Source organism: Haliotis rubra, unplaced genomic scaffold, assembly GCF_003918875.1.
Source record: "Haliotis rubra isolate DU_JTF1 unplaced genomic scaffold, ASM391887v1 Scf403, whole genome shotgun sequence".
In the NCBI taxonomy this organism is placed as follows: domain Eukaryota; kingdom Metazoa; phylum Mollusca; class Gastropoda; order Lepetellida; family Haliotidae; genus Haliotis; species Haliotis rubra.
Window position 1 is genome coordinate 596,232 of NW_025767084.1, and position 286,511 is coordinate 882,742.

General features: G+C 40.1%; 8 protein-coding genes, 4 long non-coding RNA genes and 2 pseudogenes across 18 annotated transcripts; 7 read left to right on the forward strand and 7 right to left on the reverse strand.

Annotated features, from left to right (window-relative positions):
- Nucleotides 1-23,131: 23,131 nt before the first annotated feature.
- On the forward strand, nt 23,132-26,172 carry LOC124287634 (headcase protein-like). Its single transcript, XM_046724133.1, has one exon. It carries the CDS (start codon nt 23,279-23,281, stop codon nt 24,773-24,775), a length of 1,497 nt encoding a protein of 498 aa, XP_046580089.1. The 5' UTR covers nt 23,132-23,278; the 3' UTR covers nt 24,776-26,172.
- A 20,096-nt stretch (nt 26,173-46,268) lies between these two features.
- LOC124287641 (alpha-taxilin-like) lies at nt 46,269-79,200 on the reverse strand. 6 transcript variants are annotated; one of them, XM_046724142.1, is made up of 14 exons: nt 79,122-79,200; nt 71,700-71,976; nt 69,441-69,608; nt 68,237-68,376; nt 66,638-66,748; nt 65,775-65,840; nt 64,700-64,828; nt 64,075-64,194; nt 63,221-63,274; nt 60,676-60,768; nt 53,932-54,027; nt 52,874-52,994; nt 47,357-50,027; nt 46,269-46,614 (listed from the first exon to the last, which is right to left on the reverse strand). In XM_046724142.1, the coding sequence occupies exons 2-13, from the start codon at nt 71,941-71,943 to the stop codon at nt 49,816-49,818; spliced, it is 1,554 nt and encodes a 517-aa protein (XP_046580098.1). In that variant the 5' UTR covers nt 71,944-71,976; nt 79,122-79,200; the 3' UTR covers nt 46,269-46,614; nt 47,357-49,815. The 6 variants fall into 6 exon arrangements, with proteins under 6 accessions (XP_046580098.1, XP_046580099.1, XP_046580096.1 ...); XM_046724143.1 differs by having other exon boundaries at nt 71,700-71,979; nt 79,122-79,175; XM_046724140.1 differs by lacking the exon at nt 79,122-79,200 and adding an exon at nt 76,500-76,627.
- Nucleotides 79,201-90,512: 11,312 nt separating this feature from the next.
- LOC124287654 (adenylate kinase 9-like) lies at nt 90,513-147,549 on the forward strand. Its single transcript, XM_046724157.1, is given in 45 exon segments — nt 90,513-91,278; nt 93,162-93,236; nt 93,492-93,593; nt 94,302-94,422; nt 95,670-95,819; nt 96,639-96,751; nt 98,258-98,365; nt 98,616-98,687; nt 99,149-99,277; nt 100,921-100,995; nt 101,823-102,064; nt 102,549-102,729; nt 103,442-103,610; nt 106,885-106,932; nt 110,079-110,120; nt 113,241-113,450; nt 116,278-116,524; nt 117,777-118,007; nt 118,300-118,400; nt 122,467-122,550; nt 122,842-122,898; nt 123,360-123,422; nt 123,800-123,840; nt 124,695-124,875; nt 125,517-125,623; nt 127,827-128,039; nt 128,733-128,926; nt 129,790-130,074; nt 131,162-131,381; nt 131,663-131,685; nt 132,267-132,327; nt 132,751-132,861; nt 133,316-133,432; nt 134,142-134,360; nt 136,169-136,382; nt 136,931-137,132; nt 137,321-137,467; nt 137,866-138,083; nt 138,573-138,731; nt 142,079-142,280; nt 143,845-143,864; nt 143,867-143,942; nt 144,764-144,789; nt 144,792-144,980; nt 146,379-147,549. Coding segments are annotated over 45 exon segments (6,081 nt in total). The 5' UTR covers nt 90,513-91,254; the 3' UTR covers nt 146,591-147,549.
- Nucleotides 95,909-101,901, reverse strand: LOC124287655. The gene is made up of 3 exons (XR_006901302.1): nt 101,814-101,901; nt 96,618-96,721; nt 95,909-96,031 (listed from the first exon to the last, which is right to left on the reverse strand). It is a non-coding gene; the product is annotated as an uncharacterized LOC124287655 (long non-coding RNA).
- A 2,651-nt stretch (nt 147,550-150,200) lies between the features above and the next one.
- Nucleotides 150,201-154,571, forward strand: LOC124287638 (adenylate kinase 9-like). Its single transcript, XM_046724136.1, has 4 exons — nt 150,201-150,398; nt 151,969-152,067; nt 152,891-153,108; nt 154,510-154,571. The coding sequence occupies exons 1-4, from the start codon at nt 150,211-150,213 to the stop codon at nt 154,569-154,571; spliced, it is 567 nt and encodes a 188-aa protein (XP_046580092.1). The 5' UTR covers nt 150,201-150,210.
- A 547-nt stretch (nt 154,572-155,118) lies between these two features.
- On the reverse strand, nt 155,119-156,211 carry LOC124287648. Its single transcript, XR_006901300.1, has 2 exons — nt 155,761-156,211; nt 155,119-155,454 (listed from the first exon to the last, which is right to left on the reverse strand). It is a non-coding gene; the product is annotated as an uncharacterized LOC124287648 (long non-coding RNA).
- Nucleotides 156,212-159,177: 2,966 nt separating this feature from the next.
- Nucleotides 159,178-161,697, reverse strand: LOC124287653 (chymotrypsin-like serine proteinase). Its single transcript, XM_046724156.1, is given in 9 exon segments — nt 159,178-159,377; nt 159,604-159,738; nt 159,740-159,752; nt 159,862-159,914; nt 159,916-159,933; nt 159,935-160,033; nt 160,199-160,289; nt 161,280-161,457; nt 161,624-161,697. Coding segments are annotated over 9 exon segments (765 nt in total). The 5' UTR covers nt 161,664-161,697; the 3' UTR covers nt 159,178-159,239.
- Nucleotides 161,698-167,012: 5,315 nt separating this feature from the next.
- Nucleotides 167,013-169,945, forward strand: LOC124287659 (annotated as a pseudogene).
- On the reverse strand, nt 168,350-175,689 carry LOC124287660. Its single transcript, XR_006901305.1, has 3 exons — nt 175,573-175,689; nt 173,205-173,207; nt 168,350-168,362 (listed from the first exon to the last, which is right to left on the reverse strand). It is a non-coding gene; the product is annotated as an uncharacterized LOC124287660 (long non-coding RNA).
- A 2,935-nt stretch (nt 175,690-178,624) lies between these two features.
- LOC124287639 (toll-like receptor 4) lies at nt 178,625-180,165 on the reverse strand. Its single transcript, XM_046724137.1, is given in 2 exon segments — nt 178,625-179,343; nt 179,346-180,165. Coding segments are annotated over 2 exon segments (1,029 nt in total). The 5' UTR covers nt 179,656-180,165.
- Nucleotides 180,166-197,864: 17,699 nt separating this feature from the next.
- On the forward strand, nt 197,865-217,374 carry LOC124287651 (oxygen-dependent coproporphyrinogen-III oxidase-like). Of its 2 annotated transcripts, none has more exons than XM_046724154.1 (16): nt 197,865-197,979; nt 203,030-203,129; nt 204,474-204,537; nt 205,479-205,562; nt 206,051-206,101; nt 207,513-207,587; nt 208,442-208,560; nt 209,231-209,297; nt 210,846-210,968; nt 211,923-212,034; nt 212,704-212,715; nt 213,027-213,094; nt 213,647-213,726; nt 214,033-214,080; nt 215,046-215,127; nt 216,201-217,373. In XM_046724154.1, exons 2-16 carry the CDS (start codon nt 203,038-203,040, stop codon nt 216,285-216,287), a joined length of 1,164 nt encoding a protein of 387 aa, XP_046580110.1. In that variant the 5' UTR covers nt 197,865-197,979; nt 203,030-203,037; the 3' UTR covers nt 216,288-217,373. The 2 variants fall into 2 exon arrangements, with proteins under 2 accessions (XP_046580110.1, XP_046580111.1); XM_046724155.1 differs by lacking the exon at nt 197,865-197,979 and adding an exon at nt 197,997-198,071 and having other exon boundaries at nt 216,201-217,374.
- Nucleotides 217,375-227,909: 10,535 nt separating this feature from the next.
- On the forward strand, nt 227,910-250,281 carry LOC124287635 (ectonucleotide pyrophosphatase/phosphodiesterase family member 5-like). Its single transcript, XM_046724134.1, has 4 exons — nt 227,910-228,849; nt 234,499-234,684; nt 246,759-246,998; nt 249,573-250,281. The coding sequence occupies exons 1-4, from the start codon at nt 228,006-228,008 to the stop codon at nt 249,776-249,778; spliced, it is 1,476 nt and encodes a 491-aa protein (XP_046580090.1). The 5' UTR covers nt 227,910-228,005; the 3' UTR covers nt 249,779-250,281.
- A 12,805-nt stretch (nt 250,282-263,086) lies between these two features.
- Nucleotides 263,087-263,494, forward strand: LOC124287647. Its single transcript, XR_006901299.1, has 2 exons — nt 263,087-263,387; nt 263,440-263,494. It is a non-coding gene; the product is annotated as an uncharacterized LOC124287647 (long non-coding RNA).
- Nucleotides 263,495-280,394: 16,900 nt separating this feature from the next.
- On the reverse strand, nt 280,395-285,920 carry LOC124287640 (annotated as a pseudogene).
- Between the last annotated feature and the right edge of the window lie 591 nt (nt 285,921-286,511).

The following is a 286,511-nucleotide window of genomic DNA, read 5'->3' on the forward strand; positions in this document are numbered from 1 at the left end:
GGACACGTATATCCTATTCGAATATACCCCTGTTTTAGAAAAAAAGAAGAAGATTTATTTACGTTTTCAGATAGACCCCTTGTCGGTCTCCCACTTCGTGACCCAGACTTGCTCCTCTTCCGCCCGGATTCGATTCCCCACGTAATGTGTGAAGCCCATTTCTGGTGTTCCCCGCCGTGATATTGCTGGAATATTGCTAAAAGCAGCATAAAACTAAATTAAACTAAACTCACTCACTCACTCACGCTGACACGATGTTACACGGACCCGTGAAGAACTGATCTTCAGTAACCCATGCTTCTCTTAAGAGGCGACTAACGGGATTGGTAGGTCAGGCTTGCTGACTTGGTTAACACGTGTCATCGTATCCCAGTTGCGTAGATCGATGCTCATGATGTTGATCACTGGATTGTCTGGTCCAGACTCGATAATAGCTGGATTATTGCTGATTATTGATTATAGCTGACTATTACAACAAACAAAGAAATATTATATATAACTGAATGATACTGTTCAAAGTGGTGTGTTAAGAGCTCTGACACAGACATACTCATGCCAATAATGGTTGTCACCCCCTTCAATTGTTTTAATTGGAGAGGGTGTGTGGGGTTGGGGTGTGTGTGTGTGGGGGGGAGGGGGTGACAACCATTATTGGCATGAATATATTATTTATACTCTCAAAACCGAACCAAAGCGCAACTAAATACCCTCAAACCCAGAGGACACCAAACAACACTTTGAAACTTACCCTAAACATCCTGACACTTATCAACAGTGATTACACAGTCTAATCCAATACACCGAAACGCATTTTGCTCTCTATGGACTTCCACATCAATAACAGCAACACTAACGGACCTCCTCCGTGCTGTAGTGAACACAGCGTTGACCGTAAAGACAAAGATAAAGCGTCATCCCAATAAACGTTACGAGATTATACGTGTTGTGGGAGAGCGGAAGGTCGCGAGTTCGATCCCCGACCGCGTCATACCAAAAGACGTTTAAATATGGTACTTGGTGTTCCCTGTCTGGCGCTCAGCATTAATGGGTACAACAAGGACTGGACGGATCGGAGTCAGTATAATGTGTCTGAGTGGGGTATTCATGCTTCACTGCGGCATGGTATCTCAGTGGGCTAGCACTATAAAACCAGCTTCAGTCTGGGCTAGTACAAGCAGCCGCACATACACATACACACGCATGCATGTCGTCATATGAGCGAAATATTCTCAAGCACGACGTTAAACCCCATTTCACCTCACCTCACTTCACATCACCTCACCTCACCTCAGCTACTCCTTGTTACCCTGCCTGGCGTTCAGCAGTGAGGGATAAAACACAGACTGATGGACTCGGGGTCATATCCATGTTAATCTGTGCTATCTTACTGGGCTAGCGCCATGAAAAACGTCAGTCTGGATTAGAGTGGGTGAGTTTCGTTTTACGCCGCTTTTAGCAATATTCCAGCAATATTACGGCGGGGGACACCAGAAATGGGCTTCGCACATTGTATCCATGTGGGGAATTGAACCCGGGCTTTCGGCGTGACGAGCAAACGCTTTAACCACTAGGCTACCCCACCGCACATGGTCCGGAATCGAAGCAGCCATACACGTACATGCACGAATCCGTATGAATAAAATATTGTTGAACGCGACCCAATTTTTCCTCAGCTCGACACAAAGGTGAGGGTGTTTGGTAATTCGGTTATTCTGGTAAAACCACGACAGGGTATAACCACACACTCTAAAGCCATGAACACTGTATTGAATCGAACACTAAAGCGCGATGTGGGAAATCCTCTACCACTGGGCTACCCTACAGCCCGAACGTAGTATATAAACTGGGGCGGTGGGGTAGCCTAGTGGTTAAAGCGTTGGCTCGTCACGCCGAAGACCCGGGTTCGAATCCCCACATGGGTACATTGTGTGAAGCCCATTTTTGGTGTCCCCCGCCGTGATGTTGCTGGAATATTGCTAAAAGCGGCGTAAAACCAAACTCAGTCAGTCAGTATCTAAACTGTATCCGACCGAGGGATCACAGCAGTGTGAGTGAGTGAGTTTAGTTTGACGCCGCTTTTAGCAATATTCTAGCAATATCACGGTGGGGACACCAGAAATGGGCTTCACGTATTGTACCGTGTGGGAAATCGAACCCGGGTCTTGAGCGTGACGAGCGAACACTTTTAATTAACCACTAGGCTACCCCACCGCCCCGAGGATTACAGGATTTGCCTGACCTGCCGGACGCAGCTGGCCGGACGCAGAGACCATACACCGGTATACGGTCTCTGCCGGACCACAGGACGACATGGTATGTCTGTACACATGATCTCATTGAAGAGCTCCTGAGAATCAAGGTGGTACGTTCACGCACGTAATCATGTCACATCAAACGGAATATACAATCGTGTGCTACAGAAGAACGAATCTAATTGTTCCCATGTATCTCTGTTCAAACCTTCAGACATCTACGCCTATAAAATCGGCTGTTACCATAGCAACCGATTCTTTCTACACCGAGGAACCTTTCGTTTACGAGAACCCGTATTTCCTGGGCCACTCCGTTCGCCTCCCGCGACACTTGCAAACCTGTGGGTGTTCAGTAGACTTGCCCAAGTCTCTATAGCAATAAGTATTGGAGTAAGTAATATTTTCTAGATTTTATGGTTAATAACAAGTTGACTTATTAAAGGCCGGTGTGGTACTGATGTTCTTGTTCTGAGGGCTTGTTTTGACTTCTTTTGTATGGATAGAATTACTTCTCATCCATTGATTTACCATTTAGTGTGGCCTTGGATCATGCTAGGTGCTCAGCGACGAGGACGATGCTGGAAGAATTCTCAGGGAAGTCGTAGAATTGTGCTGTGTACCTGATGTGCCGCGTAGAAGCTGGCTGGCGTTGGTGTCGCTGCTCGTAAAGGACAGTCCCTCCTACGTGTTTGATGAAATCACGTCATTCGTGGTAATATCTGCATTGTTACAACAAAGATCACTTCTTTAAATGCTTACACTTTGTATCCTTCAGGCACTATGGATCTGACAATCACTGCACACTCTTGAGAAAGTAGGGGTGCACACTTCATTTTCACGAGAGTTTCAATGGTCATTTAATAAACTTTCAGGACAAAAGGAGGGGTGCGCACCCCTGCACCCCTTTCTGGATCCGCCTATGCACCCGATCCCGTTAGTCGCCTCTTACGACAAGCATGGGTTAGTGAAGATCAATTCTAACCCGGATCTTCACGGGGAAACAAGCATGGGTTACTGAAGATCAATTCTAACCCGGATCTTCACGGGTAGACAAACATGGGTTACTGAAGATCAATTTTAACGCGGATCTTCACGGGGAGACAAGCATGGGTTACTGAAGATCAATATTCTAACCTGGATCTTCACGCGGGACAGCAACAAACACACAATAAGCACCAGTATGACAAATGTTGTTTTGAGCGAGTCCACATTGCTGGTACGTGTTCCTAAATTAATTAAGTCTGTCCCATGTGATCATTTATTTGACTCTGTGCCTGCAATGACTCACCCACAGGAAGTTTTCGCAAAACTGATAACCTTACATTAAAGTCTCTCGGATGACGACAGTTCAAGGTAAAGTTATCAATGATCTACATACTTGCATTGCTATATAGACATGTTCATGCTACGTTCCACGAATACAACGGATATGGTAATGTCACATGTGTGTAAACACAGGTTTTATAAACATTGCTTGACGTAAACAAAAAGATTCGTGGCCTTTCGTCTATTTCCGTTACATTCGGCCTGTTCCGGAATGACACGATCCAACATGGCGTGATTTATGAAGGCAATCATTTCGTCACTGTCACTATTTTGTTTGTGACGGCGTAATACGATTTGGCCACGAATGGAAGCATTTGTCACCACTCGCCCCTTTCTGTAACCTATCTCTATCAGCTTGTGGGAATAATACGAGTAGATGATAAATGGGTGAGTGAGTGAGTTTAGTTTTACGCCACACTCAGCAATATTGTAGCTATATGGCTGCGGTCTATAAATAATCGAGTCTGGATCAACAGCATGAGCATCGATCTGCGCAACCGGGAACCGATGACATGTCAACCAAGTCAGCGAGCCTGACCACACGAGTCTCGATCCTGTTATTAGTCGCCTCTTACGACAAGCATGGGTTACTGAAGATCAATTCTAACCCGGATCTTCACGGGGAGACAAGCATGGGTTACTGAAGATCAATATTCTAACCCGGCTCTTCACGGGTCAGATGACAAATGGAATGGAAGGCAATCGTCGCCACTCGCCCCTTCCGTAACCTACGAAAAATATACCGTACTAACGCGAACATCCACGAATGCATTTTTAGGATAACGAGGCGTTCCAAATGCAAAGGTAACCCGAGGAGAACAGCATCGCTCTGCCAGCCGTCGCTGTAATATAATAGGGAAAAGTGAGATTACATATAGCATAGAAACATGGGATCTTAATGGCTTTACCTCGGAGAATGTTATTATTTGTCAAGCTGTCTTGTAGCACCTGTTATCGTACAGGGTTGAGTCTGAATGCATCACAGTCATAACCCGAATTCAATTCCCCACATGGGTACAATGTGTTAAGCCCATTTCTGGTGCCCCCCGCCGTGATATTGCTGGAATATTGCTAAAAGTAGTGTAAAACTAAACTCACTCCTATTTTTTATCCCTGCCATGACCCCTCAAGTCGCAGAATAGGTCCCATGCAGCATCCGGGGCCCCTGCTTATCGTGAATACAATGTGTCACTTTATCCGTTGATTGTGAGCCACTGACGCAAATCACATGAATATACACCTGCATGCACACCAAAGGAAGCAAAATTACGTTTGAATTATTTATAAATAACCGTACATGAATTTCCGACAAGATTAACTTTTAAAATACATCTGCCAACCTAATTAACAAAATCTAAAAAGAACCAGTTTCTTGAAATTGACATAAAATCAGTGATATTAACAAGCTATACAGCTGTTTTTCCCACATTCACACAATGTATATGTCAGCTGGAATATCCATGTACAACTTATCCACTAAAGCACGTATGTCAGTACAACCATCATGGTCCTAACAGGGTGCTTAATAACTAATATTGTATTACCAAGAACATATATATGATGCATTGTGTCCTATCAAGTTGGCTTTAACTACCTATACCCTTTCACACTGCTAAACCTGAAGGTTGTAAAAGTAACTACAGTCAAAATGTAATTACTTTGCAGCAGGTGACCGGTAAATCTTACTATGTTCTGAGGGACAATAGTTGTCACGTCGCAGTCACGGTTTGAGCTATTCTGGCTGTGGTTGGTATCGATCCGATCACAGCTGGGAAACACCGTATTGAGGACTACTGCTGCTGTAATGTGCTCTGAGTCACCGCGGGACCTGAGTCATACTTGTTGATCATCTGGGAAATCTGAAAACTGAAAAAAGGCACCCCGTACAATATACTGTTCCTTTTTGGTTTGTGTTTTTCGAAATGGCGTGTGTATGCTTGTGCTAGTCCGCCTCATTCCCTGAACCACATTATTTTCCCTTCTGCCAAGCAGTCCCTGCAATGGTTAAGACAGACTGACTGAGTATGGTTTTACGCCACTTTTAGCAATATTCCAGCAATATCGCGGCGGGGGACACCAGACATGGGTTTCACAAATTGTACCCATGTGGGGAATCGAACCCGTGTCTTCGGCGTGACGAGTAACCACTATAGGCTACCCCACTACTCCGCAATGGTTAAGCCCTAAATGAGGCAAGTCTAGATTTCCTCAGGTTCTGAATCTCCCATCTCATCGGGGCTCCTTATCAAATTAATATTGGATTATTTGTTACTATCAAAATTACATATATCCAGACACTAAGCGTGTGCCTGTGCGTGTGTGTGTGCGTGCGCGTGTGTGTTTGCGTTGTTTTGTGTGTTGTGTGTATATGTGTGTGTTGGATAGTAGTAGACTAACAACTAGTCTCTGAAATGATCATATTTTATAGAAAAAAAACGACAGGTAAACAATCTGACTATTGACCTATCTATACATGTGGTGCACGACAGGTAAACAGTCTGACTATGTACCTGTCTATACATGTGGTGCACGACAGGTAAACAGTCTGACTATGTACCTATCTATACATGTGGTGCACGACAGGTAAACAGTCTGACTATGTACCTATGTATACATGTGGTGCACGACAGGTAAACAGTCTGACTATGTACCTGTGTATACATGTGGTGCACGACAGGTAAACAGTCTGACTATGTACCTATCTATACATGTGGTGCACGACAGGTAAACAGTCTGACCATGTACCTGTCTATACATGTGGTGCACGACAGGTAAACAGTCTGACTATGTACCTGTGTATACATGTGGTGCACGACAGGTAAACAGTCTGACCATGGACCTGTGTATACATGTGGTGCACGACAGGTAAACAGTCTGACTATGTACCTGTCTATACATGTGGTGCACGACAGGTAAACAGTCTGACTATGTACCTGTGTATACATGTGGTGCACGACAGGTAAACAGTCTGACTATGGACCTGTGTATACATGTGGTGCACGACAGGTAAACAGTCTGACTATGTACCTGTGTATACATGTGGTGCACGACAGGTAAACAGTCTGACTATGTACCTGTCTATACATGTGGTGCACGACAGGTAAACAGTCTGACTATGTACCTATGTGTATACATGTGGTGCACGACAGGTAAACAGTCTGACTATGGACCAGGTAAACAGTCTATACATGTGGTGCACGACAGGTAAACAGTCTGACTATGTACCTGTCTATACATGTGGTGCACGACAGGTAAACAGTCTGACTATGTACCTGTGTATACATGTGGTGCACGACAGGTAATGACATGGTACATGTGGTGCACGACAGGTAAACAGTCTGATGTACCTGTAGTATACTATTTATCTATACATGTGGTGCACGACAGGTAAACAGTCTGACTATGTACCTGTGTATACATGTGGTGCACGACAGGTAAACAGTCTGACCATGTACCTGTCTATACATGTGGTGCACGACAGGTAAACAGTCTGACTATGTACCTGTGTATACATGTGGTGCACACGACAGGTAAACAGTCTCTGACCTATGGACCTACCTGTGTATACATGTGGTGCACGACAGGTAAACAGTCTGACCTATGTACCTGTCTATACATGTGGTGCACGACAGGTAAACAGTCTGACCATGTACCTGTGTATACATTGTGGTGCACGACAGGTAAAAACAGTCTGACTATGTACCTATCTGTGTATACATGTGGTGCACGACAGGTAAACAGTCTGACTATGTACCTGTGTATACATGTGGTGCACGACAGGTAAACAGTCTGACTATGGACATGTGGTGCAAACCTATCTATACATGTGGTGCACAACAGGTAAACAGTCTGACTATGTACCTATCTATACATGTGGTGCACGACAGGTAAACAGTCTGACTATGTACCTGTGTATACATGTGGTGCACGACAGGTAAACAGTCTGACTATGGACCTGTGTATACATGTGGTGCACGACAGGTAAACAGTCTGACTATGTACCTGTGTATACATGTGGTGCACGACAGGTAAACAGTCTGACCATGTACCTGTGTATACATGTGGTGCACGACAGGTAAACAGTCTGACTATGTACCTGTGTATACATGTGGTGCACGACAGGTAAACAGTCTGACTATGTACCTATCTATACATGTGGTGCACGACAGGTAAACAGTCTGACCATGTACCTGTCTATACATGTGGTGCACGACAGGTAAACAGTCTGACTATGTACCTGTGTATACATGTGGTCTGCACGACAGGTAAACAGTCTGACCATGTACCTGTCTATACATGTGGTGCACGACAGGTAAACAGTCTGACTATGTACCCCTGTGGTGCACGACATACATGTGGTGCACGACAGGTAAACAGTCTGACCTGTGTATACATGTACCTATGTCTATATACATGTGGTGCACGACAGGTAAACAGTCTGACTATGTACCTGTGTATACATGTGGTGCACGACAGGTAAACAGTCTGACTATGTACCTGTGTATACATGTGGTGCACGACAGGTAAACAGTCTGACTATGTACCTGTCTATACATGTGGTGCACGACAGGTAAACAGTCTGACTATGTACCTGTCTATACATGTGGTGCACGACAGGTAAACAGTCTGACTATGGACCTATCTATACATGTGGTGCACGACAGGTAAACAGTCTGACTATGTACCTGTCTATACATGTGGTGCACGACAGGTAAAACAGTCTGACTATGTACCTGTCTATACATGTGGTGCACGACAGGTAAACAGTCTGACCATGTACCTGTGCATACATGTGGTGCACGACAGGTAAACAGTCTGACTATGTACCTATCTATACATGTGGTGCACGACAGGTAAACAGTCTGACTATGTACCGTATACATGTGGTGCACGACAGGTGCACGACAAAACAGTCTGACCTATGGACCTATGTCTATACATGTGGTGCACGACAGGTAAACAGTCTGACTATGTACCCGTGTCTATACATGTGGTGCACGACAGGTAAACAGTCTGACTATGTACCTATCTATACATGTGGTGCACGACAGGTAAACAGTCTGACTATGTACCTGTCTATACATGTGGTGCACGACAGGTAAACAGTCTGACTATGTACCTGTGTATACATGTGGTGCACGACAGGTAAACAGTCTGACTATGTACCTGTCTATACATGTGGTGCACGACAGGTAAACAGTCTGACTATGTACCTGTGTATACATGTGGTGCACGACAGGTAAACAGTCTGACTATGGACCTATGTACCTGTGTATACATGTGGTGCACGACAGGTAAACAGTCTGACTATGGACCTATCTATACATGTGGTGCACGACAGGTAAACAGTCTGACTATGTACCTGTGTATACATGTGGTGCACGACAGGTAAACAGTCTGACTATGGGCCTTGAATTTTTAAGTCAACACCAACATACAGGTTACATCACTGAAATAATTTCCACAATATGAAACCCACATACATTCAGCCCTATTTATAAACATATTCATGTCGTGCCTTTTATGCATTTACAAAACATAGCACGCTGTATATATAACTGATTTACAAAGGCCCTATTTCATACACCCTGTTCGCGATGAACGTCACGTTGTCTACTCCCCAACAGACTTCCCACGAACACTGAAGACGTTGTGTTAACAGGTCGCCTATAGGATGGGATTTTTAATATGTATGTGTTCCCAGCACCGATATGTGGTTGGATTGGCATATTTACGTCCCGCTGTGTTGTACAAGCGATTTATTTACGTCCTAAGCCGTGTTATATAATCGGTATATTATGTTAAATGGTTTGTTATAAACGGCTTATTAAGAACACTTTTATTCAATGTCCATAGGTAATGTTGGGGGAGCTCTATCTCTCTCTCTAACAGATTAACCGGGAAACATCAGTCCATAAAAGAACTAAGCGTGAAAGTAACAGAAAACAAATAAATGTTACGGAATTAATAACTGTATTCGAAAATCGATTAAGTTAAAAAATCAATGAAAAGATATGACTATGGTAGTACAATGGAAAGTAGCAGGATAAATCCAGAGGCAGTAGAATACAGGAACACTAGTTGGTTGGGAGGGTGGATGGGTGGATGGTTGGTTGGTTGGTTGGTTGGTTGGTTGGTTGGTTGGTGGATGGTTGGGTGGTTGGGTTGGTTGGTTGGTTGGTTGGGTTGGTTGGTGGCTTGGTTTGGGTTGGTTGGTTGGTTGGTTGGATGGGTTGGTTGGTTGGTTGGTTGGGTGGATGGTTGGTTGGTTGGTTGGGTGGGTGGATGGTTGGTTGGTTGGGTTGGTTGGAATGGTTGGGTGGGTTGGGTTGGTTGGGTGGGTGGATGGTTGGTTGGTTGGTTGGTTATGGATGGTTGGTTGGTTGGTTGGTTGGTTTGGTTGGTTGGTTGGTGGATGGTTGGTTGGTTGGTTGTTGGGTGGATGGTTTGGTTGGGTGGATTGGTTGGGGTTGGTTGGTTGGTTGGTTCCACGCCGCGCTCAGCAATATTCCAGTTATATGGCGGATGTCTGTAAATAATCGCGACTGGACCAGACAATCCAGTGATCAACATCATGAACATCGATCTACGCAATTGGGATACGATGACATGTGTCAACCAAATCAGTTATATGGCGGATGTCTGTAAATAATCGCGACTGACCAGACAATCCGATCAACATCATGAACCGATCTAGATACGATCGTCAACCAAAAAACAAGCGTTATGGGTTGCTGAAGACCAATTCTACCACGCATCTTGATTATACTGATTATATGAACAAACACAGCGATGATAATATTCATCTCTCAGCAGCAGTATCCGACTTGTAACTTTAGGCCGGGGGAGGGTATAATCATCATCACACACAATACTGGTCTTCTGGTAACTTGAGATTAAATGTGAGATGAGAGACAGTCACCATCTCCCCTTCTATTCCTCCTCCAGGCAGATGATTCTGGAGTTGGATGTTTTAGATGTTTTAAAATCAGCCTTTAACACTCTGAGGATCAGGACATATATTATCATATACTAGTATATAGCATAATATTATATATTACCATATACTAGTCTATAGCATAATATTATATATTACCATATACTAGTCTATAGCATAATATTATATATTACCATATACTAGTATATAGCATAATATTATATATTACCATATACTAGTATATAGCATAATATTATATATTACCATATACTAGTCTATAGCATAATATTATATATTACCATATACTAGTATATAGCATAATATTATATATTACCATATACTAGTATATAGCATAATATTATATATTACCATATACTAGTCTATAGCATAATATTATATATTACCATATACTAGTATATAGCATAATATTATATATTACCATATACTAGTCTATAGCATAATATTATATATTACCATATACTAGTCTATAGCATAATATTATATATTACCATATACTAGTATATAGCATAATATTATATATTACCATATACTAGTTCATAGTCTATAGCATAATATTATATATTACCATATACTAGTCTATAGCATAATATTATATATTACCATATACTAGTATATAGCATAATATTATATATTACCATATACTAGTCTATAGCATAATAGTATATATTACCATATACTAGTATATAGCATGATATTATATATTAGCTTATTGCATATTAGCTTTACAAATAGTGGCATAAAAAAGAACATATTGGAAGCCCCTAGAACTCTGTCCAAATGCTCAACACTGCCTTTACTTTACTGAATGTGTACAACAGATGAAACAGGGCACAGTGTACAACAGATGAAACAGTGTTGCACAAGGTATAACACTGCCTTTACTGAATGTACGGGTACAGTGTACAACAGATGAAACAGTGTTTCACAAGGTAGAACACTGCCACACAACACACGATCAACGTGTAGTACAAGTGGATTATTTCCAAAGTCCACTGTGTATAACCGGATTTTTCACATCCAGCAGCTTACAGTATATGACTGGAATGTTCACATCAAACAGCTTAGAGTATATGACTGGAATATTCACATCAAACAGTTAATAGTTTAACTGGAATATTCACATCAAACAGCTTACAGTATATGACTGGAATATTCACATCAAACAGCTTTCAGTATATGACTGGAATATTCACATCAAACAGTTAATAGTTTAACTGGAATATTCACTTTAAACAGCTTACAGTATATTACTGGAATATTCACATCAAACAGCTTACAGTATATGACTGGAATATTCAGATCAAACAGTTAATAGAATAACTGGAATATACACACCTAACAGCTTCTAGTATAACTGGAATATTCAAATCAAACAATGTGTAGTGTAACTGGAATATTCACATTGAAGATCGTGTTGTGTAACTGAATTATTCAACTCAAACAGCTTCTAGTATAACTGGAATATTCACCCCAAACAATGTGTAGTGTAACTGGAATATTCACATTGAAGAGCGTGTTGTATAACTGGAATAGTCAACTCAAACAGCTTGTTTAAATATGTTTAAATGGAATATTCACCCCAAACAATGTGTAGTGTAACTGGAATATTCACATTGAAGATCGTGTTGTGTAACTGAATTATTCAAGTCAAACAGCTTGTAGTATAACTGGAATATTCAAATCAAACAATGTGTAGTGTAACTGGAATATTCACATTGAAGATAGTATTGTGTAACTGAATTATTCAAGTCAAACAGCTTGTAGTATAACTGGAATATTCAAATCAAACAATGTGTAGTGTAACTGGAATATTCACATTGAAGATCGTGTTGTGTAACTGAATTATTCAAGTCAAACAGCTTGTAGTATAACTGGAATATTCACATCAAACAATGTGTAGTGTAACTGGAATATTCACATTGAAGATCGTGTTGTGTAACTGAATTATTCAACTCAAACAGCTTGTAGTATAACTGGAATATTCACCCCAAACAATGTGTAGTGTAACTGGAATATTCACATTGAAGATCGTGTTGTGTAACTGAATTATTCAACTCAAACAGCTTCTAGTATAACTGGAATATTCACCCCAAACAATGTGTAGTGTAACTGGAATATTCACATTGAAGAGCGTGTTGTATAACTGGAATAGTCAACTCAAACAGCTTGTTTAAATATGTTTAAATGGAATATTCACCCCAAACAATGTGTAGTGTAACTGGAATATTCACATTGAAGATCGTATTGTGTAACTGAATTATTCAAGTCAAACAGCTTGTAGTATAACTGGAATATTCAAATCAAACAATGTGTAGTGTAACTGGAATATTCACATTGAAGATCGTGTTGTGTAACTGAATTATTCAAGTCAAACAGCTTGTAGTATAACTGGAATATTCAAATCAAACAATGTGTAGTGTAACTGGAATATTCACATTGAAGATCGTGTTGTGTAACTGAATTATTCAACTCAAACAGCTTCTAGTATAACTGGAATATTCACCCCAAACAATGTGTAGTGTAACTGGAATATTCACATTGAAGATCGTGTTGTGTAACTGAATTATTCAACTCAAACAGCTTCTAGTATAACTGGAATATTCAAACAATGTGTAGTGTAACTGGAATACACATGTATTGTATAACTGGAATAGTCAACTCAAAACTGGAATATTCACATTGAAGATCGTCACCCCAAACATTGCGTGAATATTCACATTGAAGATCGTATTGTGTAACTGAATTATTCAAGTCAAACAGCTTCAGTATAACTGGAATATTCAAATCAAACAATGTATGTAACTGAAATTCAGTAGTGTAACTGGAATATTCACATTGAAGATTCCAAACAATGTTGTGTAACTGAATTCACATTCAAGTCAAACAATAACTGGAATATTCTAAATCAAACAATGTGTAGTGTAACTGGAATATTCACATTGAAGATCGTGTAACTGTGTAACTGAATTATATTCAACTCAAACAGCTTCTAGTATAACTGGAATATTCACCCCAAACAATGTGTAGTGTAACTGGAATATTCACATTGAAGAGCGTGTTGTATAACTGGAATATTCAACTCAAACAGCTTGTTTAAATATGTTTAAATGGAATATTCACCCCAAACAATGTGTAGTGTAACTGAATATTCACATTGAAGATCGTATTGTGTAACTGAATTATTCAAGTCAAACAGCTTGTAGTATAACTGAATATTCAAATCAAACAATGTGTAGTGTAACTGGAATATTCACATTGAAGATCATGTTGTGTAACTGAATTATTCAAGTCAAACAGCTTGTAGTATAACTGGAATATTCACATCAAACAATGTGTAGTGTAACTGGAATATTCACATTGAAGATCGTGTTGTGTAACTGAATTATTCAACTCAAACAGCTTGTAGTATAACTGGAATATTCACCCCAAACAATGTGTAGTGTAACTGGAATATTCACATTGAAGATCGTGTTGTGTAACTGAATTATTCAACTCAAACAGCTTCTAGTATAACTGGAATATTCACCCCAAACAATGTGTAGTGTAACTGGAATATTCACATTGAAGAGCGTGTTGTATAACTGGAATATTCAACTCAAACAGCTTGTTTAAATATGTTTAAATGGAATATTCACCCCAAACAATGTGTAGTGTAACTGGAATATTCACATTGAAGATCGTGTTGTGTAACTGAATTATTCAAGTCAAACAGCTTGTAGTATAACTGGAATATTCAAATCAAACAATGTGTAGTGTAACTGGAATATTCACATTGAAGATCATGTTGTGTAACTGAATTATTCAAGTCAAACAGCTTGTAGTATAACTGGAATATTCACATCAAACAATGTGTAGTGTAACTGGAATATTCACATTGAAGATCGTGTTGTGTAACTGAATTATTCAAGTCAAACAGCTTCTAGTATAACTGGAATATTCAAATCAAACAATGTGTAGTGTAACTGGAATATTCACATTGAAGATCGTGTTGTGTAACTGAATTATTCAACTCAAACAGCTTGTAGTATAACTGGAATATTCACCCCAAACAATGTGTAGTGTAAATATTCACATTGAAGAGCGTGTTGTATAACTGGAATTCAATCAACTCAAACAGCTTGTTTAACTGAATGGAATATTCAAGTCAAACATGTGCTAACTGTAGTATTGAAGATCGTGTTGTGTAACTGAGTTATTCAAATCAAACAGCTTGTAGTATAACTGGAATATTCATCAAACAATGTGTAGTGTAAATCACATTGAAGCATGTAGTAAAACTGGAATATTCAAGTCAAACAGCTTGTAGTATAACTGGAATATTCAAATCAAACAATGTGTAGTGTAACTGGAATATTCACATTGAAGATCATGTTGTGTAACTGAATTATTCAAGTCAAACAGCTTGTAGTATAACTGGAATATTCACATCAAACAATGTGTAGTGTAACTGGAATATTCACATTGAAGATCGTGTTGTGTAACTGAATTATTCAAGTCAAACAGCTTCTAGTATAACTGGAATATTCAAATCAAACAGCATGTAGTATAACTGGAATATTCACATCAAACAGCATGTAGTAAAACTGGAATATTCACATCAAACAACGTGTAGCATAACTGGAATATTCACATCAAACAACGTGTAGCATAACTGGAATATTCACACCAAACAACGTGTAGCATAACTATAATGTTATTACCATACAGTGTGTAGTATAACCGGATTATTCACAACATACACTATGTAGTACAACTATAATGTTATTACCATACACAACTATAATGTTATTACCTTACAGTGTGTAGTATAACCGGATTATTCACAACATACACCATGTAGTACAACTATAATGTTATTACCATACAGTGTGTAGTATAACCGGATTATATACATACACTATGTAGTACAACTATTTACGTAGCATACATAAAGCATTATAAATAAGATATTACAAAGGTCCTCATCACACGTCCAGTTCGTGCTGATCGTCTCGTTGTCCACACGTCTAGCAGACAGTCCACACGTACACCTGAAGACTCAGTGTGTACATGTTCAAATACAGGTCAGGTACATTTCAACGGTGGGGCGGCATGTTGATGTATATTGAAGTACGTGCAATTGACATGTCAATATAAATGGAAAAACTTTAGCTATCCGCTTTAGACCTGTTTTAAGGGACCGTTAATAATTTATGGCGGGGGGGGGGAAGAAATAATATAATCCATTTTGTTCTGGGAGCGGGCAGCAATTTTGTACACATGTAGGAGGGTGGGGCCAACAGTCTTGTTAAATTTATGCTGAGAAATTACAGGAAGGAAAGGGGTGGGGTGGGGGTCATTGATGGCATGCAGGGTGGGGTGGGGTCACTTGTTTTGTGCATAAACTTTAGGGGGCATTCACATTGTACATGTTTCTCCATAAGAATCATCATCATCCCCCCTAGCCATGAATTATGAACAGTCTCTAAGCGAACTTTTAATGTGGCAGTTGTAAGCTCATGAGAAGTGTTTACGTTCGGCGGGTAATGTTAATAGCTTTCAACACGTGTTACTGACGCAAAGATTCCAGACATCAACACGACAAAAGGATATCTACGGAAATGACATCCGTATGTTTTCAGCAATAGTGAGTGAGTGCTTTTAGCAATATTCCAGCAATATCACGGCGGGGGACACCAGAAATAGGCTTCACACATTGTACCCATGTGGGGAATCGAACCCGGGGCTTCTGCCTGACGAGCGAACGCTTTAACCACTAGGCTACCCACCGTCCCTGTTTTCAGCAATATTATAAATGGATTTACTTTATTTGCAGTAATTATAAATATTTATTTTCAGCATTATATGCCCGTGTTCGTGGGCGACACCAGTTTACCAGATTTGCCTAATTTCTACTTTGCCTCAGTCAACATGGCGTTTACTGCCAATCAATTTACCCGTTGTCATCTTCCACATTGCGAGATGTTGACATTATTCATCCATTGTTTACTAAGATAATATGTTAAGGTCATGAACGTTTTCAAATTATTAAAATCACGATGTATCTGCAATATTATTGTGCACTATGCAGGAAACCGTACGGCTACTGATTTAACACAAACAGCCGAGGTGCCGATCCACGAAGAGTTCGTAGCGCTACGACATTGGTAAGCCCAAGGTACACTGTAGAGTTACGACAGGTCGTAACGTTACGAGTGCTTTGTGGATCGGGACCCTGTACTGCAACGCACATATAACATTCATCATGCGGCACAACTGAGTTACGCCATGCCGTATAATGCAACAAGCAGAAAAAAGAGATTTATAACGTACATCATGCACTATAACGGACTTATACATCATGCACTATAACGGACTTATACATCATGCACTATAACGGACTTATACATCATGCACTATAACGGACTTATACATCATGCACTATAACGGACTTATACATCATGCACTATAACGGACTTATACATCATGCACTATAACGGACTTATACATCATGCACTATAACGGACTTATACATCATGCACTATAACGGACTTATACATCATGCACTATAACGGACTTATACATCATGCACTATAACGGACTTATACATCATGCACTATAACGGACTTATACATCATGCACTATAACGGACTATAACGGACTTATACATCATGCACTTAAACGGACTTATACAACAAGCACTTAAACGGACTTATACATCATGCACTTTAACGGACTTATACATCATGCACTATAACGGACTTATACATCATGCACTATAACGGACTTATACATCATGCACTATAACGGACTTATACATCATGCACTATAACGGACTTATACATCATGCACTATAATGGACCTGTACGACATGCACTATAACGGACCTATATATCATGCACTATAACGAATGTATGAAACATACAACGTGCACTTTAATGGACGTATAACATACATCATATACAGGCACTTCTCAGCATAGATATTGCCAGGTGCCATCATTTCTGAGTATAAATCAACGACTTGTCAGCATCCGAAAGAATCTGTACACCTGGGTATCTGTACATCTGGGTAACTGTACACCTTGGTATATGCACACCTGGGTATCTACACACCCGAATTTCTACACAACTGAGTATCTACACATCTGAGTATCTGCACGCCTGGGTGTCTACACACCTGAGTATCTGCACACCTGGGTATCTCCACACCTGAGTATCAGCACACCTGAGTATCTGCACACCTGGGTATCTCAGCGCACACAGCACACCTGAGTATCTACACACCCGAGAATCTACACACCTGGGTATCTGCACACCTGGGTATCTACACACCTGAGTATCTACACACCTGGGTATCTACACACCTGAGTATATGCACACCTGGGTATCTAAACACCTGTGTATCTGCACACCTGTGTATCTGCACACCTGGGTATCTACACACCTGGGTATCTACACACCCGAGAATCAGCACACCTGAGTATCTGCACACCTGGGTATCTACACACCTGGGTATCTACACACCTTGGTATCTACACACCTGGGTATTTACACACCTGGGTATCTACGCACACCTGTATATCACACACCTGGGTATCTGCACACCTGGGTATCTGCACACCTGAGTATCTGAGTATCACACCTGAGTATCTGATTATCTACACACCTGAGTATCTACACACCTGGGTATCTACACACCTGAGTATCTACACACACACACCTGAGTAGTATCTACACACCTGGGTATCTACACACCTGAGTATCTACACACCTGGGTATCTACACACCTGGTATCTACACACCTGGGTATCTACACACCTGGGTATCTACACACCTGGGTATCTACACACCTACACACCTGAGTATCTACACACCTAGTATCTACACACATCTACACACCTGGGTATCTACACACCTGGGTATCTACACACCTGGGTATCTACACACCTGAGTATCTACACACCTGAGTATCTCCACACCTGAGTATCTCCACACCTGAGTATCTACACACCTGAGTATCTACACACCTGGGTATCTACACACCTGAGTATCTACACACCTGAGTATCTACACACCTGAGTATCTACACACACCTGAGTATCTACACACAAGACTAACACCTGAGTATCTACACACCTGGGTATCTACACACACCTGAGTATCTACACACCTGAGTATCTACACACCTGAGTATCTACACACCTGAGTATCTACACACATGAGTATCTACACACCTGAGTATCTACACACCTGAGTATCTACACACCTGAGTATCTACACACCTGAGTATCTACACACCTGGGTATCTACACACCTGAGTATCTACACACCTGAGTATCTACACACCTGAGTATCTACACACCTGGGTATCTACACACCTGGGTATCTACACACCTGAGTATCTTCACACCTGAGTATCTACACACCTGAGTATCTACACACCTGAGTATCTACACACATGAGTATCTACACACCTGGGTATCTACACACCTGAGTATCTACACACCTGAGTATCTACACACCTGAGTATCTACACACCTGAGTATCACACACTGGGTATCTACACACCTGAGTACACCTGAGTATCTACACACCTGAGTATCACACCTGGTATCTACACACCTGAGTATCTACACACCTGAGTATCTACACACCTGAGTATCACACACCTGAGTATACACTATCTACACCTGGGTATCTACACACCTGGGTATCTACACACCTGGGTATCTACACACCTGGGTATCTACACACCTGAGTATCATGAGTATCTACACACCTGGGTATCTACACCCTGAGTATCTACACACCTGAGTATCTACACACCTGAGTATCTACACACCTGGTATCTATTACTACACACCTGAGTATCTACACACCTGAGTATCTCCACACACACTGAGTATCTACACACCTGAGTATCTACACACACCTGAGTATCTACACACCTGAGTATCTCTGGTATCTACACACACTGGGTATCTACACACCTGAGTATCTACTGGTATTACACACCTGGGTATCTACAGTATCTGGGTACACACCTGGGTATCTACACACCTGAGTATCTACACACCTGAGTATCCTGGGTATCTGCACACCTGAGTATCTACGGACATGAGTATCTACACACCTGAGTATCTACACACACCTGGGTATCTACACACCTGAGTATTTTACACACCTGAGTATCTACACACCTGGGTATCTACATGAGTATCTACACACCTGGGTATCTACACACCTGAGTATCTACACACCTGGGTATCTCCACACCTGGGTATCTACACACCTGAGTATCTACACACGTGAGTATCTACACACCTGAGTATCTACACACCTGGGTATCTACACACCTGAGTATCTTCACTCTACACATCTGGGTATCTGCATACCTGGGTATCTAAACACCTGATTATCTACACACCTGGGTATCTTCACCTGGGTATCTCCACACACCTGAGTATACACACCTGGTATCTACACACCTGAGTATCTCGCTCACTCTAGGTATCTGCATCTGGGTATCTGAGTATCACACACCTGGGTATCTAAACACCTAGGTATTTGGGTATCTAAATGTGATGTAATTATAACATAGGGTATATGCACCCCGGTTATTTGCACACCCGATTGTGTACAGCCATGGTTATGCACAAACCCTAGCATATGTACCCACCTTTACCCCGGAGTACCTGCCTCGATGTTGCAGTTACTACATTTGACGTGGTCAACACAGACCTCTGTGTGAGAATGTGTGTGCGTGCGTGCGTGTGCGCATGTGTATGTTTGTCCGTCTGTATCCATCGCCTTTGGTACAGCCAGTTAGTTTGGTAAACGCACGCAAGATGACGATATTCATCATAACTGTTTCATACTTTATTGCAAATAAAGCGCAATAAATTGCAGTGAGTGAGTGAGGTTTAGTTTTACGCCGCTTTTAGCAATATATATCACGACAGGGGGAACAGAATGGACTTAGCACTGGAATCGAACTTGACAGCGACATAACCACTAAGGCTACCCCCCACCGCCCCAAACAGATATCAATAGAACTGATTAGCACTACTGAACAACACACATGTCTATTGTTCAACAAACATCATTAGAAACTGATTTTAGGAAACTTTCATTTTAAAACGACCTCATGACCTTTACATATCCTGTGGCGGATCACGTGACGCATAACGATTATGAATGTGGGCCAAAGTTCTGACTCACACAATACAACCAGATACATCCATTTAGAATTTATTTATATTGAATATAATTTGTTAAAGGTCATTAATAATGGCATTGTATATTACACTCCTTGTCATGAAAGTTCTATAAAAGTTCTAAGATGAAACTTTTCATATAGGTCATTATTTTTATACTGGTGGAGCAAACATTAAACTTACATTTCTATTCTTTCTCTTGTACAACACTGGTCAAGAGTAAGAATATATCGTCAGTGTGTACAACAGTCTGATAATCTGGTGCATATCTACAGATATATAGATACTGACAGACAGACAGACAGACAGACAGACAGACAGATAGATAGACAGACAGACAGACAGACAGACAGACAGACAGATAGATAGATAGATACAGAGAGACAGACAGAGAGACAGATAGATAGATACTGACAGACAGACAGACAGATAGATAGATACAGAGAGACAGACAGAGAGACAGATACATAGATACTGACAGACAGACAGACAGATAGATAGATACAGAGACAGACAGACAGAGAGACAGATAGATAGACAGACAGATAGATAGATAGATAGATACAGAGACACAGACAGACAGACAGACATATAGACAGATAGATAGATAGATACAGAGAGACAGACAGACAGACAGACAGATAGATAGATACAGACAGAACAGACAGACAGATAGATAGATAGATACAGAGAGACAGACAGACAGATAGACAGACAGATAGATAGATAGATACAGAGACACAGACAGATAGATAGACAGACAGACAGATAGATACAGAGAGACAGACAGATAGACAGACAGATAGATAGATAGATACAGAGACACAGATGGACAGACAGACAGACAGATAGATAGATAGATAGATACAGAGACACAGACAGATAGATAGATAGATAGATAGATAGATAGATAGATAGATAGATAGATAGATAGATAGATAGATAGATAGATAGATAGATAGATAGATAGGGTACTAATGATTGATTGATAATAGGGGAGGGGAGGTTTGATGTTACGTGTATTTGAAATCGGGGCGGTGGGTTAGCCTAGAGGTTAAAGCGTCCGCTCGTCACACCGAAGACCCGGGTTCCATTCCCCACATGGGTACAATGTGTAAAGCCCATTTCTGTTGTGATATTGCTGGAATATTGCTGGAATATTGCTAAAAGCGGCGTTAAGGCATACTCACTCACTCAGTATTTTAATTGGCAGGTGGGTGGCAAATTATGGTACAGTCTCTCTGCCACTTACTAGCTTCACCCCAAATAACTACCAAGTCCACACTGACCGCCTCCGTGGTGTAGTGGTTAGAGCGTCAGCCCAGAGAGCGGAAGGTCGCGGGTTCGATCCCCGACCACGTCATACCAAAAGTAAAATATGGTACTTGTTGGTCCCTGCCTGGCGCTCGGCATTAATGGGTACAACAAGGACTGGTCTGCTCTGAGTCAGTATAATGTGTCTGAGTGGGGTATTCATGCTTCACTGCGGCATGATATCTCAGTGGGCTAGCACTATAAAACTAGCTTCAGTCTGGGCTAGTACAAGCAGCCGCACATACACCTACACACGCATGCACGTCTTCATATGAGCGAAATATTCTCAAGCACGACGTTAAACCCAATTTCACCTCACCTCACCAAGTCCACACTCTAGAACAATTACTCCTTTCAAGAAATCTCATGAAGCATTTGAAACACCAAATGTATTTAAAACCTCGAGTATTAAATGTTTGGTATGTAGGTTTTGTTGACATTATCAATTACAGAAAAAAAGGTATAATATGTAATATTTTGACAAATTAGACAAATAAACTTTAATTTACATGTGCCAGCAAAACAAATATTCACGTTTCCGTTTTGGATGTAATATAACATCAAGCACCTGTTTAACACGTAACTGCTATATCGATTTCTTTTCAAAGCTGAAAAGGCTCAGCGAAGTCTATTTCCTTTCCTCCAAACCCAAATAAACACGACCTAGGCTAAGTTTCCTTATTATATTCAAGTCACGTGACAAGTTGGACGACAAAAACAAATCTAATCTAGGTGATGTGTAGCTATTTATACCCCTTTGCACAAACGATCTATTGACAAAAACCATGGCTTAACCATGGCTGCTTGAATCTAAGTCTCAACAATGTATTACTCGTTTCATTAATGCACTCATGCCGGTTTACACATTGCAGCAATAATGTGATATATTTAGTAGTGCTTTAGAATCATATGCCAGGCGGGCTGACCTCGACACATATTTTGGATGTAAACATCCCAGCTTATTAACATATCAAGAAAGGTCAAGGTCGAGGCCGACCGTCTACCAATCATGGAACTTCTTTCGAAGTGGAAGAAAAGTTAGAGCCAATCACTACCGTGTTTACAATTCATCTCATTATATTCCGTCGACACGCCTTCCGAACCACAACAGACTTGCTCGAGTGTGCTTACCGGCAAGTATATGCGGAGCGTTTGAGGAAGAAAGCGGTGTTTAATCGTTGTGACAGTTGTGAAAAGTGACATTCTTTGATTGTACGGTATAGTTTGAGGATGCCTAACCACAAACACCACCGTAATCATCGTTCGAAGGAGGGAGATACCAACAACAACATCGAGCATGTCGAAGCGAATAACAACAGTCATGGCCGCCAGCCGCGAGTCGACAATAACGGGCCTCGAATGTTCGTGTGTTGTGTCCCGTCCAACTGCCGGAATCCGGACGAGACAATTGACGAGCACGACCCAGGAACCGCTGTGAAGGTTTTGTGTAATAATGAAAATTGCCAGAACGGAACATGGATGCATAAGGAGTGTTTTGACGAATGGGAGCAGTCGGTTCTCAGCTATTTGCGATCATGTGGCCGAGCCCGAAGTTGGAGCGAGAGGCAGCGGCTGCAAAACCTGTGGACCAAGAAAGGCTACGACCTCGCTTTTAAAGCCTGTGACTGCAAATGTGGACGAGGGCATATCAGAAAGGATCTAAACTACATCCCCATGACAGTTCCAGTGGACAATGCCAAGAAACTGAAGAAACATAAGAAGAAGAATGACAAACCCATGCCTGTGGTGAGTACATCCCATAAACCGTCTCACAACTCTAACTCTCATTTGAACCACACATCTTCCAATGCCAACAACAATAACAACAACGGCAGTAGCAGCATTGGCAGCAGCAGTAGCAGCAGCGTAAGTGCTAACATCAACATCATTAACAACAACAGCAGCAGCAGCAGCAGCAGCAGCCACCATACTATAAGCTCCAGTCCTGCGCAGCGCATCCGAACAAGCAGCATCAGCAGCACTGGCAGCAGCCCCCCAAATTCTGCAACTTCCGGTTCACCATTGTCCTCATCCCCTGTAGGAGGAGGGACTTTCGTCGTCAAGGTTAATGGCAAGAAATCGGACTTCTTCGCTGATCATGCTCAAGCTGCAGCAGGAAACATCTTCAAGAAGCGTCAAGACTTTTCTGCGTTCAATATTGTCCCAAGGGTGCGACAGAACCCCTACAACATCAAGATGGAAGATGAAGGCCCCTATGGAAATGATGATGTCCGAAGTTTCGTCCTCTCGGCTCTGAGCTCCTACAAGCTAACATCCATACCATGTGTACTCTGCAAGTCCAACCTCCCAGTTTTCGACCACTACCCACTGATAGATGGAACCTTTTTCCTTTCGCCACAAGCCTATGACGAGAGAGTTGTCCAAGTTATCTGGGAGGGACGCATACAGTTCCTCAACTCCATCTGCATCTGCTGCATGGAGGGGAAAGCCGACATCAAATGCGCTTCCTGCAAGCGCAAATGGAACAGCAGCACCTACGTTCTTGGCACCATGTACACCTACGACATCTTCGCAGCGATGCCCTGCTGTCAGAAGCGCCTAACCTGCAAACACTGCCGACGCGCCGTGGTGGATGTGAAATCAGGACTGAACTTTTTCAGCCAGTACAGCCAGATGATCATCTGCCCCTATTGCAAAGCAAATGATTACCACTTCATTCGACCACTGAATGAAACGTACATCGTGAAGCAGCCTATATGTTACTGAAGCTTAGACCATGTGCTTCATTGCTAGTCTGGAGTTTCACCTCGTCATCATCTCATCTCCACAAGGTAGTAGTGTGTGCATGGTATGACGGAGCGAAGGTATGACGGATTTGTGGTATGACGAGCACACCTGTCAGCTGTTGGTGGACAGAATGTTCAATGACCAAAACATGGATGTTGCAAGGTTTGCACATTCACATATTTGGAATATCATTTGCTTTGTCCCATCGGAATGTGTAATTTCATTGGTGTGTGGCCGAAATGTTTGGGGGATAGCTTTCTGCTTGTTGCAAGTTTGTGTTTTGTGAATCAAAAGTTACTGAATGAAAGAGGGTCAGTTTTGTCAGAATGCTTGACATACTTTTGAGTTGAGCTTAACGTACATACCGTTGAGGATATGGATAATTTCTTGTTTAGAAACAGTGGAGAATATTGTTTCTTGTGTTGATCATTAACCATTATTCATGATCATTGACGGGCATGGTGTTTGCCCATATCAATTTCTTTGGTGCAACATTTAATGTGATGTGACATTGGTTATCAGTGGGACTCATTGTGTTGCGGATCCACGCCTCAATGATTAGATGATGCGACCGCATCCTCCAGTGTCGTGTACTCAATCTAATGGACCATATATTGTCAACTTGACTTGCTCGTTCCTCGAGTAGGGAAGCTTTTGAAGGCAGCTACAGTACTCATTCAGGCTATAGTCCTTAGCTTGTTTATTTATGACTTGCAGCGTAGCACAAGTATTCCTTAGCTTAGATGTTTGAAAAACAACTAATGATAGTTTTTGTTGAATATTTGGACAGATACAAAAGTATCTTGACAGCCATTTTGAATTATTCACTACATACAAATTTCCGTAGTTATCTTTGTTAAAGATTTGGAAATATTTTTCAAAATTTATCATCCTAAAGATAAGGGACGGTTAAATGGATGAATTTAACAAATTTATTAAAGTAAGATCATTTCTGAGTCTTTTCATACCATACTTGTTAATTACAAACTAGAAATTTGGAATGTTTTTCAAAAATTATTCAGTACCAGGGAAACATTTCATGAGGCAATTGGCCATGTTTTGCAGTGTTGAATTGGGTGTGGAATTAATAATTGATAATGGCTGCTCTGTTCTTATTCATATACCTGGAACTGTACTTCAGTATTTGTATAAATAGTGTATTTTTGCTTTGTGTTTCTGTAAAGAATATATACTGCTGATAGGTACATGTTTTGAAGGATAAAGACTTTTGTTTGTTAGTGGTAGGTGGAGTAAGTACTCCGTTGACTGAAGGCAAAATGGCATTTATATATTCCTAACTTGCATTGAGAAGGTGCTGAAAATGTCACGGCCAGTGCCATTTTTACTACACCAAATAAACCTCATCTTTCTTTATAGCATTGTTTTTGTGTTTTCATTGTCATATTTCTGATACATATATAATATAGGCTGATATGTATGCATGTGCTTCAGGTGACATGACTCACGAGATATTGGTCAGATAGGATGTTTTTTTTAATGTTTTTGTAGAATGTTTAGATAGGTTGTTTAGAACTGCTATTGTTCAGAGTGTTTGTCTATTTTCTAAGTTAAATTAGAAACAGTAGTATGTGGAAACATCCAGTTTCGTTTCCTATTGTAAAGTATGGTTTTCTTGACAACTGTTTTCAGCTGTAAGAGACATTTGGGTCGCGAGCTGAAAAAGTGGGGAGTCATGTTACTTTCTTTTTTGGCCTAATGTGCCAGTCTTTGGCTTCTTGGAATTACAACGCCTGTGTAGGATGAGATAAACTGTGTTTAGTGGGTTAGAACACAACTGCTGGCCTATGGAGATTGTGGGTTAGAATCCTGTACAACATGTTCCTAAGAGGTGACATATTGGATGTGTGATCGGTTTCAGTGAGGTGAGGTGAAATTGGGTTTAACATCGCGCTGGAGAATATTTCGCTCATATGACGACGTGCATGCGTGTGTATGTGTATGTGCGGCTGCTTGTACTAGCCCAGACTTAAGCTGGTTTTATAGTGCTAGCCCACTGAGGTACCATGCTGCAGTGAAGCATGAATACCCCACTCAGACACGTTATACTGACTCCGAGCCGACCAGTCCTTGTTGTACCCATTAATGCCGAGCGCCAGGCAGGGATCAACAAGTACCATATTTTAACGTCTTTTGGTATGACGTGGTCGGGGATCGAACCCGCAACCTTCCGCTCTCGGGCTGACGCTCTAACCACTACACCACGGAGGCCTACGCAATTGGGATACTGTGACATGTGTCAACCAAGTCAGCGAGCCTGACCACCCGATCTTTGACAGACTGTTCATTTTCTACCAGGTCTATAGTGGGTCACAGGTGTTTTAAAGCACTAATGTGCAGAAAATAATGAATTGTGGTCAGTTTTTTACTTTAACTCCCATGTCCTCGAACATTTTAAACAAGAAAGACAACATGCAAAAGCACTTTATATATGAATAAAAAAATGTCCACTTCTTAATGACCCTCTCTGAAAGACAAAATGCTAAAGCACTTCATATTTCATGATGGAATGTCCACTTTCTCATGACGTCCCCAATTTTTTTCATTATGACACCACCCTAGAGACTGCCATGTATTTTGGTGACTCTCTCATGACCACAGACCCTCGTGTCTTTACGAGGATTAGGGATTTAAAAAATATCCTTTTGAGATGAAACACACACACACACACACACACACACACCCTCAAAAATGCTTTGAAGTACAATCATGATGTATTGTACTGTGAAGCATTTCAAGTCGGGGGTCATCTCAAAAATTGTTTTTAAAAAATAACTTTAATCCTCCCAAAGACACAAGGGCCTGTGCCCCTGACCCCACCCAACCATATAACAAAATATTGGTCCCTCATTTCAATGAAAGTTAAATATACAGGTAGAGGTTGTGTTTTTTTATATATAGTTTACAGTACACGACACAGTCAGGTTTTCTCTCCCAGCTTCCAACAAGTTGATCCACTGAGACAGCTGTGATGAATCACTGTGGATTACATTACATAATTATATTTCTATCCCATCCCAGTGCAATATCAATTTAAATATTGCCAATATTCTTACACGGACAGAAAATTTAGACATTTGTTTTGAACTGTTATTGTTAATTCATTTGAGTGATCCCTGCAAGGTAAATTGACCAGAATTTTGCTTATTATTGTCACTGGAATTCATTATCACACACATCAAAATACCAGATCATATGTCAATGAATCATGTCTGACTTTAATTACTTAAATGCTAAGCAAAACCCACAAACTAGATCTTGAGACCTAGTTTTAAAAAAAGGTCAAGTTGTAACCATAGCAACCAATGCACAGATGCGGATGAAGTCAGTAGTGCTACCAAATGTTCATTTGACATGCTTAAGAAGAATATTAAGTGTTAGTTGTTTAACACGGTTCAGCGATATTGCAGCTATATTGTGTCTGTCTGTAAATAAGTGAATCTGGACCAGACAATCCCGTGATCAACATCATTAGCACCAATCCAGGCAATTGGGATATAACCTCTCAACCAAGTCAGCGAGCCTGCCCACCCGACCCTGTTACTCACCTCTTAAGACAAGCATGGGTTGCTGAAGACCAATTCTAACCTGGACCTTAACAGGAGAATATTAACAGTAATCTTATGGAAATAGACAATCTTGATGATAGTTTGTTTGGTGCTCCAGTGCTTCCTGAGTTTGTTTTTGGGTCAGGCAGCACCAGACCCGTGCTTGTGGGTTTCAGTTGATCACATTTAGCTTTAATTGCACATAGGCTGACATGCCATGATATAATTGGAATACTGTTACAGACATGTTAAACTGAACTCACTTGGAAGCCGGGGTGGCTGAGCGGTCTAGGTGTCTGACTGTGTGCTGGCGATTAGGTGCCTGACCCTGAGGGTGTGGGTTCGAATCCCAGATGGGACTCAACCCCAAAAGTACTAGAATCTGTACTTTACTAAGAAAGTGTAATCCCAAATATAACATATGTTACACAATAGAATTCGTTTCAAAATGGCATACCTATGTTTATACATTGTTTCAAAATGGCATACCTATGTTTATACATTGTTTCAAAATGACATACCTATGTTATACATTGTATGTTGTGTCAGTTCATGTCAAATTATTTGCTTGTTGCTCAGTGCTGCACTTGGCAATATTTCAGCTATTAGACATGTCTGTGATTAATCCACCCAATGATTGATATTATGAGCCTGTAGCAGGACGGGGAGTCATCCCATAGATGACATCCTTACTTTGTCAGCTTGCTGGAGAGGTAGCCTCTTTGGTCATGTGGATAAAGTGTTTGACTTCAGATCAGAAGGTCTGTGGGTTGAATTCCAGCACAGGTTTCAGAAATTTTATGGCTGCTACATTTGTGCCCAACATGGGCTGAGTATATTCATATTAAATCTTAGCAAAAATATATCTCAGTACCCTCCTATGCAGCTCAGGACATGCCTTCTGTTCATGGGGAGTATGTAGAAGGGCGTGGAGTCATCCCATAGATGACATCCTTACCAGGAGAAATCTGAAAACAGATTCTCAATTGATTCTCAATTTCTACAGGTATAAGATATATTTATCAAGAAGGGTAAGAGGTTAAGGCTTACTGGGGTGTTTTAAACTTTCAGGAATGAATGTTGCTATATTTCATGTTAAAAGACCTGCTGGTGCCATGCTCTTTATCGTTTTGTCATTCTTATAATAACATTTTTAGTTCGTAAATGTTATTATCCAGCATCTCTCTGAGTAAACGCTACAACACAGTGGCAGAGTTGAGTTGAGTTGAGTTGAGTTGAGTTGAGTTGAGTTGGGCTTTACGTCACATCAGCATTTTTCCAGCCATATAGTGACGAGAACGCAGTGAGGTTAGTGATGTAATTTAATTGTGATGTCATGGTAACCAATGACCTCACAGTGGTCTGCATTGTGATGCAATTTATTCTCAGCCATATTTCCTTGGGGTTATCTTTCTGTGGAAAACAGATTTGGATGATGTAGTTTATTTGTTTGTTGTTTAACGCTGCACTCAGCAATATTCCAGCTAAATGGCAGTGGTCTGTAAATAATCAATTCTAGAGTGATTGAGTTGGGTTTTACACCGCTTTTAGCAATTTTCCAGCAATGTCATGGTGGGGACACCAGAAATGAGTTTCACACACTGTGTCCAAGTGGGGAATTGAAATCGGGCCTTCAGCATGACGAGCAAACGCTTCAACCACTAGGCTAACCTACCGCCCCTTGAAGTCTAGACCAGACAGTTCGGTGATCAACAGCATGAGCTTCGATGTGCGCAGTTGGGATATGATGGCATGTGTTTCAAGCTGTCGACCAGACAATCCAGTGACTTATATCATTAGTATCAATATATGCAGGTGGGGTATGGTGACATGTGTTTCAAGCTGTCGACCAGACAATCCAGTGACTTATATCATTAGTATCAATATATGCAGGTGGGGTATGGTGGCATGCATCAGTTAAGTCCCCAACCATGTTGTAAATGGCTGGTATGTTCGATTAAAGTGTTGAACCAATCAGACATAATTCAGTGAACAGGAAATTTCAATTAAAGGATTGAATCAACACACAACAGTAACACAGAACTAAAGTATTGTGTCATTCACTCATGAGTGACCACTAAAATGAATTATAGTGTATTTATCACATGCTTGAGTGACCACTAAAATGAATGAAAGTATTTATCACATGCTTGAGTGACCACTAAAATGAATGAAACTAAATTTATCACACATGCTTGAGTGACCACTAAAATGAATGAAAGTGTATTTATCACATGCTTGAGTGACCACTAAAATGAATGAAAGTGTATTTATCACATGCTTGAGTGACCACTAAAATGAATGAAAGTAAATTTATCACACATGCTTGAGTGACCACTAAAATGAATGAAAGTCTATTTATCACATGCTTGAGTGACCACTAAAATGAATCAGTGTATTTATCACACATGCTTGAGTGACCACTAAAATGAATGAAAGTGTATTTATCACATGCTTGAGTAACCACTAAAATGAATGAAAGTACATTTATCACACATGCTTGAGTGACCACTAAAATGAATGAAAGTAAATTTATCACATGCTTGAGTGACCACTAAAATGAATCAAAGTGTATTTATCACACACATGCTTGAGTGACCACTAAAATGAATGAAAGTAAATTTATCACACACATGCTTGAGTAACCACTAAAATGAATGAAAGTAAATTTATCACACATGCTTGAGTGACCACTAAAATGAATGAAAGTAGATTTATCACATGCATGAGTGACCACTAAAATGAATCAAAGTGTATTTATCACACACATGCTTGAGTGACCACTAAAATGAATGAAAGTAAATTTATCACACACATGCTTGAGTGACCACTAAAATGAATCAAAGTGTATTTATCACATGCTTGAGTGACCACTAAAATGAATTATAGTGTATTTATCACACATGCTTGAGTGACCACTAAAATGAATCAAAGTGTATTTATCACACACATGCTTGAGTGACCACTAAAATGAATGAAAGTAAATTTATCACACATGCTTGAGTGACCACTAAAATGAATTAAAGTTTATTTATCACACACATGCTTGAGTGACCACTAAAATGAATGAAAGTGTATTTATCACACACATGCTTGAGTGACCACTAAAATGAATTATAGTGTATTTATCACACATGCTTGAGTGACCACTAAAATGAATGAAAGTGTATTTATCACACACATGCTTGAGTGACCACTAAAATGAATCAAAGTGTATTTATCACACACATGCTTGAGTGACCACTAAAATGAATCAAAGTGTATTTATCACACACATGCTTGAGTGACCACTAAAATGAATCATAGTGTATTTATCACACATGCTTGAGTGACCACTAAAATGAATCAAAGTGTATTTATCACACACATGCTTGAGTGACCACTACAATGAATCAAAGTGTATTTATCACACACATGCTTGAGTAACCACTAAAATGAATTATAGTGTATTTATCACACATGCTTGAGTGACCACTAAAATGAATCAAAGTGTATTTATCACATGCCTGAGTGACCACTACAATGAATTAAAGTGTATTTATCACACACATGCTTGAGTGACCACTAAAATGAATTATAGTGTATTTATCACACATGCTTGAGTGACCACTACAATGAATTAAAGTGTATTTATCACACATGCTTGAGTGACCACTAAAATGAATCAAAGTGTATTTATCACACATGCTTGAGTGACCACTAAAATGAATTAGAGTGTATTTATCACACATGCTTGAGTGACCACTACAATGAATTAAAGTGTATTTATCACACATGCTTGAGTGACCACTAAAATGAAATCAAAGTGTATTTATCACACATGCTTGAGTGACCACTAAAATGAATTATAGTGTATTTATCACACACATGCTTGAGTGACCACTAAAATGAATGAAAGTGTATTTATCACACATGCTTGAGTGACCACTAAAATGAATTAAAGTGTATTTATCACACACATGCTTGAGTGACCACTAAAATGAATCAAAGTGTATTTATCACACACATGCTTGAGTGACCACTAAAATGAATTATAGTGTATTTATCACACACATGCTTGAGTGACCACTAAAATGAATTAAAGTGTATTTATCACACATGCTTGAGTGACCACTAAAATGAATCAAAGTGTATTTATCACACATGCTTGAGTGACCACTAAAATGCAAAGTGTATTTATCACACAGCTTGAGTGACCACTAAAATGAATTATAGTGTATTTATCACACATGCTTGAGTGACCACTAAAATAAATCAAAGTGTATTTATCACACACATGCTTGAGTGACCACTAAAATGAATCAAAGTGTATTTATCACACACATGCTTGAGTAACCACTAAAATGAATTATAGTGTATTTATCACACATGCTTGAGTGACCACTAAAATGAATTATAGTGTATTTATCACACATGCTTGAGTGACCACTAAAATGAATTAAAGTGTATTTATCACACATGCAGTGACCACTAAAATGAATTATAGTGTATTTATCACATGCTTGAGTGACCACTAAAATGAATTAAAGTGTATTTATCACACACATGCTTGAGTGACCACTAAAATGAATTAAAGTGTATTTATCACACATGCTTGAGTGACCACTAAAATGAATTAGAGTGTATTTATCACACATGCTTGAGTGACCACTAAAATGAATCAAAGTGTATTTATCACACACATGCTTGAGTGACCACTAAAATGAATTAAAGTGTATTTATCACACATGCTTGAGTGACCACTAAAATGAATCAAAGTGTATTTATCACACATTTGAGTGACCACTACAATGAATTAAAGTGTATTTATGCTTGAGTGACCACTAAAATGAATCAAAGTGTATTTATCACACACATGCTTGAGTGACCACTAAAATGAATGAAAGTAAATTTATCACACACATGCTTGAGTGACCACTAAAATGAATCAAAGTGTATTTATCACATGCTTGAGTGACCACTAAAATGAATCAAAGTGTATTTATCACACATGCTTGAGTGACCACTAAAATGAATTAAAGTGTATTTTTCATCACACATGCTTTGAGTGACCACTAAAATGAATCAAAGTGTATTTATCACACACATGCTTGAGTGACCACTACAATGAATTAAAGTGTATTTATCACACACATGCTTGAGTGACCACTAAAATGAATTAAAGTGTATTTATCACATGCTTGAGTGACCACTAAAATGAATCAAAGTGTATTTATCACACACATGCTTGAGTGACCACTAAAATGAATTAAAGTGTATTTATCACACATGCTTGAGTGACCACTAAAATGAATTAAAGTGTATTTATCACACATGCTTGAGTGACCACTAAAATGAATCAAAGTGTATTTATCACACATGCTTGAGTGACCACTAAAATGAATTAAAGTGTATTTATCACACCATGCTTGAGTGACAATGAAATGAATTAAAGTGTATTTATCACACATGCTTGAGTGACCACTACAATGAATTAAAGGTGCATTTGATCACACATGCTTGAGTGACCACTACAATGAATTAAAGTGTATTTATCACACACATGCTTGAGTGACCACTAAAATGAATTAAAGTGTATTTATCACATGCTTGAGTGACCACTAAAATGAATCAAAGTGTATTTATCACACACATGCTTGAGTGACCACTAAAATGAATTATAGTGTATTTATCACACATGCTTGAGTGACCACTAAAATGAATCAAAGTGTATTTATCACACTCATGCTTGAGTGACCACTAAAATGAATGAAAGTAAATTTATCACACATGCTTGAGTGACCACTAAAATGAATTAAAGTGTATTTTTCACACATGCTTGAGTGATCACTAAAATGAATCAAAGTGTATTTATCACACACATGCTTGAGTGACCACTAAAATGAATGATAGTTTATTTATCACACACATGCTTGAGTGACCACAAAAATGAATGAAAGTGTATTTATCACACATGCTTGAGTGACCACTAAAATGAATCAAAGTGTATTTATCACACACATGCTTGAGTGACCACTACAATGAATCAAAGTGTATTTATCACACACATGCTTGAGTGACCACTAAAATGAATCATAGTGTATTTATCACACATGCTTGAGTGACCACTAAAATAAATCAAAGTGTATTTATCACACACATGCTTGAGTGACCACTACAATGAATCAAAATGTATTTATCACACACATGCTTGAGTAACCACTAAAATGAATTATAGTGTATTTATCACACATGCTTGAGTGACCACTAAAATGAATAATAGTGTATTTATCGCACATGCTTGAGTAACCACTAAAATGAATTAAAGTGTATTGATCACACATGCTTGAGTGACCACTAAAATGAATGAAAGTGTATTTATCACATGCCTGAGTGACCACTACAATGAATTAAAGTGTATTTATCACACACATGCTTGAGTGACCACTAAAATGAATTATAGTGTATTTATCACACATGCTTGAGTGACCACTAAAATGAATTAGAGTGTATTTATCACACATGCTTGAGTGACCACTACAATGAATTAAAGTGTATTTATCACACATGCTTGAGTGACCACTAAAATGAATTAAAGTGTATTGATCACACATGCTTGAGTGACCACTAAAATGAATTAGAGTGTATTTATCACACATGCTTGAGTGACCACTACAATGAATTAAAGTGTATTTATCACACATGCTTGAGTGACCACTAAAATAAATCAAAGTGTATTTATCACACACATGCTTGAGTGACCACTAAAATGAATTATAGTGTATTTATCACACACATGCTTGAGTGACCACAAAAATGAATGAAAGTGTATTTATCACACACATGCTTGAGTGACCACTATAATGAATTATAGTGTATTTATCACACACATGCTTGAGTGACCACTAAAATGAATCAAAGTGTATTTATCACACACATGCTTGAGTGACCACTAAAATGAATTATAGTGTATTTATCACACATGCTTGAGTGACCACTAAAATAAATCAAAGTGTATTTATCACACACATGCTTGAGTGACCACTACAATGAATCAAAATGTATTTATCACACACATGCTTGAGTAACCACTAAAATGAATTATAGTGTATTTATCACACATGCTTGAGTGACCACTAAAATGAATTATAGTGTATTTATCACACATGCTTGAGTGACCACTAAAATGAATTAAAGTGTATTGATCACACATGCTTGAGTGACCACTAAAATGAATGAAAGTGTATTTATCACATGCCTGAGTGACCACTACAATGAATTAAAGTGTATTTATCACACACATGCTTGAGTGACCACTAAAATGAATTATAGTGTATTTATCACACATGCTTGAGTGACCACTAAAATGAATTAAAGTATATTTATCACACATGCTTGAGTGACCACTACAATGAATCAAAGTGTATTTATCACACACATGCTTGAGTGACCACTAAAATGAATTAAAGTGTATTTATCACACACATGCTTGAGTGACAACTAAAATGAATTAAAGTGTATTTATCACACATGCTTGAGTGACCACTACAATGAATTAAAGGGCATTGATCACACATGCTTGAGTGACCACTACAATGAATTAAAGGGTATTGATCACACATGCTTGAGTGACCACTACAATGAATTAAAGCGTATTTATCACACATGCTTGAGTGACCACTAAAATGAATTATAGTGTATTTATCACACATGCTTGAGTGACCACTAAAATGAATTAAAGTGTATTGATCACACATGCTAATTGCTTGAGTGAAGAGTAAGACTGAATTAAAGTATTGTACCAATCACATATGCTTGAGTGACCACTAAGATGAATTAAAGTGTCGTACCAATCACACATGCTTGAGTGACCAGTAAGATGAATTAAAGTGTCGTACCAATCACACATGCTTGAGTGACCAGTAAGATGAATTAAAGTATTGTACCAATCACACATGCTTGAGTGACCAGTAAGATGAATTAAAGTGTTGTATCAATCGCACATGCTTGAGTGACCAGTAAGATGAATTAAAGTGGTGTACCAATCACACATGCTTGAGTGACCAGTAAAATGAATTAAAGTGTATTTATCACACATGCTTGAGTGACCAGTAACAATGAATTAAAGTGTATTACCAATCACACACATGCTTGAGTGACCAGTAAGATGAATTAAAGTGTTGACATTAGTAAGATAAATGAAAGTATTGTACCAATCACACATGCTTGAGTGACCAGTAAGATGAATTAAAGTATTGTACCAATCACACTTTTAGTTTGAGTGAACAGTGAAATGAATTAAAGTGTATCAATCACACATGCTTGAGTGACCAGTAAGATGAATTAAAGTGTTGTACCAATCACATGCTTGAGTGACCAGTAAGATGAATTAAAGTATTGTACCAATCACACATGCTTGAGTGAAGTAATAAGATGTGTATTTATCACACATGCTTGAGTGACCACTAAATGAATTAAAGTGTATTTATCACACATGCTTGAGTGACCACTAAAATAAATCAAAGTGTATTTATCAATCACACACATGCTTGAGTGACCACTAAAATGAATTAAAGTGTATTTATCACATCACACATGCTTGAGTGACCACTAAAATGAATTAAAGTGTATTTATCACACACATGCTTGAGTGACCACTAAAATGAATTATAGTGTATTTATCACACATGCTTGAGTGACCACTAAAATGAATTAAAGTGTATTTATCAATCACACATGCTTGAGTGACCACTAAAATGAATAGAGTGTATTATATCACATGCTTGAGTGACCACTAAAATGAATTAAAGTGTATTTATCACACACATGCTTGAGTGACCACTAAAATGAATTATAGTGTATTTATCACACATGCTTGAGTGACCACTAAAATGAATTAAAGTGTATTTATCACACATGCTTGAGTGACCACTAAAATGAATTAAAGTGTATTGATCACACATGCTTGAGTGACCACTAAAATGAATTAGAGTGTATTTATCACACATGCTTGAGTGACCACTACAATGAATTAAAGTGTATTTATCACACATGCTTGAGTGACCACTAAAATAAATTAAAGTGTAAGTATCATCACACATGCTTGAGTGACCACTAAAATGAATTATAGTGTATTTATCACACACATGCTTGAGTGACCACAAAAATGAATGAAAGTGTATTTATCACACACATGCTTGAGTGACCACTATAATGAATTATAGTGTATTTATCACACATGCTTGAGTGACCACTAAAATAAATGAAAGTGTATTTATCACACACATGCTTGAGTGACCACTAAAATGAATTATAGTGTATTTATCACACACATGCTTGAGTGACCACTAAAATGAATCAAAGTGTATTTATCACACACATGCTTGAGTGACCACTAAAATGAATTATAGTGTATTTATCACACATGCTTGAGTGACCACTAAAATAAATGAAAGTGTATTTATCAATCACACATGCTTGAGTGACCACTACAATGAATCAAGTGAAAATGTATTTATCACACACACATGCTTGAGTAACCACTAAAATGAATTATAGTGTATTTATCACACATGCTTGAGTGACCACTAAAATGAATTATAGTGTATTTATCACACATGCTTGAGTGACCACTAAAATGAATTAAAGTGTATTGATCACACATGCTTGAGTGACCACTAAAATGAATCAAAGTGTATTTATCAATCACACATGCTTGAGTGACCACTACAATGAATCAAAATGTAATATCAATCACACATGCTTGAGTAACCACTAAAATGAATTATAGTGTATTTATCACACATGCTTGAGTGACCACTAAAATGAATAATAGTGTATTTATCGCACATGCTTGAGTGACCACTAAAATGAATTAAAGTGTATTGTATCACACATGCTTGAGTGACCACTAAAATGAATGAAAGTGTATTTATCACATGCCTGAGTGACCACTACAATGAATTAAAGTGTATTTATCACACACATGCTTGAGTGACCACTAAAATGAATTATAGTGTATTTATCACACATGCTTGAGTGACCACTACAATGAATTAAAAGTTGTATTTATCACACATGCTTGAGTGACCAGTAAAATGAATTAAAGTATTGTATCAATCACACATGCTTGAGTGACCACTAAAATGAATTAGAGTGTATTTATCAATCACACATGCTTGAGTGACCACTACAATGAATTAAAGTGTTGTATTTATCACACATGCTTGAGTGACCAGTAAGATAAATCAAAGTGAATTATTGTACCAATCACACATGCTTGAGTGACCACTAAAATGAATTATAGTGTTTTATCAATCACACATGCTTGAGTGACCAGTAAGATGAATTAAAGTGTATTTATCAATCACACATGCTTGAGTGACCAGTAAGATGAATTAAAGTGTATTTATCAATCACACATGCTTGAGTGACCAGTAAGATGAATTAAAGTATGTATCAATCACACATGCTTGAGTGACCACTAAAATGAATTATAAAGTATTTATCAATCACACATGCTTGAGTGACCACTAAAATGAATTAAAGTGTATTTATCAATCACACATGCTTGAGTGACCAGTACAATGAATCAAAAGTGTTGTATCAATGACACACACATGCTTGAGTGACCACTAAAATGAATTAAAGTATTGTACCAATCACACATGCTTGAGTTGAGTGACCAGTAAAATGAATTAAAGTATTGTATTTATCACACATGCTTGAGTGACCAGTAAGATGAATTAAAGTGTTGTACCAATCACACATGCTTGAGTGACCAGTAAGATGAATTAAAGTGTATCAATCACATGCTTGAGTGACCAGTAAAATGAATTAAAGTGTTGTATCAATCACACACATGCTTGAGTGACCACACTTTTGAGTAAAATGAATTAAAGTGTTGTATCAATCACACATGCTTGAGTGACCACTAAAAATGAATTAAAGTGTATCAATCACACATGCTTGAGTGACCAGTAAGATGAATTAAAGTGTTGTATCAATCACACATGCTTGAGTGACCAGTAAGATGAATTAAAGTGTTGTATCAATCACACATGCTTGAGTGACCAGTAAGATGAATTAAAGTGTTGTATCAATCACACATGCTTGAGTGACCAGTAAGATGAATTAAAGTATTGTATCAATCACACAATCACACATTTAAGATGAATTAAAGTGACCAGTAAGATGAATTAAAGTATTGTACCAATCACACATGAATTAAAGTGCTTGAGTGACCAGTAAGATGAATTAAAAAGTATTGTACCAATCACACATGCTTGAGTGACCAGTAAGATGAATTAAAGTATTGTATCAATCACACATGCTTGAGTGACCAGTAAGATGAATTAAAGTGTTGTATCAATCACACATGCTTGAGTGACCAGTAAGATGAATTAAAGTGTTGTATCAATCACACATGCTTGAGTGACCAGTAAGATGAATTAAAGTGTTGTATCAATCACACATGCTTGAGTGACCAGTAAGATGAATTAAAGTGTTGTATCAATCACACATGCTTGAGTGACCAGTAAGATGAATTAAAGTGTTGTATCAATTGTATCAATCACAGATGCTTGCTTGAGTGACCAGTAAGATGAATTAAAGTGTTGTATCAATCACACATGCTTGAGTGACCAGTAAGATGAATTAAAGTATTGAGTGACCAGTAAGATGAATTATCAATCACACATGCTTGTTGAGTGAACAGTAAGATGAATTAAAGTATTGCATCAATCACACATGCTTGAGTGACCAGTAAGATGAATTAAAGTATTGTACCAATCACACATGCTGGAGTGACCAGTAAGATGAATTAAAGTGTTGTATCAATCACACATGCTTGAGTGACCAGTAAGATGAATTAAAGTGCTGTATCAATCACACATGCTTGAGTGACCAGTAAGATGAATTAAAGTGTTGTACCAATCACACATGCTTGAGTGACCAGTAAGATGAATTAAAGTGTTGTACCAATCACACATGCTTGAGTGACCAGTAAGATGAATTAAAGTGTTGTACCAATCACACATGCTTGAGTGACCAGTAAGATTGAATAAAGTGTTGTACCAATCACACTTTGAGTGAACTGAAAGACCGAACTAAAGTGGTGCACCAATGAGTGATTTGGGTCTGATACCCAAATCCTAGGTTCCAGTCATAGGAAACATGCATTACATGGGGTTTGTTTAAACTATTTGTTAAAGTTTATTTAAAAAGCTTCCAGCTATATTACATTAGGGTATTGTGTATCTTGAAATGTGAGAAAAGAAGAGACTTTCTCAAAACAACTTTAAATTACTGCTCAACACATTTTAGGCATTGTGAAACTACGCAGCGAAGCAAACGAAACCACGATTAATATGTCCTCTTATTGTGCAATCGCGTTCTGAGAAGTTGTGTCATTGCGTCAAGACAATGTATTGCATATATATTATTATACGAACACTTCGAACACTTTGAAATACAATTGATTTCATTGTAAAATATATGGATCATATGGGTCTAATATTAGACACAACTCACAACTGAACTGCTTCTACTGTAAGCAGCGCTCGGCCCATAAAAAAAATCACAATATCGGCTTTTGTGCTTCGCTTGGCCCGGTTTCAAGGTCATCTTGACCTGGCGGGGTCAAGGCCGTTATAGCAAATGGAGGGAGGCCTCGATCATCCATCCGTCACCCAGTAATATTGATCGAGAACTCACATCATTATGACTCAGTGGTACGTAGATTATACCCAATGTATGCGTAAATGGTGTCGTCTTATAGTATTAATACGTAGATTCCAGAATTTCACAATAGCGCACAAACACATAAATGTTTGGTATTGCAGTTTAAACAACTTATATATGTATACGGTATATTTACAATATGCCAACTACGAAAATTGCCCTGTGTTCAGCACATTGAAATCTGAGGATAGTCAAGATTGTTCTGATTTGAATATTGTAGCAATGTGAGGCTTAATGCAGGTCTGTAGTACATTGACATATTTCTTTTCGTTATCTACATTGTTTTCATCTGTCAAATATTTGGAAGTTTATGTACATTAGCGTACGTGACGTCATGGTTGATTATTTATAGCAACCATTCATGAAACAAGAAGGTGACGATATGTATGGAAATATCTGCAAATTTTCAACATACATTACAATGGTATGAGATCAGCATATATTGTTTATTGTTTAGGAGCTGTTATATATTTTCCCAACATAAACAATTGCTTAGGCATTATTTTGTTTTGAAATCAACAACAAAACAACTACAACAGAAGTTCTTTGGACACGTGAATGCAAGAAAAGCTGGATATGACTTTTCACACAGGGTGAGGTGTGTGTATATTTTACAGTCACGTAGGGTCTATTATATATTTTTCATACCACACACCCACACCCCACCCCTTCATCCCTTCACTGTCCTTAAATGAGATAGGCTGTACCCTTGAGACAGATTACATCAAACGACTGAACTAAACTTTATTTACACTCCGACCGCTTTCTGTGGCATTAGAGGTACATGTTTCCATCATTAATATGTACAGTTTATATATGCTACATACTAGTGGTGTTTCGATTAATTGAAATAATCGAAGATTGGTCGCAGTGGCCAAACGACCGAGCAATCGATCACATTTTCTCATAATCGAACACAAACAATTTTGGAACCGCTGTAATAGAGTTTGAAATACTTGATGATGGAACATATCTAGGACGTTGTCAGGGCCTGAAAACGTGTTTAATGAAGAAAACTCACTTCACTTTCTGAAAAGTCATGACTGAATATTTCTTGAAGAATCTGGGAAGTTAATGTTACACTGGAACTGAATCATTTTACACTGGATGTGAAATCTGCAAATGTAATTTGTGCAGTTTCTAAAAAAAAACCAGAGAACCAAATGTTTTTTTCTTTATACTTATTTGCAACTACAGCCTGAATAGGAAAATCTAAAAAATGACGCTAACCAATTTTTTTTAGAGGATTGGTCGTTGGTATTGAACCAATCATCAATTGTGAGATTTCAACCAATTCCCAACACTACTACATACATGTTTTACACACACCATGGTAATATATACACATATCGCTTGGTTGCAGGAATAACCTAGGTCTATACATGCATTTAACCACTTATATGAACAATGTTACACTCGGGCGTTATTGTTTACCTTTGGGGGGCGTTTCTTAGAATGAGACATTATTTTGCAAAATATTGCTAATTTCCTAAGTGTTCCTGCTTTATTAGAGTGAAAAAGCTGGTTCATTTTAACAATGGTTTAGTGTAAAACTACAATACATCGTGTAATGTCCGTTTGCTTCCATGTAGAGGCATGTCAAACATGTCAACAAGGTCTGGTTTCATTCAAGTGAAATGTTATCACTTCATGATGCACTACAGTACAATGTGGTCACCAATGTATTGATGATCCCTACGAGAAACAGACCAGCTTGGTCAAAACCAGCATTTTTGGTCATCGAAGGGAACGTCAACATTGGACTATGTATTTCAGTTATTTCACATTGAACCCAAAAGTTTCAGAATGAATTATTTACTCACTCCGCTCTGCAAGTGTTCCTGTCTGACTGAACATATATTTAATGGTCAACGTGACTTTATGTACGCTTTTGCTATGTTGGTTGTTGAAGCTATGTGTCAAAGACAAGGTGTATAGTTCAAGTCAGAAAATATAAAGCACCACCTGGTACGGAATCAATCAATCAATCAATCAAGGACAATAGGTATATGTATCTGTACAAACAGAATATTTGTTACTGACATACGTATCCTGCAGTGCTCGTAACGATTCCTGTTTATTTATTCATTTATTTATTCATTTATTTATTCATTTATTTATTTATTTATCCTCGTATAAACCTTAGCCTAGACATGTTATATGTCTCGAACATCCATCAGCCCATATCAACATCTCCAACCTCCTTCTACACTATTGGTCGGCTTACACCACTGGAACTTTAAAAGTACAATATATACTGTATCTCTATATAAAATCCCACGCGGAATTTAAAATCGAATCAAATTACAAACGAATAATCTTCAAATGTCAGGGCATATGTCAAGTCACTTATAAAATAAATAATAAAATACATCATAAACTGAAAGTTCATTGTGATCTCTATAAAAAATAATGATTCGTCATAAGTACTACTCTAAAATGTAGTTCCTAAAATGGAGGGTTGTATTGCTTGCAAAAGTGTATTTGTCTTTGCCACTCGGATCTGTCGACTAATGCGGCAGTGCATATTCAAAACAAGCCGTACTTCTTTGTTTTGGGCCGATTTGACCTTGACCTGTGTTTTCGGAGCGCTCTTTTTAAAATCAACTGGTTGAAACTGGCAAGAAGCGGTCGCCACGCTGTTGTGTTTCGATCCCAAAATAGATTTTTATTTGTTTGGACAAAATGCAAAGAATATGTTTGACTCGAATGCACCGATCTTCAAACTGATTAAACTGGGAACAATGAAGGTTATTAGATGACAAAGCTTCTTCATATTCACGATGTAGTAGTACTAGTATATGGTTCAATTATCGGTAAATATAAATAGTGTAGTGTCTGCATATTTGATTTTCTACAAACCTCTAATTGGTTGAGTATAGTGTGAATAAAGGAATGTTAGTAATATATTATTGTTATCATTATATCCAGATGTTTAATAAATATACTGATTGGCAACATGCAGATGAAGTAATATAAACCGGTTTTCTATTACACAGCATGGGAGATGTTATCAGATGCATAATTTATTGTAGCTGATTCGCCTCCATGGTCGTGTTGCATTTAAATTTTATTTAAATTTTTCGAATCAGAAGGGAACAGAAATAGGCGAATTATTGTCAATAATTTTATCAGGAAATTATTGATAAAAATAAAACTTAACAACGAAAGATATTTCGAAAGTTCTAAGACCTGGCTAACCGTGTATGTAATGGGGAAAAAATGGAAATGTATGGAGTTTTTATTCGATCATCCCTGTACTATATTCAATTACCCGTTTGTCAGAATAGACTCATGGGCCCGAATATAATTATGGACTGAAACTGTTTCGGTTGACGATCATCCGCTGATGGAGACTGTGCCTAACGTGAGCAAATTCCACGATGTGCGTTCATTTCCCTTGAACGACAGTTCGCTCGGTAATGTTTTTCCAGGCGAGGTCACCGCTACGGTCAATATTTGAAGATGACGTCATGAGGATTTCACGTGACGTCGTTCCAGAATAGTAACAGAGCAAATGTCTTTTTATTTCAGGTTAGGAAACCCAGAAAGTACATTTTCCCAGACAAAAAGACTGTGTGAAGTATAACCTACTCTCAACACGGGTTTACGGATTTTATGTCCCTCGTGAATTAATGTTGGAATTTGCAATTGACATTCGAAACTTACATTATTTCACATGGGACTGACAATCCGATGATCCGAGTTGCGAAGATTAACCTACGATTCCGTCCAACATTAAAGTTTAGTCTCTGAAATGACATACTTCAAGATATACATAATTATACGTAAAATAAAAGAATAATGAAATTCTGCTTCCCTGTAAATTTGACTTGTGGTGAAGTCAGAAAACGGTACCGATTGAAGATTCGTAAAATGCAAACATGCTCAGACAAAGGCCTTCTTCAGTTTCGTGATTATATGCATGTCTCAGAGGGTTATCTACTTCAGATAAACCCACAAGCATGGGTAAAATGCGGACAAAAATCGAAACAAAATCGGGATTCAAACAATCGTAGTTTCTGGCATGTCCAGGGGTTGCATTCCTAGGAACAACTTCGGGCACCTTAGTGAGCGAGTGAATATGGTTTTACGCCGCTTTTAGCAATATTCCAGAGATATCACGGCGGGGGACACCAGAAATAAGCTTCATCGGGCACCTTAGACGACTGTGACTCATTTTATGCAAGGAGGTGAGGTGAAATTGGGTTTAACGTCGTGCTTGAGAATATTTCGCTCATATGACGACGTCCATGCGTGTGTATGTGCGGCTGCTTGTACTAGCCCAGACTGAAGCTGGTTTTATAGTGCTCGCCCGATGAGATACCATGCCGCAGTGAAGCATGAATACCCCACTCAGACACATTATACTGACTCCGAGCCGACCAGTCCTTGTTGTACCCATTAATGCCGAGCGCCAGGCAGGGACCAACAAGTACCATATGTTAACGTCTTTTGGTATGACGCGGTCGGGGATCGAACCCGCGACCCTCCGCTCTCCGGGCGGACGCTCTAACCACTACACCACCGAGGCGGTTAGCAATATTCCAGAGATATCACGGCGGGGGACACAAGGAATGAGCTTCATCGGGCACCTTAGACGACTGTGACTCATTTTATGCAAGGAACGCAAACTAATTTGGCAGTACTGATGCATGTTTCACAATTAATGTGGAGCTTTGTTACCCCACAACTCGCATTATACTGACTGACTTGAGTTTGGTTTTACCCCGCTTTTAGCAATATTCCAGCAACATCACGGCGGGGGACACCAGAAATGGGCTTCACACATTGTGCCCATGTGGGGATTCGAACCCGGGTCTTCGGCGTGACGAGCCAACGCTTTAACCATTAGGCTACCCCACCGCCCCACTCGCATTATACACTACAAGTATACTTTGCTGTTTAACGCCGCACTCAGCAATATTCCAGCTATATGGCGGCAGTCTGTAAATAATCGAGTCTGGACCAGACAATCCAGTGATCAACAGCATGAGCATCGACTTTGGCAATTGGGGTACAATTAACCAAGGCAGACAGCCTAACCACCCGACCCTGTTAGTTGCCTTTTAGAACAAGCATGGGTTGCTGAAGACTAATTCTAACCATCAGTTAATCAGTAGAAGTGTTCTTATCATGAACTCCGATCCCCTGACCCACCTGCTCTAAACAACAGACAAGATGTCTCATGGTGTACTCCTTTATTCATGTCATACAGACAGTCCCTGTCTGTCTTCATTCAAATTTACACACCAAAATGAAACCAACTTGCATCTCTACATAAGCCTGGACACACCTCTAACTACAGAAGAGGAAGAACCGCACCATCTCACACCATACAGTCCTGGTCTCCCTCAACAGCGTCAACAATGTACAAAAGCAAGGGAGAGAGTGGGTTGGGTTTTATGCTCCTTGAACAGTTTTCAGCCATATCTCTGCTTCCTCTCTACTACAGGAGTGAATAAGTGAATTTACTTTTATGCCCCTTTTAGCAATATTCCAGCAATATCACAATAGGGACACCAGAATGGGCTTCACACATAGTACCCATGTGGGGAATCAAACCCGGGTTTTCCGCCTGATGACTGAACACTTTAACCACTAGGCTATCCCACCATCCCTACTGCAGGAGGACAGACTCAAGTGTTGTACATGGTTACCGGTTTGTGCAACATGTAAAGATGTGTTGACAGAAACCTTATAACCTTGGTAAATTGTATCATGGATCCAAACATAAGCAGTGTGTCCTGACAGGACAAGGGAAGCAACTCTTAAGTGTAAATATGGAGCAGACAGACAGATAATCTGGTTGAATTGTCTCTGTCTAGTATTCTAACAAAAGAGCAACGAATCCTGACAGGACAAGGGAAGCAACTCTTAAGTGTAAATATGGAGCAGACAGACAGATAATCTGGTTGAATTGTCTCTGTCTAGTATTCTAACAAAAGAGCAGCGAATCCTGACAGGACAAGGGAAGCAACTCTTAAGTGTAAATATGGAGCAGACAGACAGTTAATCTGGTTGAATTGTCTCTGTCTAGTATTCTAACAAAAGAGTAACGAATCCTGACAGGACAAGGGAAGCAACTCTTAAGTGTAAATATGGAGCAGACAGACAGTTAATCTGGTTGAATTGTCTCTGTCTAGTATTCTAACAAAAGAGCAGCGAATCCTGACAGGACAAGGGAGGTAAATGTGTACTGCCCATGTACAGTAGTTGGCTGCTGAGAAACATCATTATCTTGGTGAATCATATTAATCCAGGACTCTAACACAAGAGCAGCAAATCCTTATAGGACAAGGAGTGCAACTCTGTACAGCACAAAGTGGTGTAGTTTAGACTACCACAATTTATTCAACATTCAATTAAAAAGGTTTTGATCATAATGTGGTGTCTTCAACATGAACATAGCTGTGAATTCACAAATAAACATGGTGTGTCTTTTGATCATGTTGTTTGCAAGTGACAAAATTTATTTAAGTAAAAAACATTTTAACACAGTTTAAGAATGCATATGCCTTGTGAAATAAATTCTATGTTTGCGGTCCAAACCTAGGTATTGAGGCTGAAAGAGCAATCACGTTCAACACTGGGCTGCATTTTTTTTTATCAGTTATCAGATAGATCAAAGTTTGGCAAGAGAAAGGAAATAATCTACAGGCTAACAATCAAATATACAAAAGTTAATAGAAGAGCTTTCACTACCAAGCACTCAATTAGGTAATTGTTTTTAATCTTAAAACCTTCCAACAGAATATGAAGTGTAATATACATAAATATAATATATGCCAAAAACAGTATCGCTGCTGTCACAACCACTGTAATATCAAACACACCTTAATAATTAGGATGTAATACAAACTCCTCACAGTGTTACTCTTAACCCTGCATGGAGATTGAATACAATCCCTGCATGGAGATCGAATACAAGCCCTGCTGAGATGTAGGCACTGTCCACCATTCATTTCTAACTAAGCATTCTTTGTACAGGACATTCTTCTGTAGCACCAAGTGACCATAGATCAGCCATATTTTCTCATATAAAAGTAAGTAACTGGTTATCAATGAGGAAAAGCATGATAGGATGGGTTGGTGTAACATCTAATGCATATGAAAGGGTTATGGGCGCTGTCTTACTTGCCATCACAAGATCGTGATTACCTCCCTTTTATCCGACCACCACCCATGAGGCGCATACATTAGGGTACATCCCATTTAAAATGTCTTGCTGCTGGAGAACACTTGAATGTTAGACAGTGATGAACACTTATTCCAAACTCTTGACAACATAATTACTTCAAGTAGAATGAGTGTAAATTCTTGAGTTAAGAGCTCTCTACATCCAATGTATATATCCATTAACGCACACAATAAATATAGTATCAAATGTTTTGAGCTTTACTAAGATGACATACAGCATCCAACAATGAGTGAGTGAGTTAGTTTGGTTTTATGCCGCTTTTAGCAATATTCCAGCAATATCACGGCAGGGGACACCAGAACTGGGCATCACACATTGTATCCATGTGGGGAATCAAACCCGGGTATTTGGCAAACGCTTTAACCACTAGGCTACCCCACCACCCCCATCCGACAATGAAGAATGGGCAGTTGCTTCAAAATGAAATTATCGAGAACTCGTGAAATGCAGTAATATGACCTTTAAGAAAGGGATTATAGCAAGAATATAAAAAATTCGGATTGGTGTTATAGAAGAAAATCAAACACCCTCAAAATCACAGAGGAACCATTATCACGCGAGTAACCATGGTAACAAATACTTTCCTCCAAACTCAACTAGCATCATGCAAATTTGTACAATGCATATGAAACAGTTTCATGTGACACATTTCACGGATCAATATAAGAATGGGCAATGAACATAACCAAAACAGTATTTTCTTACATAATGGTATTTGGTATCACACTGTTACATCTTTGTTACATTATAAGAACAGTATTCACACAGTTCAGGTTGAAAAAGTATGTACAGTATTGTCAGTTCCTGCTACTGAGAACATGTAAAAATTAACCCTACATAAAACAGTTAATTTATTCAAAGATATGATTTGGCCATATACAAAATACATCTTGTGGTTCCAATTTATTCATAATGATCAGGCGGTAAATACTTTTTCCATACTGATTCACTGTTTATAACAGATTCAAACTTGTTTGGACATACCATTAATGCCCACTGCAGCAGGAGATAGTTTGATGGTTAAATATTTTCATTGCATAATCTTGTTTGGAACAAATATATTCAGGAACCACAATACTATTTCAACTTTGACCTGAACAAGGCCATGATAAATAAAGGGTTGAAATGGAGCCAGACAGGCCTAACGTAAGGAAGAAATGAAATTCTCATAAATAGAATCAGGACTCACAGGACAGCTATGTACATCCAAGGCATCAGCTACTGAGAAGGTAATTGCAAAATAACACAATTCTAGAAGCATTAATCCACCGGAGTGATGTCATATTCCTCAACTGTGTTTCCTGATACAGCTGCTTGTTTTGAAGCATCTTCTGAAACAGCTTCTTGTTTTGAAGCATCTTCTGTAATCACCTCCTGTTTTGAAGCATCTTGTGTAACTGATTCAGAAGCATTTTCTGAAACTTCTTCTTTATTTAAAGCATTTTCTGTAACCATGGTGACTGCCTTCTCACTTGAAGTAATCTCTGAAACTGCTTCCTTGTTTGAAGGACTTCCTGCCTCCGGTGCTGTTTTCACTTCTGGGGGATTTTGTTCTGATGGTTTGGACGCTGTGGACAGTTGTTCGGCTGTGGAGCTGGATGGAGGTGGGACTGGCGGAGTTGCCTCCCCTGAGTCTGAAGGTGCCTCTTCATCTTTAACAGGACTGTTTCTGGATGTAGTTTCAGGCGTGTTGGCGGGGTCGCTGTGGGCTCTCCCTTATCATCATTTGCTTGTTGCAGGTCTACTAAAAAATAAGAGAGCAATTAGCAGCGTTCGAAATACCTGCCTGCCCGACTGCCAGATTATCAAATTCGGGTTAAAATTTAGACATGTACTGGTATATGAAGATAGTTTGTGGGCAGGTAAATTTTGGTCAGTGCTGGCAAGTTGTACACATAATCATCCCTGTGGTCTGGGTGAAACTTTTGGGAGTTTCATACCCTGCAATTAGTGAGTGAGTGAGTATAGTTTTACATCGCTTTTAGCAATATTCCAGCAATATTGCAGCAAGGGACACCAGAAATGGGCTTCACACATTGTACCCATGTGGAGAATCGAACCCATTCTTCAGTCTGACAAGTGAATGCTTCAACCACGGGGCTACCCACCAACAACAGAGCAATTACAGTGCATGACAATAAAAATGAATTCCTAACATCAATACATGACCAAAGGTGTGATTGATTGAGCATAGCGCTACGTAAGGGATTGTCTGGTCTGTCTCACAGTCCCTGAACCACATTATTTTCCCTACTGCCAAGCCCTCTCTGCAGTGCTAAAGCCCTAAATAAAGCAAGTCTAGATTTCCTCAGGTTCTGAATCTCTGGTCTCCCTGGGGCTCCTTTTCAATTTAAATGGGCTTGTTTGTTACTATCAAAATTACATATATTCAGAGACTAAGCGTTAGTCTAGGGATTGTCAAATTTGACCACCCTGGTACCCGACTCCATATTACCCAGCCAACCTCGGTACCAAATATAGGCCACAAGAGCTGAGTACAAAAATTGTTTGATTGTTAGAGCAATGACAAAACTATTAGGAAACATGTATCTCATCATGCAAACACTAAAGCAGACTATATTCTGTTTGCAGTGAAAACGTACCGATGAATTTTACTTTAAACAAGAAAGTAAATCGAATAAAGTGAAATTAAGATTGCATCAAATGAAACACCAAGAACAAGTAGGGGTGGTCTAAGGTAACGCCCATCACGTAGCGCGCTTGCCCCCTTGTAATACAACCCAATAAAAGTGATTTGAATCTATGATCGTTTGTTAAACAACTTTTATCCTAATACGAATAAAATTCTGATACTTAAATGTTCAATTGGCAAGGTAAAATTATGAGGATTCGCAATCTTAATTTCACTTTATTTGATTGACTTTTTGGTTTAAAGTGAAATTCATCGGTACGTTTTCACTGCAAACAGACTATAAAGCTATATTGAAACAAAAATCAGAAGGAAAGTGAGTGAGTAAGTGAGTTTTGTTTTACGACACTTTTAGCAAAATTCCAGCAACATCACGGGGGTTAACCAGAATTCTAAGATGCCTAGCGGTTAGAACAATCGAAAAAAACAAACATTATCAGATAATAAAGGTATAGTTTTTTGATGACGTAACAATTGAATGACGTTATCCCGTCACTGCGCCATTCTAGTGTGCCCCCTCGTAATCGAACCATTTTACATTACGTCACAATGTAAGCGACGTCACGATGCATGTCAGTTGTCATCGCCTCGTACGGCCTCCTACAGTAAACTACACCGTTGCATCCAGTTTCTTGGTTTGCTGTTGCTTCACGCAGCTAACATCACTGGTGGAAACATTATGTTTATGTTTTACGGACGGTTAAAATGTGTCATTTCGACTCACAAGTTTTGAGCGACGGTAGCGTTAAGTAATGTTTACATTCCCACAATGCAATTGTGGAATGTCGCTGACTACTCAACTTCCTCTGGATGTACTGATCTAAACTTACGCTGGTAGTAGAAATGCAATGTTCATATTGCCCCATATGGTTTACGTTAATGACAGATGTAATTAAAATAATTCAGAGAAGATATTTAATCGAACGTAAACCGTCATCAAACTGTTATCATTTGTTTTTCTGGTAGCGTTCGTCTTAACGTAGGGGCAGACACATCAATAGAACAGGGCTCCAGTTAGCCCTGTGCGAGGATTCTTAATTTAGGTCACCCGACACCGTCGTTTGTTTTCTGCCTTAAATTAATCGTAATTATCTTTAGAAAGTATTAAATTTGGCATCTTGAAAAGAAATACACTTAAGCCCTACCACCATGTATAGTGTAATAAAACACACTTTTGCCCTGAACTATTATAGCGTTAAAGCACTTTCGGACGCAAGCGTCCTCGTGCTTTAACTATAATAGTTCAGGGCAAAAGTGTGTTTTATTACACTATACATGGTGGTAGAGCGAAGTGTATTTCTTAAATGGACTAACACTTTAACCACTTGGCTACCCCACCACCCCAGAAGCAATGTGTGTAACATGAGAAAGAAATACAAAGTTGTACTGAAGTTTCATTGTTATTGCCATTAAACAATGTACCAAATAAGATGCATTCAGCAACATTCTAGCTATATAACAGAGGCCTGTAAATAATTCAGTCTGGACTACACAATGTGGAGATCAGTATACAATCATTTATATGCTGCTTTCGGCAATATTACAGCTTTTTTTTTTATGGGGGGTGGGGGTGGGGGTGGTAAGAGAGAGAGAGAGACACACACACACCACACCAGAGTGAGTGATTTTAGTTTTAGGCCGCTTTTAGCAATATTCCAGCAATATCACGGCAGGAGACACCAGAAATGGGCATCACACATTGTACCCATGTGGGGAATCAAACTCAAGTCTTTGGCTTGACGAGCAATCGCTTTAACCACTAGGCTACCCCATCACCCCTTGACAGTTAAGACCAGTTGCTGAGCACAAATTCTAACCCCAAAATCCCCATATATCAGGAATATGACAGATAATATTTGTAGATTAGTAATTTTTATATTTCATTAATTCTTCCTCTGTCAGGAAATAAATCCCTAGAACTTAATCAAAATGGCACTCACCATCTGCGGGTGATGATGTGGATTTCTTCCCATGAAGCTCACTCTGCAACTCTCGGCATAATGATTCCAGCTTGCTTACTTTTGTTAATAACACACCCTTCTCCTTGTCGTATTTAGTTTTCTGAAATAAACGTCATCTCAGAGATCAAAATGTGAATGTGGATTAAACAAAAGTAGCAGATAGTTGTAATGTACCAGCTGATACGGACACCATAATGGCCGTTACCATATCCAGAGAGCCCTGTCTATTTGTGGATTAAAACAAGGTTACAAACATTTTACCCCTTATATATTTACTAAACAATTTAACCAAACTTCTAACTATTAATAAGGTTGTTTTTCCTGTACAAACCAAAATTTTGAATTAAATATCTACAACTAAAACACATTACAACCATCACAAAAGAGCAACCAACACTAGAGAACCAAAGAAACTTCATCCCACATAATCCACAGTCATGATAAACACCCTGGATATGTTTGTCACCACTGACATCATAGCTTTATTATGAATCCTATACAAAATTGAGGGTTGGTTGGTTTGCTGTTTGACGCCGCACTCTGCAATATTCCAGGTACATGGCGAGGCTGGACCAGACAATCCAGTGACCAACAGCATGAGATTCAGTCTATGCAGTTGGGATACAATGACATGTGTCAACCAAGTTTATACCTTTATCAGGTAGATTTCCTGCTTTCGTTAAATGCTAAGATATGAAACACATAACTCCATAATTTCACAAGATGCAAAGAGATATACTGTTTAATATACTGTTATAAGTTTGATATCTGACATTGTTACTGCTATTTTCATTACACTTGTCAACAACACTCAAATGCTTATTTTATGATGTCATCACAATCGTGTTTTCTTTTCTCTATGTTGTACGGGAGAGGTGTTTGCATAAGCCACTGGCTTGTTCACCCGATCAAAATGTTCACTTATCAAAATGGAAATGGGACATAATAATTGAAGATGCTATAGATGGTCTTGCTAACTTCATCATTGGCAGTGTGAGAGAAAAGAACACACAAGGGAAATAACCCTGACTGCTTACCTCCTCTGCCATGCCTATCAGTGCCCTGTTACTGCTTTCCCACTTGGCTTTCCATTGAGCACCTTCTTTCTCCAGTTTCCTGATGCGCTTACCCATCTACAAATAGGACAATATACACTGAGCCTTAGGACGATGATGCATGGCAAGAGAATAGTCACTGACATGTTATACAAGTCATGCATAGTAATTTCCACATTGTAGGCAATAGTTGCATGGGAGGTTTTCTAAGGATATCTCATATATTTTCCGAAAGAAATACTGAAACTAAAAATGGAAGGGAAACCCATTGCAAAGGAAAATGTAATTTTTAGAGTAAAATTGATATTTTATACTTATCCTGACTCATGCTCTTTTGCTTGTCTTCTTCTTCTTGCGAACATAGTGGAAACACTTGTATCTCCTTAATTGAAGCTCCCTTCAATGTAAAATCACTAATTGGTACTCACCAAGAGTTGCTCCCCTTTAATCCCTCTGGCGGGAAAGGTGTCGCCACCTTACAACCTAGGCTTCACTCTCTCCTGATTTTACTTGAGCCCAACACTTGAATTTACGGGAAATCCAAAGTGTTATGGGGAGGATGGGAGGAGCTGACCTCATGAGTCAGGATAAGTATAAAATATCAATTTTACTCTAAAAATTACATATTTTTCCTTATCCTGACTCATGCTCTTTGCTTGTAGAATCCCACGGAACGAGGAGGAGGGAGTAATAGAATACTTTGGATTTATAATTAGTGATTTTGTATAAATATAACTATAATAACCGGTATGGGAACTTCATGAAGGCATTGACTTAGGATATTTCCTGTATATAAACCATAGGTTATATAATGCCATAATTGGGTATTACATTGATATATACTGAAAAACCATTACATATATATTATATATATATATATAAGTGACTCTGATAGAGTCGCTGTACAACTAAACATAATGTCAATATATACTTAGGGGTGAATAACCTAAGCTAAATATATACATAGCTCTAGAACTCCTTAGAGTTATAAGCTAGCTAAATTATGTATATAATACATATTAAACTTGTGATGGTAATATTTAAGCCCTCACTGAGGGACTGTCAGCTGTTGAGCCGAGGGACCAAAGGGCCGAAATGGTGAATGCCAGAGACATCTTCTGTGGTGATGTCTCAGGTAGTGATTCATAAACACCATGTTCGATTTCCAAAAGCATCCTTCCATAATTGTGTTCAATGAACAGTTACCGCAGGGCGAGGGTGGAAGCCAGTGCCCTAATCTCATGGATTTGGTGCTGTTGGTGGGTCCAAGCCTGCTGCCTTGTAGGCTGAGAAGTATGACAGTCCTTATCCAAATAGATATGGTAGCACGCGAGACTTCTGTTTGATTCTTTGGCGATAAGGGATGAATAATCTTTTGAGAAATCTTCGCCTCGTTTTGGATCGTCGTAAGTAAACTTTGAGAGCTCTGACTGGACACAGTGATAAGTCTTGTGTATCTTGTGATCCGAGAATCGAGGATAGCGCTGGTACATGGAATAACCTGTCTGGTTGACCTGGTAGTTGATTTTTGGCGATGGAATCCCATCTTAATCCCAGGTGCGCTATGTTTTGATTGTCATCAAACTGTATCCTCTCGTAATCCAGAGCGTGAATTTCAGATAGAGATAGCAGAAATAGTGTTTTCTGTGAGAGAAATTCAAAGTTTGTCGATTCCAAAGGTTCATAGGCCTCACTAGTGAGGTGTTGTAACACTATATTCAGATCCCAAGCTGGGGAGTGGAACTTCCGCTTTTGGTCCTCCAATCGGAAAGCACGTAGTAAGGCCAGTAACTCTGGAGATTTTGTCAGTTTGACACCCGTTCTCATAGTGATCACAGAGCTAAAGGCGGCAAGATATGTTGATATCGTCGAACCTCTTAAATGTTTGTTTTGCCGCAGGTAACACAAATAGTCTGCCACTTGAGGATGTGAAGCATCTCTCGTAAATCCTTTATTAGCTGCATAATTTTCTAAACTGTGCCACTTGTCGTAGGTACAAGTTCACGAGTCGAAAAAGTGTCGCAAGCGCGCTTTGACCGCTTTGCCGCCCTGGCAGAATATCCTCTCTTGTTTAAACACATTTGTATACAGTCCATACGCGAAGTTGGTAAACTTCTGGGTTTCCGATGCACTTGTTTTGTGTGTGGATGTATTAACAGGTTTGGAGCTTCGGGTAGCTCTAATACTTGTTGACCGATTTCTTGAATTAGAATGGGAAACTGATACTCTGGCCGGCCAGTAGGGCGACCAAAGTGAGTTGTAGACTCTGTGTTTGTTTGATTTTCTGTAATACTTGAGGAATTATTATTGCTGGCGGCGGAAACGCCTGCACGATGCGTTGAGGCCTTCCCATGATATACTTAGAGTCCGCTTCCCAAGCTTGTGGATCTGGGATTGGTGACCGTAATGTCGGTAGCTGATTGTTGAATCTTGTGGCTAATAGATCTATTAGCCGGGCGCCGCTAACGGCTTGATTATCTGTGCAAATATTTCCGTGATTGAGCATCCACTCTGTCGGTGATGGTAGATGAGGCCGAGAAGCGCCTGCACAGCACATTTCTGGCCCGGGAATGTGAACTGCTCTGATCTGTAGATTTAGATGCGTGGGTTAGATCGAATAGTTGAAAGCTTAAGTTCAAAAGGTTCAGTGATCTCGTTGAGCCTTGCTTGTTCACGAGAACGCCACTGTGGAATTGTCGGTATGAATCATAAGGCGCGCATTTTGTAGAAATGTGCTCCAATGTAGAATGGCGTTGATTACAGCTTTCATCTCTAGGATGTTTATATGGAGTTTGCTTTCTTGTTGGTTCCATAATCCCCGATGTCGCCTGGTTGGCTGAGATGAGCTCCCCAACCTTGAAGTGACGCATTCCACATATAGATGGGTTTTGAATTCCTGCTCTGCTAAACAAATCCCTTCGCAGACATTCGATTTCTTTGTCCACCATAGTAGATGAGGTCTGAGATGTTTCGCAGACTGAATGGCTGTAAATCGTCGAGATGTGCATTGAAAAAAGACCTGTAAGGGGCGTAACTGTAACCTGCCTCTGACTGTCATGTCTTGGGCTGATGTGAGGAGACCTAAGAGGCTCTGCCACTGTCGAGAAGTGGTAACGAGAGAGTAGAGCTGGTGGAATGGTCTGTTGGATCTTGATCCAACGGTCTTCTGGTACGACGATACGGTTGAGATTTGTGATAAATCGAATGCCTAGGAACTGTAGGTCTTGTGACGGTACTAGGTCCGACTTGAGTAAGTTTACTAACCATCCTAGCTGTGTTAGTAGCTTTATGATGTAGTTTAACTGTAGTTTGAGATGCTGTGGATCTTGATCTACTTGTATCCCGTCGTCGAGGTAAAACGCGACTCGCGTAGCCCTTTGATGATGAAGATAGGTGATAATCGGTTTAGTTATCCTCGTGAAAAGCCAGGGGCTGATGATATTCGAATGGGAGCACTTTCCACTGGTAATGTTGCCCGTCTAAAGTAAACCGTAGGTATTTCCTGGCTTTGGAGTGTATCGGGATGTGCAGGTAAGCGTCCTGTAGATCGATACTGCCCATGTAGTCCATGGGGGCGAATCAACTGCCGTAACTGAGGTAAATGTATCATCGCGGAACCGGAGGTTTCGCGAGATAGTTCTTGTTGAAAAAGCTCATGTTGTAGATGAGTCTGTATTTCTCCTTGGAGTTTTCTTGGGAACTAGGAAAACTGGGGAGTAGAAACCTGGTTCTATGTTGTCTTGGTCTAGTACTTCTATGGCCTGCTTTATTAGGAGTGATGTAACAGCCTCTCTTAACCCGGTAGTTGTTGTGCCTGTAAGCCGAACTTGTGAGGGTTGACTGTCAGTGGAGGCTTGGCCTTTAGTGGGATCTGTAGAAATCCGTGGCGAAGAATGCTGGAGACATAAGGGTCTTGTAACATTCCCCAGTTTTCCCAGTATAGTTGGAGGCCCACCCACTTGGGTTGGTTGTACTGGAGCGGCTGGGGTGGAAGACTCCAGTCGTTCCAAACCTGTCTTTCAGCGTTTATAGTTGCGGGAACCTCTGGGTGTCCTGCCTCTTCCTGAGCCTCCTCTATAGTTGCTTTAATGGGCGGATTTAAAAGAATCTTTTCCTCTAGAGCTGGCTATCTTCCTGTCTCGTGCTCTCTGTAGGCCCGTGAATTTAGATCTTCCTGAGTATCTTTGTGAAGTCTGTCGAATGGCTGGCTAGTGTGTCCATCGATTTAATCATAAGGACTTCTCTGGAATCCTTAGTGACTTCCTTTGGAAACTTTGTCTATTTCTCCGTTAAAGATGGATGTTGAAGACCACGGGCTGTATACAGTGGGGCTGTAAAGTTCTCACCCCAGTTGCAGGAAGCGTGGAGGCCTTGACGACGAGCTAAGGTCAGTGCTGCTGAAATAGATGTAAGATGATCTGTTAGGAACTGCTGGTCTTTTCTTTGCATAAGTAAGGCAGAATAAATCATTCTATCATCCTTAGAAGTCGTGATCCACCGAAATCTGGTGATAAGAGTCTCATTGATCGTTCTAGATCTATTTAAACCAAAACATACGCCTGCGTCATGGTTTCTATCTGGACTAACTTCGCGATCATCAATCTTGTAATTCTTGTACTTTGCGACGCCGTTGATCAACTTATAGTTCTCATCGATGTCTTGAGCTTTGAAGAAGGGGTCCATGTTATGCGTGGAGAACTTCTTGGCATGAAAGTTTGGTAGATGTGGTGTCTGAACTTTCGTGGCTTTGTGGAATGCTGCATCTAGATTCTGTGGGACTGCTGTAATCGGGTCGATCGGTGGTAGTGTGATAGCATCTGCATCGTCTTCTTTCATCAGATATGTCTGGCATACATTGCCATTTTCAGATGGTGATGAGAGATCTAGGTTATTGACCATCCAATACCGTATCTCAGCATCGGAGAAAATAACTCCTCCATCATCCTCTATACCATCATCATTGATGAGAGGTTGGTGCTGCTCTGGACTGCGTGCTTCTGTCTCTAAGTCCGGCGATGCTTGTGCAGCTCTGTATGGTGACCTGTAAGGTGATCTACGTGGTGATGAACGAGGAGGAGATTTTCTAGGTGGTCTACGTCTATGGGTTGATCTTCTCGGTGACCTGTGAGGAGAGCGTTGATAGCTTCGCGAAGCTCTTGTGTAGTCCCTCGATGTCCTTCTAGATGATGATGATCTGGATTCAGCTGCCCTTCGCGAATGCCTTGGCGAAGCTTCCTCTCGTCCGTCTGGGGAATTACGATAAGACCTTCGCTTGAAGGCTTTAAGTGATGTCTGATGGTCCGAGTCCACATCTTGGGATGAAAGTGGCGAGGGTGATGATCTATCCGCCCGAAGGCCTTTGCGAAAGGCTGTACATCTAGGTCCTTCGTGGGAGGTGGTCCGTGCCTTCCTTCAGCGAAGGTGACATCGTCCTGGCTGCTACGTTGACGGGGGTGCCTCTGGGGTGCTGCTCCACGTTGGAGCCTTCGCTGGAAGAGCTTCGGTCCCTGCTTCTGCAGTCTGTATCGGTCTTCCATCATCGTCATAATTTGCTGCATCAGGTCATCAGGGATGGTCTCGCGACGAGCGCCGTCTGAGCCTTCTCTGCGGTGTTAATGATGGGGTCCACGGCAATAACGTCTGACATCAGTGTAGAGGCATCAGGCTGCATGGAGATCTCTGCTGAAGTCACTGTCGCTGACACCGGTCGCTTCTTATTGCCGTATGTCGGGATGATAATCGGCTGGTCATCGTAGAGGCCCATTTCTTCGGCTGGAGCGATCTCGCTGAGAAAGTTCTCGCTGTCTTCGTGACTTTCCTTTGGATGTCGGCGCTGCCCTGGGGGTACGAAGTCTGCGTGAGAAGGCGTCGAGGCCCTCTTGGACTTTAGCTGCGATGACGGGATGTCTGGGAGGCGGTCGGCTTCTTAGAGGTGACGGACTGCGTCCCACGTCCCTCTTCGATGGGGTCACTAGCAGAACACCAGGCGGTAGGGGGTCGATCGCCAGCAGCTGACTAGGCGGATTATCTGGAGTATCAGCCATATTTAGCCCTTGTTTTGCGTGCCCTATCTGCAGCACGTCTTAAGACGCAAAGATAATATTTATTAAATGCAGAATTAGATAAATTAATGCAATAACTGCAACGTGAATCAAACACACAGTAGAACAACTAGGGCATATTACAAGCGGATCTGAGGCAGAAAAGCGTAATCTACAAATAGTACAGATTTTCATCAGCGTAATACTAGCTGAACAATCCGCGAATACACATTGAATAAACAGTAGAAATATGATAAATAATCAATACAAATTACTGAAGGATACTAGCTATACCTCTATAGTAAACTATAAGAGGTAATAAACTAAGAAATATCAAAGGATATGTTGTGTAAGGAGACACAGGCGCTCTCGCATCCTGCTCACTGGGCGAAGAAGGAGAGAGTGAAGCACGAGGTTGTAAGGTGGCGACACCTTTCCCGCCAGAGGGATTAAAGGGGAGCAACTCTTGGTGAGTACCAATTAGTGATTTTACATTGAAGGGAGCTTCAATTAAGGAGATACAAGTGTTTCCACTATGTTCGTAAGAAGAAGAAGACAAGCAAAAGAGCATGAGTCAGGATAAGGAAAAATAGAAAATTATTAAATCTTATTTCATTTATAAAGTCAATAGTAGGTCAGTGCAATAATGCACCACAAAGTCACAGAGGAAATTATCCCAACTTACTTTGTCCATCTCTGTCTTGAATTTCTGGAACATTTCATTACTTCTGTTGATTGTGCTCTGAAACTCCTCATACCTCTCCTTGTACATCGTCAACTGGAACACAATCAACATTAAACAACGTAAGGGAGGCTATTAAGATAAAAGAAGACATAGTCATCCAATTATCACCATCCTTGCCTGCTTGCCCAATTGGTGGGACACTAACAGTGTAGTACGGTTTGTATCCATGGTTACACAGGGCACAGGTTTTATCAACACAGACAAAATTTGCCAGGAAATATACTGCACCCATCCAATCCACATTTTTCTTCTGGAATCTTATATAATCTTCTTTGAATATGTACTAGCATAAGTCCATCAACCGTACTTTTTAGCAATTTAATTCACCTGTGTATTCACCCGAGTTCGATACGGATGATGATGACAGACGCTCAATTAGGAATCTCTGATGACAGTGCATCCAAGTAAATGAACTGGATTAACTGACTGACTGACTGACTGAGTTTGGTTTTACGCTGCTTTTAGCAATATTCCAGCAACATCACGGTGGGGGACACCAGAAATGGGCTTCACACATTGTACCCATGTGGGATTCGAACCCAGGTCTTTGGCGTGACGAGCCAACGCTTTAACCACTAGGCTACCCCACCTCCCCGAACTGGATTAAGGGGAGAAAATCCTTTAGAGTCTTTGTTTACATTAATATGGTCATAAATGCTACTTGAACATATAAATCAACCCTCCGCCAGGTGTTTTTATTGTGCACACAGCTAGTTGGATTGACACACATTCTGTCAGTGTTGACCGACATACTATCATCTGCTGTTACCCACAGGCTCTAGTATCTTTCCGAGGTTTAAAAATTTAAAAAGAAACATAAAAAGTTTGAGATGACCCCCGACTTAAAATGCTTCACAGTACAATAAATCATGACAAGGCCAGACACTTTAGTGTACCACACCTGCCTGCTTTGCCGATCACTATGCTATAATCTCATGCAATCGATTAAAACTTAATGTAAACATAATCAAGGATGATTGGCCTATCGACAACCACACATGACACCTATCAATCTCTATTGTGATTGAAACCTCATTTTGACTCTCAACTAAACGATCTAGTCACAAATGGCTGACAATATATCCTCACAAAACAAGGATGTGGTTGAAGCAAGCCCTCTGATTGGTCAACTCTGGTAAATCTGCACATTCATTATAAATTCGTGGGAATTTTTACTTTCATCGACGGTTTGACTTGGAAATGGATGAATTGTTTTGACTCTCAAAAAAAAGCATCAGGATGAATGTCTCCTTTTCAAGCATCAATATCTGAATCGACCCTTCTCAGGTTGTTTTATCGTGCATCAGTAGCAGGTAAATCTGTCAGTGTCCTTAACAGGCTTGCATCAATATGTCAGTGTCAGTAGCAGGCTCAGCCACAGGTTGTTTGTCATGCACATTCAGGTAGCAGGCTTGACACACATTCTGTCAGTAGCAGGCTTGACACACATTCTGTCAGTAGCAGGCTTGACACACATTCTGTCAGTGTCAGTAGCAGGCTTGACACACATTCTGTCAGTGTCAGTAGCAGGCTTGACACACATTCTGTCAGTGTCAGTAGCTTGACACACATTCTGTCAGTAGCAGGCTTGACACACATTCTGTCAGTGTCAGTAGCAGGTTTGACACACATTCTGTCAGTGCAGGTAGCAGGCTTGACACACATTCTGTCGGTAGCGGGTGTTCTGTCAGGTTTGTAGCGGGCTTGACACACATTCTGTCAGTAGTAGCAGGCTTGACATGGCACACATTCTGTCAGTGTCAGTAGCAGGCTTGACACATTCTGTCAGTAGCAGGCTTGTGTCAGTAGGCTTGACACACATTCTGTCAGTGTCAGTAGCAGGCTTGACACACATTCTGTCAGTAGCAGGCTTGACACACATTCTGTCAGTGTCAGTAGCAGGCTTGACACACATTCTGTCAGTGTCAGTAGCAACAGACATTCAATCATCTGCTGTTACCCCTAAGATGGGAACATGATCCCTGTCATGAAATTAAACAATGGAGGAAAAAGTCTTTAACTTGGGATGACAAACTCTAAAACAGATCTTTTAGCAGGGCCAAGGAAACAAATGCCACACATCTAATTTTCATCATATACAAACATACTCAGCCAAACAAAATGGTTAAAAACTGGGTGCCAATGTAAGGTTGACAGACTCAGAAGACACTTCAAAGATACTTCATACAGATTAATGACACCAAAGCATTCTATCCTGAAAATAACGCAAAGCCGTTTTCTGAAACAATTTTTGTGTGTTTTGTTTGTTGTTTAACTCTGTACTCAGCAGTATTCCAACAATATGACAGCGGTCTGTAAATAATCCAGCCAGGACCAGACAGTCCAGTGATCAACATCATGAGCATCAATCTACGCAACATGGATTTGATGACGTGTCAACCAAGTCAATGAGCCCGACCACCCAATCCCATTAGTCAGCTCTTACGACAAGCATGGGTCTCTAAAACAATTAAGCAATGTTTACCTGTGTTTCAAGAACCTGTGCCTTCTTCTGGGCCTCTGCTGTCTGTAGCAGGAGCTGTAACACAGAAAAACCTCAGTGAGACAACGCAACTAAAACACATGTAGGTCAACACAGACTCCATCAAATGGTATTTAAAGTAATATTGTAGTGATAGTATCACACGGGACATTCTTCAAAGATATTTAAATCGTTTTCTCACCTATGACGGAAAGCACAGGTGAGGTGACGAGGTTTAATGCTGCATTCAGCATCATTGCACTCTATAGTGACATGCTTGCTTGTATGGTTGGTTGGTTGGTTGGTTGGTTGGTTGGTTGGGTGGTTTAATGCTGCACCCAGCAATATTCCAGCTATATGGCAGTAGTCAGTACATAATCAAGTTTGGACTAGACAATCCAGTGATCAACAGCATGAGCATCAATCTACACAATTGGGATACAATAACATGTGTCAACCAAGTCAGCAAGCCTGACCACCCAATCCTGTTAGTCGTCTCTTACGACAAGCATGGGTTACTGAAGACAAGTTCTAACCCATGTGGGGAATCTGATCTGACCAGTGATGGAAACGAAGACATTTACAACTCTGGTCATGCCCACAGAGTGATGACAGAAAGATGATCATAGTCAAGAAAAACTTTGGATTTAAACCGAGACCAGATCTTGTCACAAGCAAGGGATGCAAATCCAGAAAGTGAAATATTTAGAAATGCAAGGTTCAGTTTAACAATTTGGTGAAACCTACGAGTGTTCATACAGCAGACTAAGGATAACAATCAAGGTAAATCTTGACTTTGAACAAACGATCATAGAATCCTGGCTTGCCAAGGGAGGTAATTGTGCACAATCACTTACAAACTCCCTCTCCTTTGTGGACCTCTCCTCCTGCTCCTTCAACATGGCGTTGGCCTGTGCCAGCTTGGCCTCCCCAAGCTGCTTCTCTAGTTCTCGGTGCTGCACGATCTTCTCCACTTGCTGCAGTACAACAAAGACACATTCAGAGAAAGTGATGTATTGGCATATTTCACTCATTTTGTCACATTAATGTTAATCTCACAAGTGACCTGTCCAGTTTATGAATTCATGCATTTAAAATGACAAAGTAAGTGGGTACGGTCGAGGAAACAAGGAGGAAGTGAGTGAGTTTAGTTTTACGCCGCACTCAGCAATATTCCAGCTATATGGTGGTGGTCTGTAAATAATCGAAGTCTGGACCAGACAATCCAGTGATCAACAGCATGAGCATCGATCTGCGCAATTGGGAACCGATGACACGTGGCAACCAAGTCAGCGAGCCTGACAACCCGATCCCATTAGTCGCCTCTTACAACAAGCATAGTTGCCTTTTGTGGCAAGCATGGGTTGCTAAAGACCTATTCTACCCCTGGATCATCACGGGTCAGGAAACAAGGAAATGTAATTCTGAATTGCAGAGTTATGTCACTCAGTGAAAATTTCACATATGTTGATGGCTGCCGACCTGTTCTCGTAGTTCGTATTGCTCTACAAATTTCTTCAGTTTCCCTGCTAGTTCAGTATTGTCTTCCCGGAGTTTGATGTTGCGTTCGTGGTTGTCAGTCATCTGACTCTGAATCTCACCAATTGTTTGCTGGAAACAAATAAATAAATAAGAGAAATCTGTCATCTGGTACAATTTAATTTCATTTGACCAGTCATCAGATTTAACAAGTATATTTATCAAGAAAACTTAAAAACACCCAATTTCTTCATGTTACATCAACTAATCTGCCATCCTTAGACATAAGTGAAAATCAGTTGTTCTTTACCATCGTTCGTGTTTTACCCTGCTTTTAGGTTTACCTGAAATTTATTTGAGATTTGTGATCACAAGCACAAGTTAGATTAGTGAGTGAGTGAGTTTAGTTTTACGCAGCACTCAGCAATATTCCAGCTATATGGTGGTGGTCTGTAAATAATCGAGTCTGGACCAGACACTCCAGTGATCAACAGCATGAGCATCGATCTGCACAATTGGGAACCGATGACACGTGGCAACCAAGTCAGCGAGCCTGACAACCCGATCCCATTAGTCGCCTCTTACAACAAGCATAGTTGCCTTTGTGGCAAGCATGGGTTGCTAAAGACCTATTCTACCCTGGATCATCAATGGTCAGGAAACAAGGAAATGTAATTCTGAATTGCAGAGTTATGTCACTCAGTGAAAATTTCACATATGTTGATGGCTGCCTAATCTGTTCTCGTAGTTCAGTATTGCTCTACAAATTTCTTCAGTTTCCCTGCTAGTTCAGTATTGTCTTCCCGAGTTTGATGTTATGCTCAGTGGTTGTCAGTCATCTGACTCTGAATCTCACCAATTGTTTGCTGGAAACAAATAAATAAATAAGAGAAATCTGTCATCTGGTACAATTTAATTTCATTTGACCAGTCATCAGATTTAACAAGTATATTTATCAAGAAAACTTAAAAACACCCAATTTCTTCATGTTACATCAACTAATCTGCCATCCTTAGACATAAGTGAAAATCAGTTGTTCTTTACCATCGTTCGTGTTTTACCCTGCTTTTAGGTTTACCTGAAATTTATTTGAGATTTCCTTTCTCTTTTCATCCTCTTCTCTAGCCCGAGCCAGACTCTCCTCCTGTAGTAGAAATAGTTGTGTGCATGCAGCATAATAGTGATCACAAGCACAAGTTAGATTAGTGAGTGAGTGAGTTGAGTTTTACGCAGCACTCACAATATTCCAGCTATATGGCGGCGGTCTGCAAATAATTGAGTCTGGACCAGACACTCCAGTGATCAACAGCATGAGCATCGATCTGCACAGTTGGGAACCGATGACATGTGTCAACCAAGTCAGCGAGTCTGACCACCCGATCCCTTTAGTCGCCTCTTACAACAAGCATAGTCGCCTTTTGTGGCAAGCATGGGTTGCTGAAGACTTATTCTACCCCGGATCTTCACATGTCAGTTAGATTACAAATCGTTAAAAAGACTAAAACTGGCAAAAACATCAGCACAATTCATTAGAGCGACAGCTAGAATCAGAAGCTTCTTTTCGACATGCCTGGTTACCAGGCTAACTTTAGCAATGTCAGTCAATAGAACTCTTCTGTTAAAACCAAGGCTGCTTTGGTGCATGTGAATTTGACATCACCCTCAGCAATATATACGACAGCAGCCTCCAAATAGTTGCGTCTTGACAAGATAATCCAGTGATTAACATTATGAGCATCTATAAGCTTACTGGACATGTAATCAACCAATCACCAAGCTGGTCCAACAAATCCATATCCTCGCCTCTCAGAGGTTGATAGGAATCTTTATTCATATACAGAATCCCCATCAGAGTGTTCATTTTGACTTCATGTTTACAGTTTTCATAGACCCAAAGACTCTAAAGAGCCTACAGGTGTTACTGTCCAGACTAGCACTCACCTTGATGACCCGATTGTGCTTCTGAAGCTCACGACACAAACTCTCCAGCTTGGACTTAGCCATCACAGCCTTGGTATGTTCCGATTGAAGTTGGTCCTTCTCTCGAACAGTCTGAGAGCAAACAGTTTTGTTATACAGTCACAGGTATTACTACTTCATAAAAAATAATATCAATCTGTAGTCAGGTTGTATTGAGCATTTTTTAATGAATCTTATTCACCCTACATGCCCTACCCCACCCCATACACTGTACCTGCCTCATCCCCCACACACCCTACCCCACCCAATACACTGAATCCGCCTCACCCACACACCCTTCCCCACCCAATACACTGTACCTGCCTCACCCCACACACCCTTGCCCACCACATACACTGAACCTGCCTCACCCCACACACCCTGCACCACCCCATACACTGAACCTACCTCACCCCACACACCTTTCCCAAACCCCATACATTGTACCTGCCTCACCCCATACACCCTGCACCACCCCATACACTGAACCTGCCTCACCCAACACACCCTTCCCCAACCCATACACTGTACCTGCCTCACCCCACAGACCCTGCACCGCCCCATACACTGTACCCGCCCTACCACACACCACCCCATACACTGTACCTGCCTCACCCCACACTACCCCATATACTGTACCTGCCTCAACCCACACCACCCCATACACTGTACCTGCCCTACCCCACACCACCCCATACACTGTACCTGCCCTACTCCCACACCACCCCATACACTGTACCTGCCTTTACCCCACACCACCCCATACACTGTACCTGCCCTACCCCACACCACCCCATACACTGTACCTGCCTTTACCCCACACACCCTGCACCACCCATACACTGTACCTGCCCTACCACACACCACCCCATACACTGTACCTGCCTCACCCCACCCCATACACTGTACCTGCCTCACCCCACACCACCCCATACACTGTACCTGCCTCACCCCACACCACTCATACACTGTACCTGCCTTACCCCACACACCCTTCCCCACCCCATACACAGAACCTGCCTTACCCCATACACAGAACCTGCCTTACCCCATACACAGAACCTGCCTCACCCCACACACCCTGCACCACCCCCATACACAGAACCTGCCTCACCCTACACACCCTGCACCACCCCATACACAGAACCTGCCTTACCCCACACACCTTACTCCCCCACCCATACACAGAATCTGCATCACCCCACAAACCCTACCCCACCCCATACACAGAACCTGCCTCACCCCATACACCCTTCCCCACCCCATTCACAGACATTGTCCCACCCCATACACTGAACCTGCCTTACTCCACAAACCCTTCCCCGGCCCATACAGTGAACCTGTCTCACCCCACACACAGAATCTATCATACCCATACACTACACTTGCCTTACGCCACACATCCTGCCCTACCACATTCATTGAACTTGCCTCACCCCACACACCCTGCAACACACGACACACTGATCCAGCCCCACCTCATACACTAAGCTTGCCCCACACACCCCACACACCCTGCAACACTCTCTACAATGAGCCTGTCCCACCGCCTGCTCTTAACTACACGCACAACCAACTTACCACAACCATCTTCCTCTGCGCCTGTTTGAAGGATGCCTGCAAGACTCGATGCTCTTCGTGTAGATCAGCATATTTTTTACACAGCGCTGCCAATTTTTCCTCTGTTGTGTGTAGGCTGTTGAGAGCTCGCAGGATATGTTCTGGGGAGAACAAATGTCCATCTCAACGGGAAGACTGACTGACTGAATTTGGTTTTAGCCCGCTTTTAGCAATATTCCAGCAACATCACGGCGGGGGACACCAGAAATGGGCTTCACACATTGTACCAATGTGGGGATTCGAACCCGGGTCTTCGGCGTGGCGAGCCAACACTTTAACCATTAGGCTACCCCACCGCCCCTCTCAACGGGAAGAATGGTTATACACGACAATATAGTCGCCTTGAGAACAGCAAACCCCAATTATACACATGATTAATTTAATAAATTCTAACTGATAGGACATAAACCATTGGCCTCACATGCGTTACACTTACAGGAAACTTAAAACAACTCTTAAATATCTGGGACACCACACCTTCTACTTGAGAAATAATTATGTCAGTTTCATCTGGACTCTGGACTTATGTATCTACAGACCTCCATAACATTGTTGGAATACTGCTGATTGCCATTATACAACAAACAAAGCTAGAGTGAGCGATTGAGTGAGTGTGGTTTTACACCATTCTTAGCAACACTTCACTAACATTATGGTGGAGGACACCAGAAATGGGCTTCACACATTGCACCTATGTGGGGAATCGAACCCAGAACTTGGACCTGATGTTCGAAATCGGTAACCACTAGGCTACCCCACCAACCCTTGATCTATAGAAACGTTGAGGCTGAAACAGCAGAGGTCCTGGAAGTAACTATACCTGCTTCAGTCAGAAACTTTAAGCAATAACAATAGTGTGCATATCTATAATATAACAAATCCACAGTACACTACAACCCCAGTCAATGGATCAGTATAAGCTCCAAAATAAATGACCAATGATTGACATCTCAGCTTATGTGCAATATTGAGAAACTTGGCTGTCAAGGATTTGACCGATATCTTGGTAAAGCAATGAGCACATCCATTAAAGTAATGTCCGAGGGGAACCAGTAACTATGGTAACGTGTGTAATCAGCAACGGCTGTAACATCATGTAACAGACAACGTTACCTCTGTAATGGACCAGGGAGGCATTGTCTATACTGTCCCCAATTATCTTTACCTATACTCTTGTCCTCTTTCTTCTTGCTTTTGCCAGATGGTTTGGAGGAGGAGGAGTCAGACTTACTGTCACCCTTGGCAACCGTTGTCGAGGAAACCTTGCTGTTCTGCGACTTGGACTTGTCTGCCTTTGTATCTTGTGTGGAGTCAACGACTGCTGGGGTGGTTTCTATGGCAACAGACAACAGATATTAGAATGGCAGTGTATGAAAAAGTGCCCATGCAGTGGGAAATGTCCGAAAGTCTCTGTAGTTAGGCCTAAAAAAAAATGTTGTGGTTCCGAGTATCCGACCGACCCATGAATTCTGGTGCCGACCCTATTGTTTTTAAGCGGGATGAATAAAAATAAGCTTTCAGATACCATTGTCTTTTCCCTCCATCAACAGATATCTGCCATTCTGACAGAGAAAGTCGATATGATGGCCACAAGCTTGATGGAATAAACAAGAAGAAGACAAAGTCATCAATATCCAACGTAATGGCAAAATACTCTTAATGAATATGTCTACGATTTATGACTATGTCAAATGTGTTGGCGTGTATATAGCTAAGTGGAAGGAGAGTACTGAAAGGTTTCAAAGTTCTGCTCCAGAAAGGAGCACTACCATCAAATTCAGTTGAAGTCAAAATTGTTGCCATGGAAATGCAATTTTTTTTAAATTTTACTCAGAAATCCAAAACCACCAAAGGCACCAGTTCACCACCAGATCTATCTATGTGCCAAGTTTGGTGAAGAAACATTGAACGGTTTTAGAGTTCAGCTCCGGAAAAGAGTACTACCACCAATTTCAGTCTAAGTCAAACTTGTTGCCATGGAAACAGAATTTTTTTATATTCAGAAAACCAAAACTACCGAAAGGCACCATTTCACCACTAGATCTATCTATGTGGCAAGTTTGGTGAAGAAACATTGAACGGTTTTAGAGTTCTGCTCCGGAAAAGAATACGACCACCAATTTCTGTCTAAGTCAAACTTGTTGCCATGGAAACGCAAAAAATATTTTATTCAGAAATCCAAAACTACCAAAAGGCACCAGTAGATCACCAGATCTATCTATGAGCCAAGTTTGGTGAAGAAATATTGAACGGTTTTAGAGTTATGCTCCGGAAAAGACAAATGTGCACAGACGGACATGTTCCATTTTTATACCCCCCGCAAAACGTGTTGCGGGGGATAATTACACATTGATAAATGGGTTATTAGTTTGTACTATACTTCTAAAAAAATATGTAAAACATTTTTTAAAATTCCGACCTACCTACCCTGAATTTTTAAGAGGTGTAATCGGAACCCCAACATTTTTTCTATTTGGCCTTGCGTCAATAAAATGGAAGGTCAGTGGTTCAATTCCAAGTTATATAGAAGGCACATGCAGTTTACATGACATTAAATTGATAAATCAAGGTTAACTCAGTAAGGACATTGTATTGGTGTTGGGTGTCCATTTGAAACTGCTGCATTGTTTGGTTGGTTGGTTTTTTAACGCTGCACTCAGCAGTATTCCAGGTATATGGTGGCACTCTGTAAATAATCACCGCCTCCGTGGTGTAGTGGTAAGAGCGTCCGCCCGGGAGAGCGGAAGGTCGCGGGTTCGATCCCCGACCGCGTCATACCAAAAGACGTTAAAATATGGTACGTGTTGGTCCCTGCCTGGCGCTCGACATTAATGGGCACAACAAGGACTGGTCGGCTTGGAGTCAGTATAATGTGTCTGAGTGGGGTATTCATGCTTCACCGTGGCATGGTATCTCAGTGGGCTAGCACTATAAAACCAGCTTCAGTCTGGGCTAGTACAAGCAGCCTCACATACACATACACATACACACGCATGCATGGCGTCATATGAGCGAAATATTCTCAAGCACAATAAAAACCCAATTTCACCTCACCTCACCTGTAAATAATCGAGTCTGGACCAGACAATCCAGTGATCAACAGCATGAGCACTGATCTACGCAATTGGGATGCGATGATATGTGTCAACAGAGTCAGCGAGCCTGACCCCCGATCCGATTAGTCGCCTCTTACGACAAGCATGGGTTACTTAAGATCAATATTCTAACCTGGATCTTCACCAGTAACCCGGTACTGCTGCATGGTATCTCGATGAATAAGTAGTATAAAACCAGCCTTGTGTAGTCTAGTCAAGGCAGATACACACAAATACATAGACACATGTCGCTGTGTAAGTGAAATAGTCTAGAAAGCGACTTTACACCCCATGTCACCTCAGCACACCTATCTCTACTCCTTAAATACCTGGAGATTCTGATTCTCTGTTAAGCGAAAGGTCTTCCATGTCTCCGTTCAGTCCATCGTCGCTGATATCTCCATTAGTATCCACATCTTCTTCTACTTTGGTCTCTGATGTGCTGTCTGGAACAGCTACTTCTTCCTTGTCTGACACCACTGGAGTTAACTCCCTTTGCTCGATCTCAGTCTCAACAGATGGCGTTGTTGAAGATGGCTGCTCCTGAACTGGTTGTTCTACGGCAGTATCCATGATTTCCTGGTTAAGTTCGTCTGACTCTGCAACCTGCTTACAAAATGGGTTAATAGTTTATGAAACAATAGTTATCAATCCCGAAACAATCAAGTGTTGATAATGTTGGTTGTACAGCTAAATATTTGTTGGTTTGTTGTTTAACGCCGCACTCAGCAATATTCCAGCTATGTGGCAACGGTCTGTAAATATTCAAGTCTGGACCAGACAATCCAGTGATTGACATCAGTGACCATCATCATTTGGGATACGATGCCATGTGCCAACCAAGTAACCAAGCCTGACCACGATCCCGTTAGTCGCCTCTTACAACAAGCATGGACTGATGAGGACCAATTCTAACCCGGATCTTCTACTAGTGCAAGAGATATATCTGTCCATAATACAAAAAATTGTTTCGATAATATGTCAAGTGCATATTTAAACAGAATGACATCTGCTTATCCCTACCAAAAGTTGAGCAGATACACACATTAAAAATAGAGGTGTTCTGCGGATCCTATTGTCTGCCTCAATCCCTGAACTGCATCATTTTTCCTTCTGACTAGACCTTTCTGCAATGCTAAAGCCCTAAATGAAGCAAGTTTAGATTTCCTCAGGTTCTTAATCTCCCTCGTCACTGGGAATCCTTTTCAATTTAAAACTAACGAATTGTTTGTTTCTGTCAAAATTTTATACATTCAGAGACTAAGTGTTAGTCTAGGGATCCTAATGTCTCGGCCAATATCTCTTCCTCTAACACGTCAAATACTGAAGTTTTGCCGATCCTTTCAACAATTGGTTTACGAAAAGGACCCTTGAGTTTCAAGCTTAATTTTGAAAACTGATGTAATCTAACCAGTATTCACAATCACAAATCTGCATTTCTCATATCTGTTCCAAGTGCACAGCAGTTAATTTGCTGATGCTCCATGATGCCAGGTCACGGTGACCCTCACATGAACTTCCAGTGTCTGGTACACTGACCTGATGTATATCAACAAATGTCATCCAACTCATTATGATCCTTAAAACAACACTGCTGACACCTGGTTACCACCCCCCAACCCCCGAGTCAGCATAATAACAGAATTACTTCTACAGTCAGATCTATGGACATACTAATGATGCAAGTACTGGAATGAACTGCAGAGATACTGTGAAGCATACTTATCTTTTTGAAACAAATGTAACAAAACTCATTCATTAATCCAATTTAGTGAGAGAATTTTAGTAGTCACAGATGTAACCATGGTAACACTGACATGACTCTGACAGCTATCTCTTGTACATGTTGTTTGCATGCTGGTGCCATCCACTATACAGTGAAGTATATGGGTTAAGAAACAAATTGAAAAGTGAATGACAAATGTTTTTTCCATGTCATTTAACAAATGTTTACCATGTTAACATCATTCATAAGTACTACACAGTCATTGGTATCTTTTAATGTGTTGCCATGGTTATGGACAACTTCAAAATAAAAGTTACACATCTGTAAGTCATACAATAAACACTGCTAAACACTTATAAAACTTTACTTCTTAAGTATTTGCAGACATATCACAAATGCAAACTATCTAACACAAATATGAAACTATCATTCTATACTTACCACTGTCCCTAAATTAGACCTAGTTCCTCAAACACAAATTGCAAATAATTGAGATACTAATATGTATTACGACTAACAAAATAACCACACTTGTACTGTCATGGAAGTATGACATCCAACATTCCCTATCTAGTCAGTAAGTCAATGTGTTCCCCACTAACCCAGTCACTTATATAGACACTTCACCCCCTGTTGACAACAGAAGCCATTAGTCCACAACTAAATCTCACAGCTTATGTCATCAAACGAACAACATTGCATCACAGGGATCATATTACCCTTCGTCACAGGATGGCCTGTTTACATAATCAACACATCTGTATCTGTTCCACACTGATGCCATATTCTTCCTTGACTAACGATTAGTCTCTGAATATATATAATGTTTGATAGTTTCAAAAAATTCTGTTTAAATTAGGAGCCCCTTTGAGATGGGAAATTCAGAACTTGAGGATTAAACGACCAAGCAATCGATCATGTTTTCTCATAATCGAACGCAAACAATTCTGGAACACTTGTTTGCATTAATGATATTTTTCACAAGGCTGGTTTTGTCTGTGTCATTAAATTTACATTTCATAAGCACTACAAGCTTGTTCCATGTCATGATTTTGAATTTATCTTAAAGACTTCAAGAAATTTATGTTCCTAACATACTCGTCATGTTTTAAAGATGTGAAATTTACAAGTCCATTTTGTGCAATTTGCAAAAAAATAAACCCAAAGAACTACATGTTTTTTCTTTATTTTTGTGCATTAACAAAAATAACCAGGAAAATTTCACAAATGACGCTAACCAATTATTTTCGATGATTGATTGGTTGTAATAAACCAATCATCAATTATGAGATTTTAACCAATTCCCAACACTACTGTCCTTATATAAAACGTTTTGTAATAAGAGTGAGAACATTAATATGAGCATTCAACTCAGATCTATCTTCAACATTGGGATCAAAGAAAATGACCAAATTGAAAAGCATGTAGATGTCCAAATGTTCAGACTAAAATCTTCTGTAAAAGAGCAAATCAACAGACATGCTATATTGCAGCAGAGAACATTAACAGAAATAATGTCATGAACATGTTAAAGAATAAAAATCAACACTATCGAAAGACAGATTGTCTTCAAAAGTATGAGAGATAAGGAAAACAGAAAACATAGCCTACCTACACACTCTACAACCAATCTAATATTGAATCTAATGTATTTAGGACCTTGTGAATATTTCCATCAGGCCTCATAGTGTAAATAAACTTCGCCCAGTCAAATGTCCATGATCGTGCAGAATGTAATTTCAATCTGGCACCACTGAACCGTTATCAAAATAGAAAACTTCCTCAATGATCACTCAACTGATATACATTCGCCTGTGTTATTGTGTATACTGCTCAAGACAACCGACCATGCTTCTCAATGCTACAAGTACTGCTAACAGGCACCTGAACTGCGTTTACGCAAATATATTGTTTATTGTGTAACTCCAAAGTAAGCTATATTCCAGCCACACGAAGGAATACATGAATAGAAATAGACATAAACAAACACAACTTTTTGGTGTAACAATCAGGGTTTTACATAGCTCTTCGAAAATGGGAGTCCCATGGACTCGGCATATCTTTTTTCAGAGTCCAGTTCCAAAATTGGGAGTCCATCAATATGCATGAATGGGTACCATTTGAGGATGATTATGTTATCACGCGTTCCGCAAAACCCTGACAATACTGACTTATAACATGTGGCCATATTTACTTGTTCCTTGAGAAATTACATGAGTCTCTACAATTCTTGTAAATGATTTTCTTCACTTTCAAACAAGTCATATTAGAAATATCCAGGATATGATCGAACATTCTTGAGATACAAGGAGTTGTGGAAATGAACAAGAAGTGAGTGATCCTGTCCAAGACTGTTAATTCGTATATCATTTGAACATGTTATGGTCAAAGAGCAAAGGGTGATTCTAATGAAGACCTGTTCATGCAATCCCATCCTTTATACTTACACAAGCCACCTATTCATACTAACTGGAAATTATTTTCGACCCCTTGAGAGGATCATTATGCTCATAGCTGGTCTAAAATCCACCATAAACGACTGTCAAGAATCTAAAATTGAGATCACAAACCTTCCCTGGTCATGTTGTTAAGAGTTATATTGAATAGAATGGCATAGTCAGGGTGAATTGTGTTTCGCTGATAACTGGAGCCAAAAAGAAGGTTATTCAATGTTTAGTCAAACTTTCCTGCACTGAACATGCTGCAAACAGTGTAAACATACCTGTGCATTGAGGAAATTAAGATCTTTAACATTCTTAAAAAATCAAATCTGATCAAAATAAAAATTGTTTGGGCAGTTTGCCTGCTAAATGCACTTTTTTGGAATATTGTGTAAAATCAGGATCTTGGATACAATTCAATTCCATGGGATAATCCATTTAAACACTCCTTTCAACACATAGTTCTTAGATGACACACACACACACTCATCGAATTCTTTCCCTACATTTGTTGCCAACCTGTTCCGCGAAACAACAACAGTATGCCCACTCAATGTGACAAAACGGTACCGTAAGATGTGCTGATGGATGAAAACAGTTGTTTCCAAAATGAGAACAATAATCTCCAGAAAGAAACAGCACATTTGAAAACACAAAATAGCACCAAAACATTTACACCACAGCATGCCCACTCAATGTGACAAAATGGTACCGTGCTGTTAGATGAAAATAATAATTTCCAAGATAAGAACAATAATCTCCAGAAAGACACTGCACAACTGAAAACACAAACTTACAAAACAGCACCGAAAAAATTTAAATCTCCTTCCAGTCATGGAAACGTGAAGACAGCGTACCAGTGTTGACTGGACATGCAGGTATCACACAAGACACTCAATCCACACAGTGTCATTTACTGCTTGCAAAAAGCCATGCGAAAAGAACACACAAGAATGTCTTACAAATTTGGCACAGCCAGAAACACCCCACAATGATGTAGCAAGCACAGGCCCCATGAGATCTGCCCGTCTGCTACATTCTCTGAATGCAGCCCATCTGTACAAGCATCTGTCCTACAAGCATCTGTACAACTGTCACGCTTTCAGTCATTCCACTGTGGTTCAAGGGACTACAGCCATTCCACATAGGGTAATCCCACTCTACACAAGGCTCTTCTGTCTGCACAGTGAGCGCTTCTCCCCTCCTCTACCGTAGCAGACGGCTAAATATAGCACACTTGCTTTCCCCCATCAGTACCTTGCACACTGATGACAGGCAGTGCACTAGGGAGCCAGGATGTGTGAGGAACCGCATGTGTTAGTCGGAGTTATTCACCAGTAGAACAGTATGTTGTGTGGTGTTCAAAATTAAACTAAGATCCTTGGTTACTGAGGTTATTGTATATGAATCTAGATACCTCCATAAATCTTGGACATAAAGGCCATGACAAGGATCTCTTGACTTTTTCAAATGCTTAATCTTGAATTTAAACTATCCATGATGAAACTTTGTGATGGTAACACTGAGAGGCTTTTAACATTATTGATAACTTTTTCACGGCTTGCATGGACTTTTTATCACATTTAGAGCTGCAGGTTTTCAGTATGTATGTGTGTCTGACATTGAATAATCAATCATTGATACATAGCACAACTACTCTCATGTGACTGTACTTCGTTAAAACTTACCAAAAGTAAGAGAGTAAGCCTGTGAGTCTAAAAGGAAAGTCACAAAACAAATACAACTATTTCCCAATATGATGCATATGCTGATGCTTTGTTCATAATTATATTAAGCAGCAATTTGGGTGACTTTTATATTTCATAGGGTGTCAACACTATTGAAAGAGCTTGAAACTTCCTCACAAACTGTCTTACATTTGGAAATAATATTTTTCATTTCAATCATTACTACATTTCAGATACAACTGTGTGAATATATGCATTTTCCATTATAAAATAACGAAGAATTCACTGTTGGTGAAATACGTTTGATTTGTGCCCAAACTTATGAATGAATCCATGCAAGAAATATTCATCTGGGCAGATAAGTTTGTATCACATAACATATAAATACAAATGTATATCAGTGTATTGGTCAATCATGACATCCGTAGTCTAGGGTACCCTGTCGAAGAAGCTAACAAAACCTTCAGGCGAAGACAACAGTGTGTGAAATGGACACTGGCCCACTAGCCCATGGCTAGTAAAAATCCAGTCAGGCCAGTAAGTCTCCACAGTCACTGGCCCGACTTGCTAGTGAATTTTCATGGGGTCATTTTGTAAATATATCACTCTCTCCGACTTGTTAAGTTATTATGCACTTTTAAATCATGTAAGATTATGGCCTCATAACAATTTTCTTCATATCAGCAGCTTGATGATGAAACCTTTAAATTTCCGGCTTGTGAAATATTTTGTGGGCCGTAACTTTCAGGCATAGCTAGCCGTCTGGCTAGCAACATCTGGAAACTATTTCACACACTGGAAGACAACAGAGATTTTTTAACATGCTTTTGTTGTCAAGAGGTTCCATTTATGAGTGTCAAACACACACAACACTACTTTATATCTGTGAACACATTAAGTATTGAATATTAACATATTCAAAGTAAACTTATGAATACAGAACGGATGCAATGCTGGCCAATGAGAATCCTGAGACAAAATGTCAGGTTATATTGTCAATCAACATGCTTAAAGGACATGTCCTTACCCTTAAAGCACACTTTTCATTTTCCAGTAGATTATCTTACTTTAATTTCCTGTTATCCAAATGAATTATTCATTTGCAAATTATAATCTACAGTTCTTATATGGGCAAATTGGAATTATTGAAATATCTGTATTATCAATCGGGTCAAGACTTTGTGAGAAATAATAGTTACCTTCACCATGCTTACTGACTAGACTAGAGTTCAACTTTACTGGTTAAGGCATAGTAGGATAGGCTATCACTCACTCTCTGCCTACACACGATCTACAGGTTCAAGCTTGAAGCAGAACTGGTTTTGTTTAGCCCAGACATCTGGCGTAGTTTCAGGGAGTTGTCTAACTCAATAGAGCCTGACAAGTCTATATTATCTGTGCACAAATTCGCATCCTGCACATCTCTTTCATGTTAGTCAAAATGAAGGGAAACTGACACCAGTTGCCAGGCGACCACGTGCCTATTCCAAACATGGTCAAAACCGAAAGAGGATATATCCTTCATGTAAAATCCTATTTTGAAAACTTGCAATCCTATCAATATTTCACAGGCCTGCGTGTTAGAAGAGGTCATACATACGCCAAGCCCACTGTATGAATATTGTCCAGAACGCTCGAGTTCACACAACTGTTTTATAAACGAGAAGGCAGAATAAATGGTCTAGACAGCCTACCAAGTCTAACTTCCATCAGCATCCTTGAAAAACATTGGGCCTCCGAGCACCTGAGAAGGATCTCGGGTAGGCAAAATTATCTTTTTTGCAGGAATTAAGTTCCTTTCTCGAATTAATATTACATAAACAGTTGTCCTAAATGTATGTTAATTAGATGACCGGTCCTGGTTACCGATTTACCATAAATCTTGGCAACACTTACTCGCTGACCTACGTTCTCGTCTTGTCGTGTCTTCGCTTTAGGCAGCTGCCATGTTATGACGTCACGAAAGAGTACCTGCGCTAAGGTCAACACGATTACCTCCCCTGATTACATCGAAGCGATACCCACCAAATAATATGTGTCTTTAAAAGAAGTATACTTTTAAACGCATGTACAACCCTGTGTTGTTCATATAACACTGGTTAAAAAGCTATATGGAGAAATAATTTTCTTTCGGATCAAAACATGCATATGAGATGTAACTATAACTCACACGAAAAATATTTCCATCATCACAAAAAATAATGCACCAATAATACAACCTGTAACTTTAAGATTTTTATAATTTCTATTTTATTTCTCACCACACCCTTTGTCGTACTGAAAGAAGTAATTACATATCCTTGTTGCATAAATTAATCGACATTTTATGTAGGAATTCAAATTACACATAGTCAAATTAATTTGTGGCACAGCACAGCTAACAAATTATCATACACCATACCAGGGATAATCTACGTTATATAGTCTCCCTGACCATACAAAAAAAACCATGTTAAATTGCATAGCGTAGTCTATGATTAATTTTCACAACCTCATCATGAATGATTGGTTAACAAAATAATGAATGCTTAGTCCTTTAAGATGTATTTATGGATCTTTCTTCGTCGTCGGTCTCAGGATTACCCTCATTCTATGCCTTTCCACACACAGGTTTGAGAAGTACTTTGTTCATTTATAAGTCTTTCGTATGTATTCCAGTTAATCAAAAGACGTGGTGAGTTAAGTCACTCTCGGGTAATACGTATCTTGTATTCACCGGCGTGGTATGGCAAGGGTCTCACTCACTCACTCACGTCTAGACCTACAGACTGGGAACAGTTGTCAAAAACTACACGAACCTCTCTGAAAAACGCCGGGTATGATGGCCTTCAAAATAAATAATCGCGCGTTTATGCGAGGCGTTGTGGTATATGATATGTCCGTGATGAAAAGGGCGGAGTTGTCTGTTTTGGGTCTGTATAACTCCGAATGCAAAACAGTGAACAAATGTTATGACGAACTCACAGGGACCACTACTTTGAGTATAACTGTTGTTTGTTCTACCCATTTCGACTTACATTTGGTTGTTGTTTAACGCCACACTCAGCAATATTACAGCTATATGGCGACTATTTCGATTTACATTTAGTCTTACATTTCGACTTACAAATAAAGCAAGTGGACGGGACCAGTTCGAACTATTCGTCAGTTGGTTAAAAGTATTGAACTCATAGTGTACATGGGCGAATCCAGGAATTTTGAAAATAAAGGTGTTAAACACACACACACACACACACACACACACAGAACACCCCTGAACCCCTTGGCTCCGCCAACGCAATTTTTTTTTTCAATGTGGGAATAAGTCATTTTCAAATGGGGGTGTTCCGAACCCCTGGCAAACCACCACCCCCATTTTGTATGATCCGCCACTGGTTGTACACATGTTTTCCTCAATTGCCACATGGAGGCTTATCCTCCATAATATCACCGCCACTGAACTAAGCATAGGGCATTACCATGACAACAACCCTTAGTTATATAATAGTTGAGTGCATGACGTGGGGTAAGACGTCTCTTTAAAGACCCCGTTATGTCATTAATTTGCAATTGATCAGTTAATTTGAGCTCATACCATATTGGAGCAAATCAGATTAATTAGGCTTTTATTGCCAACAAGGTGAAACTGGACTATCCGATTACATGTCGCATTTAATTAAAAGTTTATTGAGTATTGTCAAAGGTAACAAATAAACTGAAAAATGAAAGAAACAACCATGTGCGTCGGGATTATTTTAAACAACAACAAAATAAAACAACAGCGTAAATATTTCGTTTTTTGATTCTGACTTACAAGTCACAAACATGGTATACGCGATGCCAAAACACCATGTATAAAATGGAATAAGGACTTTCAAAATTACAAACAGTTGTTTTCCTTTCAAAGATATATATACGTAGAGAAACAAATAAAGGAAACAGGAAAGTTCAAGTGTTACTTTAATATTTTCTAGTTTTCATCACCAGCTTTGAATAGCGCTCTGGTGATGAAAACTGGAAAATAATAAAGGAACGCTTGAATTTTCCTGTGTTCCTTTATTTGTTTCTCTGCGTATATTATACAGGTCTATATCAAATAGAACAGCACCTGGCGATTGTCCTCCAATCAACCGCCATTATGTAGGATGTAGATCTAGGATGCCTTCCTTGCTAAATGTGTGGTCTGCTCCGAGCACCAACACGACTATTCAGATCGTTGTTAAAATAAATCTCCTGATTGTTCAATCTGTGTTAACGATTTTTGTCGTGATGTATCGTCCTCATACACGATAGCAATTAAACTCGAATTATCTCACACCGACCTCAAAACCTGACCACTTCTATCTTCAACAGAAGACTAAAACTCGACACTTCCCTGTTCCTGATTATCAGAATCAGACCCAACTACGTCACTCACTGATCAACACGTGAAGATCCGGGTTAGAATTGATCTTCAGTAACCCATGATTGTCGTAAGAGGTGACTAACGGGATCGAGTGGTCAGGCTCGCTGACTTGGTTGACAGATGTCATCTTATCCCAATTGCGTAGATTAATACTCATGATGCTGATCACTGGATTGTCTGGTCCAGATTCGATTATTTACAGACAGCCGCCATATAGCTGGGATATTGCCGAGTGTGGCGTAAAACTAAACTCAATCAATCAATCGAATGATCTTCCACCGACCTCAAAACGTGACCACTTTTCTTTTCTGACTAAAACTCGCCACTTTACAGTTACTGTTTATTAGAACTAACTGATCAAAACCAGATATGTTCTGTCTAATTCGAACCCCCTTCCTCTGAAGCGGAGACATCAATCGAAATATACAATTTTGTTCAGACAGTTCTCCGAATAGCGAATAGCTGCAAGGAAAGACTCCCAAATTCAAACTGCAAGATCTGAACTGACTCCCAAATTCAATCTTGACAAACTAGCATTGTTCATAGTATACCATTATGACAAACTAGCATTGTTCATAGTATACCATTATGACAAACTAGCATTGTTCATAGTATACCATTATGACAAACTAGCATTGTTCATAGTATACCATTATGACAAAATATGACAAACTAGCATTGTTCATAGTATACCATTATGACAAACTAGCATTGTTCATAGTATACCATTATGACAAACATAGTATAGCATTGTTCATAGTATACCATTATGACAAACTAGCATTGTTCATAGTATACCATTATGACAAACTAGCATTGTTCATAGTATACCATTATGACAAACTAGCATTGTTCATAGTATACCATTATGACAAATTGGCGTTGCACCTGGCTGTATTCAGGGTCAAAATATCGAGTTCGAGAAACCAAAAGAGCTCTGAGACCTCAGTCAAAAGATTTGCGTATTGTTTCACGTGCGTCAACGACTATTTTCTGTGAGAACACGTGCTCATATGCTGCTACCAGCAGTAAAAGAGGAACACTACAACTCAAAATCTTTTTCTTCTTACATGTCACCCCCTCCAATTCACAGCTAACCTGTATGACCGTAAACCACGGGCTTTGAAAACATCTTCTTCCCGTAGACAAGAGCATGACTAGTGGGCTATTAATATTCTTTCATTGACAAAGTTTATGTATAAAACCTATTCTATTTCGTGAGTGCGACATTTCGATACAGATTCTTATACCATTGTCAAGCAGGATATCATTTGTGCTTGACATCGGTACAAGAATCTGTATCCAAACGTCGCACTCACGAAATAAAATAGGTTTGAAACATAAACTTTGTCAATATTGGATTGTGGTTGGATTTAGCGCTGTATAAATTTTCATTATTATTATTATTATTGTCCATAATGGTGTCCCTCGCTAGGACTCGATTATACTTCTTCTTCGGTTAGGTGCTTTGGAGGTCGCCTGTTGGCATTTTGGCAGACCTATCCCGCCTGGGGATGCGTGGGGGTGGATTATCTGATGCACTGCTGCAATATAGCTGGACTATATTGTTGATTGCGGCGTAAAATAACACTTACTTGTATCTTGATTTAGGTACACACAGGGAGGGATGGGTGGTGCATTGGTCTGTGTCACAGCAATTCGCTGTACAGAGTTATGTCCCTTAGGCACATTAGACTATGTAATGGGTTCGAATTTCAGAATCGCACTGATCCATTTACTTGGTTTGTCAACACCAACCCTTCTTATAGGAAAAGAAAGATTTATGGATGTCAACTTCTTTATTGTGAATAACACGACGTTTCGGAGCGTATGTTTGCTCCTTCATCAGGTGAATGCTGCATTCACCTGCATTCACCTGACGAAGGAGCAAGCATACACTCCGAAACGTCGTGTTATTCACAATAAAGAAGTTGACATCCATAAATCTTTCTTTTCTTATGCATTCCACTTCTAATTGCCCGTCAAAGACTTCTTATAGGCTTTACCAAAGTGCTGAACTCTAAGGCCTGAATGACATTGGGATTTCCTCTCACATCAAGCCAAGATTCTATGATGTGCCTGAAACACATTTCAAAGTGGCGTAGAAACCAACTCACTCACACACATCAACACGAATCCCCAGATTCAAATAGTCAAACCAGGCAATACCGCTGATGTATCCAGTCCATTGTTTTTGTTTTAAAAACGTAAACAAAACTGAAGATCCGGGTTAGAATTGGTCTTCAGCAACCCATGCTTGTCGTAAGGGGCAACTTACGGGATTGGGGGTTCAGGCCACAGGCCCTCGTGTCTTTGCGAGGATTAAAGATGTAAAAATATATTATAAAATTGAGATGACTCCCCAACTCGAAATGCTTCACAGTACAACGTCATGAAAAGGTCATGATTTATTGTACTGGAAAACATTTCGAGTTGGGGGTCATCTAAAAAAAATAATTAACCTTTAATCTTCGCAAAGACACGAGGGCCTGTGGTTCAGGCTCGCTGACTTGGTTGACACATGCCATCGTATCCCAATTGCGTACATCGATGCTCATGCTGTTGATCACTGGATTGTCTGGTCCAGGCTCTATTTACAGACCGCCACCATATAACTGGATATTGCTGAGTGAAACAAACATACTGATGTGGATGCTATGTGAGATATAGTTCTAACGATTTCACTTTTACAAAGGCTAATATGATACACGGCCGGGGGCGGTGGGGTAGCCTAGTGGTTAAAGCGTTGGCTCGTCACGCCGAAGACCCGGGTTCGAATCCCCACATGGGTACAATTTGTGAAGCCCATTTCTGGCGTCCCCCGCCGTGATGTTGCTGGAATATTGCTTAAAGCGGCGTAAAACCAAATTCAGTCAGTCAGTCAGTGATACACGGCCGCGAGTGGTACGATGCTAACATGGGAAGTTGTAATTGCATTTTTGCTGTTTCATCGATCTGGTGTACAGTCCAGCTGCATGTGATATTTATTGTAAACACAATACGTAATCGGCATCGGCCTATGTATGATATTGATAATGGGAAGTTGCCATGGAAACAGACTTGCTATTGCCTTTTCGTTGCTTCATCGATTTGATGTGATTCAGTTGCATATACAAATAATGGTTATAGATGACACATAACACATAACAACATTTTCTTAACGTCATGTTTTATTGACCACATCGCTGCAACAAATTATATATACTCATGCCAATAATGGTTGTCACCCCCCTCCCCACCCCAACCCCAACCCCTCTTCAATTAAAAAAATTGAAGGGGGTGACAACCATTATTGGCATGAGTATATAATCGGAGCATATTTCTGCAATATATTTTAGTATATATTTATAGGTTTTAAGCTAAAGCAGTTTACAGAATACTGAGTCAAAAAAGAAACTTAACAAAATGTAATTTGAAAAATAATGAATAATTTTTCTCTGATGATACATCTATGTATCCGAAATGGGATCCCTATCTTACGACTCTAGAAAAACGTTAGCAAAACCCACTCAACCCATCCATTCGTCGTGCAAATGACGTTAGTGCCAAATCAGGTTTTGCATGTGCAGTCGATCACGTGATCTTCGCATCGAAGTTTTCTTCATATGCACGTGTTTGCATTGGCCTCAAGAATTGAAAAAACACTTTTAAACCACAGTTCTAACGGTACTTGAAATGCCACGATTGTCGAATGTGCAACGTGAACGTGCCGTTGGCATGTTGCAAGCGGGAAGATCAGTTATTGACGTCGCAAGAGCAATGGGATGCAGCCGTCGTACTGTGTATGACTTGCGAGGTCGTCTACAACAAACTGGCACCACTGATCGCCCAAGGTCGGGTCGTCCACGTGTGACGTCACGAGCAGAAGACCGTCAAATCGTCCTACGTCACCTACATGACAGATTTCTGCCGGCTACACGAACCAGGGCTGAGATGTTTAGAGGTCGACTGTCCTCACAGACCATTCGAAATCGGTTGCGGGCTGCCAATCTCCATTCTCGACGTCCATATCGTGGGCCAATATTGACGCCGTTTCATCCACGTCACCGTCTGCTGTGGGCCCAACGTCACCTCCGATGGACCCAGAGAGACTGGAATCGAGTCGTCTTTATCGATGAATCCAGGTTTACCCTCAGATTCGCGGACGGCAGGCATAGAGTCTGGAGACGACGTCGTGAACGGTATGCCCAATGTTGTGTACAGGAAGTCGACAGATTCGGTGGCGGAAGTTGCATGGTGTGGGGTGCTTTCTGTGGGAACAACCGTTCCCGACTTCTGGTCATCCGTGGAAACCTCACAGCTGCTGCTTACCGCGACCAGGTGCTCACCCCTGAACTCGTTCCTTTCATGGCGGCTCATGGCCCAGGTCTACAGTGCCAGCATGATAATGCTCGGCCACATACCGCGATGTTGACACGAAAATTCCTTCAAAACGCTGGAATCAACGTCATGGACTGGCCATCGAGGTCCCCTGACCTTAACCCACTAGAGCACGTTTGGGATGCACTTGGGAGAAGGCTTCGTGGTCTTAGGAACCAACCTCAGAATTTGCAGGAACTTGGCGCTGCCTTGCAAGAGCAATGGCGCAGAATCCCCAACCACGTGTTCACAAGCATCAGGCAGTCGATGAGGAGACGGTGTTTGGCAGTGGTGAATGCGCGGGGCGGCCATACACGATATTGAACTGAGAAATTTCGCATTTTTATTCTTGTGACTTGACATTCTGTATACCCATGTTTTGGAACGGCGGTGTAGCCTAATGGAACTGATTATGGCTAGGGCTTCCACGGGTACTCGAGTACTCGAGGACGAGTCGGAGTCTAGCTGGACTCGAGTCCATTTTCAAGGACTCGAGGACTCGAAAAAGGGAAGATAACTTGGATTATTTGACGTTGACAGACTGTCGGCCATGTGCTTAGCATGAGCGGCCGTTAACGTCTAATATTAAGATAAGATATAACTTTATTATCCCGGAGGAAATTCTTATACATCCAAACTGTCTCAAAATGAATATATACACAGTTCACAAAAATATACACAATAATCACATGCTCAAACCGAGATGCTATTTATAAATAAAACTGACATGATATAATTCAATTAACCACATAGGTAAAGAGGCTGAATAATTCTAGTTCTAATCACATGATGGTGATTCAAAATATTTGTTGCATTCACGAATACCTAATGGTATGAAAGACTGTCGAGCTCTGTTTGTTTTGAGGGAAGGTAATCGTCCGCAGCGTCCAGAAGGAAGTAGTTCAAAATGTTGAGATCAAATATATCAACTATCAAATCTAATTTTAGCTCCCTTTTTGACAATCTGGCGCTCATAGATAAATGGAGTACACTCTCGAAAGACACTCCAGAAATTTTGCAAGCAGTATTAACAATTTTGAAAAGTTTGTTTTTGTTGCGATGAGACAGATCCCCATACCAACATAGAAAATTGTAGGTCAACACACTTTGAATAAAGGTTTGATAAAAAACTGTCATTACGGTTTAGTCAATGCCTTGACGATAATAATGTTCAGAATCAGAAATTAGGCCAGTAATAGTGGCGTCACCTGCGAATTTCACAGTGAACAAGTCATATATTGACAAGTAACAGTCATTGGTATACAAAACGAAGAGTACGGATGAAGGAACACAGCCATGTGGAGCTCCAGTAGAGGTTGAGAGAAAAGAAAATTGATAGCCATTGACACTGACACACTGAGTTCTATGTACCCTGAATTCTTTAACCCGTCTGATGATGTTTTTATTAACACCTAGATTAAATAGTTTACTCCTCACACGGTGTGGCTGTATGGCATTAGTTGCTACAAGTCTGCAGATGAGAGTAAATATTATACATGGTTTGAGTTTTCACTTTTTAAAATGATTAGGTAACTATCTTGATAGACAATTGATAGACATGGAGAAAGATAAAAAAAATCAAATAAATGGGCGTATCTTGATCTGGATAGTGAAAAGAGCAAAATAACCAAATGACGCCAAATCAGGTTTTATGCAGTCGATCACGTGATCTTCGCATCGAAGCAGTACAAATTGGCCTCGAAGAATTGAAAAACACTTTTTAAACCAAGTTAAACGGTACTTGAAATACTGATTCTCGAATAACGTGCAATATGAAATGTTAGTGCAAGCAGGAAGATCAGTTATTGACGTCGCAAAGCAATGGGATGCAGCCGTCGTACTGTGTATGACTTGCGAGGGTCGTCTACAACAAAACTGGCACCACTTCTGATCGCCCAAGGTCGGGTCGTCCACGTGACGTCACGAGCAGAAGGTCAAATCGTCCTACGTCACCTACGTGACAGATTTCTGCCGGCTACACGAACCAGGGCTGAGATGTTTAGAGGTCGACTGTCCTCACAGACCATTCGAAATCGGTTGCGGGCTGCCAATCTCATTCTCGACGTCCATATCGTGGGCCAATATTGACGCCGTTTCATCCACGTCACCGTCTGCTGTGGGCCCAACGTCACCTCCGATGGACCCAGAGACTGGAATCGAGTCGTCTTTATCGATGAATCAGGTTTACCCTCAGATTCGCGGACGGCAGGCATAGAGTCTGGAGACGACGTCGTGAACGGTATGCCCAATGTTATTGTACCAGGAAGTCGACAGATTCGGGGGTTAAAAGTTGCATGGTGTGGGGTGCTTTTCTGTGGAACAACCGTTCCCGACTTCTGGTCATCCGTGGAAACCTCACAGCTGCTGCCTTACCGCGACCAGGTGCTCACCCTGAACTCGTTCCTTTCATGGCGGCTCATGGCCCAGGTCTACAGTGCCAGCATGATAATGCTCGGCCACATACCGCGATGTTGACACGAAAATTTCCTTCAAAACGCTGGAATCAACGTCATGGACTGGCCATCATCGAGGTCCCCTGACCTTAACCCAATAGAGCACGTTTGGGATGCACTTGGGAGAAGGCTTCGTGGTCTTAGGAACCAACCTCAGAATTTGCAGGAACTTGCTGCCTTGCAAAGCAATGGCGCAGAATCCCCAACCACGTGTTCACAAGCATCAGGCAGTCGATGAGGAGACGGTGTTTGGCAGTGGTGAATGCGCGGGGCGGCCATACACGATATTGAACTGAGAAATTTCGCATTTTTATTCTTGTGACTTGACATTCTGTATACCCATGTTTTGGAACGGCGGTGTAGCCTAATGGAACTGATTATGGCACTGTCAGTGTATCGAGTACATCACACAGATCTCAGCAATGAAATAATAACAATTTAACCACCTTACCATCTCTTGTTCTTTTATAGTGCCCTGAAGAATGAATGTGAAGTTTCTTTTTTGACTCAGTATAGTTATAAAAATTATAAACAACAATAATGGTGGTGATGATGATGATGATGATGATGATGATGAATACTCACATACATAATACTCATATGAGAAGTTATGATAATCATATGATTGTATCATACTCGCATGGCAATGTTTTCTGTTCACATAGGCAAAGTGTAAAGAGCATATTAGTGAGCAATATATAAACATCAGATGGCAATATATAATATAAATTTTACATGGAACTGTATGATATTAATATTGCAATGTACGATGTTCCTATAGCATGATACTGTAACACTATATTCAAACATGGTAATGTATTATTCAGAGGTCTATATATTATTCTCGCAATTCGAACCCAGTATGGTAGTATCCTGGGCGGCTAAGGGAAGCAACTCGTGCAGCCTTTGACGACTGGGCAACCTGTGTCGCAACATGTAAGCATCATATCGAAATGTAGTCAATTGTCCGCAGCTTGTGATGGGAAGTAGCGAATGTCTAAATAGTGAGGGAAGATCAGCTGCCATGACCTCATTTATTCAGCCGCGGCATATATGTGTCCGGACTAAAACCTGTAGGAACAGAAATCTATGGTTTTGAGGTACTTTAATGAGAGAATCCAACACTTAACAGCAACAGCATTAACATGAAGTCATAGAGTAGCTAGGATCACCGGTAGTAGACGAGAGAAACAATATATACTCATGCCAATAATGGTTGTCACCCACCTCCCCCCAACCCCAAACCCCACACACCTCACCCCACCCCACACCCCTCCAATTAAAAAACATTGAAGGGGGTGACAACCATTATTGGCATGAGCATATTTTCGTTTGATGATTCGGATACTGTCAGGATATCAGCAAATACAAATTTGCATTTTAAACCTTTATCTGTGAATGGGAGAATCGTGAAAATATACAATGACGTCATAAATCAATGACGTCAGTCCAATGGTTTAGGTCTTCTTTTATGTATTGATTTTAAACAGTATTGTTACTTTTTGCCCTTTCTGATGTGTTTCAAACGTAACATTATGTATGATCATATTATCGCGTTTTAATGAAAGAATGTACATGGTCAATGCTATCCTTTAGATTATTACTTTAGATTGTTTTCATGCATTAACAGTTCCACTGTTAGTGTGTGGTGCATTAAATTAGCAAATGAATTTAAACTGAATTTCTGTGTGTTGAAATCGAAAATTCGATTCGTAACATTTCTTAAAGTAAGTACGAATCCCATCTACACAAAAATAACATCTAAATTCGTATCTGAAATTGAGGATTGTATTGAGGAGTGATGTGCTATTAACAATAGTCACAGTCCCTGAACCATATTATTTCCCCTATAGACTAGCCCTCCCTGCAACGCTAAAGCTCTAAATGAAGCAAGTCTAGATTCCCCAGGTTATGAATCTCAGTGGTGGTCTCGCAATTTAAATGGGTTTATTTTTACAATCAAAATTATATATATTCAGAGACTAAGCAATAGTCTATGTTAACAGAGACCATATAATAGATGGTCTCTGATGTTAACAACAACAAACACAAACAAACAAACAAACAAAAACTATTCCTTCCTCTATAAGTCCAAATGGCCTCATCAGTGGAAGGAACCACTGTCAGATTTGTTGGAAACAACATTAAGCGAAACGGTATCACGATTTTGGGGCAAACAACGATTTTTTGCGGTAATTTCACAATCAACTTTATTCCATGTAACTCTTTCTGTTGTTTTTTTTCTTTCCGAGTATTCCTAAGAACATGATTATTTTTCAACAAAATCGCACATGCATATTATCTCTCATAGTATGTGGCTGTTTGAAGTTATAATATTAAGTAATATTATATTATATTATATTGTTACTTCACTCTGAACGTCGGAAAATGTTTTGTAAATCAGTTTAACCTATGTCAGTATCTTTCCTCTGTGTTTTTTGTGTTGATGTTGGTAGTGGTTGATTACTAACACAGTAACATATGATCTTACCGAAAGAAACGAAATGAAACCAACCAAAAAGTACCGAAAAGAAGTTACGCAAAAGTTAGCTGCTAAAATGTATGTAACCACTGGAAAGCAAGGACAAAAGCGCATGGTAGCACGTGACTTTATTGTCCGGCATTTGTTACTAAAAATAGAACAATCGGCATCGCTTTCTATTTTAAATTGCAAGATAGCTTCATTTGAGAAAATATTAATTATTAGAATAACGTTATTACAAAGTGTCCTTTGAGGGTTTACATAAATTTATTGTTGTTACATTCCATTTTAGTTTGTGGAAATCCGCATTCACTCCGACGCTGCTTCGCGACAACTTCCTTAGTGACAGAAATGATGGCCGACAACACTGCGAAAGTAAGTGCCCGTCTGAGTGCATCTAGCGGTCTCTGCGTTTGTATTGATTCCTGTTGTTCCATCATAACAATATATCATTTGATAGATTTCCATTCAATGTAGAGGACTGCCAAGTAGGTTAATTAAACATTAAGTGTTCTTTTCAATGTTATGTTTATGATGTTTACATTTGCAGACGATTCACCAGCTCAGACCATTATTTGGGATGTGACAGAATCGTCAGTTGATTTCAGAAAAATGTGTCACTATCTACTCTTGCGAATTAAAGCATCTTATTTTGTACCAGCATAAATATGATTTTATGCCACTGCAATTTAAAGACTGTAAGAGTAATGAATCTATGTTGGTACAATCATGTTTAAAAGCATTTTCGTTACTTACAGTCAACACGTTTTGAGAGCATTGAATATATTCGTATGTTAGCCGTTCACTGACGAATTTATACTTTATTTTGATGTATATGTTTGATTTACATGTATATTTCTTTTTAAATATCTAAATGCCTTTACTTAATGACAAGAATTTTAGGTATGTGTTAGCCATTTCTGTTAGGTTCAAATCTCAATTGGTTCAGATCCTCTAGAATCCATTTCAAAGGTATGACTTTCCCATCCTTATGGAAGATGTACTGATTGCTCAGAAGCCATACTAGTTAGTATTCAAGAAATAACTGAGATACAGGTTCACCAATCAATATATATAACGTAATGTTATATGAAGTAAATAAGAGACATAAGTAATACCTAATAATATCACTTACAGAGAGGTTGGCTGCTAAATCAAAATGACTGGGTAAATCATGAAGTCTGTTCTGTAAGTTATTTGAATATAACCCTCTCTGTCTTTAGTGTAGTTCCTCCCTTGTCCAAAGCCCTGTCACATATATTTTTTAAGAATGTTTCTGTACAACATTTGTTTGGTTTCGACTATATCCTTCAGTTGAATAAAGTCAAGTAGTGCATGCACTCAATATTTTGTATTTCATTTAGTTTTGTGAAAGAGTAGCATATTGCATTAAACTATTTGTAAATTAACTTTTGTACAAACTTTTTGTATTTTTCTCACGTATCATTGGGATTCAAATGTTCCATGTTATTGTTCTCTAAGATTGAGTGTGTTTAGTTTTATGCCGCACTCAGCAATATTTCAGCTATATGGCGGCGGTCTGTAAATAATCGAGTCTGGACCAGACTATCCAGTGGTCAACTGCATGAGCATCAATCTACGCAATTGGGATACGATGATATGTGTCAACCAAGTCATCGAGCCTGACCTCTCGATCCCGTTAGTCGTCTCTTACAACAAGCATGGGTTACTGAAGATCAATTCTAACCCGGATCTTCATAGGTTGTTCTCATAGAATATATTGTGATTATGGTACATACATATTATTGTGGTTATATTGTATAGAAATTGTTGTGATGCTGGCTAATTAATTTGTTCACAAAACTGCTGCTGACTGAGGGTGCTACCATTACTTGACCTGTGCTGAAGACATAATTTGATTTGAATGTCATACAAAAACAGAGCTGAATGACTTTTGAATTCTTTTTACAAAGGCAAAGTACAGGCACAACACTAATAAGAATTACTTATACCTGTGAACAGTGCAAAAAGTATCTTGCTGCCATAATGTTTTACATGTGGACATTTCACCACAGGAATGCACTTTTTTAGCCAATGATTTTGAAAAAAAACCCAAAATATTAGGGCATAAGCAATTAATTCTTCGTATTTAATGTAGAGCTCACAATTTCTGAGGGAGGTATAATCATTTTGTAACAACTTCATTATCAGACTTTTGTAATGATGATGATGATGATGATGACAATGATGATAAAGATGATATGCTGTTTGTGACTGGTCATTATTTGTGTGTGCAGGCCGATGACCCGGCTTCAGCAGAGAAGTCATCAGATATCGCAGTAGAAGAAGGAATCAAGGAAACTGAGGATCAGGTACCTCCATTTTCCAGCTGCATTAATTTTGACAACTGTAATTTTATAGCTGGATCAACATGATCAAACAAAATAAAGCATGAAAGTCTAGGGCATTTTCGAAAGAAATTGATGAATCCAAATATTTTTCTGTTCACCAGCTCAAAGCATACTTTGGACATTTTTACTGGTAGGTGTTACCTTAAACACACATGAGTCCTTGTTCATTGGTGTATTTTTGTGACAGCGGTACATGTTTGAATGTCTGTGATTCAGCCAACCATGGAAGCGGTGAGCATCTCGGATCCCTCCAAAACATCATCGGAGACGGAGGCCATGTTGAGAAACCTTGAAATGGATCCATACAATGAGGATGAGGTACACAATAATAATTGTGATTATAGTCTGGATGGCATTTCCAGGAATAACATTTAGCAGAGTTATCTTCCCTGAAGATGTGAATACAAGGATGATTTTAAGAGGATGTCATTAGTAATAGTATTTCATATTCTTTCACAATACATGTTTTCTTTTAATGATGATTTAATAAGAGAACATCTTAAGAATCTTTCTCAAAAGTTGTTTGAAGTTTTAGACCATTCAGGGTGCAGGATGTGCTCACCTTTTCGCAAACTCCTGGAATCATTAGTATTTTATAATCATGATAATGATTCATAAACACATGCTCATGATATAATCAGAATTGTACATTTAACTATGCAAATATGTTTTAACAGAATTGAAAGTGTTTTCTCACTTTTATGTTATTAGTTTGATTTCTGTGCAGTGTTTTTATGATCTCTTTAGAATTCTGAAGAAAACCAGACTATGTTTGAACAAACTTTTAATGGTAGACATGGTAGACAGGGTAGAGACAGCATTGACTTTCAAGGCATTCTGAATGTTTAGTACTTTTCAATCAATGGTAGACACTAATTAGGACATTAAATATGATGTTGAATATTCTTGATTGTTCAGAAACAGTTTAAACTTCTTTCCAGAATTATGTGTTATGAATATGTATTTAAATGTTTTGTTTGGTTGTTGCCAAACACTATTTTATGATAATCTTTTAATTTCTTACAGGCTGAACTACGATTCCTTCACTCAAAACCGACATGCTTTGTTGTGATCGGGAAGCCGGGGGTAGGGAAGACGACAATGGCTAGACGGCTGGCTCAGGAGTGGAAGTGTGAACTGATCAACTGTGAGTCATCCGTGTTGCTCATAACATCAACCACTGGGCCAGATTCAAATGTATACAGGCCACCATGATATAACATAAATAGTGCAGGTTGACTCTTGACCTGCTTTATATATAAGAGGCCCTAAACTACATCACATGGTTTTACAAATTATCATTCAGAAATTCCCAGTTCCTCAGAAGTTATATGAAAATATCAATATATAATATAATAACACCAATTTTAAACAATATCACAAGTTTTCTCACTCTTTGCCTGCACTTAATTTGTACATCAAATTCACATTGTGCATGCTTCTCCATAAAAATTATCATCACACACACACACGCACACACACACACACTAGCCATAAATTATGAACAGTCCCTTAAATATTATTTTATTAGATTTTACGCCTAGATAATTTCCTTTTTTTACATGTTTTTAGGAAAGAAAAGCCTTCTTTAATTTCAAACTTACCACTGTGTGAGAGCAAGTTTACCTAGTTGTATAATTACTGGACTACATGATTACCCATTGAAGAAGTGGAGCCAGGACGTTCTGAAGGTGTAATGACATAATGGAATGCTAAATTTTGGTCAGTGGTTAGTTTTAGCCTGTGGTCAGTGGTTAACATCAGTTTGGAATATAGGGGGTCAGACTGTGAATTGTAGTGTACTGTGAGGAGGGTTCATGGTCCCCACAGTACACTCAGATAGAGATTATGATTATTATTGTTGTTTTGCCTTACTACCATACATTGGTTGGCATTGTCGTTTAACCTTGCACTCAGCAGTATTCCTGCAGTTTGTAAATGATCAAGTCTGGACCAGAAAAACCAGTGATCATGAGCTATTGGTTAAACACAGATGATAAAAAATCAGTCAGACTTTACTCATAGAATTCCTGACCGATTATAAGATGAGTCATTCCAGTACAACTCAGGGCTCGATTTAGTGCTTTGTTACTTGCACTAGTGCAACCTAATATTACAAAGTGCAACCTTGTTATTAGTCTAACTTGCACCAGGTGGAAGTCAATTTTTGAGTGGGTAAATCTCTGAATAAAACATCTAAATAATTCAATAGCATACTTCTTTCATTACATAGTCAAATAAAAGCAGTGCAACTGGAATTGGGCTGGTGCAAGTAGGTTTTTATCTTAGGTTGCACCCAGTGCAAGTAAGTTAACATCTCTTAAATCGAGCCCTGCAACTGAAGGCCATTACAGGTTGTCTTGTCGACTCGTACTGAACATAAATGTCTTCCAGCCACGGACCTGCTCCAGCAGAACATTGAGCTGCAGACAGAAATGGGACTGAAGTGCCTGGAGATACTGAATCGAGGAGAAGCCATACCGGAGGATACCGTCATTAAGATGATCGACGATAAGGTCAACTCACCGGAGGTTGCTCATCATGGTGAGTTTGGTGATGATGCAAGCGTTGTTCCTGTTGTACGGTAATGTGAAGAACGATGAAATATTAATGGTTAGTTACCTATCATTTTGATGTGATGCTTCTTGGGATGAGAGTTGAGTTTGGAGCATCGGACGTTTACCTGCTGTAGCCTGTGTTGTTAGTGCTGCAGCATTGTGAGACTCAGGAAGCACTTAGTTAACATCCACATGTCACTGAAAATAACAATTATATATACAACATAGAAGTGAATTAGGTACCGTTCATAATTTATGTCTAGGGTGGTGATTATTTTGAGAGGGGGTGGGGTGGGGGTGTTTCTCACCCATTTTTTCGGGTGAGGTCGGGGGTGGGGGTGTCAATTTTGTACACATGTATTGGGGAGGTGGGGGGCAGGGATGAATAATAAAAAATTTATGCATAAAAATTATGGGAAGGGGTTAGGTGGGGTAGGGTGGGGAGTTCATTGATAATGCACATGACATGACGGGGTGGATGGGCACTTAATTTGTACATCAAATTCACATTGTGCATGCTTCTCCATAAAAAGTATCATCACACACACACACGCCAAAAATTATGAACAGTCCCTTAAATATTATTTTTTCAAAATAGTCTCCTGTCAGTATGACCCATAAAAATTACTTTTATTTTATAAAAATTTGCTATCAGTATTTTAGCTCACAATACAATACTGATATTTCACTGAGCATTGGGTGAATTGTTAGTTTGTACACTAGCAGTAGTTGTCTTTGGTTTAAAGGTTGAATTTTAATAATTTTAAGACAAATAGAATATGACCTTGAGTTATCTCCCCTTCAGGCTATGTGCTGGATGACTTCCCCTGCCTGTCGGAGGAACACATGACGATCCGGGACCAGCTGGATCTCATCCGGAACTGGAAACTGAAGCCAGACTTTATCATTAACTTGAAGGTAGGGATACGGAAATCCCATTGTGACTGTGATTTGAATAGGACCCCAGCTTGTATGGTTTGTTACAGAATAGTTGTCCCTGGCAACCAGTGTTTATCTTTAGCAGTGTTTTAATGGATTGGGTGGTCAGGCTTGGTAGTAGCTTTATTGTGATCAGCATAGGAAATTGCTCATTACATTAATCCCTTGTTTATCTGGCCCAGAGTTGATTATCGAAGGGCACTTGTTGTATGTTAGAATACTTCAGATTGCTGCATTAAACAAGAATAAAACTATTGCTTGTTGTCACGGAGATTTTGGTTGGATTGGTGAGACTCAGTAACTTGTGAGTGAGTATGATTTTACGCCACTTTTAGCAATATTCCAGCAATATCACGGCGGGGGACACCAGAAATGGGCTTCACACATTGTACTGACTGAGTTTAGTTTTACACCGCTTTTAGCAATATTCCAGCAATATCACGGCGGAGGACACCAGAAATGGGCTTAACACATTGTGCCCATGTGAGGAATCGAACCCGGGTCTTCGGCGTGACGAGCCAACGCTTTAACCATTAGGCTACCCCAACGCCCCTCACACATTGTACCCATGTGGGGGATCGAACCTGGATCTTTGGCATGATGAGAGAACGCTTTAACCACAAGGCTACTTCACCGATCCAGTAACTTGTGCCAGCATGTTCTCATTACCCATGCTGCTCACCACATCAACCACAGGACAGGATTAGATTATTTACAAGTCACCATGATATAACATGAACAGTACTGACTTCTGTTCTCATCAGTATCTGAGAGTGTTAGTGTTGGGAATCGGTTGAAATCTCACAATTGATGATTGTTTCATTACCAACGAACAATCATTGAAAAAAATTGGTTAGCATCATTTTTCAGATTTTCCTATCCAGGTTGTTATTGCAGATATGTATAACATGATTCAACTTGCTACTTTAAAGTGATGACTAATATATCATGAACATAAACTTTCTGGAGTCTTCAAGAAATATTCAGTCATGGCTTTTCAGTTAGTGAAGTGAGTTTTCTAAGAATTAAACACGTTTTCAGGCCCTGACACTTCAACGATAAGTTCCATTGTCAAGTATTTCAAAGACTAAAAAAGTAGTTCCAAAATCGTTTATGTTCCATTATGAGAAAATGTGATCGATTGCTTGGTCGTTTGGTCACTGCGACCAATCTTCGATTTTTTCAATTAATCGGAACACCACTAGAGAGTGTAGTGAGTGAATGTTGTTTTCTGTTATATCAGGGCAATGAATGTAAGTTGTACAGTCTTGACACAAGGTACCAGTGGTTATTTGCAGGAGCAATGCTCAGTGTTCAAGATATGACTGAAAATCAGCAAAGTTACTCATTGCAACCATATTGTTCTTGATAGACAAACTCTCTGAAAACATTGGAGTTTTAACTATGTTTTCAATTTTTTAGTTCAAAATTTTACCAGAGAGTTAAATTCAAAGCCTTTTGTAAGTCGCCTCTTTTTACTTGTAGATTCCAGATCGTGATATTGAGAAAAGACGTCTTGGCTGCAAGATCGACCCTGTCTCTGGAGAAATATACACTAAGGAGGTGTATGCTCCAGAGAAGCTCATCAAAGTTGTAAGTTTAAAGCTGAAGTGTTTCATTGCTGATGAATTCTCTAATATTTTGTGTGAGAAAACAACCTGTAATTATTTCGGTTGATAGGTATGTGCCAATATTGTGTAAAATTGTCAGAGGGGATAACTCAGAATAAAACTTACAGAACTATTCTGCGAGTACAAACAAAGGTACACGGGTAAATATAACCAACAATTACTGTTTGAAAATAATGTATGTATAATTATTTGATATGTTATATGATTTCAAGAATGAGGACAAGGAAGGGGAGGAAGAAGAGGAGGAGGAGGAAGAGGCAGAGGAAGAAGAGACAGCCAATGAGGTAAGGAATTCCAACAAAGTGTACAATCCATGTTTACACAGATCCTCATTGACAACCTTCTGACAGTGAAACCCTTTGAGTCAGGATCCTGTTAATTTGGGAGTGAGTGAGTGAGTTAAAATTTAAAGTCACTTTGGCAATATTTCAGCCATATCGTGACTAAGTTAATTTGGTAACACAAACCTTTTGATGTTTATTAGGAGGAGCATCTCTATACAATGAAGCCAAAATTGGCAGATTCTTATCATTAGAAACATCTCTATACAATGGAACTTCATTGTTAACTTATTATGGCTTGAAATGCTTACATGTATACAAATCGACATAACTTCTTGAACATGTTTTGTTGCACTGGAAGTTTGCTAGGGTAAGCAATTTCAGAAGGGACACCCCAGTCAAGATTGACTGGATTTCATTGTAAATAATAAAGGGATATTATTATATGTATTCTTTGTGGACAGGGGGATGAGCCGCTGATTGAGCTGCCCCCTGAGATCCTGGAGAAACTCATCAGGAGACCCGAGGATCTCCCAGACCAGGTGGAGGAGAACCTGCGCAAGTACAAAGCCAACATGCTGCGTATCCTGGAGGTCAGTATCATACACCTTCCTTGTATACTACTTTCTGTAGTAACTCATAACTGTCGAGGTCAGTCTGTGTACAAACACCTTTCTGGTACATGGGTGGAAATTTACATTGGCCACATGTGGTAATCTGTGACTAACAAGGTCAGTCTGTATACAAACACTTTCCTTGAACATGGTTGGAAGGTTACATTGAGCACTTGCAGTTACCAGTGAAGACTGAGGACAGTCTTTATGCATTCACACTTCCTTGTATATGAGTGGAAGTTCATATTGACCACTTGCAGTAACCAGTGAAGACTGAGGACAGTCTTTATGCACTCACACTTCCTTGTATATGAGTGGAAGTTCATATTGACCACTTGCAGTAACCAGTGAAGACTGAGGACAGTCTTTATGCATTCACACTTCCTTGTATATGAGTGGAAGTTCATATTGACCACTTGCAGTTACCAGTGAAGACTGAGGACAGTCTTTATGCATTCACACTGACTTGTATATGAGTGGAAGTTCATATTGAGCACTTGCAGTAACCAGTGAAGACTGAGGACAGTCTTTATGCATTCACACTGACTTGTATATGAGTGGAAGTTCATATTGACCACTTGCAGTAACCAGTGAAAATCGAGGTCAGTCTTTATGCATTCACACTTCCTTGTATATGAGTGGAAGTTCATATTGACCACTTGCAGTTACCAGTGAAGACTGAGGTCAGTCTTTATGCATTCACACTTCCTTGTATATGAGCGGAAGTTCATATTGACCACTTGCAGTAACCAGTGAAAATCGAGGTCAATCTTTATGCATTCACACTTCCTTGTATATGAGTGGAAGTTCATATTGACCACTTGCAGTAACCAGTGAAAATCGAGGTCAATCTTTATTCATTCACACTTCCTTGTATATGAGTGGAAGTTCATTAATTGACCACTTGCAGTAACCAGTGAAAATCGAGGTCAATCTTTATGCATTCACACTTCCTTGTATATGAGTGGAAGTTCATATTGACCACTTGCAGTAACCAGTGAAAATCGAGGTCAATCTTTATTCATTCACACTTCCTTGTATATGAGTGGAAGTTCATATTGACCACTTGCAGTAACCAGTGAAAATCGAGGTCAATCTTTATGCATTCACACTTCCTTGTATATGAGTGGAAGTTCATATTGACCACTTGCAGTAACCAGTGAAAATCGAGGTCAATCTTTATTCATTCACACTTCCTTGTATATGAGTGGAAGTTCAGTAATTGACCACTTGCAGTAACCAATAACAACAGAGGTCAGCCTGTATTCATGCATAAAATGTTGCTCATTGGTGGAAGTTTACACTGACCACCTGCAGGATCCAATGACTATTGGGGTCAGCCTGTGTAGTGTTAAATGCCAGGAGAAAGTGTTGTAATATTTCTGTAGTGAAGAGTAGATTGTTGAAATACAAGTAAAGTGTTGTCTTAGCCAGATTTTAACAGCGCTCAAAAGTTAGTGTTTGAATAGTATCTAATTATTCAAATGTCAGTGACAATCACTACAGATACATTGACACAGTTTCCACTGCCTCATAACAATGCAGTCACACATCTTAGCGGAATAACTGAATGCATTGTGGCATACTCAGCAGCCATTTTGACCACCCAATCCCTTTTCCAGGACTACATGGCTGACCATGATCAGCAGTACCTCGTGGAGTTGGACGGCAACCTTAGCAGCCTTATGCTCTTCAAGGTAAGGAGATTATAACGAAGAGGTCACTTTATATAGGTTTCCAACTAGAGCCATCGGCCATAGATGGCAGAAAATAAATATCAATTGTTATGACACTTACTTTCTCTACCAATCAACTCTGTGTTAAGTGTCTTATCTTTTTAATAATAATTGACTAAAAGCGTGACATGATCATGGATCATTGTTCTTGCTATCAAGCACATGTTTCAAGACTGGGTAGCTTTTGGTATAGTGAGTGAGTGAGTGAGTTTGGTTTTACGCCGCTTTTAGCAATATTCCAGCAATATCACGGCGGGGGACACCAGAAATGAGCTTCACACAATGTACCCATGTGGAGATTCGAACCCAGGTCTTCGGCGTGACGAGATAACTGTGAGAGCGAACGCTTTCACCAAACCGCCCCCTTTTGGTATAGCCCTGAAATAGTACGAAACAGCATTCACTCACCAATTTCTAATTTGTCTTTGTCTATTTGTGGGCAGTCGGTGCATATCAGGATATCATTCAGGAAATGATAGTAACGGTGGAATATATTCACGATATAAAGAAGACTAGAAATTACTTTTGAAAAATCTGTTGATTTTACAGGCTCATTATTCAGGATTTAACCATGTTAAATTTAAGTGTCTCAAACTAAATGTACAAACTACAAACAAGCTTATATCAAACCTGGGTCTGGAATCCCCATATGGGTACTAATGTTTACCTAAAGTTCATTTGTGAAACCAGCCAAGAACTGATGTGGCATAACTGTGAGACATGATGATAAATTTGACTCTGGTGATGTTGATATAAAGACAACAATGACCATTGTGTACCTGTTACAGCAACTGATGCAGAGACTGAGTTGCTTCGTCCTCCGTCCCGCTGCTGTCCCCATAAGGCTGTATGACCCCGAGGAGGACGACATCTCTGAGGACATACAGACAGATGAGCTCATGCGGCAGATTGCAGCCAAACAGATGGTAGCTCCTCGGTTCCGCTGGCGCCGGAGTCGCTGGGCTCGCAGTTGTCCTGTGGCTCTGTTTGAGGGAAATGTTGTCAATGGAAAACCAGAATTTGCTGTCAGGTAAATAGCTGAACTGTTGTCAATTTTTATATTATTATAGAAACTACTTAAATATTCATGAAATTAAATTTTATAAAAGGAAAAAACTTTTGTGGTAGTTTTTTACCTGACAATACTTATGAAATGTTCACTGACTTTACGTTGATAATTCATGATGACATCAGAGTAAAATATTGTTGCAGTGGCTCGGATTCAGTATTCATCATTAGGCAAAATGCCCTTCTTTTAGTTTGTTCACAGCATGAATTGTTATCCCTTTGAAAGTGTAACTACTTGTGCTTTTTGCATGTCTCCATGCATAATGTTGGTGTGGTAAAGAATATCTACATGTTGTTGTGTAAAATACAGTTTGGAATGGATGGCATGAAAGACAGACATCTATAGTGATATGTATGTGGTGGCTTTTGACAGAAGTGTATTCTTCTTCTTTGCCTACATCAAGTTTCCTTGGGAAATAGTTTTCTAATGATATGTATATTCACAGTTTCCTGGATAAGATGTACTTCCTGTCCAGTGGAGAAGCAATGGAGAAGTTCCTGAAGAATCCCCGGCCCTACCTCCTTCCCCCTCAGCCCCGCCCTGCCGCCAAGTTCTGTGTGCTGGGTCAACCCCTAGCAGGGAAAACCACACTGTGTCATCTACTTGCACAGAAATATGGTGCAAAGGTAAGAATACTTGGGTTTTTCTCTCATACCCACAGCTGATCAGAGTTGTCTCCCCTGATACACATTTCTATATATTCTGTCTTCATTCATTTTACCCCTGGCACTGGGGAAGAAGTGTTATGACTTGATTTGACTGACCCCACTTCATAAATTTTACATATGATGGGTTTTGTATGACAGTTTGTGTGTTCTTGGCAGGAATTAGGTTTTCACTAAAACAGAGACAAAAGAATAGTTAGATCAGGTCACTTGGCTGCGCTCGACCATGGGATATCAGTTTATATATTCTTTATGAAATGCTGCACTTGTCAATTTGTTTTCAGGTTTGTCTCTATTATATTTCTGTTTTGTAATGAAATATTAATGTCACCAATTTCATACTTTTAAAGCATACAATGGATTTAAAGCTTTGTCAGAAGGATCAACAGATCTCAGCGTTGTCTCCCCTGATACACACAATTTACATTTTCTGCATGTACTGTCACTCTTGTTTGGTGTGTATATGTTATGTATGTGACAGATGAAAATGTAAAGAATCACCCGCAGCTCTTAACTTTATCTGTGTCATAGTCATAAAGTATGTTTTGTTGAAAGCAGTATTAGTATTGTAAATCATTATGACAGGCAAGGCTGAGATGTGAGTGTATGTTAGGGATGTTTAGTGGACGTTTGTGTTGCCCACAGCAGCCCTACAGGATCACTTTCCCTTCAGGTGCTGAACATGACGGAGCTGATCAAGCCAAGGATGGCGGAGGAGAAGGAGAAGGCCTTGCAGCAGGTGCGTGACGAGGCTACGGAGGCTGCCATCACCACGGTCAAGGCCAAAATCAAGGAGCAGATGGATGCTGAGGCAGAGGCAGCAGCAGCAGCGAAAGAAGCAGGTCAGTGGAGGGATGGGTGTTGTAGGGGGCAGTACAGAGGAGGGTGCGTGTTGTAGGGGTGGTACAGTGGAAGGTGGGTGTTGTAGGGGGGTAGTACAGAGAGGAGGGTGGAGTGTTGTAGGGGGTGGTACAGAGGTGGAGGGGCGTGTTGTAGGGGTGGTACAGTGGAAGGTGGGTGTTGTAGGGGGGTGGTACAGAGGAGGGTGGGTGTTGTAGGGGGTGGTACAGAGGAGGGTGGGTGTTGTAGGGGGGTGGTACAGTGGTGGGTGGGTGTTGTATGGGGTGGTACAGAGGGAGGGTGGGTGTTGTAGGAGGGTGTACAGTGGAAGGTGGGTGTTGTGGGGGTGGTACAGAGGGTGGGTGGTGTGTTGGTGTTGTAGGGGTGGTACAGGAGTGTTGGTGGTACAGAGGAGGGTGGGTGTTGTAAGAGGGTGTGGTACAGTGGAAGGTGGGTGTTGTAGGGGGTGGTACAGAGGAGGGTGGGTGTTGTAGGGGGTGGTACAGTGGAAGGTGGGTGTTGTAGGGGTGGTACAGAGGAGGGTGGGTGTTGTAGGGGGTGGTACAGTGGAGGGTGGGTGTTGTAGGGGGGTGGTACAGTGGAAGGTGGGTGTTGTAGGGGTGTGGTACAGAGTGGAGGGAGGGTGGGTGTTGTAGGAGGTGGTACAGTGGAAGGTGGGTGTTGTAGGGGGTGGTACAGAGGAGGGTAGGTGTTGTAGCTGTGCTTGGTATAGAGAGGAGGGTGGGTGTTGTTGTAGGGGGTGGTACAGAGGGTGGGTGGGTGTTGTAGGAGGCAGCACACAGTGGAAGGTGGGTGTTGTATAGGGGTGGTACAGAGAGGAGGGTGTGTGTTGTAGCTGCTGGTACACAGAGGAGGGTGGGTGTTATAGGGGGTGGTACAGAGGTGGGTGGGTGTTGTAGAGGTGGTACAGAGGAGGGTGCATGTTGTAGGGGTGGTACAGTGGAAGGTGGGGTGTTGTAGGGGGTGGTACAGAGGTGGGTGGGTGTTGTAGCAGGTGGTACAGTGGAAGGTGGGTGTTGTAAGGGGTGGTACAGAGGTGGGTGGGTGTTGTATGGGGTGGTACAGTGGAAGGTGGGTGTTGTAGGGGGTGGTACAGTGGAGGGTGTGTGTTGTAGCTGCTGGTACACAGGAGAAGGTGGGTGTTGTAGGAGGTGGTACAGTGGAAGGTGGGTGTTGTAGGGGTGGTACAGAGGAAGGGTGGTGTTGTAGCTGGTGGTACAGAGGAGGGTGGGTGTTGTATGGGGTGGTACAGTGGGGAGGGTGGGTGTTGTAGGGAGTGGTACAGAGGTGGGTGGGTGTTGTATGGGGTGGTACAGAGGGTGGGTGGGTGTTGAGGGGTGGTACAGAGGAGGGTGGGTGTTGTAGGGGTGGTACAGAGGAGGGTGGGTGTTGTAGGGGGGTGGTACAGAGGAGGTGGGTGTTGTAGGAGGTGGTACAGAGGTGGGTGGGTGTTGTAGGGGTGGTACAGTGGACAGGTGGTACAGAGGTGGGTGGGTGTTGTAGGGGTGGTACAGAGGAGGGTGGGTGTTGTAGGGGTGGTACAGAAGAGGGTTGGTGTTGTAGGGGTGGTACAAAGGAGGGTGTGTGTGTTGTAGGGGTGGTACAGAGGAGGGAGGGTGTTGTAGGGGTGGTACAGTAGGAGGTGGGTGTTGTAGGGGTGGTACAGAGGTGGGATGGTGTTGTGAGGGGTGGTACACTGGAGGGTGGTGTTTGTTGGGGTGGTACAGAGGAGGGATGGTGTGTTGGTAGGGTTGGTACAGAAAGGAGGGTGTGTGTTGTTGGGGTGGTACAGAGGAGGATGGTGTTGTAGGGGGTGGTACAGAGGAGGGTGGGTGTTGTATGGGGCGGTACACTGGAGGGTGTGTGTTGTAGGGGATGGTACAGAGGTGGGATGGTGTTGTAGGGGGCGGTACAGAGGTGGGTGTTGTAGGGGGTGGTACAGAGGAGGGATCGGTGTGGTACGGGCTGGCACAGAGGTGGGTTGGTGAGGACTCTGATTTGTGGGGTTTCTGTTGGGAATTGATGAGAGTTTTTTTTATTTTTATTGTGATGGGTGTAAAGGTGTTTTTTGGATGTGGATGGATGTTAGAAATTGAAGAGGGGTGTTGGGATTCAGATGGGTGTAGAGGAGGTCTTGAGATTCTGATGGGTGTAGAGGAAGTTTTGGGATTCTGATGGGTGTAGAGGAGGTGCTGGGATTCTGATGGATATAGATGATAGGTGAGGATTCTGTTAGAAATTGAGGATGGGTGTGGGGATTCTGATGGGTGTAGAGGAGGTGCTGGGATTCTGATTGGAATAGATGATAGGTGAGGATTCTGTTAGAAATTGAGGTGGGGTGTTCGGATTCTGAAGGGTGTAGAGGAGGTGCTTGGATTCTGATTGATGTAGAGGAGGTGCTGGTATTTTGATGGGTATAGAGGAGGTTTGGGGATTCTGATGGGTGTAGAGGAGGTACTGGGATTCTGATGGGTATAGATGATAGGTGGGGATTCTGTTGGAAATTGGGGATGGGTGTCGGGATGCCGATGGTTATTGAGAAGGTGTAATGATGCTGATGGATGTAGAGGATTGTTGGGATTCTTGAGGGGTATAGAGGATGGGTGTGGATTCAGACAATTATCGAGGAGGGGGTGTTGGGATTGTTGAGGGGTATAGAGGATGGGTGTGGATTCAGACAATTATCGGGGATTAATGGGGATTCAGATGGGTATAGATTACCCTCCACTTCCAGGTGTTGGTGAGTATAAGATTACAGCAGCCATAACACTTGGCTATATTTTTTGGTCATGTTATTACATGTAATTAGTTTTCAGGAGGACATGGCGAATCAATAAATGTCTGCCAGATGTCACAACACACATGGCAATACTAATACTGCATTAAAACATTTTGACTAAAATTACTTTTTGGAGATGGTGAAACAAATTCTTAAAAATGTTCAGTCTTATTACAATAATCATTGTGGATTGGGCATTGATTTCATTTAAATGCTTTTATTTGATTCTGTCTGCATAACCAGTATGCTATAGCCAGAATTTTTGCTGTTTTATGGTAGTGGTTCTGTGGTAGATTGGTTGCGTAACTAAACATTTTTACTTTTCATTTTTGTATTTGAATGCTTTTTTATTTGGCATCTATTCTCAGTGGGAATGACATGAAGTGCTACCTATCGCCAGTAGTGCTGTGTGTGTCTGTACATGTGTGTGAGGTGTGTCTGACTAACAATAGATGTGTATGGCTTTGTTATAACAGCAGAGCTGGCAGAACTCGAGGCCGAGGAGGCGAAGGAGCAGGCTGATGGTACTACCTATATCACCCTTTAGATATGCTCACTCTAAACCCACTATGTTCATGTTCCCCACCTATGTTCACTCTCTTATGCTCACCCTTTCTCCCACCCTATGTTCACTCTGTGCTCACTCTTTCCCCACCCTATGTTCACTCTGTGCTCACTCTTTCCCCACCCTGTGTTCACTCTATGCTCACTCTTTCCCCACCCTATGTTCACTCTTTGCTCACTCTTTCCCCACCCTATGTTCACTCTATGCTCTCTCTTTCCCCACCCTATGTTCACTTTATGTTCACTCTTTCCCCACCCTACGTTCACTCTAAATCTACTGAATGTTCACTCTATGCCCACTGTATGTTCACCTCATGCTCATTCTGCCCACTCTATGTTCATTCTGTGACCACTTTTCTTTTTCTGACTGTGTGATTGTTTTACTTTTTGTATGATGCTTTAGAATTGCTCCCACTATGCTCACTCTGAGTTCACGCTATGCTATGTGTGGTTGTATTTGACTTACAAATCATACTGTAGAAATCTCTACTGATCTCTGTGTCATATCAACAACTCAGTATTACATGTTAAAGAGGTATGTCTTCTGCAACATATACTGAGGGAAAAAAATAAGGGATCACATGAAAGCACAAGTGTTCCTTTATTTGTTTCTAGGTTTCTTCACAAGTTATGCGATACAACACTTGTGAAGAAACCTGAAAAAAAATACAGGAACACTTGTGCTTTCATGTGATCCCTTATTTTTTCCCCTCAGTATATTTTCTTAAATTTAAAATATAATTTATGGCAAAGCCACTTGACTTCCAGTTTTAGTTTTTATCACTGCTAATTGCATAATATTTTCCTTCAATGCACTTTACACTGAGCTTGCTACCTATGATTATGTAGTCCTTGGATTCTGAACTTGTGCTGAGTACACTCACAATGTTCAACCTGTACTTGATCCTTCTGGTCGTACAGAAAAACATGGTTACAACGAACACTGGCGCATAGATACAATTTGTTCCTGACTGTAGTTTATTACTCGTGGAGGAGGCGAAGGTGGTCCAGTCATATAAGCTGCAACAGTTAGCCATGCAGAGTTATGTCCCTTCGGCATTCCAGAATCCTATGATTGTGGGTTAGACTGACTGACTGAGTTTAGTTTTACGCCGCTTTTAGAAATATTCCAGCATTATCACGGCGGGCGACACCAGAAATGGGCTTCACACATTGTGCCCATGTGGGGAATCGAACCCGGGTCTTCGGCGTGACGAGCCAACGCTTTAACCACTAGGCTACCCCACCGCCCCTTGTGGGTTAGAGTCCCAGTTTCCACTGGTTATGTTTCTAGGTTTGTCAGCTCCTTACCAGTGAGTGGGTGTCACCATATTGATCAACATCAGAGACCTGTATCAGTATGGGCTTTTCTCTTACGCCAAACTGCCAGATCCAGATAAAGCTTGATAACTGTGCAAAACAGCGTTAAACCCAACTCACTCACTCAAAATTCAACAAACCTCATCTGTCATCTGAATTTCTATGCATATGTATGAAAATATCAGTTCATGGATGTATTTACATCACCTTGGTATTTTCGGTTTTAAGTGGTATAAAGGGCCGGTGGGGTAGCCTGGTGGTTATAGCGTCCACTTGTCACGTCGAAGGCCCGGGTTCAAATCCCCACATGGGCACAATGTGTGAGCCCATTTCTGCTGTCCCCTGCCGTGATATTGCTGGAATATTGCTAAAAGCGGCGTAAAACCATACTCACTCACTCACTTAAGCGGTATAACAAGAATAAACAGTTACAGAATAGCGTTGACAATATTTGGAAGAAATCAGCTGTGTTAGAATTCAGTGGGGAGAGTGTGAACAGTTATATGACATTTGCCATAATATTTAATAAAGCATTCTGGATTCAAATGGTTTGTTATAACCACTATTATGTTATATCCAGGTTTGTTATAACCATGTTATACCGTATTACAGGCACTTGGTTTACAGGTAATCTTTTAACCAAACCATAGGGTTAGTGGGTCAAAATTAAATGATATAAAAATACTTCTTATACAAAACTTGTGGCACTGATCTCTTTAAGAATTTTTTGTCATGTATAACAAAGATAACAATTTTTCTGAAGTGAAGTTAAAGAATTACCTTTTTTCCTGTACTGACATACTTTGAAAGTTTGATCATTTTTTAAATTTGTTAGGTTTAATGTTGACAAGAGATATGAAGATTTTATATTTAATCCATGTCTGTAAGCCAAGTAGATTCAGAACCAGGACCTTAATTTGTACTCAGTGTTAAACATCTATGAAATCTTCATGCTCGTCTTTCTTCATCCTCCTGGTTCTTTGTGTGTTTCTAGAGCTATTGATCTGGGTTGGATTGCTAATCTAAAATTAATACCCATTTCTGTGCTTGCGTGTGTGATCAACCTGTAAAACGTTCTATATTTTTTGTAATGCAATAGTTTTAGAATTTCATGCGATGATCAATTGACTACCAGTATTTCTATAAGCATTCATAATGACATCAATTATACTTTCTGTTGGCTGCATATAGGAGGCACTGTGGCCAGATCTTGTGATATTTCTTGTTACAAAAGAATCTGATGCTACACACCATAGGCGCTATCAGAACCATGAACTAATGTCAAAAGTTCAAAGAACTTATATTGAAGGTCCATGAACTGATATCCAAGGTTCCATGAACTATTATCCAAAGTTCTATGAACTAATATCCAAGGTCTATGAACTAATATCCAAAGTTCAATGAACTAATATCCAAAGTTCTATGAACTAATATCCAAAGTTCTATGATCTAATATCCAAAGTTTAATCAGCTAATATCCAAAGTTTAATGAACTCATATAAATGGTCAATGAACTGATATCCAAAGTTCCATGAACTAATATCCAAAGTTTGATGGACACGTACACAGTTCTGTTCCATAATATACAAAGTTTTGTGAACTAGTATCCAAGGTTCTTTGAGGTTATATCCAGTGTTCCATGAACAAACATCCAAGGTTCTATGAACTGATATCCAAAGTTCCATGAACCAATATCCAAGGTTCTAAGAAGTAATATCCAAGTATCTATGAAGTGTTACCCCAGTATTCTATGCAAGTGTTTATCTACTGTTGCTTGTTGTGTTAGATGATGATGAAGATAAGGAGGACAAGTCTACTAAAGATGGAGGTGAGAGTGTGACAATTGTGACAAAATATGACAACTGTTGTCAGAGCATGTTCCACTTTCAAATTGTACACAGTTTAAGTCATCAGCATTTTAAATGAATAAAGTCAAATTTGCTATTTTTAGATTTGCTGTTTTACATCTGAGAACTAGCTCACTGGGTGAAGCATTTACCTAAAAGCAAAAACTAGGCCACAAAAAGGAAATTAGTTAAAAAAAGTGAAATACAGTACTTCTGAAATGTGCATTTGTGTTTTCTTCCATTTATGATATATATTTTCTAGATTATCATTTTAATCAATTTTGGTGATGGGTTAGATTGTGTACAACTGGAAGTGTGGATTAGTATAAACTAGTTAGAACCAGGGATACATTCTGCAAAGTGATCTTATTTCTAACATAATTTGTGTCCATTCCATAATATGGACAATGTTTGTAGTAAGATCACATTGTAAGGCCCTCAGCACTGTGTAACCTGTGTTTAGAATCCTTGCATGAAGTGTGCTGATACCTTTTCTTAGACATAGTTTTTCATTTTGTTACAATAAACCATTTTGCATGTTGTAACTTAGTGGACAGTGTGTTAGAAGCATGAGAATGTAGATTAATCATTGAAGCTTTCAGACTTTTAATCATGAACCAATAATGTGTAATTATATTGTAGTTGTTATTTCGATGAAGGTAGATAAATCAAACTTTCAGCAGATTCAAGCAATACTAATAAATAATAAAACATTTTCAAAATTGGTGGGTGGTGGGTTAGCCTAGTGGTTTAGCGTTTACTCATCATGCCAAAGACCTGGGTTCGATTCCAACATGGGTACAATGTGTGAAGCCCATTTCTGGTGTCCCCGCCAGGATATTGCAATATATTGCTGAAAGTGGCGTAAAGCCTTACTCACTCACTCAAAATCAGGTGCTGTTCTGATCCCTAAACCAAGACTAAGTGATAACGTGGAGAGATAGTCTGAACAGGTTGTGTGGAGAATATCAGTGTAACAGCACATAGACATTCACTTACATGCCATAGGCTGGACTTTCAACATGATGTTAGCTGACAGGTTTGGTATCCGTAGATGTGTGTTAGAATCAGATGAAGATTTAACCATGACAGGATTTAAATTCACACAGTCTGCTCTTTTCTAAGCATAGTATGGTTGATATATATTATCATTGGACTCCAGACAAATGATCCTTAGCATGATCCAAATAGTAAAAATACCTATTCATGTTATCAAAATAGTAAAAAAGATAAAATACCTATTCATGTGATCCAAGCAGTAAAATGACTTGTTCATGTGATCTAAATAGTAAAATACCTGTTTTACAAAATCAAAAAGAAAAAATATTCATTGATCATTTCAAAATAGTAGAAATACCTATTCACATGATCCAAATGGTAAAAAAGACCTATTCATATGTTCCACATAGTCAAAAGAAATTTGCACATGATCAAAATAGTCACTATGTTAAAAGACCTATTCACATGATCCTAATTATTAATGTGTCTTTTTGTGATCCAAATAATAAATACTCACATGGTCCAAATTGAAATCACATATTCTTGATGATGCTGTCAAACTGCAGGCTGCTTTCAGAAACAAAGCATCTCCATCTTCTCCATCCAAACTGCTCCAGTTGTTGGAGTAAATAGACTATACCAAGATGATCATGATTGCCTTTAAAAAAAAAGTAAAGATTCCCACGGAGGGGAGTGAATTGGATAATTTAGCGAGTCCGTTCACCAACTATCCAAGTTAATGTTTTCAACACAGCACCTCACTCCCAGGCTTGCAGGCAATCTGGGCTGACTGTAAAGTGGTAATGCATCTATTATTGACAATAATTGTCTGCAAAGCATTGTAAACGTGCTGGATCTTTTTGTAACTGTCATCAGCCTCACCCTTTCACTCACTACCTCATTAAACTTTTAAAAGGTAACTAGGCAACGGAATAACAACAGGATGCTGTTCTTATATAGCTTGCTAAAATAGTTTTTAGTTTCTCGTTACCAACCCACCTCTAAAAGACAATGACCCTAATGTTTTTAAATATTTGTAAGCAGTTTTTGGAAACAACTGTTGCCATTGAAAATTCATTTTTGCTCTGGTTCTGTACTGTTCATAGCAATTCATGCTAACAGGACATGACCTAGTAGTCACCCTTGTCTCAGACAAAAGTTTATAAACAGTTTATGTGTACTTTGTGGCAGAGAGTGATTGGCAGTAGAAGTGGTACATAGTGATTAGGATTTGAGTGCGTTTCCATATCATGAATATCCTCTATCAGGATCAGATTCATTCTGTTTTGAGAGTTTTGGGAAACAAAGAGTCCTTTCACAGTCCTCAAAACACAAATTTGAAGAGTCAAGGTACCCTAAAATCTCAATTTGATTTATTTTGCCTGAGTATTATGTTATTTCATTTGTATGTTCTAAAACCTTTTTGTATCATTTTGACACTTTTTTGGGGTTAAATTGTTGTTTAAACTGGGGCTTTGTCTAACAGGTATTTAAAAAGAGGTGGTTTGATTCAGAAAATACCTAGAAAAATTATCTTCAGGTTTTACCCTCGGAAATAACTAGTCATCATCTTGTGCAATGTGTATTGTGTGAAAACAAAATCAACATAAAAATCGTTCCACTCCCAAATGGCATAATGAATTTTGGATCCACTAAGGCCCAAGTATTTAAATCAGGAAATTTCCCTGTGAGTGAGTGAGTGAGTGAGTTTAGTTTTACGCCACACTCAGCACTATTCCAGCTATATGGCGGCGGTCTGTAAATAATCGAGTCTGGACCAGACAATCCAGTGATCAACATCATGAACATCGATCTGCGCAATTGGGAACCGATGACGTGTCAACCAAGTCGGCGAGCCTGTGAATAGTGCTGTCTGTAAACCTTTAGAGAATCTAGTGCCCCAATATTTTCATTGCCCTCCAACTTATCTGCCCCAGGTCCAAGTTTCTGAAACTTGCTGGTGTTAAAGTAGACATTTTAAAATAGTGTAGAACTATTTTTCTCATCAACATTTTAAAAACTTCTCATGCACTCTTGCACGCTTAGTATTAGATAGCCACGTATGTTAGTTTGATAGTCTGTTTGACCTTCACCTAACGTAGAATCAGGGCGGGCTTCAGCTGTCATGGAGAAAGGAGAGAACGGACAGAAGGATGGAGATGAGGGAAAAAAGGAGGAAAATTCTGATAGTGAAAAACCTGATGGGGAGGCTAAAGGTGGGGATGAAACGACTGAAGGAGAAATTGATGGAGAGAAGACAGAAGAGAAAACAGATGGAGAGAAAGTAGAAGCAGCTGAAGAGCCTTCTGAAGGTTTGCTTCAAGCTGGACCAACACGGTTTCATGTGAAACCAAGCTGCCATATAATCCTAATCCTGCTGTGACATAATCTTAATCCTGCTGTGATATAATCCTTCTGCTGTTTCTACATCATACTGATAACCATTAAACCATCATCATCTGTTTCACCATCATGATTTGATACATCCCGAAAAACATATATACTGAGCAAAAGAAGTTAAGGAACATGAAGATTATTTGGATGTTCTTTTGTAGTGAAGACTGAATACGTGATTGATTATGACTATTTTGGAGGATATTCATAAATTACTTTAGTTCAGTATAATTTGTTTTACATGTTTAAATTTCTCACCAGATCGACATAAACTTGAATTACTGAAGGCCAAAAATAACTTTTTTGTGTGTCTCATTTGTGGAATTTAGTGTAAGCATGTTCATGAACAAATTGAAGCAGAGCAAAACAACACTATGTTTTGGGTAATTCTAGGTGTTATAAGCAAAGAGCTATGGTTGACTCCATAACCTGGCACTTAACTGGGTATTACAATCAGAGTGGTTCAAACAGGTTCATCTGTAGCTACAGTCCTCAGCTTTCTGGAGATGTATGAGGTGATAGAAATCTGTTTTTCAGGGATGTAGGGGAATGGTGTCATAATCATGCTGTTGTGTAATTGTGCTGTTGAATAATTTTGCTGTTGTATTAACGCACTGTTGTATAACAATGCTGTCATATAACCATTCTCTTATATAGCCATACTGTTGTGTTGCAACACTGTTGTATAGCAATGGTGGTGTTTGACCATGTTGTTGTATAGCAATGCTGTTTATAGCAACACTGTTATATAGCAGTGCTGTGTATAGCAACTCTGTATTGCTATGCCATTGTATAGCAACACTGTTGTATAACAATGTTGTATGGCCATGCTGTTGTATAGCAGTTCTTTTGTATAATTGTGCTGTTGTATAGCAGTTCTGTTGTATAAATGTGCTGTTGTATAGCAGTTCTGTTGTATAAATGTGCTGTTGTATAGCAGTTCTGTTGTGTAAACATGTTGATGTAAGCAGTGCTGTGTATAGCAACACTGTTGTATAGCAATGTTGTATAGCAGTGCTGTGTATAGCAACACTGTTGTATAGCAATGTTGTATAGCAGTGCTGTTTATAGCAATACTGTTGTATAGCAGTGCAGTGTAAAGCAACACTTGTATAGCAATGCTGTGTATAGCAACACTGTTGTATAGCAACACTGTTGTATAGCAGTGCTGTGTATAGCAACACTGTTGTAAAGCAGTGCTGTGTATAGCAACACTGTTGTATAGCAATGCTGGTGTTGTATTGCAGTGTTGTTTATAGCGATGCTGGTGTATAGCATGGGAGGGAAGGTGGTGGTGGCGGTAGTTTGACGTGGGGGATGGGGTGGAGTGTAGTGAGGTATTTTGGGGGTGAGGCATTACATGGTATAGATAGACCAGTCATATGTTTATAGAGCAAAATAATAGAACAAGAGAAAAAGTATATGTTGTGTTCTGTCATGTGCTGATTATACTGACAAAGCACAGTCGTATATAGAGTTGTATATTTGCTGCAGTCATAAGTTTATACCGTCATGTCTTGACAGAGCAGCGTCATAATAGAGCACAGGCACTTTAAAATGCTGCAAACATCTGCCTGTGGTGTAACACAGCTTTCATCCCCAGCTTTAACACAGCAATTACTAACATGTTCCTGTTATTATATAATATATGTCTGGCAAACTGAAGATCAGATACACATATGTACTCTCTTTATATTTATGTACATTTATGAAAATGTTCTAACACTTTCAAAAAGGGTTTACAGTATGCACTGTAAGGACACCCTTACAAACAGTTTCAAAATATCCATTCAGCAATACTGAAATTTGCTTGAAATTTTTTTGAAATTTATAGGGAAGCAGAATATTTCTACTTTCATTTTGTGTCCAATATTAATATGTCATTATTAGACAGTTTGATAATGCGTTATGCACTACCACATTTCTCTGTCTTATGTAAGTATTCGCACTGTACATGAAGATAGCATTATGTTTAGCAGGGTTTTGTAAACAAGTACAAATCTGGAGTATTGCAAGTTACTGTTTTTGAAAGTTGCTTATATCAAGGTTAATGTTTTTAACAAAGTGTATCATGTACATAAATTGCCATACCATTTCTTCTTTTAGGTTGTACTTGAGTTTCAGTCTATATAAGGGATATCAGTCAAATTACAAATTAATAATCAATGTTTCAAAATAATGATGTTTAAAGGTTGAAGAATTCTTATATGATTTTATGGTGTCAATATTACATGATGATTGCGAAAGTAGAAGAATCATGTAGGAGAGAATGGCCGCCGATTGAATCACCCAGCAATATTAGTGGGATTGTTCTACTGTTACTGATTTGCTGAACATAGATGATTTTTTCCAATATATATGGGGTGGTGGGATTGTTAAAATCACGCCGAAGACCCGGTTCAATATATGGGTGTGAAGCCCATTTTGTGTCTGATGTTGCTGGAATATTGCTGAAACCAAACTCAGTCAGTCAGTCCAATATATATCATTTGTTGATCATCAAATTATCAACTTTAAGTTGTATGTTTAAGAAGACAAGTAAGAAAACATTATTACTTTTTATGTCTCAACTTAAAAGACACCTTTCTTTTCAGTTCTTTTTGTAAATCAATCTTGTACTTCAGTCTATGGAATACTGAGGATTCTGCTACCTTGAATTGTAGTTATTTTGTTGTTTTTAGAAATGTATTTTTTGCCTGAAAAAGATAAAAATACAGTTTAAAAACCTTGCAATGGTTTTTACAGTCAAGGGAGATAAGCCAGAAGTTGAGGGCAGTCAGAAGGACAGTGAGACGAAGGCTGAGCCAAAGGAAGAAAAGCCAGTGGAGGTTGATAGCACACACCCTGAGGTCATCACCATCGTGGAAGCTGCTGTGAAGGAAGCGGAGAAGAACTCTGTGCAGATGCCGCCGGAGGCATACATCGAGGTCATGGAGGCGGCCATTAAGGATTGCGAGAGAGAGCTGAGGAAGAACAACCCAGAAGGACCTATGTGAGTTTTAGTCTGTACTCGAGATTATCCTAGGTATGTGTCTATTCTGTTTTATACCACAAAGCAGTGATAAAATAATTCTCCTTTAGGCCAGACCAATTTTATTTCTTGTTTTACGGATCCGCCTGTCGATATTTTATCAAGAATAAGAAAGAAAAGAAAATTAATTTTCCCCACTCAAAAAATAAAATCCTAATGTTTCTATTGGCAAAAAATGTAAACTTACAAAAAAAAGGTTTTAGATTGTTTTTTCCCCATATACACTTCATAAATTGCCGAAAGTAAAATACTTTGACTATTTAGTAGGAATATTACTTTGACTGGTGATTTTATTTTTAATTTTTCCCTCCTGCCTTTAGGTTTTCTAAGGACAAAAATCCGTAAAACAAGAAATAAAATTGGCCTGGCCTTATTCTCAAATATGTAATATATGAACAGGTGTAAAATCGTTTCAGTTGTAGTGTAAAGACACTGAATTGATTGTCTCCCATGTTGCAAATCATCTGTTTGTCAGGACTGCATTGTTGGCAGATGTTGTGGGAGTAACATCAAAAAGATAACGGGAAAGACAGACTAATGGTATTTTGTGAAGGTAGTTGATCAGCAAAAACACTTGCAAAATTGACAGAGCTATGTAAATTTTACTGAAGTACTTTGGTCATGTCAGGCTTGGTCAAGCTCGATCTGCCAAGAGTGTTGTGTGTTGATGATTTTTCAACTTCACTCTCACAATGTCTTTGGTTTTACAAAATTCACTGTGTTGGTTGTCTTGAATCCTGGGAGGGGTGGTAGGGTAGCCTAGTGGTTAAAGCATTCGCTTGTTACGTCCAAAACGCGGTTTGATTCCCCACATGTGAAGCCCATTTCTGGTGTCTCCCGCCATGATGTTACTGGAATATTGCTAAAAGCGGCATTAAGCTAAAATCACCCACTCACTTGAATCATGGATAACTCAAATGTTTTTCGGGTCCCAAAAGTTTGACAAAATGAGTTTCAGCTGTATTCTCTGTCTACTGTGATATAGCCAGAACATTGCTGAGTGCAGCATACAACCACAAACACAAGGCTAGTCTTCTTACTTGTCCCAGGTGGTCTTGAATCAGTCATCATTGTGTCATCTGTCGTCATTGTGTCATCAGTCATCATTGTCATCAGCCGTCTTGTCATCAGTCGTCTTGTCATCAGTCATTGTGGTATCCCTCTCTGTCACTGTCATGGCGACATGGTCCACATGTGTGTTTGTTGCTTCCAGGAATGGAGGTTGGATCCTCGACAACTTCCCCAACAACCGTGAACAGTGGAACGTCTGCGTGGAGAAGAACATCCTTCCTGATGACGTCATCATCCTCAACGACAACAGCGACAACGGTGTCTTCCTCAACCAGCGGTACTATGAGATGAACAAGGAGGAGGTCGATGCCAAGGTCATGGTCCGCAGAGAGGCTGAGGAACAGGAGAGACAGAGGAAACTTGAGGAGAAAAGGTGGGATGTTTTACTTGTACAGAATCTGACCTTTACAGTCAGCTTTGTCAGTAGCTTTGTTTGTTCCTTGGTTGTTTAACGCCGCACTCAAAAATATTCCAGCTAAATGGCGGCAGTCTGTAAATAATCGAGTCTGGACTAGACAATCCAGTGATCAACAGCATGAACATCAATATTCGCTATTGGGATACGATGAGTCAGCGAGCCTGACCACCCCATCCGATTAGTCACCTCTTGCGACAAGCAGTGTAGAGTTTTAACCTTGACTGACTCTAAACATTTGCACTTGAAGGAAAGAGGAGGAAGAGAAGAGAGCCAGAGAGGAAGCAATTAGACGGGCAGCGGAGGAAGAACGAAGGAGAAGGATAGAGGAAGGAGAAGATGTCCCAGAAGGTAAGATAGACAGAAGAATGAAAGAGGAAAACTGTCTTTGGGCTGAAATCATGTCAGTGTCGGGGTGTAGGTGTTTGAGAAATGTGATGGATTATTTGATATGAATTTTGAAAACTTGTCCCTAAACTGGAGATTCTTCTTCAGTCAGATCCAGAAATGTGCCTTTTAGTGTGGAATTTAACAAATTTTGCAGAATTTCTGTAAATTTGGGCATGTTTATCATACAATATTATCCTTGACATTATATTCAGGGGATGTTAGTGTTAATCTCTAGATTTTTAACAGTGAAGCTAACCTGAAACCTTTTTGACAAGTCACATCCTTACGTTGTTACCATGGCTACACCCCGAAACTGTTACATGTTTGTTGTGGTAGCTTCTCAGTGGGATGCTCAATGGTTGTGTCATACATACAGATGACCATGGTCGGCAAGGAATTGATTGATTACAAGGTGTACTTTGTTACTTTAATACATTCTGTAATTTGTTAAACTTACAGGGAACAATACACTGGTTATATGTTGTTTAAAGTCACTACCTTTTCACATTCAGTAACAGATAGTGATATAATCTCATAATGATATTGCCTGGAAATTGCCTATTTTGACTGTAACAGGGATTCAGAAATAAAATTTAAATTACAAAAAACATAATCTTTGTGACTATTCTGCATGAGGACAAGTAATTAATAACAAGTCATCATTTGCGTCCTTATTGATGCTGCCAACCCCTTTTTGGTACACAGGATATAGGGATACGTTTAGATGGTGTGAGGGACTCAGCATTGTGGTACACAGATTGGTATTTGGTACACTTATTCAAAATTGAACAAAGTTGTAATGGTTAAGTAAACATTTTTGTATTATTCTCTTTTGAACAAATATTTTCAGTAGTGTATTTCAAATTGAATCTTTTTGTCAATGCTTCTGAGATATGCATTAAGTTGTGCTTGGGATTCAGGGTAAGCAGTGGGACTCATTGTCAAAGATTAGAATGGTATTTGGGATTCAGGGGAGGAAGGGTTGGCATCTTCAGTACTTTAACAGTTTGATGAAAATAGCAAAACAGTCTCAAACAATATACTTTCTCTGTTAAAAAATTATCCTCATCCAGAACTTGTCTTTGGGGAATGAGTATCTCTTTAATAAATACCACTTGTTGATTTGTTGCTTGTGTCTATTTTGACATGAGAATTATTTAAATCAAATAGTGTTTACTAGAAACAGTAATATTGAGTCATTGTAGACATAGAAACTAATTTTCTATTTTGACATGATTTATGATTTTATACAATTATTTAAATCAAATAGTGTTTACTAGAACAGTAATATTGAGTCATTGTAGTCATAGAAACTAATTTTCTATTATGACATGATTTATGATTTTATACAAATATTTAAATCAAATAGTTTATACTAGAAACAGTAATGTTGAGTCATTGTAGACATAGAAAGTAATTTTCTAATTTGACATGATTTATGATTTTATGCAGAGCATCCAGATGATTCCTGCTATTGGTTGCACACACTATAGCATAGATGGCACCAGTGTAACAGCCTTGCATGTTGTCTATATCTTCTACTAACATGGGACAGGGAGTTATATATACTAAACAAAAACATTGGAGTTTTCTAATTTGTATGAATGTGTTTCCCTATCCTGAGTAATCCTCGCTTTAAATTAAAAAAAATAAATTAGTAACGATGCCTAACTTTTTTTGTTCAGTATAGATTGTATATTCAGTATAGTATATTCATGTATTTAGCCATTTTGTGTTAGTTGTTACTATAACATTGCTTGACTATACCCAAGCAAGGTTTTAGGCCGCAATAGACCTGTCTCCAAGGTTTGCGAGGGTTGTGGATATCTGAAATAATGTTTGCAGTACTCATTCATGGCCGCAATCAGCTATCGTGATTATCTTCCCAGTTTGGTTGGTGCCATTACAGTGGTACAATTTGTTGTTAGCTCGGTATTGGTCCAAGGCAGTTTGCTGTTGTTAAACATTTTCTATGAACTAGAAGAATTTCATGCTTTTTACAGGGTGTTCTTATGTGTGATTATTCGGGCTTGTAAATATCTGGTTAGCTGCTTCTCTGTCATTGAAAATCATAATATTCTGTTTGAGTTAAATCTAGTCTCTTGGTGGTCAGAATAAGCCCTCAGTACTTCATGCTTGTTGTAATGTGTCATTGTGACTTGTCCTGACAGATCTTGTGTCCAAACCTGCGGGTCAGAATATGTCTCCAACTGATTTGCCTTATCAAGACTTGATTATCAACATGCCGCCATCATATATCTGGTATATTGCTGACTTCAACATTCCACCCGTGAAGATCCGGGTTAGAAAGAATCTTCAGTAACCCAGGCTTGTCGTAAGAGGCAACTAACAGGATCGGGTGGTCAGGCTCGCTGACTTGGTTGACACATGTCATTGGTTCCCAATTGCGCAGATCGATGTTCATGCTGTTGATCACTGGATTGTCTGGTCCAGACTCGATTATTTACACCTGGATATAGCTGGAATAGAGCTTCAAAAATCGAAGCGCGCATGCCAACATGGAAGAGGAAGTCTCGATCGCATGTTGACATTTTCCTGCTTGGACAAAAGTTACATTCCCTTTTTAAGTATTCCTGTTGTGGTATTTGGCATTTATCATCATGATACTTGTGTGCACACTTTGTTTAGTTTACTTTCCATTCATATGTAATGACTGACAGCAATTATTTCGACATATTTAATACTTTTTCTACATGAGGAGGCGATTCACGGTTGCTCGGAAATTGGAAAGATGCACGGATCGTAATGCGCATGTGCAGTAGAGGTCAAAGTTCGCTGATATAAAAATGTTGCAGTTTCATAGTTTTTCGTTGCCGTTTTTACTGTTTCAGTAGCGAGGTATTATGTTTATGTTGCTATTTCCACGATTAATGTGGGCTTTTCTGCGTTTTTCTGCACAGTGGGAAAGTTTTTTTTGGTAGGCCTGACTAGGATTTAACTGAAATAGTGTTCGAGGCAATGTTGTTGCAAGTTTGTCATTGTAATAGTACTGACTGTATGCATCATCCTCTAAGTCAGCCCATGAAACTCCAGTCTAACATCATAACCATCCCCATATCTTGATACTGCATCTTGCATGGCAGCACTGCAGCTTACGCTATGGAATGCTTCTTGCATGGTTGAACTACATCACTGCATGAAGCTGCAAGTACTTGCATGTACTTCACCTGCTGGCATTTACACCTCACAGACGTAACCCTTCTGGTCCTGCACTGACTTTACTCTCCCTGACTTTGCACTCAAGCTCTTTGACATCACCCTCCATCCCCTGACTTTACACTACAGCTTGTGAGTTTACCTTCCACCTCGCTGACTTTACCCTACAGCTTCCACCTCCCTGACTTTACACTACAGCTTTCTGACTTTACCTTCCACCTTGCTGACTTTACCCTACAGCTTCCACCTCCCTGACTTTACACTACAGCTTTGTGACTTTACCTTCCACCTTGCTGACTTTACACTACAGTTTTGTGACTTTACCTTCCACCCGCTGCTGACACTTTACCCTACAGCTTTTTACCACCTCCCCTGACTTTACACTACAGCTTTCCACCTCCCTGACTTTACCTTCAACCTGGCTGACTTTACCTTCCACCTTGCTGACTTTACACTGCTTTTCACCTCCCTGACTTTACACTACAACCGTGACTTTTCACCTCCTTGACTTTACCCTTTACAGCTACCTGACTTTACCGTTTAGCTTTCCACCTCCCTGACTTTACCCTACAGCTACCTACTTTCTTTTCCACCTCCCTGACTTTACCATACAGCTTTCCACCTCCCTGACTTTACCCTACAACTATCTGACTTTACCTTCAACCTCCCCGACTTAACCTTCAACCTCCCGGACTTTACAATACAGCTTCCTGACTTAATCCTTCTGCTCCCTGACTTTACCTTCCTGCACCCTATCACTACCTACAGCTGCCACCCCTACACCCTGCACCCTGCAAGTGGGTAAGCCCTCCATTACATTAATGCTGGTATTTCTGTCTGTGACGTGAAGAGGGTGAGAACGAGAATCAGTCCATGGATCGGCAGTCTCAGGACGGCGACGACCGGGACTCACAGCCAGGGGATAATACCAAAGGTAGCACTTGTGGCATTGGAACTGGGTCTGCTTGCTTCATGCAGGCTGTTAGTGTTCTTTGTTTGTAGATGACGTTGCCTTTTGTCAGCCTTTATTCTAGTTTTTTGTAGTCAACTGTAGACTGTAGTGATAATTAGATGCAATCTGTAGCAAAATTTGATGTGAAGAATTACGTAGTGGAAGGTCAAGGCTATAATCAAGGGTTTTGGAGTAAGTGTGTCTGTGGGTGCAGCTGTGAACTTTAAGTTATAAAAACTTAATCACTAATTATTTTCTAAATTGTTGTTTAAGATGATGATGATAAATCTGAAGATGCAAGTCGAGATCAGACCATGGACACAACAGCTGGTGAGTTAAAAACTGAGATATATTACACCATTGAATCAAGAATAATCATGATAGTAATGTGCCAGATCCATGTTGTAAAGCACAACATTATTCAAGGAGTCAATATGCACTCAAATTTCATTCTTATCACCCTGTACAAGCTGCCTATGAGGTATTAGATGGTTAGCAGCCATGTTACTGCCATCTCATTCTACCGGTACCCATTCACTGCTGGGTCAGAGGCAAAGTGTTTCCTCTTGATTTGTGCACTAGTCCACCAGACCATATGTCTCCATACAGATGGCATTGTAAGGATGTATACCTCTTATATAACATTCAAAGTTCTGAAGAAATTTCTAACTTTATGTTATAACCAACTTCATCTCATTTCTTGTTTTTGTACATCCCTTTGTATTTCTTCTTTCTGTCTATCTACTCATTGTCTCTCTTTTCTCTTCTATTTTGTTCTCTTCATCGCTCAGGTAAAAAAGGAAAAATTGCTAATCCTCCTGATAAGCATTTGCCTCCTAATCCTAATCCTCAGGGTGAGTGGTCAACATAGGGGGAAAGCAGCATCTCAAAGCATCAAAGAAATGTCTGTTTCCCTGAAGTGTTATCCTTACTGTCAATACGTTTTCTATCGTTCGTCACACGTTTGAGCTGCTTCTTAAAATGTAAAATGTTACGATGGTTACAATATTCCTGTAATTTCAAAGGAGATACTTTGCTTGTGTAATAACACACAACTGTGGGATCGTTGTATGCAGAAGTTAAGTTTCATATCTACTTGTACTTCAGAAACATTGGCATGATGTTTATTAATGTCTTCATATCATGTAGCTTTTCAGCACATGTGTAAACATTGTTTTGTTGTTCCTATTAGTCCTCCATGCATTTTAAATTTCATCTTGGCGACTTTCAGAGAAAGAGAAGGAAGAAGCTCCACCTGTTGAAACAGATGAGGTATGTTGTGATGTTCATGATAGATTTTCACTTGTAAGTGTAAAGAAATATACTCATGGAAGCAAGTAAGGGAACACCTGAAAATACAAGTGTTCCTTTATTCTTTTCCAGGTTTCTTCACAAGCTTTATATTGCACTGTGGGTGAAATTCTGGAAAAGAATAAAGGAACACTTGTACTTTCATGTGTTTCCTTATTTGTTTCCATGAGTATATATGTACTGAAATTTGTATCGTTGAAGTATGTTATGACAGAGAGGTTATGCTCCTATGTTTGTTTCTACACTAAGGTGCCAATGAAACTCTTCAGAGCATCAAATAGCACCTGCAAATCTGGAAAATATCATGCTGAACTTTAAATTTATTTCATTGTATTTTACTAACTGGATTTGGTAACAATTTCTGCAACATAGTATTACAACAATAAAATATGTCTTGCCCCAAAGCTGTTTTAAAAGGAGATATAGTATGAAATGTTTTATTTCAATACCTGGTGACATTGATCAATGCTCACATTATCAGCCACTGGGTTGGTTGCCATGGTTACAGGTCTTATTACAAAGCTTGACCATTGAATTTACATAATGTTGAATCTTTACAAGAACCTTGTGGGGTTTTAGGGCAAGAACAGATGTTTAAAATGGACAAATTGGGGATTGGTTGGCTGGTGTCGAATTTTGCTATTGGTTTCAACAACTGGTGTGCTTCAAGGAAGATTGTATCATACAATAGCTTGGAAATTGTGTGACATGGCGTAATATGATAATCAGTCAGACAAGTAAAGGGTGTTGATCTAAAGATACTGACAATGAACTATTGTTTCTGTATGTTGTATTGTTCTGACAACTCCTTCCAGACAAAAGTCCCAGATGGCCCTGAGATGGATGAGTTTAAGAAGCTGAGAGCGGAGCATGACAAGGACTTTGTGTCTGTACACGGCACCATCACCGGCAGCACCAGCATTGAACCCATCATCGTCGATATTGATGACAAGAACATTGAGGAGATGTTTTCAAATGTTGTAGAGAATGTTGAAAGTGAGAACAAATTTTTTTCTGACGTTAAATATGTTTTGTACTAAATCAGCAATCACCTGGGACTTTGAAGTTGAGGGGTGGTGGGGTAGCCTAGTGGTTTACGCGTTCGCTCGTCACGCCAAAGACCCAGGTTTGATTCCCCACATGGGCACAATGTGTGAAACCCATTTCTTGTGTTCCCTGCCGTGATATTGCTGGAATATTGCTAAAAGTGGCGTAAAACTAAACTCACTCACTAAGAAGTTGAATTGAATCTGAATTTAATTATAATATTGAAACACCCCCCAAAATTATGCAGTTATTAATTTATTATTAGAGTTTTGTTCCTGCCTATCACATGACCAGTAACCTTCCCTTACATCATTTTCCTACCCCAAGTATCTAAAGATGAAGAACACCTCAACAGATGTTGTCCTGTTCCACTGAGTTTTGTCCTATGTTTGTAAATCTTTGTTAAAGTAGTTACAATCTGCTGAGATTGCTTTGAGAAATAGTTCTGGGATGATTGTGTATTCTAATCCTGCAGAATGGGTTGTTGCTCATGCTATCGACCCCTTGATTACACATAAACTGCCATGGCGGTGTACAACATAGCAAACTAGCATATAACAGCAATCACTGAATTTGACTGACTCTCTCAGGGCAGCTGGCTTACTGTGGCTGGGAGTATTCAGGGATGGACATTGATGAAGAGGAGGAAGACAATGAAGCTGATGCTAATGAGGAGGAAGAGGAGGCTGAAGAAGAGGTGAGAGAACATACATGTTGGGAAAGAAGGGAGATGTGTAGACTAACATAAAGTCCCAGATACAAAGTACCGATATCTAGAACTCAGACATAGAAAAACATATCCAAAGATTAAGGATGGTGTATGTACAAACGTCAAAGGCCGGAAAGATATGTTGTGACCATGTGAGTTATACTTTATATTTTGAGAATATTTTGGGGGGGGAATGAATGTTATTTTGCTATACCTTTTGGCACTTTCACCAAACATTCTGTAAATTAGATTGAGCTGGCATACATAACCAGTTGCTGGATTGAACTACCGTGATTTTTGCACCATTACCGCCCTGAATATTACCTGCACCCCAGTTTTGGAGTTACTGTCCACACCACAGTCTACACATAACCCGCACCTTACTTTTACCCATAACCTTTTGTGCGATTCAGTGTAAAACTAAAAGTAAGACGAAATATCTTTCAGTAGCCAGGATCTAGCATACCTTCTATTGGGAGTTGCCTTCAAGAAGTTTTCAAAATCGTTATAATTTGTTATCCTTCTTCTTTGTTATATCCTTTTTTCCATATTATTTGTTGTAATAAATTGTCACTATTAGTGTCGTTGACCGCTGCTGACCGGATGCGAGGTATTTGTAGTCTGGAGTAGAAATATAATCCCATAAAAAATAGTCAAGTTTGGTTATGTAAGACGATGCCTAAGAAACATAGAAATGTTCTAAGGTTCCTAATGTAATAGAGTTGAATGTCGGCAAGAGGAAGGTGGTGGTTTGGTCCCTGGCCATTTCAAACCCGAAAACACATCTAAAGATGGTTCTGGTTGTTACCCTGTCCAGTACTCAGCTTTAAAGGGATAAAACAATATCAGGGTAACTCTAACCATGTACCGTTATTAGTAAGAAAAATAAGAAAAAAAAAGAAAAAAAAAAAAGGGTAACACTGTTTTTTCAGGGCATTATCATTTGCAGAAGCCCTAGGTCTTTCATTAACTGCCCAACGAAGGAGGGCAGTTGAAAAGACCGGGGGCTTCTGCAAATAATACTGCCCTGAAAAATAGCGTTACCGTTATTGTAGCTAAAATAGAGAGAATTTTTAATAAAATAAGAACATACAATGGTATCGGGTTTGAAGCATTTGCTGCTAACAACAAACGTCGGAGTTCACTGACACACTTTTTACAAATATGGAAACGTCATAGAACAAAACAGATGACGTCACTATTGAGCGTGACGACATTCAACCTTGACCTTTGCCCATACTACCAGCCGCCATTTTTTCAGTGCTCAACAACGTTAGAGATCCAGTCGATGTTTTCATTGCTGCATGTTGTAATTTATGGTACAGTGGTTAAAGTTGGCGTGATAATGGACCATCGTCAAGCAATTTGGGGGCATTATCAAGTCACAGTGGCCTGCCTATTTCTGATAACATGCGGGCATTTTAATGTGACTTCTATCCATTTTAGCTATAAGGGCTGGTACACACTCCAGCACAGCGATGACTTAACATAACATCACTGCCACAGGCTAATTTGCATATCACTTGACCTGACTTTTCTCTTGTTTGTAATCAAACGCGCATATTCATAATAAGAAGAGACTGGACTCACGAAAGCTTTTCGGCGCTCTCTTCATAATGTTTTACATTGTTACATATATATTCTTCCACAACTGCGACAGTTAGGTCTATGACAGTACATATTTAGATATCAAACTGGCTGCATCGTTTGCTCTCCGTCGGCTTCGATGACAGCACGTGGAGCCGTACAACCTATGTAAACAAAGGATCGCTGCGCAAATCGAAATAGTGTTACATGTTTTTGGATATTTTCTCAGTGAAACTAAATCATTCTATTAAAGATGTTTAGTTAGATGTGTAGAGTCACAAAAATAAAAGAGGAAAAGAAATCTGTACATTATATTGAATGGACATTGCAAGATGTGACGAATCGTCACATTTTTCTGGCCTGTGGCAGAGGTACTATGCTGGCTTACCGCATGGAACTCTGGGTAGGAGAGTGGGGCTGGTAAGCTCTGAATCAGTGTACTGTGTGTGAGTGATCTCCATGTTAAACTGCAGCATGGTATCTCAGGCAGTTAGGGCTGTGAAGCTGGTACAAACACCTGTATATGTATCATTCTTTAATGGAATAACCTTGAACACTTCCAACCCATCTGACTTGTACCTGACTCCCAACATTGCCTGACCAGGAGGAAGACCCTAATCGTAACAAGAAGAAACCCCTGGGGGACACAAACCACTTCTGCCCAGTAGCTCTCAAGGACACGGGTGTGCTGTTCCCTGGCAACCCAGAGATAGCAGCCAAGTACAGAGAGCGGGTGTACTATCTCTCCACCAACGAGGCGAGAGACTCCTTCCTCAACAACCCAGAACAGTACCTGCCCAAGAATAAACCACTCGAGGTAAGTAGCTGCTCCTTTCAGATGGCAAAATCAGGGATTTTTCTTGGAATCATTAACTTGCAAAAGCTTCCACTGCATTTTTTAAAAGAGCAGAGCTACAGATAACTTTTTGGGTCATTGAGTTAATGTACTCGCTTGTGTTCATCTCAGTTGGGTATCCTAATTTTCCTTTGAGTAACCAAATAAATTGTACCCACCTCACTCAAACTCAATTGGGTATTTTGCCATTTCCCATTAATTGTAAAAATATTATAAAGTTTATATGTTGGTTTACGTGTTTGTTATTAATTTTTGATCAGTTATATGAGAAATGATAAGAAAGAATGCAAGCTGCCAAGTTGCCAGGTGCTGAAAGAGAACCTCTCAGTATACCACAGTTATTTTATCTTTTTTGGTTTGTACGCAGGTAATATCAAACTTATTCAGTATTTACAAAATTTCAAGCATACTTGTACGCAATAGACTTAATAGGAATTGAGTTTTCACATAAATATTTGAATATCTGCGCAGATACGCAGCTTATCTGTACCTCTGAAAGACTATCAACACTGGAGTAAGGCTTTGACATGGAAAGTGAATCAAATTAACATTAAGTCAATTAAACAATATACATACTAACTTACACTGACTGGAAGTATATTTCATTACGTGAGATTGTATAGCATTCTTATAGCTCCTGTGTATATGTTCCAGGCCCCGCCAGTCCGGCTGTTGATCCTGGGTCCACGCGGTGCTGGGAAGACCCTCCACGGTCGTCACCTAGCCAAAAAGCTGGGCCTGTTCCACATTGCCTTCAGGGAGAGGCTCCAAGAGCTCATCATTGCCAAGACCAAGAAGAAGATTGGGCCTGAGTTTGAGGAAGACAATGAGGAGGAAGAAGAGGAAGAGTGAGTAGAAACAAATGCTGGCTGCCATTTTGAAAAATACAGTCACACTCAGTTTTTTAAATTCTTTACATGATCATCCTTGATAATCTCCAGGGTATACATACGTTACGATAACTCTCCACTATACCCTGGATGCATCCACGGCTTTGGGCGAGGATTTTATTACCTCCCTTGGCTGGCTCTGCATTCTCACAGTAGCCAATCAGCTAAGCCGCCGTTGCCAAGTTTAAACGGTTAGATAATTTAAGAAGCAAAAGTGTGTTGTGATTGGTTTGCTCAGCTTCCCAGCGTAGGCACCTGATTGGATAAAAAGCTAGCCAAGGGAGATAATAAAATCATCGCCCCCAAGCTGTGGATGCATCCAGGGTATAGTGGAGAGTTATCGTAGCGTATATCCTGGATATCATCGAGGATGTTACATGATATGATGCTATATGATTTGCTTTTGTTAGAGAATCTGTGGTTATTCTGGATTCCTTTGCTTTAAGAGATGAATAAATAGATTCAGTAGTCAGCTGATTCAAGTCAATGTATCCCAATTGCATGGACTGATGCTTGTGATTATCAGTCACTTGCTTGTCTGATCCAGACTTCTTTGAGTGGCATTTTTGAAGTTGGGAAGTACAATATAGAACAAACTTTATGGATAACAACTTTTTTATCCGTGTGTGCGACGTTTCGATACAGATTCTTGTACCGTTATCAAGCATAGATGACAAATGACATGTATGCTTGACAACGGTACAAGAATCTGTATCAAAACGTCGCACTCACGAATAAAAGAAATTGTTAACCATAAAGTTTGTTCTATAATTATCCAGACTTGATTACTTAGTGAGTAACATGACACTCCATGCTAACAGAGAGGAGGAAGAAGAGGAAGATGGTGCTATCCTGGCTCCTGATGGCACTGTAGTAAAGGATGAGGATGAGAAGCCAAATGGCTCTGACACCAAGCAGGCTGAGGTAGAGGGACAGGACAGCAAGGCCGCCCAGGGAGAGGAAGATGAGGAAGCAGAGGGGGAGCCCGAGCCCGAGCTGACAGAGGAAGAGGAGGCCATCAAGTCTAACCTGGAGGCTGATGAGCCTCTCCCTGCAGAAGTCCTGGACAACATTATCCCCCACTGGTGGCAGAGGGAACCTTTCAAGTGAGTCTCTTGCTCTTTGGTTTGCTGCCTCTGTGGTATAGTGGATAGAGTGTCTGCACTGAGTGGTTGGTGGTTAATGGTTTGCTTTGATTCCTTAGACCTGCAGTATCCTTACCCGTGAAGATGCAGGTTAGAATTGATCTTCAGTAACCCATGCTTGTTGTAAGAGGCGAGTAATGGGATTGGGTGGTGAGGATCGCTGACTTGGTTGACACATGTGATCATATCCCAGTTGTGTAGATCGATGCTCATGTTGTTAATCACTGGACTGTCTGGTCCAGACTTGATTATTTACAGACAGCCGCCATATAGCTGGAATATTGCGGCATAAACCTAAGCTCAGCAAACTCACTCACTCACTCACTCACTCACTCACTCACTCACTCACTCACTCACTCACTCACTCACTCACTCACTCACTCACTCACTCACTCACTCACTCACTCACTCACTCACTCACTCACTGTATCCTTGCTTGCATTCTCCAACAAGAGCTGATATTCATTAAAACGGTTCTTATGTTCTCAATGAAGGATAAAGAATTCCTTTGTGGTTTGGGGTTAATTTACGCATGAGGGTGAGGAGACGTGTTTATCCAACTTATAAACTGTCTTAATGCAAGAAATCTGATTAAAAAGGACCAGAAAGAATACGAAGTCTACATTGAGGTTGGTAAACAAATTCAATCTATGGAGATACACACAACTTAAGTTCTGATATGTGAGCTTGAACAACCTTTTGTCTCTGACTCTAGTGGCTTAGTGTGTAAGCAGTGTGTTACACTACTATGCATGAGATTATGGGTTTGATTCACATTGAATCTTCCTGGAATTAAATTGTGACTTTGAACCAGTCCAATATTATATACAGGTGCATATTTAAGGTTTATACAATTTCAGTTCTGATGAGTCAGATATAAAACCTCCAAGCTGGTCTTACAATTCAAATCAGGTCTCGTTTTACAGTAGCACATATCAGGAGTTTTTATATTATGTCCATCAAATACTATAGTCTCATGCCTGTTATATGTTAAAATTGCATCAAATATGAATGAATATTAATTCAGTTCTGACATCATTTTGTTCAGATCGACTGGGTTCATCCTGGAGGGTTTCCCCCGCACGTCGGATGAGGTGAAGTACCTGGCGGAGCTGGGTCTGTTCCCTGACGCTGCCATCACTGTCGGCGTTTCGGACGGTGATGTCATCGGCCGCCTGCTGCCACCCAAACTAGACAAGTGGCGGATCAAACGAGACAAGAGAATGGTCAAGAAGCAGAAGAAGATGGAAAAGGCGAAGAAGAAGAAGGTAAAAGGAAGTAGACAAATTTGGTATTGGTGGGGGAGTGAGTGGTGAGAAAGTGGAGGGAGTGGAAGAATGGAGGTGGGTGAAGGGTTTGGAGGAAGTGGAAGAATGGATAGGCAAGAGGAAGTGGGGAGTGGAGATAGTGAAGGTGAAGAGGAAGTGGAAGAATGGATAGTGGTATGTGAGAAGAAGTGGAAGAATGGATATTGGTGGGTGAGTGAGTGGGTATTGGTGAAGGCAGGAGGAAGTGGAAGAATGGATATTGGTGGATGAGTGAGTGAGAGGAAGGTAGTGAAGGCAAGAGGAAGTGGAAGAATGGATATTGGTGGGATGAGTGAGTGGGTTTGGTTGGGTATGTGAGAGGAAGATAGTGAAGGCAAGGAGGAAGTGGAAGAATGGGATATTGGAAGGCAGATAGGAGGGTGGATGAGTGAGTGAGTGGGTTTGGTTGGGTATGTGAGAGGAAGATAGTGAAGGCAGGAGGATGTGGAAGAATGGATATTGGTGGATGAGTGAGTGGGTTTGTTTGGGTATGTGAGAGGAAGATAGTGAAGGCAAGAGGAAGTGGAAGAATGGATATTGGTGGATGAGTGTCCTGGTATGTGAGAAGATAGTGGATATTGGTGGGTGATGAGTAGGTTTGGTTGGGTATCTCAGTCTTAAAGTGGAAGAATGGATATTGGTGGATGAGTGAGTGGGTTTGGTTGGGTATGTGAGAGGAAGATAGTGAAGGCAAGAGGAAGTGGAAGAATGGATATTGGTGGATGAGTGAGTGGGTTGTGTTGGGTATGAGAGAGAAGGAATAAACCTAACCTAAGCCATTGGGTATGTTTACACATGTTTTTGGTTTCCAGGAGCTTGCAATCCAGAAGATTCCTTGATACTTAGAGAGGAACTCCTGAAGGATCAGCTTGCAAAGGAGAGGACTCCTGAAGGAGAAGAGAGACAGGTGAGCATGAGCATGAGAGACAATGTTAATGTCTATGTATGTTATACTGTCGCTACATCATCCGTACCTGATTTTACAGATTCATACTAATCGTAAGTTCTATTTGATTTTGTATCACCAATGAGGAGGACACAAAGCTGTATTTATCCTGATGAAAACACATTGCACAACAACGTATGTTATGGATTTACAACTTCTTTAATATTTACAACACAACGTTATTCACCTGATGAAGGGGCAAGAAGTAGCCCAGAAACGTTGTGTTGTAAATATTAAAGAAGTTGTAAATCCATACCATACGTTGTTGTGTTACCTCCCAACTTCTAAATGCCCATCAAGCATCTGAAAACACATTGGTTGAATTAGAAATGTTAAGCATGAATATTATCAATACGGTGATTCATTGTGTAACATTTGATCCAGGCACAGAGAGCAGCTGAGAGAGAGGAGGAAGACGAGGAGGAGGAGGACATAGAAGAAGAGGAGGAAGAGGAAGAAGAAGACATTGAAGCAATGCTGGCTGAGGAATTTGAGGTGATACATTTGTTAAATTACCGTAATATTTGTAGAGCTGATAAATGTGTGTTTTAGATTTTCAGTTGATGAGAATTTCATGCACAGAAATAGAATTTTGTAATATTCTGAAAAGAAATTTCCTCATTTACTTCAAAACACATTGAAATATGAAAATACATAATCACCTGATTGTAGGTACCTATTCCCAGTTCTCCCAATTCTAGTGGCCCCCCTAATTGAGTTTATATGAATGTCTGGCAACTGGAATTTTTTGTTTGGGCCCAATCCTCATTGAGATGTAAGTCTTGAAGCGTTGACAGAAGTAAACCTGTACTTGATCAAGTCTGGATCGAACAAACCAGTGGTTGACAGCATGAGTGTCTTCAAATTTAGATGCAGAATACCGAGGCTGCATGAATGATAATGGTCTAACATAAGTGAGATGTTTGAGGTTGTGGTTGTTTTGATGCAGGAGGAGGAAGAAGAAGAAGAGGAGGAGGAAGAGCTGGAGGAGGATGCTGTGGACAGGATCAGGAACAACCTGAATGAGATGTATGACAACGACACCAACAGGCTGGAGCAGGTTCAGGTAACACTGGTTCAACCTCAGTTTTTATCAGTTCACCAGTCTGAAAGTCATAGTCAAGTTGTGGTACATTGTCCATCTGTGACCTTTAATTCTGTATTTCTCTGAAACGACAAGGCCTATGGAGCTATGAATGATCCTTTGTGACATCTCCAAAATCTGCTCATGGAATTGATATGTGGCTTTTGACATGGTCACCATTATTTTAAGTGAGCTACAGTGTCTTGTTTCTTTATTTGCTTCCAAGCAATTTGTAACAATTTGTTTCAGAGTTATCATCCAACTAATGGTAAAAGTCATAGATATTGCCACTTAATTAAAAGTAATGTTCATAATTTAACATCCATGAAGGTGAGCTATTTTCATTTAGGTTTCATTGTTGCAGAAACCCATTGTGCTTACAATAAATACAGGTTTAATCCAAACAAGTAATCACATATATTTTTTTATGATCGTTACACTTTCAAATTTGAATTATGGTGAAGCATGGCAAGTAAGAATACCTAGGCATGTTTTGAGTGATTTTGAAACTTTTCTTTTGTCCCTTTGTGATTACAAGCAGTAACATTTGTAATACAATCTAGGTGCTTCATCACACAGCATCTACAAGGAGTGAGAATCCGTAGCCTACATATGACAGACTTTATCCCTGAAGAGCATTATGTTAAAGATAACTGTTGAATCTGTCTAATGCTCTCTTCCTCCCCATCAGGACACTCTGGAGGAGGTGCTGGTTCCTCGTCTGGATGTTGATGGCGGCCGCAAGCCCCACATCGTCCGCTATATCCTCACTAAGAAGATCAAGCCCTTTGTTCAGTTCCGCCACAGTCTGTTTGAGAGAATCTATCCTATCAGTGAAAAGCTTTCCAAGAAGATGCTGCAGATTGGCTACAAACAACCCAGTCGCTTCGGCAGGTGGTGCCCGGTGCAGGTACGTGGTTCACTGTGGTATTCCCCCATCCAGCAGGCTCTACACAACACAAACACACTCCTGCATCCACTGCAGTACCAGGAGGCAAGTGGGTGAAGCGTAAGCAAAGTATATCCAAATTCCAAATTTTAAAACTTATCCTGTCTCACGTTTTGTACTCACCCTCTTAGGTACCCAGATTCCAAGTACCCCTTTTTGAATTGTGTGTTTTGAAGCTGTTAGCAGAAAAGTATTCTGTCCCTAACAATAATCCCAGCTTTCCTACAGGTATACAGACACACCACTCACGGTGACACACTCTCACACACATATACACACAAAGACAGAATGGCACAGACTAACAGACTGTCTGACACATACGCCATACAAACTCACAGAGAGACATACAGATATCATATACACATATACCACTTATTTCGACAATGTCACATTATGACTGTCTGACACATACGCCATACAAACTCACAGAGAGACATACAGATATCATATAGACATATACCACTTATTTCGACAATGTCACATTATGACTATGACACTGTACAAACTCACAGAGACATACAGACACACAATGTCACATTATGCTGTCATCATCATACAAACTCACAGAGAGACATACAGATATCATATACACATATGCCACTTATTTCGACAATGTCACATTATGACTGTCTGACACATACGCCATACAAACTCACAGAGAGACATACAGATATCATATACACATATACCACTTATTTCGACAATGTCACATTATGACTGTCTGACACATAACACATCATACAAACTCACAGAGAGACATACAGATATCATATACACATATACCACTTATTTCGACAATGTCACATTATGACTGTCTGACACATAATGCCATACAAACTCACAGAGAGACATACAGATATCATATACACATATGCCACTTATTTCGACAATGTCACATTATGACTGTCTGACACATACGCCATACAAACTCACAGAGAGACATACAGATATCATATACACATATACCACTTATTTCGACAATGTCACATTATGACTGTCTGACACATACGCCATACAAACTCACAGAGAGACATACAGATATCATATACACATATGCCACTTATTTCAGATACAATGTCACATTATGACTGTCTGACACATGACACAGATACGCCATACAAACTCAGAGAGACATACAGATATCATATACACATATGCCACTTATTTCGACAATGTCACATTATGACTGTCTGACACATACGCCATACAAACTCACAGAGAGACATACAGATATCATATACACATATACCACTTATTTCGACAATGTCACATTATGACTGTCTGACACATACGCCATACAAACTCACAGAGAGACATACAGATATCATATAGACATATACCACTTATTTCGACAATGTCACATTATGATTTTTGGTTTGGTTTGGTTGTTGTTTAACGCCTACTCAGCAATATCCCAGCTATATGGCGGCAGTCTGTAAATAATCGAGTCTGAACTAGACAATCCAGTGATTAGCATCATGAGCACCGTTCTACACAATTTAGATACAATGACGTGTCAACCAAGTCAGCGAGCCTGACCACCCGATCCTGTTAGTGGCCTCTTACGACAAGCATGGGTTACTGAAGATCCCCAGATCTTCATGAGTGTCTCAGTACGAATTAAATGAAGTCAACAATGCCATCCAGATGACATAAAACAATCCACTGATGTTTGTGAAGTAATATTCACCCAAGTACACATACAATTTACTTGTTTCAGTATTGTCTATGGGTAATATATATACTTACTGCCTGATTTCATCCTCCAGCTCCACAGTGGGGAATGCATCCAGGCAATGAGCGGCCCTGGCTACCAGACATACCCCTGTATCTACCGCCAACACATCTACTTCCTGTCCAGCTTACACGCTCGGGAAGAATTCATGCATGACCCCATGACCTTCCTCAAACAACAGTCACCCAAACCAGTTGTGCCGGTCAGAGTTGCAATCATCGGACCGCCCAAGTCAGGAAAAAGTACACGTAAGTCTGATAAAGATATTTCGTACTTGAGTCCATTTTAACCATGACATTTTATACACCACACTCGGCATTATTATAGCATCAGGATGGTAGTTTGTAAATAATCAAGTCTAGACAGTCTGTGATATCACAAACATAAATTGCTTCCTGATGCGTCAGCATGCCCAACCACCAGATCTTGTCAGTTCGTTCTTAAGTGAGTGAGTGAGTGAGTTTATTTAACGCCACTTTTAGCAATATCCAACAATATCACAACAGGGACACCAGAATGGGCTTCACACATTGTACCCATGTGGGGAATAATATCCGGGTCTTCAGCGTGACGAACAGACACTTAAACCATTAGGCTACCCCACCACCCCTGGTTCTTAAGACAAGCATGGGCTTCTGAAGACCAGTCCTAACCTTGGCCTTCAGGGGTTCTACCAGAGCTGCCAACATAAAGAATTGAGTGAAACATTTATGAAAGTTAACAGAACTGTTCATGTAATATAAGACTTGTAGACTTAAACATTTTTGACACAGTCCATGATGTGTTCTTTGTGCAGTGGCCACAAGGTTTGCGGAGGAGTACGGCCTCATGCGGTTGTCTATCGGGGAGGCCATGAGACAGGTGCTGCAGAACCAGCCTCACTCAGAACTTTCCCGGGAGATGAACTCTCACCTCTTCCGTGGCCTCACCATCCCCGATGAGCTGGCAGTACAGGCTCTGGAGATCTGCATGCTGGACATGAAATGTCAGACAAGAGGGTAAGCAGTAGTTGGCTGGAAAATATTAAAATATATTTACTATAAATGTTCTGTTTTGAAAACTGAATAAAGTAGGACTGATTATTGAAAGTACCAGGTGAGTGTGAGTGAGTTTATTTTTACGCCTATTACTTACAACTTCTAGAATGCCTCTCAAACAGTTCATTAAGTGTGATGAATTCTTCCAGGTTTGTGCTCGACGGCTTCCCAGTGACCCGGCGCCAGATTGACCTGATGACTGAGAGGAGCCTGATCCCTGTGCGGGTTGTTGAAATGAAGCTGGACAGCAAGGATGTGATGATCCGTGGAACCAAGGACCGACTCTCATCCTCACGGTAGGTCTACATCGCACAGTCTCACAACATTGTTCAATTCAAAATCATGATTTCTATCTGAAAACTTGAAGTCAGCTACAGGCTAAATCCTGCCGTCCCTCCATTCCTTTCACTTTCCTTCACTCACACACTGTACTCCAGGACACTGCCCCAACATGACAGCTCCCAGACCCTGCTGTGTGTGACACCAAGCTACCCTTCTTCTCTCCAGCCCCTACTCTCTTCCTCAATTTTGCTTTACTCTGATGAAAAGACTGCCTCCATGGTGTAGTGGTTAGAGTGTTCACCCGGAGAGAGGAAGGTTGCGGGAAACCAAGGATACTCTCACTCTGTCCAACCCCCACTCCCTTCCTCCCTCCCTCCCTCCATCCTTCACTCACTCACTGACTGCATTCCAGGACCCTGCCCCTACACGACAGCTCCCAGATCCTGTCAATGCGACTACACAACTACCGCGACACCATCCAGGAAGTGAAGGACTGGTACATCAAGGAGCACATGAACTACATGGAGGTGAACGGTGACAGCTCAAAGTGGGCAGTGTGGCAGAATATGCTGGACATTGCCGAGGAGAGTGTTCAGCAGATTCAGAGCTACCTTCAGCAGGTCACTGATGGTGAGAATTTCAGTTGTGTAACTGTGGAAGTTAAATTCAGGGAGGGTCTTTGTGTTTGTTCTAACATCATAGTTATCAAGTTTAAATGGTAAAGTACATCTTCTGTATGAAGCTCAAAACAAAATTTGATCAGATTACAGAGTTACCTCCCTTGTAATCAAACCAATTTCAGTAGTTGATGAAACCAAGACTCTGATGATGCTAACTTGGCAATAACATATCTCTTCTGCACTACATTTTTGTGTAGATACCTGTAACAAAAACACAAAAATATACATGGTTATGTGAATTTTCAAGCAGGGGGCACTTCTAAAGCTTATTGTCACATTGCTCAAGTGTCACTAACATGTGCAAGTCACTTAATATGGTAAATATAGTACATAACAACAGCCACTGCATTTGGCTCGTTTGAACTTTGTATGATTTGGTCAGTTGCTGCGCTTACTCGACAAGATGGTCAGGTTCTCATACTGGATGTTTGTTGTCCAGGTAAGGCAGCATCTATAGCGGACATGTGCATCACACCCAAGGAGTTCCTGCAGCGAGTGGGAGACTTCGAGCAGTACTGTCCGGTCAGTCTGGCCCTCCGAGGGGAGCTTGTTGACTGCTCCACTGATCCTACACTCAAAAATGCTGCTGAGTTCAGAGGTAGGTTTTCTAACTAACAGGGGTAGCCACTGGTCGTATGTTTATTGACCTGGCGGTGTTATCTTTACTTAGAGAAAATTGGTACATCAGTGACTGTGTTGCCTAAAACAATTACAGGGCTATGAGTAGATTAATTCTTAGTCTCTGAATACATGTTATTTTGATAGTAACAAATAAACCAACTTAAATTGAAAAGGAGCCCCAGTGAGATGGAAGATTCAGAGGAAATCTAGACTTGCTATATTCAGGGCTTTAGCATTGCAGGGACTGCTAGGCAGTAGGGAAAATAATGCGGTTCAGGGACTGTGAGACTAGGCAAAGAGATCAAGAGTGATATTCCTTGGTATTATAATAAACCATTTCTGTCAGTCTTTGAATGGCATTTGCAAGTGGTACACATAGAGAGTGAAAATAATGTATGAATGTCAACTTCTGTCATATGAGTGAGTAAGTGAGTTGGGTTTTACGCCGCTTTTAGCATTATTCCAGCAAAATAACGTCAGGGGACACAAGAAATGGACTCCACACATTATATCCATGTGGGGAATTGAACCCAGGACCCGGTTGTATCAAACTTCAATGAAGCATTAACGTGCCATTCAACGTTTATTAAGTAATGTGTCATTAAATTCTGTTGTAGTAACGTTCTAATGACGTTGTTTTGTCATTACCTCATCATTAACTTAATGAAGGTCCTAGGGTATCATTAGAGTGTCATTAAACTTACTGGAAAAGTTAACATTGCGCCAGAATTTCGTTTGAGCATCACTGGATCTACCTACAGCTATAAAATTACACAGAAATGTAGAGTATTAAATGTCCTATCTCATTGTATAAAAACTCAGTTTGAAAAGTAGACACTGCTAAATGTAACCCTTAATTTTGGTATGCGTTAAAAACAGTACATTTCTCTGCTTTTTATCGTGCACTGATAAAAGTACTGTGCTACTATATTTTCAATTTGGCATCTTTACGGCAAGCGTGAGCGAACAAAATTCTGCCTGATACCTGAATGACATAGGTATGTATTAAATTAGTTTGTGTGCTTATGTATAACATTATACACTCAATCTTAAAAATGACTCGCAATATGTGTTAAAAATGGATTTTCCCCTATGACGTCAAATGGCTACAGAAAGGTCATACGCTTATAAAGATAAGGGGGCATCACTCTGCTATGCTTAATACTAATCTGTAACTCAGATCACTTGTAGAGAATTTGCTGTGAATAAGGACACTATATTTTCGTGAAGTTTTGTTCACGGAATTATCAAAAACAATGATTCTCAAAATATTTGTGACAAACGCGCACCTGGCTAATGGTTATACGACATTGTTTTGGCTATAACACAACATAAACAAATTCAATGAAAAAGACATATATATGCTTTAAAGACGTGTGCATATATACATTTCATGAAATAAATAAATAATTTTTATTTAATATGTCAATTAACTTAGGTTTAAAATACTAAATGTTGATAATGAAATTAGTTTCATGAAACTATATGTGAACGATGCGCAAAGTATACATTAATACTAAAAGTGTAATCCGCAGGACAGTGTGATTGTGTTTAATCTTATACAACCAACCTTCGCCTCAAAGAAACATATGTCCAACAATGTTGACGTATGACATCACTACCGATGACTGATTTCTTATGAAATGGCGGCTTTGTGCATATGGGTGCCCGCGATTTTGCGAGGGAACCTTTGTCCATAAATGTATGATGTAAGTAATCGGAAACATTCTGACTATCTGCGTATGCTTATTTGTCTTTATTGTTTTCATTGAAAAAGTCCAAAATGCCGATAATTGCCTATGTCGTTCTCCATGGTTTTGCGTCTGGCATGTCGTCACGCTGCACAGAACTTTTGAATGAATATATCAAATTTCTGTATTGTATCTGTTTTTTAATTTTCTAGTTCTTGCTACGATACTCTTTCTGTGCATATTCTAAAAGTATTGAGCTCTTGCATGCTACGAATAGACAAACTGATGTCCAAAAACTTGAGAAAATGCTGCCCAGTATAAAATCTGATTTTCGTTTTGTTTACTTTTATAGCAAGCGCTGTGTTATGAGCACAACGCTCCGTTTTCTCACCCAATATGTTTCGTTTTTTTCTAGACAGTTGATTTTAGTGACAAACACCATTTGTAAGTTGATTCTATAATGTATGAGGAATTCAGCGATGCATTTGTCACAACTGAATATGAAATATGCGTGATGTAAAAGGCGTCATATGACCGACCTTAGCAAAACTTGATGTTGTAAACACTATCCAATATGGCGGAAAGCTCACTTCGGCGTTCGTGTTTGTGTATTTTCCAAAACATCCCAACCAATTCTAGGTTTATTGGCGACGTTTCAGAATTATTTAGATTTGTTTCTTCACAGCAGTCGAAATGTTTGTTTTTGTTCCGAAGTTTAGCCGTAAAGATGCCATTTTGACGGATGACCGAGAGTAACGCTTACGTGTTTTCACCACGGAATTGTTGGAAATATTTAGGGGAATCCCTGAATGTAATGAAAATGTTTACATTAGGACGTCATTCGATAATGATACGCTAATAAGTGTTTGATACAACCGTTTTTAATGTTGCCATTAACTAATGATGCATTAAGGATTTAATGTATCATTAGGGTTTAATGTGGACATTAGTTAATGAAGCAATGATACAACCGGATCCAGATCTTTGACGTGACGAGCAAACGCTTTAACCACTAGGCTACCCCGCCAACCCTCTGTAATATGAGGGACATGACGTTTTGGAGTATATGTTTACTCCTTCATCCCTCATGACATCCATAAAGTTTGGCCAATTCCTGTCAGTGTCAAAAACATCTGATTCTATTGGCACAGACATGACTTTTAGCATATCTAAGCATAGTATATAGTATATTTTCATATGAACATGAGATCAATTATTAGATCAGGTTTTCTAGAACAATTGTTACAAGGAGCAGGTTACTGACTGTTGGGTTCATTCATTGGAGATGGACACAGCAAGAATAAGGTTCACAGTTATCTTTCTGAAGGGGTCTCTTTGCAAATCTGTTGTTATTTCAACATTAAACATTTGCCTGAGAAACCATTTAAGTTAAATATTGAAAGGAGAAAAGTTTCTACTGGCTGGACCGATGCTTGGCCACAAGGGTTATTTATAAGGGCAGTTAGGTGAGTGTTTAACATGTACCCAGATCAGAAAAACTATTTTTGGGAGATGAATACTTGTTAGTTCTCTCATGTAATCCATGGTCGAATTTCTCTGTAATGAAAGACTGAATGAATATTTGTGTTGGAAACACTCAGTAAGCAGGGTCTGAGCAGTACTTTGTCTGCAGGTCACTACTACAAGATGGCATCAAAGGTGGAGCTCGACCAGTTCCTGGAACAGCCAGAGAACTATGTGCCGCCTCTGGCACCCAGCAAGCTGCCCCCACCAGAGATGCTGCCCAAACGAAGGAAACCAGAGCAGGTCCAGGCCATCCGAGAAGTAGAGCTACAGGGCTACTGCCCCGTCACCTTCCTGGATGGCAAGAAGAGGTCAGTTCAGGACTCCTTGACAAATTTGTAATATAAAGTTTATTACCTGTTCAATGGAAGGCATATGTTTTCTTCTTAAAAACAGTTAGCAAGGCCCAAATTCTTTAATACTGCTAAAGTAAATCCCCAATCATAGCATGAATGAGTGAGTTTAGTTTTACACTGCTTTTAGCAATATTCTAGAACATCACGGCCGGGGACACCAAAAATGGGCTTGACACATTGTACACATGTAGGGAATCGAACCTGGGCCTTAAATCATGGCATGACAGATTTCGGAAGTCATTAATTTCTATCGGGTAGAATATAAAGTAAATATCTTTATTGTACTGTTGTAACTTGTAAATCATATGTTTGAAACTGTGATAATTTGTAAGACGCAATTTCAAAGGCTCTGGTGGTCAGAGTGAATGAGTGAGTTTAGTTTTTACACCGCACTCAGCAATATTCCAGCTATATGGTGGCGGTCTGTAAATAATGGAGTCTGAACCAGACAATCCAGTGATCAACAGCATGAGCATCAATCTACACAACTGGGATACTATGACATGTGTCAAGCAAGTCAGCGAGCCTGACCACCCGATCCCTTTAGTCGCCTCTTATGACAAGCATGGGTTACTGAAGATTCATTCTAACCCGGATCTTCACGGGTCTCTGGTGGTCAGACGAGATATATGGTTAATTGTGTGTTGTTGTACCCCAATGGAGTAGATAGTTGGTCAAAACAGCATTCAGTTGGGTGTCTGTCAAGACCTGACATTAAAACGCCACCTTCAGATAGCCACATGTGGCTATAAAACACAACCAATCAACTTAAAATGGAAGTCACCTGTGTGCATTAGATGGTGATTCAGAGGTCATCTGTCCTAAGCAACTGATTCAGATCTTGGGAGGGGACTTGATGCAGGTATATTGATATGGTTGATTGTTGGTCTCCCTGACAACCGGGAGAGTTGTTCACAATATAAATCATAGTTGTGGCCAATCTATATTTACCCGTGAAGATCCAAGTTAGAATTGATCTTCAGTAACCCATGCTTGTTAACCGACTAACGGAATTGGGTGGTCAGGCTCGCTGACTTGCTTGACACATGTCATTGTATCCCAATTACGTAGATTGATGCTCATGCTGTTGATCACTGGATTGTTAGGTCCAGACTTGATCATTTACAGACCGCCGCCATATAGCTGGAATATTGCTGAGTCCGGAGTTAAACAAGATAGAAACAAACAAAGCATGCATTACAGCACCTCATATCATAGACAGTGTTAAAATGTGACTAGTCCTTCACAAAATGAGGTGTTTGTCAGAACATCATACTCATATGGTACCATATTTTCTTTAGTATAGTGTTTTTCTTACTCACTTTTCAAAGTTTTTGCAATCAACCAAACATGATCTCTACTTGAATGTGATTAGTTTCATCATTAATGGGACACTCAGCAATATTCCAGCTGTATATATTCAAGCTACCTATATTTCATCATTAACTGCATGGGTCATTTTCTGCTTTTGTGTACACAATTGTTTATAGAGATTAATGAGTTGTTTTGTTTGCTGTAGATACGAGTCTATAGTGCCAGGAACCCTGACTTGATAGTGGAATACAGGAAGAAGTATTACTACTTTGAGTCAGAGGAGAAACTCCTGAAGTTCATGAAGTAAGTACTGATGCCAACAGAACATTTAAATATACTCAATAGTGTGTACTGTTTTAGTGTATTCTTTAACAATAGATTGTGTTCAGTAAGTCAGAGACCGCCTCCCGGGCGTAGTGGTTAGAGCTGCACGCCGAGCGGAAGATCGCGGGTTCAATCCCCGACCGCGGCATACCAAAAGACGTTAAAATAAGGTACTTGTTGGTTCCTGCCTGGTGCTCTCGGCATTAATGGGTACAACAAGGACTGGTCGGCCTCGAGTCAGTATAATGTGTCTGGAGTGGGGTATTCATGTTTCACTCATGGCATGGTATCTCAGTGAGCTAGCACTATAAAACCAGCTTCAGTCTGGGCTAGTACAAGCAGCCGCGACATACACATACACACACATGCATGTCAGATCATATGAGCTAAATATTCTGAAGCACGACGTTAAAACCCAATTTCACCTCACCTCATTAAGTCTGACTGTTCATTTTAAAGTTTGATGTTATGTAAAAGTAAAATAGTGCGTTATCACTTTTGTGTGTTTTTTTTCAGTTTTCAAATATAAAGGTTAGCGTATTATTGAAAATTACCTTAATAAAGAGAAGATTGAAATAACATCATTAGTTATGGGCTGATGTTCTATCATCTTGTTAATAAAGTCTGACTGATAATTTTTAGGCTTGATGTATTGTAAAAATTATAATAGGTCTTTATTAATTTTAATGGGGTTTTTTTCAATATTCAAACTTAAAGGTTATCAAAATACAAAGGTATACATTGTTAGACAGCAAATTCAATTCATTTCATTGGTAATATTTCCTGCCTTCTCCCCAAAGACTGCCTGAGGTGTACTGGAACCTCAAGCTCCCCACAAGCTACTCCCCAAGAAAGAGCCCCTCCCTGTGACTGGGCTCCCCATGCTGGGGTTCATGGAGCAGACAGCATCCACTGCTGTCATCAAAGCACTCACTGCAGCTGGAAACTTCAAGCCCAAGTACCCCTTCATCAGCACATCCCGCTCATCCTTGCTGTACGTGGCATATCATCTGAAAGGTGAGTTGTTGTCAGGGATTCCTTAGATATGTATACTCAGCGTCATTATTAAAGGGTCATGCTGATAACAAGAGATAATGTGTTAAAGAAATGTTGTGTTTTTATTTGCATCCTCAAGGAATCATTTCATGCCCTCTTTCACCGTTGTTTGTCATGCATTGCACAAGCTATGGGCTGAAGCATTGATTCAGATCAGGCATATGTTTGGGGTAGCTTTTCCATGACTTTCAATTTTTCACTTGTTATTTTTTTCTTCCATTTTTCCGGTTTGAGGAAAGCATCCATTATGTGTGACAGAGGTATAAATAGCATGTGCTTCCACTGTTGAACACATTGTCAGCACACTCAGACCTAGTGATGCTTTTGGCATATGTTAATGTTTGACACCATAGTTCAAGGGAGGCCTTCAGTAGAGACGTGGGGCAAGGGTTCCTCAAATTGTGGGACCAGTGAAGATCCGGTTAGAATTGGTCTTCAGTAACCCATGCTTGTCGAAGAGGTGACTGACGGGATCGGGTGTTCAGGCTCGCTGACTTGCTTGACATGTCATCGTATCCCAATTCGCGTGATTGATGCTCATGCTGTTGATCACTGGATTGTCTGGTCCAGACTCGATTATTTACAGACCGCCATATTGCTGGAATATTGTGGGTTTGAGTCCTGGTTTGCTCCTTATTATGGTTCCAGGTTTGTCAGTACATTGGATGTGTTTGTGGTAAACCTCTGAGATCGACATCACTTCTTTTCTTCCTCATTAGCTGACATACTGGAAACAGTGTTGAAAGTGCTTTGAATCACCCAAACTCTTGTCAACTGTTAAAGAAATAATGTGACACAGAATATATGGATCACATTTACATATCGAGACAGCCATTATAGTTTGTGAACTTTGATCCAACTTACTCTACTTGGATCTGCTGGATCTTGTCAGATGGGAGTTATGTCCGATTGATATTTATTGGTGGGAATGGAGTCAGAATTTTTTAGACAGTTTTGAGAAATACTTCAGCCCATTTAAATGGGAGTGCACTATGATTAGCCTTCACTCCTTTGTTGTTCATCACACCAACTTGTAAATGCCACTCAAACAAGTTTTTCACAATGCCTATCCAATAGGCAACACAACTAACTACTTCTTAGAGTTGAGGTCCTTTTGGAGATTATGCCAGCAAAAAACAGGAATATTCTAATTAAATCCTCACAAAGTCAAAAGCAAATATTCCACAATTTCACTTTATTGCTTTAAATCCAGGATGGTATCTACTGAAGCAGAAAGATGTGTCATTACCTTTCTGTGGGACAAGTGGGACATTACCAGTAGTTGTGCACTGCCAGATTTTCAGCGAGTCTTATGACTGACTCTGTAACAAACATTTATTTATATTTTTCACTTTCCAGCTTACAACCCTAAGAGTTCCGACTATGTCCGAAAGAAATACAAGAAAAAACTGCAACAGTTTGAAGAGACGTGCCACCTGATCCAGTACCTGGGGGACAACATGACCGTCCGTTATCGCAATCCCACAGAGAGACCAAAAGACTTTGATATAAAACTTGAGACCTTCTTCTCTCTCCGTGGCATCGAGCCAACACCCACCTGGATTGCATAGCTTCTGTACCTCTTCCTGCCAAGTCTTCAGTTTTCATCAAGTGCCTGAGAGGGCTGGGTTTTTTAAATCAGCAAGTTTTTGAAGTCAAATTTAAGGAAAGTGGATGTGAGTGTAGCATTATTTGGTTAAAATTCATAATTCATGTCTTCAATTTAGAATATACAATTAATTAATGTCTGATTTAGTATTTCAACTTGGTTGATAATTTAATACTGATATTATCAATATTTGGGAAATATTTGTATATTTGTAAATATATTTTAGGATAAATGTAGATAGATATATATTCATTCATGACATCCAAATGACTTTATTTGATAAACTGTCCAGTTTTTCTTTTCAATCATGTCCAAAGATTTTTTTACCTAGTTATAGTATTACAAGAATATACTTGCAATTTCTTGTACTTCCGTCCAAGTTGCCTTGAGTATTATTACCTTCCCAGATATATTTTTACTGTTGTTTTTTTCCAGAAATATTGCAGTATTCGTAGATATTACTTTCCTCTATTTTCTCGCATTTTCTTCAATGTGTAAACATTCCTTTTTAAGGAGCATTGTTTCAGTAATGTTGATGCATATTCAACAAAACTATGGTAAAGAAAGTAGTGGTCAAGGATTTTAGAAAATGCTTTAAATTTAAGATTGTTAGGTTTTGAATTCTTGTCAAGCCAACTGAAGATAGCTTTAAATGTCTCTTATATGCCTTGTTAAATTCAAAGATGATTCAACAGACACTTGTCACTCATACTGAAGATAGCTTTCAATATCTGTTATATGCCTTGTTAAATTCAAAGATGATTCAACAGACACTTGTCCTTCATACTGAAGATAGCTTTAAATATCTGTTATATGCCTTGTTAAATTGTTAAGATATTTCAACAGACACTGTTCACTCTGACATGCGTTCACCCCAGTGTTTATCTGTGATATATGGTGCCTGTCTGCATCTCATTAATTGTGCTGACATGATGAATATTGTTTATGGGACACGTTATTGCCATCGAACTACATGTACATATTTTTGTGTAATATATTGTGATCTCAGAATACATGTATTAAGAATTATATTAAATTATATTTATAGATTTTATCTGTGTTGGTTTGTTTTGAGCTGGTGAGTTATGTTTTGAACAGCAGGGTAAAGTACCCTCAAAACCAAACTCATGAACTGTCACTCATATAACACAGTAAATACACGGTCATTAAAGTGTACAAGGTATAAAAGCAATAAGTGAGGTTCAGTACTGTATGTTACTCTCTCACAAATAATGCAAACTTTATTACATCATGTGACGTCACTACATACAAGCACTTTGAAAAGCTGAAAAGCACACCAGGTGATCTTTCATACAAAGTGTTACCATCAACAGAGAGTAATGACAATACCATTCCTTTATTACAAATAGTTGTTGTACCATCATTACATACTTACGTCATCATGGCAAAGCAGTAAACGAAAGAAAAATTTCTTCACTCAGTGCGAGAATCAATCTGTGGCACTACTTACCACTTCGCTACCGGGTCCCTTAGTGTCTCTCCACTTCCCCTACTCGACTACTCACTGGAAATCAGGCTGCTCATTAATACAATACAAACCCACACAGAAGCTTAAACCGTCAGAAGCCGCCTAATAGAATAAACCTGCAGTGACGATCACCCATCTCAGCAGTAGCACTGAGGTAAGATGGAGGACTCTCGCCAGACGACCTGGGTTCCGACTCCCAGCTTAGACATTCTTTTCCTATTGCTGGAATATTGCTAAAAGTGGCATAAAACTAAACTCACTCACTTTACATGTCTGTAGGGACAGTTCCTCACAGACAATTCCCCTACAGGGACAATTGCCCACAAGGACCAAACCACACACAGATTATTCACACCACTGACATTTATATTCAGACCCCTGCCTTCAAGGAGTCTCTATTTTGAGTAATGTTTTCTCTTGTCAAGAGAATTGATAATTACACAACAGGTAATTAGGTTGGGTACATTACTTTTGTTTACACAAGGCTTGCTAGAGGATAACAGAAACATGTGAACATCCAAAGAGTTAATTTTATGTTAATCAGTGTTCAATTATTGTCTGTGTGATTATAAAAAGAAGTTGCTAGACATCCTGTGGAGCTTATGGATGTAAGTGTGAAGCAAATTCTAGGTTTATTGGCGACGTTTCAGAATTATTTAAGATTTGTTTCTTCACAGCAGTCGAAATGTTTGTTTTGTTCGAAGTTTAGCCGTAAAGATGCCATTTTGACGGATGACCCGAGAGTAGCAGCTTCTGCGATGTTTACACTGCGGAATTGTTGGAAATATTTAGGGAATCCCAGAATGTAATGAAAATATTTACATTAGGGCGTCATTAGACAATGATAAGCTAATAAGTGTTTGATACAACCGTTTTTAATGTTGCCATTAACTAATGATGCATTAAGGATTTAATGTATCATTAGGGTTTAATGTGGACATTAGTTAATGAAGCAATGATACAACGGATCAGATCTTTGGCGTGGCGAGCAAAGCGCTTTAACCACTAGGCTACCCCCGCCAACCCTCTGTAATATGAGGACATGGCGTTTTTGAGTATATGTTTTACTCCTTCATCCCTCATGACATCCATAAAGTTTGGCCAATTCCTGTCAGTGTCAAAAACATCTGATTCTATTGGCACAGACATGACTTTTAGCATATCTAAGCATAGTATATAGTATATTTTCATATGAACATGAGATCAATTATTAGATCAGGTTTTCTAGAACAATTGTTACAAGGAGCAGGTTACTGACTGTTGGGTTCATTCATTGGAGATGGACACAGCAAGAATAAGGTTTACAGTTATCTTTCTGAAGGGGTCTCTTTGCAAATCTGTTGTTATTTCAACATTAAACATTTGCCTGAGAAAGCATGTAAGTTAAATATTGAAAGGAGAAAAGTTTCTACTGGCTGGACCGATGCTTGGCCACAAGGGTTATTTATAAGGGCAGTTAGGTGAGTGTTTAATAAGGCTGTAACGATTCACTCGCATATTCGGTGAATCGAACCGTAACCCTTCATGAATTCAATTCGTTATTTGTGGTGACCCAAACCGAATATTAACGAATATTTACGATTTTTTAAAGGGAGCATGCTTTACTTGAACCCTTATGTCCTTTCCAAAGTGAGATATGCAAGAATGGAACATGTACTAGCATTGCAGTAGTGCAAGTCATGTTAGTTTGCCAAGGCCGCACATGGTACTGTTGAATGTAACTATTACATACCAAATTTGAGTGTCATGAGATCACTGGTTATTGCTGACAAGTCAAAACTGTCAACATGGGCGTTCCATATTGTACATCAATCACTTAACTACAATATTGTATTTGTGAATAATTATTCGTATTCGTTATCCAATATTTATGATACGTATCATATTCGCCACATAGTGTATTCATTGCAGCTCTAGTGTTTAACATGTACCCAGATCAGAAAAACTATTTTTGGGAGATGAATACTTGTTAGTTCTCTCATGTAATCCATGGTCAAATTTCTCTGTAATAGAAGACTGAATGAATATTTGTGTTGGAAACACTCAGTAAGCAGGGTCTGACCAGTACTTTGTCTGCAGGTCACTACTACAAGATGGCATCAAAGGTGGACCTCGACCAATTCCTGGAACAGCCAGAGAACTATGTGCCTCCTTTGGCTCCCAGCAAGCTGCCCCCACCAGAGATGCTGCCCAAACGAAGGAAACCAGAGCAGGTCCAGGCCATCCGAGAAGTAGAGCTACAGGGCTACTGCCCCGTCACCTTCCTGGACGGCAAGAAGAGGTCAGTTCAGGACTCTTTGACAAATTTGTAATATAAATTTTATTACCTGTTCAATGGAAGGCATATGTTTTCTTCTTAAAAACAGTTAGCAAGGCCCAAATTATTTAATACTGCTATAGTAAATCCCCAATCATAGCATGAATGAGTGAGTTTAGTTTTACATTGCTTTTAGCAATATTCTAGAACATCACGGCCGGGGACACCAAAAATGGGCTTCACACATTGTACACATGTAGGGAATCGAACCTGGGCCTTTATCATGGCATGACAGATTTCGGAAGTTATTAATTTCTATCGGGTAGAATATAAAGTAAATATCTTTATTGTACTGTTGTAACTTGTAAATCATATGTTTGAAACTGTGATAATTTGTAACACGCAATTTCAAAGGCTCTGGTGGTCAGAGCGAATGAGTGAGTTTAGTTTTACACCGCACTCAGCAATATTCCAGCTATATGGTGGCAGTCTGTAAATAATGGAGTCTGGACCAGACAATCCAGTGATCAACAGCATGAGCATCGATCTACACAACTGGGATACTATGACATGTGTCAAGCAAGTCAGTGAGCCTGACCACCCGATCCCGTTAGTCGCCTCTTTTGACAAGCATGGGTTACTGAAGGTTCATTCTAACCCGGATCTTCACGGGTCTCTGGTGGTCAGACGAAGAGATATGGTTAATTGTGTGTTGTTGTACCCCAATGGAGTAGATAGTTGGTCAGTTGGGTGTCTGTCAAGACCTGACATTAAAACGCCACCTTCAGATAGCCACATGTGGCTATAAAACACAACCAATCAACTTAAAATGGAAGTCACCTGTGTGCATTAGATGGTGATTCAGAGGTCATCTGTCCTAAGCAACTGATTCAGATCTTGGGAGGGACTTGATGCAGGTATATTGATATGGTTGATTTTTGGTCTCCCTGACAACTAGGAGAGTTGTTCACAATATAAATCATAGTTGTGGCCAATCTATATTTACCCGTGAAGATCCAAGTTAGAATTGATCTTCAGTAACCCATGCTTGTTAACCTCGACTAACTTGAATTCGGGTGGTCAGGCTCGCTGACTTGCTTGACACATGTCATTGTATCCCAATTCGTAGATTGATGCTCATGCTGTTGATCACTGGATTGTTAGGTCCAGACTTGATCATTTACAGACCGCCGCCATATAGCTGGAATATTGCGGAGTCCGGAGTTAAACAAGATAGAAACAAACAAAGCATGCATTACAGCACCTCATATCATAGACAGTGTTAAAATGTGACTAGTCCTTCACAAAATGAGGTGTTTGTCAGAACATCATACTCATATGGTACCATATTTTCTTTAGTATAGTGTTTTTTCTTACTCACTTTTCAAAGTTTTTGCAATGAACCAAACATGATCTCTACTTGAAGGTGATTAGTTACATCATTTGTTTGTTTGATGTTTAATGGGACACTCAGCAATATTCCAGCTGTATATATTCAAGCTACCTATATTTCATCATTAACTGTATGGGTCATTTCCTGCTATTGTGTACACAATCGTTTTTAGAGATTAATGAGTTGTTTTGTTTGCTGCAGATACGAGTCTATAGTGCCAGGGAACCCAGACTTGATAGTGGAATACAGGAAGAAGTATTACTACTTTGAGTCAGAGGAGAAACTCCTGAAGTTCATGAAGTAAGTACTGATGCCGACAGAACATTTTAATATACTCAATAGTGTGTCTTGTTTTAGTGTATTCTTTAACAATAGATTGTGTTCAGTAAGTCAGAGACCGTCTCCGTGGCGTAGTGGTTAGAGCGTACGCCCGGAGAGCGGAAGATCGCGGGTTCAATCCCCGACCGAGGCATACCAAAAGACGTTAAAATAAGGTACTTGTTGGTTCCTGCCTGGTGCTCGGCATTAATGGGTACAACAAGGACTGGTCGCCTCGGAGTCAGTATAATGTGTCTGAGTGGGGTATTCATGTTTCACTGCGGCATGGTATCTCAGTGAGCTAGCACTATAAAACCAGCTTCAGTCTGGGCTAGTACAAGCAGCCGCACATACACATACACACACATGCATGTCGTCATATGAGCGAAATATTCTCAAGCACGACGTTAAACCCAATTTCACCTCACCTCATTAAGTCTGACTGTTCATTTTTAAAGTTTGATGTTATGTAAAAAGTAAAATAGTGCGTTATCACTTTTTGTGTTTTTTTTTTTCAGTTTTCAAATATAAAGGTTAGCGTATTATTGAAAATTACCTTAATAAAGAGAAGATTGAAATAACATAATTAGTTATGGGCTGATGTTCTATCATCTTGTTAATAAAGTCTGACTGATCATTTTTTAGGCTTGATGTATTGTAAAAATTATAATAGGTCTTTATTAATTTAATGGGTTTTTTTTTCAATATTCAAACTTAAAGGTTATCAAAATACAAAGGTATACATTGTTAGACAGCAAATTCAATTCATTTCATTGGTAATATTTCCTGCCTTCTCTCCCCAAAGACTGCCTGAGGTGTACTGGAACCTCAAGCTCCCCCACAAGCTACCCCCCAAGAAAGAGCCCCTCCCTGTGACTGGGCTCCCCATGCTGGGGTTCATGGAGCAGACAGCGTCCACTGCTGTGATCAAAGCACTCACTGCAGCTGGCAACTTCAAGCCCAAGTACCCCTTCATCAGCACATCCCGTTCATCCTTGCTGTACGTGGCATATCATCTGAAAGGTGAGTTGTTGTCAGGGATTCCTTAGATATGTATACTCAGCGTCATTATTAAAGGGTCATGCTGATAACAAGAGATAATGTGTTAAAGAAATTTTGCGTTTTTATTTGCATCCTCAAGGAATCATTTCATGCCCTCTTTCACCGTTGTTTGTCATGCATTGCACAAGCATGGGCTGAAGCATTGATTCAGATCAGGCATATGTTTGGGGTAGCTTTTTCCATGACTTTCAATTTTTCACTTGTTATTTTTTTTTCTTCCATTTTTCCGGTTTGAGGAAAGCATCCATTATGTGTGACAGAGGTATAAATAGCATGTGCTTCCACTGTTGAACACATTGTCAGCACACTCAGACCTAGTGATGCTTTTGGCATATGTTAATGTTTGACACCATAGTTCAAGGGAGGCCTTCAGTAGAGACGTGGGGCAAGGGTTCCTCAAATTGTGGGACCAGTGAAGATCCGGGTTAGAATTGGTCTTCAGTAACCCATGCTTGTCGTAAGAGGTGACTGACGGGATCGGGTGTTCAGGCTCGCTGACTTGCTTGACATGTCATTGTATCCCAATTGCGTAGATTGATGCTCATGCTGTTGATCACTGGATTGTCTGGTCCAGACTCGATTATTTACAGACCGCCGCCATATTGCTGGAATATTGTGGGTTTGAGTCCTGGTTTGCCCTTATTATGGTTCCAGGTTTGTCAGTACATTGGATGTGTTTGTGGTAAACCTCTGAGATCGACATCACTTCTTTTCTTCCTCATTAGCTGACATACTTGAAACAGTGTTCAGAGTGCTTTGAAGCACCCAAACTCTTGTCAACTGTTAAAGAAATAATGTGACACAGAATATATGGATCACATTTACATATCGAGACAGCCATTATAGTTTGTGAACTTTGATCCAACTTACTCTACTTGGATCTGCTGGATCTTGTCAGATGGGAGTTATGTCCATTGATATTTATTGGTGGGAATGGAGTCAGAATTTTTTAGACAGTTTTGAGAAATACTTCAGCCCATTTAAATGGGAGTGCACTATGATTAGCCTTCACTCCTTGTTGTTCATCACACCAACTTGTAAATGCCACTCAAACAAGTTTTCACAATGCCTATCCAATAGGCAACACAACTAACTACTTCTTAGAGTTGAGGTCCTTTTGGAGATTATGCCAGCAAAAAACAGGAATATTCTAATTAAATCCTCACAAAGTCAAAAGCAAATATTCCACAATTTCACTTTATTGCTTTAAATCCAGGATGGTATCTACTGAAGCAGAAAGATGTGTCATTACCTTTCTGTGGGACAAGTGGGACATTACCAGTAGTTGTGCACTGCCAGATTTTCAGCGAGTCTTATGACTGACTCTGTAACAAACATTTATTTATATTTTTCACTTTCCAGCTTACAACCCTAAGAGTTCCGACTATGTCGAAAGAAATACAAGAAAAACTGCAACAGTTTGAAGAGGCGTGCCACCTGATCCAGTACCTGGGGACAACATGACCGTCCGTTATCACTTAATCCCACAGAGAGACCAAAGACTTTGATATAAAACTTGAGACCTTCTTCTCTCTCCGTGGCATCGAGCCAACACCCACCTGGATTGCATAGCTTCTGTACCTCTTCCTGCCAAGTCTTCAGTTTTCATCAAGTGCCTGAGAGGGCTGGGTTTTTAAATCAGCAAGTTTTGAAGTCAAATTTAAGGAAAGTGGATGTGAGTGTAGCATTATTTGGTTAAAATTCATAATTCATGTCTTCAATTTAGAATATACAATTAATTAATGTCTGATTTAGTATTTCAACTTGGTTGATAATTTAATACTGATATTATCAATATTTGGGAAATATTTGTATATTTGTAAATATATTTTAGGATAAATGTAGATAGATATATATTCATTCATGACATCCAAATGACTTTATTTGATAAACTGTCCAGTTTTTCTTTTCAATCATGTCCAAAGATTTTTTTACCTAGTTATAGTATTACAAGAATATACTTGCAATTTCTTGTACTTCCGTCCAAGTTGCCTTGAGTATTATTACCTTCCCAGATATATTTTTACTGTTGTTTTTTTCCAGAAATATTGCAGTATTCGTAGATATTACTTTACTCTATTTTCTCAGCATTTTCTTCAATGTGTAAACATTCCTTTTTAAGAAGCATTGTTTCAGTAATTTTGATGCATATTCATCAAAACTATGGTAAAGAAAGTAGTGGTCAAGGATTTTAGAAAATGCTTTAAATTTAAGATTGTTAGGTTTTGAATTCTTGTCAAGCCACCTGAAGATAGCTTTAAATGTCTCTTATATGCCTTGTTAAATTCAAAGATGATTCAACAGACACTTATCACTCTTACTGAAGATAGCTTTCAATATCTGTTATATGCCTTGTTAAATTCAAAGATGATTCAACAGACACTTGTCAGTCTTACTGAAGATAGCTTTCAATATCTCTTATATGCCTTGTTAAATTCAAAGATGATTCAACAGACACTTGTCAGTCTTACAGAAGATAGCTTTAATAATCTGTTACCTGGTACATGTCTTGTTGAATTCAAAGATGATTCAACAGACACATGTCACTCTTACTGAAGATAGCTTTCAATATCTCTTATATGTCTTGTTAAATTCAAAGATGATTCACTAGACATTTTCACTCTTACAGAAGATAGCTTTAATAATCTGTTACCTGGTACATGTCTTGTTAAATTCAAAGATGATTCAACAGACACATGTCACTCTTACTGAAGATAGCTTTCAATATCTCTTATATGCCTTGTTAAATTCAAAGATGATTCAACAGACACTTGTCACTCTTACTGAAGATAGCTTTCAATATCTCTTATATGTCTTGTTAAATTCAAAGATGATTCACTAGACATTTTCACTCTTACAGAAGATAGCTTTAATAATCTGTTACCTGGTACATGTCTTGTTAAATTCAAAGATGTTTCAACAGACACTTGTAACTCTTACTTTAAGATAGCTTTAAATATCTGTTATATGCCTTGTTAAATTGTTAAGATATTTCAACAGACACTGTTCACTCTGACATGCGTTCACCCCAGTGTTTATCTGTGATATATGGTGCCTGTCTGCATCTCATTAATTGTGCTGTGATGAATATTGTTTATGGGACACGTTATTGCCATCGAACTACATGTACATATTTTTTGTGTAATATATTGTGATCTCAGAATACATGTATTAAGAATTATATTAAATTATATTTATAGATTTTATCTGTGTTGGTTTGTTTTGAGCTGGTGAGTTATGTTTTGAACAGCAGGGTAAGAATACCCCCCCTCTCGAAAACCAAACTCATGAACTGTCACTCATATAACACAGTAAATACACGGTCATTAAAGTGTACAAGGTATAAAAGCAATAAGTGAGGTTCAGTACTGTATGTTACTCTCACAAATAATGCAAACTTTATTACATCATGTGACATCACTACATTCAAGCACTTTGAAAAGCTGAAAAGCACACCAGGTGATCTTTCATACAAAGTAAGCGCCCATCAACAGAGTACGACAATACCATTCCCTTATTACAAATAGTTGTTGTACCATCATTACATACTTACGTCATCATGGCGAAAGCAGTAAACGAAAGAAAAAAAAATTCTTCACTCAGTGCGAGAATCAATCTGTGGCACTACTTACCACTTCGCCGTCCCTTAGTGTCTCTCCACCTTCCCACGGAGCTACCAAGACAACTGAAATCAGGGCGTTCATTAATACAATACAAACCCACACAGAAGCTTAAACCGTCAGCGTCTAATAGAATAAACCTGCAGTGACGATCACCCATCTCAGTAGCACTGAGGTAAGATGGAGGACTCTCGCTCAGACGACCTGGGTTCGATTCCCAGCTTAGACATTCTTTCCTATTGCTGGAATATTGCTAAAAGTGGCATAAAACTAAACTCACTCACTTACATGTCTGTAGGACAGTTCCTCACAGACAATTCCCTACAGGGACAATTGCCCACAAGGACCAAACCACACACAGATTATTCACACCACTGACATTTAAATTCAGACCCTGCCTTCAAGGAGTCTATTTTGAGCAATGTTTTCTTTCTCTTGTCAAGAGAATTGATAATTACACAACAGGTAATTAGGCTGGGTACATTACTTTTGTTTACACAAGGCTTGCTAGAGGATAACAGAAACATGTGAACATCCAAAGAGTTAATTTTATGTTAATCAGTGTTCAATTATTGTCTGTGTGATTATAAAAAGAAGTTGCTAGACGTCCTGTGGAGCGATGATGTAAGTGTGAAGCAAAGTGTGGTTCAACGTCAGTGCTAAGATTATTTCATGTACAGTGACATGAATGCATATACCAGTCCAGACTTAACAATATTTTCAAGTGTTTACAGATCTACTGAGATTCGGCAGCAAGGAGCAACAAAGATTTACTTCATGCAGTACACTTTATAAGACTACAATGGGTCTTGGGTTAGGAATATATTTTACTGGCGCTTCTGTCTTTTTTGCTTTCATGGTAAATGATCTTCTACACAGTATCATTTTATAATTAACATATTTCTTGACGGTAAGGTGACAAGAGTTTCACCCCTTTAAGTGTCTTGCGTTCATTAGAGTAACTTCCCTTGGTGGCTTTAGCACCAGAGGGCGTTGCTTTCCATTACCGTGGCGTCCGCTGTTTGCCGCTTGCAGTTAGCGTTACTGCTTTTTTATGCTTAGGGGCAGAATAAGAGATGCTCATTCACTCTCACTCCTTGCCAACAGAAGGCCTGACTGAATGATATACAGGTATATTTGTGTTGTTAGGCATGTTGCCAGACCGGGAATGTGATAGTCACGCGGACTAGTGAATAATACTATTGACTCAAGTTGTAAACTTGATTCCTGATGCTGGTCAAGATGATCACACTTGCAAGGTACCACAAGAAAAACTTGACACTAATACGCATCATCATACCGGATAAAAGCAACTCGGATGGAATGTGTAATGTCAGCACGAAAGAGTAATCTCAGACAAAGCTGGTAGAACTTCGATTTAAGGGAGGCAACTCCGCCTATCATATTTGTAAGGTGTGACACGATATACGACCACTGTGGAGATGACAGCTTGGAAAAAAAGGAAATATTATTTCTGAATTTGCAATCAATACATCAGCACAGGTCATTTCAAACAGAGCATGCGCCCCAATATCAAATGTGTGGTCTGACAAAATGTTGAACAGTAATAAGGGAAATATATAGGATATTATATGAGTGCCCATGTCATACTATATTTACGACACGGGTATTTCGGTATTCCCGAGTGAGAGCGAGGGATATGCCGATATTTAGGCACGAGTGTCGTAAACACAGTATGGTATGGGCACGTATATATTATTCTATTTATTACCTTTCAAACATAGGCTGGCTACCCGCCGTCGCCGCATGTAGAACGCAACGTCATAGAAGGAACGTGACGTCATAGCATTGTTCATGACGTCCCGTCACCTTGACAAAGTGATATTTGCACTATGACTGGGCATTAGGATTCTATAGTCAAGAGAAGCATGGAATCTTAGTGATAGACTGCTCCAGCAAGTTACAGAACGTTCCAGAAAACATTAAAATCTTAAGATTCAAAAAGACGTCTCTGATCCTACATCAAGACCCCCGATTGTATTGAGGTGGCATTTTGATCCTGGATTCCACCCCAAGCCTGTTTTTGGAAGCTTGGTAACTGCTGCTGCAAGGAGTATATTACTATTGCTAATTCTGTTGCCATTACAACAGCGACTTTGTTTTAGGCTGATTTAAAGGTTTGTTCTCATTCAATTCTTCAGCTTGCATATTTCAGGGTTAACCTATAGGTACAGTAAGTGACACGTGTGACTATCGGTAAAGATAACAATAAAACACATTACTATATCATTTTGAATATCCTGTGATACTGGCTACAGTGTTTCCAGGAGATTTGTATCCTCAGAAACAGGGAGGTACTCCACTACTGAAAGTATTGACTTGCCACTTTGAATTTTCCACAAGGTCTCATACAGACCTTGTCATGTTCAGTAACAAATAGACAACTTAATTTGAATGTTTTGTGCACTTTATTCATGAAACAGGAAGCGCCGACTCTACAAGGAGTGCATTTTACTGTCCCTGAATCCAGGAGTTGAAGGAGGACACGCGAGTGTAGACACTTGGGTAGCTGCCAGAGCAGGAGCTGATACCCCATGACGTGATTCCAGTCAGCGTATTACCGACAACCATCGGGCCACCACTGTCACCCTAGAAACGAAAGTAATCACCTATGTAATCATCTGTAACCAATAAGAGGATTATCACACGTTAATGGCACAAATGCTGCAGTGATTGACAGTGGCGATCACGTTTTACGATTGCAACGTATCCGTATTCGTATAACGTCACACAAGTCATGGTATCGCTGTTACGGGACTTACTTAACTGCATGATTTATATTTCAACGAAGGTGGACATGGTAACGTGAACTCACACTGCAAGCAGATTTGCCAGACGCAAAAATGCAGATATGTCCACTGTTGACAGTGGCTCCACTGATGCCAGACCATCTGCTGGAACAGTCGCTGTTGGTCAATACGGTCATGTCCACCTTCTGGAGGTTGTTGGGGGTGCTTCCACCTCCTACGGGAGCAAACATATGGAAAAGGTGGTAAAAGTACTGCCATAGTCATGTAGATCTTATGGACAAATGAACATGACAACAAGACTTCACTCAATGAGAAATACTGACCAGAGAGTCTTCCCCATCCGCTGATCGTGGCTGTTTGTCCGGAATAGTCGTTGCTACCAGAAGCCAGACTGACAGTTCCTACAGCTGCGCTGCTTGTGTCCATGGAGGTTTGCAGTCTCAGAACTGCGATGTCGTTGGGATAGCCAGCAGCATTACCATTGTAGCTCGGATGCTGCACAACATAACCAGAAATAACAGGGCTCAACAGTTGACACTAAAGTTCTTAACACAACAAAGTTCCCTGTGCTGAAATTATCACTCAAAATTCCAAAACATTCAATGAAACAGTAGACTATACATATTACATGAAAGTGTTTGAACAAAGGACGTAACTCACGTTGGTGTAGGAGGTGACTGAGGAGTACTGTTCAGTTCCATCAACATTGTTCATTCTGAGCATGCCAAAACCCAGACGGTAGCTGCTTGCGCTGTAAATGACATGAGGGAAACATTATCAGTGAGGTGACTCAAAATATATGTTAGGGGCTGAACCGCCTCTTACATGCAACAAAGCAGTGAGGTTAACAGATGATTTTATTTCCAAACTCCTGCAATAGTTTGTTACCTGCCCGAACAACAATTTCACTCTTAGTAGAACTATTGCATTTCTTAGTACATTTACTAAGACACATTTCCTGTATTACTATGACATTAAGATGTTTCTGTTACCTCAACTACCAGGATTTAAACGGTGCACATATAGTGTATCTCAACCGAGTGTCTTTTGATATCAAATATATCACCACGAGTTGATAAAATTAGAATTGTTTTTACTTTTATCAACGACTGTTTATATGTTTGATATCAGAAAACACGAGGGTGAGATTTTATCTATCATAAAAAATCACTTTTCACTAGTTTTGACTGAAAAATGTACTTCTCTGAATGTGGTACTGCCATTAGACTTGCAGTGCAGCGATGTCACAGCATTGTGACGTAATCAGGTTTCTGAGGTCATAGCATTGTGATGTCATGTAATTAATGACATCACGGCATTGTACAAATCTACTGTCAAAACGATATCTCCTTTGCAGATGCCAGAATTTGCTATATGTACAGTTACTGACTAACAGTACAACAGAGGAATTGTAATAAATGAAAACCAAATGTAAGCAGAGATAAAACTGAAATCGTTGTCTGAAAACAAATCGTGTAAAGATATAAAAAAAGGACAAAAACTGGTTTTGTAATGGTGAACGTTTACAAACTGATAGTGTGTATGTAGTAGATTTCCCACGTATACATGCCAGGTACTTTCAGGTTAATACGTGTCGACTTTTTACTGAGAAAGAGACGAAAATTACACAATAGTATTGGTTGAGACTGCTTTATATTGATATGGAGTACCAGCAATAATTACTTCTTGTCGTTGTTTAATTGCAGTTTCTATTTCTTGTCTTATCCATATAGATCCTTACCTGTTGGAGAGACAGTGGGCGGCAGTGAGGGCCTTGGTGGTGGTGTAGAGGACGCAGCCGCAGATGTGGAACCAGCTGGAGCCGCTCCTCACCTGAAGACTTCCTTGCCAGGGAAACTCGTTTGAGGCTGCATTGCTGCCTCCAACGATGTTGGGACTGATCTCAGCCAGAGCCGTAGCTGCAAGAGCATGTATAGTGGATATGGTATGTACGCTTTTCGTGATAACATCCAGATTGATGAGTTTGTATTATAGTATTATTAGAAACCTGAACATTGTATGACGTTTGTTCCTTCTTTATGTAACTGTCAAAGAGATACATTTGAAATATGAAAATCAACTTACCGGCCAAGGTGCAGAGAAGGGTGGTGAGAAATGCGTTCATCTTTGTGGATCGAGATGAAGTGACGATGTGTGCAGTCTGGTAGTCTTTTATACACATCAGGAGAGTGCAATGTGTTCTTCTCCCACCTTCATAAACGTGTCATTGTGCATAAAGCAGCCAAACTGAAACTCTCTTGAAGTTTTATGGTTCTAAATTATAAATGTCAGCGTTATTCAACAACTCACTGAAGAGGTCTCGTGATGTAACTATAATTCATAATATTGATTATACCCCCTTTGTTTGCCAGGCCACAGTCTATTATACGCTTATTCATTCGAGGCTGGACTTTAAGTTACAGAGTGATTGACAAAGGTATTTATCCAGCACACACAACACACACACACACACACACAACACAGAGAGAGAGAGAGAGAGAGAGAGAGAGAGAGAGAGAGAGAGAGAGAGAGAGAGAGAGAGAGAGAGAGAGCGAGAGAGAGAGTTGATAAAGTTACACATATCTGTGGCTTGCCAAGGATAGATTTACCTTTATCAACGAGTGTTGATATAATTGATATCAATAGACTGGAATATTGCTAAAAGCGGCGTAAAACTAAACTCACTCTCTCTCTCTCGCTTTCTCTCTCTTAAAAAAGAGAGAGAGAGAGAGAGAGAGAGAGAGAGAGAGAGAGAGGTACACATGTATAGATAGATAGATAGACCGAAGAATCGCACATGCAGAGAACGGCACATAAGAGATCAAACAAACTGCATTTGCGGAACGCCTGAATTCCGTGCTTTGACTGAGAGCTACGAACTCAGGTCTGTTATCTGACACGAGTGACCAATGAAAGCTGAGAAATAGGAATACCGGTAGACGGTGACTGACAAGGTCAATATAGAAGAGGGAGAAGCTGACAACATCATTCTCTCGCAGTAATTTCTGATGCCAAATAACGACGGTGTTTGCAACAAAACCCGATGGCAACAAAACATCCACTTAACGTGGTTGTCGCTGAAGTAGTACAGTCTGAACGGTGGTTGTCGCTGAAGTAGTACAGTCTGAACGGTGGTTGTTGCTGAAGTAGTACAGTCTGAACGGTGGTTGTTGCTGAAGTAGTATGGTCTGAATGGTGGTTGTTGCTGAAGAAGTAGTACAGTCTGAATGGTGGTTGTTGCTGAAGTAGTACAGTCTGAACGGTGGTTGCTGAAGTAGAAGTAGTACAGTCTGAACGGTGGTTTGCTGAAGCTGAGTCTAGTGGTTGTCTGAACAGGTGGTTGTTGCTGAAGTAGTACAGTCTGAACGGTGGTTGTCGCTGAAGTAGTACAGTCTGAACGGTGGTTGTTGCTGAAGTAGTAGTCAGAACGGTGAACGGTGGTTGTTGCTGAAGTAGTACAGTCTGAACGGTGGTTGTCGCTGAAGTAGTATAAGTCTGAACGGTCTGTTGTTGCTGAAGTAGTAGTGGAACGGTGGTTGCTGAAGAAGTAGTTGTTAGTCTGCGGTGGTTGTTGCTGAAGTAGTACAGTCTGAACGGTGGTTGTTGCTGCTGAAGTAGTACAGTCTGAACGGTGGTTGTCGCTGAAGTAGTACAGTCTGAACGGTGGTTGTCGCTGAAGTAGTATGGTCTGAACGGTGGTTGTCGCTGAAGTAGTACAGTCTGAACGGTGGTTGTCGCTGAAGTAGTACAGTCTGAATGGTGGTTGTTGCTGAAGTAGTACAGTCTGAACGGTGGTTGTCGCTGAAGTAGAACGGTGTCTGAACGGTGGTTGTTCGCTGAAGTAGTAGTCTGAACGGTGGTTGTCGCTGAAGTAGTACAGTCTGAACAGTGGTTGTTGCTGAAGTAGTACAGTCTGAACGGTGGTTGTTGCTGAAGTAGTACAGTCTGAACAGTGGTTGTTGCTGAAGTAGTATGGTCTGAACAGTGGTTGTTGCTGAAGTAGTAGCAGTCTGAATATTTCCTGAAGTAGTTCTGAACATGGTTGTTGCTAAGTAGTCATCTGAACACGATGTTTTATCGCTTATGTGATGAGTAGTTTCTGAACGGTGATACTGAAGTAGTTCAAACTGAAAGTGGTTCAGTAGTACACTCACAAACGGTGTTGTTGTGAAGTGGTACTGAACTGTTGTTGCTGCTGAAGTAATGCAGTCTGAACAGTGGTTGTGCCTGAAGTAGTAATATACCGTTAACTGAAGTGTATTTGAAGAGAGTACTCTCTAAACGGTGGTTGTCGCTGAAGTAGTACAGTCTGAACGGTGGTTGTCGTTGAAGTAGTAAAGATCCATTCCCAAGTTGTAAGAGTTATCTCCCTTGACAACAGCTCCCAATCAAAGATCAAGTGAGCACGACATACACGACATTTCCTCCATATCTACAGAACTGGTACCATACTACAGGAGGGGCCCTGACATGAGTTATCGATCACACGTGTTATTTTGAAATTTATTTTAATAAAATGGTATTTCACGGAAGCGAGTTTAGTATTCTGTTTATTACTCTCCAACATAAATTGATAGAAATAGCATACGGTGTGATGACTCTCAGCTTTTCGCGAGTGAAGCAACGTCTCATACCATTGTGTGACACCGGTATTAACATTGTGACGTCATAACTGGAACTCATTATGACGTCATACGTCCGGCATCACGCGATGCTATTACACAATGTGTAATAACATTGTAGACTTATTAAACAGTGATATCTTCGACGGGTAATAAACTTATGCTTCACAGAGGGCCTAGTGGTTAAAGCGTCCTATCGTGATCTTGGTGAGTGTGTGTGAGTGTGTGAGTTTAGTTTTACGCCGCACTCAGTAATATTCCAGCTATATGGCGGCGGTCTGTAAATAATCGAGTCTGGACCAGACAATCCACTGATCAACAGCATGAGCATCGATCTGCGCAATTGGGAACCGATGACTTGTGTTAACCAAGTCAGCGAGCCTGACCACCCGATCCCGTTAGTCGCCTCTTACGACAAGCATAGTCGCCTTTTGTGGCACGCATGGGTTGCTGAAGACCTATTCTATCCCGGATCTTCACGGGTCGTCTGAATATGAAGCTAACCAATGAATATTTACATACATGTACATAGGTGTATATTCTGCTGAGCATGAACACATTTTAAAACTATTATAATGTGTTTTATTAGCTACCCATAGAACGACAATACGCAACTAAGACAAGGGGTATTTTCTCCCATTTGAATGGGGTTCAGAACAAGGCAAAGGTGGTGGACACGTCGATTGCATTCATTATAACATAGTAGGCCCTGTAATAAAAAGTTTGCGCAGTCAGCAGACGTATGTTGATGTTCACAACACTTCAAAACATGATATCGATTACACCACGTTGTAGATTTTAATATGACATAGTTGTTGGTTGGAATTGTACTTTTGACAACGTAAAACGATCAAAACAGTCTTCTTCAAGTTAACGTTGCAACCACGTGTAATATTTATGAACATGAGACAAAACAGGTGATGAGTAACCTCTGGTCAGACCGCCTTATTTCTACCGAGATGATCCTCACCATGGTTTCAAGCAATATTGCATATTATACGTGTGTGTGTGTGTGTGTGTGTGTGTGTGTGTGTGTGTGCGTGCGTGCGTGCGTACGTATGTGCGTGCATGCACGTCTGGGTTTTCGTGGAGAGAGTGAGTGAGTGAGTTAGTGAGAGAGAATGAGGGGGGATTGAGAGAGAGAGAGAAAGTTGGTGAGAGAGAGAGAGAGAGAGAGAGAGAGAGACAGAGAGTGCGCGTGTGTGTGTGAGAGTTAGTGAGAGAGAGAGAGAGAGAGAGAGATCAGTGGTAGATATAACGTGTAGAATTTATTAATTCGTCAGGGGGACGGTCATCTGAGATGAAGAGGCACATTCCTAATGCTGTTCATGACTGTGTTGATGAGATCCTCAAGAAAATGGGGCCTTTCCGTCAATAAGTTTTTCAAGAAACTGGCCAGCGATAGTCTTTGACTTTCTGTGGGTGGGACACTAACTAAGGGAAATCTAGACAAGCATAAACCAAATGAATGTATGTATGTATGTATGTATGTATGTATGTATGTATGTATGTATGTATGTATGTATGTATGTATGTATGTATGTATGTATGTATGTATGTATGTATGTATGTATGTATGTATGTATGTATGTATGTATGTATGTGTGTGTGTGTATGTGTATGTATGTATGTATGTATGTATGTATGTATGTATGTATGTATGTATGTATGTATGTATGTATGTATGTATGTGTATGTATGTATGTATGTATGTCTGTATGTATGTATGTCTGTCTGTCTGTATGGGTGGATGTATGGGTGGATGCATGGATGGATGGATGGATGGATGGATGGATGGATGAATGGATGCATGCATGCATGTATGTATATTCAGAGACTATGTGTTAGTCTAGGACCGTGAGGCAGAGCAGTAGTAGGCATCTCGTAAAAGTTTTTGTCCTGTACTTGTTCTAGAAACTCTCTGGAAGATAGACAATTACTTTGTAGGCTACACGTTTGGGTACCGATAAAGGCATCTCAAATATACACATGCAAAAAAAGGATCGCAACCAGTTAAATCTATGTCAAGCAAGCACGTGCATGTGATGGACTCACGTGACACAACCACCGGCCAGCGTACGAGAAACGGCAATTGCCTGCCCTTGGCAGTTTGACCATTTGACCAATTTAAACATGAAAAGAGTTTCCTATTCGAAGTTACATAATACAGTTAACACCCACATTGATGAAATAACATACTCTACAATTTAAGGTCATCAATATCAGGTTTTCAAAGTGAACCTATATATACAAACATACATACATATATATATATTTAACATCCAAAACTGTGTTCCACAGGAGATATCGCTTGTGTGAGATCATATGATATCTCCTAGGAGATATCGTTTTGACAGTAGATTTGGTACAATGCCCTGACAATGCTATGACGTCATCCACTATGACATCGCTGCACTGCAAATCTAATGGTAGTACAGTGTTGAGAGATGTACATTTTTCATTGAAAACTAATGGAGAATGATTTTTGATGATAAATAGCATCTCACCCTCGTGTGCATTATATTGCCTGTTGTAATAGTGCTGCTGAATTATTACTAAATGCGGAATAAAACCTTTGTCAATCAATCTGTAACTTAAAGTCCAGCCTCGAATGAATAAGCGTATAATAGACTGTGGCCTGGTAAACAAAGGGGGGTATAATCAATATTATGATTTATAGATACATCACGAGACATCTTCAGTGAGTTGTTGAATAACGCTGACGTTTACAATTTAGAACCATAAAACTTCAAGAGAGTTTCAGTTTGGCTGCTTTATGTACAATGACACGTTTATGAAGGTGGGAGAAGAACACATTGCACTCTCCCGATGTGTATAAAAGACTACCAGACTGCACACATCGTCACTTCATCTCGATCCACAAAGATGAACGCATTTCTCACCACCCTTCTCTGCACCTTGGCCGGTAAGTTGATTTTCATATTTCAAATGTATCTCTTTGACAGTTACATAAAGAAGGAACAAACGTCATACAATGTTCAGGTTTCTAATAATACAAACTCATCAATCTGGATGTTATCACGAAAAGTGTACATACCATATCCGCTATACATGCTCTTGCAGCTACGGCTCTGGCTGAGATCAGTCCCAACATCGTTGGAGGCAGCAATGCAGCCTCAAACGAGTTTCCCTGGCAAGGAAGTGTTCAGGTGAGGAGCGGCTCCAGCTGGTTCCACATCTGCGGCTGCGTCCTCTACACCACCACCAAGGCCCTCACTGCCGCCCACTGTCTCTCCAACAGGTAAGGATCTATATGGATAAGACAAGAAATAGAAACTGCAGTTAAACAACGACAAGAAGTAATTATTGCTAGTACTCCATGTAAACATAAAGCAGTCTTAACCAATACTATTTTCGTTTTTCGTACTCTATATCTTAGTCAAAGGCATTTGCATTACACATTTCTGTCTAGACATGGGCTATTTACGGAAACACAGCCTGCTAATAGTATGCTACAACTGTGTCTTAATACATGTATAATATTTATTGGGACGCGGCTCGTGAAGGTCCGGGTTAGAATATTGATCTTCAGTAACCCATGCTTGTCGTAAGAGGCGACTAACGAGATCGGGTGGTCAGGCTCGCTGACTTTGTTGACACATGTCATCGGCTCCCAATTGCGCAGATCGATGCTCATGCTGTTGATCACTGGCTTGTCTGGACCAGACTCGATTATTTACAGACCGCCGCCATATAGCTGGAATATTGCTGAGTGCGACATAAACCTAAACTCACTCACTCACTTACATGGACGCTTATCAAGCAGTCTCAACCAATACTATTGTGTAATTGTCGTCTCTCAGTAGAAAATCGACACTTATCAACCTTAAAGTACCTGGCATGTATACGTGGGAAATCTATCCCATACACACTATCAATTTGTAAACGTTCCCAAATACAGAACCAATTTTTGTCCTTTTTTATATCTTGACACGATTTGTTTCAAGACAACGATTTCAGTTTTATCTCTGTTTACAGTTGGGTTTCATTTATTACAATTCCTCTGTTGTACTGTTAGTCAGTAACTGTACATATAACTAATTCTGGCATCTGCAAAGGAGATATGGTTTTGACAGTAGATTTGTACAATGCCCTGACGTCATCAATTACATGACATCACAATGCTATGACCTCAGAAACCTGATTACGTCACAATGCTGTGACATCGCTGCACTGCAAGTCTAATGGCAGTACCATGTTCAGAGAAGTACATTTTTCAGTCAAAACTAGTGAAAAGGGATTTTTTATGATGTATAAAATCTCACCCTCGTCTCTTCTGACATCAAATATATCAACACTCGTTGGTAAAAGTAAAACAAACTGTAACTTTATCAACTCGTGGTGATATATTTGATATCAAAAGACACTCGGTTGAGATACACTATATGTGCACCGTTTAAATCCTGGTAGTTGAGGTAACAGAAACAACTTAATGTCATAGTAATACAGGAAATGTGTCTTAGTAAATGTACTAAGAAATGCAATAGTTCTACTAAGAGTGAAATTGTTGTTCGGGCAGGTAACAAAATGTTGGAGGAGTTTGGAAATAAGATCATCTGTTAACATCACTGCTTTGTTGCATGTAAGAGGCGGTAAAGTCCCTAACATATATTTTGAGTCACGTCACTGATAATGTTTCCCTCATGTCATTTACAGCGCAAGCAGCTACCGTCTGGGCTTTGGCATGCTCAGAATGAACGATGTTGATGGAACTGAACAGTACTCCTCAGTCACCTCCTACACCAACGTGAGTTACGTCCTTTTGTTCAAACACTTTCATGTAATATGTATAGTCTACTGTTTCATTGAATGTTTTGGAATTTTGTGTGATAATTTCAGCACAGGGAACTTTGTTGTGTTAAGAACTTTAGTGTCAACTGTTGAGCCCTGTTATTTCTGGTTATCTTGTGCAGCACCCGAGCTACAATGGTAATGCTGCTGGCTATCCCAACGACATCGCAGTTCTGAGACTGCAAACCTCCATGGACACAAGCAGCGCAGCTGTAGGAACTGTCAGTCTGGCTTCTGGTAGCAACGACTATTCCGGACAAACAGCCACGATCAGCGGATGGGGAAGACTCTCTGGTCAGTATTTCTCATTGAGTGAAGTCTTGTTGTCATGTTCATTTGTCCATAAGATCTACATGACTATGGCAGTACTTTTACCACCTTTTCCATATGTTTGCTCCCGTAGGAGGTGGCAGCACCCCCAACAACCTCCAGAAGGTGGACATGACCGTATTGACCAACAGCGACTGTTCCAGCAGATGGTCTAGCATCAGTGGAGCCACTGTCAACAGTGGACATATCTGCATTTTTTGCGTCTGGCAAATCTGCTTGCAGTGTGAGTTCACGTTACCGTGCCAACCTTCGTTGAAATATAAGTCATGCAGTTAAGTAAGTCCCGTAACAGCGATACCATGACTTATGTGACGTTATACGAATACGGATACGTTGCAATCGTAAAACGTGATCACCACTGTCAATCACTGCAGCATTTGTGCCATTAACGTGTGATAATCCTCTTATTGGTTACAGATGATTACATAGGTGATTACTTTCGTTTCTAGGGTGACAGTGGTGGCCCGATGGTTGTCGGTAATACGCTGACTGGAATCACGTCATGGGGTATCAGCTCCTGCTCTGGCAGTTACCCCAGTGTCTACACTCGCGTGTCCTCCTTCAACTCCTGGATTCAGGGACAGTAAAATGCACTCCTTGTAGAGTCGGCGTTTCCTGTTTCATGAATAAAGTGCACAACACACTTAAATTAAGTTGTCCATTTGTTACTGAACATGACAAGGTCTGTATGAGACCTTGTGAAAAATTCAAAGTGGCAAGTCAATACTTTCAGTAGTGGAGTACCTCCCTGTTTCTGAGGATACAAAACTCCTGGAAACACTGTAGCCAGTATCACGGGACATTCAAAATGATATAGTAATGTGTTTTATTGTTATCTTTACCGATAGTCACAAGTGTCAATTACTGTACCTCTAGGTTAACCCTGAAAGATGCAAGCTGAAGAATTGAATGAGAACAAACTTTAATGTCTGCCTAAAACAAAACAGTTGTTAGTTAGAGTAATATACACCTTGCAGCAGCAGTTCTCCTCAAGCTTCCAAAGCAGGCTTGGGGCGGAAATCCAGGGTCAAAATGCCACCTCCAATCGGGGCCTTGATGTTAGATCAGAGAGGCACGCACCTGACGTCTTTCTTAATCTTCAAATCTTAATATGTTCATATTTTCTAGAATGTTCCGTAAGTTGCTGGAGGAGTCTATCACTGTGATTCCATGCCTTTCTTGACTCTAGAAGCCTGTATATAAATATAAAAAACTTAGTTTCCATTGTACACCTGAAGTGCCTTTGAACGGCGAAAGATCGTGTGCAGATATAAAGGAATTTTGGCAAGAAGAAATATCTGATATATTTATACATTATATACATAGAGATTTTTATGAATTCAATATCTTGATTTATAAACATGTAGTTGGTATGCGTAATCCCTTAAATCAACTTTATTAATGATTCGTAAACGCATAATCCAAAGCTGATATTGGTTGTAAATTCGAAATAGAAACAGTCGCCATTAACATATGCCAATCCTCTATGAACTCTTTTTATGTTTAACGTTGGTCAAATTGCCAAGAGTCGGCATTGATTACGCAACAGTCTCGTTTCCTGTTGACTGGGTTCCGTCCTATTGCGCAACTTAGTACAATAACAAGTCCAGAATTTTGAGACCAATTCATTCATCTGGATACATAAATATTAATCAGTATTATTTGATACATCTAAGCACTTGTATATTGCAACACCACGGTCCTTCTAACCCTTGCAAACACTTTGTGCAGCGTGCTCTGTCGCACAGCGTGCTCTGACAAACGGAAATCTGGAAATCGTGGAAATCTCAAAATGAGGCTCTGCTGCTACAAAAGTTTGGCGGTCTGGTACGGACTTGATATTATATCAATCACATTGTGCGTTACAAAACTACACTGAATAAGAACACATATCAGGTGTAACCAGTCAGCCAGATGACTTGTGAATCATTTTACGAACTCCTCAAACACGGGCAGTCTGTGACGTCTTAGTTAAGGTCATGCTGCCTACATCTCGCCATAAAATATACAAATACGATTTTATTAAAGTTTAAAATTAAAATTAACTTGTAAATGCCATTTTCTTATGAGAGAAGGAATTGAAATTCAGTGTAACCATACTTGTTTGTGGTGTCTCTTTTCACTTTCACACGAGAAAATTCGGATCGGCTGAAAAGTAGGTCATTGTCGGAATAGGTTAATGAGACTCATGTTTCGGTTTGACTTGTGATAAGTGTTGTGTCATTTCAGTTAGAAATGATTGATTTTGAATATCTATGTGTGTCTTCATTAATGGCATTCAAATAAAGTATGAGCGTCAAAGTCCGTTTTAGCGGAGAGTAAATGTCTTCTCTCCAAATGTTCCCGGAAGAACCTGTGTCTCTGATGCCTTTCCGCGATCCATCACTCCTGCTCTAGTACTTGGTAACAGTCATGTTTGTGTACCGTGTAGAAAACGAAATTGCTGCTCATGACATTGTTAATCTACATTCTATCAAATAACAGCCATGTTTGTGTACCGTGTAGAAAACAAAATTGCTGCTCATGGCATTGTTAATCTAAATTCTATCAAACAGACCAAAAACATTTATCGTACCTCACACATAAATGTCGTTTTCTGATTGGCTGAGCGCTCTTCTATTATTTTCAATGTACCCCGATTACAAGCAAGTATCATTTTCTATGTTACCCGCTGGGAATGCGGAACTGTCAGAATTTATTTTGTACTTCCTGATGGTAATTCTTTGTCTGGAATAATTGTGTCACTTATGATGTACGAAAATTACGGATGTTTTGTGAATGCACAATCGATGGAAGGGAGAGAGAGAGAGAGAGAGAGAGAGAGAGAGAGAGAGAGAGAGAGAGAGAGAGAGAGAGAGAGAGAGAGAGAGGTACACATGTATAGATAGATAGATAGACCGAAGAATCGCACATGCAGAGAACGGCACATAAGAGATCAAACAAACTGCATTTGCGGAACGCCTGAATTCCGTGCTTTGACTGAGAGCTACGAACTCAGGTCTGTTATCTGGCACTAGTGACCAATGAACGCTGAGAAATAGGAATACCGGTAGACGGTGACTGACAAGGTCAATATAGAAGAGGGAGAAGCTGACAACATCATTCTCTCGCAGTAATTTCTGATGCCAAATAACGACGGTGTTTGCACCAAAACCCGATGGCAACAAAACATCCACTTAACGGGGATAATCTACAACGTTATATAGTCTCCCTGGTAATAAGGAAGGTAGGTTACTTCGTGGATGACAACATCTTTATCATATCATGACACCCTTGACAACGGTATGAGAACCTATACCGAAACGTCACATCAAGCTATAATATTGTCACCCATAAGGTATCTAACCTTTCACCTCTTGTGCATGTTTTTATTACACTCCAAATTACAAACAAATATTAACAGTGATCAACCAGCCGAGACAATTTGCCTCCTTATATATTTTTACATAATATATTTATAATAACAATAGAATTACATGAAAACGCTCCAGTACTTCCTCAAACATATCCAGAATCCACGTATACTGTTTGATCCACACTTTTTTTTGGACTGGGCAACCGTCTTGGCCTGACAAACTCCCCCGACCCAAAATCGACCCCATCAAAATCCATTCGCAAGCATTACGATCCTAACCAAGCAGCTCATTATATCAGACCTTTCCCTCTCGGTGGAATACCCTCTCAGTCAACAACTGACAAACTCCTCATACATCACAATAAGCTATTAAGAATGGAGGAAGTTCGGAATGGAAAATAATAAAAGCCACACTAGATACCATTGAGTTTTGGAGCACCATGATATATTCACCCAAGAGGAAGTACTATCGCGGGGCAATTTGGGTTTGGTATATGTTTCATTTTCATAATTGAAGACGAATTGTTTTACAAAGCTGACACCTGACTGGCTGATCACGTATTCTTCATTTTGATTGGGCGTTCGCTCCTGCGGGCGGTCTGTGAGAGGTTGATGGAGATAATTAAAAAATCTGACATAAACGGGAATTACACTTCTCTAACCCGTTTACATATTTGTCCTTCTCTCCTTCCCAGGCAAATGTCGAGCATTTTGAGGCCGAGGGAAGATCTAAATCAAAAGTGTTGATAACATGATTTTACACAATTGCACAAGTGAAAAGTCGACTTCACCTGAAAATGTTGATTTTGATGAGATTTCTTACAAGAATTAAAAAGGCATCGCCACAACGCCACAGAAATCACCTTCCAGTTGAAATTGTGCTGCAAAGAGCATGCACTGTCTGGCTGTAAAAATCCAGATTACTTTCGGAAATCGGCATCCGTTTTGAAGTAGTTTCAAGGTCAAATCACTACGCCAAGTCTTGACGCTGCGACACGGAACATCGCCATTGAAAGAATGCACGCTGGAAATTACCAATTTTCTGTTGCCAGGCGTCTGAATGTTAGTCTGAGCACGATGTCACGGTTTGCAGCTCGTTCCAACCGCACAGGTATTACAAATGATCGTCCCCAACTGGCAGACCTCGAGTCACCACTGCAGCCCAAGATCGGTACATCCGGGTACTACATTTGCTTGATCGTAGTGCCACGTGTGAAAGCACAGCAGCCAGGGTGCTTTCGAGGGATATCCGGTCAAACTGTACGGAACAGGTTGAGAGAGATTCGACTGAGAGCCAGGAGAGCCGACGCCGGGACCATGCTACGTGGTCACCATCGCGCTCAACGTCACCGCTATCTAAAATTATCCACTTGGTTGTGTAGACATTACCTTCTTCTAAACTGAAAAATCATTTCTTATAGTCTATTTGTGGACGAGTTATATGAAAATACAACATTTTCGCAACAGATTTCTGGGTTATGCGTTTCTTTTTTGGAACAGTATATTTATGATAATGGACATATAAAATTCACCTGTATTCACGCACTTGTGCATGCTCATTGTCCCACAATAAAATGAGAGGATATAAACAAATATACATGGTGGCTTAAGAAGTGTTAGTAATAGTGCTCTTGGAAAGGTTGTCAAGTGAAAGAAAGCTGTCAGAGACTCAGAAAGTTGACAGGAAGAGTATTTCAGAAAAATGGAGTTGCATGTAGGAATGATCGCTTGCCGAGTGAAGCTTAGCTACAGTCCGTTTGATTTCATTGGAGACCGATGAAATGCTCACTATCACAAAATCTAATAATTACAACAAAACCAAGTTTTGCATTGTCGACAGACCAACTGTGATGATTTGTCTCACAATGTTGGTAATCAACAAGCGTGTGTAGTGAAATGTCGATTCAGTTTCTTACGTGCAACTCGCAAACCTGGCTGTTCTACCAACATGTGGTCCCCCCTTCGTAACAAATAGCGAAAAGTGACAACAAAATAATTATCGTTTGTTAAACAACTTTTTTTATTCGGGTGTCCAAAATTATCAGACAAATGATCAGAGTTGGACTGTCGATCTCATGTGACTCAGTTTCGCCGTGTACCTATTGCTGGAACAATTAGGTGCGTAGCATTAAACAGCCAACAAATAAACAAAAATCATGTCTTTGAATACAAAGTAATCATCAGAGATTTTGTATTCCCTAACAAAAAGTACTCGAACTGATCAGAAATCCATTAATTTCTTCATTAATTTAAAAGCTGTTTCCTTTTTTGTGGCAAATTAGAATTTAATGCCACTGGGTTTTTGGCCAGTAATTGAATATGTGAATTTCTCCCAAGAATATTTGCAGAAAAATACACTTATGAAATATTTAGAGTGGTCCATATTAACGGAGCGAATTTTCAAAATGTGGCCCAGGCACATATATCATTAAAGAGAAACTGAGGAAAGTGTATGCCTACAGTATGGCGTAGTTTCAAGTGAGACAGGGGCGGAGGGGTAGCCTAATGGTTAAAGCGTTGGCTCGCCACGCCGAAGACCCGGGTTCGAATCCCCACATGGGTACATTATACAATGTGTGAAGCCCATTTCTGGTGTCCCCCCGCCGTGATGTTGCTGGAATATTGCTAAAAGCGGCGTAAAACCAAACTCAGTCAGTCAGTCAGTCAAGTGAGACAAGACAAGAATGCTACGTACACATATGTACAGTAGATTTTGCATTCGGACCATATCCTGAAATCATCCAATAATGGTGTGTGTGTGAGTAACTTATTGGGCAGGGCATTAAAATATAAAAATATGCGAATGTATAACCTATGTGTGAAGTCGATTCGAGGTTCAGTCGTTCTTCGGGCGGTTACAAATAACTGTCAGAAAACAACGACCCTGAACTGGTATTCAGCTGTTCAACGGACACATGCAGTGTGCGAAATAGCCACTGGCCCGCTAGCTCATGGCTAGAAAAAATCCAGCCGGGCCAGTAAAAATCCAGTCACTGGCCCGACTGGCTAGTGAAGTTTCATGGGGTCATTTTGTAAATATATCACTTTCTCCGACTTGTTAAGTTATAATACACTTTTAAATCTTGGAAAATTATGGCGTGGTAAAAATGTTCATCATATTAGCAGCTTAATAATGACTTATTTAAGTTATTTGAGCATAAACAAAATATTTCAGAAATTCAGGCCTGTGTTGTCTTATTTGCTTTTGATTGTATTTTACCTTTTTGTATTTTTTTGCATAGTTTCTGCATTCAAATTTCTGGTTAGTGAATTATTTTGTGGGTTAGTAACTTTAAGGCCCGACTGGGCAGCAATATTTGGAAACTATAACGCACACTGGCCACATGGAAATCACACACATGTGATGCTTCTTCCATCCTGAGTAATTGGGTTTGGTCACAGGCGCAATGGCACACAAACTGTACCACTGATTCAACCGCTCGTAAAATAATCGTGAGATCTGAGATCTGACAGCCAAGAAAACAAGAGAACACGATTCTGTGATTCAGTTTAGTTTAGAATATTCCCCAATATTCCAGTGGTCTGTAAGTAATCGAGTCTGGACCAGACAATCCAGTGATCAACATCATGAGCATCGATCTACGCAATTGGGAAACGATGACACGTGTCAACCAGGTCAGTGAGTCTGACCACCCGATCCCGTTAGTCGCCTCTGACGACAAGCATGGGTTACTGAAGATCAATTCTAACCCGGATATACACGGGTTGATTCTGTGAGTAACTGTCACGGCGCCACAGAATACCAAAATATATATTAAAATTGAAATGAAGGAATTATTTGATTTATGGGTTTTTTCGTAGCTGTTAACAGCATTCCAAGAACGTAACACGCATATGTGCACGCAAACTTACATATACTCATGCCAATAATGGTTGTCACCCCTTCAATTTTTTAATTGGAGTGGGGGTGGGGTGTGAGGAGGGTGGGATGGGGAGTGGGGTTGACAACCATTATTGGCATGAGTATATTATGCATTCATACATTGATATATGCACACACGCACGCACGTTACATACACATGCATTAACGCACGCAGGCACGCAAGCATGCATGCACGCGTGCATACATACATGTACGCATACATACATACATACATACATACATACACGCATACATACATACATACATACATACATACATACATACATACATACATACATACATACATACATACATACATACATACATACATACATACATACATACATACATACATACATACATACATACATACATACATACATACATACATACAACCAATCTGAAAGATCTGTTCTCCAGCGTGAGCGCTCATCTGAAACTGAACTACCTGAGGGAAGTTGATTTATATCATAAATTGTAACTGTGTAATGTCACTAACGAATTTACCTGCTTTTCAATTTAGTGCTATGACATTCTGTTCCAAAATGACAATGTAATGAATGTGTGTCTTTGAAACGAAACCACTTTGTACTTACAATGTATATTAATGCAGACTTGTTCTCGTCACTACATGGCTGGAATAATGCCGATGTGACGTAAAGCCCAACTCAACTCAACTCAACATAATACATACATACATCTGTAATCCAACGCCATTTACCGATTTACTTAACATCATCATGTAACTTCTAGCAAATGGCAACATCACATCACTTTTGAACATAGTCCGATGTTCTTTTTCATCGCCTCAAACACAGAAACATAAAAAAAACACCCTACTGCCCACCACCCTACAACAAACACATGAAAATGAAAGAGCTTTGAACCGAAAGAACGACAAGTAGATCCTGACCCTACTAAGGGCGGCAACTTTGTACAGAGAATAGAGGCATCTTAGACCACCTGATAAATGATGATTGCTGGACAGTCGCTACACCATTGATTGACTGTTGTTTAACGCCACTCTCAGCAATATTCCAGCAATATGGTGACAGTCTGTAAATCGAGTCTGGACCAGACAATGCAGTCATAGAGCATCGACCTACGCAACATGTGTCAACAAAGTCAGAGAGTCTGACAACCCGATCCCGTTAGTCGCCTCTTACGACAAGCATGGTTTGCTGAATACCAATTCTAACCCGGATCTTCACGGGTCATACTAATTAAACAGTATTGGCATTCAACAACACAATCCCCATTCTCTTCCCACAGAGGTTACTTGTCATATCTTCCTACGAACCTCTGTTCTAATACGGCCATATTTCCCGGTTCTCGTAAAATCCCCTAGCGGCAAAAGATCGCAACACAAATTATCTCCCTTCTTTCTATCCAATCAGAACACGTGTTACATCGACTTAGATTCAACTTGACTAACACAAAAGATGTGGGGCCACAAACATCCCCCATCTGCCGGGGACTTGTGTTGAAGTTACACACAAGACGTTTAATGGCTAGCTTGTCCGTTGTCAACGAGGGCGATGGAGGACGCCACTGATCCGCCATAACTTGACTGAGTTCTGTCTACAAGAAACGTTTGCGCATCGCGCAGGGGAAGAAGTTTAGTTTTCTCGAAGCATACGGAAATTACCGAGGCCTTGCGAATGATCACTTTTGAAACAACGTCGCTGATTGCACAACTAAATCTGATTGCCTCCAATCACGAGTCTTGAACGCTCACACCATGAAAGGGCCGTATTAGAACAGAGGTTACGTAGGAAGATATGACAGGAGTAACCTCTGTGGGAAGAGAATGCACAATCCCGTGAAGATCCGGGTTAGATAACTGGCCTTCAGCAACCCATGCTTGTCGTATGATTCGCTGACTTGGCTATGCATTTCATCGTATACCAATTGCGCAGCTCGATGTTCATTATGTCAATCCAGGATGGTCAAGCACCGGTTATTTACTGACCGCTGGAATATAGTTGGGTGTGGCGTTAAAAAAACCAAAAACAACAACAAAATTCAACAAAAGAAGCAGTCACTCACCACACATCTATTAATAAAATGAATTACAAATGTCTTCAGTTTTCAAGCAGTAAAGTTTCTATTTTGTTCCAGAAGACTTCTTCTTCCTGGTCCGAGTCTTGCATCCACACAATGTTGCACTCCCTCAGCGGCACCAGTAACAATAACCTGCCAGCCATGAGGTCGGAGATAGAAAAGGCTGCTGTGCAAAGACTGAAGTAAGCCCAGTCTTCTTGAAGAAACGCCGGTGTCAAGTATAGGATCGTCTTCCAGGAACCATGGACGCTCTGCATTATTGCATCGGCTTTATTCACACCAGGAAGTATATCACGGTCATGGAGAAGAAGTCGAAAACCTTTCTCGATCTCCAATCGTTGTCGTAAAGTGAACCAGGGCCATCTGTAGTCGACGTCGGCGTGCATAACATTGAAGTCATACACAAAGTCGCCACGAGTCGGCAGACGCACGTTCAAACCAGACAGTCGGAAAAACCAGTACACAATTCTTGTTTTGTTACGTTTAACTAAAATGAAGACTAAAATGCTTACTACAAAAACCAAGTACGTAGTCAGTGTCAGGTATCACCACAATTTGCCTTTACATGCCCGCCATAACTGTTTTAAGTTTATGTTCTTTGTTGACAATATGGCGCCATCTTCGCCGATGCAAGTGTAATTACCTCCCCTGTCTAAAGTCAAGTAGGTCTCGGACAACCATTGCACAAATCCTATTGTTCTGCATCCGCAAGACATGATATTCCCATTTAATTTCAGAAAAATCGCTGGACATTCGACTGGTGCAGATCTAACTGATCGCATGTTTTGGAACTCAACTGACTGATAGCATTATATTGCAAATCTAATTCCTGAAGTTTTGGCGTGGTTCTAATATCAAAGGGGAATTGCTTGAACTCATTTTGTGACAAGCAAAGTTTTGTTAAATTAACAGAGTTTTGGAAAATTGTTGGATTAACAGATACGACCCTGTTCCTAGAGAAAGAAAATTCTTTCAGATGTTTAAAGACCGATGAGATCCAGTCAAACTGTTCAGGGTCATCATCCTCCCCAGACATCGTCACAGCGTCCATGTAAACCTTTTCTATTTTTTGTAGAGGTTTAAAAACTGTTCCCATGAATTTAAAATGCATTAAAGTATTATCAGATACATCCAGAGCTCTCAGAGCAGGCAAGCCGCTTACTGTAAAGGAGGGAAAGAACTTCAAACCAATCCTAGATATATTAAGTTCTTTAAGGTGTCTGGCATTGGTGAAGTGGACGTGGTAGAACAGGGTGGCCAACTTCCACGGGAAATGGCTGGAGTTTAATGATGTCAGTTTATTTGGGATGGTAATATACAGAGAAGGAAAAGGTATCTCGCTTTTAGAAGGTCCAGTACGCAAGTTAAGGTCATGTGACTTACCTGTCACTCCCTGCATTTTCTGATTCGAAACATCTAGATTTACCAAATTTCTGAACTTTCTTATCATCCTCAAATTTGGAATTTCGGCAATCCTGTTCCCACTGACATCGATTTTATCAACACATGTAGAGAATGTTGATAAAGCTAAGTCGCCTATGTCGATCAGCAAAATGTCGTTATTGGATAGCTTTAACTCCTTGACGCACACGTTCCCAAGTGCTTGCAGTTTTTTGCGTTGTCATTATGCTATCATTGAGCCTGACCTCCCAAGGATTGGTATATACCTTCAGAACATTTGAAACATCTATGAACGTCATATGTATGTCAGTCAAGCTTTGTAAACTTTCAATGGCGTTTGCGACACCAAAATCATAGTTATGAGACATGTCTAAAATTTCCAGGAATTTCAAAAATTTAAAAGCATCTTTGTGGACATCTCTCAATGAGCACCATCTAAGGTTTAGTGTCTTCAAGCTTTGAAATACATGGAATGTGTTGTTTCGGATGACTTCTAATAGGCAAGTTGGTCCGTTCAACGTTCCACTGAACTGAAGTGATTCTAAGCTTCGACGGGAGGTGAAGCCACCATTAAATACGGGGTTCGGCATGGTATCAATGGAAAGTTCTTTTAGCATTACCAGAGGCTTGAACATTTGATCAGGGTAACTTCCAGTTTCACTCAAATCATTGTACTCTAATCGAAGAACTTTTAACTTCTTTAGTGGGTCGAACACTCCAGGATGATATGACGAGTACTTAAGCTTTAAAACGTTTAGCTGTAGATACAGTTCTTCCAAGTTGGGCAGGCCTTTGAAAGCATTCACCTCCAGTTGAGAAATATGATTGTCTGAAAGGTTCAAAACCCTCACCCATGAAAGGTCTTGAAATGAGTTGTTCAAAATTGTTAAGAGGTGGTTTTTTGCGAAGGTTGATAAAGGACGTATTCGTAGGAAAGTTAACGGGAACTTCTGACAGATTCTTAGAAGTACAGTCGACCAAGAAGGATGCGTTTACGGAAGTGACGTCACAAACTGTCATGGCGTCTGGATGACCCCGTATCATCTGCACAGACATTGCAGAGATCATTACGAGAAAAATGTTCTGCATGGACATTTTGAGTGTGTCAGCTCAGCAGCCGTCTCCTCTTTCACTAAAACAAAGCAGAAACAGCTTTCACTAAGGAATTTCAATATGTTAACATATGTCCTATTTGGACTGGACGTAATTCATCATGGAAAATGGCGGACGGGACCGGAAACAGCGCCCCCTGGAGCAAAGGCATGCGATAAGTAGAGTTAACCGGGAGCAGTACTGCAGTAAATAGGGTTTTACGAAATTGTGGACTGTTTATCCCAGTTCTGGTCGTATCCGAGTTCTGGTCGCTACAGACGTCGCTAAGAGGGCGGTGCTATAACTAGGTTTGATGCTCGTGCTATACAAATCGACTTCAAGAAGACGATAGCTCAGGAGGCGTCCATTGCTCTGATGCAGTGATAAGACGCTGTAGAGACTCTAGATATTATGTTCAGACCAAATCAAATGCACCTTACTCGGAAATTATCCCTTTCAGTGTCGAGACGATTTGCACGACGCGAGCATCAAGGTTATTGCACTAGTTACCGTCATGAAAAATAAATAAATTATTTACCGAAATTAATTGAAACTGCAGATGTATAAACGTTTGGCCAACGACATATGCATGAGGAAGTAAGACGCCATTACGCAAGTTATTTGGATTTATATAAATGATAAATGTGCTTGATTCTTTCTTATGTTTATTTCTTTTTAATTTGAAAAAACGTGTCACGGACAACTTAAGTCATGTCTGTCTTTCTATTAAATGTTAGTAAAGTGTTCGAGAAGAAAAGTAGGTATATTGTATTGGATGGGTGGCCGTGTTTGGCAGCTTGACTCCTGAGAGTGTCTAGGACTTCAGTCCTGCCCCACAACGAAGCACATGTAAAACATGTGGTCTCATCTTAGGCAAGAGAGTTTGTTCAAAATTGCCTCTGTTCACCCAGCAGAAAATGGGTACCCGCTGGGATAAGTCATGTGACTATTAACCTTCTAGCGCCTCACAGACAGCTTGGGTGTCACCAAGTAGCAAACGTCAGAGAAATGCATCACTTCAGGATTTCCACACGAATTTGAAACACCTTCATGTAACGGGATCATTGTTCAAAATGGCGTTAACCAAATCCACTCACCAGTGTAACGTTCCTCAAAACAAGACCTACCTTTACCGAACAAGCTCACGTTAAACGATGTCAACATCAGTTTGCCATGTATTGCGCAACGGAGCTGACAAATTCAGGGAAAACTAAATTGCGAGTTTTCCTGTTTCTCAAAACCGATGTAAGATGAAAACGCTTTGTTTTAATTTTGTGTTTCAGGTATTGCTCAGTATTCAAAATTTGTGCTGGACCGCCATTTTGGAATAGATGTCCCAAACAGTAAATGTCTGAACTACGGACAAACGGGTTCGTATTAACGAGGTTTTAGTGTAAATATCCTGTAGAAACACTCCACAGAAATATACGTCAATACAAAGGGAGATATTCTCTCAATTCTTCTGATTTCCCTTTTTCTCAGGCCACACGTTCTCCAAACGACCTTGACCTTCCTCTTAAACTTTCAAACGAATAGGAGTACGTTTACCATTATATTAAGGTTTTTTCGTGAGTTGAAATGGGAATGAGAATCCTTGGTGGATGAAAAACGTGGATACGTTATGCTAATGGTCTGTGCAATGGGCCCTGTTAAACAGTCCTTGACTCACAAACAGGCTGTATTCCACTTGTGCGAGTCATATATAGGAAGTTGGATGTGAAGTGTATTATGATCTCTGGTGGTTGTACATTAAAACAAGGAAGGAAAAGTACTATGCAATATAGGATACGGCTAAGCACAATTTTCATTCCTCGTGCAGAATGTGTAGTTCCTCCAGCCACACCTTTTGTTTCATCGTAAATTCTATTCTTTATTTCGTTTTTCAGAATAGTTGCTGTAGAAACTGAAAATAATTCTTTCCTAACTTAAAATATTTGTTTATCTATTTCATCGTAAATGGTATTCTCATTTCTCAGAATAGTTTTTGTAGAAAATAGTACTTATCTGACGTTATATTTGCATGTTTATCAGAAAATGACACCCTCCGATACCATTTTTATCTGTTGACAGATATCTGCCACTGGGGGCGACCTGGGGCGTTGGGCGTAGATCTGAATGGCCTTATCGCCCTGCTTATATAGTCCCACTCTTTAGGAAGTTCCCCACGTGTCGTTTGATAACAATGAGTGTATCAAACACGGGTCGGTGATATGTTTTAACTTCCTCGACGTGTGTTGAGAATGTTTGAAGGCAGACGACATTCGATGAGCTTCTCTATATCATTCAAAATAATTCTTCCAATATTTTCAGCTCATAAACAGTGTTTTGGGTGTAAATGTTAACCAAGCGTCAGTGACAGAAAGATTAGTATTAGCATTTGATTGTGTCGATATGGTAACGAAGACGTCGCAATGATCCACAAGCATTGAGGTGCAGTTTGAACTCACAGTTTGATATTATATCCCCAGTGGAAGCCAGCATCGATTAACAAACTAAGTAATTAAGTACATATGGAACTAATAAATGGTGCTCTCTCTCTCTCTCTCTCTCTCTCTCTCTCTCTCTCTCTCTCTCTCTCTCTCTCTCTCTCTCTCTCTCTCTCTCTCTCTCTCTCTCTCTCTCTCTCTCTCTCTCTCTCTCTCTCTCTCTCTCTCTCTCTCTCATTATTCGTACAATAAATTAAAGGAAACGTAAAAGTAGGTAGCTACCATGAAAACTCACCGTTATGTATAGCATCAAGGTTTAACTCCGTACTGGTTTTTATTCAACTGAAAGCATGATAGCAATCACAGTTGCAATCGCAATGATTGTGTTTGTCAGTTTAGAGTCATTGGAGTGAATACCACCATTCAGGCCAGTAGAATGCGTTCACCAATGAAAAGGCACAGAAACGGATCTCACGACTTAACAATGTGAATGAACTTATTCCGGCTACAAGGGAGTGGTGTATGAGTTGCTCTAGTGTAATAGGATTATACCCCCGTTAACATGGCTATTAGATCTTTGTTCGGATTCCCGATACTGGGTGACAGACAAGAATAGGTGACGGTTCATTTTGGAAACGACAAGAGCTAAGTATTAAAAGTGGCAATAGGTTTCCTTTACCGTTGAATCAGGTCACTGTAGTGTCTTTGGGGCTCTGTAAGTGCTTCTGAGATCGTATGGTTTGTATTTGCAGTAGTGGTTAAATTATAATGGGTACAGTGAGCGAGTTAGTGAACTTAGGTTTGCGCAGCTTTTAGCAATATTCCAGCAATATCACGGAGTTGGACACCGGAAATGGGCTTCACACATATTAGGGAATCGAACCCGGGTCTTGGGCGGGACGAGTGAACGCTTTAACCACTCGGCTACTCCCGCCGTCCCGCAATGGGTACAGAAACTTTCACTTGAGTTAATGAATCTGTCGAGACAAAATACATGAATATCATATGCCGTGAAAAGATACTGATCAATGTTTTTTTATGTCATAAGCTTATGTCACGGATAAATGCTTTAGTTATATGAAGACGTTTATATGTATGCGTGTGTGGCCGTTTGTATTTGTCTGGACTTTAGAGTGAGTGAGTGAGTGTGTTTTATCGACGCTTTTAGCAATATTCCAGCAATATTACGGCGTGGGACACCAGAAATAGGCTTCACACGTTGTACCCATGTGGGAATCGAACCCGTGTCTTCGGCGTGACGAGCGAACGAACTTCGGGCATATATTTCATATGAATCTATACCTGTTAAACATATGCTCATCGTACATTTTCGTATGCACAAGTACCTCGTTCATGTATGCCATGACCGGATTGTCAGGTATTTCCAAACATGATTTGCAAAACAGATACCCCAGTAAATACATGATCATACAGTATTTCCGATGCATTCCTTTGAATTTTAATGGGTGGTGAGATTTCCGATTTCGTTCTAAGTTTACTCAGGTTGGAAACATGTAAATTTACTGAGGTGGGGAAACACATGTAAGTTTTCAAATTTGCAAATGTTTACACACCTTAGATATGTATGTTTCATACCAGATATCAGGGGTATGTATATGAACGGTTCATACACCTTCACGTTACCTGTGCTCAAGCAAGATGATCATTTGTTTCCATCTTGTGAATTACTTGGTTCATGTAATTTCATTTTCACACATTTTAGTACGTTTGAAATCAACGTTCACATGACCTCAATATTCTTATCATCAAAAGAGCCTGACTAAGAAAGCAGTATTACGCAAGCTAACATGGCTAATTAAGCTGCACTCGCTCTTACTACAAGTATCAGTTACGCTTTGTGTGCGGTGTTGGCAAATCTTGTGAGTGATGAACAAAACGGCGATGAGCTGCCCCTTTGTCCTTGCAAGTGTCCAAGCTGTCCCAACAGAATGGCACTTTATCTCTCTTAGAGCTCAGCCAAATATGCCACACGTACCAACTCGTAATTTCTTAAGTTTATTCAGCTCACTACTGTAAACTATTGTTCGGCGGTACATAATGGGAATATGATGTGACCTTTCTTAATAGTCTCACAGTTCCTGAACCATGTTATTTCTCCTTCCGCTCATCCTTTGCTGTAATAACGCCATGCAGCTTTAAGTTGCCCACATTTGTTTCACTAGCGCAAACGTATGCGACAACAAACAATGCCATATCAAATTATATATTCTGTGAGACATGAAATGAAAAATGGTTTCTTTGTATTCCGTTGTTTGGAGCAGGCCTATATCACTATTACGCCCCAGTGCTGCTGAACAACTCGCAGACCTAAAGTCTGACATAGACGCAGACCCATCATGTTCACATCTGATTGGGGCCGAAAATATTGATTCCGACATGAATGCAATATCTATTGTAAGTACGTGTTGTCTGACCGCATCCGTGGTGTAGTGGTTAGAGCGTCCGCCCGGAGAGCGGAAGGTCGCGGGTTCGATCCCCGATCGCGTCATACCAAAAGACGTTAAAATATTGTACTTGTTGGTCCCTGCCTGGCGCTCTGCATTAATGGGCACAACAAGGACTGGTCGGCTCGGAGTCAGTATTATGTGTCTGAGTGGGGTATTCATCCTTCACTGCGGCATGGTACCTCAGTGGGCTAGCACTATAAAACCAGGTTCAGTCTGGGCTAGTACAAGCAGCCGCACATACACATACACGCGCATGCACGTCGTCATATGAGCGAAATATTCTCAAGCACGACGTAAAACCCAATTTCACCACACCTCACGTGTTGTCTGTCTGTAGTAGACAGACCCGTTACATAGCATGTAGAGCACGGACACACTGCTCGTGCATCCCACACACTCACGCGCGTTCACCGTTCACATCTGGCGGTGCGTGTCACTGACTGAAGACGTGAAGGGAGGCGTTGACAACTTCTTGAGCGCATATTATCATATTTATCTAAATCATATAAATTGTTCATTTATATCACATGTGAAGCTCTGCAAAACCGCAATGTTACTGTAAACAACACAGTTTTATGTACAGTTAGACTGATGTTACACTGATGTAAAGCATGGAGTCATGATGACCATCGACAGTAACTGTTCATGAGATCGTGCAAGGGCATTATGGGTATCTCGTACAAGTTATCTCATGACTGTAATAGTATTCATTTGTCTTGACTCAGACTAATCACCACCTTGAGTTTAGTAGACTCGCACACTTCATCGAAGTGCTGTTGGCCACCTTTCTCGCCGTCCCGTCCAGCATCTTTATGAAGATGCATGACCCCACTGGTCAGCCATGATGCCTCAACTTTCTCATCCAAGACAAGCTGGCGGGCCCTTCGAGCTAGCGCTGCTCGGGGTCCGGTAAGATCTTCACTGATAATAATTCGTGTCAACTGACAAGTTATGCGTTCTCCTAAGGTCCTCATATAGCTTCCCGTCTCGATTACGATTTGCGAATCTTAAATCTGAATCTTATATGTGTTAATCAGAATGGTTCTATTGTATTCTCTCTTCAGAAACTGTTTTAAAAAGAAAGCAATAAAACTATGTTTTTTCGATGGCAATGCTAGAAATGCAATTTGTGTGTGTCTCTGTATGGTTCATACACGGACATGGGCGACGGCAAGATAGTCGGGGCTGTCGGTTATAATGGAGTGAGTAGGTGAGTTTAGTTTTACCCGCTTTTAGCAATATTCCGGCAATATCACGGCGGGGGACACCTAAAATGGGCTTCACACATTGTACCCATTGGAGGAATCGAACCCGGGTTTTCGGCATGACGAGCGAACGCTTTAACAATACCATTTGCAATGCATTGCATGTACTTGACTTTCATACTCATAGGCATGTAATAGATTTGAGATATTATTCATATTGGTCGGCCCATTTCGATCGTAATAAAAAAACCATTACTGCAAAATTTACACTAGTCCTTCATGTTAAATAGCTGTCTTTGAAACACAGAATGTATTCCAAGCTGATTTGCTTTTCAGTCACTTCACGTCCCACGCTCAGCGATGACATTGGCATTATGCGATTTACACTAGTCGTGCATGTTGAATAGCTGTTTTTGAAACACTGAATGTATTCCAAGCTGATTTGCTTTTCAGTCACTCCACGTCCCACGCCCAGCGATGACATTGGCATTATGTGATCTGACAACGGAAAACAAATGGAAGTTCTTGTGTTTATTTACTCTTTGAAGTGTAGCGTTTCTACAACTTATCACATGCTAAATGTATCACATAATAGTGGATAAAAAGAAACCTGGCCTTTTTTAATTTAGTTTGTAAACTACTGACTGGTTAAGCTATTGAACACTCACTGAGTACATGTTGTGACAACAACCATCTGTCGTCGTATATCTCATAAAGCGAGAGCGTGTAGTGAACGCCTGTGTTTGTTCGTGCTGGTCTTTCCTTTGTGGTTATATTTGAACATGACGGGAACATGAATCTAATCAATGCCCTGTATGTTGTTTATGCATAATCCATGTTGAGTCACTCACTCAACAACGCTGGGAGTTTTAAAAACTCTTGTTACCTTTGATCGCGCAATGAATATCGAAGATATTCAGTCGCAGATGATAGTGTGAAGCTAATCTTAACGCCATTCGTGTTGAACATGTAACGGATATTACTTCATACGTTTACACGCGCACCACCTCTTGTACAAACTTCACGTAGGAGATGAGCAATATATTAATAGACATTAATCTGAAATGGTCGACTTAAATCCCCAGACACGCAAACAATCAGTCCCCGATGCATATAATTTATGTATAGTTATATAGATTTTCTACTGGAGTATATCATCCGAGCATTTATGGTGCTGCACATCCACGTGACCTCATTATTCTTATTACCAAAAGAGCCTGACAAAGAAAGCAGTATTACGCAAGCTAACACGCCTAATTGCTGCACTCGCTCTTGCTACCAGTATCAGTTACGTCTTGTCTGCGGTGTTGGCAAATCTTGTGAGGTGCTTGTTTCGAGGGATTAAAAAAGCGGTGAACAAAGGGCGATGAGGTGCCTCTTTGTCCTCTCAAGTGTCCAAGCTGTCCCAATAGAATAGCACTTTATCTCTCTTAGAGCTCAGCCAAATATGCCACACGTACCAACTCGTAATTTCTTAAGTCTATTCAGCTCACTACTAACTATTGTTCGGCGGTACATAATGGGAATATGATTTCACTGCATGTGATCTTTCTTATTAGTCTCACAGTTCCTGAACCATGTATTTTTCTCCTTCCGGTCATCCTTTGCTGTAATAACGCCATGCAGGAACTTTAAGTTGTCCACATTTGTTTCATTAGCGCAAACGTATGCGACAACAAACAATGCCATATCAAATTATATATTCTGTGAGACATGAAATGAAAATGGTTTCTTTGTATTCCGTTGTTTGGAGCAGGCCTATATCACTATTACGCCCAAGTGCTGCTAAACAACTCGCAGACCTAAAGTCTGACATAGACGCAGACCTATCATGTTGACATCTGATTGGGGCCGAAAATATTGATTCCGACATGAATGCAATATCTATTGTAAGTACGTGTTGTCTGACCGCCTCCGTGGTGTAGTGAGTTAGAGCGTCCGCCCGGAGAGCGGAAGGTCGCGGGTTCGATCCCCGATCGCGTCATACCAAAAGACGTTAAAATATTGTACTTGTTGGTCCCTGCCTGGCGCTCGGCATTAATGGGCACAACAAGGACTGGTCGGCTCGGAGTCAGTATAATGTGTCTGAGTGGGGTATTCATCCTTCACTGCGGCATGGTATCTCAGTGGGCTAGCACTATAAAACCAGCTTCAGTCTGGGCTAGTACAAGCAGCCGCACATACACATACACACGCATGCACGTCGTCATATGAGCGAAATATTCTCAAGCACGACGTAAAACCCAATTTCACCACACCTCACGTGTTGTCTGTCTGTAGTAGACAGACCCGTTACATAGCATGTAGAGCACGGACACACTGCTCGTGCATCCCACACACTCACGCGCGTTCACCGTTCACATCTGGCGGTGCGTGTCACTGACTGAAGACGTGAAGGGAGGCGTTGACAACTTCTTGAGCGCATATTATCATATTTATCTAAATCATATAAATTGTTCATTTATATCACATGTGAAGCTCTGCAAAACCGCAATGTTACTGTAAACAACACAGTTTTATGTACAGTTAGACTGATGTTACACTGATGTAAAGCATGGAGTCATGATGACCATCGACAGTAACTGTTCATGAGATCGTGCAAGGGCATTATGGGTATCTCGTACAAGTTATCTCATGACTGTAATAGTATTCATTTGTCTTGACTCAGACTAATCACCACCTTGAGTTTAGTAGACTCGCACACTTCATCGAAGTGCTGTTGGCCACCTTTCTCGCCGTCCCGTCCAGCATCTTTATGAAGATGCATGACCCCACTGGTCAGCCATGATGCCTCAACTTTCTCATCCAAGACAAGCTGGCGGGCCCTTCGAGCTAGCGCTGCTCGGGGTCCGGTAAGATCTTCACTGATAATAATTCGTGTCAACTGACAAGTTATGCGTTCTCCTAAGGTCCTCATATAGCTCCCGTCTCGATTACGATTTGCGAATCTTAAATCTGAATCTTATATGTGTTAATCAGAATGGTTCTATTGTATTCTCTCTTCAGAAACTGTTTTAAAAAGAAAGCAATAAAACTATGTTTTTCGATGGCAATGCTAGAAATGCAATTTGTATGTGTCTCTGTATGGTTCATACACGGACATGGGCGAAGGCAAGATAGTCGGGGCTGTCGGTTATAATGGCGTGAGTGGGTGAGTTTAGTTTTACCCGCTTTTAGCAATATTCCGGCAATATCACGGCGGGGGACACCTAAAATGGGCTTCACACATTGTACCCATTGGAGGAATCGAACCCGGGTTTTCGGCGTGACGAGCGAACGCTTTAACAATACCATTTGCAAGGCATTGCATGTACTTGACTTTCATACTCATAGGCATGTAATAGATTTGAGATATTATTCATATTGGTCGGCCCATTTCGATCGTAATAAAAAATCATTACTGCAAAATTTACACTAGTCCTTCATGTTAAATAGCTGTCTTTGAAACACAGAATGTATTCCAAGCTGATTTGCTTTTCAGTCACTTCACGTCCCACGCTCAGCGATGACATTGGCATTATGCGATTTACACTAGTCTTGCATGTTAAATAGCTGTTTTTTGAAACACCGAATGTATTCCAAGCTGATTTGCTTTTCAGTCACTCCACGTCCCACGCCCAGCGATGACATTGGCATTATGTGATCTGACAACGGAAAACAAATGGAAGTTCTTGTGTTTATTTACTCTTTGAAGTGTAGCGTTTCTACAACTTATCACATGCTAAATGTATCACATAATAGTGGATAAAAAGAAACCTGGCCTTTTTTTATTTAGTTTGTAAACTACTGACTGGTTTAGCTATTGAACACTCACCGAGTACATGTTGTGACAACAACCATCTGTCGTCGTATATCTCATAAAGCGAGAGCGTGTAGTGAACGCCTGTGTTTGTTCGTGCTGGTCTTTCCTTTGTGGTTATATCTGAACATGACGGGAACATGAATCTAATCAATGCCCTGTATGTTGTTTATGCATAAATCCATGTTGAGTCACTCACTCAACAACGCTGGGAGTTTTAAAAACTCTTGTTACCTTTGATCGCGCAATGAATATCGAAGATAGTCAGTCGCAGATGATAGTGTGAAGCTAATCTTAACGCCATTCGTGTTGAACATGTAACGGATATTACTTCATACGTTTACACGCGCACCACCTCTTGTACAAACTTCACGTAGGAGATGAGCAATATCTTAATAGACATTAATCTGAAATGGTCGACTTAAATCCCCAGACACGCAAACAATCAGTCCCCGATGCATATAATTTATGTATAGTTATATAGTTTTTCTACTGGAGTATATCATCCGAGTATTTATGGTGCTGCACATCCACGTGACCTCATTATTCTTATTACCAAAAGAGCCTGACAAAGAAAGCAGTATTACGCAAGCTAACACGCCTAATTAAGCTGCACTCGCTCTTGCTACCAGTATCAGTTACGTCTTGTCTGCGGTGTTGGCAAATCTTGTGAGGTGCTTGTTTCGAGGGATTAAAAGGTTCAGCGGTGAACAAAGGGCGATGAGGTGCCTCTTTGTCCTCTCAAGTGCCCCTAGCTGTCCCAATAGAATAGCACTTTATATCTCTTAGAGCTCAGCCAAATATGCCACACGTACCAACTCGTAATTTCTTAAGTCTATTCAGCTCACTACTAACTATTGTTCGGCGGTACATAATTGGAATATGATTGCACTGCATGTGATCTTTCTTATTACTCTCACAGTCCTTGAACCATGTATTTTTCTCCTTCCGGTCAGCCTTTGCTGTAATAACGCCATACAGGAACTTAAAGTTGTCCACATTTGTTTCATTAACACATATATGATAACACAAATCAAATTATATATTCTGTGAGACATTAAATGAAAAATAGTTTTTTTCGTGTAGCGATTATGACCCGATAGCACAGGCGGGGGCGTTCTCTGAGTATACCACAGGCATGTTGGACCTCCGTGCCTTTTTTAAATTCGCCTTGATTGTCCTGTTTAAATTGACGATCGATGAACTCAGATTGCGAAAGCAAATGTCACACAAGTAAATGTGATGTTGCATTGCTGTACCTTTACCCGTCGGAGAAGTCCTTCTGAAAAGATAAATATTCCGTTGTTTGGAGCAGGCCTATATGACTATTACGCCCAAGTGCTGCTAAACAACTCGCAGACCTTAAGTCTGATATAGACGCAGACCTGGCATGTTCAAGTTCACATCTGATTGGGGCCGAAAATATTGATTCCGACATGAATGCAATATCTCATTAAGTTATTGTTTTCCTAAGTAAGTGGAGTGCCTTCTACAACATGACAATTCATATATTTTTGTTTGTGCAAACAGAAAAATGTTTTCCCACTTGTATGTATTATTTACCTATTTATGTATGTTGTACTATGTTTCTGAGCACCCCTTTAATCATTCAAGTGTCACTTCTTAATATTACGTATCACCTGGCCTTACCAAGTATTCTCAGCAGCGGAAGTATGCGCAGTTTCCATTACATACCTTGCGCATGCGCACACTTTGTTTACTTCCCACAACCCCCTCTCTACTTCCTTCTGCTCCAAGTCATAGTGCTCGCAACATAACAGCACGTACAAATTTGCTACCCGCCCTCCCAATCCCAGGTGGTACTTTTTGTTCATTCCGTTGTTTGTCCATATTCTCTCATTGTGCCTTATCTTCCATAACATGTAATTCCCCCCCTGGTTAGCAACAGGATCCGCAGATCCTCCCTTTATAGTCCATGTCCGCAGACGGGATCTATTTCTAAACCACACACACACACACACACACACACACACACACACACACACACCCCTTCCACAGCCTGCAATTTGTTTTTCCTATTCTGTCAAATGTTTGTAGTATTTCATAGTGATTGGTCTTAATCTCCTATAATGCTACATGTTTCCATGCTTAGAGTATTGGAGCTGACTGATGCTTCATGTAATTCCCTCCCAGGTTACAAAAGGATCCGCAGATCCTCCCTTATATTCCATGTCCGCAGACTGGATATCATTGTCAACCGCCGCAGCGGTTTCACGCCACCCTCGGGCTGGTACCCAACTGTCACTGGGTCGGGCAATTACCCACTTAACACTGGATCCTTATCCCCCCAAGTTTTAAACCAGAGCTCAGGTTACAACCGGGTCCGCAGACCCCACTTTAGCAATCAGAGTCCGCCGACTCCACACACCTCTTCGTCCAAGCCGGCGCAGCGGTTCCAGGACAGCAACCTAGCTCTTGGTCATCCCTTCTTCAGTTATCAGTCAGCTCCCAAGTTGTGCCAAATAAATGTTTATTAATAAAACAACTGTTGTGTTAAATTGCTCGTTGTGTTGTGTTTGCACAAAATTGGAGATAAATGTATCGCTGTCCTTCTGATATTCCCCCGAACGGAAGCTCTACCCATTTTAGGTACAATGTGTATGTTACAGAATATTAGGGAATAGTCTTAATACTTTTCAACTTTGACCAGGATTCTTCGAACTTGTAACAGTCGCTTGAGAAGATCAAAAGAGAAAGGGGTAGTGCGCGATGTACTAGCGACGCAAGTGCTTCTCCATCACACATATAGTTGTATAGATACCCAGTGATTAGTGATAGCGTTGAAGCAACTTATTAAAATTTACGACATACACTATCAACTGCAGTAGTACTGCCACACCCAGCATCGTATTTATAGCTCTCTTACATAAGGTAAAATATCACAGGTTTGTCATGGTAACGATAATTTGACATACTATTTATTGTCTTACTCTTTAATCAGCGATTAGAATTTAAATCAGTTTTGAGGTCAGCATGTTAAGAGAAAAGCAGTTGTAAAACGAAAAGTATTGTGATCGAATCTATTGGCCTTTGTAAAAGCAAGTTTCAAGCCACCTACATAAAAACCTGTTTTCATGATAAATATCTGCTAATCCGTGGCATGATTCCGACCATATCATGAGCATGTGTTTGTGAATCATAATCAAATAGTTATGTTACAAGGCGTCCATGCCGCGTCAACAACACATGCAAACGCGCGAGAATTGCAATATGGGCCCCTGCACCAATGATTCTCCGTGACCTGGAGACACATGTGATTGAGCGTATGTAGGGACGTAGTCTGTCATACAGACCCTGAAGCAAATATATCCAAGCCCACGCAAGTCTAGAAAAATTTGGCAAGTGTAGATTTCCACAGCTTCAGGAGAATGTCTCAGGGCTCCTTTTTATTATATTTTTCCTTTTTACTATGAACTTTTTTTCTGTAAAATATGTTCATTTCAGAGACTAGTTGTTAGTCTAGTAAGGTCGGGTAGAAGACAAAAGACAAAATGAATACTCGTGCTGTTATACTTTTGAATTATATGTAAGGATATAGAAATTTAGGCTAAGATATTTGAATCATATTTACAATTAAAATACCCAAACAATGGTCTATTGTCCAAAATATTTGGTTTTCCACATATTTTCCCAGAGTGTCTCACAGTCACAGAACTATATTATTTCCCCTTCCGCCCTGCCCTTACTGTAGTGCTAACGCCTTACATCTGCGAACGCTTAATTCGCAAGTGGTGAGGCAATACGCTGATGAGGGGAAGGGTCCTGTACTATGTTTGTGAAATATCCATGATGCCTTGCATGAAGTTGTTAGGTTTTTATTGTGTGTTTTTTTTCCCTTTTTTTTCTTTTTTTAATGATCTAAGCAAGTCTAGCTATGTATGGCGTTAAGTCACTGCTTAAAGAAAGGCTTCATTACAATTAATTTTATTTTGTAAATATTAGTATTTCACTGACTCAGTCATATTGCAAAACACATGGCAACCTATGCTTCATTGTGACTATGATTAAGGCATCATTGTAAAACACAAGGGTTATTTCCTTTGCGTTAACTGACAGGTTTCGATGTCAAATATTTGGAACTCCGGCCAAAGGTGATGTCATGCTGTCTGGAAATATGGCATTTATGTAATGCTTTGGTTGCAATTAATGATAAGTAATTGTTAAATGTACATATGATGTTTTTAAAGGATAATCTCAGCTGACTCAGATGCTTTGCAGATGTTTTACCCCATTCGTTCCATACCCGTAAAAATAATTTTCCATATATGTCTGTAAGGAAATACTGTAAAGAAATACTGTTAGTCTGTGAATCTTCCAATTTACTTGGTCTTAATATCCATTGAACATCTGCACACTGATACTTTAAAACTGGTATATGAATAATAATTGTTTGCAATTTTTATCAAATTTAGTTTTCCATTTATTTAGCAATTTTCAGTTTCTATGTCCTGGAAATTCTGTACGAAGGTACATTTAACAGTTTGACTCAATAACAGTAACACATACAGACAATAAGTTTTGGCACTTTGATAGATTAATAAGTAAACATTTATTCTATGATATCGGGATGCCAAAATGATTACCATAATTATGTAATGTATAACAAATCAGAGAGCAAAAAGCGAAAATGAAAACGCATGAGTAACAAATGCTGTGAGGTGGTAAACTTCCAGTAATTATCGAAACTGCGTAGTTACCTAAGCTTATGAACTAATTGTAATCACAAGAATTTTCTATAATCTACCCTAGAACTGGAATCAAAATAGGTGTACACTTATGTATATTCCGTCGGGGAACTTACATTTTAGAAAACGTCCGTATGGGATAATATCTAGATTCCGAATAAAAGAGAGGTTATACCAAGTACGTATATGCATGTTTACACATTTACAACAGTAATTTACACCGGGAATCATTAATACATTGTAATCATCATTTTCAAAAGAATAGATAATAAAATTTGTGCACCTATGATCAGTCTGATAACTTATACAGGTGTGCACTAAAATTAGGGACCTACCGGTTCATGTCTGTGTGAACACACCTGTCTGTGTTTTATTGCAATAAGCAGTCTCTCCTTGCATGTTATATATAAGAAGTGTACCTAAGATCAGTTATTTAAAGTGTAATGTAATTTCCATTGCAAAAAGTATAAACTGTATTACCTACTGACCAGCTGCAGAAAGGCTTATCAGTACCCCACCGCCATCACCCCACCCTAGGCCTGCCACATCAAACACCCCTCCCTCTCACACACATGCACACACACACACACTCCCTAACATACATATCGCTCTAGCCCACAGACCCAATATTTGAACCTTTTAAACAGACATCATGTGTATGTCAAGAAAGGCAGGCACGTTATTAGCGGTGCTCAGTCATGGGTATCACTTCGCCATGTGTTTCTAATGACCTCCGTGCATTATGGCGTGGTCCGACGCGCTAACGAACCATATGTGAAAGTTACATGACAGAAGCATTGAAATACATGTTAAAATAGTGTAAATCTTGTAACATTATTTATCCATTACCAACCATTTACGCGTGTACTAAATATATGGCAAACCTAACCCTGGTCATACGAGATTTCAAAGGTATTAAAATGCATGTCCTACAATCACAGCATTTACATATGTTACACATGCTAGAAAACACATGAAAACAATGGCCTGATTTACACACCTTTGAAATACATGTAAATACAGAGTTGAGTGTACGTTAATTTAAACACACTTTTAAACGTGTGTAAATCTGACAGCCAGATGATACGTAGATTTCCAACGTTGTTCATATGGCCGCCGGATGAAACGTATATTGCCTAACGTTAGTAAATGTGGGCAATACAGTCATTTTGTGTGGTGCGCAGCAAGTCTAGATTTCCACAGCTTCACGAAATGATGACAGTTTCAGGGCTCCTTTTCATTATTTTTTTTTTTTTCACTTTGAGCTTTTTTTCTGTAAAATTATCATTTCAGAGACTAGTTGTTAGTCTAAGTTTTACGCGGCACTCAGCAATATTCCAGCAAATATGGCGGGCAGTCTGTAAATAATCGGGTCTGGACCAGACAATCCAGTGATCAACAGCATGAGCACGGGTAGGTAGTAGTAGTAGTAGTAGTAGTAGTAGTAGTAGTAGTAGTAGTAGTAGTAGTAGTAGTAGTAGTAGTTTGATGTAAACAAATATTGCACTTTTGGTTTAAGGTTTCAAAATATATAGTGAGGCTGTGGTCATAGTTAGCACCCTCAGAAAATACTTTTTTTTTCCAAAAAGAACTAAAACCTAGAACTGAAACCTAATGAATGTTAAACGAGAACAGCGATGAGCTTAAACTTCGACTCATTCTAAATAGAGTTTGCATATTCGTTGTTTCCTAGTCTGTCATACAGACCCTGAAGCAAATATATCCAAGAAAGCCCACACAAGTCTAGAAAATGTGGCAAGTCTAGATTTCCTCTCTGAAAATGAAGAAAGTCTCAGGGCTCCTTTTCATTATATATTTTTTTTATTTTACTATGAACTTTTTTCAGTAAAATATGTTCATTTCAGAGACTAGTTGTTAGTCTAGTTGTTTCCAAGAAAAGTCAGCATGTATTTCCAAAGTGCTTTGCGGTGTCACTGTTTACTTGTGTAGGTGATAAGATAGGGTTAGGATGTCACTTGGTTTTTTTCTGAAATCAGACTGTATTGGGTAACGAGATCCGTTAATAACTCGTTGCAACGTATTTCCTCATTGGTTTGATAATTTATTAACTAGGACCGGTATGTGCGTAACAAAGTGCTCCGAACCAGTCTAACGGGCAACGAATGTCAAGGTTACTAAATGACCCCAAGTTCAAGGTTGTGACACACGTGTAAGCAAACAAGTTCACAAACTGTGCTCAGTAGTATTACGTGCGATATCAAGCGTGCAGGAGACACTGATCCTCACCTGTACCGGATCAGCCGACAGCGCAACACGTGTAAGTATTCTAGTAGCATCATAACATTATTTGTCATTCGATCTGTGTCTCAAGTGAGCGACCGATAAGTGAACTGACCTAGTATATTACAGGTACGTGATAGTGAGATAGTGAGCTATCTGTGCAGTAAAATAATAGTAATACAACTTTCCTTCATTAAGTGTCCTAGATTTTGTCCCGAAGGCCTGCTCTGAAACCAGTGTAATACTACAATGCACAATGGCACAGTATACTGCGAGGAATATATTATACGAGATGCATTATTGAAGTAGGTGTAATTGCATATTCCGCACGTGATAATTCATATAAATAAACTCGTATTCCAGTCGAGGCCTACATCGAGCGAGCACACCTTGGTATAGTGCAAAATCGTCTAGTTATATGCTGGACTAAAACTGTGATAACCACAATTGCTAGTATGTAGCATGTCTAATTAGTGATTAAAGTTCTATATGTTGTATGGAAGTGTTTCAGACTTAAAGCAATAAGTCTGTGCCTCGTTTCAAACTGCAAACTTTTGGAAGGAAATCCTTTGCCTGCTCTGCCCCACTACTCTGGAACTCTCTCCCTATCACCATTAAATCAGCAGTTGACTTTAATTCCTTCAAACGACTACTCAAGACTCATCTGTTTTCACTGCATTATGAATATAGCTACTTGTCCCTCATTGTATATATGTATACTATCCACCCACTTTGTTAGCGCTTTGAGCATGGGCCTTGTGCATGGAAAAGGCGCATTATAAGTTCACATTTATTATTATTATGAAATTATGAACATTGTATAGATCTGTATATCATCAAATTTCTATCTATATGTCTGTTTCTCACAACACAGTATGGAAGTAATTGTAGTTTGTAGTACACGTAGTGACAGTGGTGGCAGTAGCTAGCACTTCCTGGCAGTAGTAGGGGCAGTTGTCACAGTAGTAGTATGTCAGCAGCTTTAAAGGTCACATGCAATCCAAACATCAAACATAATTAAAACACAATTATTACTTATTCAGGACATATAATGTACATTGCTCATTATGAAAAAACAAATAAACAAAATTATAAGGGTACAATCACAAATCAAAAGTGCAATATTTTGTACTTGGGTTTATTTCTCTTGAAACGAAGCACCCGGGATACCGAAGCCAGTCAGAGCGGGTGGGTGTGCACTTAAGTGTAACGAAGTTTTCATTGGTTGGTTCATTTGCCGATACACTCTTTGTGTGTGTATAGAGATGTTGGGTTTTGTAAATATATGCTCATTTGTTGTGTATAACATTTTGAAATCAACAGACACCATCGTTTGTCTGATGACAGAGGTTGTCACGGCCAGATCCAAAGTCCAAACTGATGATAGTCAGGATCCTGGTGGAGTCAGTCTGTCTAATGGCAGGATCATCTTCCATTCACTCTATCAAAGTATCTTGCACGAACTTGGAGGCACGGAAGTGCTGCAACACCTCCTCCCCATCTCTAGACATCACAGTCTAACATGTAGACTTCATGAGTCACAGGAGGTGGGGGAGCCCAGTGGTTAAAGTGTTCGCTTCTAATGCAGGGTTCGATCCACACATGGGTACAATGCTTGAAGCCCATTTTTTGTGTCCCCACCATGATATTGTTAGAATTTTGCTAAAAGCGGCATAAAAAATACTCGTTCACTTACTCTAAATGTGTTGCAAAACCGTACTTACTCGCTACCTTTCTCCAACATCAAACTTTTAAAATGGCTTCAGAGCAAACAAAATTTATCAACACAGCTTCAGTAGCCTAGTGTATAATGATAATGATAATAATTAATTTATATAGCCTAGTATCCATCTGACTAGTTGCTTACTGGATGCAGTAATCAGAATCTGAGTATTATTACCCCAGATAACCAAAGCTGCCTGTGAGGCGCTAGAACGTTAATAGTCACATGACTTATCCCAGCGGGTATCCATTTTCTGCTGGGTGAACAGAGGCAATTTTGAACAAACTCACTTGCCCAAGGTGAGACCACGTGTATCACATGTGCTTCGTTGTGGGGCAGGACTGAAGTCCTAGAAACTCTCAGGAGTCAAACTGCCAAACACGGTCACCCATCCAAGGACTGTCCACGCTCACATTGCATAATCTTCAACTGCTTCATGGCGTGAGGTCTACGCACAGGACCACATATATACAGTGTTAGGTGGGTGGAAGATAGTTGTTAGATCCTGTGGTTGCAGCGTATCAAAAGAGGTTAAATGATGATACTTGTTATTCTTGTAAGATGGGACTGATCTGATTGGCCGATCAGGCTTGGTTGATTGCTGGAATACTGCTAACAACAAATAAGCTTACATAGTAAGTAAACAAGATGTGATGCAGAACAGTTTAGTTTTACGCCGCTTTTAGCAACATTCCAGCAATATCACAGCAGGGGACACCAGAAATGGGCTTCACTCATTGTACCCATGTGGGGAATTGAACTCGGGTTTTCAGGGTGACTGTAGTATATAGGCGAAGCACATGGTAATGTTTACATTTGAGCAGTCCCGCGCCTTTCTGTGAGTGAACTATGTCACTGTGTGATGTCACTGATGTATGTGCATCACGCCCTCCTCACGTCAATAAATGATCTGCCGCCCTCACAGGTTCGTGTCATTTGCTCCTGCCCCAAATATACGACAGTGGCAGACAAACTCTTTAACCACTAAAGTGCTGTCGGAAATATAAAAAAAACGTTTTTAAGCTGTTACTCTGTATCCCTAAAATTTACACAATTGCAAATAGCATATGTCGAAATAACCCACATCAGCCTAAATGGGCGTTCAGTGGGATGCGTAATAGGATATCCAGAAAAGCATGTATACTCATAAAATCGGGCAAAACTTAGAAAAAATATGAATAGCTGCTGAAAACAATGGATCAGACAATGACCGATGACATGTGTCAACCAGGCAATTAGGTCACTCAGTCAAGTATGACGACGGACTGTCGACTCACCTGGCATGAAATGCACGTGCTGCCTACAGGCACAAGGGGTCATCTCAAAGATATTTATGCATTTTCATGTGTGTTGAATATGTCTCATCTATTGATTAACATCTTACACGTCTGTCTTTCATAAAGTTTATGTTGAGATATGTGAAAGAGTATGATACCCATAGAAAAGCCATTGTATTGAATGTTTCCAAATATGTAGGTGGCATGACCACCCGAAGATCGACAGGACTGGATATTATTTGTAAATTGTTATGACATGCTGTTTACTTCCCCAGTTTAATTCCCCTAAAGGATCGTCTTATCTTAGCGGATGTCTGTATCCCCAGCCCGACCCCAACCACCGTCTGCAACACCCGACCTGGGTTTGCTTTTGAGACAAAACCTCCTACCTATTTCTTTTTATTTTTAGTGATAGTGAGGCTCCATGTTAACTACATCTTTAATAGTTTCAGTATTAAAGTTACTATTTTTTAAGTCAGCTATCGTTTGTAATAAAGCTAAGTTTAATTTCAAAATGGGCATTTAAAAAGTGTCCTTTGTAATACAATATCATCGCACACTAATTAACATAAAGCCATGTTCTGTTCCAAATAAGTCGCTTTGGACTTAGAAAAAAACCACATTGCTCATTTCTGCACTAATCTCACCTCAGTAAAGTCCTCTTTTTACATTTCCTATCTCCCTACCACTGAGACTGTAGTTTAAAGGCTGAACTTAGTTTAACAGATATTTCTCACCTTCACATATCAACTACATAAAATGTAGATATGAATGCGAAAAAACAGTTGTTTTTCTATTTCCGACAGTACTTTAGGCTTCCCCACCGCCCTATGCAAAACAGAAGACCAATCACTAAACATATGATGGTGTATCACCAATCCAAACAGATTTTTAACCAGGCAGCTGTTTCAAGGACAAATTCTGATTCTGCTACAATGGACTGTGAACAGGTGGTCAGACATTGGACGGCCTATGTTTCACCAGCACAGATAACAGCAACAATGGCCAGCTGCATCCCTCATTCAGCATCCCACTGTGATAATAACAAACCATAATCATGATAATACCTCAAGCGTAGCCTTCGATAGGATGATTGTGAGATGAACAGAATGGAATTGTTATTGGCGCTTGCGAAATCAGAGCTTCTCATTTCATTACTTGGTGTATATTATTGTCATAAAAATGTTTTGCACAGAATATAAAATGTTATTTATAGAAATCACAGCAGAATTTCCCACATTTAGTTTTAATCATTTTAATTAAAATTGATACTTATATTCTGTTGACCCAAACTTTCATGAAGGTCTTACAAAAGTAAATGTTTTTCCGTTAGTTTTATCTAGCTAATCTTGTGACAATACCTGTCAAAAGAATGGCAGTAGTTTCAAACATTATTACTAGGGGTGACTATTGAAGGGGAAACAAATATTGCGATACGATTGTCTGTTCAGCATACTATTGCCATAGCGATAGTCTGTTGCGACCAACTATTGCAGTAATTTTTGCTCCTTGAAATGTCTCATTTGAAGTCATTTTCCAAATGAATGTATAGTTTATATGAAATAAAAGCAAATTGAAGTTGTTTCCGTCTCTTTTAATAACTGACAAGGAACTTGAAACCCAGATTGAGTTTGTAACAGGTAACAGGGGCAGATAACTCTAAATCAAAGTGAACGAATCTGGTACCTGTATTTTGTGCTGTGCATTTATCAACAGAAGTCAATTACTAAACTATCAATAGTCAAACATACTATCAATGCATCAATAGTTTTTCGTTTCTTCCATCCATTAACTGCTATCTGAGACTCAACAATTGCAATCCATCGACAGTTCGATGCATCTTTACAGCCCTAATTATTACTACTGGTTAGAGATTAGTTTTCACTGGGGACCAGTTATCACTATTGCCTTACTATAGAACACATGATCACCACCTTTCTTAAGCTTTCTTGTATATATTTAGAGCGAGAAAAATTAATCTGAAAATGGTGAGCGATCATGATTCTTATGAGGAAATAATAATAGTTGGGTTATAATATATGGATATGATATATTGTCTTACTTTATGTGTACATTTGTTGTGACAGAGTTCAACATGGCACGCGTAATGGCCCAGTGTCTCCGGACTGTCAAAAACCTGACAGTGGTGACAGTTGCCAGAATGTCTCCCCATGTCAAGAAACACAGGTGAGCAAACATTTTATCCTTGTGATGGTATAGCCATACCATTATATAGCAGGGCTCGCAGATACAGTGGCCAGTATCTGCATGTCAAGAAACACAGGTGATAAATGATATGCCGATGTGGATAGGAAACAATTTATGAAACGTAGCAGATACGCACGACAGCAATGGTGTACGGTCTTAGAATCATTTACAGACGTATTTATCTGAAAAAAGTATTGTTTTAATGATTTTGTACCTGTTTACACAAGAATACTAATGTTGTGGTGTATATATGAAACGAAACACAAGATTACTGATCCCCCATTAAATTTCTTGTGATGGTATATTCAGTACCCTAAATGTACTCTTAAGATTTTCCAGTACTCCCATATTGACAAACATAAGCAGTAAATACTCCTGATGATGAAAAATTATCTGGAGCCCTGTATATAGTCATGTGATTCAACAATGGAAATGATTATTTATGTGAAATATGTATTGAAAGTAACTTTTATGCTAAATTAGTAAATTTTGATGATCGTTATACTAACTTCTGGCTCAATATTTTGAATATTGATGTTTCTGGCAGTCTAGATCAAGTGAAGTGTATTTAAACTTTAGTTTGCAGAAATGTGAAGTATGAACAATGAAATAAGATATATTTAAGGTTTATTTGGAAAATAGTTTCTAGTAATAGTAATTTTGGATGAAAAGAACTGACTGACTGAGTTTGGTTTTATGCCGCTTTTAGCAATATTCCAGCAATATCACGGCTGGGGACGACAGAAATGGGCTTCACTCATTGTACCCATGTGGGGATTCGAACCCAGGTCTTCGGTGTGACGAGCCAACGCTTTAACCACTAGACTACCCCACCGCCCCGGATGAAAAGAAAGTTCGCTTGATAGGCATTTAGAAGTTGGGAGGCATCATAACAACGTATGGCATGGATTTACAAATGTTTCTGGACTACTTCTTGCCCCTTCATCAGGTGAATGACAGAATACCGGTATGACTTACAAGCAAAATGTATAGTACGTACAGGAGGCCAGTGAGGTGGAATTAAAGATTGAGATGTACAGAGATCAAGGAGATTAAGTCGTATGTTTATGCAATAGATTGGTATTGAGATATTATAGAAAAGAAAGTCTTGATGTTAAACATCAGTGCTGGTCTGACTTTGAAATGCTGCTCGACATCGCCAGTATTGGTTGAAACAGTTTGAGATATTGTACCCGGGGGTAGTTTGACCCCTCATTCAGGGTATTGATGGAGACCATACAGAGAAACTTGATACAGCTGATACGATCAGTCAGTGGATGGACTTCTTGTGTTTGATTCTAAGAGGTCTGTTACATGTTTCAGAATGAGCTTTGTGAGTTTTGTGGTGGGTGGAACGGCCTACTACCAGCTGAGAGGCACCACTACGGTAAGATAAGAGTGAAGGAGTGAATTGTGTTATATGCCGCCTTCAGCAGTATTCCAGCAATATCACGGCAGAGAACACCAGAATGGTCTTCTCATGTTTTATCCCTGTAAAGAAGCCAACTCGGCCTTGACTGACTGACTGACTGACTGAGTTTAGTTTTACACCGCTTTTAGCAATATTCCAGCAACATCATGGCGGGGGACACCAGAATGGTCTTCTCACGTTTTATCCCTGTAAAGAAGCCAACTCGGCCTTGACTGACTGACTGACTGACTGAGTTTATTTTTACACCGCTTTTAGCAATATTCCAGCAACATCACGGCGGGGGACACCAGAAATGGGCTTCACACATTGTGCCCATGTGGGGATTCGAACCCGGGTCTTCAGCGTGACGAGCCAACGCTTTAACCATTAGGCTACCCCACGGCCCCACTCGGCCTTGAACCCCCAGCCCATTTGGAAATGGGTGCCAGTGGGTCTGTGTGCCCAGTTCACGAAGGCGATGATAGGACTTAAGTGTAGGCTATAGTTGGAAATGGGTGCCAGTGGGTCTGTGTGCCCAGTTATCATTGTACAAAACCCCTGAAATGTCGATGGATGGGTCTTATATTTGAAAAATGTGAGGGCAGTCTTAGCTGTAAATAGTTTCTAGATTTTGGGCCTGCCCCACACTAAAACATGTTACATGTTGGGACTGTTCAAAAGATGCTTCTCATCCAGTAGTGAATGGGTACCCAGTAGGATGAGATGACAAGGTGACTATGAACATGACATGAATGAAACTCAAGGGAAATCAGGCCCTTTGATACTAATGGTCATGTAGCACTGTGGGCATACCTCAAAGGTTTCATCATCATCATCATCATCATCATCATCATCATCATCATCATCATCATCACTTGTAAGGCTTTCCCATTTTATATCTTCTGTTGATATTACAGGCTTATGCCAAGTCTCTGGACGGCAAGAGTCAGCGACAGATGTGGATGGCCGAACCGATCACAGAGATGGAAGATCTGCAGAAGGTGTGTGACCTTTATAGATCCCAATGGTTCACCCTGACCTTGTGGCTCAAAACAGGAGGAACTGTATGTCTTAGAAATGGCTTTGATTGGTCTGGGCTAGATTATACCCAGGACACCATATTCAGTCTGAATATTGTTTGTTTTATAAACGCCATACTTAGCAATGTTCCAGCTGTCTGTATATAATAAAGTTTGGACCAGACAATCCAGTGACTGACATCAGGTGCATCGATCTATGCAACTAGGGAAAGATGACACACATCAACCAAGTCAGCAGGTCTGACCACCCATAGTCGTCTCCTATGACATGCATGGTTGCTGAAGACCAATTCTAACCCGGATCTTCAATTCTACCTGAAATGTTGCTGTCTTCAGTATTAAACAGCATTCACCTTCCTCCACAGACAACTAAAGTCATGAGCTGCCAGTCCTCACAAAGTTCCACTGTAAAAGAGTCATGTATGTTGAATGAACTGTTCTATTTGCAGAATTCCGATGACATGAAAAGCAGGATGGAGATGATGATTATGAGAATACAGGTACAGATAAACTTTTTTCAGATGTGTTTCAGATGTTTTTGTTTTTCAAATCTGTAATGACACACAGGAATTTGCATATACTGTCAAACTTTTGTCAAATCCCCAAAAGAAGAGTTAACTACATATGAGGTGAGCTCCAGCTCTGATCCACTATTTTGTACCAGAAATGATATATCAAGTACTTATTTATTAAAGAGAACTTCAAAACAGGACATAAATAAATGTAACTAGACATATGACATTTACAATGAGAAAAAGGTACCTGGTATTGCCACAAACAAGAACAAGGTCTATAGATGAAGTTAGATAGATATTAATTATCCCCCGCCGCGCATTTAGCACGAAGCAGGGGATATTGTATTAGGCTCTGTCTGTCTGTCTGTATGTACGTCTGTACGTACGAATTGGAATATCTTAAGAACCGTTGACTGGATTCTTTTCATATTTGGTACCTAAGTTCATCAGAGTAAAAGAAAGGTCCCAGTCGGGTTTGGTGACCTTGACCTTCATTTCAAGGTCACAAGGGGACTTTAACGTTTTACCCTTGTCAGCGAGATATCTCCAGAACCGTTCACCGGATTTTCTTCATATTCAACCGCTTTTATCACTGTATTTTCTTCATATTCAACACCAAGATTTTATCTAGGCAAGGTGCAGGGCCCAGTCGATTTTGGTGACCTTCACCTAATTTTCAAGGTCATGGCGACACTTTGAAGATTTCAGCATGTTAAGCTGCAGGTTCATAGACTTTGTCCCTTGAATGTTTTTCAATAAGCAATTTCTTTATTACTATTTTGATATTTCATACACGAAGCTTGTTAAAAGTTTGATTCTTTGCATATTTGCTTGTGGCATGTTTTGGTTCATGTCTTTCTAATTACGACCTTTTCATTACGTTTTAAGTTTGAAAATTTGCGGCGGGGAAAAATTAGTGACAAGCTTGAATGTGACAAGTTGTATGTCTTTCTAATCCTTACACCCAAAACAAAAAATTAAAAGAACAAGTTGTACGGAAAATAACGAAACCTGCTTCAGTGCATGTGTACAGAGTATTGCATCAGTGCATGGTCTGTGGATGAACTTAGACTTATATTATTAAATCTGATTATTGTTATATTTGGTGGCACATTAGCCTCATATCTTTCTAATCCAAAATCAAAAAAGTGTAAGCTCACAATGGAACTACTTTCTTTCTCCAAGGTGTATGTAGCTCCAGTAAAGGGAGGTAATACGTATCACCACTACCCATATAAGGATGTATGAGATACAAATTAATACTCAGTCCTCTCCAGCATGATGTTTATGGTAGTTACAGTTTGTTATCAAACACTCTCACCATGTAGTATGAAACCTCAAAAAATGTTGCAGTTGGATGCCATCAAATAATTTTGAACTGTCTCCTGACTTTTAGGGCGAAGTTTGCCGAGCTTTGGAGGAGGCAGATGGAGAGAAGAAATTCCAGGTGGATAGATGGAAGAGGAAAGAGGTTTGTAAGAATGATGGATGAATGAAATGATTAAGTTCAAGAAAATTTTGGTAGGTCCATATCTTAGCCTACAGGCATTCCGGCTTAGGTCCACAACAGCTTATTATGTCATAACATAGAATTTGATGAGTGAGTGAGTTGGGTTTAACAGTGTTCTAGTTGTATCACAGCATGTCAGCTTTGTTGGATCAAAGAATATAGTAGTACAGGTCTCGGACATGTATGATTTTGGTCAATCACGCATACCATGCTGACTGAGCATGGTTTTACGCCGTTTTTAGCAATATTCCAGCAATATCACGGCGGGGACACCAGAAATGGCTTCAAATATTTGAACCCTCAATCCTAGAAACAGAACTGGGGAAAAGGGATTTGAACCTTCAACTCTGCACTGCAAAGTTTTCGCCTTGGACGACCCATCTTTGTAGTTTTATTGTTCTTCAACAACAGGTTTTTAATTTCTAATTTTATTGATTTTTGATGTAATAATTACAATAATTCATTGTCAGGATATGGCTGAAATATTGTCGATGTAATAAATATTAGATCACTTGCTCACTGAATCAATCAATCAATCACTCTTGTAAAAGGTGATCAAACTGATTGTGTAGTCAGACCTAGTGACTTTGTTCATTACATGTCATTGTACTACAACATCTTGAAGTAATTTCATAACATCTATCACTGGAATGTGATGTTCAGATTCATATTTATGGGCTGTCAACAAATTCCAGGACTAGAGTGCTATGAAAAATAACAAATCGTAAGTATAATGACCTGAATGTGGTAGTATTTTCAGCCATCATAGAGTGACATTTTAACCTCTCTATGACCTTGACCTTTCTGTGATCCAGGGAGGCGGTGGCATCACTTGTGTCATGCAGGACGCCACAGTGTTTGAGAAGGCGGGCGTTAATATCTCTGTCGTCCATGGCAACCTGCCACCAGGTGCCGTCCAACAGATGAGATCAAGGTATTATTGTCTTGGCAAATAATTTTTATTTTGGGGCCTTTATGGAGGAGGATGCCTGCTGTTATTTGTCATGATTTTGTCAAATGGTTGACAGTGGAAGTTGCATCACATGTTTTCATGAATGAAAAGTGATGACATTAGGACTGTCCATAATTTATGGCTGGGGTTGTGATGATGATTTTGAATGGGTGAGGTTGTCAATCAGTTTGTTCTGGGGAGTCATCAATTTTATACACATGCACTAGGGAGTAGGTCAGTAATTGCAATTTTGTATATGGCATGGGGGGGGGGGGAAGCCTAAAGTACTGTCGGAAATAGAAAAAAACCCTGTTTTTTCGCATTCATTTCTACATTTTATGTAGTTGATATGTGAAGGTGTGAAATATCTGTTAAACTAAGTTCAGCCTATGGAATGTCATCCATAAAAATCATAATCATCAAGTGTTGAAATCTTTGTGATTGAGATAGCTGGAGGCATATGACTTTCAGTTTCAGAGCACATTTAATGGTAAAATCAAAATGTTCCTTGAAACATGTTTATGATGGGGATCAGGAAGTTGGGGTACATTCAGAAAATGTTAAGAATGATTCTGTTTCTGTTTAGCATGTGTTGTAAACAGCTGAATTTTGTTTTCATTGCTGTTGTTATTATTAGGATGTTTATTTCCAGGGGTAAGAAGCTTGAAGGAACCTCACTTCCATTTTTTGCTGCCGGTATTAGTGCAGTGATTCATCCTGTAAGTTGACAAGAAAACCTTTCCAAGTTAATGCGCAAGAATTAGTTTATGTGACATTTTCCATTTTTCAGTTGAACATCTTTAAGTGTTCAATGTAGATCTCTACTTTTTAACGATAAAAGGTTGAGATGATTTGCCATAGTATTATTCTAATGGAAAAATGCTGGACTTGCTATGTTGTGTGCTGCCTCAAATACAAAGTGGAATTCCTGATATCGTAAACCTTATTTTAGAGGGATGGTGAGGTGGCCTAGTGGTTAAAGTGTCACTCATCATGCAGAAGACCCAGGTTCGATTCCCCACATGGGTACAATGTGTGAAGACCATTTCTGGTGTTCCCCTGCTGTGATATTGCTGGAATATTGCCAAAGCACCGTAAACCTAAAAGCACAGTAAAACTAAACTCCCAAACTTTATTCGCAGTGACTTAGACATCAATCGAACACACACTTGATTTCATAAACAATATTTTTCATAAGGTTGGTTTTGTGTTACATTTCATAAGCACTACAAATAAGTTGATTGAATTTATCTCTTGTCATTCAATGTAAGAGGTTAAGAACCTGTTGGTCATATCAGTTTACACAATATGTCCAAGTCAAATAGTATGCGTGACCAGGTATGCTCATAAACTTAGGCGACAGTAAGTACAAACTCACTCACTCACTTCTAAAACATTACGTTCTCCTTTACTGTAAACGGACTTGATTTTTTTTTTTATTAATATTGGTTCAGAAATGTCATTGTATTTTTTATTTTACAATGTGAAAGATGTAATGGGTTAAGTGTATGAGGTGATGTGAAATGGGACTGAACATTATCTGCAAGACCATTGCACTTATATAGCAGCTGATGTGGGTTTGATACCGCTAGCCCACTGAGATACCATGCTGCGGTTTAACATGGGTACCCCACACAGACACAGTGTACTCGCTCTGAACCACACTCTTAAAAACAGCGTTAGAAAGACATATAGGTAGCTCACCCTAGTACTATATAAAAGGAACCAGTATGGCGCCGTTTAAGCACTATTCCAGCAATATCACGGCGGGGACACCTGAAACAGGGCTTCAGAAATTGTACCCATATAGGCCTATAGAGCGAACGCTTTAACCACCCTAGGCTACCCCACCGCCCCTATATAAAAGGAAAGGGATGTAACGACAAAACCACCCCCTCCTCAATCAAAGTTAGATTTCACCTCGTAAAATATTTTAAGGCCCTACCGAGGCCTACAACCTGCCCTTGTATAAGCACCTTATTTCTGAGCTCCAGGCTAGGTAACAACAAGTACCTATTTTTAACATTGTATGGCAGGACATTGCCGGGGACCAGACCACTGCTCTCAGGACAAACACACTTTCAACATTATTTCAGAAACAGCATTCAAAGTGTAAATGGTTCCAGAGTATACAGTCATGTACAGCAATACATTGGATGACCAAACATATGACCAAAGACAATAACATGAGCAAGGCTGGCTGTTGAAGTAATCCTGCTCACAAGACTGACGCTATTTATAGGTTGCTTTTCAACTTCATGTTTCAGAAAAATCCTCATATTCCCACAATCCACTTTAACTATCGCTACTTCGAGGTTGAAACCAAAGACGGCAAACAGTGGTGGTATGGTGGCGGAACCGATCTCACACCCAACTTCCTGGTAGAAGAGGTTGGTGATTGAGGCGTCTTGCTCTGAGCCAAAACCATTGACTCTGACTAGCCGTTTGGAGAAAATATTGACACAAGCCCAGACATAACCTTTAATATAATCTCTTAAATGGTACATCATTTAGGGATGTGTTTGCATAAATCTCAAGTTAAACATAGGTTTGAAATATAACTTTTGTGTATTCATAGGTTTGAAATATTTTGTAATAATAGAGATTCTGAACTATTGTATTATTCCATGGAATGTTTACACACTTGAAATTAGCGTTAATTTACAGATATTCAGTTGATTTATAATTTATCGTGCAATGAATGCCAAATGTGGCCCAAAATGTATTATTGCTTGTCTGTTTTCTGATGTTTTGTCCTTGCATATATATATACATGTGTGTGTGTGTCCCTGTATATATCCCTAATACATATATATATATATATATATATATACTAGTATTAGCTGATGGGCACAAGTGGCTTGGTCATCTCAGGTCAAGCAATTTGATGTGCAGAGTTGTCTCCCTTGCCCAATGCCATGTTTTGCCTTCATAATGATTCTGTTTGTCTTACTGCTCCTCTGTGTTTTTTTCACTAAAATGGCAGATGTATTTCTAACTTGATGGTTTGAATAATCAAATTAGCCCAGTTTATGTTTTTATGTCTGTCAGCTACATACATGTACCATTACTCATGGGATTCGATCGACTGAGTGGTGAACGTCTGAGACTGCGTCAGTCCTGGCTGTCCTCCCAAATCAAGCTGATACCTTTCTTGTTCGTTTGTCTGTTATACGTTGATATAACTGGAATATTGTTCAAAGTGGCGAACCCAACTTTCAAAGACCAGCTTCCATTCTTGCCTTCCTTACACATGAAACAGATACATTTGATACTTTTCTGGTTCATTTGTCTGTTTGTTATATGTCCTCCATCCTCTCATTCCATCGTTCATTCTGTGTCAGGATGTGAAAAACTTTCATCAGACGTTGAAGTCCGCCTGCGACAAACACAACAAGTCATTCTACCCTCGCTTCAAGAAATGGTGCGACGACTACTTTGTCATCAAACACAGAGGTCAGACTAACAGCTCTAATGCAGAAAATATCCTTTTCCCATATTCCATACCAATGAAGATCTGGGTTAGAATTGGTCTTCAGTAACCCATGCTTGTCATAAGAGGCGACTAACAGGATCGTGTGGTCAGGGTCGCTGACTTGGTTGACACATGTCATCGTATCGCATTTGCGTAGATTGATGCTTATGCTGTTGAACACTGGATTGTCTGGTCCAGACTCGATTATTTACAGACCGCTGCCATATAGCTGGAGTATTGCTGAGTGCAGCATAAAACTAAACTCACTCACTCACTCTAATTAACACCTGTCTTGTGCGCCATGTAGGGCCCTTATCACACCTTGATCTATGTCAGAGATACAAACATATACATATATTTTAGAGACCTGCAATGGGCTGTGACAGTCGTAAGTCTATGTTAAATAATGAGAGTTACAACCACCAGTTCGCCATGATAGCTTTCAGGAACTGACTGTAGATTCTGTTTTTGGCTGGAGATGGCCTGATTCAGGTATCATGTAAATATCATCCATGAAATTATATATATGTTCGATATCGTTCCACGTAGTTCTATACGGAAGTGAGTTATTTTCTGTATTACTTCTATATGCAGAACTGACACAGCTACAAAATGTTCAAAATATCCATGATATCCATCGTGTTATTCAGGTGAATGTCGAGGTGTCGGAGGTATAGTTTTCATGTGTTATTCAGGTGAATGTCGAGGTGTCGGATGTATATTTTTCATGTGTTATTCAGGTGAATGTCGAGGTGTTGGAGGTATATTTTTCATGTGTTATTCAGGTGAATGTCGAGGTGTCGGAGGTATATTTTTCATGTGTTATTCAGGTGAATGTCGAGGTGTCGGAGGTATATTTTTCATGATGTTATTCAGGTGAATGAACCTAGGTGAATGTCGAGGTGTTGGAGGTATATTTTTCATGAATGTCGAGGTGTCGGAGGCATGTGTTTTCAAGTTTGTTAATGTCGAGGTGTCGGAGGTATATTTTTTGATGATGTGGATGAACCTACTCATGAGGAGGCTTACAAGTTTGTTACAGTAAGTATAAAATATACATTTAATATTGTGAAGTATTGATGGAAGCACATTTGACTAATTATCATGAAATCACATCTGAAGCTTCATTTCAAAATAGACCTGTGAAGGTCCGGGTTAGGTACGGATCTTCAGTAACCCATTCTTGTCGTAAGAGGCGACTCGCTGACTTGGTTGAAACATGTCAGCGGTTCCCCCAATTGTGCAGATCGATGCTCATGCTGTTGATCACTTGATTGTTCAGTCCAAACTCGATTATTTACAGACTGCCGCCGTATAGCTGGAATATTGCTGAGTGCAGTGTAAAACTAAACTCACTCACTCACTCATTTCAAAATAACAAGACGTAACAACGCAGAAAGTCAAGTGAGCTTATGTTGTGGCCTGTTTGTCCATTACGTGTTGTCCTCTGTCAGTTGTACACTTCATCTCCTCAGAAAGCTCTGTACCAGTGGGGTAGTGAGGGAGCCTGCTAATATGGAAATGTGATGTTTATTTCCTAAATATTGTATGAAAGTTTAAATGAATCTGAGGTTTTAACCTTTATGTCTCCAGTCCTGTGATGAAGCTGTGGTGCCGTCGTATATGCCAATTGTTTGGAAACACAGAAATGAAGGCTACAGTTACGATGAAAGGTAATTTGATAGTTTGATAATTCATTATTTCTAAATTTGTGTATTTTTAGGGACATTAGATTGTATACATTTAAGCTGGTATCACAGTTAATTTCTAATACATGTATATGGCATATTTTATAGACTATAGAGTAAGATTGATGTTGTTTTGATTTTGCAGGTGATTGGATAAATGTTTGTTAAAATCTTAAACAATAAACATTTTTTTGTAGATAATTTATTTATCAGCACAAATGAACAGAAACTGCGATAGCAAAGTTAATTTTTGTAATGAATATTAAAAAAGTGACACTTTCAAAATTTCAGAAAATGGCAGTTACTGAGGCGAGGCCGATGTGTTGAGTTTAACTTGATCTACTATCCAAAGGGTTCCGACTAGCACCTTTACCTGGCAGGTAGATGGAATTTACCTGTCGGTATCCCTCACCTGGGATGGTGTGTCGTTACCTGGAACTACGGTATACCCTCGTACTTCGGTCCTGACGATAAGGGATGTGCGAGAGGTACCGTGTCAGTACCCCGAGGGCCCTTTGGACCTTTACCGTAGTTCCTCCAGCAACCACAAGACGATGATCTTCGTTCCACAGTTTTATTAACACTGCGTTGCTGGTCCAACCCACTCTATTTGTCACATAATTAGAAGACTTCAGCTTGGAAGCTTCAGTCTCAGTCGAAATGCTGGTGCTTTGAGTTTGTTTCTTAGTACGAAAGTTAGTGACAATCAGAATAGAGCTGATGCGCCCTAGACCCCAGGCTTGGGGTTCCTAGGAGCACACTCGTTCTCGGCTTCAAGTCTCGCACCACTCTCTCGTCTCTGAGCTTTGCTCCAGCTTAAACCTGGGTTCCTACGCCACAGCCAACACCCTTTTTTCATTTTTTCTATTGGTCAATAACCCATAACCTGACTATCTATTACTCTCCCCCACCTATATTTCGTACCCCCACTACCATATTTGCAAGACCGTGAGGTGTATTCCAGGAATATCAGCGTTTCTCTCCCCTAACCATATATGACTCGTATAGTACCAAGATCTGGTAGCAAGGTCCCGGACACGCCGCTCAATCTTGATAGTGTAACAATTTTTCCCTACCTAAGCTATGAGTCACCTTGCCCCCCATCAGCTTTAACGACCTACTTTCATGTTTATTACCTCCGCTACTGACTTCCTACCTTACAACGTTATTAATCACTTCACATCTTAAATATATTATTAAATCCTCTCATAATTTGTATCTTATCACCTCTTAATCACTGTTATTAATAATGTCAATTGTATATCTATTATTGCAGCAAGTACCATAATCTTATGCCTATAATACTACGATCGTGGCACCAAGTTTGGCCTGTACACGCCTGGCGCCAGATTCGAGAGCATCCTCATGTCTCTGCCCCTGAATGCTGTGAGTTCCTACTTCAATGTGTGGTACTTTTTGTTTAGATTGACATATTTGGAACAGTCTGTCAATAAGAACCCGTGAAGATCCAGGTTAGAATTTGTCTTCAGCAACCCATGCTTGTCGATAGAGTCCACTATTGGGATTGGGTGGTCAGGCTTGCTGACTTGGTTGACACATGTCATCATACCCCAATTATGTAGATCAGTGCTCATGCTGTCGATCACTGGATTGTGTGGTCCAGATTCAATTATTTACAGACCGCAGCCATATAGCTGGAATATTGCTGAGTGCGGCGTTAAACAACAAACCAAGCAACCAACCATCAGTAAGAATAATCATTTAATGTCAAGCTCAAAAACATACCCTATGTAGAACCAACATACTTAACATTTGCTCTGAGTTTGAATGCCATAGTGCTCTGACACTGATGATCAATGACTGGGTTTGAATCCCAGAGTTCCCCTAATTATATTTCTCGGTTTGTCATAACCGTACCCATGCTTGTGGGTTTCACAAAACAGTAAACACCTAAGATCTCTGCGCTTTTGTCCCAAATCAAGTGGATGGCATCATATCACTGAAATACAGATGAAAGCAGCATTAAACCAAACTTACTCACTCACTCATCGATGCTCATGCTGTTGATCACTGGATTGTCTGGTCCAGTGAGTGAGTTTAGTTTTACGGCGCACACAGCAATATTCCAGCTATATGGTAGCGGTCTGTAAATAATCAAGTCTGGACCAGACAATCCAATGATCAACAGCATGAGCATCGATCTGCGCAATTGGGAACCAATGACATGTGTCAACCAAGCCAGCGAGCCTGACCACCCGATCCCGTTGTCTGGTCCAGACTTGAATGCAGCCATATAGCTTACAGGGAGGTGTAATATTGCTAAAGCGAGTGATGCGTTAAACAACATGTGAAGCCCATTTCTGGTCAAACCAAACCATTCAATCACCAAACTCAGTCAGTCACTCTTATCTTACAGGGGTGGAATATTGCTAAAAGCGGTGTAAAATTCACTTTCATTCACTCACTCGATCACTCACTCACTCACTGTTGTCTTACAGAGGTGGGAGTATTGTCATACTCCATCTCCAGGGTCCCGGGAACAACAGCTGATGGACGTACTCAAGAACCCCCGTGACTGGGTGTGATCATGGACACATCTAGTTGACCATACCATTAATGGATAAAAACAGCTGAATGAATGAACAGATAAACGTAGAGACACATTTATCATAATATTCATCAATATTTGAACGTGTATTTATAAATGTCTAACAACTAGGTCAAAATAATAGGATTGGTTTGGATATGAGACAGTATGAAGCATGGAAAATTGTCTTTCATTTCACTTGCATTCCCATCATTAAATATTTACATCTGTAACTATTCATCAGTAAACTAGTTAAAATAATGAAACAAAATAAATAGTTGCTCTGATCCAATAAGGGATTACAAACTTTATGCTGAAGTCAGCAATATTATGGTTTTATTCAGGGATCGATTGGACACAAAATCCAGTGTCATATATGCTCTTAAGATTTAACTACTACAGAGAACATGGGCTTTGATGCAGAAAGAATGTATGAATGCTGTTCTCTTTTTTTGATACCAGTTTTACAATTATTTTCTGTACCTAATCATTTTAAAACTTGAATGCACTGACAAGAGTTGCGGAGTCCTCTAGTATTAGCACTTGTCATTTCACTGATGTTGTTTTAGAAATTCATTTCTGAAGTGAAAAATTCCCATACATCAAAATAATACATATCAAAATCATAATAACATCAATATAATAATTGTTTTTCATATACTACTCAAAAGATTTAAAGGAAACCTGATTACATGACACCACCCATGACAGATCAAATATACTGAGGGAAAAAAATAAGGGATCAAATGAAAGTACAAGTGTTACCTAATTTTTTTCCAGGTTTCTTCACAAGCTATGCGATACAATGCTCGTGAAGAAACCTTGGAAAAATATAATGGAACACTTTTCCCTTATTTTCTTTCACTCAGTATATGAACACATGCAAAATCGCATGTTCTCAGTAACTTCTGTTGAGTTGCTGGGTTTACAACTGATCACAAGCCAATGTTAGTTTCATGGGATAAAGATGTTTATGATAGCAGGCAGTAGTGTTGGGAATTGGTCCAAATCTCATAATTGATGATTGGTTCATTACTACCGATCAATCATCGAAAATAATTGGTTAGTGTCATTAATGAAATTTGTTAATGCACATAAAAATAAGGAAAAAACGTAGTTCTTTTAGGGGTTTTTGGCAAAATTTCACATCTTTAAAGGATGACTAGTATGTTGGGAACATAATTTCTTGGAATCTTTAAGATAAATTCAATCATGACTTGAAACGAGATTGCAGTGCTTACGAAATGTAACAGACAAAACCAACCATGTGAAAAATATTGTTAGTGAAAACAAGTGTTCCAGAATTGTTTGTGTTCTATTATGAGAAATTATGATACATTGCTTGGTCGTTTAGTCACTGCGACCAATCTTCGATTATTTCAATTAATCAGACCACCACTAGCAGGCAGTTGGTATTCCATCTTAGGCCTTTGTTAATATATCTCTAAATCATATAGTATTTCAACCCAAGACCAATCTTTGAGGCTTGTGACATAAAAAACATAAAGAGAATGTGTATTATAAATGTCACTGTGACCTACTGTTGCCATGGTACTGGTTAGCAAGATTAAGGTTTCAGCTCTGGAGTGAGTTGCTTTAATTTATGTAAAACTGGTCTTGTGATTTTTTTGCATTATTGACTGTACTATTTTGTGACTACTTTAAAAAATAGTGTAATCACACTAACATACTTAAAGACTTAAGCAAAGACTTAAAATGTGTTGAAGGGAGTGTTTTTTTTAACTTTACACAGCATGTTAAACATTTTCAGAGACAAAGAAGTAGTGCATATACTTAGTATAATAACTAGGCAGTTGGTTACTCCATCAAACCTTCTACTTTCTATATACAAGACACAAAACATAGAGACTGTCATAGAAATATTTGGTCTCAGTAGGCAGTTGTAGAGAATGAATACACATATACACTAAATGCCAAAAGAAACGTTACCCTCCTTCCTTTATGACGGAGGTACCTATCTTCAACTGGCGTTGTGATGCGTGGACGTCCACTTCTTGGTCTGTCTACGGTGACCCCAGTCCGTCTGAAGCCCTGAATAAGTCTTATGACCGTGATACGGTGGCATCCGAGGGCGTTGGCAACAGCATTGTATGTCGACCCCATCTGCACCATCCCAATGGCTCTTTCTCTCCCTTCAGCTGTTAATCGTGGCATATTTCTCGTACTTGTGTATCAAATCATGTCTTCTAGGCTCTCTTTATACCCTATAGAATCATTTTGCATGTGAAATGGCTGTAAATACTGTTTGAATATTGCTGCGTTTTGGCGATTGATATTGCTATGTGTAAAATGGAAATGGAAAAATGTTACTTTGCAGGCAAAAATGTTAAAGATAATTGTAGATGTTCCAAAACATTTTTTCACAATATCAAAGACACGTTTTACTTGTTTTCACTAATGCAAATCAGCAGAAAATGTTTTAAAAGACTGAAATCATAGCAATGATTATTTTACATATGTTAAACACTCTACAACAGGTGTTTATTGTTTTAATAGTTGCAAAATGGTAACTTTAAATGGTTTTTCATTGTCCCAAAGCAGAATTTTATTTCAACCTTTCTTTTGGACATCAAAATCACTATTATTGGTTTATTTCGGCATGGACGAATATAGGACAATTTAACTCTCCTGAAAAAGATGCATTTCACCCAAATATGAAAGCATTTGAGATTTTTTTTTCGTGATTTGCATTAGCTGTGTTGTTAAGCTTACTTGTAAACTAAAACCTTCTAAAATATCTTTGATAGTTTTTCAGGAATTCAAAAAGGTATGAGGGTAAAGTTTCTTTTGGCGTCAAGTGTAGATTGGTCCTGAACTTTGGGTGTTTAACGTGCTTATTATGTTATGTTGTCTTGCGATATTTGTGTTAATTTTCCAGCTACACACCATATTTTCATTAAAATCAAATTCTGTACAAGTTATAAAAACTATGTGGCCTTAAGATGATATGATACAAATGATGTGATATTAAGTTTTGCTTGTAGAGCTCTGTATGTATCTTAACATTGAACTTGTTTTGTGCATATGAACCTTTTTTATGTACGCATTTATGTAATCAAGATATTAATATATTCATGATAAGAATATTCACATGTGTGTATATTGTTTTAATGTGAATACACTGTGAGGTGCATGATATAGAGTATGGTTGATGGCTACAGTTATCTATCATTCGTATTTTATTAGTGTACAAGTTACTGACCAGGCAGTCTAAGTAAACTTAGGCTCAGTATTATTCGTTACACTGCTATACTGAATCTAACAAAACCTTGTGGAAGGTCGCGTCAGCTGACCTTTTCAATGGACCAATCAGAACACAGCTTACCAAATCGCGATTCAAGCATGTCAGCTTTCGGAAATATTAGCTAATGATAGCCATGTCAACAGAAACCCAAAAGCGTATATTCTGCAGGTCATATATATGTGTTCTATTTATGCGGGTTTTCATTTGTTATGAGATCAGTGTTGGCGACCGGGGAAGAGAAAATCCATTTTGTAAGTCCCGCCAAACCCTAAATAGTAGCCTTTGTCTGATTGGTTAAATCCGTTCGGCCGTCTCGCGTTTGATTGGACGGTCATAGATCGCTCAAAGGTTACCTGACACGACCTTCCCAAGGTTTTTTTGCTTTAATGAAGAGTTGAACCTGACAATAAGGGTTTCTCATTGCTTCTTCATAGTGAACTACTAAAGTAATATATATGGTGTTCTAGATTTTGACAGACGACATCTGAGATTGTTTTGTTCAAAGACGTATATGGGTCATTTTCAAAATTGGTAGGATTTTCAATTCTTTATTACAGTAAACTCAAACTCCTGAAAATTGATTTAATTTTTATTCAATAAAATCTCAAACACTTATTTATTAAAAAACAAACATGCATGCTCAAATTTACTAATTGGCCTTTTAATTGATACATAAGTAATTACTAGGGTGAGGGAAAGTCCTGACAGTTACCACTTCATAATCAGAAAAAGGATTTTGAAATGTAATTCATAAAATACTTTTGAAGATGGCAAACACAGCTTTTACACCGACTTAATCAAACTTGAAGGTAAAAACTATTATAATGAATCTTGAAAGTGGTATTTTGTATTATTCATTTATTTACCACAAAATAATAGCATTTTTCTAAAACATTATTATGAATATAGCTTTCAACAGGTGAAATTGTCTAAAATAAACATCAGCTACTAAGCCCAGAACATCTTTTGATGACACCAGCATAAAGAGGAGTGTTTCATGTATTATCATGAATTAATTAGAGCAGTCAATTAACACCAGTAACGGTTAGGACAATAGTGGTAACAGTTTGGACAGGAATGGTAACGGGCTGAACATAAACCTTAAACAATTTAATTCAACATAGAAACAGGTAACATGAAAGGAAAATATGACAGTGAAATGTGTATTAGAAATTTTGTAACTTGTAACAAATATGACATGTTTTCTTCCATGCTGTGGTAACAGTTTGGACATTTGTTATATCAATATGAAATTTGTGAATGAATTTAGGCTTTTGAATAAAAACAAACTGTAGCTTCTAAAGAATAGAAAAACACACCTGTCTAGATTGAAAGTCACTTATAATCTAAAGAAGAGTGCAACTGGGGAACGAAAATTGAATGAATAGTAACAGTAAGTTGTGACATTATTGTTAGCGGTCAGGACATCAGTGAAACAAACAAATGTTATCCCTCTAAAAAGTTGCAAAAGATTAAATTTTGAAAGGTACTGCAACAACTATGATACTGTACACATGGTCATGCTACACAGGCCACTGCATAGATATCATTTTGCTGTTGATATTATGGTGCAATATTAGTCTCCACGAAATATACTTCTTTCATTCACTTGGATACCTTTACTTTTTGTTAATCGTGAGATGGTAACACATATTTATCAAATACAAAGGTTTGGCCAACATATAAGCACCTAGCAATATTCAAAGTAAATGGTAGGCTTACATATCTCACAGTTAAAGTTAAAACAGTTTACACCCAAAAAATCTTTAAAGGTTGGAATACAATTAAGTTGTTTTACTACATTTTGTCCAAACTGTTACCATAGATGTCCTAACCGTTACCTTTAATTCATAAAGACTATAGATCTTATAGAAAATAGAAACTTAACGTGAAACTTAAATTCGTTGTGGTTTATAATATTTAAAGCAGATAGATAAGTAAATAGAAATTTATTATCACACCATAGAACATATTCTTCAAAATTGAAATTTATTAAAGAAATGTCCCGGCCGTTACTATTATTTGTCCAAACCGTTACTAGAGACTGTGTTTGTTATGCTACTACATCAATACTCCTTTGAACAGTAAATTTCCATGCTTAAACTTATCTTAACTCTTAATGTAATTATAAATTTGTTATATTTCAAATATTAATGAATAACTTTTTGAAATACAAATCATTTTGTCCTGCCCGTTACAAGGACTGTCCAAACCGTTACTTTGCAGAATGGTAACGGTTTGGACAGTAACGGTTCAAGACAATTTGTAAGTAAATCTAAAATAAAAAAATGAATGATCCCTAAAAGATTTCAAAGGACATGCCTTCCACCTCTTCCATTTCTGGGCAACATATCCATTGAAATTAAAAAAAAAAAGAGATATATTTGACACAAAATACATTGGTAACGGTCTGGACAATTAAGGTTGACACATAACATTTATACTTATTTGATGGTGTCAATTTCTGCAAAATGTGTTGAATCTCTTTATTTCATCTGCTGTCACATGCACAGGGGCTAGCTCAAGCAGACACAGGAAGTAGAATTACAATATAGCTCCTGGGGGAAATTATTGCAGGAATTTCATACACTGGTAACGGTCATTACACAAAATCACAAGACAGGCATGTTACAATTTGTAGAAAAAAACATTTTTAAGTTAAAAAAAAATTAAATGCAGTCTGAGTATGCCTGTTCAATCCTAATTGGCAGAATATGAATTAGTTTGTTTATTTGCATTTATATTTACATTTTTTGTGAACATTGATATTAGGACCGTCACCTCCAGACAGAGCAAATCTGCCAATTTTGACCCTAAAATGTGGCTAAACATAAATTTCAAAATGACAAGACTACTCTGTAAATTTATGACTGAATGGACTTGTTTGTTTGTTTGTGGAACGGATGAAAATGACAGAAAATGACCCATATATTTAAGTTTTGTTTACTATGCTTTGTCTGTATGCAGTGTTCATGTGGTCTCCTTGTGTGAGTGGAAGGAGAGTAACCTCCCTTTCATAAACGTATTGGTACCCTAAGCTGGTCCCCGTCTCACATATCGTAATATATAGTTGGCGCGCAAGGGAGCGGGAAATATATAGGCGAATAACGACATGTGATGGATGAGGTAGTCTATATTTGCCAGTACATGTTTTATCAATACATGTATATCAATGCCCACTATTTTATATCTCAATTCTTATGATGATAAACACCGTATTAGCAAGGGAAGCTCTCGTAAAATCAGCTAGTTTCTATTGAAATAAGGTTAATCATAAATTTTAATTTGGAAACCAAGTCCTTCCTTTTCATTATCCGCCTATATATTTAGCAAATTATACATGGAAATGCGGCAATGTAGGGATGCATGGCCAACTTCAAATATTTTCATTTCCCGCCAAAGTCAAACGGCCAAAGAAAAGTCAAAGCAAAGTCAAAAGGGCCATAGATCAAATTTAGTTTATATATTGTATATGTTTTATTATATTTGTATCAATATGTAGTATCAAGAATCTCATTTTGAATGGCTGGTGATAAGTATTTGTTTCTGATTGTGCTGTTTTGCAGATGACTGTTCAATAACTCTCCGTGCTTTGCACGATAATGCAAGAGGGCTACGATATTGCTTTTCTCGGCATCATGACCCCTAATAGCAATGTTCTGTCTCCCGCACAAAACGAGTGTCTCAACTAGTGTTTTGAGAATTGAACGATTTCTCTCAACGGTTGCCTTGTGCGCATTAGAAAATTGGCAACAAATATTATCCTGTTTATGACTGACAATTGTTCTATAATTCAAAGATTTCTTGGCACAAAAGTGATGGGAATCAAGTTTGGTATGTCTCTTAACAAGTGTCCCGATATTGGCCCATGGAAAATATTGAACCCCGATATTTTCGCCCTTGCTAATGAAGCTTAGTCATTTTTATATTTACTGAAGCACTGGTAAGATATTCACAAGGTGACTAAATATATAATCTCATTACACAACACAGTTTTGCAGCTTAAGATGATCAGTGTTTGTTGGAAAACCCATCTCTTGATCTATTGCTTAATCAACCTTACTTACAATAGTCTGATTCCCAATAATTGTCGGTCAAACTATATGATTAGAGCCATGACGTGAAACTGTCTTTTAATAGGTTTAAACACTGACCTACAAGGGGCGTCAGTAATCATTCCTCTTCGACAACATTATTTGACTAAAATATAGGTGGTTTGGTTTGGTTTGTTGTTTATCGCCCGTCAGCAGTATTCCAGGTATACGCAATTGGGTAGACTAACGCTTATACTTAGTCTCTGACCAGGTATACGCAATTGGCTAGACTAACGCTTCTAATTAGTCTCTGACCAGGTATACGCAATTGGCTAGACTAACGCTTCTAATTAGTCTCTGACCAGGTATACGCAATTGGGTAGACTAACGCTTCTAATTAGTCTCTGACCAGGTATACGCAATTGGGTAGACTAACGCTTCTAATTAGTCTCTGACCAGGTATACGCAATTGGGTAGACTAACGCTTCTAATTAGTCTCTGACCAGGTATACGCAATTGGGTAGACTAACACTTCTAATTAGTCTCTGAATATATAAAATTTTGATGGTGACAAACAAATTGAAAACGAGCCCCAGGACCAGGGATTCAGAACCTGAACCTGAGTAAATCTAGACTTGCTTTATTTAGGGCTTTAGCACTGCAGATAGGGCTTGGCAGTAGGGAAAATAATGTGGTTCTGTGACAGACTAGCAATTGGGATACGATGACATATATCAACCAGGTCAGCGAGCCTGATAACCCGAGCCGTTAGTCGCCTCTTACGACAAGCATGGGTTGCTAAATACCCAGGACCTTCACGGGTAAAATCTACATGACCTTCAGACAACGTGCACTCTCAGAATGTAAGCGCAAGAAAGCGTATCCATCCGCGATGACCCATGGTGTGTTTTCTTCATTCTTTTATGGAAAGGAAAAATACTCTGCTCGCTGACTGGTTGACACATATGTCATTGTATCGATGTTCATGATGTTGATCACTGGATTGTCTGATTCAGACTCGATTATGTACAGTCCACTCTCATATGAGTGCGGCGTTAAACACCAACCAACCAACCAACAATACAGTCGTGTCTGGGTCAGGCAATAAAGTGACCTTCAACTCACACATTTTGATACGATAACATGCAATCAAGTCATAGGCACCCGACTCTGATATATTTATAAGTATGAGCTTATATCTTATACATATAGGTCATACATACATATCAGAGTCAGGCGCCTATGGTTTGACCATCCGGTTTCAAAATCGATACAAACTAAATGTCTCAGCTATTATATACAAATCAGCAAAAGAAACGTCAGTTGGGAATTTTCCTTCGCAGAAACGGATAACTGTAAACTCATTTAATGTTTTGATTGTATATTTTTGACAACGTCTCCAACTTTACCTGAGCAAAGACATTCCTTCCCAAACTCAGAATGGAACCCAGGAAATGGTATCAAAACCGCAACCTGATCTCGGAGATGGTACGGTGTTCTCTATGTTTGTCATGCAACTCATGCTGCACGTGCTGTTCACAAGGACCAGCCCTATAAAATGCACCCCCAAACCTGGTTGAAACATTCACATTACAACGTCAGTAGGATGCCCCTTCTCACGACAGCTCAGAGGAACCAGGCGCTAGGAGACTGGAAGCTGGCCACACTGCACAAGCCGTTCCAAATCACTTCCAGGACAACGTTTGGACCATCTACAGGCTGCAGCAACGTTTCCGGGCCACCAACACCACAAATGATCGCCCCCGTACTGGCAGACCAAGAGTGACGAAACGACGCCAAGACCGCCATGTTGTGCGACAGCATGTACAGAATCCCTTCATGCAGGCATCCGAAACAGCACGCCAGACAGTGGAAACACACGGAAGACCAATCAGTACTGATACACTACGCCGACGTCTTAACAGCGGGGACCTCCATTGCCGTAGACCTTACCGGGGACCTATCCTCACCCCTCGTCATCGGCGTGAACGTCTACTGTTTGCCCTACAACACCAAAACTGGCGATACAGGCAATGGAGAACTGTTTTGTTTACTGATGAGAGTCGGTACTGCGTATATCAACTGCAGATGGCAGAACAAGGATATGGCGACGCCGTGGCCAGCGTTACTCAGACCAATGTGTTATGGAAAGAGACTCATGGGGAGGTGCAAGCATCATGGTATGGGGTGGAATAGGCCTGAACCAGTGAGTGGGTCGTGTGGTGTTCCGGAACCTTGGTTCAGGGAGAGGAGGCGGCATCACAGCGGTGCGCTACATCGCCCAAGCTCTCAGACCCCACGTCATACCACATTTCGCACGTCACCGGAACAACATTTTACAGCATGATAACGCCCGGGCCCATACTGCCAGAGCTACACGGGACTTCCTACAGCAGAACGGTGTCAACATTATGCAGTGGCCAGCCCTTAGTCCTGATTTAAATCCAGTTGAACATCTTTGGGATGAAATTAAGAGGAGACTGAATAATGTCATACCAAGGCCGAACACAGCCGATTTATTGCGCCAGGCCTTTCTCAGAGTGTGGTTCAAGGTGCCAATGGCCTTCATCAATCGATTGGTGCACTCCATGCATAGACGCTGTGCTGCAGTTATTGCCTCTCGTGGTGGTCACACTAGATACTGAAGTCAAGAGTCTGAATGAACTGCAAACGTTCACGTGATGTCTTGAAATTGTACTGAGTTATTAATTGATGTGTCAAGATATTGTACACAAATAATGTTTTTGATCGGCTTATTATGTCCATTTCTGTAATGATTTGATTACAGTGCCTATCTAATTTTTAATTCGTGCTGACGTTTTTTTTTGCTGCTGAGTATATATGAGGAACGAATTGAATGACAGCATTGCCAAAGGTAATATTTTTTTGTAATTTTATTAGGGAATTAAAAAAATAATAAAGAGATGGGATGCTTTTGGAAGTAAATATTTGCGTATATGTAATTATACTGTTACAAGTAATTATATGTATAAAAGTTACATAAAATAGTCATGTTCAATAGACTGGGATTTTAAATAATATTTTCCTAGTTCTCAGTTGATTTTTATCATTATTTTGGTTACAGAAACTGCTGCTCTATTTTGCCACCAAGATCTTTTCCGCCATGTTTGTTGTGAGAGAACGCAAAACCGAAACTGCGAAACCTGCCTCGGAGGTGGTTTCGAAGTTTCAGAACCTGGTTTAGGTTTCGACATAAACGAGTGCATGGTTTTCCAGAAACCAAAACCGCTTTAGCATAATCGAATAGGCCCCTATAGCTAGTTACACTTGATGACCCTGAAACCGCCTGACGTCACATGGCAAAGTTTCACAAATTACGTCATATATGGTGTTGCACATATGTTCACAAAGAACTTAATTAAGCACCTCCTGTTTTTTGTAGTTGTAATGATAGGTTTTCAAAACGTACATAAAACTTCTCGTGGTGACCACGAGTCTTCCTTACTCCTATAATCCTTTGACTCATAAAAAAAGATTGGAATCCATGTTGATTTTATGATGATAATTGCTCATTTTAAAAAAACAACAACTGATTTTCATACCAAACCATGTCTGTACAAGTATGGCCCTGGAATATTTAATGTTGAATTTATTGGTGAATGTGAACATTCAAAATGTCATTTTGCCTGTCTTACACGATTCAAGGTCAATACCGAGTGTAATCTCCATGTAACTGTATGATAGCAAGCCCCCTCCTCATACCCCTGTCAGCCTCCTGGTCCTCTGAAGGGGCAGTCTACACCATTCCTGGCGTAAAACAGCTTCCATTTGGGCCAGGTTCTGTACATGGGGATCCCTTTGTTGGACACGACGACCAATCATGTCCCAGCTATGCTCTAAAGGGTTAAGATAGGGACTCTTTCAATCGTGAGACAGGGGGTGCTTAACTAAGTTCTTTGTGTATATTGAGAAGTGGAAACTTGTGAAGTTTTTGGTTCTGAATTCTTAATGTAGACTCATATTTAACATGCTTCCAATAAAACTCCATTTTCAAGTGTGCGATTGAAAATGATATTGCATGAAAATATCTGAGAACAAATAGCAATACAAAAGTGTAATCAGCCGCGTAGCAAGCCAATGTTTTGTGTGCAAGCCCGATAGGTTGCAAAGCTTCTAAATTAGATATTATCTTCCCCAACCTTTTTAACAACAATTATATGTAAGCCCATGCTTTTGTTTTATAATGGTAGCTACACCCCTAATAATCATTCTCGTCCTTTCAGACATAACGACCCAGTTCATGTTTTTAGTGACCGGCTTATGAACAGTAAGTAGAGTTGTTTCCCTTGGATCATTTCCTTTTTCCGAATGATAAGAATTAGACCATGACAACCTGGAAAGGTGTCCTTTTTGTGATTTGTGCTGCCATTGAGACGTGATTTCAGATTGTCCGAACATGATTTCAACGCTTACTGTGTTTATTTGTCTATCTTATTTAATTCCAACAAACAGCCACTTTGAAAAAGAGAGTGAGCCGCCGAAGTTGCTACTGATTTCGTTCGATGGATTCAGGTGGAATTATTTGGAACGGACAGGTACTCCGAACTTCGATGTTTTTTTGAAAAATGGAGTACATTCAAAGAATGGTCTGAAGAACGCGTTCATTACCAAGACATTTCCAAACCATTACACACTGGCGACGGGATTGTGGGAAGAAAGCCATGGGATCGTGGCCAATACGATGTATGATCCAAAACTGAACGAAGTTTTCACCCTGGCAAATAGAGCCGATCAGACCAGTGCTAAATGGTTTGATGACGGCGGTGAACCTGTGTGGGTGACGAACCAGCTTCAAGACTCTCACCACAGAACCGGTATAGTCATGTGGCCGGGAGGAGGTGCTCCTGTCAAAGGTGTCCAAGCTACAAGGAACATATTGTTTAATCCATCTGTTAAAAATGAAACAAGAATAGATACCATTTTAGATTGGTTCACATCATCCTATCCTATCAACCTCGGTCTTCTTTATTTTGAGCAGCCAGACCAGTTTGGTCACCAATTTGGACCCGATTCCATCCAGGTGACAAGAATGATCGGCGGTTTGGACAATGTAGTCGGTTATCTGTTGAAGAGTATGAAGGAGAAGGGCTTGTTGGAAAATACAAACATTATCATAACAAGCGATCATGGATTTTCAAGCACTCCTCCTGAAAATGTTATAAATTTGGATAAATACATTGATCCATTGTCATACAAAATATTTGCAAGTAACCCAATTGGAAATATTTTGCCAAATGAAGGTGAGTTGAAAATACATTGCAGAACTGTCTTGTTGAGCAATCAATGTTATTAAACTAATTGTCAGTATCATTTAATTCAGAAGATAACATTTTAAGCAAAGTAACACATTATATTCCCCTGCTTTAATCTGGTATGCTTATCTTTTTATGTTCATATGTTGTAATACTTGGTCTTCCTACGTGCCTTTTCTACCTTCAACAGCTGTTACTATAAATTTTTTCTCCAAGCTGTCTTGCCAAACTACAACTGTCTTATAGTGGTAGAGACCTCTATAGAACTAAGAAGTATGGACAAGCCGCTTTGAGCAGAAATAAGACTTTTCCATAGGCGCCCGACTCTGATATATTTATAAGCATGACATATATATATATATATAAGGTATCTAAGAAAGGTGTGTCAGTAAATCGAAACAAAATGGCTGCTCTGCTCGGCTCTGTTTCGGTCTGACAAATGCTTCCATCGCTTTGACCGTTGAATAAACTGCACAATTTATACTCAGTTGACCTCTGTAAAGTACCTTGCGTATCACAAACCTGGTTATTTTATTCCCATTTAAAGCTTTCAATGATTTTGCCGTACATACTCGCACGAAGTCAGGACATATGCCCGGAAGTAAACAAATTTTCTAATTAATGTTTTTTATAACTAATACTGTCATGCAATGAAATGCACACATGCATGAAAGACACTGGAATTGTAATTAAACAATAAAAGTGGTTAAAACTTTACAATGCGCCTAGCTTTACACTGTTGAGTGCATGTTTGTTCGTGAATGTTCGTCAAATGTAATGGTTAGTTTACTTCATTCAAGTGTGTTATACTAAAACAACAAAATTTTGATTATTTGGAAATATGTTTTTCATAATCGATAAGTATTATTAATCCTTCTTTCGAACGATTTTCAAATATTTTCGATCGATTTTCGATCATCAGAACACCACTAGGGGTTATGTGAGACGAGTCCCATGTTATGTTTACAAGTGAATAGAATACCTGAGAGGAAGGAATTCTGCATATTTCACAACCACCTGTCTACAAGTGTTATGTATGAAAATAATGAAACAAAATTAAGTGCAGTCATTAACAGTTGTACAAGTTATTGAATGACATGAATGAAACAGTAAAATGAAAAATTAGATGATCAAATTTTGACAAACATTTGGGCAACACTGGAGATTTGTTCACATCAAATTTCCCCTATGTGCATTTATATTAAAAAACGGAAATTCACTATTTTCTGAAAGCTTATTCATTGTAGATTCAAGATATATATGTGGGTTTTTTAACTTCTTTTGAATTCTATACATAAAAAAATTACTTTCATTTTCAACGCATTATAAATATCATAGCATGCAGCTTGATATTAATTATGTTCAGTGATTGATAATTTTTAATCTCACCCAATAGAACATATGGTTACACTAATTCCATGCTGAGACAGAGGCCCAGATAAGCTGCGTGTCCGGGTAAAATACGCATATAAAATTTCCAATTCCGCATTGAAAAATAATTGTTGCGTACCAATTACGCATTTAAAATGTTAGATATGCAAAAAGTTTAAAACAAATCGCGTACGGAATATATTTATAAAAATCACTTGCGTAATGAAAAAGACATCGATTGCTATCAAGTTGTACTGTTAGTATAGGACAAGTGCTGTACTGTCCATTTAGGATGAGGGATTTTTTATGAACTCATTTCCATTATATTTAAGTTGGTTTTGATTAGGTATGACATAGTCATAAGGCAGAACATACCTGCTTAGTAAACTTACTCAGTCACATAATACTTAGGTGAGTAAAATGACTGAAATACGCGACGTTTGAAAGCAGTGGGTAACGGAAAATGAAATACCCACTCAACATTCATAATACGCACTCCAAAAAAATACAGCGGGTACAGTACCCACATGAGCTAAATCTTATCTGGAGCTCTGCTGAGAGATATGACATGGTTGACAGATCACCCACATCATTGCACTGGTTGTATCAGCCTTTGACTTAAACAAAGATCTGGAGCCAGTGTATATTAAAATCTGTTCACTTAAGTAAGCTCAGGTAGTACAAGTCCATAGATAACACTAAATATTAGGGGTGTCACGATACACCAATCTCACGATACGATACGTATCACGATATTAAGGTCACGATACGATACGTATCGCGATACATAATTTTCATAGCATAGCATTACCTTACCGGCAACGTACGCGTTCGCTGATTGGTCCATCAAAATAGTCTAGCCAATCACAAAGGCTGTTAGTTTCCAACCTATTTTTTTTAAGTAAAGCTAGCTACATCTATTTATCGAAGAGGTCTCGTATAATTTTACTATCAAGACTTTGAAGGAGATGGATATAGCATAAAAATTTGAATCGATAAAGTTTTAAAATAGGAATCGATACACGCAAGCATGTATCGTGTATCGTATCGTCAGTAAAAATGTATCGATGCATCGATACATTCGCAGTATCGCGACACCCCTACTAAATATACCAAAAAGGACAGTAGGAGCTATTTGTGAGTAGGTGACTGAAAAGTGTGTGGCACAGACTGTTCTGTTCTTGACAAGTGACGACAGCTGTCTGTACTGCTTGTCGATTTCATAGTTATTGACTTTTACCTCTGTCAATGAATGAATGTTATTGGCACTATGGCAGCTGATGATAAATTTGAATGGTCATTTTATCTTTAAAATATTCAACAAATATTGATCATATCTGGGACTTGTCATTTATTATGAGTGTTATGAAGTAATAATATGGTAAAAGAAGGGTTTACGATCACAAATGAATTGACAAAATTGCATACCGGTACTTTAAAAATTATAGATTGATTAAAAGAAGAAAAAAGAATTCCAAACTGTCCAACCTTATTTGAGATTGCAGTGATTAGAAATATAACATATCTTTTAAGGGTCTTAATGTAGAAAATAGAATCTGCTTGTATGTTCAGTATCACCCAGTCAGACACATTAGCTCCCAATGTATCACAAATACATATTGCAATACAAGTAATGAAATCACAATATACTGTAGCCTAGTGGTTAAAGTGTTCGCTCGTCACACCGAAGACTCGGGTTCGATTCCCACATGGGTACAATGTGTGAAGCCCATTTCTTGTGTCCCCTGTCGTGATATTGCTGGAATATTGCAAAAAACGGCGTAAAACCATACTCACTCCATATATTACAATGAAATATAATTGCCATTACACAACCCTTATGTGTTTATCAGATCATATAATGGATAGTGTTATCGTATACATATATTGTATAACACTCTGACGAGGTCACCCTTGCAAGTATGCATGTGATGTTGATGTGTTTCCTTATGTGCAGTGATAATGTAGACAGAGAGCTTCAAATCTTCTGGCGACCTCTGAAGATCCGTATTAGAATTTAGCTTCAGCAACCTGCTTTTGTCATAAGAGGTGACAAGCAGGATTGGGTGCTCAGGCTCGCTGACTTGGCTGACACATGCCATCTTATCCCACTTTTGTAGATTGATGCTCATAATGTCAATCACTGGATTGTCTGGTCCAAACTTGAATGGTTACAGACCTGTTGTCAAATTGCTGGAAAATTGCTGAGTGAGGCATAAAATAACAAATAAGCAAACATCAAATCTTTTTGGCAGAAACTGATAAATCATAAAAAATAAGTTCATTAAAACTTTCTATACATTAGCTAACATTATTTCATTGAGTGACGCTATCTACAATGTTATGAATGGCATAATCATGATTAATCTTGTTGTACATGTTACACCATAACGAGATGACCACTGTTAGTTTCTGTAAAGCATGAAGTAAATCATATGATATAAGTTGATAAGGCCTAAGCGGTATGAACAAAATAAGCTTTCAGATACCATTGTTTTTTCCCGGCACTGACAGACGTAGGTCATTCTGATAGGGAAAGTAGACATGATGATTAAAAAAAAGTGAAAAAAACAATCCTACCTACCCTAAATTTTAAAGAGATGTAATTGGAACCACAGCATTTTTTTTATTTGGCCTAAAGAATTATAAATATTCCAAACTAATTGTGACATTTCATATTTCTGTTCGTAATATATGATATATTTTGTGAAAACACATAAGTGTCACCATGGTCACTTTATATACATATATATGTATCATATATTATGAATAGATTTATGAACTATCATGATTAGTGCTCAATATACATGTATTTACAGGGCGTGGCAATATTATTACGTACAATTGTTACGGCGTTGATATCGTGTATAGCGATGCCTGTTTCTAAAATACTGCTCCTCAAAAACAACACCGCGTATCGTCTTAATATTTTATCACATGATCCACCATGATGTCACGTGTCTGTCACGTGACTCTATTTTTAATCCACTTGTCGTCTGCTACATATTCTGGCTATTTCTGGCAACAATGGGGAAATTGGCTGATTTGTCGGAGCCACTTAAGAAATTAATTGTAAAAAAGTTTCAAAGTGGCGAAAAATGTTCTAACCTTGCAAGATTCTTTGGAATGCCTCGAAGCAGCGTATAATTGGTGGTAGAGCGGTTTAACCAACGTGGATCAGTCGAGAATGCCCTCAGAACAGGCCGTATGAGGAAACTGACTCCTCGGGACAATCGACAACTTTTGAGGTTGGTCAGAAACAACAGGATTTCACCTTTGGGTGAAATAACTGAGAATTTAAACAACAATAGGACTACATGTGTATTGGGGAGGACTGTAAGGAGACGATTACATGAAAATAAATTTCATAGACGTGTTGTTAGAAAGAAAATCCGAATTCGTGACTATAATGTCAGAAATTGTTTGGCCTGGGCAAGGGGGCAACGATATCGTACAGTGAATAATTACTGGAATTGAGTAATCTTCCCTGACGAGTGTAAAATTATCATTGGGGAAAACAATCTTGTTTATGTTTGGAGACCGCCCGGTGAAGAATACCTCCCTCAATGTCTTTGTCCAGGACGATAGGCACACGTCAATTTGATGGTGTGGGGTTGTATCATCTGGCATGGTGTTGGTACCATTTGTGTTGTTAATGGCAACATAAATGCTCAGAAATACACAGAAATCCTAGATGATATGCTTTGGCCCGTTACAGCCAGACATTTTCCGGGAAACAGGTACATCCCCTGTACATCGGGGCTGTGTTGTACAGGATTACAAGCGACAAAATGACATTACTGGAATGATTTCCACCGTCGTGATGTTGCTGGAATATTGCTAAAAGCAGCTTAAACTATACTCACTCACTCAGACATGGATGAGAATTTTCTGCGGAATTCCAGGAATTTCATAAGGCCAAGGGTCATTTTTGTGAATCGTCTAAATTCGTTGAGAAATATTGGAGGGGGTGGGGGGGAGGAGAGAGCGAGAGAGGTGTTGCTGTGTTCATGATAATGTCTTGTCATTTTTGAGCCAGTTTTAAAGGTCTAAAATGCCTAAATATCAGACCCCCGGCTAGTTTTCAGAATTTTTCTCAAAACTTCCTTGTCATCCCTGCTCAGTCTGGCTTCCCCCACATCAAGCTGACACGATGAGATATAACTGGAACACTGTTCAGATGGGTGTAAAACCTGAATATTTCACTGTAATGATACTGACTACATAAACTGGTGTGTTGTAATGCTGGAATGCTTCTCCTTACAGGTCTGCTTGAAGAGCTGTATGCAAATCTGACGGCAGGATCCAAAGCTGAAGGTCACTTCACAGTTTACAAGAAAGAGGACATACCAGACCGGTACCACTACAAGCACAATGACAGGATTATGCCGCTCCTTGTTGTGCCTAAGGACACTTACCAGCTTACCAGGAATGGCACAGTTGTAAATGAATGTAGGTGGCAGAGTGAGTGAGTGAGTTTAAATGAATGTAGGTGGACAATCCAGTGATCAAAGTGAGTGAGTGAGTTTAGTTTTACTCTGCACTCCAGCAATATTCAGCTCATCGGATAAAGTCAGAAGTAGATAATCAAATTTGAGAGTTGACATGGCCAATTTTACTCACAGACAATCCAGTGATCAAAGGCATGAGCATCGATATACACAATTGGGATGCAATGACAGTTTTGTTAATATTTTGTCAACAAAGTCAGTTTTTGTACTGTAGTAACCTGACCACCCGATCCCGTTAACCGACGACAAGCATGGGTTTAGTACTAAAGATCAATTCTAACACCCGATCTTCACAGGTCTGTAAGCGCTTTACGGAGAGGCACACTTTTCAATAAAACACTCTTCTTGTTGAATGTTTCTGAGAGTTAGAATGACATGGCCAGTTATGAATTTTACTCATTGAGATTCATATCATAAGATATCAGCTAGACAAAGAGGTTTACTGTAGACAACACGGTGACGTACGAGATTAGTATGCAACCCCAAGCTTTAAACGTGGGTAATAATGTAAGATATCAAGGAGTTTTGGTAAGCCCCAAGCTTTAAATTTTAAGGAGTCGCAATTTTCTGTGCAGAATTCAACAAGTCTGGGTTTGAATCCCAGTTTCAGGTTTGAGTTATAATGTTGCAGTTGTGGTTGTGCCTGCTGCTGTTTATTGGGTTTGTTGGTGCACTGCTTCATGCTGCCATATCAGCCAGTCTTTCTTTTTGCATTTTTACAAAAATTTCATTAAATTCTGGACAGTTATGATGTATTTAAAAGGACCGGAAGATTATTATTGTTACTTTTTTTTTTTACCTAGAAATCGATGTTCACCAGAGTATGAAATTTGTTAGAAATTAATGATTTCCAGAGTGTTAAGATTGAGGAGAGATTTCTCCATGCTTTAAGAAGTTATGGCTGTTTATTACATGGCTCATAAAATTTGAGACAAATACTGGTGGAATTGCTGGCTGTGCAATTTAAATGGACTTTTAATTTTAGTGTCCTGGACCCGGTTGTATCAAACTTTAATAAAGCTTTAATCGTTAATTAAACTATGATTAGTTAATCATTGATTATCTTCAGTTGCATGAAACCCTTAATAAAGGAATCCATTCATTAATCCATCATTAAGCTAATGAAGGTTTGGGGGTATCATTAACTCGTCATTAGCTGTATCAACATGGCATGGATCTCTACACTTTGAGCTTCTGCAAATAGATAGGATTTTTGGTTTTGGTTTTTTAAATTAGATATAAAATATGCCACCCTTCCACAAAGTAACTGAAAATAAAATAAAAATTACAAATGCAAATACGGACCCGAGCCCAAAAAAATTGCCACTTAACTTAATTTCAATAGACTTACATGTGAATTTAGTGTAGAAAACACAATTTTAATTTAATTAATTCTGGTGGAATCGGAAAATTCTGTCGAAATTATGTGGGTGTAGCTGAGATGATTACTGTGCTCACTTTAATTAGGACCCAATGAAAATTAAATTCATGGAAAATATTTATGCTACACAAAATTAACATACCGTACTATAAGTCACATTACTAATACTGTTGACACAGGCCTGTATTTCCTCAAAGCGCTTTTATTTGATGTAATTACATTACGAGTTTTCGATGATAATTCCCTGAAATATTCTAAATTTTAAAGCATAATTAATAATAACAGCAGCGTCAAATGCTTCTGTCTGTTACTAACTTTGCTATATTTTTGCACAACCTTTTAATATTGTAAGCTTCTTAAATATTTACATTGTGAGAAACATAATAGGAAGCGTATGCAAAGTGTAACGGGATGGGTTCCATGTACAAAAATAGTAACAGGGGACTTCACTCTTGTGAGAAAAAGTGGAACGGCCTTCACATTGATTTGGATATTCGTTGAAAGAGGACGACGTTATGTACAGCGGGTGAAATGTGATTGAATAAAGTTCAACTGCATTGTACAGAAGGTAAGAATATGAAATGAAACTGTCCCATAATTCGACATTATGTTTTGAAGTCATAAGCTAGCCTATGTCTTCGATCTACTTGCTATTTTGTTTTAATACTTGCATCGACATACATAGAGAATACTACGAGGTCTCATTACATATGAATTATACGAAACGAGTGTCCTTCCTATGGTTTCTGACCTCGCTTTCGCTCGGTCAGATACCGTAGGAAGGACACTCTTTTCGTATAATTCGTATGTAATGAGACCTCGTGTAGTATTCGTGTCACAAGCTTCGTATAATTCGTATGTTATCAGACCGAGTGTGGTATTTTATGTATTACCCACGTTTTACATGCTTTAAATTGACAAAATAGCCCACTCTGGCCACACCGTTGAAACATGCGGAATCCGAATAAATATCCATGATTTTCTCGATGGAAGAGAAAACAGGCTTGGGACATGGACCGCCACCTGTTTTTTCGTTTGAATTTTTCTACCTGAAAACTCTTTTTTGCATTTTGAAAAATATTATTCCATTTTGTCTTGATTTCTTTGGACGCCCCTATTGCTTACCCCAAGGCTATTGATCTCGGCCGTTATTTTGTCCCATATCTGCTTCTTTTGTCATTAATTATTGAGTTGGTAAGTTTGCTGTTTAGCACAACCGATATGATCTTCAACTAGATCTGTTAGAAGTTGTATTTCACAACTTTCAAAGTTTTTGCTGCGATTTCTGAAGGCAGCCATGATGCAGACGATCGATGAGTGTTTACATGCAATGCATCATGGATAATAATTAGGGGATTCCCCTAAGTTAATCATGGTTTAATGACGGGACCTTTATTAGAGGCATACTTAGTTAATGGTTGTTTAAATAAGGGTTTATACAACCGTATTTAAACACTTCATTAACTAATCAAACATTAAGTATTTAATCAGTGATTAGTGTTTAATTGATGGATTACATAATTACGTGTTGATACAACCGGGTCCTGTTAATCAATCTGGTCTCAAGGCGAAGTTTAATTGAATCATGAGTAATATGTATATGTAAAATGGAGACTATGGTAAATTATGGTTATAACAAACTCAAAAGGACCACTTTTTATAGTGCATTATAACCATATTTTCTAGTATACATTTCCACTAAAATATACAGCAAGTGTCTGGGATAAAAAAGAAGTTGGTTATATCCGTCTGTTCATTTTAATACAAGCATGGTTATTTTAAGGATAGTTTAGTGTGTGATACAATGGATAATGGACGTCATGTTCATGTGGAGCAGACGTGTTTGGGTTAGAGCAGACAGCATATACAGCAATTGGCCGGTACAAAAAAAAAGTTTGTTATTTCCGTCAGTTCATAAGACAGGCATGGTGATTATATTAAAGCATAGTTTAGTGTTTGACACAATGGACAATGGAATACTTGTTTGAGGGAAGCAGACGTGTTTTGTGGGGAGCAGACGTGTTTTGGGGAGAGCAGACTAGTGGTGTTTCGATTAATTGAAATTATCGAAGATTGGTCGCAGTGACCAAATGCCCATGCAATCGATCAGATATTTTCATTATCGAACAAACGATTTTGGAACTATTGTTTTAGTGTTTTAGAAACACTTGATGATGGAACATATCTTAGAAACTGGCATTGCCTGAAAACCTGTTTCATTCTAGAAAACTCACTTCACTACTGAAATGTCATGACTGAATATTTCTTGAAGACTCTGGGAAGTTTATGTCCATGATATATTAGTCATCACTTTAAAGTAGCAAGTTGCATCATTTTACATTGGATGTGAAGTTTGCAAATGCAATTTGCGCAGTTTCTAAATAAAACTAAAAACAACAGAGAACCACGTTATACTTATCTGCAAAAGCAAACCTGAATAGGAAAATTTGAAAAAATGATGCTAACCAATTTTTATTGATGATTGCCCGTTGGTAATGAACCAATTATCAATTGTGAGATTTCAACCAATTCCCAACACTAGAGCAGACGTGTACATCCCTTTATTCAACTACAGAAAGATAATGGTGGAATTCACCTATTCTGTTTGCTGCCAGATTGTGGACGACGGCAGTACAACACTGAATTTATCCCGTATCATTTACATTAATTACACGTCTGCTGGCCAGATGTATGAGCTTATTAGATATAACGTTCAGTATGTGAAGCCCCAGAAGCAACAGCAGCATCTGTTACAGGCTCTCGTAGAGATGATTAATTGTCATCAACACTAACACCAGCTGATATACGGCTAACCCAGCGAGTGATTGGTATGTAAATGTGCGATAATAAGCTGTCTATACAAACAGAGGAAAGAGTGAATATAAATTGAGGACCAGGGTTCTAGTGGAGAATTGAGTGAGATGAAGATGTTACCGGTACCTTTTTTTTTAGCTTGGAGCTTCAATTACATCAGTCTGTGCCTAATGCCACAGCTGATTCTAGCGTAATTCTGTTTGATCTAGTAGGTTATATTGTCAGTACTTCATGCAGGGTCTTACACGACACGCAAATATGCGTCCACTATGCACAAATGTAGAGAATGGACGTAGAAAAACAATTCATTGCATCAAGAGGAGCGCAAAATTTATTCATTGTACCCACAACACATCTTTGACTTTGCTAAGTGTTTATCCATCAGCCCACATGATCAATGATTCATTCCAGGCTGTCAAGAAATTATCAAAACATGCAGTTGTCTACACTGTTATTTCGCAGGATCCTCGTATTGTCTGCAAGGACCCTTAAAACTAATAAATGGGGGTCTCCGCTACACCCATGTTTATGAGTTGAGGTAAAACCCTGTTAATGGGTTTGTTTAAACTGCAAAGACAACACAGTTTCAGAAAATACGTAATTTCGAAAGAAACAAATAATTTTAATTAAAAAGGTGCACTGTTGAGATGAAATTCAGATACTGAATCTGTGGAAAAATAAGAAATTCCAGGTATTGGCAATTCCGCTGAGGATTCATTGAATTTAGTTCTCCTTCTCATTGTGACCTAGCCTTGGCTTGATTTGTATATCAAAATGTACAGCTGCACTGTAAGGCAGCCATTTGTGTTCACGGTTTCATTGGTAACCATGGTTACATGATTGCAAAGTTTAGATTGGAAGTGTTAAAAAAGGATTTTTGGTTTTCAGAACATTTGTAGGATATTTTTAATATTGTTTGATCATTTTGATTATTATCATGATGATCATGATGATGGAGACATGGTTGAGTGTGCTCAATATGCTTAAACTTTTTTGGAACAGGATTTATCTAGGATTCTAAACTGAAACAACTAAATGCGGTTGGCAGGTATATTGGAAATATGTTGCGATTATGTTCAAAATTTGGATTTCCTTATTTCTTATTTTCCTAATTTCAGAGGCATTTTGATATTGTAACAGTGTACAATGAAGCATTAAATCCTTTCCCTCCTTAATCAGAGATACAAGACACCTCATCCAAGCCATCATATTAGCTGTTACTGAAGTAACAAGGAGGAAGGAATAAAACACATTCTACCATGACTTCAGTAAATACTGGATTGTGATTGGTTAATTTTAGTCATTCAGAGGTATAAAATCACGTTATAGGCCTCTGATTTTCCAACACAATATGTATTTTAAAAAATCTTAATAACACAGTTACGGTAGAATGGAGATAAACACTGTGTTGGAAAATCAGAGGTATATAATGAAATTATAACGGCTCTAAATCTTTTATTTAAATCAAATCTAGAGCTATTATAATTTCGTTATAAGCCTCTGATTTTCCAACACAGAATGTTTATCTCCAATTATTCCCTTTCTAGAATTTTTGTTGGCATTGTTTACTTCTTAGGCAGTTTGGGGTAAATCTGTAAAAGAACAAAATAAAATAGCCTGAGACTAAACATGCTAAATGGTGATTTCCTGATTAATTTTACATAAGCCTGTTGGTGTTGATGTTATCATTGTTATACAGGCGCTGGAGCATGTTGACCGTTGAGAGCCCCTGTCAGTCTTGTCAGGTGGTAGGCATGTGACACAAACCTGTAGATCAGGAAGCAGAGGTGTGTGACACACTCTGTGTTGGTAATCTGACGGAAAGGATGCACAAACATGTGACTCACATTTTTAAGCTATATTTACATGATTAACCCTCTGTGTGCCGTGAGACTATATGTTGTCTGACTATGACCTGACAGTGCCGTGAAACTATATGTTGTCTGACTATGTGACCTGACAGTGTCCTGAGACTATATGTTGTCTGACTGTGTGACCTGACAGTGCCGTGAGACTATATGTTTTATGACTATGTGACCTGACAGTACCCTGAGACTATATGTTGTCTGACTATGACCTGACAGTGCCAGTGAGACTATATGTTGTCTGACTATGACCTGACAGTGCCTTGAGACTATGTGTGGTCTGACTATGAGCTGACAGTGTCCTGAGACTATATCATGCTATATGTTGCCTGACTATGACCTGAGAGTGTCCTGAGACTATATGTTGTCTGACTGACCTGGCAGTGTCCTGAGACTGTATCATACTATATGTTGTCTGACTATGCCCCGAGAGTGTCCTGAGACTATATGTTGTCTGACTATGTGACCTGAAAGTGTCCTGAGACTATATGTAATCTGACTGACCTGACAATGTCCTGAGACTATATGTTGTCTGACTATGAGCTGACAGTGTCCTGAGACTATACGTTGTCTGACTATGACCTGGCAGTGCCCTGAGACTATGTTGTCTGACTGTGTGACCTGACAGTGTCCTGAGACTATATGTTGTCTGACTGACCTGACAGTGTCCTGAGTCTATACGTTGTCTGACTATGACCTGGCATTGCCCTAAGACTATGTTGTCTGACTATGTGACCTGACAGTGCCCTGAGACTATATGTTGTCTGACTGACCTGACAGTGTCCTGAGACTATATGTTGTCTGACTGACCTGACAGTGTCCTGAGTCTATACGTTGTCTGACTATGACCTGGCATTGCCCTAAGACTATGTTGTCTGACTATGTGACCTGACAGTGCCCTGAGACTATATGTTGTCTGACTGACCTGACAATGTCCTGAGACTATATGTTGTCTGACTATGAGCTGACAGTGTCCTGAGACTATACGTTGTCTGACTATGACCTGGCAGTGCCCTGAGACTATGTTGTCTGACTGACCTGACAGTGTCCTGAGTCTATACGTTGTCTGACTATGACCTGGCATTGCCCTAAGACTATGTTGTCTGACTATGTGACCTGACAGTGCCCTGAGACTATATGTTGTCTGACTATGAGCTGACAGTGCCCCGAGACTATATGTTGTCTGACTATGACCTGGCAGTGCCCTGATACTATGGTTTTTTTTTTTTTTTTTTGTTTGTTTGTTTTTTATTTTCATGAAAAAATAAAGTCTTCCATCATAACATTCGTTACATAATGACACATACAATACTGATACTATGTTGGCTGACTATGTGACCTGACAGTACCCTGAAACTTTGTTGTCTGATTATGAGCTGACAGTGCCCCGAGACTATGTTGTCTGACCATGACCTGGCAGTGCCATGATACTATGTTGTCTGACTATGTGACCTGACAGTGCCCTGAAACTTTGTTGTCTGACTATGAGCTGACAGTGCCCCGAGACTATTTTTTGTCTGACTATGAGCTGACAGTGTCCTGAGACTATATGTTGTCTGACTATGAGCTGACAGTTCCCTGAAACTATATGGTGTCTGACTATGAACTCACAGTGTCCTGAGACTATGTGGTGTCTGACTGTGACTTGACAGTGTCCTGAAACTATATGGTGTCTGACTGTGACTTGACAGTGTCCTGAAACTATATGGTGTCTGACTATGTGACTTGACAGTGTCCTGAAACTATATGGTGTCTGACTGTGACTTGACAGTGTTCTTAGACTATATCCCCCACACATTAACTTAAAAAATATAATATCTCCAAGCATCATCTACCAGGAAGTAGACGCTGATTTGAGCCTGAATTGTTGTAGTCAAACATCCATGTGTCAAAGTAGGAAGGACATATGTAAATACTTCGAGTTATGAGGTTTGACACAACCAGAAAATGATGACTAAATAAGGACAACCCATTAAAGTTTGACTCAACAGTGTTTGACTGGAGTTAGATTCGAAGGGTGAACATGATGAAAGATCAGATATCCTGAGGGGCCAACTACTTCCATTATCATAGAACACAGTACAATGTCCATTGTACAGTGATGCAGGATGACATGTTTTTATGAATCACCATCACATTCATAATTTTTTTTAACTCTGATAATATATTATTTTTTTGTGGCTTTGTAAGATAACTTTCTGCTATAACAGGTCAGAAGGAAATGTAATACTTAGTTTGACCTGATTGCATTGAATGTAGCATTTAAATACCTCTGAGTTTTTGAAAAAATAAGGTTAACAGAAATCCATATTTTGCCTACCAAATGCACTTTGTCTGGAATCCCAGGTACATCCATGAAACATTGCAACATCTTTTAGTGGTTGTTAACCCCCTGGCTGCCGAGTTTTTTTTCAGGCGCACATTTTCATACGCTTTGAAAAGTGAACGCTGTGCGAGAATTGCTCTCGCGTGGTCCTGGATCTACGTAAGGCTATAAAATTACACAGAAATGTAGAATATTAAATTTCCTATCCGTTGGTATAAATATAAGTGAACTACCTCGGCGGTTTGAGAAATAGACCTTGCTAAATGTTGTCCAAATTTTTGTTATGCGTTAAAAAACAGTAAATTTTTCCGCTTTTTATCCCGCACCGATAAAAGCACTGTGCTACGAATTTTTTAATGGGGCATGTTTACGGAAAGTGTGAGCGAAGAAAATACAGCCTGATATCTGAACGACATAAGTGTATATGAATTGGGTTTATCTGCTTGTGCATAAGCGTTATACTCAACATTAAAATGACTCGCAATAAATGTCAAAATGTATTTTCTTCTATGACGTCAAAGCGGCGACAGAGAGGTCATACACGATGTAATTATAAGGGGGCATAACTCCGTTATGCGTAACACTAGGTCAATGTAACTCAGATCACTTGGCTTAAAATGTGTTGTGGATACGGACGCTTAATATTTTCGTTATTTTATATTCATGGTGAACCTCACTATTCCAATTCAAAGTTCCCCAATGTGAACGGATGCGCTTTGGTAGTTTCACAATTTATAAGAAAAGATGACAACGTATTACATGTGAAAGCACGTAATAGCGATTTGAATGGCCCTATCCGATATATAAATTAGTTCTTAGATTCCCATATTCTCCTGTTTGTGTAGATGTAATTTGACTAATTTTGCATCTTTATTACCAGAATACTAGCCATATCTTCAAATGTAACGAAATTGCTGAAAATAATACAACATTTTAGTTGACGTCATCGCTTGTTTTGTGCATTTTGCGACGTTGGAAAACAACGACATTGGTATTCTGATTAGTATATATCTCACTTAATTTCCATTAATTGTATAAAAGGTCTAGACTTCTATGTCAGAATTTAACACCCTTTAGACAAAACATAAAATGAATGATTTTCTTTTAAATAGTGTCCTGAATATATCAACAATTAGACAGTTTGACAGCGTATCTTATTGTGACCAAACAGCGCGCACCTGTTTGGCATCAATTTAACGTAAATAAAAATAATATTTCACAACACCCGAACATTTTGTTTGGGATAAGAATTTTGTTTGTTTATGATTATGAACCTATTTCTCTTCATACGTATGCAATGAAAGATGCATAAAGATAGCTTTTTATATATGGAACTATATATTAGAATATGGATATAAGATTTGTGCAAATTAACACATGAGATGGTATATATATTTTTCAACAATTTTCCTATAAGTAGTTAGAGTTTGATATCCTGTCATCACAATATTATTTAATCGAATATGAATTGAATATATTATCGAAAACAATGATAGAGAATCATTAAACGTTGCAAACAAACGCGCACCTTGCCGATCTATATGAATCATTCTTTTGTCTATAAAACGACACACAATTATGCAATGAACAAGACAATTCCTTTAAATATGTGTGCATGTACATTTCATACCATATATAAATCATTGTCATTAATATTATCAGTTTTGCATATAAGGTTGAATTATATCACCGTTCATTAACCTGTTCATATGAAATTGCAATATTAGTCCAAATAAATTGAATATTGTACATCATAAGAACTAAAGTAATTGCAGTTATGGCTACGTTTGATCTTCTAACACTTGTGTAAAGGTTTATAAATATGTCAATTTCTTATGTAAATATGATTCAAACAATCGAAAACTTTCAAAGAATAAAACACCGTAAACCCTATATGCCTGTATGATATGATATTGAACAAGGCTAAATGTAGATACTGAAGTCAGTTTCATGAAAAAGTATCCGAAATATACATCATAATACTGACAGTGTAATCGGAAGGATATGGCGATTGTGTTTACTCTTGTTCAACCGACCTTCACCTCAAAGAAATTGCCTAATATGTACAACAATGTTGACGTATGACATCACTACCGCTGACCGATTTCTTACAAAATGGCGGCTTTGCTGACAAGGGTACACAGGATTTTGTGAGGACCCTTCCACTGATTTAGGGATCGTTTGTACATAAATATGAGATGTAAGTAATCAGAATGATTCTGACTATCTGTGTATTGTTATATGTTTTATCGTTTTCACTATAATGTAAGAGAAAAGGACAGAAATGCAGATAATTACCGTTGTCGCTCGAGTGATTTGGCGTCAGTCATGGCATCATCGCTGCACGGAAACTTTGACAATTTCTTATGAATTATCAAATCATTGCATTGTATCTATTTATAATTTCCTATTTCTTGCTACGATACTCTTTCCATGTATATTCTAAAGGTATTGAGCGATTGCAAGTAATGAATAGACGGATGAATGTTGAAAAATTTCAGAAAATGCTACGCAGTGTAAAATCGAATTTGTCTTTGTTTACATTTCAGACTAACGCAGTCTTTCAAGCACAGCGTTCATTTTCACACCCAATATGTTTCGTCTCATTTTATCTAGACAGTTATTATTGGTGAAACAGACCATTTGCAATTTGATTCTAAAATGTATGGGGAATTCAGTGATGCATTTTTTGAAGCTGATTATGAAATACATTGATGTAATAGAAGTCTCAATACCGGCCTTCGCGAACTTGATTTTGTAAACACTATCCAGTATGGCGGAAAGCTCTCACGGTGTTCGTGTAAGTGCATTTTCGAAAACATCCCAACCGATTCTAGATTCATCGGCAACGCTTCAGAATTATAATTAGCTTAAATCATGTAAAACTGATATCAGTGATCATAAATATGTTATTTTTGAAATTCAATACTCACAGTAATTATCCGATTTTCACATTTCAAAACATACAGCAAATAACGCTGTGAATCGCGATTTCATACTGTGTCAAAAATGTCGCCATTTTCGATGAAGCCTATTTTGTAAGGTCATTTTCAGCACTTGAGCTTTGTCTAAAATAAATGTGGATGGTATCAAAAACAGGAAATTTCCCGCAGAATTCGAAACTGTGAAGTGTATTTGTGTGCGTGGGATACTTTGATTTTTATTGGACTTCAAATTGAGGGTTGAAGGGGAAGGACATATATGTCCCTGTGGCATCCAGGGGGTTAAGTTTAATGGTCTCTAATCTTATTTACTTAGAGTCTGTGTTACCTGGACAACTTAATGAGATTATACAGGAAATAAGTAAAAAATATAGTTTGGAAGAATGTTTTTTGTGTGACTAAATTTGACGTGGTATTGACAGAATTGTCTGTATAAATTACCATGGCTTTGTCTGTATAAGGATCTGGGTTAGAATTGGTCTTCAGCAACATGCTTGCTGTAAGAGGGGATTTATGAGATCTGGGTATGAGACAAGCTGACTTGGTTGATTTGTGTCGTAATATCCAAATTATGTAGATTGATGCTTATGATGTCAATCACTGGATTGTCTGGTCCAGACCCCTGTGGAATATGGAATACTGACTGTCACACAAACAAACCATTGATTAGTTCTTCTATGTCCACAGTGGGAAACCATGGCTGGGACAACTCTCTCCAAGACATGCATCCATTCTTTCTGGCAATGGGACCATCCTTCAAGGCCGGCGCCAGCGTGGACATCTTGAACAATGTTGATGTGTATCCCCTCATGTGTCACCTCCTTGGTATTGAGCCGGCACCAAATAATGGTAGCTTACAGAATTGTCTCCCCTTGTTAAAGATGGCAGCTGAACATGATGATTATACTGCCACAACATTTGGAACTTGTAAGTGTATCTGTTTTATGTTTTCTTGTCAATTTGTCAACTTGAGAAATGGTTACTATGGTTACCACATTATTTATGTTGGTCTTTACCAAATATGACTGCCTGTATCAGCTGAAGGGATGCAAATTGCTGATACTCACAATTCCTTAGTAGACACACACTTATTACATGATAACAGCTCACATTTTCTCTGTGATGTTACACAGTGGTTGATAATATTAGGTATGGCAGATATCAATATTGGTGAAAATTGTTTGGCATATTTTTCATTTTAAATGAATCCCATGTGATATTAAGACTTTCTCATGCTAATTCTGTCCTAATCACAGGCTAATTCTGTCCTAATCACAGGCATGTCATGTATACAGGCCAAATAGTGCTCTCATTGACAAAATTGTGAGGTCAAGGGTAAATCTTGAAGGATATGCAAGTGCAGGGTAAATCATGCATTGACAGGCGATATCATGTACCCATACATTCACAGGCGATATCATGTACCCATACATCCACAGGCGATATCATGTACCCATACATTCACAGGCGATATTTTGCACTTATACATTCAGAAGCTAAATCATACTCATACATTCACAGGTGATATCTTGCACTCATAAATTCACAGGCAATATCTTGCACTCATTACAGGCAGGTGATATCGTGCACTCATACATTCACAAGTGATATCTTGCACTCATACATTCACAGGCAATATCTTGCACTCATTACAGGCAGGTGATATCGTGCACTCATACATTCACAAGTGATATCTTGCACTCATACATTCACAGGCAATATCTTGCTCTCATTACAGGCAGGTGATATTGTGCACTCACATGCACAGGTGATATCTTGCACTCATAAATTCACAGGCGATATCTTGCACTCATTGCAGGCAGGTGATATTGTGCACACATACAGTCACAGGTGATATCTTGCACTCATACAGTCACAGGCGATATCTTGCACTCATACAGTCACAGACAATATCTTGCACTCATACATTCACAGGCAATATCTTGCACTTATATAGTCACAGGCATATATCTTGCACTTGTAGAGTCACAGGCGATATCTTGCACTCACACAGTCACAGGCAATATCTTGCACTCATACATTCACAGGCAATATCTTGCACTTATATGGTCACAGGCGATATCTTGCACTCATATAGTCACAGGCAATATCTTGCACTCATACATTCACAGGCAATATCTTGCACTCATACATTCACAGGCAATATCTTGCACTCATACATTCACAGGCAATATCTTGCACTCATACAGTCATAGGCAATATCTTGCACTCATACATTCACAGGCAATATCTTGCACTCATACAGTCATAGGCAATATCTTGCACTCATACATTCACAGGCAATATCTTGCACTCATACATTCACAGGCAATATCTTGCACTCATACATTCACAGGCAATATCTTGCACTCATACAGTCACAGGCAATATCTTGCACTCAAACATTCACAGGCAATATCTTGCACTCAAACATTCACAGGCAATATCTTGCACTCATACAGTCACAGGCAATATCTTGCACTCATGCATTCACAGGCAATATCTTGCACTCATACAGTCACAGGCAATATCTTCCACTCATACATTCACAGGCAATATCTTCCTCTCATACAGTCACAGGCAATATCTTGCACTCATACAGTCACAGGCAATATCTTCCACTCAAACATTCACAGGCAATATCTTGCACTCATAAATTCACAGGCGATATCTTGCACTCATACAGTCACAGGCAATATCTTGCACTCATACAGTCACAGGCAATATCTTGCACTCATACAGTCACAGGCAATATCTTGCACTCATTACAGGCAGGTGATATCGTGCACTCATACATTCACAAGTGATATCTTGCACTCATAAATTCACAGGCGATATCTTGCACTCATTGCAGGCAGGTGATATTGTGCACTCATACAGTCACAGGTGATATCTTGCACTCATACAGTCACAGGCAATATCTTGCACTCATACAGTCACAGGCAATATCTTGCACAGGCATACAGTCACAGGCTATATATCTTCCACTCATACAGTCACAGGCAATATCTTGCACTCATACAGTCACAGGCAATATCTTCCACTCATACAGTCACAGGCAATATCTTCCACTCATACATTCACAGGCAATATCTTCCACTCATATACAATAGTCACAGGCATATATCTTGCAGGCTCTTGTAGAGTCACAGGCAATATCTTGCACTCACACAGTCACAGGCAATATCTTGCACTCATACATTCACAGGCAATATCTTGCACTTATATGGTCACAGGCAATATCTTGCACTCATACAGTCACAGGCAATATCTTGCACTACATTCACATACATCTTCACAGGCAGGCAATATCTTGCACTCATACATTCACAGGCAATATCTTGCACTCATACAGTCACAGGCAATATCTTGCACTCATACAGTCACAGGCAATATCTTGCACTCATACAGTCACAGGCAATATCTTGCACTCATACAGTCACAGGCAATATCTTGCACTCATACAGTCACAGGCTGTTTATCTGCTGGCTTGTGTTACAGATATCCTCATCCTCATCCTAATAGCGCTGATCGCGGGCGTCTTCATGGTGGCGGCGTGCCGTCAACACCGCTACCTCAAACGCAAACAGAAGCAGCTGCTGCCCCTGACCAGCCTCCACGGGATGGTGCGGTATGCCACGCCCCCCAACGGTGCCAAGATCCCGCTGCTGACTGACACAGATGAAGAGGATGAAGATCTGGACTAGAGGCAGGAGCACAAGCATAAATAAGTACAGGAGCATAACCAGAGTCAAGTATTATGTGTTGAAGAGAGCAAGTTTGAGAACGTGATCCAGAGTCAAGTATTATAAGATGGAGACAACATGCACGAGAGACCTTTGTCAGGATATGAAGGTACTGTCTGCAGGAACACTGTGAGGCCAACCAAGCTGTGAGCCATTGTGTTAGATGGGCAACACCGTTGTGTTCTGTATACACTATGCCATGTGTTCTACCTTACATAGGTGAGTGGTATGCCTGGCTTGACATACATGTGTAGGACTGAGGCGTTTAATGTGATGGTTATAGTACAGTGATCAGAAAATTAATGTACCAGACATAATCAGACTGCAATCATGTGACAACTGTTTGCTTCATCTGTGTTTCAAAATGGGGAAAGTAGTTGACTGTGTTGATGAGACTGTGGCAAGAATGGGTTCATTGTGTTGTCAGTTGATGAGTATGATAAAATAATCATGAACATATGAAATTAAGAATGTTGTGTTTTGAGATTTGCTAGATCAGGATCAGGCTGTGATAGATGAAATGATGCAGCTATTAGTAAAAATTTGTTTTGCTAAGATTGAATGGGAGATAGCATTCGTGATTTGTACACTCGCGTAACCTTGATTCGTGGATATAGGGGAAATACGGCAAAATTCATATTATAAATGCATGATTTCATTTTGTATATGCACTGATTATTTTATTTATTGATTCAGCAAATTAAAAATGCCCAATTTTCCACTCGTGAATGAAGCGTTTGTTTACGAAGCCATTTGCAATCATCACCCATTCGTGTGCCCACAAAATGTAACGTCACCTTGTTTTGTGGATTACGTAGTCGGTTACTTTGTACCACTATGTACGAGATCCCACTGCAGTAAGTATTGACACCAAGGAAAGCAGACAACGAGAAGTGAGAATGTTGGAGCTAACGGTATCTTTTTTACTTGACATTTTGTAAAAATAAAATTTGGTAATGGTGGTATTAGTGATTTGGGGCTATTTATCTCAATGCTGGACAATTATATTTAGTGTACTTGCGTGTAATGCAGAGATTCGGAACTTTTTTGTCAGCGAGGCGTGGCATTGTATGTACATCAAAAGTACCACTTCATGACGTCAGTCGAGACTTAATTTACGAGTTAGCATGATAATTTTCGGGATCCACGAATCAAGGTTATCCACGAATTTAGGTTACGCTTCTGTATATATCTTGCATGTCTTCATTTTTATAGATCGATGCTCATGCTGTTGATAACTGGATTTTCTGGTCCAGGCTCAATTATTTACAGTCATATAGCTGGAATATTGCTGAGAGCGTAAAAATAAACTTACTCATTTTAATACACAGAGTACATTGGTGGTCCAATTGTCAGAGGTGCTACAGCTCAGTGTGCAGAGTTGTCTCCCTTGGGCACTCAGAAACTTGTGATCCTCTCTTCAAGTTCTGGTTCTCTCTAATTATGTTTCGTGGTTTGTCAGCACTATACCTGGCTAGCTGTTCTCGAAACGTTCGTAGCCCTAATGTAAAGACCTCAACATCTTGGATAAACCCAGAGGTACAGATAAGTTGTGTATCTATTTAAATATTTATGTGAAAACTCAATTTCTATTCAGTCTCTTGCTTACCAGTACGCTTACATTTTTGTAAATACTCAATAAATGTGATCTTACATGCGTACGCACAAAAATGTCAAATCTTAGCTTGCGTACCGGTGGATAGATAAAATAACTAAAGTATACTGAGAGGTTCTATTTCAGGACATGAACTTGACAACTTGCAGTCTTTCTTATCGTTTCTCATATTACAGATCAAATGTAAATAACAAACATTCACATTTAGACTTTACTATATGTTCAAATTTATGGAAAATGGCAAAATACCCCATTGACTTTGAGTGCGGTGAGTACAAAATATTTGGTTACACAAAGGAAAATTAGGATACCCAATTGAGATGAAGATAAGCGAGTACATAACTCAATGACCCAAAAAGTTATCTGTAGCTCTATAAACAAAACACACATTTTCAATGTCGTGTTGAGGGTACTCGACTGAAATGGCAAAGTTTATCTGTTTAAATCACACAGAAATACAACTGTGATATTTTCTGGAGAGTGTTAATGTGTGTACATATTGGATAAAAACAGGTGTGTATGTTAATAGTTAGAATTTTGTGTCATTTACATATTTTCATAAGATTGAGAAGCTTTATGTGGAGGTTTTATGTGGGTCAGCCTACAGTGTAATTGTGAGTGATGATGTGAATGTTGAAATATTTAACAAGGCCAGACCAATTTTATTTCTTGTTTAACGGATCCGCCAGTTGTATTTTTGCAAGAATAAGAAAAAAAATGAAAATTAATTTTCCCTGCTGAAAAAATAAAATTCTCATGTTTTTAGTGGCCAAAATTTTTTTTGATTGTTTTTAGTCCCATATAAACATCAACTATAAAATACTTTTAGTATTTAAAAGGAAAATTATTTTGACTAGTGACTATATTTTTCCCTCCTGCCTTTAGGTTTTCTGAGAACAAAAATCTGAAAAACAAGAAGTAAAATTGGTCTGGCCCGAAGTCAGTTTAAAAACTTCCATAGTGGGGTCCTTGAATCCTTGAATCAAAGGAGTCTTTATTTTGTTTCTGTACTAAGCTTATGCCAGGGAGCCCTTTACTTTGATGCTTAATGTCTAGGGTGTGTGGTGTAGCCAAGTGGTTAAAGCGTTCACTGGTCACGCCAAAAACCTGGGTTGGATTACCCACGTGGGTACGATGTGTGGAGACCATTACTGGCGTCCCTGGATGTGATATTGCTGGAATATTGCTACAAGCGGCATAAAACTAAACTCACTCACTCAATGTCTAACATTGATTTGTGTTGACTCATATTATTCACTGTAGTATTTTGCTACAGATTTCACAAACCGATTTTTGGGATGTATTATAGTGAATGTTTGAAATATCAACTTGAATCAAGGGTCAGCAAGGTTGTGTTTGTTTCATTCCAGTCGGATAGAATTTTACAACTTTTGAATTTCTCTTTGAAAATGTTTATCGTAAGAAGAAGAAATCTTCATTGCTGAGTTGCGTAATTGAATTGAATTCAAATACTTTCTTCAAACTCAGACAAAATGGCATCTTTTTTGACACATGTATTAAAATCATTCACAAAATACTGTCAAAAATTAGGATGTTCTTTTCCTAACATCAGTTGCGTTTTTTGTTGGTTGGGCCCACAAGCCAACTAAAATGAATTACTGGTATTCGACCTCACGTGTGTTTGTGTAACAATTTAAAACTAGTACTGGTACCGTATACATGAGTATAATATTGACAGACAATTTCCTCAAAACAGACGATAAAAGTGGTCCTGCTGTTGCTGACAACATTACGGCAGATGGATTTCATCGTCCAAACTATACCAGCGGCACTTTATATAAATTACCGTAATGGCGTTATCTGGCATACTCAGTCACTTAATTAATCAGTTTCAGCCACTTAGTTTTCTCACATCTTCAATTTGCTTCCAAGGATCACAGGATTGTATATTTTGTAGGTTAACCTTTAGTTTCCAATGATCAGAGAGATGTTTATTTTGTAGGTTAACCTTTAGTTTCCAGTGATCACAGGGTGTTTATTTTGTAGGAAGAGTGAGAACTGTTATCTTGTTAATTCATATACATGCCCCTTCCCGACATGTAAAGGACTTTGTGATATACCAACATTCCTGTCATGGTTTGGTTTTGTCCTGTATAAACATTCCTTGTATTCAGGACATAACTCTTTTTTTACCCCAGGGGAAATACATATCAATGCACTTATTTCTTATGTTTGCACAATGTGCACTGTGTGCACTTTTCAGTTATTCAAAACATTTGATTGGCTGATTGTGAACCCTGACCTCTTTGCAATACATTGATTAGTTAATATTTCAAATTCTGATTCTCTGTATACACAGACATGTTTATAACTTTATTCAGGTATGCATATATTGCTTATTATGTAATATAGTATATGATATAAATAAGCTGGTACTTTGAGATAAATTAATGAAAAAATATATTTATGATTAATTTCATTATTCTCTGTTATCATTGAATTCCGTTTATTACATTGTATTACATGCTCCTTGTTTCATGTGATATGGGATGAAGTAGTTATTGTTTCACCTCAAATTCAGAACATTACCATCTTTGTTACATTCCTTGTATTCCTTTTGTTTGTCCCTTTGTTGCTCAATTATGATCTATGCACAAATAACACCTCTATATCATTTTAACTTCACTTTCTTTGTTGTTTTAATTCTTGAGCCCCAGGCTTTCAAGATACCATATTCACTGTATTAAGCACCACGCTCCGATACTCATCCCCTGACCAACTTCTACAAGTACACCTTACGAGTAAGCACCCTATGAAGACCAGGGCCGTGGGGTAGTCTAGTGGTTAAAGTGTTCGCTCGTCATGCCGAACACCCGGGTTCGATTCCCCACATGGGTACAATGTGTGAAGCCCATTTCTGTGTCCCCCGCCATGATATGGCTGGAATATGGTTAAAAGCGGCGTAAAAGTGAACTCACTCACTCACTCACTCACTATAAAGACCAACAACTTACATAATATTCAGTGTTTTCTTGTAGGCAGTGCAGATTTTTTACGGAAATCAGCAGTGTAGAAAGGATACACATTTATTAACTATTGACATTGAAATTTGGTTTCACTGAACAAAGTTTGTTTACTACAGTGAACAAATATGACTTTGAATTGTTTTATAAAGCAGCCCCCTTTGTCAATTTTCTAAGGTCACTTATTACAGTGAATATGGTATTGACAGCTTGATTCAGTGAGGACAATGGTGCTGGGTCGGGTGAAAATATCCAGTCCGCATCTAGATGTTGTAAGGGGAAGATGGAGGCGTTTGCTCATCATGTCGAAGGCCTGGGTTTGAATGGCTCTCCCGCCGTGATATTGCTGGAATATTGTGAAGGCAACTTGCTAATCACCTGCATGGAGTTGTTTGGAAGAGCCTCTGCCTTAGGGGCAAGAGCTTGGTACTGTGATCCTTGCCAGACCAAAGGACAAATAATGGTACCGGTTGTTACCCTGCCTGGTGCAGTAGGTAGCTGTTATACCTTTGTCAATGTCCAATATAATTGTTTTCTGCTGTATTGGGTTTATTAATTAAAGAGGCACACATCTCTGACTCAGTCAGATGCACTGTCACACAATTTGCTTGGAGGATGGAGCTATTCACAGTTTTCAGTCAGCCCCCACATGCTTGTCGTAAGAGGCGACTAACGGGATCGGGTGGTCAGGCTCGCTGACTTGGTTGATACATGTCATGAGTTCCCAGTTGTGTAGATAGATGCTCATGCTGTTGATCATGGGATAGGTCCAAGCTCGATTATTTACAGACCGCCGCCATATAGCTGGAATATTGCTGAGTGCGGCGTAAAACTAAACTCACTCACTCAGCCCTCAACCTCAGTTTCCTCAAATGATTCATCCAGATAAGTTATCATCAGTAAACTTAAAAGCATTCGAGCCTTTCCAGACCAACGGTCCCCTTTACGATACCAAATAAACAAAAATCCAATTTTACTGACTTTTAGTTGTCAATGTGCTTTTATGAATTTTCCACGGAATTCTGCAGATTTGATTGTGCCTGGGCCATTCTTGTGAATCATCTAATTCCGAGGAGAAAGACCCCTGGCTCATTTTCCTCTTTTTACACTCACTTTTTTTCGCATCCCTGTTTATGTAAAGGATCATTTCAGTTTTGTAATGGATTCAGAAAGGGGTACATCCTCTTATATAAGGTATCATCTTTATGGGTATCATCTTTATGTACGTTAAATTTTTATTCATGTATCTTTAATAATAATAATAATATGGCGCCTAGTTTCCATCACAGATACTCAACGATGAAATATTGCAAATAAGTGTAAAAGAGTTCCTATTCAGAAGGTTTGAGCAAGTTCTTAAAAATTTAACTCCACTCACTCATGTATCTTTATTGTGATGGGCATGCAGATGTACAAGCTGCGAATATCCTGAACCCATTCAATATGATAGCTTGATTTGGGAAGTGACATCATCAGTCACCTACATGAATTTTCACATAAGTTTTTGAGGAACAGCCTCCCAAGTTGCTGGATTATCACAATCTTCTGACTAAACCAAGATTCAGCTAGGGAAGTCCACAGATGTAATCTCCATTCCCTTAACATTCAAAAATGCTTGGAAACTATCAGTCATCCATAATTTTCAAGATTATGCTCCAAACAAATTCAGCAAAGTCCAAGTCTCCAAGACCTTCAGATCGCGATCCTCAAGTTAGGCTCCATATATGACACTACATGGACGAAATTGTGACAGGGATACACAGAAAGAGTATTAGATCACTTGGAGGTAACATAACCAATAATGGCTGATTCCTACTGCATCTTAGTCATAATAAGATGTGGAACTATTGAAGGATTCAGATCTGGACTAGCTTCTGTTCTTCTTCCTGATGGCATCTGAAGGTTTTCATCCTGTTCTCTACTAACTAATGAATCCTGTCTACGCGACCTCAAGGTACCTGTACAAGAGGTAGTGTATTTGAAGGAATCATCAAACAGTAGTTGCCATTGTGTATAATTATAAGAATACTACCTGTCTTAAGTACATTAGAACTGTTAATTGTTGGGAACGCTTTCCCAATCTACAATTGATGATTGCTTTCCCAATCTATCATGAAAAATTGGTTAGAGCTTTTTTAGAGAATGGTTCACAGGTTGTTACTGCAGAAGAAGATCATCTATGTAATATTGTAAGATTATATAGTGATGATGAGGCTACATGGAAATAATAGCTTTGGCGTGAAAAAGGTAGCATTCTTAAAATAATTTACAAAATTTGTATAGCGTCATACATGATTCAGAAACACTAACACTTTTAAATATACAGAGAAGCTGTATACAAGCACCTGTAACCTTAAGAGTTCTGACTAAGGCAGAAAGAAATACAAGAAAAAAACTGCAACAGTTTGAAGAGACATGTCACCTGATCCATTACTTTGCAGATAACATGACCACCCATTGTCTGATGCAGAATCTGAAACTTGATTCTGGATTGATGTCAGAAGGAGTGTGGGAATCAGCTTCAACCTGGTATGCATGGTGTCTAACTGAGTACTTGATTGAGTGTCTGAAAGGGCCATTTTTTTAATCAGAAAGTTTTTAAGTTAGTTTTAAGGAAAATGGAGGTGAGCGTAGCATTATTTGGTTGAATTTCATATTTCATGTCTTAAAGTTAGAATAAACAAATATTGTACATTTGATGTACTGGGGTCAGAATTTAATACTGATATTATACATATTTGGAAAATATTTTGTACATTTGTAAATATGTGCCAGTACAACATATATATACATAAATAAATATATATATACATACATACACACACACACACTATATATATATATAAATAAATATATATATACATATACACACTACATCTGTAACTATATATATAGTATATATATATACAGGGCGGTGGGGTAGCCCAGTGGTTCAGGCATTCGCTCGTCATGTGGAAGACTTGGGTTTGATTCCCCACGTGGGCACAAAGTGTGAAACCCATTTCTGGAGTCCCGGCCATGATATTGCTGGAATATTGCTAAAAGCGGAGTGAAACTAAACTCACACCTATATATACATTCATCACACCTTAATGTCCTTGATAAACTAAGTTATCCTTTCTGTCGTGTTCAACTTGTTTTTTTGCTAGTTGTAGCATAACAAGTCATTTTTCAACTACTTGACAAATCGCTTTCTTCGCAATTCGAAGTATGTAGATTGTTACTTAATTCAAACTATATTGTTTTCTGAAAAGAAATATTTACACATCTCTGCTGAGAAGATAGCTGAATGTATGTGATGGCAGCAATGGAATTTGTCTTAATATTAAAACACAAGAAGGTCAAAAATCAAATCGGTGGTGGGGTAGCCTAGTGGTTAAAGCGTTCACTTGTCACACCGAAGACCTCTGTTTGATTACCCACATGGGTACAATGTTTAAAGCCTATTCTTGGTGTCCCCTGCCGTGATATTGCAGGAATAGTGCTAGAAGCGTCATAAAACTAAAACTCACTCACTCACTCTTGAATCATGTCAATACAACAGACATGAAAGTGCAAGAAATGATAAGGATGTTTTAATTTAGGATAGTTAATTTAGGAACTATTCTGCCTGCTTAAGATATCCTCAAGTGTCTGTTAGTTATCATGGTATATTTAAAAGATGTAATAGCTGCCCTTGTTCAGTGTGAGATGTCATCAGTGGGGTAGCCTAGCGGTTAAAGCGTCATGCTGAAGACCTGGGTTTGATTCCCCATATGGGTACAATGTGAACCCCATTTCTGGTGTCCCCTGCCAGAATAGTGCTAAAAGCAGCATAAAACCATACTCACTCACTCATCACTGCAAAATTGCTGAAGCGGCTTTAAGCAGTATTTGCTTTCAGTAGGGGGAAGTGATGCAGTAATTCCCATGTTCATCTGTGATACAAGGTGCCTGTCTGCTTCTCAAAAATGATGCTGATGAATATTGTTTGACATTGCCATTGTACTACATGTACATATTTCTTCTGTAATATATTTGATCTCAGAATACATGTATTAAGATTATGTGAAAGTATTAAATTTATTTACAAATTTTGTGTGTGTTGGTTTGTTTGGAGCTGGGGTGTGTGATGTTTGGACAGCCTGTTAAAGCATGGCTTGTTACGTTGACGTGAAACAGGTCAACACGTGTACTGGTATCCCATTGTTGAAAACTACAAGCTTTAGCATGGCACTGATGAGGAATCCAAGATATGCTGAATCTGGGATTCAAACCAAGTCATTGGATTCTGGAATTCCTCTGGACAGCAAATTACTTGACCTTAAGTGGCTTAGGACGATTCCCCAAATATACAAAGGCTCATGTAGATAATTGTTCATGCAGACGACTTCCAACACGTAAAAATATCTACACAGGTAATTCTTCATGCAGACGACCTCCAAAACAGACAGTTCTTCATGCAGACGATCTCCAAAACAGACAATTCTTCATGCAGACAACTTCCAAAACAGACAATTCTTCATGCAGACGATCTTCAAAACAGACAATTCTTCATGCAGACAACTTCCAAAACAGACAATTCTTCATGCAGACAACTTCCAAAACAGACAATTCTTCATGCAGACGACTTCCAAAACAGACAATTCTTCATGCAGACATCAAAACATCCAGACGACTACAAAAACAGACAATTCTTCATCCAGACATGAAAAAATATCCATACATGCAGGCAATTCTGCATCTAGACGATTCGCTGCGTGAACAAAACTCCAAACTATGAAAGATTATATTAAATTACATATAGAAGAATTATTTATGGAGAAAATGGAATACTTTTTAAATGGAGTAGAAATGAGACTGAAAGATGTCTTCTTTCAAGAGTGGTACCCGTGAAGATCGGGGTTGCATTGGTCTTCTACAACCAATGCTTGTTGTGGAAGGCTCGGGATCAAGCATAGACCTGGACGTAATGGAAATGCGGACGCTTTGTCTCGTATGCCCTGTAAGCAATGTCACAGAATAGACATGTCTGTTGTGACCGCTCAATCTCCTTTGGAACAAGCACAGAAGAAGGGATTGTGCTCTTTGTATCAGGCTGTTGAGAAAGAACAGTACACACATTTGACTCGTCCTGTTAGAAGGTTTGTGGAAGCTCTTGTTAATAAACCATGCTTGCGACCCCACTGCGACCGATTTTTGCCTCTCGCGCACACTCGCACGGAGATTGTTGTTTGGTCTTAGGAAGCTCGCCATACTCGCAGAAACGATCTCCCTCACTCACACTCAGTCGCAGAGGGTTCTGCAAGTGTATGAAACGGTTCCATACACTCGCACAACTTTTGCGACCGATGCGACCGATGGCTCACTCGCTACTTCGGTCGCAGTGTGCTCGCAGTGTGCTCGCATCGTGGGGTGCTGGTGCGGTCGCATGTCGGTTGCATGAACTCACAACTTGATCGCACTCACTCACATTGCATTTGTGCGATTCTTTCACTTGCGACCAAATAGCGTGATCAGGGGTTGTTTATTTGATATAATAAATCATTTACAAGTGGAATATAAAGCAACATGTCTGGATGTGAGCTTAATTGGGATAACACCACTTTCAGAGTAGGCCCTATCTCCTTTATCAGGTGAAGGAGTGACAATATTAAGACAATCACCTGATGAAGGAGTTAGGAAAAGTGGTGTTATTCCCAATAACGAAGTTCACTCAGAAATCTTGCCTTCCCAAAGTTTATTTGAAGTAATAAGCTACAGGCATTGTCGTCTCACTGGACTTGACTTAAAAAAGACGTTTCCATTTTCTTCTGACTCATATACTTGAATTAAGAGATCATGCTTGCTGTAATAAAGAGGCTTGGCTCTTAAATATAACTAGAAGTGAAAGATGTAACCCTGTGCTTGCTTATCATGCATACACCCGGCACATTGTGAAACCCAACTCGCTCCGAAACAAACCCCAGACAATAAGAGAGAATTAAATATTTAATGATATAATCATTAACGTGGACAGATTAATAAGTTTTAAAACACAATACTGTACAATATACAAACACACGGTTGTTTCGATTTCATACAACACCTCATTCTGGACTGTTCTCACATGACATCAAATCACATGACATCAAGGGATGTTATTACATATCTGGGTTCTCCTGTCGAGGTAAGCGGGCGAATGTCACCATTCTGTCCTGCCAAGCAACTGCTCCTCTCATTGGGTCGTTGAAGTAGTCTTGGCAGCTTTATGGTCCTTGTTTGCGGTTTCAGGAGGACCGTTGTCTTCATCGAGAGTGATGCCTCGTCTCCAAGAGCCTAACACGAGTTAATGATTGTCGTCATCATGGTCAACGTCGACGTCTTGGATGCCTGGGTGCCTCAACCTCAAGAGGTGTGCTGTTTGTGTGCATCCCTACAGTACTCTGTCATTGTCTGGACAATTTCAGGGGTTTGATGCAACACAGACATGAGACACTTCCATCTGTTAGCCATAATACCGAAAGCATTCTCTACCACGTCTTCCCCTTGATATATGGTAGTTGTAGATCAGTTCTTCTTTGCTCACATTTCTCTTGGACCAAGGCTTCATGAGAAATATTCTCATGGCAAAAAGCATCATCGGCCAATATGAAGTAGGGCAGGTTCCTAGATTGATCATCTGATTTAGGGTCAGCTGGTTCAATAGGTTCAGCTGGGGGAATGCCAAGTGTACCATTCTCCAAGTGTTCTTTGAAACTTGATGCATACTACTGGCAGTGGTCTCGTCTCATAAGCCACTCTCGTACCCAAACTTCAAGCCGTCGACGCCTTCTTCTCCTTCGCTGAATGTGTCTAACAATAGCCAAGGTGCAATTACCAATATCCTGTATTTGCTGGTGGGTTTCCGACAGCAAGGCAAGGACCAGGGTCATTTCAGTGTCCATCTTCTCTAGGTGTTTTCAGTCTGCTGTTCAGGCTCAGAATGACACGATCTCAGTCGGTCACGGCCACTTTTAAACTTTTTTGGGTGACCGATCACGAATAAATCTTGGTCAGGTCGTTTTGGTCTCGATGCGATCTTACAAAAAGTACACAGTCGCACTGGTCACAAGTCAATTGCAGATCGGTCGCAGAAACTGTTGCGTTGGTCTCAACCCAGTCGTGACTGCTCGCAGGGAAAATCGCCAATACTGTCGTACCACAGTATGGCCATATTGCGACGACTATACGACCAATCACTCTCAACTCGGTCTCAACTTACTCACCCCAAAAATGACCCGTGAACATTTTTTAGTCGTAGTGGGATCGCACAGCTGGCCTGGTGTATCCTGAAAGTCAAAATGTGTCAAACTCGGTCGCAAAAATTATGCGACCGGCTGTGATCGAACTGGTCGGAGTGACCACGCTCGGTCATATACCGGTCGTGGCTTGGTGGAACGGGGCCTAGTAGTGGGATTTTTTAAAGATAGTCGGTGGAATCTTGGTGAGAGAGTTGGATGGACTAAAAGAAATCAGGCTGCAGTTCCCCCAGAAATGGTTAAGGAAGTCTTGGAAGGGGTTCATGAAACAGCTGCTGGAGGTGGATATTCAGGCATCAAGAAAAGAAAGTAAGAAATTAACACTTGCTATTATTGGCCAGGTTGGAGAAAGGATGCAGAAATATGGGTCAAGACATGTCCCAGAAATCTCATATTCCATGTCCAAGAGCAAGTCTGCATGGTTCAGTCTCAGGATATCTGTTACACTTCCAGCACATTGCTGTAGACATATCGGGACCATGGCCAGTTACCAAGATGGGAAACAGGTATAGCCTGGTGGTACAGGATTATTTCACTAAGTGGGTGGAAGCCTATGCTATTCTATGGCAGGAAGCGGTAACAGATGCTAGGATGACTTTGTTTGCAGATATGGTATGCCAGGCTCTCTTCATGCTCAGTGAGTGAGTGAGTGAGTGAGTGAGTGGGTGGGTGTGGGTGGGTGAGTGAGTGAGTGAGTGAGTGAGAAGGCACTGCATGCGTGCTCGCTCACTATTCTGTATACAAGGCATATGAATGGTCTGTTTTGGAAGTTGCATGCATGAAGTATTGTCTGTGTTGTCACATCACCTTTGAAGAGCTCACCTATACTCATGATAATAACACGCCATGATAAACTGGCAAGCAGGAACACTTAAACAGTCACAGATTACTGTTTCATCTCAAAATTTATATTTCAATATCAACATCTTTCCATTGCAATATGACTGCTCTAAATACAGACATCCGTCAGTTTCATTGTCAACATCCGCTGTGGATCTGTCAGCTTGTTCACAGAACCTCTGTGACAACAGAAATCCTTAGAATTGGAATGCACAGTATTGCAGCAGTATAAACCTTGAAGTTAAAAATCATGGACACACAACACCATCATCTCCTGTCCTTTACTTGGTACAAGAATTTGCAATATAGGGACAAGAATGTTGGTTGGTTTGTTGGTTGGTTTGTTGTTTAACACCGCACTCAGCAATATTTCAGCTATGTGGCTGTGGTCTGTAAATAATCGAGTCAGGACCAGACAATCCAGTGATCAACAGCATGAGCATGGATCTACAAAATAGGATATGATGACATGTGTCAGCCAAGTCAGTGAACCTGACCACCCAATCCCGTTAGTCGCCTCTTACGCAGTGTGCGAAATAGTTTCCAAATTTTGCTGGCCAGTTGGGCTAGCTATACCTGAAAGTTACCAGCCCACAACATAATTCACTGGCCCGAAATTTGAATGTAGAAACTAAACAAAAGATTTCCAAGAGGTAAAATACCATAAAAAACAAATGACCCCATGAAAAATCACTAGCCGGTTGGGCCGGTGACTCTGGAGATTTACTGGCCAGACTCGATTTTTACTAGTCACGGGCTAGTGGGCCAGTGGCTATTTCGCACACTGCTCCTACGACAAGAATGGTTGTTGAACACCAATTCTAACCCGGATCTTCAAGGGTCACAAGAATGTACAATATAGGTACATAAATGTACAAAGTAGATACAGGAATGTACAAAAATGCAAAAGAATGTACAATGTAGGTACAAGAATGTACAATATAGGTACATGAATATACAATATAGGTACAAGAATGTATAATATACAACACTGCAGCGGCAGAGGTAGGGTTTTCCTTGAGTGAGTGAGGAAGTGAGGAGTGAGTTTAATGTAGTTATGACCAGTATTTTAGCTACACAACAACGTATCAGACTGAAGCATGATGAAAGACGGTGTCCTGTTTCACAAAGCTATCAAACCCTGACTGTTGAATCCAGTGTTGTAATTCTGTGTTAAAGTAATGGACATACTTTAGCCATAGTGAACTTAGTCTAGTCCTTGAACCACATTATTTTCCCTTCTACCCCACCTTCCGCTAAAGCCCTGAATGAAGCGAACCTAGATTTACTCCGGTCCTGAATCTCCCAACTCACAGCAGCCCCCCTTTTTCATTTAAATGGGTTTATTTGTTGCTCTCAAAACTATATATATACAGAGACTAAGTGTTAGTCTATCAGTAGTTTGTGAAATAGTGCTCCAGGGTGGAAATAACCCATTGCCCGACGTCCGAGTCCAGTGTTTTTTTCTGTCGGGCAAGCAAATTTGTATATCACACTGTACCGGTGTCCAGTTGACTTTCCAATGTTAATTATGTTGTTTATTTAAAAAATCAGCAAGAAAACGGTCGGTATAGTGGAAAAATTATCAGGGCAAGTGACTTTACATGTGCCACTGTACCGGAGTACACTATCAATTTTAAAGTTATTTCCACCCCCTGTGCTCTGAAGTGAGGCACATGTTTAATACACTGGCAAAACCCAAAGATAACAAATAAGTGTTATTTGAGCAGGTTTCACAGTTGGGCTAAAACAAAGGAAACATAAGTAATAAATAGAACATAGATACATAACAGATATAAATATTGTGATCGAAAACAAGGAGCAAACATAATAAACATGAAATAAACACGTAAAAAAGGGTTTCGACAATAAAGAACAATACATTCATGAAGTTATTGATAAAAATATTTGTTATCATTTCATCTCATAGCACCAGATAATTAATGCATTTATATTGTGTTTTCAAAGATAATTAAGAAATTAAACATGGTTATATCATACCTTTATCAGTTGTCCAGGTAGAACGTATAGAAGCTAAAATTAACATTTTTAACATATCTCAGATGGTCTTGTGCTTGGAAAGTATCATGAGAATTAGAACATTAAACAATGTGTTCAACTAAAAGAGAACGGACAGAACTGATATACTTGTTGATTTGTGATATTTTTAATGCAAGATGAGGGGAAATCGTTCCAATGTCTAGCCTCAAGCCAAATTCTTCGCACATGCAGAACTATGAGAACTGTTTTTTCCATTCCGCAAAAATATTATCAGCAGCTTATGCTTATTTTAAAATCTAGGGCATTCAGTCTCATCAGAAGTGCTTCAGAATTTTTAATAATTTCAAATGAAATTACTTCTAATAGACGTTTTCCTTTGTGTGGTTGTATTACCAATGTAAACAAAACTGGTTCAAAACTGTATTCTTGACCGAAATATGAAAATTGATAATGATGTTAATCATGTTAATTTATACATAGTAGTGTGGCTAAGGTTCACAATCAGCCAATCAAATGCAAGTATAAATGAAACATGATATAAGCACATTGGGCAAAATACCAAGGAATAAAATGGAATGTTTTAACAGAACAAAACAAACTCTGATATGAATGCCTGAGCACATAAACATACAAAACAACACTGTGTCTTCGAAAAACACTGACAAATACAACCTAAACATGTATATCGTATAACATGAAGGGAACGGACACGTACATGAAGTAAACAAGATAACAGAACATACACTGTTCCTACAAAATAAATGTCCCTGTGATCACTTGAAACCAAAGGTTTACCTACCAAACAAACGTCATTGCAAACTAAAGGCAAACTTACAAAATAAACGTCTCTGCGACACACATAACCCTTGACTCTGGATCAATTTTTTATACTTGCTCTCTTCATCACATAATGCGTGACTCTGGATCACGGTCTCATACTTGCTCTCTCTTCATCTCATAATACTTGACTCTGGATCACGTTCTCAAACTTGCTTTCTTCATCACATAATACTTGACTCTGGATCACGTTCTCAAACTTGCTCTCTTCATCACATAATACATGACTCTGGATCACGTTCTCAAACTTGCTTTCTTCATCTCATAATACATGACTCTGGATCACGGTCTCATTCTTGCTTTCTTCATCTCATAATACATGACTCTGGATCACGGTCTCATTCTTGCTTTCTTCATCTCATAATACATGACTCTGGATCACGGTCTCATTCTTGCTCTCTTCATCTCATAATACATGACTCTGGATCACGGTCTCATTCTTGCTTTCTTCATCTCATAATACATGACTCTGGATCATGGTCTCATTCTTGTTCTCTTCATCACATAATACGTAATATGTATCACGAGTAGTAGATATACTGGGGTTCGAGATCACTTTCAAGAAGGTCGCTGTAAGGCTTTATTTCATCAATAAACCTTTTGTCAGGCCTTAGATCTCGCCCCCATCGTATATACTACTTTGAATCCCAGTTAACTTCCCGGCCACGCGTGACACTATTGTGCCACTTCCTGATCACGTGGGCTATCATGATAGCTCTATGCCGTGTTGACAGGATACCATTGAGATTACCCGACAAGGTAACTGTTAAATATTTTGCTTGGGGGTAACATTGTGCCGTACGGTATGACTAATAATTCCTCCTCTAACAAAACCTCTCCTGGCCCATCTCTCAAGTAGAGTACAAGTTCGGCTCGTCGGCTTTGATGTCCACTTTATCTATGTTATAAGCTTTGACTGACCATATCGGCGTCGGTGGCTCGTTTCCGAGTGTCCCCTTTGTGTTCCCCGGCTGGTAGAGGGTACCTCACCGGGCCCTATCGAAGGTATCTGTTTCTCCTTCCCACGCAATGGTGCAGCCGACTCAGCCACTATTGATTTTAGTTTGATAAGCGTCGGCTGGTTTCTTGCCAGTGAGCCGAGTGGTTTCGTGGTTGATGGCCGACACCACCTGAGGTAGGCGCTACCCATTCAGTCGATCGTTTCCCCGGTTGGCCATCTCTCTCGCATACTGATGCCGAATAAAGCTTCGGCCAAAGTCCTATTGAATCTCTCAACTATGGCTTGGCTGCGATGGGCTCCGGCCGTGCCATGCCTGACCTTGGTATCATGTTTGTCTAGCAGGTGTGACCGCGGCACCCATGAACTCCGCCGAGGGTCGACTTGCAGCTCTGTGGGCCACGTCAGCGGACTGCGTTTTACATCGCGTTCGAATCCAGCGGGCTACCTGGCCCGAGTCTTTTCAGCGGTCAAGGGTTGGCTTCCTTTGTAGCAACTGGCCACGTCCATTCGACGGTTAGGGCATACTTGTACCTCTTGTCGTGGGGTAGGAATAGGAGGTCGGCCTGGTGAATGCTATTACCGAACTTCCTTCTAGGCACGTAAGCGTGGTGCGGTAAATAGATCTGCCACAGGGCTTCTTTTTCAAGCCACGCTTTGGCCTCATTTGGGGTACTCATTTTAGCCAGCTTATGTACGGCGCTAAGCTCCTTTCCAGTACCCACGTGGGCTGTAGTAAATAGCCTCAAACTTTCTTTGGTTCCGTGACATCGTATATATATACACCTATGTTCTTGGTTCAATTTTCTCATGCCCGTGCGGCGTGCGTGTTGATACCGTCGATGGCTATCCAACGCTTAGTGTCCATCGGCGACAGGGGCGTCTTGTTTATCGTCAGTCCGTATATCCTATGCCCATCACTTCTAAAGCGTGTTCATTTTATGCCTGAAGGTACGGGTCTTGAACAGGGCTTCCTTGAATCTGGCGTGTTTGATGTGTTGTTTCACCACGTACTTCTTAACACCCTTTGCCTTTCGGATCTCACCATTGTCGGCCTTCAGGATGGAGTCTATCTTGGGTCTCAAGCCTATGAACTCCAGCACACTCGTCCTTCATCTTACCGAGGACCTTTTTATTTACCGTGCTGTGTATGGAATGGTCCTTGGGGTAGTCGCTAACTGGTGTCATTACAAATCGAGGCGTTTCTTCATGTCCTCGTACCGTCCTCGGTTCGAATCTCCATCAGCAGGGAATCAGTGTCTGTGTACAGCACTTCACACCTGTCGCCATACTGCTTCTTGAGCTCGTTGTAGTAAAAGTCGTACATCAGGCGTTTGGATAAATCGAGGGATGCTCATCCCCACGTAAACAGGCGGTTGAATTTGATGTGGCTTTTCTTCGTATTGTAGGGACACCAGATTAGATCGGTGAATATCTTGCTCGGTTGAATGCGGGCTGGTTATCAGTCTCCCTGAGCTTGTCTTCCTCTTCGACCGAACTAGCTTCACGGTCGCGCGTTTCCTCAGGTTCTCAATAGTCTTACGAACACCGAGTTGTTCATGAGCTTGTAAAGGTTTTTCTCAAAGTCACTGGTGGCCATCTTTCGCGCAGGTCTGTGTTCATTCTGATGTAGGGCTCCATCCTGGGGCTCTGGTCGAACACGAGCACCCTGTGTATTTTGGTCAGCCTCATACCCAACGACAGGTACAGCTGTAGGTTGCGATAGTGAACGATGTACTTGGTCTTATTCAATAAGTTGGGCACGAGTTTTTCAACATCTGCCACCCGCCCACCAAGCAAGTTATGTTGGTACTCAGACATCCAGTCTGGGTTAACCCTCATACGTTCGGGGCCAGGGGTAGCTGTTATCGCGATGTGTGCAATGCCTTGGGGTATTCAAGTCCACTTCGAGGGTATAGCCTTTGTTCGAATCCGGCGCGATGCTCATAACATCGATCTCGGGCGATGCCCATTCGAATCCCCTGTGGGTAGATACTTGCTCATGTCCCAGCCGTTACAGGTTGTTGGCGTCGAGGTAGAGAATATGATTGGTTGGCTTGCCGGGTCGGAGCCCTTCACATATTGATTATTGGCTTTTTGCGTATCATTTTGGTTGCCATGGAAATCCCACCTCGCAAGCCTTTCTCAATGAATAGGTGCATGTTGTAATCGGTCAGCAATTCCAACTTAACTCCAGTCTTTTTCAGCAATGCATCCCAAGATAGACCTGGGCTGGTGTAGTACCATGAGGAGTCGAGTTGATACTGCTTAAAACACGTCCTCCTAAACGTCTCAAACACGTCGGCTAGCAGGGTACATCTGTCCTCAAGTACAGGTCGTGGTAGTCACCAAGATTCTTACAGCCCAGTTTATTCCATTCGTTAATCGCTTTGAGAGTAATCGTCTTGGGTGATTGTCCGAGTCGGTCAGGTTGCTGTAAAATCGGTTGATGGGGGTAGTCGGGTCTCGTGAACTTGGCCCAGCCATCCATGTACTTTCGTCAGAGGGGTACCGCCCTTCCTCATCAGCAGGGGTCGGGTCTTGGCGTCGGTGTATCGGTCGGTGAAGCTGAAGGAGATGTATCTATCCATGTTGTTGGGGATGCACGTCAGGTTGCCGTTGACTTTCGCGATGGCCTGCATGATCAAGTGAGAGTCGTACCCTCTCAAGTTGTGGAACACCACGGGGATGTTTATTGTCTTGAGGGTGATTCTAAGCTTGAGGTTGCCGTAGCTGTGGTGGCGCCTCTATACTTACGGTGGCGTGGCAGTGGTCTCTCACCGAATCGCCGTTCAGCGGTTTATCACACACATGACAGTGAGTGCTGCAGCCGTGAGCTAGCCGGTCGACTTAAGTCATGCGCATCGGAGCTGACTGTATGCAGGGCATTCCTGATAGTTTTCTCTTCCTCCTGCAAACACTTTAGAAACTTTTCAGCGGCGGCGGGACCCCTGTACACTAATGGAGCTTTCGTTTACCCATCACACGGACGACCACATATCCAAACCCACAGGCCTCGTGCTACTGTGTTTGTGTGTGGCCCTGCGGCGGGCAGCCTCAACGGGTTTGACCAAGGCTTGAAGTCGGTAGATGACATAAGGCACGGACATCTGGTTCTTGTGGTTGGCGAATGTTGGGATATTGTCGCCTTCCTTGGGCATGTTGACTCGTATGGTCGTCACCTTACACCTTGGCAATCCCACCGTGTGTGATTCCAGCAGGTCGGGTCGGGTGAAACCTTGCAGGCACCGTTAGCAGAAGTGGCTCTTTTCACCGGTGTGCCGATTGGTGCATTACAACAGCCTGCTGAAGTGTTTTATCCGCGCGTGAGTGGTACTTATCACCTCGCTGGATCATGAATACATTGATCACGTGGTGGGGTCCCCAACATTGGGCTAATCCTGTGCCGCGATCGTTTTGTTACCTTCCATTGCCAGAATACGTTTATGGCTATGTCGTTATGTTTTCAACTCGGGAGATCTAGGAGATGGGGATGGGTTCGTCTATACCATCCCAGTTGAGCCCATCATCTAGGATAGCTAGAGGCCTGTTTGAGTTAACGTTAACCGGGAACTTAGCGGCTCTGATCGCTAATCTCAGACAGTTGTTGCCTTTGTTTTGATGTTGACCATGGCTTGTTTTGCCTTGTAGTAGGGGGCAAGTCTAGGTACGACCCGCCTCTGAATGGCACGTAGTTAGCTATGTCTAGATAGACATTATCGATTTTATCCACGACCCACCCAGAACCCATGTCCGTGTAGCGTTCTAGGTATTCTCACCATTATCTGCTGAAAACTGATATCGATTGACTCGTCTATAGTCTCGGTATGAGTCGACTTCTTGTTTACCTCGGAAGTAAGGCTGAACATACTCAAAGACCCCATTGTGGGTTCCCCTGCTGTTTATCGGTGACATTTTCACTGTGATTTGAAACTTTATACTTCCCAAATCGTTTAGTTCCTCATTGACTTTATCAGCGATTAGAGGCTTGATATCGGCGATGTCTATGTTCCTATCAACATGCATGCGCCAGCCTCTCAAATAGTTACCTACAGCGCGCTCAGTGCGCATGAACTCTAGGTCAATAGCTTTGTTCTGACGTAATAGTTCGACTAGCTGTGGCTTCATCATACGGGAATAACCTACTAACCCCAGCTCGCGGGCCTCCTGTTTGAGTTGTTTCACAGTGTGGGGCTTTGCTAGGGTCTCGTGTAATAATGCGACTAACCCGGCTTTACCCAGGCGGGAATAACCCGTCAACCCAAGCTCTTTTGCTCGGAGTTTTAGTTGTTTTACGGTGGGAGGGTTGTATGTTAAGTAATCTCAACAACGCTGGTTTGCTCATTCGAGAGTAACCAACTACACCTCGCTGTCGCAATCTGCTTGAGCTCTCGAGTAGTAGACATTGTGTACACACATAACTAGGTCAATCTCTAAAAGGGAGGTAACTCAAAACATTTGTTCACCAATAATAACCGTATCGATTATTGGCTCAGTGTCGTATTCCCGTTTTATTATTTCCAGAATGTCGCTGATATATGAATGTAAATCAACTGATTCAGTCAAAATACACTCTCTGAAGACATCCTGATTTACAACAATCATCATTTGACAGTTGATGTGCCCCAATTCTTCGAGTTTGTTAATAATAAGAGGCTTGGCATCAGTAATAGATACATGTTCAATTAAGCCAGCTATTCATTATTTTTATACTTGTAAATAATCTCTAATTACACCTCTATCCTGAGGGAGGCGCCTACGTTCTTTTCTGTAGTCTTTTTTTCTTCGTAGATAAGATGATGTCTGACTACGTTTGCTCCGTGAGCTTTGCATGAGCAGTAGTGACCTTTCACCCGACACCACACACAGAACACGTGTAGTTGATACTCTTTATATGAAAACAACAGTACCCCTCAGTCCTGCATCTCCTACCGCGGGTCTCGGTCTTCCCCATAAGTATGTACTGGCATCGACGCGGCGGGTCTCATCTTTGGTATGCTTATATGAGTACTTTGTCTAATTGTTTATGCAATTAAAATATGTCGCTGGTAGACCCAGTAGCGATAAAGACCAGTTTCGGTCCTTTTGCCCTGGGGATGGTGTGTAGTACTGAGCGAGTGTGGGCTTAGAGGGTAGTTCTATATGTTTACCGGTTACCAGGAAGTATTCTCTGCGCTCGCGACCCGATATCATTGGATGTTTTAGCGGCATGGTTCTCACGCCGGAGTTGTTCGTTAATGTAATCGATCCTCTGTACCGTTTCTTAGCGTAGTAAACTGCGCTGCTTGAAATTGCTCTAAAGGCCAAATCGGTGGCTTTTCGTTCAGCGTCCGACCCATGTAGTTTTGAAGAGGAAATTACTCGGAAAATGCCAGGGCGTTTACTAACGCCCGCCGACCATCATGGCGATCGTAGCCATCCTATATATAGTTACATTTACTTCAAAATATTTTTCGGTAGGATCCCTTGTTTTACGAGGATGTCCTTGGTGGCCATCGCCATCGCCATACCAAAGGTTCATTATGAGCATACCCATATCCAGCAGGTTGAAATCTAGCTTGATAGTCGGTTGTTTAAGCACCATGTTGGTCAACAGAGCGTACCCTACGGCTAGACTGGCGACCCGCGGTGGCGTGGTATGCGTCGTTGATTGAGCGTTTTACCCTCAGACATTATGTATATGATATAAAAATATATATTTATAACATGATATGTGGGTTGACCTCTAATTGTGGAGGAGGGTTTCCCTCCGGGGCTCGGGGGTGGTTGTTTATTATATAACAATAATGAGAGAGCCACGGCAGCAGTTGTGCCTGCAATCCACAGGAGTGGAGCCCGGCTCCACAGTGGAGTGTAGTTACTCTTATGTTGGTTAGACCACCTTTTTTTAACCGGCAGCTACTCTCTTAGGGTTCTTCTGCCTGGTGACTGTAGGATTCACCTCGGGGGTCTCCCCAGTTTGGGTGGGAAACCCTCCGGGGTGGATTTCCCTCGTTCACCTCCTGTGTCATTTCTTGGGCAGCATCCATCTTGTATACTATTATTATTATTTTCCCCTCCTTAAATTGGCAATGCTTTGCTGTGATAATCGCCCGCCGTCACGGGGCTAAAACATACCGTATTTGTGGTACAATGCGCAGCTGATAGAGCTCAAAGGCGTGTTCAATAAATGGGTCTTTCTCGAGGTCCTCCCACAGGTAAAGTCGGCGTTCCTGGGAATGGGAAGGAAGTCTGACGCAATACTAGTGTAGATCTGGGTCATAGCCGATCCTATAGTTTTGTCATCTCGGCCCGAGTCTAACCTTGTATCTGCATTACAGCTTATCGATTTCTTAGGTTGACATTTTGTGAATTTTATCGGAGTGTAGTCCCCAAAGTATTGTTTGGCTTTACCATCAACAGCCAGCGCTACCAGTCTCTCAGTCTTGTCATCGTCCCTAAACATCCCCTCCACCAACAGTTGTTCTAGCAAGTCATCACACTCCATCTTATAATGTAATAAGCAAGTTTTAGTTTTAATAATATAATACCAGATGCAGGTGAAACACAGCAAAATGAAGGTTAAGTTGCACCCGACGAGCACTTCAAAAACAACCATTGCCATGTTTAGTTTCAGCGAGCTGTTTCTTCACCGATTCCCTATCATGTTTATTCATCACATCGTTCTCTCTCAAACACTCCTCGAACGAATCCCTGTCCTTGCAGTGGAATAAGGCCATCCATCGTGTCTGCTCCCTGAGGTCTTTCAACACCGAGTTGAACTTCTGCGTAAGTACCCAGGCGCTGTGCTTTGCGTGCGGCCGGAGAAGGCCAGGTGCGATAGCATGTCTCTCTTTTGCTATCTCACGATTAAGCTGCAGTCGTCCAGGATAAACAGCGTCGACTCCCCTTTAAATTTGTTCACGATAAGCCTTCAACCAGTCTGTGTAATGCGTCGGGTCCGTCATCACCCAAGGTCTTTCCGTGTACGTTCTATTAATGTGCAAAGTAGGGCACATGATAGCGATGTTGTCGAACACATCCGGTAGTACCCCTCCAACATATCCAGCACGAAAACGGTTTTCCCACAACCAGTCTGTCCGCACACTATGGCGCAGTCGCGGGTCATGGGGGCAAATCAATAGATGGCTTGCAGCCACCAGTAGATGGCTTGCGCCCGACGGCAGTGGCCTACTGCCATCAGTAAATTGCTTGCACGAATCTCCCATTCTCTATATTAAGTTCGCGTCCATAATCAGGTACAGATATAATTTCAACTTGCCCAGCGGGTTGAGCCTTCTTGGTGATCTGGATGGTTATCCCTCGCTGCCATTATCAATGCAATGCCCACTACCGTGCAATTTACTGTCATCTGTGGATCGCATGTCCAACCATAGCGTGTACTTGGTGGTCAGGTATTCACCGATCTGCACGGGCGGATAGGTCCAGGACCTTGATGGCGTGTTGGTGTCTGGTCGGTAGTTTCATTATCTCGTCCACTGCTGGTGTGCCCTCATACCGGCTGAAAATCTGGTTGGGCGCCCTCGATGGTCACTTCCACCTTTTCAATCTCGGGGTTGAAAAACTTCGCCGCTCCCCGCCGGGCGGCTCGTAATCCTCCACAGGGGACGATCAGGATGCCTTTCATCGATCACTCCGGCACGTTTAGGTTGATGTTCCTGGCGTGTCGCTCTTATCCCTTACGATCGCTCTATGTCTCAGTGCGGCGGTAGGTACAGGATGGCCACCTTCCCGTGTACTGGTTTCGAACCTGCCTGGCCAGCTCCGGGCTAGTGACCATATCGAACTCCAGAGATGTTGTCGATGGTGTAACTGGCCTCATCACCATTCGGGCGTGACGCACAACTTTGCTGTAATCGTTAAGCGTGAGCTCGTCTTCAAGCCTATCACCCAGCCGGCCCGTGAGCAACTTCGAAGTCGGCGGCATGCAGAACCTGTTCCCATGCGGCTTGGGCGATGGCCTTTTCACACTCTGAGATCTTGTCTAACTGGTCTGTCGTGAAGCCGTACCCACAGCATAACCGAGTCGATTTGCTGATACCTTGGTACACGTCATTGATCGTTCTCCCTCACTTTCCAGAGGTCCCTGTAGCAGTGAAACATTAAGCTGTCGTCGATGCTCAGCACCTCGTTACGCTGATCTTGATGGTGGTTTTCTTGATGATGGCTCGACCTAAGTTCTGCACTAGCTTCGCGTTTGTCGTTGGGCGGAGGAGGTCAGCGTGAGGTTGAAACGTCAGTCGAACCATGCCTGGTATGCGATGAGGTCATTCTCACCCAGGTTTGGGAATCTAACCAGCAGCGTTTGGTTCTGGTCTATCTTGCTGGGATTGTTGGTGATGGTCACTGACTTGCGCCGCGGCTCTGGAAGCCTAGAGGCTCTCTTGATCTTCGGAAAGGATCTAGTTTCCTACCATACATTGTTATATAGATAAAATATAAAAGTTTAATATAAATAATGGCTGAAGGCGGCCATGTGGACATCAGATGGATGATATGGGTGATGTGGATTCACGATGACACCACATTCACGAACAACCCCTTAAGTGCTGAACTTGTACAGCCGGCCGTCGGCGATTATTACGACAACATCAAGCCGTTGATGCGAGACTATGCCAAGTTTACCGTCGATAAGAAGGGCACGCTGCGATTGAAGGCTCACCCGAGTCGATATCATGAAAAAAAGGCGGAAAGGGCCGTATGCTTTGTCAACACTCACCAGTCGCCCTGGTGGGAGTCAACTGATCCGCGATGAACTAGGCTTCATTGATTACGGTGGCGCCGCGGCCTAAGCTTCCCCGAAGGTGCGTCAAGATCTGCAAGCAGCCAGGGCCGAACTCAGCGGTGGAGGTGATATACCCTAGCGTGCTAAAAAGAAACATCAGACAGTCTCGAAAAATATTGGCCACGTACCATGCCAAACCCTTGCGGGTCTCGAATTTACCCTGAGGGAACTCACGAGGCCTAGACGAAAAACGAAGCGTATGCGCGCGGAGAACTCGTGAACAACATGGGGAAACTGAACGAAATTGATGAGCACATCGCTCGCGCAAGAAAATAAAACTCACTGAAGCGGAGGGCGATGATATGAAACGTCGTATCGAGGAGAGAATAAAACTTGGAAGATGAGAGACTGACTCGGTTGGAATCCGCTTCCTCGAACGGGAAGCCCTCCGATCCCAGATCAGTCGGGTAATCACGGGAAACCATCAATCGAGTCCTAAATGAGGACACCACGCTAGCTGACAGGATCGAATCCTCTTCGAGAACAAGGCATCACCATCGCCAGCATTCTGACTGCATTGGGCTTCATCATATCAACCCTAGTCTTGTCATTGACAGGGTACCCCACACCCACCCACCAACACCACCAAGTGGTGGCGTCAGAGACTGGATAAAAACACCTGAAATCCCTTGGGGAGGCCCTGGCTAAACTCGCTGGTAAGGCCGCTGAAGCCCTGCCCGGCATCCTGGGTAGCATCGTCTGCTTAGCACGGCTGCTTAGCACGCTGGCTAAAACTGTCCGCGTGGCTCGGTCAAAACCTGTGGGCAGCCATCGCCGCTGTGGTGGGTCTGGTGTATGCGTGAAGCGGCTAAGGAATTTTTAACCAAATGAGCCCCAACCCGACCGAGCCGACCCGCCAACCACCAGCTGTTTTAAGGTCGATGTGTTGCTTGTTTTCAGCCACCCGGTGTGGTGGCAGGGGTTGTAGGGGTGTGGGTTGAACCCTAGGCTCCGGGGACGGTACGACTATACCCGTTTCACCCGTGGGAGGTGGGACATGACTCACGTTGATGCCTACATTGACACCCAACTTGGTCTACATGGTCAGCCGTGGCTATAACTATTTTGTTGTTGTAACCCACCACTTTTTACTCTCAGTTGCATATCGCCGGAGCCATGAACAATCCCACGTCGAAGACGAGTCGACTTTCGACTGGGCATATCCCAACACGTCTTGGTATCGTTGGATGGCACCCGGTAGATCAACCGGGCGGCTATGGCATCCTCGGCGTTAGCAGCGAACTGTTTCTGCGGCGTCGTAGCAGTCCCCTTACCTAGGATGTTGGAGCAGCGTTTTGCGTCTGCGCACCTAACAGCCACATGTAATGCGTTCAATCGAGTCGTTCAAGCGTTGGGTGCCGCACGAGTAAACCCTTTCGGACGTGTCCAGCATATATACTTTCCAATTATCTTCAACAGGGGTTGTTGCTCGACCTTTTTGATGGTGAAACCAACGTCGCCTGTAAGTCCATACGATCATCTCGCCATTCGTTACTCAACAGAGCAAATTCTGGCCGAAGTAAACCTTGTTTCAGTAGATCATCGCTGGCTTCTTTCACGGTTTTGATCCACTGTGTATGGGTTTAAGAACGAGGTTGGAGAATGCATGGAAGAAATTACCCGTACTAAACATATTGTGCTTCATAAAGTTTACCACTGTATCTTTTCGTAATGCTTTTACGGAGAGCCCAACACTGTAACGGAATACCCAACAACCCATGGTTCACTCCTCCTGGTATACGCCAATCCGTTTTAGGATTGATTCTGAATTCACCACAAATCCGCTTTTGTAAGCATGCCGATCGATGCGGATTGTTTGATGCCTTGTCCTGTGGAAGGGGCGCTGATCTCTTTGAGGATACGCCTGACCTGGTAGTACACGCGTGAAAGCGTGAACACAGACCTACTCGGCGGTCCCCGAGTGTCGGTCAATGTCAAGCCACACCCGTTGTAGCGCACCACACGGCGAAGTTGAGTTGATTCTGCCAGAACTGCATCGGGTTGTTGAACCAAGCGTGGACTGCCTTGACGTTAGTCACCGAAAGCTTATACCCGGTCGAACACATCTATAAACTGGGGCTGAAATACAGCCCAGCAGCGTCGACCACAATCTTCATGTGTGGGAAATCTATGTCCAGTTTAGGGTAAAACACTCCTTGTTTGTCCATTTTGAAAGTATTATATAATGGGTATATATACTCTAACATGCGTAACACTTCCAGGAATAACGGCTGGGCGAGTCCGTTCAGCTGGCCGCTTACGCCATAATCGATAACACGTCGGGCCAACTTCGAAGTCGCGCTCTGCGATATCACCTACCTACGCGATGGACTTACATCAACGTCAACAACAACAAGCTGTTCGTCCAGTGGGCCGCAACCAGATAACTGACGGCTACTACAGCGTGTGCTTGCTAAGCGGCGAGGTCTTCAAACCCTGGGAGCGAACTCAAGATGAACGACTCAAAGCGGCACAGTGGTGTTAATCAACAACGGAATAAACCCCTTGAGGCTCGGCCAGCCATTGGCGAGGACACTCGGTATGCCACCTGATGAGATAAAACCAACAACTACCGTCACAGGCAACGAAGTTACCCGACCTAGTACCGTGCGAGAGCTGTGCATTCATCTCGCCAGTTGAGCAATAACGGGCAACATTCAAGGTGGCCACCCTTCCACGATACTGAGAGCTGTACGGTGAAAACGGAGAAATACAACGGCACGGTAGAACCGAGTTGTTTTCACCGCAGCAGTATAAGAGGTTAACTAGGGGCAACATCCCTGAGCTGATAATATCGGTGTTAGATATAAATCATAATCCTGTGAATATAGGATACCTCAGCATAACGCTGCACATAAAATGACTAAGCGCACAAGGCCGGGAATGAGGTTGAAAAATGCATCAATGCGGGGATATCCAACCTCGGGGAACATATCGCGGATTCGACGACCCGGAGTAGATGGTAAATTGTATGCCTTGCAACTGAGCAACTGAAAAACAACATTTACAAAGCGGCGTTGAAGTCCCCTCCGTGGAACCCTAGGTGATATAGTAGATACCTCAGGAGGCGACCGTCAACACTCGGTACACCCTAGTCCGCACCGGTGATGATAAATGGATGGTATAACCATTGTTCGGAGGCAAACTGTTCCACATAGAAGATGTTGAGAGAACGACCGTCGCCCGAAACAAGCCATATATGCTCGTCTTCACCGGCGATGGCAAGTGGGTGTTGTTACCCTCTCACGATTGGTTTCTCAATATTAGGCTCGGCTCCCCTAAACGTGTTCACGGTGAACAAGGACAACTACCTAAACAAAGTCGTGAACAACGGAACCCTGCTCGTGGCTTACGCCCCGGCGAAGAGGCGTAGTGTAATCATCAGTCCAGCCACCAGTATGGCAGCCCACATGCTATTGAGTAAACCGGGGAGTGCAAGACGGGCATTGCAGTTGGTGTCTGAATTCGAAGGCGTGGTCAACATCCTGGCGAGCCTACCGGCGAACTCCACGCTAGTCATCAAAGCCTATCTAGGGGAACCATCGCCGGATGAAGTCGAAATCGTGAAGGGGTCAAACTCCGGTGGGTGAAACGGCACCAGTATCAGGTTTGCACTGTTTACGTCGGCTGGCTGGTCGTCGACTCCCAAACAAGTCTGCAGGGGGTCACCGTGACCATGGAAGACACGATATCACTCACCAAGATCTTCCTACCCGACAACATACACTTCATGGGGTGAAGTGCACCCTGAGAAATTATCAGAAAACAATTGGAAACTATATATCGTAATAGTATTATAGCAATGTCAATCGTCATCGGCCCAACGCCACACTTAACGATCTAGGAACGCGGGCATTCGATCTGCCCGGCGAGGAAGACCCCTTATGCGGCCTACACTTGAAGGACATGTGCGGTGCAATGGCCGATCATCTACCCAAAATCACACTTTCGGGGCTAGGAGACACGGAGGGATTCGATCTGCCTGGCGAGGGCGACGGCTCGTACATCCTGCTATTAAGAGGTGGCGTGTACATACGGCAGTCCCTGGCAGACTTAAAAGGAACCTAAATGGTTGATCAACATGACCCTCACCGCACCTTTATATCTCGATAAACAAAGATGGGTATATCAATCGAAATTAGGAACAACGGTATTTTACCCGGGTTTGCATTCGGGGGTGATATACGTCCTCGGCTAACACTGGATAACACGAGCAACATGTTAGATGTTTCAGCCTGGGATGCCCGTTAAGGTTTGATGGCCTCGATTCCCAATCGGAAATATGACTGTGAGACCAGGCTCCACACTCATCATAGAATTCCAGCTCATAAAACATCCCGCCTGATACAATAGAACTACAAGTTTTATCCGGGTGATAATATACTGGGATCCCCTGGCCAGGGACCACCGTCACTCTATCGACATACAAGCGCCACCGTGTTGTCATACAACCGGACCCCGAACGGGCCATATAGGCTTTTTATTAATCTCCAAGGGGTTAGATGCGGTCGCAGGGTTACCTATTAGCCTCTCACCTATTTCCCTGCACAGGGATCTAGACCTTATAAGCCTCAAGTACATTGATCGACTATTAACTGAAGCCCAATTAAAAAATATCTCATAAGATATATTATATGCACACAGGATGGGGCTGTACCCAGTCGTAGAAGTCGTGAAGACCCTGGAAACCGTGAGACGGATTCCGCTTTGAGGCAGTTATGTGATGTAAAACGCCAACTAGAACAAGGTCAGCGACACGCTGAAAGCACTATATAAGAAATACCATAGAGCTTTCAATATCGTGGACGGACTGATACTGCCCTTATGGCAACCAGCATGGGACTAGGGCTGCACCTATAGTGCTAGGCATTGAAATAACAGCTGGGGTGGTAGGGGTGGCAGGGTTGGTGTTTAAGTTTGCATCCCCGCAGACTGCATCGTAAGGCATTGAAACGCCGACGAGATCAGGGTTCTAGCGAAGCAAAGCTGAACACGGTAAGTGAGCGTATTTCGGCAGCACTCACCGACAGTAAGATCTCGAGGAGGAATTTCGCTCAATACTCTCTGAACTCGACAAGTACCGTAAGATGAAACAAGAAATCAGGTCCAAGTCTCGTAAGTCTGCTATCAGCGAAGACAAGAAAAAGTACATAGAACAGGGACGAAAAAGCCCAGCAAGCCTTTATTCTGAACGCCAAAGAGATCATAAGCGATTCACATTAAACTGTTTCATCGAGGTCAACCACGACATAGAGCTATCACGTGATCAGGAAGTGGCACAATAGTGTCACGCGCGTGGCCGGGAAGTTAACTGGGGATTCAAAAGTAGTATATACGATGGGGCTTAGATCTAAGGGCCTGACAAAAGGTTTATTGATGAAATAAAGCTTTACAGCGAACCTTCTTGAAAAGTGATCTCGTGACCCCCAGTATATCTACTACTTCAACGTTCTCAAACTTGCTTTCTTCATCACATAATACGTGACTCTGGATCACGGTCTCATTCTTGTTCTCTTCATCACATAATACGTGACTCTGTATCATGTTCTCAAACTTGCTCTCTTCATCACAATACATGACTCTGGATCACGGTCTCATTCTTGCTCTCTTCATCACAATACATGACTCTGGATCACGTTCTCATACTTGCTCTCTTCAACACATAATACATGACTCTGGATCACGGTCTCATACTTGCTCTCTTCAACACATAATACATGACTCTGGATCACGGTCTCATACTTGCTCTCTTCAACACATAATACATGACTCTGGTTATGCTCCTGTACTTATTTATGCTTGTACTCCTGCCTCTAGTCCAGATCTTCATCCTCTTCATCTGTGTCAGACAGCAGGGGATCTTGGCACCGTTGAGGGGCGTGGCATACCGCACCATCCCATGGAGGCTGGTCAGGGGCAGCAGCTGTTTCTGTTTGCGTTTGAGGTAGCGGTGTTGACGGCACGCCGCCACCATGAAGACGCCCGCGATCAGCGCTATTAGGATGAGGATGAGGATATCTGAAACACAAGCCAGCAGATAAACAGCCTGTATCCAGTGATCCAGGTAACACGGAGAGAGAACATTTGACACAGTTCATGAGCATCCCTCATCAATCTTGTGTCATCGTCTCACATGGACTCACCACAGGATTTAGACTGTAGGTATGCGAGTGTACATGACTTAGTCTCTGAATGAATGAGTGCATGATTTAGCCTGTGACTCATGTGAGTGAATGAATGATTTGGTTTGAGATTAGGAGAAACAAATCCTTCATTGAACACGTACTTCATCAATCCACCAATATTAATGTCTGCAGTACCTAATATTATCAACCACTTTCCAAATCGCAGACAGAAATGTGTAATGCAGAAATGTATTTGTATCAACCACTCCATCAGCTGGTAATATTCATCACATTTGGTAGTCCAATATAAATAATATATGGTTACCATGGTAACTATTTCTCATACTAAATTGATTGATTGATAAGAAAACATAAAAAAGATACACTTACAAGTTCCAAATGTCGTAGCAGTATAATGATCATGTTCAGCCTCCATCTTTAACAAGGGGAGACAACTCTGTAAGCTCCCATTATTTGGCGCCGGCTCAAGACCAAGGAGGTGACACATGAGGGGATACACATCGACATTGTTCAAGATGTCCACGCTGGCACCGGCCTTGAAGGACGGTCCCATTGCCAGGAAGAATGGATGCATGTCTTGGAGAGAGTTATCCCAGCCATGGTCTCCCACTGTGTAGAGAGAGGACAAAGTAAACCATGGCGTGTTTGTTGTTTAATGCTGAAATTGTCCAGTTTTATGACAGTACTCTGTAGAACTGTCTAGACCAGAAAACACAGTGACTGACATAACTGAAAAAGTATAAATATGAAAAATAATAATGGCTTTCATTGTGCTGACCTAAAATTTGTTATTTATTATTGAAAATACTACAGTTTGAAATCCAAAAAAAGTTCCCAAATCATAAGATGCTTTCTCATTATTTTCATCTACTAAACGGTATTCTAAGGCTTAAAATATAAAATAGACTGACATAATAAGAGCGGGCGGGCGGGTTTGGGTGGGTGGGCGAGCAAGTGAGTGAGTATGGTTTTACGTCACTTTTAATAATATTAAACAGCGGTGGACACCAGGAAATGGGCTTCACACATATTAGGAATTAAACCAGGGTCTTCAAAGTGACGAGCTAACGCTTTGACCATTAGACTACCCCAGCGCCCCTTCTAAACAGGAACTCACTGCTACGATAACCATAAGCCTATGTTCAAGTATGGGTGTTGTGATCACCTTTGTGTAAAATAGGTTTGATCAATGAGGCCCTGAACTATTAAAGTTTAACCTTAACAGGTGTTTGAACAAGCAGATTACTCAACCACCTACAATCATCTACGACTTGCTTATTTCTAGTAAGTTGGTAACTGACATCCGTCACAACAAGGAGCGGCAAAATCCTGTCATTGTGCCTGTAGTGGTATCGGGCTGGTATGTCCTCTTTCTTGTAAACTGTGAAGTGTCCTTCAGCTTTGGATCCTGCCGTCAGATTTGCATACAGCTCTTCAAGCAGACCTGTAAGCAGAAGCATTCCAGCATTACAAAACACCAGTTTATGTAGTCAGTATCATTACAGTGAGAAATTCAGGTTTTACGCCCCTTTGAACAGTATTCCACTTGCAGTTCTATCACATCGTGTGACCTTGATTTGATAAGAAAGCCAGAGTGAGTGAGTATAGTTTTACGCTGCTTTTAGCAATATTCCAGCAACATCATGATGGAACTCTCCCCATTGTTCATCACACCTAGTTCCTTAAATTCATTTGTAAACTGAGCCATGAAACTGGATCTAAATGACACAGGTCTGCTGTTAGTATGTTACCAACACTGCAAGGGTCTTTGTCAGCACAGGTACTACAGATGTGTACCCCAGGTACGTTTCTGTATATAGAAACGAACCGTAGCCAAAGTCAGAATACAGAAAAGTACCATTGGATGAGTCTATTTCGCATTGTCTGTCAAACAGTTCTATTAGATGCATTTGATTACATTTTATAAGAAGCGAGCATACAACTGACTGACTGAAGGAGTTTGGTTTTTACGCGCTTTTAGCAATATTCCAGCTACATCACGGCGGGGAACACCAGAAATTGGCTTCACACATTGTACCCATGTGGGGATTGAACCGGGTCTTCAAGCGTGGCGAGCCAACGCGAAACACTAGGCTACCCCACCGCCCACGAGCATACAAAGTAATGAATATTTCGCAATGCACAATATACCAGTTGCAATCAGTTGAACAGGAACAACTACATATGGTTTCGTTTTAGGGTTGCTGAATATGGACAAGTCCCCATATAGGGTACGTTTCTGTACCTGGTACGTTTCTGTATTTTGACTTTGTTTAGGGTACATTTCTGTATACCTGCGGTACATATCTGTAGTACCTGTGCAGACAACCACCCTCCATCATTACAAACTCACCTTCATTGGGCAAAATATTTCCAACTGGACTACTTGCAAATATTTTTGTATGACAATGGATCAATGTATTTATCCAAATTTATAACATTTTCAGGTGGAGTGCTTGAAAATCCATGATCGCTTGTTATGATAATGTTTGTATTTTCCAACAAGCCCTTCTCCTTCATGCTCTTCAACAGATAACCGACTACATTGTCCAAACCGCCGATCATTCTTGTCACCTGGACGGAATCGGGTCCAAATTGGTGACCAAACTCGTCTGGCTGCTCAAAATAAAGAAGACCGAGATTGATAGGATAGGATGATGTGAACCAATCTAAAATGGTATCTATTCTTGTTTCATTTTTAACAGATCGGTCAAACAATATGTTCCTCGTAGCTTGGACACCTTTGACAGGAGCACCTCCCCCCGGCCACATGACTATACCGGTTCTGTGGTGAGAGTCCTGAAGCTGGTTAGTCACCCACACAGGTTCACCGCCGTCATCAAACCATTTAGCACTGGTCTGATCGGCTCTATTTGCCAGGGTGAAAACTTCTTTCAGTTTTGGATCGTACATCGTATTGGCCACAATCCCGTCGCCAGTGTGTAATGGTTCGGGGATGTGTTTGTAATGAACGCGTTCTTCAGACCATTCTTAGTTTTACGCCGCCCTCAGCAATATTCCAGTTATATGGCGGCGGTCTGCATTTAATCGAGTCTCGACCAGACAATTCAGTGACCAACAGCATGAGCATCGATCTGCGCAATGGTGAACCGATGACATGTGTCAACCAAGTCAGCGAGCCTGACCACCCGATCCCCGTTAGCCGCCTCTAACGACAAGCATGGGTTACTGAAGATCAATATTTTAACCCAGATCTTCACGGGTATGACCCGCCTATGAAAACCTCTCTGAAAGGAATCACCTCCTGCCTCCAAAGAGGTTAGACACGTGAAGATCCGGAGATGAATAGGTCTTCAGCAACCCATGCTTGCCACAAAAGGCGACTATGCTTGTTATAAGAGGCGACCAACAGGATCGGGTGGTCAGGCTCGCTGCCTTGGTTGACACATGTCATCGGTTCCCAATTGCGCAGATCGATGCTCATGCTGTTGATCAGTGGATTGTCTGGTCCAGACTCAGTTATTTACAGACCGCCGCCATATAGCTGGAATATTGCTGAGTGCGTCGTAAAACTAAACTCACTCACTCACCCAAAGAAGTTAGGGTATGAGCTCCATAGGAATAAAACAAAACGGGTTTATTCATGAATTCAGGCGACCGTATTTTATCGTTTATACGTTGGAGCTCGATTTAAAGCTGGGTAAACTGTATGTATTAAATTTCAACATTATTTTCTTCGTGAATAAACGACATAGACAAAGAGTGTCTGCAAGAAATATACCCCGGGTGTTTAACCGATAAAATACAGTGTATCAAATTATAAACGAATTTGAAGGTAATGCATGCTGCCTGAAACTGTTACAGGGCCAGGTTATTCAGTACATCTATACGAAGACTGCAGAATCGATCGTTTTAAAGCTAGTTGTGAATACACAACCCGCAACAGCTGTGCTGTAATGCGACATATGATCACGAAATTCTATAATATTAATAATTACAATCCTCATATATTATCTGGCGTGTTCGTGATATTTGATTTACAATGTGTATCACATTGTGGTGTGTGAAGACTTTTCGCAGCCAGCGATAGTTCAGTCACATTACTTGTAAGCCCGTGGTTGATAATGTAAGTGAGTGAGTGAGTGGTGAGGAGTGAGGAGTGGGTGGGTGAGTGAGTGAGTGGAGTGGGTGGGTGGGTGAGTGGGTGGGTGGGTGGGTGGGTGGGTGAGTGAGTGACATGACGAGCAAACGCTTTAACCACTAGGCTACCCCACCGCCCCCTTGATAATAAGAACATGGAACTACCCATTTGGTAATGGTAAATACACACCCGATCCTCATTTTAATCGTCTATTTTATGTGAACACGTAGTATTATCACTATTTGATAGGGATTCACATGCTTATGTATAGTCGGAAGTGTTGAATATTTCTGATTTGGAGTGAGTGAGTGAATGGGTCAGTGAGAATGGTTTGACGCCGCTTTTAGCAATATTCCCCCAATATAACGGCGTGGGATTCCAGAAATGGGCTTCACACATTGTACCCATGTGGGAAATCGAACCCAAGTCTTTGGCGTAACGAGCGGACGCTTTAACCATTAGGCTACCCCACCGCCCCTTATGATTTTGAAAGGAATTTTTATTTACATCATCTCATAAACAAAGCTACCCACTGATAGTATTACGAAGCACGACCTGAAGAGGATTTAATTCCATGGCACAACAGGTGGCCTGGCTGTATAGATTTAAGGAGTTGTTTGTGCAGAAGAAAAAAAGTCTATACATAATTCATAAACCATAATGATATATTTACTGTTAGATGACTACATCAGTGTTCGGTATATATAACCAGTGAGTCGAAGTGTTGCGTCCCTTATGCGTGGTAGGATAAAATGACCAGGGATAGGACCCTAATTTCTTTGGTCAGTTACACTCGCTTGTTCTCAGATTAGCTAGGGGTCGGGCGCTCGTCACGTCGAAGGCCCGGGTTCGATTCCCCACACGGGTACAATGTGTGAAGACCATTTCTGGTGTCCCCCGCCGTGATATCGCTCAATAATGCTAAAAGCGGCGTAAAACTAAACTCACTCATATGGCATCGTGCCTTTCTCCACTGGGACCTTGAATAACATTCGAGTACTCACTGATTCTGTTATCAGCGTCATAATAACTACAATGATACTTACACATTGAAAAGTGGGGTCTTGTGTGAGGGTGTTTAGTTTTACGCCGCACTCAGCAATATTCCAGCTATATGGCGGCGGTCTGTAAATAATCGAGTCTGGACCAGACAATCCAGTGTTCATC

Excerpts from the sequence above, each read along its gene's own strand:
- LOC124287638 (XM_046724136.1), top strand. The coding sequence starts at position 150,211 with ATGGCATCAAAGGTGGACCTCGACCAATTCCTGGAACAGCCAGAGAAC. Across the intron at positions 152,068-152,890 it reads AAACTCCTGAAGTTCATGAA|ACTGCCTGAGGTGTACTGGA; the intron begins GTAAGTACTGAT and ends CTCTCCCCAAAG. Across the intron at positions 153,109-154,509 it reads CGTGGCATATCATCTGAAAG|CTTACAACCCTAAGAGTTCC; the intron begins GTGAGTTGTTGT and ends TTCACTTTCCAG.
- LOC124287635 (XM_046724134.1), top strand. The coding sequence starts at position 228,006 with ATGATTTCAACGCTTACTGTGTTTATTTGTCTATCTTATTTAATTCCA. Across the intron at positions 234,685-246,758 it reads TGGCACAGTTGTAAATGAAT|TGGGAAACCATGGCTGGGAC; the intron begins GTAGGTGGCAGA and ends CTATGTCCACAG. Across the intron at positions 246,999-249,572 it reads TGCCACAACATTTGGAACTT|ATATCCTCATCCTCATCCTA; the intron begins GTAAGTGTATCT and ends CTTGTGTTACAG.
- LOC124287634 (XM_046724133.1), top strand. The coding sequence starts at position 23,279 with ATGCCTAACCACAAACACCACCGTAATCATCGTTCGAAGGAGGGAGAT.
- LOC124287641 (XM_046724138.1), bottom strand. The coding sequence starts at position 76,553 with ATGGGGCCTGTGCTTGCTACATCATTGTGGGGTGTTTCTGGCTGTGCC. Across the intron at positions 71,980-76,499 it reads TTTCTGGCTGTGCCAAATTT|CAGGTTGCAGAGTCAGACGA; the intron begins GTAAGACATTCT and ends CCATTTTGTAAG. Across the intron at positions 52,995-53,931 it reads TGATAGGCATGGCAGAGGAG|AAAACTAAATACGACAAGGA; the intron begins GTAAGCAGTCAG and ends CGTTTATTTCAG.
- LOC124287651 (XM_046724154.1), top strand. The coding sequence starts at position 203,038 with ATGGCACGCGTAATGGCCCAGTGTCTCCGGACTGTCAAAAACCTGACA. Across the intron at positions 204,538-205,478 it reads AGCTGAGAGGCACCACTACG|GCTTATGCCAAGTCTCTGGA; the intron begins GTAAGATAAGAG and ends TTGATATTACAG. Across the intron at positions 210,969-211,922 it reads CCAACTTCCTGGTAGAAGAG|GATGTGAAAAACTTTCATCA; the intron begins GTTGGTGATTGA and ends ATTCTGTGTCAG.